The 288,358-nt window shown below is 45.4% G+C and overlaps 1 protein-coding gene across 2 annotated transcripts; it reads left to right on the forward strand.

Moving 5' to 3' along the window:
* Positions 1–12,927: 12,927 nt before the first annotated feature.
* Positions 12,928–152,473, forward strand: HACD1 (3-hydroxyacyl-CoA dehydratase 1). 2 transcript variants are annotated; one of them, XM_086941776.1, is made up of 7 exons: positions 12,928–13,133; positions 67,493–67,610; positions 72,611–72,629; positions 72,717–72,805; positions 86,705–86,826; positions 101,563–101,741; positions 152,159–152,473. In XM_086941776.1, the coding sequence occupies exons 1-7, from the start codon at positions 13,018–13,020 to the stop codon at positions 152,239–152,241; spliced, it is 726 nt and encodes a 241-aa protein (XP_086797902.1). In that variant the 5' UTR covers positions 12,928–13,017; the 3' UTR covers positions 152,242–152,473. The 2 variants fall into 2 exon arrangements, with proteins under 2 accessions (XP_086797902.1, XP_086797903.1); XM_086941777.1 differs by having other exon boundaries at positions 72,723–72,805.
* The last annotated feature ends 135,885 nt before the right edge of the window (positions 152,474–288,358 follow it).

Genomic DNA, 288,358 nt, shown 5'->3' on the forward strand with positions numbered 1-288,358 from the left:
CTGGTCTGGAAATCTGCGCAGTACTTGGCTGCCGAAAGGACCTTCTCAATCGATTCTTGTTGCCAGCAGACGAAAGAAGTCTGCAAGTGTGTTCTGATGGGTGGCGTGAGGCCTTGTACAAATGTAGTTACCAGAGCTGGCATGGCATCTCCCATAGGATCTTTCAATCCACTGTTCTGCCTATATACTTGCAGGAGGCGGTCAAAGTATGCATTCACACTTTCATCTTTCTCCTGTTTGGTACTTGTAATTTTGCTCCAATCAACCCTATCTTCAGGTACCTTCTCCTTCAAGTGTTCCACTACTTTTTTGTATAACTCCTCTACTTCTGGGCCTGGCGTCCCTCCTTTCCCCCGCTTTGGTTCAACATCTGGCCACTCAATCTTTCTTTTACAATCTTCCCAAAGATCTTTTGGGATGATGATGTTAAATAGCGTGTCGAGGTCGCGCCACAGTAAACCTCCTAATGCTGTCATTCTGCTAAGCTCTTCATACCATCTCCTTGGTTCCTCTGTTAAACGGGGAAAGTCTCTGCTGAACGTGCTAATGTCCTGCCTTGACCATGGGACATAAACATATGCTAAATCATTTGGCGCGCTGCCAGGTGGTGCCGGTATCTCTCGTAGGGGCATGATAAGTGATGGGACCTCTGTTGTCGTAGAGTTGCCTGTTGTGTTGGCTGTGGTGATGGAGTGGGCCAGGGAGTGAGCTACGCCAATTACTGCTCAGGTGTGTATTAGCTGCTTCCATTGTTGTAATTTAAGCGTGTCCTGCAAATTAGACTCCTCCCATGTTATTAAATCTGGGTCTGTGAATCCGAACTTCCCTACCTCCCAATCATATTTTTCTGGAAGTTGGGCACGACTGCCTGTGGTCATCTGGGCGTCGGCTTGCTTCGCATATGCTAAGTGGGCCTGGGGTGCTTTGTTCATTTACTCTGCTCGTGCTAAGGACAGTGTTTTCTCTAAGTACCTCCTATGCTGTGTTTGTATAAAGGAGTCCACAGTTAGTGAGCCCTCCACGAGCCGCTGTAGTAGCGCTTGACAATTTAAAGAATCACTTTTTAACATCAGTTTTGGTGAATTTGTATTTGACGCCGAAGCTCCTCCCACCATTCCCCCCAAACTGCCTCTTCTTTTGTTCTCTGGAGTTGACTCTGTTTCTGTTAAACACTGCTCTAGTGTTGAAATGTCGTGTTCTGTGTGATGGACATATGTAAATGCATCCGATATTAGCGAGTGCCATTGTTGTTTGCTGAATTAGTCATCCTGTGATTCATCCTCAAATAATTGCTGCCATGGTCTGTCTATTAGTTTAGGTATTTTAACCTGTTTTTTAACACATTCTTTGAGAATACTGTGTTTTTTCTCGTTGTAGTCTGAAGCGGCTTTGACCGCTATCCCTCTCATTATTTTCAGCGTACCCAGGTCTTGGATAGACTCCAATTCCGGTCTCGCGACCTTATCTTTCAATGCTCTGTGTACAAAGGTTATGGCTGCCTTTCGTTCCCCGGGAGCTAGCTCAGTGTGTTCTGACTCAGGTGCCTGCAGCGGTTAATCACCACCCAGGCATCCCAAGAGAATATCTTCTAAGACTTGGTCTTCTGCTCCTGCCCCACCTTCCACCTCCTCTTCTTCTTTAATTTGTACACATGGGAATGCGCCTATTGTATCTAATTGGTCTTTTCTCCATCTGCCCTCCAATTTTGCCTGTAATATTTGTTTTTTAATTTCCATAAGTTCCCTGTGGACCTTAGATTTGACTGCGCTTGTTGAACGCATATCGCTTAACACAGAGTCCCAATTATGGTACGCCTCCCATTCTAAACTTCTAATCTTCTTTCCCTTTATATTTAACATCTGTCGCAGGTATGATAGTTTGGCCATGTCATATGTGCCATTACATGGGAATTGGAGATCCTTGTTTTTAGATGTCAGATCATGCCACTTATGTGTGTACATGATTGAGCTTAAGCCTCTCTTTATAGCTATATTATATGCAGGTGAGTTCTTGGGTGGGGCTGGCTGAGCCGTATTTAAATTCTTTTTACTATTGAGGTTTCCCATGGTTGAGTCGTGTGTAGCAGCTAGTCCTAAACGCTTTACAAATAACTGTTCAAGTATACCAGACAGATGGGTTGCAGGGTAGACTTCAATAGAGTAACATGTGACACAATAGGTTGACAGAAAAACTTCACTTATATTTCAGCCGCACAGTATTTGCAAGAGGGCAACAAGAAAGCCATACATCAATCACCCCAAAGGTCATGTAGTGCCAATTCACCAAAGCATTTTCACAAGGGAGAAAGAAGCCAGATCCTAGTTTGTTTGTTTGGGCCATGACGGCCTGTGAAACAGGTAAGGTAGGGAAACAGACCCTGTCTGCGGCTGTGCCACAGGGTGCTGGCATTCAACAATAGAGCGATAGTGGTGAATTGTTTCGTTCAGTTCAGTCAATCACATAAAACATCTAGGACAAATACGGGGATCCTACGCGGCAGTGCTGGAGAAAAAACCTTCTGTGCAGAGAATGTGTGTGGGTCTGCTGTACTTAGTCCCAAAGAAGTGAGGGGAATATTAGAAATTCTATCAAATTTTCAATTTTAGAGAGGTGCACTTTAATCGGTCTTTCCAGCCAGTCCCTTCCAGAGGCCAGGGGGTATTGTGGGCGGGAGTACTTATTTGGCAACGTTGGTAACTGGGTGTGTGAGATGGAGGTTTTCTACCAGATCTCCCTAAGTAACGTTCTAGTATCCAGATTGAATGAATAAGCTGGCGAAGGTAACCTCGGACCTATCACTAGGCAAAAATACTCCACCTGCCTAGCAATATTTGGCCACTACATAGGCCAAGCACATCACAAGTACACAATAAAAAAATGCAATGAAACCTATAATGATCGAGAAAAGAAACACTGTCGTACCAGACGTCACACCCCCCTCTTCGTGCCGAGGATATCCCCTAGGCACGAACCTAGAACCACTCTGGCCCCTAGGTGGACGTCTCCAGGGGGAGGGTGAAGGCGGAACCCAGGCAGGGAGACGGCGTCAGCCAAAGAGCCAGGAGCGCCCGGGGTGTTCCTCATGAATGCCAAAATATTAGGCCAACTGCGCGTGGGCGATGGTGCTGGACCCAGGCCAGAGCTCATGAGAACAAATAAAATCACGATCAACAAATACACAGTAGAAACTAAATCTAGTAGCCAACCTGGCCACTCGTATCGCGATACTTAACAGGCACAAACACTATGTGCCAATCTGGGGAGCGAAACTGCCACGCCCTAAAACGGCGAGCTACCTGCTACCACCCACAGGGGAGCACAAACTGCCACAGCTCACAATGAGGGGCTAACTGCTACAACCCAATACCGGAGGGTTAAAAATCCCCCCCAAGTGTACTCACCGGGCTTCGTCCAGTCTGTTAGAGCATACCGACGTCTGCTGCACCCAATGGGAATGGTCTGGCGAGGGTATCCCGCATCCCAGCGGCCGGTGACTCTCTGCGGCGGGGGGGGTTGCAGACCTTCACCCCCAGTGGCTGGCCAAGGGCCCACTGATGCGTAATCACCAAAGAGTTACTACCGGCCAGGAATCCTGCAGAAGCTTGCCGTCACCAGCCAGCCAGGGATCGCAGGGGACCAAGGCCAGACCCTATAGGAAAAAAAAATGTATGTGAGAAAAGCCAGCGGACTTCAGGTAGCAATGACAGAGACGAACACACGCCCGTGGCACAGAACGTAAGAAAGGTCAACAGCACCGAGGGCTGGAGAAAAGGAGAGAGAGCTAGACGGGAGCTACCTCCCGGGCCGTGTGGTGACAAAAACACACGTAAACCATCAGAGCCAGAAACAGCAGAATGAAGAAAGTGATCAGAAAAGGAACCACGAAAGACTTGGAGTCTGAACACACCTTGTAAATATCCCCAGGACACACCTCGTCAGACATAGAGAGCCAAGAATAAGAAGAGTCAGAAGCAGAAACACAACACAAGCGTGCCGAGAGCGAAAAGAGCAGGACAACACCAAAGACAACAGAGAGGCCACAAACAGACCATCCACCGGATCCGACCCCCTCCAGCAACCAACCAGGCCGGGGAGAGATAAACAAATAGAACGTTATCACCTCAAATCCCCGCCCTCAGATGGGTGCCGAAGGGTCCGATCACCAGTGCTCTGTCGGTGTAGCCACTCAGTTGTAATGAGTCCGCATTCTCTCCACCAAATGTAGAAGCTCAGTTTTTAACTGCAAAAATAAAAAGATCAATGACAACAGTAAAATAAACAATTCGCTCTCAGCACGTTTAAGTTTGCAAGATTTATTGGTGTAGGAAGGGGGAGGCACTAGTTGGCGCAGTGTAACACTAGCGACAAGCAGGGACTCTCTCTTCCTCGTCAGGGCTGAGGGTTACCTTCCAGACAACCTCTGCTTACCCTCTAGGTAGTGTGGCTTAAGCAGTCGTAGGCTAATCTTTGGGGCACATAGGATTAAACACTTGCAATATTACACCGTCACAACCAACCCACCACACAATGAGACCAGACTGTATTCTGTAAAAATATATATCTTTATATAGATTTTAAGCAGGCTTGTGAATACAGTTATCAGACTTTCAAATAGCGGTTCCAAGTTACTTATTTCAGGTTGCCACAGTTCGTTCTAGCAATAAGAGTTCTTTAGGGCCTCTCGCCCAGGTCAACAAAGTTCTTGTGGAGCCGGCGGCTTCCAGGGGATCTGTCCCACGTCGCGTTGCCTTCCCGGGGTCGCTGTTCGTTGCGGCTCTCAGCCGAGCAGTTCACGGGTCATCCGGGGCAACGGTGTTCTGTGGCGGCAGGGTCCTTTCCTCGTCGTCCGCTCCGACCCTGGAGGCGGCGGTTGCGTGGTGGCGGCAAGCGGCAGTACGGTCCTCAAGTGCAGGACGTACCCAGCCAAGTGCCGGTGCAGCTGTGCGCTCACAGCTGGGCTGTCGGGCCAGGTACCGACTTAGTGGATTCTCACAGGGCAACTGTCCGTCTTTGCAAGTGGATTGGCTGCTCGTGGCGCAGTCAACTCGAGAGCTCGGACCGGACGGGTCCTCCTTCACTTTGCTCTCGGGCTCCCGGTGCAGTTGCGGTCACGGTGTTCGGGCCAGCGGCAGCTGGTCCTTACTTTGCTTTCGCTGTTGCTTTGGGCCCCGGTCACGGTGGTCAGGTGGATGTCGTTGCCTTGGAGGAGACTCCTCCGTCGGTACTGCAGCGATAAGCAGCACACGCAGTTGCTTTCTTCAGGGTGTAGCGCCCACTGGTCCTGGGGCGCTGGTCAGGGGGCAAGTTCAGTTGCAAGCCCTTGGAGATCTTTTTAGCAGGGTTTGGCACAAAGTCTTGTAAAGCAAAAGTCTTCTCGCAGTCTTTCCTTTTTCCTCTCCTTCGGCAGCAAGGCACCAGACACAGGCAAGAGACAGCACTCTTCCTTGTCCTTCCCGGTCCTTCTCGTCAGGCAGAGTTCCTTCTGTAGCCCAAACAGGATCTAATTTCCAAGGAGCAGGGCTCCTTCTTTTATATGGCATTTCTTTTGTTCTCGCAGGCCAGGGGGGCCTTTGCATAGCCACTCTCAGTCCTTGAGTACCCTGGTGGGTGTACTCCGGCTTCTGCTTTCAGTGTGAGGGGCAGGCGCATCAGACGCCCCACAGGAGGTGGAGCCAGCATTGTGCGGACAGGGGCTGCCAGAGTACCTTGTTGATGGGGGCTTCGCCCTTCCTGGGCCAGGTGCCGGCTGAGTCATCAGTCGCTCCCCAGGAGGGTGGAGCCAGCATTGTGGTGGCAGAGCACAGCTACAGTTCGAGTCAAGAGGCACTCCTACCTCCCACTAAGGTGTAATCTGCGCATTCACCACCTGTCATCCCCCCAGCCCTGTCACTCACACGTCCCAGACAGTCAGATACACATACCAGCAGAGGCGGGCTGAAATGGTTAGGCAAGCAAAGGCTAACTTTCTAAAAGTAGCATTTGCAAACCCAGGATACTAAAATAAACTTTACTAAAAGAAATATTTTATCATCCTGAGTTCAGGCATACTAAACACGACTCGCTACCATGCTCCTTGAGCCTGCTGGGATTATAGGGTTTAATAATTCCAGCAGCTCAGTCTGGCCTACTGGAGCAGGTAGCCTTCAATAGTGAAATACGGTTTTGGTTGTAAGTCACTACTAGGACATGCCACACACATCAGGGCTTGTCCTACCTTACGCCTACAACGCACCCTGCCCGCAGGCCTACCATAGGGGTGACTAATATGTAGCCAAGGGAAGGTTCGGGGGCTGGCAAGTGGGTGCACTTGCCCAGCTAGCGTGACAGTACGAGACCGCACGCGGGTTCTGCGGTCGCAGTTCCCAGACACATCTTTACGGCTGCTTCGGTGGGTGGCGCAACCAGCGCTGCAGGCCCACCAGCAGTATTGGCATCTACAAGCCCCGGCACTCCTAGTGCACTTTACTAGGGACTAACAGTAAATCCAATGAACCAATCATGGATACCAATCGCATGTACAATTTACAGTAGGGAGCACTTGCACTGCGGCACGGGTCAGCCGTGGCGCAGTGCCCTGAGTCTCGGAAAACCAGCAAAACATCGGAGGCACCTCAGCAAAAAGTGGAAGGGAGACTCGCGCCAAGGTGCCAGGTCTAACAATTGGGAACCCAATTAGAAAGTAATCACACTGCAATATACGTGCCGCACGGAGACCTCAGCAAAGCTTACTGAGTGCCAAATTGGTATGACAGTGCAGAGACATTTTAAAGGTATAAGCCCTTACAGGATGGGCATCATAGCATACGTAATCTGGATCAGGCTATGACCTGTTGGACCAATCAGTGAAGTGCGCATGTGGTGTGATACCCTTTTAAGGCTCGAAGTGTGCCTACACCCTAATGTGTTACCCACGTGTCATCTACAAGAGCAGATTTGGGTTTTTCCCTAAAGGTGAAATCTGCGTTTCTGGTGTATGTGGATTTGGCACGTACTTGACCAGCTAGGGCAGGTCATGTCGACATTATTTACTGAAAATGCAATGTTTAGCAATAACAAGCTGAAAGCTGAAAGCTGGCGTGTTTGTTCTCGGAATCCTTGCGTTGCTTTGCACGTTGCAGCTGACTGAGACTGAGACTGACTTGACACACAAAATGGAGCGTGCGACCATTTTGTGGATTTCTGCTGATGTCTTTCTTTAGTAGTACAAAGAAGACTATAGGCCTGAAAACATATGTATTTGGTATCATATAAATGTCTGCTTCGTCACTGTTACTGCGGAGGCACACCCCATCGAATGCAAGACTGCGCGGCGAGAGGGAAGAAGTGCAATGCTTGCAGGTGGATGAACCACTTTGCGGTGGTATGCCGGTCTGCAAAATCGCGGAAAGAAGCAGCACAGACAGTGGCTGAAGAGCGGGACAGTGAGGACATGGATGACGATGCGGGAGACTACCCGGTACACTATGTATTTGCAGTTAATCAGCCACGACGGAAGAGATGGCGACTTCCATGGTGCAGAATCAAGATCCACCACCAGGATGTGAGAGCCACTATAGACACTGGGGCGTCGATTGAACTAATGGCTGCCAATGTATATAATCAACTAAGTCTGCGCCCGCCACTAAGTGAGGCAAGGGTCAGGGTATTTGCATACAGACAGAAGACACCCATCCTGCTCCTGGGATGTTTCAAGACTGAGCTAAGACAACAGGACCTCAGGATCCCCACCACAGTGTACGTGACCAAGGAAGGAAGCGGTATGTTGATAAGTGGACAATCAGCAGAAGAGCTGAGGCTAATATCATTCTCCATGGAGGTGGAAAAAGGAAGAACTAGAGGCCATCATGGAGGAGTTTGAAGACATCTGCAAAGGCATTGGATGCCTGAAAGGTAAAGAAGTCTCTCTCCACATCGACCCGTCAGTCCAACCGGTGGTGCTGAGGCACAGGCGCATTGTGTTCCACCTGCGAAAGAAGGTTGAAGAAGAGCTGGAAGCACTGGAGTAGCAAGGGATAATAGAAAAGGTCAGTGGACCCACCCCGTGGGTGTCCCGGATCGTAGTGGCACGGAAACCGAAACAGCCGGGGTAAGTCCGCATCTGCGTTGACATGCGCCTCCGAAATGCTGCGGTGAAAAGGGAACGTCACCTAACCCTCACCATCGACGACATCTTGGGAGAACTGAACGGCGCAAAGTGGTTTTTGAAGATGGGCCTCCAGTCCGGCTATCACCAACTGCCACTACACCCGGACTCCCGATACAGCACCACCTTGTCTGCGCACGTCGGTATCAGGAGATACCGATGCCTCAAGTTCGGGATCTCAAGTGCTGCGGAGGTGTTCCAAAACCCCATCCGTGAAGTCCTCAGCGGGCTACCAGGGGTCTTAAACATAAGCAACGACCTACTCATATATGCATCGTCGATAGAAGATCACCATTGTAGACTTCGTGGGGTTCTCCAAAGGATCAAAGAATCTGGACTGACCCTACACAGGGAAAAGTGTCAGTTCTTAAAGAACAAGATACGTTTTTTTGGCTACACGTTCTCTGACCAAGGAGTGGCCCCAGACCCTGACAAGGTGCGAGATGTACGGGAAGCCCCCGCACCCTCCAACATCTCGGAAATAAGAAGTTTCCTAGGAATGGTGAACTTTTGTGGGCGGTTTGTCCCGGATTTATCCAACCTCACAAAGCCCCTCAGAGAACTAACAAAACCATCCACCACATGGCAGTGGGGCCCCGAACAGGAACAAGCCTTGAAGGATACCAAAGCAGCCCTGTCGGCAGACACAACACTGTCATACTTCGACCCGGTCTGATCCACCAACGTCGCTGTGGACGCCAGCCCATATGGGCTAGGAGCCGTGCTCACACAGTTGCAAGGAAATGGAGAGTAGGCCCCGATAGCATACGCAAGACACTCCCTGACAGACACAGAACAGGGATACTCGCAGATAGAACTAGAAGTGATCGCCATCCACTGGTCCTGTCGGCATGTCTACATGCACGGCCATCCATTCACGTTGTCCACAGACCACAAAACCCTCATCCCCCTATTTCAAGGGTCAGCATCCAAACCTCCACTGAAGATTGAAAAATGGATCCTTCAACTGCAGGGGTATGACTATCGAGTGGAATACAAACCAGGCTCATCCAAACCAGTGGACTACCTTTCGAGGCATCCCAGGGCTGCCACCAAAGCGGAAGAAGAGGATGCCGAAGACATTGAATAATATGACCGACTTGTATCAGAAAGATACGACCACTTCCCATGAGTCTCGAGACCATTGTAGAAGCCACCCGGAGTGATGAATGCCTGCAACTGGCCATAATTGCTGTCCAATCGAATAACTGGCACCCCATTCAGTCCACCATGACCAGACGGACGCCACAAGCAAAGACCGTCCTGGAGTCAATTCTGCGGGTCTAGGATGAACTTTCGGTCGACAGCATTGGTTGTCTGCTCCGAGGCCCGCGACTGGTGATTCCATCAAGTCTGGTTCAACAAGCTGTAGACCTCGCACACCGGGGACATCAAGGCATAGTAACAACAGCATGTCGGCTGAGGGCCAAGGTGTTGTTTCCAGGGATGAACCCACTGGTTTAACAAACAGTCAGAACATGCTCATGGTGCCAAGCATCTGGCCAACCGGATCGCCCTAACCCTGTCATCACTGAAGAAAACCCCCAACGGCCATGGGAGTGCATGAGTGTGGATTTTGGACACCTCCCAGATGAACGCTATGCCCTGGTGATCATCGATGACTACACAAAGTACCCCGAAGTCGAGATTGTGAGAAGTCAGACAGCCACGGAGGTCATTACAAAATTCGAGAAGACCATTGCTACCCACGGAATATTCGAAGTGGTAAAGACAAACAACGGGCCTCCCTTCCATGGACAAGAGTTTGCAGACAAGGCCTGGGGAATTCAGCACCAGAAAGTGACCCTGCCCTGGCCTCAAGCAAATGGGGAAGTAGAGAGGTTCATGCGCACTCTCAACAAAGTAACACGCATCACGCTCGATCACGGATCACCGCTCGAGAGGGCCATATACAGTTTCCTGAGAGAATACCATTTGACGCCCCATCTCACGACCGAGGCAGCTCCGGGGCTGGCAAGCATGGGTCGAGTAGTGCGAGACACCATCCCGCATCACCCAAGCTGGACCCCATCTCAGATTGATGCTGGAAAGGTCCTAGCCAACAGGACCAACTCCAATGACCAAGCCAGCGTTGACCGATGAGCCCGGATGTCAGTCATTCAAGTAAGGGACAGAGTCTATGTCAAGGACAGGTACCCTGGGAGCAAGTTCCGGCTTCCGTTCGAACATAAGCCATGGACAGTTATCCACCGAACCGGCAGTATAATAACAGCCAGAAGAGGAACCGAGGAAATCACACGCAAAATCTCTTTCTTCAAAAAGGTACATGCCGGAACTCCGGACCAGCAGTTGTCAGACAACCTGGACGTCAGACCACGTCAACCACCATTGGAGGAAGGCACAGATGGTGACCAAGGGACGACCCCCACTGAAGGTGTGAACCGATCCGACCAGGGTACCCCTTCACTGCCTGGAACACCAGTTAGAGGTCTGCCAAGTTCCCCTGTGAGATCCCCTGAGAGTGAAGTCTCGCAGGGAATGACCCCGTCATTGCCATCATCATGGGGAGGACACTCCAGATATGGCCTGAGAAGAAACCCGGCTCCATCCTCCCGACTGGCAGACTTCATGGTGTGACGAACCTGGGTCTGGAATTCTAGTGACTGGTAACAGATCTACATGATCAATATTTGTTTGTTTTTTAATAAAGGTTGGATGGAATGTAGTGTTCTCCGACACGGCGTAGCAGTGCAGTCTACCCGCGTCGGAGGTTTAACGCTAGCGCTGGCGTGTGTCGTCATGTGCCAGCTATAAATAAAGGGGCGTGGCCCGGCGAAACCAGTCGGGAACACGCGGATACTATAACCAGCTGCCTAATGTCATTTGTGGGGCTACAGAGCTATTGAGATGCGCGCATGCGGTCCTTTGAACATCACACAGGTCTCTCTTCGTGCCGCACCGGGGTGAGATTAGAAAGAGGAGAAACACACAGTCGCGGCCAGCATTACGGGCAGGTGGGGAGGTGGAAATATTGTCATCACGGGGTAAGTGGAGGAGGCGGGAGGGGTTTAATAAAATACAAATTTGAAATAAAGCTTACTGAGCTTCTGGATGGGTCCGACGACTCCCAACTCCCCCTGTCCGGTCCTGAGCCAATTCCTGCAGCTCCTCGTCATCATCAGGAAAGCCAGCGCCTTCCCTACCCTCCCTCCACCAATCACAACGCTGCAATGGCAGCGTTGTGATTGGTGAGGTGCAGGGGAGAGCGCCCCAGCCACACCCATTTTCTCCTGCACAGAGAAAAAGGGAGAGTGGGCAGTCGTGCTCGAGGGTAGGGGGGGAGTGGCTTACCCACTGTTGTGGGTACTGAGTGTGTGGTCGGCTCCAGGGGCCGACCACACAGTCAGTACCCACAACAGTGGGTAAGCCACTCCTCCCCTGCCCTTGAGCACCACCGCCCATGATGCTGCCCCCAACCAGGCACTTCTGCTTTCTGGCAGTGCAAGAAGCAGAAACATAAAATTGTAGTTTTTACCATTTTATGTTCCTGCCTCTAGTACTGCGAGAAAGCAGTAGGGCAGTGCCCAAAGGCCCCTATGGAGAAGCTGCCACTGGAAGGCCCTCATATCACAGCCTTGCCACATCTTGGAACCGGTGCATCGCTTCAGCTGCACAGTGCATCTTTGATGCGGATTCTCACAGCGCTCCACAAACCACGATTTAAGCTACTCTGTTCAGCAGGCCCAACTAGGAACCCGTAGGCAGCCCTTGCTCCATCGCGGTGAGCCTGAGCTTGTGACTTTGGCCTGGCCCAGGATTACCAGATATCCACAGTTAGCACTTTGTGCTGTTTGGCGCTATTTTCAATAAATTCTTCGGTTCAACTGATTTGATTTTTTGTATTTTTGTCTTGTTTTATTTATTGAAGAAAGTTCAATTTTTCTAACTTAGTGGGGATCCTTTTTGTGTGGTGTGATGATTTCACTTTATTACTGTTTGAAGTGTTGCACAAATACTTTACAAATTGCCCCTAAATTAAACCTGACTGCTCTGCGCCAAGCTGCCAGAAGGTTGAGCACATATTAATGTAGGGTTAGCCTGTGCCTCACCCTGACAAGGATTGTGGTTGCTGCTTGACAAGGGCTCACACCCCATCCAACCAAAACCCCTTTTTCTTACATCTATCTTTCTTTAGGCAAAGTTACAATCCACAAATGAGCTGTCATCTGGTATTGCTAGTGCTAGAATATAAATGCATACATCTAAGACTTCTATGTATCAAAACCAAATGTTATCTTTGATACCTTTGATAGCTCTTTAAATCGGAAAGGGGACCTCCGAGCATATCCACCAACTGCAGAGATCTTTGTGTAACCAGCAGGTCGATCTTTCTATTCCCAATAAGCCCACAAGCATAAATATGATTAATGCGTCCTTCCTTACTACTTAATTGACCTGTCAGTAAGTTGCTATTAAGGCATTTAATAGCCCCTTTGTTATTTTAATGGGGTCAAAATGTGACGAAGTGAAAAACAACAAAATAAACAAAAAAAGCTTTAAATATTCAGGTTGACACTATCACCTTTGGGTACCAGTAAACACGGGTGACAATAATACAAATGATTTAAAAAAAAAAAAAAGCAAATGAATATATTCTCTCAGCTTGTCCCCACTGTTTCTGAAGCTAACAGGGTTAGGACTGTGTTGTGTTATTAGTAGTCTGGGGGCACTATCTCAACCAACCAGCAGTTGTTTTACACGTAATGTGATGAGCTCTGAGACATGTCCACCTGTCTCGCAGATGGTGACTGGCTGCTTGTGCTTGGTTGGGAGGAGGGCAGGAGCCGGCACTCCGGCTCCAGCTGTCCAGGGAAAACTCTTTTCCACTCCGGCCAGACTTCGTGCGCACCATCATGGCATCCGGCGAGGAGGACGGGCCGGCCGAGGAGAAGGAGCACACCAAGAGGAAGGCCATCGGCCCCTTCGCAACCGCATGGCTGACCCTGTACAACATAGCCATGACAGCCGGGTAGGTGGCACGCTATCCCCGGCGCCTCACTTGAGCTGGCGCCCATTTGGGTACATTTTTCTCGTGACTGGAGCGCCAAGAAGGCAGCCAGGGCAGAGAATGTATCCCAAGCACAATAAAAGCAGTTCGGCGTTAGCCGGTGGGCATACCAGCAGGTATTGTCCCGAGCCTGTCTGAGAGATCCGCGTCACCGTGTGCACCCCCACGGCTCCGTCGACATGAATAATTAATCTGCGTTTGATTGGACGGATGGATGTGCGTGCTGCCCGAGCTGTGCCTCGATCTTTTATGATGTAGGTTTGTGGTCTGTGGTAGAAACAGGACAGTTGTCTACCCAATATAAATAGTGTATTCATTCCAGCAAAACTCGCTTCTTTCCTCATACCTGTCAGTTTCAGAGAGGTTTACCGGTTTTATTTCGGTTGTGTTTTACTATTCTGTGAGGCCGGAGGCTCCTCGGGGCCCGGGGAGACTCCCTCGGTGTCGATGAATGAAGCCGGTGCGCAGGCCTCGCTGCTGGCCTGGCATGTCCTAATACGGTGTAGGCTTCCCAGCCTCCACGCTGTTGTTAAGTATAGATTCAGGCGGGTGGAATGCGATGGGTAGGGGGAGGCTGCTGCCCCCGGCACCGTTGACACTGCTCCAGGGCTTCTCACAGGTTTTTCCCACTGTGCAACGAGAGTGATGTTAAAGAAGTGGAAGGTAACGTCTGTGGGTTCTCAGATTCGCTCTGTTCCCCAATCCACCATTCTGAGGAAAGCAGCTTCTGAACCGATGCTAATGACGTAAAACCTTGGTTCAGACAGTGCTAACGTGCAAAAGTGACAAAACAGTGAGGTATTAATTTACCTTTTCTTGCCACATAATTTGACAACCCTGCTGCAGAATTTGGTCCTTCCCTACTATATATTTCCACTGGCCCTGACTATACAAAATGATCCATCACAGTGCGGCAGATGAAGAAATGAATCAATGAATAAATATTGTACACAATTAATTAAATCCTTATACGAGATATACAAAAAATAGTAAAATAGATGTACCCTTTCCCCTCTATAAGTAAACAAATATAAACATCTCGATTAAAAAACGTTAAAAAAATCACTTTCTCCTAGTATCTGCCTCTAACTAAATCCTTTCTTGAATTGAGACAGTAGCTGTCAACAGTGCATTAGCAAATGGTACTCATACGAAAAGAGGCACTCTTTGTGTTTGAGGGTAAGACTTACCCTCAAACACAAAGTAAAGGGATGTCAATCACAGTGCCATCTTCGATCAAACATACACAACAAAGTAACAGTGACAGTATTATAAATAAACATTGCCAAAGCCAATACGTCTGAATGTAATGTTTCACACAAGAGGTATCTCATTAGAGCGAGACACAAAGGTGGAGGCCAGCGGGGGAGAACAGAAAGGACTACAGTTGTATAGTGCCTCAGGCAGTTCAATGTAACCACTCGAGGGGAAGCAAACGGCTATACCCAAACAACCAACAGCATTAGGTGAGGGGTGATGCTTCATTGGGATTCGCCAAGATGTGATTGACAAAGTCTGCAACAAGTGGCTAAAAGAGGCCGGTTAAAGACATTCAGTGGTTGAAAGGAGCAAACCCAGAGCCCACTTTATGTATAATGTAAGCTGTAGGTCTCTGTGTGAGAGCAGAATATTAAAATCCAGACCGAAAAAACAATAATGTCGGGCCCCTTATTATCACCAATCGACCCACTCCATTGCCAAACCCTTAACGTTTTGCTAAAATCACTCTACATTATGGCAAGCAGACAAATTATTGTCGCTGTATTACTGGCAGCGGCCTCCTGGTACAGGCAGCACCTTGGAGTCACCAGCAGCACATTGATGTTGGCAGCACCCACTACCTAAGTATATATGTGCAGCACTGACGCTCATGATGACAGAAATCCTCTGGAATCTCCTGGCACAGGGATTCTAATAAGAATCTATTTCAAATGGTGTTATTTATCAAGCCACCGATTGACATTGTGGATTTTGTCCACTGGGGCACAGTGTATCCGAGACTATATGTCAATGTACCTGGCACAATTCCATGCTTTTTACAACATGATGGCATTGCTGACAGGGAGGCTAAGGATGCAGTGCTGCTTTCTGCCTCAAGAGTTCAATCCCTGCAGTATACCGCTCCGGCGTACCTGAATGTTTCATAGACCTAAAAACACATACTAGAGCAAAATGATACAATGTGTGAAAAGCTACAGCCATTCGTGACTGGACAATTTCCTGATTCAAATACCATGTTTTTTTATATATTTAGGGCGAACTAGACCCGAGGCATCTAGTATCAGAGCGCTTTACATGAGCACCAGTTTCGTTACACGAGGACACATTCCTATTTGTTAGACACGGGGAGATTACGTGATTTGCCCAGAATCATAGGATGTTGAATGTCCTTACTGAGACACCGAACCCAGTACCCCAGCATCGAGGTCCACCGCTCTAGCCGTAAGGCTGCATCCTCTCCCCTGTTGTTTATAATTGGAGCTAGTGGTTTAATGGAATTTATTTGCTCGACTTTTCAGTCTGTATTTAGCTATAGTTATTTTTTTCGAATTTCATTAGTATGTATCCTTATTTTTTGGTTGATGGAATCATTAAACTATTAGGGTTCCACATTTATTTATCCACATATCTGTGCTCACACTTTGATGAATGTAGGCATGTCATGTGCTTGGCAGTTATATACCTGAAATAATACACTCACCTCAACACACTAGCATTACCGTACCAGAGCACCCCTGCGGCGGTCAATACTTCATTTTAAAATCGTGTTCCTTGTGGGTTTTTTTTGTTTACATTTCTTTTATTGAATTTCCAAAATCAAGTATGACAGGCCAGTAGGTGCCGCGCATTCATCGGATAGCAATCCAGCGTCAATTTCACACAGCTGGCTCAGAAAGACAATGAAAAGCAAAGGAACTCCCGCCCCCACCCCCACCCCCACCCCCTCCCGCCTTTCCCCCCTCAGAAATGTCGTCCACATGAAATGGGTCGCGTCGTGTGTGTGTGGGTCCGTGTTGGACTGCCTCATTGTGGGCCCTTAAGTGGTGGCGGTTTGCGAGTCTAATATACGAGGCGGGCGGGCTTGCCAGACGTAGAAGCCTAAGATATTTAGGGCAGGGGAGCTCCCTGAACTCGGAGGTGAGCAGTGTGAGGAACGGCGCCCATAGATTACTGACGGGAGCGTCAGGACGGGCCTGCCTGGGTAAGTGAGATTTTCTCCATCTCCAGGATCCTCACATTCTGTGAAGCCGTCCGAGCGGTGTGTGTGTTGTTTTAGCACACCAATGTGTTCGGATTTTCTGAACTGCAGACCCTCGGGCCAGGGCCATCTGCTTGCCTCTCTGGGATTTAAGGGGGAATGTGAGATCATTCAGGAGGCCCAAAAGTACATAATCGTTGAATTTGATAATCGAAATGTGAATCAATCTCGTCCAGTGTCTATCGCCAATAATCCCCTAATAGTGGGCAATCCCAGAGAATATGGGTGAGTGCAGGCGCGCCACACCCATTGGGTTCACGGGGCTTCAGCCACCCCCACCCGAGTACTTAACAGGTCTTTAAAAGACCATTTACTTGTAAATGAGGCTTTCGTTGTGTGTTCACCCCTTCTTACAGCCACTCTGTCTATGGTTGGAAGAATTAGCCCCACCTGAAATATTTTTCACCCCCCCTTTGGCTCTAGTTGCCACCTGGTTGTGTGTGCCTTGTGAGCCGCAGGCCCTCCAGCACAGCGGACGGCGGGTGGATTGGCGCGATGAATGTAATCGTACAGGAGTCAAGTACCAATAGGTAGCCACTTTTCTGACTGTCTCAATGGAGGCCACGTTGTGGGCCATGTGTCGGGCCCTATAGTAAATCGCTGTCCATTCCCTCAGCCTCAGCTCTCTGCCAAATTCTTTTTCCCATCCCAGCTGTCCCGGAGCCCCCATTTCCAGGAACAGGGTGTGCAAATTTATATAAGTCCGAGGTCAGGTGAGCATCTGGGTGACGGGTGAGGAGCCACTTTTCGAATGAAGTGAGGCATCTCCCTGCGCCGGTTTTGCCCTGGGGAACCCAGTGCTGAATCTGTAGATATCTATACCGTTCAGCTTCCAGGACACCTTGATCCCTGCGCGTGCTGCAAAGGAACGGTGGCCCTCAAGGTCGAAGAAGTGACCAATGGAGCTGCAGGACTCCCCCTCCAATGTCGGAATCTTGTCTCATCTAGTCCCGGAGTGAAGCCGGGATTGCACACAATGGGTGTGATCGGGGAGGAAAAAGTGGTCAATCCCGTGGTGGGGGCCACTTTGTCCCTGGCCAGAAGTACGGGTCGGGTCACCTCCGAGAGGTACACTACAAATATGTTCCTTGTTTTAACTAATTATTTCGATGTGTGCAGCTTTAGGCATGCCATTCAGAGATGTCAGTATAGAGACACATTCAGAAGAATATCACATTTCTTAAAATGCAGAGATACCAACAAATTGTTTTCCGACTATATATATATATATATGTGTAAAAATCAATAAAAACAGAACACTGGGAACTTTATTTCAAATCCACTGATCCACTGTGGGTAGAGATAAAGCCCTCTTGGTTTGTGGTAAACACTTATTAGCCTGGTTTTTGGACAGATAGATTCACCATGAATGAGTTGGAGTGAAGCCCCAATAACCATCCATGTGAAGGTAAAACAAATCAAATAACCAGTGCTTTAAATGGGACGGTACTGTCCGGTACGGAGTACCAGCACTTTTCTATTTAGAGAGGGAGAGTACCAGCACTTCTCAAGAGAAATGCTATACTTTTAGTTGGAGAGTACCGGCACTTTGGAGAAACAAGCAGGTACTTTGTACAGAGTACCTGCACTTCCATTTTTAAATTTTAAGCATGGCAAATAACCATGAAAGCGCTAGGCTTCAGTTGATGAAGAGCTACGCTTACTGGTTTAAAAAAGATACATTTTTCGTGAAGCTTTTGTCTTGCTTTTATAAGTCAGGGTATAGTAGGAATGGTCAATGATGTGCATTGATTTCCTGGCCAGAAAAGGTAGCAGGTAGAAAAATCCCACACCTGCTGTGTGCTGTTGGCCTTATTATTGAACCCCTATTTATTCTACACCTTAGTACCTTAGACCACTGGCAGCACTTCTCTTCCTCCGGAAGTCTTATTTTCATGAATACAGATGATGCACAGATTGTAATTTGAATTAAAAGGTGTCCAGTTGGCTGTAGTAGTTCGATTTATATGGACCTTTGGATCAACTCCAGTGTTCTAAGGTAAAGGAAACCAAGGTCACAGATTCCAGGGTGAAATAGAATGTGTGCACAGCAGAGTTTTGGCTCAGTGTACCAGCTAAACGCCACATACAAATCTCATGGGCTTGATCGGTGCAGTTGATGAGCAGTTATCATTTGCTCCTCAAATTGAAGCAGTAATTAGATCATGCACCTTTTTTTGCATGCTCCACAGTGTGGTACCTCTGCAAACTGCAGTTCTGTATAGAAAATGCATATTTCTTAACATTTCCCACAGCTCCAAAAAAGAAAAATATATTCTTCTGACCCCTTAACTACCGCCCTGAACAATACAGATGGTGTTTACAGAATAGGCACCTGTACATTTCCAGCAGTTCCTGTTTAAGCAATCCAGTCACCCATTGCAGCCCAATATATAGAGAAAGCTTATACCAGGACATCGTACAGTACATAAAACAAGTTGAGCTAGTATTGAATTGATGAATTATATGGCAAACCCTTAATAAAAATACATGATGCAATCATACAATATACACAAAAAACACAATATAATAATATCTTTGAAATAATCATAATATGTCTTTAAAGACATGAAACCTCTGCGGAGGCCATTTAGGCTGAAACACGTCAGCAATTTGACCTCTTAGAGACCATGACAGGTTGAATCTTCCTGTCGTGACCTACACACCTTTTTTAATCCTGACCCCTGGATGTTCCTTTAAAATTTATCTTTAACAAGCCAGGTAGTTAGTTTTAACCTCACCCTCATTTTCCTCACACACTCCCTCCAAGCCTGGCTCATCTAAAGGTGTTAGTATACCTCCCAACTACTTCATAAAAACATCCCTGAGCCTCTCCATCACAGTGAGGGGGTTGTAGCCCACACTGCGACCAGGTTCGCAGTGCGAGGAAGTTCCATATGAGGAAGGATGCCACCTACGGGTGGGTGAGGGAATTCATCCTTTAAAAAGGGACTCACCTGCACTCCGTCGTTGGAATTCCAACCCAGGGCGGCTTGTTTGTGTTACCACAATCCTATCCACTTAGTCAGTCAGTTTAGTATTCTCTGGTGATGTTGGTATTGTTTGTGCATCTCATATAATATTAGGAAGAGGTCCTCACAGATATTTATTAGCACATATTTCCTTTCACTTCCAGTCTTGATCCCTGTTTGCCAACCACGAAGAAAGATCTTGATTTCCATGCACTCATGTAGTTGTTTTGTGACTTCCTTTTCGAAGTTTTTGCCTAGGAATAGTAGGTTTAAAATTGGTTTATAATTGGCTAGGGTCATGAGGTCGGCTGATGGCTCTTTAGGTTGGGCCTCAGCAGCATGCATGCGCTGTCTTTGAGACATGCTGTTATCACTCGGTGTGCTTAGAGCCTGCCCACAGTTTTTGATTGGCTTATGTTTGTGTCCTTTAAAAACATTGCTTCTAATTGGTTAATGTTTCATGTTTGTCCCACCTTTTTCACAATTGTTAATTCCCATGGAGTATCGCCAGAAGGACTTGTCCTCTTCCACTTTTGCTATTGTATTTTGTGTCTCCTGAACATTTCTTTTTATCAGCACTGCAATTACTCAAGTATGTAAAGCTGGGGTCCCGGGAGCCTATGCACACATGCCTTTTCTTAAGCTTTGCTACGCAAGAAGACTTCCGACAGTGTTTAAACTCTTTGGGATGGTTTGTCACCGGATTTAAGGCCAGGCTTGTTTGTGATATTTGCACAGAGGCAGTGTGGCTTTTACTTTTACAACACAGCGCCTGTTTCATGGCCACCGCACTTCATGTTTCAGCTACGCGCCTAACTTTTTCTACACAGGGCTTTTATTTCAGCCTGGTTCTTTTGAGGTTGTAGAATAGTACTATACCCGGGCCCACACTACGTCCAGCTGCCTGACCTCTGCTTGTCTTCACTGTGTTTACAACAGGGATACCCGGAACAAGCCATTGCACCTGGGAACTCTTAAATCTCACTCCTTGCAAAGTTGGTGTACCCTTGGAGAAGGGCCAAGTTTAAAACTTTACCGAACCCTTTGGTGCTGCAAGGTACTTAGAGGTTGACGTTATTAGTATTTTGATTTAAGTAAACACAGAGTGTTAGCAACAAATTGTTGAGAGATCAAATGTTTTATGGAAGCTTTGCATTTTGATTTTGATTTGAGGGATGGAGAGAAGCAGGTGTGTTTAGGGGAGAGCGCCCTGTATAGGATGTTGCAGAGTGTGATCTATGAGTTTATTTGGTGACAGCGTAGAGTCTAATGTGTAAGTACTGTTGGTGTGATACTGCCTCCATACTCCGGTCTGTCCACTCCTGCTGCCACACTGACGACTAGAGGTGCAGGTAGCAGGGGGTGCTGCAGAGCTGTTGGCAGGCATCTGATTAATGGGTCAAGTGCCTTGTGTATACACAGGGCACTTGACCCATTAATCACAGAGCATTCCAGGTGCTCCTTCAATATCCCCAAGCTCTGCCACTGCCCGCTCTCCTACTCCAGGGGATCGCTCACTCCCAGTGCGCCTTCCATGAGGCAGGCAGAGCAAGCTTTAGGGCAGTGTGACTGGTGTGGCCGCACTGGGCACTGAACTGGGCTGGGGAGGGGTCGTTGTCCCCTTGTACCCCTCAATACTGAGCTTGCATCTTTCTGTCTGGAAGTTGGACACAGTGCCTCACTTGCAGCGCAGTGAAGAAGACCAGTCCCTCTAGTGCTCATGAGCCAGTTGATTCCTGAGGTGCTCTGTACAAATGCACCAATTCTCTCAAGTGCATGCTGGTACCGAACCAGTGTATGGGAAGCGTGTAGTATGTTTTTGCCTGTTTGTATTACACCAACCACTCCCTCCAGCGTTAACCCGCTGTGCTCAGACTTCCCTGTGTTTGGGTGTTATGTGATTTGCACAAACGGCCCCTGTCGGTTTTCTCTCCAGTCGCTCCCTTGCATGTTCTTTGTTTTTTTGGGGGGGATCTCGTTTATCCACTATAAATCAACCTTGTTCTTTAATTGTTACACTTTCTTTTCTCATCATACTAGATTATTTAATTGCCCCCCTTTTGTTTAACTTGTCTCTTTGTATCTCTCCCTGTTTGAGATTACTTATTGAGATTCTTTCAGAAAAAGGAACAAAATAAATCACACCATACACAAATTCTCAATTTGCTAATTGCATTTTCCTGTGTACCCATCCTGTCTTTCAAAGTCATTCCTTGTTTTTCCTTTACCTTTTAATTTATATTTAGCTTCCATCTGAGATTGGTCTGTGTCTGAGGTGAGTGGCGTTCTAAATGAATCACTTCATACAACCTACAAGGCTAGCGTTAGGTGTATGGCGGTGTAAGACACTCATTTGGGAAGAGCCTTGAAGCACACTGTGTTCTGTTGATCTTGCAACAAACACTCTGGGCTCCATTTTCTCCTTCAGTCTGGAGGTGTGCTACTCCCAGAGCTGCAACTTGGCTCTCCAGGGACCTCTATTTTATCAGAAGAGTGATTGTCCCCTGCTTCAATGGGCTAGTACAAATCCATATAGTATGATTCATTGACCAAGCCCACCATTTGCTACCAGGGAGTGGACGAATGTCTTGATTCAGTATTCATATGCTGGATGAAACTAACCTCTTTGCAAGCTTTTGTTTTCAAGTTCATTGGCTTGAAGATGCTGAACTTGCTCATGAAAGTGGAAGGGGCAGAGGGTTCAAAGGTGAGGCCGGAGATTTATTGGAGAAAGTCTCCAAGTTGAAGGAAGCCTTTGATTCTAAGAAAGGCAGAGGATCAGTATAGCTGTAGATTCTTTTTTGGCCTCATTATTTTTTGAAAATCTTGATGATTCGTCTCAAGGAGTATGAGACTGTGATTATTATATTCTGAGTATTAAAAACGTATCTTGGCACACTGTACAGCTTTGTGGTAAGCTTTCATGTAGAAACACATGAAACACATCCACATCCAGATCCAGCCCAATCCCAGAACGACTTCCCACAGAACATTCGCCTACAGATCTCATGGATCCCGCACCCCCTTCACCAACATCATCGCAGACCACATCGCACCTCCCACCCATGCCTCTACGGACTACATACTACTCGGACACTTGAACTTCTTCCTGGTCAGAGTCATTGCTCTCTCCCTGCACAGCTCCACTGTTGTGGGACTGCCATTAGCACTGCTTGAGGTCCCTGCCAGGTAGATGTTGGAGGCCCTCCTCCATCCACAGATTCCAGCCTGCGCCTCATCCCTGGTGGTCTAGTGGAAGAGCTTTGCTCTTCTGCTAGTCCACTCATCTTGTGTCCTCTGCCTTTTTCCTGATTGCCTTTCTCTCTGTGTTTTGCCTCTTTTCCTCAGTGTTTTTTTCTGTTTTTCCTTGCCTTTTGAATTTTTCCATCTTTGTTTTTCCCTTTTTTCTTGCCTCTTTCTCTTTGCCGTTCACTTTGCCTCCTTTCCCTCGCACTATTTGCCGCTGCTGCCCCAGCGGCACCTCCCCCAGCGTGTTGCTCCCACCTCCCATCTGATCGCCCTCCGACGACCCCTACTTAATGGAGACCGCTGCATGGCCGTTCCGAAAGTGCGCCAAAGGCAAACCCATCTGTGCCTGTCTGCGACCAGTGATAGGGACCCTGTCCCCGACCAACTGCCGCTACGACCCCATCACTTTCCACGCACTCAACCCCAGACGCAAAAACAACTGCCGGCTCTCGACGTCGAGCGACACCCCAGGCCCGTTCTCCTGCCGATGCTGCAGCTGCATCTTCACCCACCTCCGGACCCAGGCAGCTACCCCAACCCGCCGAACACCACCACACACAAGCCACTGAGCTGCATTCTCCTCAACGGACACTCCCTGCACAGATACGCTGTAGAAATCTGGGACCTCCTCAACACGCCTTTTTCACAGAGACTTGGACCAATGCCAGATCAACACCCGACATCACAACCACCAACCGTCCCAACCGCCCAGGAGGAGGCCTCACCATCATCCACAAAAGCTCCCTCCGACTCACAACCAACAACTCGGATGACGCCTCACCGCCGATGGAACACATCCACTTCCAGATCCAGCCTCACCCCAGAACGACGCTCTTCAGAACACTCGCCTACAGACCTCCTGGATCACACACCCACTTCACCAATAACATCGCTGACCACATTGCACCCCACACCCTTGCCTCTGTGGACTACATACTACTCAGAGACCTGATCTTCCACCTTGACAACCATAGGGATCCAAACACCACCGCCTTTCTGAAGAACCTCCCCAACATAGGACTGAAGTAACTTTTCTCCACCCCCACTCACACACTCGACCCCACCTTCGCTGGAGGAAACAACATTGCTTCAGCCACACCATGGAACTGCTCCGGACAGACCACCACTGCATCCATTTCTCCTTTATGAAACCCACCGCACACAAGCATATGCGCTGCCCTCCACACATAACCTGGAACAAAGTCTCAGAAGAACACCTCACCTCCTCCTTCACCTGCACTCCTCTCCCAACTACGACAGTCACCAACACAGTGGCAGGCCACCTCCACCAATGGATCGACACCTGTGCCAAAACACCCCCCTTCAGAACAGCACGAGACATCTCAACAAGAAAGATAACTGGTTCACCACAGATCTCCGAGAAACCAAGCGCTTCTGCAGACGACTGGAGAAGACGTGGAGAAACAGCAAACCCCAGAAGCCCACTCCGCCTACAAAAAAATCCATCACAGCACACCATCAACTCATCAAATCAGCAAAGAAAACTTAATCCAAGACAGAATCCTCTCCAACGCCGGCAACTCCAAGGATTTCTTTGCCATCATACAGGAATGCGCCAAACCCAACAGCAAAACAACTGACGTCCATCCCAAACAAGACCTCTGCAAAAATCTCAGCTCCTTCTTTCACCTCAAGATCAAGATGCTCTATGACATCTTCAATGACCAAGACCACAACACTGCCTCAACTCCCACCCCCAATGATGCCACCAAACAGACCCTTCCCACCTGGACCCATCTCACCACAGAAGACACCTTTAAGACAATGAAGAGCATCCACTCCAGAGCACCATCTGCCCCCTGCCCGCCGCAGATCTTTAGAATCCGGAGTGAGGCGGAAGCGGTTACGCCGAAAAGATCATAACATACTCTGTGTAATTGAGAGAGAACATCCACGAGGTGTACCAGTTCAAAAAAAGATCGGGGTGTTTCCGTGCTTCCTAATATCCGACATGGGAGTATGTACATCATTATAGAAAAAAAGAAAGTATAGAGAAGCAGGAAGTGCTGTATCAACAAAGACCCAAGGGGCTGGTAAAGGTTATCTCAACCAGACTACGGGATAAGAAAAGGAGGACCTCATGCTCCAATATACAGGAAGAAAGAGATATCACTCTATCAACTGGAACATCTACTTGTAAACTAAAAGCAGAATTTGAACTTCAGGGAACTAAGTGGAAACCGTGAAGAAATAATTTTTAATAACAAAAGGGATCCTACATGTCCTGAAGAAGGTGGCCCATATCTATTGGCTTTAACCACCGAAACCGTCAACGCCTATGATACAATCCATAAGACCTGAGGGACAGTGGGAAATATAGAAATTCTAGTACCCAGCATCCCTTTGAAAGGATATAGGGCTTTTGGATTAGACTGGTATCTAATCAAAGAATTAGAACTGTTTCTCTTAAGCAATAAGTGGGGTAATGTAGAGGCAATTTTTACTGATAGTTTCTATGCTGTTTTTTAACTTTGTTTATGTATTAATGCTCTGACAATATAAAATGAGTTGTATGAATTGTGTTAACATTTTAATTTTGCCTATGTGTATGTGTATTGTTTGAAAACAATTTTATATATACTCTTTCTTGAAAATAAATGCAAAAATAGGGAATGATTTTAACAAATATAATATTATAAGTGCTTACATTTTGGTTTAAGAACATATTTGAGAGTGGGTCAAGGAGGATATGAGTCATTGATGTGTGACGGTTAAACATAACGAATGAATGGTCAATAGGAAGGTATTTGAAGTCGATTTCCAGGGATTTATTTATAGGCTACAGTCATCGCAGATCTTCCACAGGGCCCTAACTGCCATTGCACCTGAACTACACTGAACTATCAACTGCTCACTCAAGACTGCTACATTCCCTGACAACTGGAAGCACGTCAAAGTCAACCCCCTCCTTAAGAAGGCCTCCGCAGACACAATGGACCTCAAGAACATCAGGCCCTTCTCACGGCTTTGTTTTGCCACCAAAGTCATCGAAAAGGCCATCAAAACACCCAGCAAGCAGACTTCATAGAAACCAACAGAATCCTCATCCGCCTGGACCTATTGGCAGCCTTCTACACTGTCTCCCACCGCACACTATCCACCAAACTGCACGACGCCGGTATCCAAAGAAAAGACTTAGACTGGATAAATCTTTCCTCTCAGGCAGAACACAGAGAATAAGACTCCCATCCTTCCTCTCTGAAATTAAAGAGATCAGATGCAGTGTACCCCTAGAATCCTTCCTCAGCCCCACACTCTTCAACTTTTACTTGACCCCCCTCGCAACCATCTTCAGAAACCACAGGCTCAACATTGTCTCCTACGCCAATGACACCCAGTTCATCCTCTCCCTCATCAAGGAACCCGACATCACCAGGTGCAACTTCCAAGAAAGGATGAAAGCCATCAGGACCTGGATAAGCAACAGCTGCCTGTAGCTCAACTCTGAGAAAACTGAAGTCCTCATCCTCGGCTTCACCCCTTCTGCATGAGACAACACCTGGTGGCCCCCCGCCCTCAGAAACCCACCCGCCCCAACAGACCATGCACGCAACCTCCTCATCATACTCAACTCTTCACTCACCATGAATCGCCAGATCAACCCATATCCATCCCCATGCTTCAAGACCCTCCACGTACTTCGCAAGATATTCAAGTGATTCCCCCCGACTCCAGGAAGCCGTCACCCATGCATTCATCACCAGCAGACTAGTCTATGGCAATGCTCTTTATGCCGGAATCAACAAAAAACTCCTTTGCAAACTCCAGACTGTCCAGATCACTGCAGCCAGACTTATCCTTGACATCCCATGACATGACCACATCACCCAACACCTCCGCAGCCGTCACTGGCTCCCTTTCGAAAGAAGGATAAACTTCAAGCTGCTCACTCCCACCTACAAAGCCCTCCACAACACCGGATCCCAATAGCTCAATGACCAAATCTCCTTTCATGCCCCCAAGAGAAACCTACACTCAGCCGACCTTGCCCTCGCCACCGTCCCTCGTTTCTACAGAACCAGAGCAGGTGGAAGATCCTTCTCCTACCTCGCAGCCAAGACCTGGAACGAACTCCCCCTTCTCCACTGACAAAGCCCGACTGCACCAACTCAGAAAAGACCTCAAGACTTGGCTCTTCGAATTACCCCAATGGAGCTGCTCACCCCCTCTCCCCCTCCCCCCAGCACCTTGATACCCTCATGGGTGAGTAGTGCGCTCTAAAAAACCCGGATTGATTGATTGAGTTTGTAATTCGTCCTGCCCATTTCAGAGTAAGTTGTTCCCCATGTGCATTCAATGTTGCAGCCTGTCCTTTTCAGTTTACCTGTGTTATCACTGAACTATTTACCCATTGCTTTAGTTCCGGATTTTAAGATCTTTAGCTGAAGAGGGCAGCCTTTTCAGGCACTGTAGACTTGTTGGTGTGAATGGTGCATAGTAATTGATCTCCGTCCCAGAATGCCACGTTGCTTGGAACATCTGTCCATCTTTGGGCAGATTTACTTTATTAAGTAGTCTGGCGGCCATATTTACACAAAGAAAGACATAAAACTAAATTCGAAGGACTGCAATATGAATACTTCGAAGATATGTTTTAAAATGGTGTACAGGCAAAAGACTGAAAAGAAGTGAAAATAGGCACTAAAATCAATATGTTTGGAAATAATTATGTAGATTAAGGTATAACGTAATTCGGTCGTGGATTAACTTTTGTTTGGTGGTATACATTGGAAAATTATATTTTTATCAAGACTGTGCTGTGCACATGTCTGGAACAGAATGTGAGCATGGAAAAACACTTTGTTTTACAAGTGTGCAGAATGTTAGACTTCCTGAATATGCGCAGGCAAATGTTCGAGCAAAATGCTTTTACAACTGGATTGTGCAGTCTTTTTATGGAAATTGTTTACAGACCGTTGGTGTAATTTACTGACAAATCAAGTAACATATTTGCAGATCGTGGCAATTAACTCCCATTATCTCTATATTCTTCTGAACAGTTCTGCAGAGAGCAAAGAAGTTCATTAACCATTTAGCTAGCATGGGGAACAAGCATGATGCTTTTCTATGTAGTTACTTCAGATTAAATGTATTTCAAATACTCTGATTAGGACTATGGACTGTGTTGAGACTGTCCGATTATTGTGGCTTGTGATCAGTATGAGTTTGATGTAGTTGTCAAATGCTGACTGTAGTGGGTGGTTTGCTTTTGACAGGAGAGGAGACAGCAGTGCCCGGGTGCAGTCCTTGGGATGTGACAACTGCAGAGTAGGCCAAGTGGGCTCATTTCAGGTTTAGGCGTTTGTGTACAGATTAAAGGTGCCCCAGAAGAGTTTTGAGAAACAGACATCCCCACTGTATGTTGTTCTTAGTGGGCAGGTGTGGTCTGCCCGGTTAGACAGTCGGGCAGAGCTGTGAGGATGCGATCTGCCAGACATACAACAACGGATTGGTGTCACTACAACGCAGGCTATTACAACGCCTGCTGTTACAACGCGATTTTTACATCGCATACCACTACAACGCATAGTGCTTTTAGGCGCTGGATAGTGAATTATTTAATTTACTATTCCAACTCCAGTCCCCGTGGATAGTAGGGAAGGTGTTGGATAGTAAATTAAATATATTCCCTATCCTAGAGCGCCCCCCAGCGCAACGCGTTGTAATGGTTTGCGTTGTAATGGTTGCGATGTAATGGTAGTGCTTTGTAATAAATGCGTTGTAAGTGATGTTCCCCACAACAACCAGTGCTTCATTTGCAAAAGAAAAAAAAGTGCTGGGGCCCTGCTCAGGAGGCAACTGCAGCTTGCTACACCTATTGACCCTGCCATGCTGCCAATGACAGTACCAACATAACTACTTTATTTTTATTTATTTATTTATTTTAAAGGTTTTATATAGCACTGGCTAGACCCGGAGGTATCAGAGCGCTTTACATGAGCATCAGATCATAGTTACAGGTTACATCGTTACAAAGGACAGGGGGCAAGGCAGACTAGCAGGTAAGGTGAGAGATTCAGGGGAGAGGAGATAGGAGCTAGGGAAGTAGACAAAGAGAGAACGAGTGCTAAATGGGAACATATTTAATTAATGAGTTATTATATAGCGTGGGCTAAACCCGAAGCAAACAGAGCGCTTTACATGAGGAAAATAATGGTGCCATTTACATCAGTTAAAAGTTACATAAGTATCAAGAAAAGCATTTAAAGAACATATGGGACAAGGTGAATGGCGCAAGGAAGGGTAAGGGGGTAGGGTATAGGGGTAGGAGGAAGATAGGACATAGAGACAAGGGAAAAATCTCCCCAAGGTCCGTCTGGGAAGGTGATTTTTTTTGCCATAAACAACCGTGCAGAATCATACTGCAAGCCAGTGCAGAATTTTTGGGAGCAGCCCACCCACACGTTCTTCGGTTGAGGGCTCCCTTTTATGTTTCAAATGTGCTTTTCGTGGTTGGATGAGGTACGATAAGCACTATCTGATGACTGTCAGCCTCCAACTGTTTTCCACTGTTTTCTCACTGACTGGCACATTTGAAGGTAATTTATTGCCTATATGACCAAGCAACTGCTAGAATCCTATGGACTGTGATGTACTTCTCTAATCAGTGACAGCCATGCAGATACCCAGGAACCTTCTATGGCTGTTCCAGACATAGCCCTACTTCAATAGAAACACTCCAGCCCAAAATGCCCAGTCAATCACCCACTGCCGAGCCAGAAACACAAGAAACTCTAGTCTGGCTTAAACCTATTAGGGCCTCATCAGTGAGGTGCAGCTCGAGTGCAATGCACAGTGAACATGGGACCCAGACCTTTGAATATCATTGCACAGAGTGTCTCACTGGAAAAACAAAACAGCTTTGAGTGGAATGCTTGAAGTAATCTCATCCACGTGTCGATACTCGTGGCAACTTCCTAGACTAAATAGCCAGAGACCATCCATATGCAATTCAGACTTCTGCTGCTCCACGAAGAATAGTTCAGCCTGAAGTACACAGTCAGATCCAATATGGATAGGAACACAAGTAATCCCAGTTAATCTTCAGTCTATTTGTGGCTCATCAGTGAAGAACAACTTGAGTTGAGTCTCATAGTACTTTGAGTAACTCATTTAAAAGAACATAACAAGTGAGGCATTGAATGCTAGAATAAATCTCAACAAGGAGTAATCAATCACAGCTGCATTCTAATACATTGTTTGTTGCCCATTATGCCACTCCAGACAGAGAGCTGCCATAAGCAAATCAGACTTGGTCCTGCCCCTAGAGGAACAGACCAGCCAGAATTGCTAGGCAAAGTCTTCAGAGGGAGGTGGTGTGGGGAACAGAGACTCAGAACTCAACAGTCAAACAGCAGACACAGTGCTGTACTATCCGGCGTAGTTCTTGTATAACTAAAATGAGAATGAATAGCATAGCAAAATGAAGTTCTACCCACCTCCAGGGTTCATTACTCCTCTCAACATGCAGCTCTGTCTCTAAGCACGGCCTCATGTTTATTTTCCTGTGAGGACACAGCTCAGTACTGCAGTTGTTGCAGTATGCCCATTGTATTCACACATGCAGTACCTCTGTCAGTGGGTGCAGGATCATTACGGCAGCCCTGTCTCTCAGTTCTTGTAGCTGTAGCAGCAGAGTGGCAGTTCTTGGCAGCGGTCACCCGTATTTGACAATTGCAGCCCCCAGGCCATTGGGGTCCTCCACTACAGCAGTGCAAACATCTTCATACACAGCACATTGAGGCAGTGGCAGGACACCTGCCTCAGGTTGCTGCGGGTGTGCCAGAGGGCACACACTCACTCATTGGGTTGTAGTAGCTTCATGCAGCTCATCACAAGAACTATGCAGGAAAACTGTGTGACCCCTCCCAGCTATTGATAGCACCAGTGCGATTGCAAGTCACCTTTTCTAGCTGCCATACTTGCCTGGAACAGGGCTGGGCTTCTCCTCCTGGACAGACAGTCCTGCAGGGGAAGGCACTCTCCTTCCCTCTCTGAGCAGGAAAATGAAGCTTCCAGGTGTTAGGCAGACACTAACCTCTCCAGCAAGTGTGCAGACTTCATATGATGTCCCCTCACCTCTGGGAGACGGCCCGTCAGCCTGTATACCGACCCTGGATAACAGCAGCTCCTTGAGTAGGCCATGGAGCAGACTGTTTGTGGTCATGAAGAATTTGTCACTGAAACAAAGTGGGATGGTCTGTGTTCCACTTTTATACTTGTTTTCCAAGCAGTGGATGTTGATCCACTCTCTAAAGTCCAGGAACCGGTTAGGGGTGGTTCCTTTTCAAATGCCATATTCTGATTGCCAGTGCAGAAATCGCCTTTGTGCATGGTGATGGTTCTCACAGCAGGCATTGATGTCATTACCTTCAAACAGGAGTTTCTCAAAACGTTAGCTCAAGAAAGCATGAAAACTCTCCACCTGGCTGTCATCAGATTCTTCAAAGGAGCCAAAAGGGCAGGTGCTCCATATATAAAGTCTTTCATCTTAACAACAGAAAACTGCTGACTCGTCTACATTCCCATAAAATGGTAGTGCTCAGGAACGAAGGTCCTCATAGAATTTCAAATGGTAGCTATGTCTCCATCCGCTTACTCTTCAGTGTCTGGTGCTCTTGCCTCGAGCGTCACTAATGCAGGCCATACACCTTCCCTGCCTGGGGAAGCTGTATGCTTTCCTTCCTCTTGTGCCATGTCAAACCAGGAGCAATCAAAAATGGATCCCACTAGTCCCCAACCAGACTCTTGCTGCAACATGGAATAATACCATCATCCATACCTAAACACATGCGCTTGAAATACTCAGGAGATGTCAGCACAGTGGGGCGGGCATTACATGAAGCGGAGCTTTGCTTGAGTGGAGCCAGTAGGCACGTCCTTCCTCCTGATCCAGAAAAAAAAGTTCTGCTTAATAATATCAATTTGCAAAAATCAGTACACTGTCACTACTGCTTCATGTCAACAACCCAAGACAAAGACGGTAACCCTCCCATATCATCACAGAGGGCATGTTTGTTGTGCAGTTCGAGGCCACAGAACAGGGCCTGGACCTTAGAATTAACACGGACAGGCCTAGCCATAGGCCTCGCACCATACTCTAGATTAGTCTGTCCGCTAGGCCAACGAATAGTCAGTATACCAGTTTCACATGCTTTCAGGGCTGTGGTAGAACACACTGAATTATACTGCAGAGCACATTCCCTTCCCAACAATCGTTTAAGCGTTTGATGAGTGGTCTAGCACAATGCCAGTAATTCAGAAGGGGGGCACGACTGTCCTGTGTCTGCATTGCACCTAGTCATGTGGAAAGCAATACTACAGCACAGGACTACCTTAAAGGGAAATGAGGTGAACCAGATAATGATTACAGTCCGGAATTCTGTCAATTCGGGATGCATTGGAATCTGCAACAGCCACACCTTTAGGCACACCTCCAAATGCAGACTTTATACAGGGCAATTTTCCATGAATGAATGTGAGTTTGCACACACAAGTCCCATTTTACACATCCATATGTTCTCTTTCAATACATTGTTTTCAAGGTGAACTACTAGTGACAATCATGCTTTGTCAGTCTGGCCCTTAATTGAGCTCCTTCCTGCATCCCAATGTACTACTTTCTGAAAGTGCTACTGTCATTTTATAAAATAAAGTTTTAACTGCATGAATCACATTAGAATTCCACACAGTGTTTATCAGGGTATACCAAGCAGAAATACAAAACCCTATTCCAGTTGTGATTACAAGGATTAGGTTTGACTCTAAAATAATCCTTTGAAAAGACCACAGTACCAAAGATTGAAATAATAAGATATTGAAAACCATAGTAACTGCAGATCTCAAAGGAATCCAAATGCCAAATAATATTTAAAAGACAATAAAACTAATGAATGATACAGTCCTTCTTTCCAGCATAGAAACAGAGATTCATTCAAAGTGGGATAAAAGTGTTAAAATTCTAATCTCACAATTCACTACAAACAGGGGCATAGTTGAGGATCTCACTAACGTGATTCACATTCCACAGTCCACACGATCTTGAACGTCACACTCGGTTCATCACGTACTTACTTTGTAAATAGCCCCAAGGGCAACACTGTAAAATGCACACTAAAAACTATAAGCCTAAAATATAAAGAGTTGACTATAAATAAGTTAATTTCCAGTTAAAACTGTACATCATCTAATTAAAAGAAGATAAAAACAGAGATTCAGACTAATCATTTAATAGCGAACCTCGTGTTCAATGAAAGCAAATCATCTGTCAAGTCATTAAGTCCTTGTCACACAGATTTTAGAGCAGCTTTCCCCCCTCAGCCAGTGGTAAAAATCAAGGTGTTGACTGTCCATAGTCACACCACAGATGTTTGTTTTCTAGAAGTCCCATCTCAATGAACGTCTATTTATAAGAGTCCATTTTATTCTGAACAAGCATTTACAATGCAATGGTTTTGCCTTTGTTAAAGTTAGAGCTATTGGCATTGCTCTTGACATTATTTTTATTTATGTTTTTTTTAACATAAATAAATGGCATTGTCATTTACAATGCCACTAGCTTTATCTCGCAAATGACACACACAAACACCCACAGAGAGCCCCCCCAAACACACAGAGCCCCCCCACACACACACACCCACACAGAGCCCCCCACACACACAGCCACACAGAGCCCCCCCCACACACAGCCACACAAAGCCCCCCACACACACACAGCCACACAAAGCCCCCCCAAGTATAAGGTACTTAAAATGAGTAATTTTGTCAAAATGACACATCATGTGCAAGATTATAATGTGTTATTACGCATGCTCCGTGTGTGCGCCTGGTATTGTTTGGCATTAAGATGTGATACAAAGTGACGCTCGGTTAGTACGTCTTACTTTGTTTTAAGTCCATGGGATTTTTGCTGTCCTCCCCGATGCCCCTTCACTGCATTTTGCCCTCTTTGTATACATTAACCTGAGTTTGGTGCTTTGTGATGCAAGGCCTTTTTGGGACTACACTTGCCTCAGCTTTGGAGACACAAAGACTTTTAGTGCGAGTAGGTGAATGGACACTCCTGTATGCTCCACTTTGACTCATGCAACAGCCACACAGAAACAAATAGTAAATCTGGGACTGGCACTATGTGGTGGTAGTAAGTAGCACTGCTAGTGATGGTTAGATTTTGTTTAATGCCCCCTATTGTAATAACAAGAGCATGATAGACTAGTCTTACCCAAAAAGTTTAAGTACTCTTTAGGAGAAAAACATGCAACCTAACATCCTTAATACAGGTAAGAAACAAAAAAAATCCTCCTCAGTAGATATGCTCAGCATCCCTCCGGTGACTTTTATGACGGCCACTACATTCCTTCTTTTGCTAGCCTCTCTCATTTCTATAGGAATCAGAGGTTCCCCATCACACAAACACTCAAATATACTAAGGTTTTGCACAGGCACTCGTGAGGATGCAAAGTGGTGCAAAGCACTGTGGTGAGCTACTAAACATTATTAAAGGCCTCTGGGAGCCGCCAGATCGAAAAAGTCCCTGCAAACATTTGTAAATTTGGGCAAAAATTCAGTCTAGACATAGCAGATGCAGGTGGTCCACCTCTTCTCTGCCTCGAGAGGCATTAAGAGCAGCACATTCAATTGAGAGCCTTGAACTGTGAATAATGCCGAAAGGTGAATGTGGTAAGGCTAGTAGGCTCAGTTAGGGGATAGCCACCAACGACCAAGCATTCACCAGTACATAGTGGCCCAGCCCTCGAGAAGAAGCCAAACCAGTAGCCCGCTGTTGGGACTTGTGGAAGGACCTCAACTGGTCCCATCATCCCAAACCTCTGGCATTTGGAATTGAATACACAAGTACCTTCTGGGGAGTAGAAGTCCAGAGTGCTCTATACCCAATATATATATTCGGGGAACAGGGGCTGCCCACAGTGTAAATACCCTTGGAACCAGAGGCAATCAACATACACATGACAAGGGATCCATGTGATGAAACATTGAATAATTTAGAATGCAATAAAAGTGCACAATTAATGAGAGGAGACACAAACATTGCAAGTATTCAGCATTTTACTGCTAAAAACGTGCTCCCTTGTCGTGGGTGTTCACACAGTGATCAATAACAGATAAGGAAATAAAGTGTGTGCGAAAAACAGCCCAGCAAGGATGCTTGAAGAGTAGGCAATCGATGATACTGCATATACATTCAATTAGAGATCAGGAAGTTAATAGTACCGCATCAATTCCATTCGACATTTTTCGTCAACTGTAATTGAACCCCAACCAGAAAAATGCAAATTAATAATTTGACAGATTAATCAAGGAGTGAGCCCGTCACCAAATTGCAGAAAAGTTGAGGTAACTCGCACTGTGTAATATTCCACATTCGGTGAACAATTAAAAAAGGTTGCATTCGGAGGGAGCACGGAAGGGTGACATAGAACCTCAATGTAAGATAGGGGCATCCCTAGAAAATCCAGTAATTATTTTAGAGCACCAGTTATGCTTCTTCACATGGGGTATTTTGGGTGGCAGCTGACCAGTGGGAAGTCTGCCCCCTGGGCAGATTAGGAGGGTGGTGCAGTCCAGTGACTGCCATTTTGTATTGGACTGCATATGCCGCCCAAAAATAGCCCAATCTATATTTAAGGGGTCATGTTGGGTTCCCTTCCACCATTTTATGTTCAGGTGACCTGGTGGCAGGAAGCACAGCAGTGTTTAATTTCTGGTGAGGTAAATTAGCCTTTGTGGTATTAAACATTTCCCCGGTATATTATTTGTTCATGAGTGCCTTACTGTGAAGCGTATCCAGTGACACTCATGTGGCAGAGGTGATGAGGCTCCTGAGGGAGGTTGGAAGGTTAGAGCTCATGATAAGTGGAGAGGCAGGCATTAGTGGGTGTTGCTGCCACGGTTGTAGTATTTTCTCCACCTGAGAAAGTGGCAGGGGGTTAGGGCCATCGTTGACGAGGTGAGTGCGAGGTGCCACACTGTGAACAGATTACCTGGAAATAAGGGGCGGGCCCTCAAGCTTGGGCTGGGGCGCGGCCTGAGTGAGAGCCGGCGCTGCAGGTGGGAGGGGAGGGGAGGGGATGTGGTGAGGAGACACTAGGGAGTCCGGCGTGGTGGAGCCCTTGACCAAGGGGGGTTGTTTAGAAGAAGAAAGTCGGGGCACAGCGGACCATCCGCACAGTGTGCACAGCTATGGGGCCACGAGTTGTAAAGAAGCGAGGAAGCATGCAGTATCAGTAGAGTTGACGCTCTTTATGGGTATCGAGGGGGGAGGATATAAACAAGCTGCATCTGTTGAGCTTCACGTGGTGCTATGTGAGAGTTTGGGGGATGCGCAGAAGGGTGGGGTATGAGGCAGGGGGAGTCCCAAGTGGTGGAACAGAGCCTGCGGCCTAGCCAGCAGCAAGCTGGGTTGCATCAGCCAGTAGAGTTTGAAGAGTTGGAGGGTGAAGTGGCTAGAGGCGGAGTGCAGAGGAAAGGACCCATAGCAAGGGGGGGACACAGCAGATTGGGGGGCATGAATATGCTTGTGCACTGGGTGGAGGCTTACAGGGAGGGAAGGTTGGACAGGGTGGACGCCTACATAGGAAGTGGTGGATCACACCGATGGGTGCAAGCACATAAAAACAAGCATTACAATGCAACGGAGGGGGGGCGGAAAGGCACGGAGAGCGGGAGGGGGTCGGGAACGGCCACACACTGACAGCGGGAGGGGGGGGCCGGAACAGACACACACGGACATAAAGCAACAAACAAAAAAACAAAGCACTCACCTGGACTTCTTCCGGCAGATCTCTTGCTTCCTGCTCTCCACTCCTCCTCCCGATGATGCGGCGGAGGCTCGGCCGGCTGGGCCAATCCCAGCGCGGCCCTGGCTGGAGGCGGACGGCTGCTTCCTTCGGCTGGGGAACTCGGCTTCGGGGGCCGCGGCGGGGAAACAAAGGGACAATGCCGGGTGGGCACCGGCTTTAGAGGTCAGCAAAAGCGCTCCACGCCATCTAAGTGATTCTCACGGCCCGAGCAGGAAGGTGGGTGCCGGCAATGCCGGACCAGATTCGGGGGCGTTCCCGGCTTTTGGCTGACGTAGCGTGACGTAGCCAAAAGCCAAAAATTCTCGGGAACGCCCCCGAATCTGGTCCGGCATTGACGGACAGGCCCGTCTTCCAATGGCTAGCCTCCATTTATGGAGCTAGCCAATGGAAGACGGGGGCTGTTCCTGTCTCCCCTACTATAGTCATTAGGTTTTCGCCAGCGCGAAAAAGATGCGCAGAGCGCATCTTTCGCCAGGCAAAACCTAAAAATTGCATTGTATGTATGTTCTAACTGCCTGTTCGGTAATTCACTGCTGAGGAGCGCTGTCATTATGTGCCCCGGCTTGAAGTAAAATGGTAGTCCTTCTTCTATGTTAGTGAAATGTCCCGGTTTTTGGCTTGAAAATTCTGGTCACCCTAGGATAGACAGATCCTATTGGCTTTCCAGTGCTTGTTTTCATTACGATCCAAGAGTGCATTCTAGGTCCTTAAACTACAACTTCAGTTAAGCATCTGGAGCACTACTTTCACCATACGGCGACTGATAAGCGGAAGTATCACTGGGACTTGTGGTCCCAATGTAGTACGGTTACGCATAAGAAACAGTCACTAAACTCAGGTTCCCAGCATGCCGCTTGTCTCCGCTAGGAGTACGTGGCAGGTTCCACCTGCGCCTGCGCAGAACTGGTGGTAAAGATGGGGCTACTGCGGCTTGTTCTTGTGCTTCTTGCGGGCGCCTCCCTGAGTTCGGGGCTGTACTTCCACATAGGGGAGACCGAGCGAAAATGTTTCATCGAGGAGATCCCGGACGAGACCATGGTTATAGGTGAGACTGGACAGAAAAACCGACAAAGGCGGTAGCGTGAGCCCATGGGGGTTTGGGGTTTGGGGAAGAGGTGAACAGACGGAGTGAGACCAGTCATATGTGAAGTGTGGTAAGTAGCATGCTTATAAAGGGTAAATAGTAGTGTTATGTGTATGAGATCTTGGAACTTCACTATGGGCATCTGTCTATGTGGAAGGAACCGGAGAGAGAATGACCATGGGCGACATGTTGCGACCAAGTAGAAGGAAAAGGGGGTTGGTTCCGGTCAGAGGGTTATGGGAAACCACCAGTCTACAGTGTACGTGGAAAACCAGTGGACATACGTTATAGTGAGATCTAAAACTGTTGTCATAAGCTCAGGAAGTTTAAAGGAGAAATTCATGGGGTGGCAAATTAACATAAAATCACTGGATGGGGGGGGGGGAACCATCGGAGGAAGATGGTGTATGTGTCAACGTCCAAATTAATTCGTTTAATCTAGTTTGAATTTACGAATAGTTTGTGTGGTATGTGTGAATGTATTATAGGGGTGCGGGTACTTCCGGGAATGGCAGCTGTTGCACGAAATGCCGTTTGACTGGGACGTGCTTGTATTTGGGACTTCTCCACTCGGGCACAACCCTGGCTACAAGGATAGTCGCCAGAAAGGCAGCAACGGTGTCCTGGCAACTGTTGCAAGGGTCAACATGGATAAGTCAGGTGACTGTACCTAAAGCTTTACACTCTGCTCGGAACAGCAGCAGCAACATGTCTCTGCCCAAAGAACTGGAGTGGGATATGGACTTAAAGCCGGTTCTTCATTGTCCGATCACCTGCATAACACACGAAATGCTGACGTTTTTGTATGCTTTGTAACATTTGACTTACGTCATTGTAAACCGCACTGGCGCCTGCTTGGCCTTGTTCATGATTTATAAAATAAGTGCCATTAATAAAAATAAATGCATTCGATAATGGCTGAAATATATTTAGAATGAGCCTGAGGCGTGCTAAAAAGCACAAGAGCAAGTGAGTGCCTGGCAGTCGCAACCCTAAGTAGCTTAATGAGCATGCAAAGGAAGATACAGGTTTCCTGAAGTGTGACGTGTGGCTTCAGAAGATCAGGAAACTGAAGAAAGCGCACCTCAGTATTGCAGCAACCATGGGCTACACGTTAATTATACAGCTCATATAAGAAGGAACAGAGCACCGAGAAACGCACAGCGCGAAAGGGTACTAACAGAGGGGGGGCGGAAAGGCACGGAGAGCGGGAGGGGGTCGGGAACGGCCACACACTGACAGCAGGAGGGGGGGGGCGGGAACAGACACACACGGACATACAGCAACAAACAAAAAAACAAAGCACTCACTTGGACTTCTTCCGGCAGATCTCTTGCTTCCTGCTCTCCACTCCTCCCGATGACGCGGCGGAGGCTCGGCCGGCTGGGCCAATCCCAGCGCGGCCCTGGCTGGAGGCGGACGGCTGCTTCCTTCGGCTGGGGAACTCGGCTTCGGGGGCCGCGGCGGGGAAACAAAGGGACAATGCCGGGTGGGCACCGGCTTTAGAGGTCAGCAAAAGCGCTCCACGCCATCTAAGTGATTCTCACGGCCCGAGCAGGAAGGCGGGTGCCGGCTCAATGCCGGACCAGATTCGGGGGCGTTCCCGGCTTTTGGCTGACGTAGCGTGATGTAGCCAAAAGCCAAAAATTCTCGGGAACGCCCCCGAATCTGGTCCTGCATTGACGGACAAACGTGTCGTCCAATGGCTAGCCTCCATTTATGGAGCTAGCCAATAAAAGACGGGGGCGGATTCCCAGCCCCCATACCATACTCATTAGCTTTTTCCTAGCACATGCGTACTTCGTACGCATTGGCTAGGCAAAACCTAAAAAGTGCTAATGATTTAACCTCCCGATGTGAGCATGCATCTTCGCAGTTCCCTAAAACAGGAAAAAAATGTAATGGGTTATCCATCAAATGTTATGACATCTTCACAGTTTCCTCTAAAGAAATGCATACTTTAGAATCTTTAAGAATCCTATTTCATTCTTATCTTAAAAAAAGAAGTATCAGAGCGTGGCCAGCAACATGGCCATCAATATGTGAGCCATCGTGGCTCCCGACACCGCCCTTCACTAGAGAGTGCTCACCCAAGAATGATCCCGCAACAGTGAGGACTCTGGCCTGGTGCTAAAAGGGGCCAACAATTGAAAAATACTGACTCCTTTCGATCTGTAAACAACATCAAGCAACAACAACTGAGAAACAAGATGACAGCCGCCATTCTTTTTTTAAGCAAACAGCCCTGGAAGGTGGAGCAGAAGAAGAGTAGGGGCCAGGAAGAGACCCAGTGAATCTCCAACAAAGAAGTAAGCAGTGGGACAGCCCTCATGCCTGGGCCTGTAGACAGTGGGCTGTGCAGGCGAACTGTCTTAAGAGAGCGGACGATGGCATTGAAAGTGAGGGCCACGAGACAAGTTGACCTAACCCTATGTGGTCTAAATTAGGTGGACATTGGTGAGATCTTTACCTCTCGCCCTCACTTTGAACCAGCTAACAGGGACTGTCATATGAAGATTAATAGATACAGTGGAGATGCATCATGGCTCATGAACCCTCCTTATGTGAACCTTTATAATGCAGGAGAGGGACAAAGGCCATTTGTAAGAGTAGTAATAATGTGAGTGATATGTGCAAGTGTGGGGGAGATATTCCCATGTGAGGGCTGCTGAGCTGGAGACACCCTCTACATTGGGTGTACTTTAGCAACAACATAACTTCTCTCCAGCGGGGGTCGGGAAACACCGAGGGAGTAGGAAAAACAGGAAGACACTGAAGGGTACCTACCATGTGAACCATCTCAACGAAGGTGGATGCCACTTAAGGCAAGAGAAACCCACAAAAAGTTAACTGCAGCCCATTTTGCAAGCTGTACCATACGCACAGAGTGTAAGAATAACAGAGACCAGTCAGAAAGGACAAGAAGCAAAGATGTGGCATCCTCCTCCATGACCCTTACGATACTGCGTTTGAGGTCGGTGTGCTTTCAGAGTGAATAAAACCCTGAATCTATTTCGCTTTGTAGGCCTGACTTGACTTTTCGAGTCCTAAGTGGGATTAAAATATTTATTTTCTACCTCCCCTTAGAAAGGGGCTAGGACAATGATTCAAAGCTATTCCCTGCTTACTTTTTAGACTCTGACTTAATTGTGGTCAGATTTTTGGGAAGGTAAGCAGAAAACGTATATTGTAAAAATGTACTTTAGTCTGCCTGATCCAGAACTGGCTTAACCCCAGTTCTGCCACTCACCGTACCAAAGCTGGAATCCACACCCTTAGCTGAGAGACTTAAGAACCCTGGCTCAGAGGACAATGGCTTGCCTCTGGGCCTAGGAAAGGCCAATGAGTGTTAACTGTTGACCATCAGGAATTAGCTATCTGGGAGTGAACAGGAGCAGGCAGTATCTTTTGCACTGCCTCTTGTAACCTGTAGATACCAGGGATGGCTTCTCCAATTCATTCTTGTGACCCGCCTATACAACCTGTCCCCTATCATAGAAGGAGGGAAAACCAATTTTGCCGCTTATCACACTTTCAAAGCTGGAAAGCATCTCTTTGGCTAGGAGAGGAAACAATTGTGCCTCTGGAAACAATGGCTATCCTATAGACCCAGATGGGGCCTATAGATGTTACAGCAGACAACTTAGCTGGGATTCACTCAGGATTGGATAGAAACAGTTGGATGAATAAATGGCACCTTCAGCGCTATCTCTTTTGACTTGAAGGTGCCAAGGAGGGCTACTTTTGTTTAACCGCAGGACCAGCCTAGACAGTTGTGCTCCAGCCACAATAGGAGATAAAACCAATTTTAACCTTGCCTGCTAGGAGAGCAACCAAGAAGCTGATGACAGGCCTTCTTTGTGGTAGCTGGGTACTGCTTTCTTAAAACCGGAACTCCTGTGTAATTTTGCAGTATGCAAAGAGAAAGTACTGAAAAAGGAGGTGTGGGGTCTGAAAAATACTGTTAGGACTGGACTGTATTAGTCCAATCCCTGGCTAGTGCACATGATAAATCTGCCACCTCCACCATCAGACCCTCAGAATATTCCTAGAATACTCTACCTTAAGAAGCAGCCTTGCTGGTAGAAGAATTCAGATTTTCCACAGCTGGGGTGGGTAGAAAATCTTTATTTTATTAAAGACACAGAGGCAGATATTTTGCATAACTTTTTAATTGCCAAATAACAGCAGCAACTACAAACAATCAAAAGAACGTATAATAGGAATCCAATAACATTCCAATGCCTATATAATTCCCTGTCTGGCAGCCACCTTCCTTCTTTTGCTGCGAACAAGCTCATTAGTCCAATATTGTTTGAACATTCATAACATCTCATAACCATCTGGAACAACGTTTCTCCTTCTTCTCCACATCTTATTTGTTTCCTGTAGTCTCCTCCTTCTGAAAATAAATCAAAAACACATTATAGGGTGGCAATTTCACCGGGTGGGATAATATCAGCCTCCATGTCTTAAATAAAATCATGATTTTCCACCCACACCAGCTGTGAAAAATCAGACTTTTATGGCAAGGCATGGAGGCCAATATTATGCATATTTAAAGCCTGATCATAATATTCCTCACTGCACATTATACAGGCTTAAAATACAATTTCTTGAGTACTGACTCTGATGACCAATCTGCTGCTGCTAAAATACCAGTTAAACCACCTCCTAACAAATATGCTTTGGATGCCATAGCACCTGTTGCAGAATGCACCCAAAACCTAGCAAGATCTATTCTTGCCTTCCTCATAACTTCTTTGACCCAACAAGCTAATGTAGTTGAAGACACTGCTTTATAAGGGTTTCTGAACGAAATGATCAACTGCATATCTATGCCGTTTCTCAAATTCTCTGTCCTCCTTTCATACTCATGCAAACATCTCATTATACACAACTTCCTACAATCATCCAAGTTTGGATAAATGATAGTTTGAGACAAAGTCTTTGTTCTTCTTCTGATCTTGAAACACACCTCTTCTGGCATGTATCTTCTTCCTGAAATGTATAAAGCCATAACATCAGAAACACTCCTAAATGAAATTAGACAATGCAACATGACTAAATTGAAGAAAGTCTTTCTAAATAAAAATAAATTAATTCTCAGACCAACTTGCCAACTCTTGTAGAACAAGATCCACCTCACATAGAGATAAATATTTAGATCCTGGTAGGGCCCTTATCCGCGCACACTTCTTAATCTTTTAACCACAGCATGCTGTACAACCGGTAAACTATATGTCAACTCATGACCTGCAGAAATTGCTGACCAACTAATATTCACTGAGCTATACGACTTCCCTTCTAAGAAAATCACTATAAGGTAATTCACCACTTCAACCATAGGTGTTGATATGGTATCCAGATCCCGTGAAACACACCAACAATCCCATCTCTTCCAAGCCAACCTGTATGCTTTATAAGTCTCTGGAGCCCACCACCCCTTAATGAGCTTTGAAGCTTCCATTGATAACCCTGACACTTGCCAGGCTCTCCCAAAATCAACGAAGCCATCAGCCGCAACAGCCCCTGCAGAACGAACTCCTCTATGTCTCCTATTGCACTCTATTACAGGTCTGGCATGTTCTGCAGAAGTACTGGGTCGGATATTAACATCTCTATGACATCTGGATACCAAACTTGAGATGGCTGAAATGGTGCTACCAACACCACTTCTGTCTCCTGCCTCTTCACTTTCAATAATAATGTCTGAAACAAAGCACACAGTGGGAATCCATAACCCCAAATTATAGTTTAGTCATCCAGTTTTGGGGCACCACTCCAATCATATACACGACGCGACTGAAATCGGTTGCGCGTTGAGAGCCTGTTTACGGACTGTGGCGGATATGGCCGAGTCGCAGTGGTAACAATTTTCATCGCATATTCGACTGGGATTACGAACTTGGAACAAACTGGGTCGGATACATATTGGGAATATCCGAGAAGATAAACACCAATACCCTTTAAATAGGTTTTCCACTGAGATTATCAGATCTTACTTTTGAACTATAACACTTGTCGACCTACATCTATCACTAATTGCTGTGTGAAGAATAAGCCAGCCAGTATTACTTTTCCAGATATCCTAACTGGATTTATTTTGTTATTTGGATGGATCCTTAACTTATCAGTGGTACCCACTGTTAGTGTTTTCTACAATCGCACACGCCCTGAAGAAGTTCTGGTGGTCAGAACGAAACGCGTTGGCTGATGATTCTTTTGAATATAAGAAAATAAAAAACGAACTGAGAAAATATCGAGACTTCTAAATTTGGATTTGGACTCTGAGAAATTTTGAACTGATTGTATATGATTGGAGTGGTGCCCCAAAACTGGATGACTAACCTCTCGGATTCACGTTTTACGTGAGGTGCCCCTGGACAGAGGGTACCGGTTTTTGCAAGTGGCACACTTGACTCACTTTTTGAATTACTTATCATTTCTGGTTGATACGAGTTTGGGTGCTATATCTTGGTGCTATATCCACTGTCCATTCTCATGGTTTGGCCAAATTATAGTTTCTTTGCTCAGGCAAAAATGCTAAAACTCTCTTGCTAAATCCGCTAAAGCTTTGGACCATGGTCCTCCCAACTTGTTGACGTAATGCTCTACTGAGATATTGTCTATCTTTAATAGTACACAACATCTCACTCGATCTCTGACAAAGCATCTTATTGTAATGGACCCTGCCAACAATACTAGATAATTGATGTGCATCTCCTTTTCCAGACCTGTCCATTTCCCCCCTGTCATCAAAGAACCGCATCTTGCTCCCCTGCCCTGAGGACTGGCATCCAATTCTATCATTATATTTGGAGCAGGTCTGAAAATGGCCCTTCCATTCCACGCTTCCAAACTCTCCAACCACCATTTCAATTCTCCCCTTGTCTATCTGCACTCTCTGTGAATGCCTCACCCCTCTGCCATGGGGCTGGGAAAACAGCCTGCATGGAAGCTGATTATAGACCTAATACCCTGGCAATTTGCTTCAAAGTTATCAATTCGCACATCAACATTCTCCGAATCTCCTTGAGAATCTTCTTCACCTTCTCTATGGGTAATCTCAATATACATTTGTTGTGGTTATACTTTCTAAGAACACTTTACTATGTCAGTACGTGATGCAATGTATATTCCATGTTCTACTTGCTGTGAGTTCTGTTTGGAACCTAGTCTGGCAGTTGGTGCTGGATCGAGGTCCGTAAGGGTTGCTACTATTAACTTCTGAACAATAAACTTGATTACTAAGTTATATTGACCTGGAATCTTTATATTTAACAACATTCCAATGTATAGATCTACAATCCCCAAAACACGTTCTCTTGTCCCGCCTCCAGATATGGTTTCTTCATGTTTACCACAAAACCTATATCCTCCAGCACTCAAACTGCAAGCTTGTGTGCTCCTGTGCTAACTCCGTGCTCTGTGACATAATCAGGATGTTGTCCAAATACACTATCAATCGCGCTCGTCTTGTCCACAACCAGGCTACTATTGATTTTATCACCTTTGTGAAACACCAAGGAGCCAACTTTTGAATCTCCACATTATCCCTTGCCATTGAAACTCCAAATAATCTCTCTGTTCCTGACATACTGGGCCGTCAGATGCTCATCCTTCCGATCTAATCTGGTCAACCAATCTCCTTTCCTCAAGAGAACCCTCCATATATTAATCCCTTCTATCTTGAAACTATTGTATTGGGCCCAATCATGTAACTCTTTCAAATTTATGACAGGCCTCATGCCCTTGTCCTTTTTCTCTACAAGAATATGGTTTCTTACAAATCCTGTTGAAACTTTCCATGGAGAATTTGGCAGAGCGATATTCTCTGCACCTCTGAGATGAATAATCCAGTGTATCCACCCTTTATATGAAGTATTATGAGTATCTATCCAATTGTTTAGTACCATCTTTATTGCTAACGTGAATAAGAGATCTAATAGGGCTCTATCTGCATCATTACACAATTCTGTTGTAATAAAAGTAGATATTATGGTAGAAAATTCCCTTTTCAACACACAATTGAATATATTTGAGAGGAAATCGAAAACATTGTCCCAAAAGGTCGAAACAGCCTTACAATGTTGAATAAGGTGGGCTAAATCTCCAGTATCCTCTTTACAATTCCAACACAATGGGTCATCCCAAATATGTAGAAAGTGTAACCGTGCTGGCGTCTAATATGCTTTGTGTAATAACAAATATTTAGTTTGAGACAGTACTGGGGATATTTTGTTAGGAGTTGCAGAGCTCCACACTTGAGGCCAGATAGATTTGGGTAAAGAAACAGAGGAATGCAACTCCCAAAAAGCAGACAAGTTTATTATTAATGTTCAAAGTTTGAGGCGAAGGAGTTTGTAAATGTGTGATACCTGGTGAGCTAGTTTATTAATCTGAGATACAAACATTGGCAGAGATGACGACAAGTCATGTAATTTAGCCTTAGATAAAGCCGCTCTAATTTTTAAGAAGTTGTAAAATTCAATGTTGTCTAATTTGTATTTGGTTTGAAGTTCCGCAAACGTAATAGGGTATGAAGGCTGTTCTAACTGATCCACTTACCAAAATCTTGGCTTTTCCCTTTATATGAAATGTTGAAATTATGCCAAATAGACTCCAACTTGGAGCCCTTAATATTTGAATCGAGTTTCTAATCTATCTGGATAAGCGTAAATTTTGTGTTTTTGAAAATAGATTTAGAGCTAATTGGATAAAGGTAATTAGAAGTGAGAAGGGCTAAAGGATTAGGATTATCAAGAAGATATTTCGAATTCCACCTACACCATGGTATAATGAGTCAGAGGAGAAATCCAACAAGAACCCTAGTTTGCTGAAAATGCTGACTGATACAATCTAAAATTGGCTAAATTAACACCACCTAAAGATTTGTCAAGTCTCAGCTTCTTGAGTCCAATTCGAGCCTTCTTGCCTTGCCATAAAAATTTTGTGAGGAGGATATCAAGTTTCTTTTAAAAAAAAATCTTTTTATTGAAAATACATGAGTCAGTAGGTTCAAATCAATATCATACAATCAATATGTGCAGAGATCTTCCAAATAAACTCAAGAAAAAAAAAGGAAAAAAAAAACAATGTTTCCATACATATTCATTAGCCAGATAAAACAAATACTAATGATACAAATCATAAAATGTTAAACTGCAGACATAATAAACACCAGTCAGGGGACCAAAATGGACCCGCTTTTTAAGTGTCCGAATCCAAATAATGCGACACTGTGCCCCAAATGTGCCGCCCTAACTTCTTTTTGCGATGACCTTTAAGGGCATACAAACTATGCTCCATATTGTACACAGAAGAAAAACGTGCCCTCCAGCCCTCAAATGTGGGCGGTTCTTGTTGAAGCCAATGCGAGGCTATACTCAATCTAAATACAGCTGTGGCTAGGAATATTAAAAAATCCTGTTGCTTTGGTATTCCTACCGCCCCAGATCCCATGTCCACCCCTAGGAGAATTTGAACAGCTGATAATTGCGTAGGAGCACCAAAAATCTCTGTTTAAAATTTCTCCAACTGCTCAGTAGTCTAGCTAATGATGGGCATGCAAAAAAAATATGAACATCATCTGCAGAAGGATACCCACAGCGGAAACATTTTCCTATTTGATCCCCGCTCCATTTTGAGACATTATCTGGGGTATAATAAAGATTAAAAACTGATTTAAAGTGTTGAGCAGAAAGTTTAGCAGACAAAAATAATTGAGTAGCCAGTTTAATAGAGGCCTCTAAACATATTTCCTGTCGCCCCAATCTAATACCCCATTGCGACTTGGTACTGAGCATAAGGCCATATAGAATGCCTATCCTTGCTGATTTACTGGTTGCTTCTACCAGGGGATTAGATTGGATAGCACCCCATGCATTCAACAGATAATGCCTAATTTGTAAATACTTTAAAAAATCCTCCCTAGTCAGCTGATAATGCTCCCTGAGTTGATCAAATGATTTGAGGCCTGCTTCCGAGTACAAATCTCCCACCAACCTTGTTCCTTTTAATCTCCAGTTGTAAACCACACGGTCCCACAATACAGTTGGAAAAAATGTTGTGGCTGCCAGTGGTGTATATCAAGATAGTTTCTCGAACCCATACATTTTCCTGATTATTTTCCATACTTTGTATGCTGCCCCTAAGACCTTGAATCTAGTACGCTTGTAGTAGCTCCAATCTTGATTTAAAAACAACCAATTTTTAGCTTTCACTCCCAATAACATCTGATATATGGAGGGACACTCCGCAATATCGAGAGGGCCCACCCCTGCTAGCAGTATATTCATACTTTGGATCATACAAGCGTAATAGTACAAATTGAAATCCGGTACAGACCAGCCCCCTGACAATCTAGGTAGAACCATATATCACATAGCCCGACGGGCCTTCCCCCTAGACCACACAAATCGCATACAAATAGATTGCAGTTGTGCCAAACTCGCCTTTGAAATTTCTAAGGGCACGTATCTGAAAAAATACAGTATTTTAGGCAGTATCATAATTTTTAATAGGTTACATCTCCCTACAAGAGCGAGATGTAGACTTTCAGCCCGGTCTAACTGTCTCCTTACCCCCATCAAAAGAGCATCCCAATTTGTTTTAACTAAGGCAGTTGCTGAGACCCTTATCTTAACACCCAAATAAGTAACCTCTTGACAAGCCCTTGGATCAGAATAAGTCGGCAGGTTGGCACATAGCCTCTGAGTTTTAGATGTATTTAGCTTGTAGCCAGATACTGCCCCAAATTCTGCTGCCAAATGCTCTATCTCCTGCATCGCTATAGTTGGTCTAGGCGTGACAACAGCAACGTCATCCGCATAAGCAAGGACTTTGAACTGATAATTCTGTATATTTATTGATTGAATCTTGCTGCTAGATTCCAACATTTTTAAAAACGGATCAATCTATAATGAAAACAGCAATGGGGAGCTCGGGCACCCTTGTCTAGTGCCCCCCTGTATAGAAACTGCCTCCGACTCGAGTTCCATGGTGCAAATGCGGGCAACAGGTTGACGATATAATGTCTGCACCGAAGTGATAAACTCTGAACCAAAACCACGCTGCTTCATTACATCCCATAAAAAACACCATGAGACTCAGTCGAAAGCCTTCTCGGCATCCAATAAAATTAGACTCAGCGCCTCCCCAGTTGTATTGACATGATCAAAAAATGCTATTGCCCGACTGACGTGATTTGTCGTACCCCGATGCGGAATGAAACCATGCTGCGTGATAGATACTAGTGGGGTAATAACTGATGCCAGCCTGGTAGCCAATATCTTTGAGTAGATCTTCCCATCCGCATTTAATAACGATATGGGCCGATATGAGCCGGGTAAGTTTGCAGGCTTGTCTTTTTTGTGAAACACGACTATGCACGCTTCATCCCAAGACTTGGGGGCAGCGCCTTTCTGAGCTGCTCTAATTGTTGCTAAAAGATCCAGCTTCAGTACAGTAAAAAAGATTTTGTAAATTTCCAAAGGTAGTTTATCTGGGCCCATAGCTAACCCATTCACCGCAGTTTCCAATTCCTCAAGCGTGATTGGAGCATCCAACCTTTCTGCCTCATCTACAGGGAGGTCTGACACGCAATATTGGCGAAGGAGAATGCCCGCCCTATCCTCATCATAGTCAACTCCATGGTAAAGTGTATCATAGAACTGTTTAAACACCTCCAGGATACCACATTCACTCTCAATGGAACAACCATTCGAGTCCAAGATGTTATCTATTCTTTGAGCTGCCTCTCTCACTCTAAGTTTTTGGGCGAGGCACCTGTCACTTGCCTCCCCATACTCGTAGTGCAGTTGCCGTTTGACACACATTTTTTTTGCAGCTTCCTGAGACCAGTTAAGATTTATCCTTGCTTTGAGCCGTGCTACCGCGGTTGTAAGGGCGGTTATATCAGTCCCTGTATGAATGCCCTGCGTGAGCAACTCCTCAGCCTTTATAAGACCCTGATACTACTCTTCGAGTTTTGCTGCCTGCTTTTTTTGATTAAATAGTCCCACACTCAAAGCTTCACCTCTAAAGGCGGCCTTAAAGGTATCCCAGACACACTAAACATTAGTGCTCCAACGATTTATACTGAAAACGATGGTAATCCATTCTTTCATATGCTCCACGAATTGCTGGTCTAATAATAGTTTACGATCAAAGGAAAACCCCCTAGGCTTACTAACTGTTGCAATACCTGTTATAGAAATAACCACTGGACCATGATCTGATGTAATTTGTGGATACACCTGGATACTGGCCTGATTCAGTAACAATTGTGGAGCAAAAAAATAATCCAGTATCACTAACTTTTGGTGAGGAAAGCAGAAGAAGGTATATCCAGTCTCCGACCCCCTGAAAGAGGCCCAAACATCTACCAGCCCATGTGCATAAAAAAATGATTGCAGAGCTTTAAAAACACGCGTTTTCCTACCACTGTACATCGCTTTCTCATTACATAATACATTTGGTGCTAGATTTATATTTAGGTCCCCACACAGGATCAAAGGTGTTGACCAGGTCTCAAGCTCTACATTTAAAAAATCTAAAATGGCAGCTTCATCAATATTGGACCCATATACTGCACAGATCGTAAATTTTGTCAGTAAGCAGAACCGGGATCACCAGCGACGAGGGGGTGACTATCCTTGCCAGTTTCCTGCCAGTTTCCCCCTCGCCGCCGCAAGCACAACAGCGGCCGGAGTGCGAGGGGGGAAACTACAATCCCCAGACGCCCCAGCGGCGCTACTCGCCACACACGGGACCAGCGCGCCAGGAGGCGCCACATAAGGACAGCAGCCCCGGGGAGCGGGGGGGTCAGTAAGCAGAACCGGGATCACCAGCGACGAGGGGGTGACTATCCTTGCCAGTTTCCTGCCAGTTTCCCCCTCGCCGCCGCAAGCACAACAGCGGCCGGAGCGCGAGGGGGGAAAGTACAATCCCCAGACGCCCCAGCAGCGCTACTCGCCACACACGGGACCAGCGCGCCAGGAGGCGCCACATAAGGACAGCAGCCCCGGGGAGCGGGGGGTCAGTAAGCAGAACCGGGATCACCAGCGACGAGGGGGTGACTATCCTTGCCAGTTTCCTGCCAGTTTCCCCCTCGCCGCCGCAAGCACAACAGCGGCCGGAGCGCGAGGGGGGAAACTACAATCCCCAGACGCCCCAGCGGCGCTACTCGCCACACACTGGACCAGCACGCCAGGAGGCGCCACATAAGGACAGCAGGCCCCGCGTCGCGGGACCGCGCGCGGGAGAGCGCCCGGGGCTAAGCCCGGGCAAAGGGCGGGCCCTCTGTGGCCCTCAGAGGCCAGAGGAGGACGGGACGGGCCACTACACTTGGTTCCACCACAGGAGGAGGTACAGTCAGATGCTAACCATTCCCTCTTTATCGTTTTGATCTGTACACTGTTGTCTTTGGTATCCAGTCCCCTACCCACGATGTCCATTTGGGAAGAATTGAATGCCATGTGTGGTACCAACTATGTCCAGGATGTATTAACTCCCCCTACAATGGATAGAGACATTGAACTATCAAATGGCTCACCCCCGCATCCCCCGAACCAACTTTTTGCAGCCCCCATTTATCCGCCCCAAACCTAGTCTCACTAACACTGGATAAAACGGAGACTCGATCAGATGACCCCGTATCCCCCCTTCACTTCACCCTACTGGCCCAAATTGATCAAATGTTAAACAGAGCTCTATCACCATTGGTCGCAAAAATTAATGATCTGGGGGAGAGGCTGACCAGGATTGAAATCACTGTAATAAGGTCCCTTCCACTAAATGCCAACACCGTGACACCCACATGCTCTACCCTTACTAACTCTCATGAAAGGCCTATGAACAATGCTCCCAGTATACTTCCAACTTGTGACCCCCCTACTACACCACCCACTTTAAGTGGTCGCAACGCTCCTCTTACTCGAAAACATACCCCTCACAGACTTCCAGAAAGAAGGCATCAAATCGACCTACCCCCCGAAGCTGCGCCATACGTTACCGTTCTTTCTGGGGTCCCTGAACTCACCCCGGGCAAACGTGAACTACAGCAGGACCTAATGAATAAAGCCATTTTTTGGCTTAAAAATCATAGACATTTACCATCTGTTTTAGACGGCGGGATATTGAGCGTCAGGAGGGTGGGGTGGCTTGGTTCTCTGCCCAAAAATTTTCCGGGAGATCTGATTTTAATTAAGTTTAAACACAGGAACATTGCCCCCATTTTACATTCTACCCACCACAAAGTTGGAGATGGCTCCATCCGTATCTGGGATCTGCATGACTTTTATCCTGGCCCCGGTGTACCAAATTACTACAACACCTGATGATAATGGAGGATTCTGTGTATTTTGGATTATGATCTTGAGTAGTTGATTCGCCAAACTGTTTTTAGCTTGCCCTAAACAGTCTGTTTTTCTTTTAACTATGCATTGACTTGCTGAATTAATTTGTTTGTATGTTTGTATTTTTTTTCTGCTGCTTTTATGGTTTTAAATTCAAAAGCCGAATAAAGCTTAATTGAGTTGAGTTGAGGACCCATATACTGCACAGATCGTAAATTTTGTAGCACCAATGAAACATTATGCGATTGCCCACCTACCCAACCGATCAGTTAAAATTCTACCGGTATTGCCTATATGTTTTTTAATCAGGATTGCAACACCTCTAGACGTGCAAGTGTGTTTAGTACAAGCTAATAGATTAAATCCCTACTCTTCTAACAGTTTCATTTTTGCCCAAACTATATGGGTCTCCTGGAGACACATTACATCACAACAGAGCAGCCGTAATTCCTGTGCCACCTGCCGTCTTTTATCTAAAGAATTCAAACCCCAGACATTCAGCATGCCTATCCTGAAACCCCTAACCACAATCGAATTGAACATGAATTCCCGCACTAGCCACACATACTGAATTGATCAAACTGAAAGATCGCACGCAACACTCATTTTCATACTGTACTCATGTATTATTTTCATTTTTGCCACCCACACCCCCACCACCAACACCCTACCCACATTACCCGCCATCCACCCCCGCCCCCACCCTCCTGCCAACCCCCACCACCCAAAACAGGGCTTGAGGATCTTGTCCTCTGTGATGGGAAATGGTTGCAGACCGCCCCTCCCCCGACTCCCACTAGACAACACCCACACCGCATACATTTCTTCCTATATATTGTCTAATTCCCCCCTTATATCCCTTTATCCAACAGTCCTAATGTAGAAAATAGTAAAAAAAAAAAAAAAGAAGAAAATCTTCTCATTCTAGATGCCTGTCTGCAGGAATAGGTCACATATACTACGAATACTTCCTAGGTATTACATACCAGTCAATTTAGCAAATCAGATATCAGGCTCTGTACGATTATACTTCCTGGAACAAGGTGTTTTCCTATATACTCTTGTTCAATTAATATACAAAATCCGCTCCAAAACTGAACACTGGTATATTCCACAGTTAAACATTTGCTTATTATATCCACATATTACCAGCAGTTTTGCAATATATTCTTGCCCAAACAAAACAGTACCTTATTCTCACATAATTAATAACTTTACTTAGATGGGCCAAGAAATATACAAACTTGAGATAGAAAAGGAGCACTAAATACAACGCAGGAAACGCCAACTAAAAAAGTTATACAAGTCCCAACAAAAAAAAAGAAAAGAGAGGGGAAAAAAAGGAAGACCCAAAAAACAGTCCAATCCATAGGAAGAAAAGTCATGTGTATCTCTAACCAGATTTCTAACTTCGAGCGGCTTGTGAGGATATAAACTGTTCCATTACTCACTGCCCAGAGTCTTCAAAGAATCTTGTGCCATTATTTAGGAGTTAAATTATCGAGTTTGCTCATTGTGAATAACTTTTAATTTCGCAGGATTAAGGAGAAAAACTGTTGCACCCTTAGATTGGAATGATGGAATCATCTGACGGCAATGCCACCTAAGCTGAACAGTGGCTGGGCTAATATCAGGGCACACAAAGAACTCAAATCCCATGCCCTGACGTCGCCTATCTGGGCGGGCCAGATCGTATATTGCCTCGCGAAGCAGATAGTTGTTGATGCAAATAAGAATAGCCCTGGGAAATTTATTAGTGTCAGATCTCAGATCACCTTTTCTTTTGCGTAACACAAAAGGGAATCTGTGTGCCCTTATTATTTCAGTGTCCCAATTCCAATCCTTGAGTTCCGGAAATGCCTCCTTAAACATAGCCACAATGAATTTCCTTGAGTCCTGCCCCTCTTTAGACTCTGATACACCAAGTACTCGCAAGTTGTTGAGTCTGGATCGATTCTCTAAATCAGACAGTTTCCAATCAACATCCTGTTTAGATTTTTGCAACATCTCAATGGCTGAGTGTTGTTTAGCCAGAGAGTCCTCAACCCCTGAAATCCGCTCTTCTGCCTCCACTACTCTTGTACTTATTTCTGCTGATGTTTTTACTACCCGTCTAACCGAGTTCTGCAGTTTGCAGACCGCCCCCTGCATGCGCAAGCTCTCAACTTTTGTCTCAGCACGATGATCCATGATGCTCTTGTAAATTATCTCCAAAGTTACAGAAGTCCCATCCATGCCTGCATCTGTGCCTACATCCGTACCTATATCGTCGTTTACTGAATTTGAGGCGTCTTCAGTTACTCAATCCACAGTAGCTATGGTATCCCATCTGGGTTGGGTGATACCTCCTGATAGTGCGTGGGGAGGACGCTCTGCCGGGTCCAATGCTTTTTTCACCGTTTCATGAAAAGAGGATTGTTCTGACTCAGGCTCCTCTTCATCAGCCCAGTCACCTGCAGTGCTTAGCCCCTCGATTTCATCATCCTCTTCCTTGTCATCGTCATCGGGCTCTGAGACTACTGAAAGATCGGACATTGAATAGAACTTGCCTTCAGAGCTGGCATCAGCATCAGTGTCCTTATCCGTTGGTATTACCATACTGGGGACTTCCTCGATTACTACATCATTGCAGCGAATAGTTGTTTGTACGTCTATTCCAAAGTTGGATAGGAGGCTGACTGAGCACCTCGGGCATTGAAGTTACTACTACTATTCTCTGCCACGGGCTCTGAGCACCTGGCCCCACATCGAGCCCCAATTCTAACCCCCGGGATTCTGGACCTTTAGCAGTATTTCCTTTAACTGCTGCCCCTTTATTAAATATTGCCGGGACTGTACGCATTTTTTCACACACCTCCTGCTGGACCCCTAGGGTGTGCTCTTTCTGTCTCCGAGATTTCGGGGTCTGGGAAGCAAGATCAGAGCCTGTTGGAACTTCAGTACCCAGCCTAGCCTCCTCAGCACCAGTGATCATTGTTCCATCCGTAGCCCCCGTAGAGCCGGTCTCATTAGCTGAGCTCCCTGAATCCACCACAGTTGCTCCCCGGGTTTTCGTGCCCTTGCCTCTTGCCATGCTGCCAAAAAAATACCAACCTCCAACTACACCGGACAGAGCGGCCCTTACCAAGACTCAAGCCGAGTTAATACGTCCACAACACAAGCACCAGAGTTGCTCTGCACCCACCTCTTCCAAATACCTTGGATAAACTGAGACGTATTTCGCCAGGTTTTTTCTTTCAGCGGGCTTTCCACAGATCGTCCACAGAACCTCAGCTCCTCCGGGGTACTCCAGCTGGAAATCAGCCTGCCTCTGCCTCACTACAGCTGAGCCAGGCCGACTGCTCAGCACTCCAAATAACCTGACACAAAATTTCCTGCTGTTTTTTTTTTGCCTTTTTCCTTTTTCCCCTTCCAACTGCAACTGCAACCGCAACCACGACGTGTGCCTCCAGTCCACCAGTCACCGTCAAGGCTCTGTGCTACCCCTAAACACTGCTCTGCAAAGCTACACCGCACCACGGAAAGCTCCGCAACACTCCTCCACTCCTCCGCGGTGCTCCTCACAGGTGTTCTGCTTCACCCCCAATCCGCCGCCGCCTTCTCCTCCTTCTCCACACTACGGGCCACTGGAGCACTGCCTCCTTACATGAATCAAAAAACGTTGTCAAGGGTCCAAGTACATCAACAAGGCGGTCCTCACACACCATCAGCCCTTTATCGAGACCATGTCTGGCATCCCTTCCAGATTTATTCAATAATGTAAATATCTTTGCATCCAGTTCTGGCATACATGCCACCTTATTGGCGAGAGAAGGTCTAGGACACTCCGAACCGAGTCTTGTTCTAACTTCGTTAGGCATTTCAAGCCTGATCCAAAACGCCACATACTCAGCTACCTGCTTAGCTGGGACCCATTGTGGAGAGAGCAGATGCTGAATAGCAGGTGGGTCAATCATGAATTCCCCAAGGGGATCTTTAACCTGATCCAATGCATCCTTTTTTAATCTTTCTCCCTTTTTTCTCTTTTTCTTTCCACCTCCTCCTCAGAGGCATCAAAATTGAATGAGCAAGAAATTACAATATCTCCACTGCTGGAGGATTCATCACAGATAATTTCTTTGTGTTCTCCCTTAGCGGCCTTTATATCCTTACTACTCAACTCTGCCAGAGTTGCCTTTTGCCTGCCTACTGAACAAAGGCCCCGTTTTCCTTAATGACAATCTCCTTATGAATATTCATTCAATTTCTGGTGCAACTTTAGAAGGCAGATATATTCAGGACGCGCATAAAAAAAGAACAGTCCTGCCAAGTACCACGCATCAGGCGTTAGACTAACACATTTCATTATGGTGCACCTAAATCTGTTAACTAAACTGGTTGTGGCAGCTGGCAGCGCCACGCTGTGGTGTGCACGCACTGCTCTGGCAGCGCAGCTGGCAGGTGAGCTAAAGCTGCTGGCAGGCTGCTACAATGGCATTTATGACCAGATTCCCCTGACACTGTTCTCTGAGTCTGACATGATGTTGAGGTAGTGCCCAATGGCTACTACAACATTCAGAGAGCCCAGTCAAGTTTTGTGGTACAGTCTCTGGCACCACGGGGGCAATGTCAAGTCCTGCTGCAGTGCTGGAGTTTGTTGTGGGAGGGCGGCTGACTAAAATACGAAGCTTGTGGTGATGCCTGGGTGCTTGCACCGGCCGCATCGTGGCTCAGCTGTCAGCTGAGCTGCAGTATTAAAATGAATGCAACCCCCCCCCGCCCCCCAACCCCCCGCAATTTCACTTGCCCCTGAGGTGAGGGAGAGATGGAGTGTGACCGTAGAAGCGGCCAGGACTCTGGAATGAAGGACTCAGTAGGAGGGCGGCAAACCCGAAGTAAATTTAGACTGTAGCTCTAGCCACCCAATGTGTGTTTATAATACCAGAAAGTCAGACAACCTGCCTTCCTCGAAGAAAGAATGTACGGGGTACTTTGAGGTGCTGGCCTCAAGAGATGCTGTGACTGTGTAACTTCGCTTTCTGCAGCTTTTATCTGAATAGAAATAGCCGGTGTTCCTTCTGGCTCAGCTTCCCTACACTTTGCAAGATATGTATTTTAGAAGTGGGGTGTGCAGGGGAGACTCACTGCATACCTGGGACTGCACACCAGACAGCTCTTCAGGAGAGTGAGTGCAGACAGACATGCCCAGCGCCTCACGAGAGGCCTCTTAGCACATTGCCAGGCGCTGATGTCAGCTCCCACAATGTGTAATCTTAAAGGCAGCCTTGAGCCACTATTCATGGCTTTGTATCACTGGCGTAACGAAAAGTGAGGGGGGCCTCCCTGCACGGTACTTAGGGGGGGGGCCCTCCGGGCTCAATCAGGAGCTCTTCAGGCCAGAGTTTAGGGCCGAGGGGGCCCCTTGGAGCTAGGGGCCCCCCGCACCGCGTGGGCTGCGGGGGCCTGTGTTACACCCCTGCTTTGTATCTGGTTTACTGCCTTGTCTTCTCAGCGCTAAGGCTAATCTGAAGGACACAGGAGCAAATCCTGCAGCTGCCAGTTCTGTTCAGCCATTAATTCTTCTGTGGATAAAATTAGTCTAATTGAATAAAGCAACATTTAAAAGTAATAATGGTATACAAATGCAGTTCAGTTTTGTTTGTGATCTTTTACTGTTATCGAGGAGTTGTATATTCATTGTCTATATTTATGCGTGGCAAATGTTTCTCAATAACATGTTATTTGGAGCAACTGTCAAATAAAAACACATCCTGTGTCATGTCAGTTAACGCCCTTCCATTTCTGGTGCTTTAAAGCAGTTCTAAGATTTTCTTAGAGTTTCTCGTTGCTCAAATGGGTGTAATTTCTGATATTTATATATTTCCCTCGTCTTCATTGCTTGGTTTTTGCTCGCAAGAAAGTGTCACTCATAGTCGTTGGATGTCACTCATAATTACACTGATATCAGTGCTTTAAATGGTACTCACTGGCACTTCTTATTTTTACAAAAGCTGGCACTTCTCCACTGTAAAGGAGAGTACCTGTCAGTTTGATGAGTTGGGCACTGGACGGCCCGAGGGCCAACTGTGAGCCATTTTTTTTTGGCATCATGTTTGCCGTCTGTCAGTATTATTCAGCTGTGGCGGCCTATTGAAGTCACGCCGTAAGGGCAAAAGGGCCACTGTTCCATTACTACCCAAATGGAAGCTCTCTTTATCCTCACCACCCTGCTGCCAGGTGTCTATGCTGGGTCCTCCTGTTAGTGTTTGGGACATTGACGAGGGCCTGTGCTTGACCAGCCAAGGAGGAACCCAGGTAAAAAGAGCCATTTTCACCGCTTGGCCTCCCACTGGGGTCTGACTTTCTTCCGAATAAATTGGTCCTTCAAATCCACTGCTGGGACATTGAGTCCATAATGGGCATGGTTGAGGTGGTGAAATTGGCCTAAGCAGCCTCCCTGGGGCCCAGGTGAGGTGGGAGGAGGTCAAATGCCCTCCCCATGGGAGACCAGTATTGTTCCCTCTATCCTGCTAGCCTCCGCACGCTCTCAGGACCCTGCTGTGCTCACTGTCTGTCACTGCAAGCTCTACAGCCGTGTGGCTTTCTGTCGAGGGGAAAGGAGGGAGAATGGGCGTGAGTGAAGGAGCAGAGAGTTTAAAGTAGGAAAAGTTAAAGCGGCAGAAGGGGTAGGGGCAGATAGATAGGGGAGAGATCCAGACGGCTATCGAAAGTAGGGGAGAGGCGCGGAGATGGCAGATTAGTAACAGAGAGTGATAGGATCAAATTGGGGTAAAAAGAGTTGGACAGAATTAGCTACAAACGGCAGAGAAGTGAGTGCGGGAGGGATCACAAGATTAGAGATGTGAAAACAGATAAAGTGTATCTTTGTCTCTGAGAGAAAAACAAACTCGTAGAGGAAGAGAATCAGCAGGTATTTGAAAAGAAATGCATGGAATGTTATTGTTTGTGTGTGTGCACTCTTGAATATATAAGGATTGCTCCAAATGCAAGCAAGTAGGAACATTAGAATTATTATAATATTAAGAAGCTGCAAATCTTACAAAACAAGAAAATAAGAACATTTAGGGGCTCATTAGGATTGCGGGCGGGCTTTGCCCGCCCGCCACCCTATCGGAAAACGGGACTGCCCGCCTTAAGGGCGGGGGTCCCGGGGGTGGTATTAGGATGTGCCCACCACAGTGGCGGGCACATCCTGTATATTCAGCATTGTGGTGGGCGGTGCTCTCTGCAACGCCCGCCACAATGCTGAAAATGCATTGCAGCATTTGCATAATGAAAGCGGCAGGCACCACGTGGTGCCTGCTGCTTTTATTATGCAAATGCAGGGGGGTACCATAGATACCCCCGTGTGTATCCCCTACTGTGCTTCACGCTGGGGGCCCGCAGGGAGCCCCCAAAGTGAAGTCTGCCTGCCTTTCCATGGCGGCATTGCCGCCACGGAAAGGCATTGAAAAATGCCCATTGTAATATGGCTGGCGGTGTCTAACAGACATCGCCACCATGTTAAACATTTTCCGCTCCGGCCGCAAGGCGACCGGGGCGGAAAACAGGCGGGCGGTGTTTTTCACCGCCGCGGTCCCCCCGCCATCCTAATATGGCGGGGGGAATTGGGAAATGGATGTCGGGCGGATTGCCTCCGCCAGGCCGGCGGTGGCTACCGCCAGCCTGGCGGAGGCAATCCGCCCGACATACTAATGACCCCCTTGTGTGTTTGGCCTTAATTTTGTGTAACAAGTCAACACATTTTGTTTATATTCATACATTTCTAGCATGTTATTTTCGATCCTGCAACTTGTGCAAGTGCCAGAGTTTCTCCTGTCCTAGACATTGATTATCCTCATAAGTGCTGCGCCCAGTCCAACGGCCGACGGCACCATTACCTCGGGAGTGCTGCCGTCGGCCGTTGGACGTTCCAACTGCACCTGCGCAATGGAACGTTTAGCACTGGAGCTGGACGTTCCATAGCTGCTAAGGTGTTATTAGCCTGGAAGTGATAATAGTACTGTTGATGGACTGGCACATTCAGGGTTTTAGCTGTTGATCTGCACCTATGGGAAGTTTGAGACCACTATCCAGGGCAATGCAAGGGCAAAATGAATAGTCCATGGAAGTGATTTGTATCACCATGTCTCACTCCGCCTCTTACCCCACCCACTAGCCACGCCCTTAGCTCAATTCAATGAGTGCCTGCACTTATTTTTTCCCATTTAAAGCACTGACTGATATTATGAAAATGTCACACATAAGCTATCTGAAACCATGGCAGCTATTAACCCGTTAACCGCAGCGGTAATTCCGCCGCGGTGCGGGCGTTTCCGTGCGCGGGTGTGCTGCCGTCGGCCAATGGCCGACGGCAGCACTGGGGAGGTAACGTTGCCGTCGGCCGTTGGCCGACGGCAGCGCGGAAAGCAATGGCAAAGTACACTGTTGTCCCACCAGCCTAGAAATGACGTGTTCTTGTTTTGAGACAGATGTAAAGGTGATTAAGGTAAATTGCCTTCGCTCGTGATACAGGAGAGACTGAAATGGGTTGATCCGTTCATTACCAATGCCAATGCGGTCGAAAGCAAAATGTAATGACAGTTGAACACACCAAAGGGTAAAGAGGACTGGCCCAGAGAAAAGATTTTTTTTTTTTTTATGTACGATTTTTTTTTTTTACAGTAGGATGACGACACTGCTAAAACTGCCTTGAGACCACACCTAATAAACATGCAGTAAAACAGATGGAATTCTTACAGTCATAATAAACTTGAAGTTGGTCGACACTAGGTGGCGCGCTTGCTGCATATTAGTACTTCTAAATAAATTGTATTCTTCAGATTTGCAAGGGACTTCAAGCATGCAGGGTTAGTTAGATGTAAAATGACAACACCGGTGAAATTTTAAAAGGTTTCATCTACTGAAATCAAAAAAACGTCAATCCCATCTAACTCCCCAGATCAGATAACAAAGAACACTCTGTTATTCATCTTAAAGTACTCGGTTGCACTTAGGTGAAACGGAAATGGGGGTAAATTGCTCTGTGACAAATGAATTACGGGTTTTCTTCACCTGCGAATTTTCAGGACCCTCGGTGCATTATCGAAGAGAAAGCTACACTTAGACTTGGGTTACCCTAATGCAATCAGCACCGCAGCATGATGGGAATCCTGCTGAAAGGCCCGGGGGTATTGATCAGCTGAGCCACGTGACATCAATGTTGAACTAGGTCAGCATGAAAGCAAGCGCTGGAATGAGTGTTTCCCATGTACCACATTTGCATGTGAAAGGAAGCCTTTCTGGTGTCCAGGCAGCCCAGAAATGAATAACAAAAGAGGCGGAGATAATTTGCATGTGTTTCTTTCAGTCAGAATATTATTTAAGCGCGAGCAGGATTAAATTGGCTGTAAAATAAAAGCTATGCTAACGGTTGAAAGTTCTCGTGATGGACTATTGAAAAAGAAGATTTTTAAGACGCTTTTGCAAACCGCTGTTTTGATGTACACAAAGGATAATACGTTTACATTTTTCTGTACCTTGATTACTATGTAATTGCACTTCTAATCGCTAATGCTCCCTATTTATTTATTTCTGTAGGGTGTTAAAGTTCTTTACAGTAGAGATATTTCGTTGCATAGAAGTTACAGATGTTAAATAAAAATTGCCAAACACTGCAAAATTAGTTGCAAAGGACGACAATGACAAAATGGTAGATCATTGTAGAAAAATAAAATGTACAAGAGGTCTATTCAGCAGTGAAGAGGGTTGTTTGGGCTATAGGCAACAGTACAGACCACTGACACTTCGTATGTGTGAAAAAGGCCGCTTCAATGAGCCAGGTGTGCATCATATATCCATATACATGTACTCCACATGAATAAAACTATGAATCTCACTATACACCACTCAATGCCTTCCTGTGAGAAAGTGGCTCTATATATAGTGGACCAAGATAAGGTACAGTGTGTGTATAGAGTCCACAAACCCCAGCGGTATAACAGAGGTTAAAGCCAGGTGTGACCTTACTCTCTAAAGTGGTAGCTTGGTCGAGCAGTAAGGCAGTACCAGAGGACAGTGTAAAGCATTTGTTGTACACACTCAGTCAGCAAAAGGTTTCACACACTTAAAGACTGAACTCAGGGCCAATTGTTTTTATATCAAAGATATGGTTGTTTTATTTTTAGAACCAAAAGGTATCAAAATATACTGTTCTCAATATGAGAGGTCTCAGATGAGTGGTTTGCAGAAAGGCAATACATTTTGTAAACACAAAAGGTACAGGGGTTGCATTAGGCAACACAATTCTAGACACAATTTAGCATTGAGCTCAATGGGTTTTTCTATATAAATACAGCTGATTACTTTGTAGATTACTCTGGTAGTTCCAGGACTGGATCCTAGATTTAGTCCTGGTATCTAAGCTGAAAACAGTTTAGTAAAAACGTTTTAGTTATTGCAGTGATTTTTAAGGAATATAAAGCTATTTTAAAAGTTCACACAGAAACTTTCCAATGAAAATCTGTCAGTGTTATCCAACGGGAGAAAATTCAGGTTGCAGTAAAAGTACGATCTCGTTACTTTTGTAATCCAGTACTGGGCTCCTAGGTCCAGCACTGGGATCTCAACTTAAGACAGGTAAGTAATTACGTTTCAGTATTTGGTATGATTTTTAAAGAATACTTCAAGTTTTTAAAAGTAGACGCTTAGAAGAAATTTCACAGAAAAGCACACAATGGATTCCTATGGAGAAAATTCAAGTTACTAGTAAACCCGACTAGGATTACTTTTGCGGTTCAGTACTGGGCTACAAGATGCAGTACTGGCTTCTCTCCTGATCACAGGTGAGTACTTTGGAATTCGTAATTCGGTTGATTTTATGGGAATATTTTAAGTTTTCAAAACTTCACACTTAAAAGATTTTTCGAGTCAAACCAGTCAATGTTATCCAATGGCAGGTGAGTGAGTTACCAGTTTCCAGGTGAGTACTCGACTGGGGAAGTTAGGGTCCTGGGCATAGACTCAGGTGTCCCCCAGGGTCAGGTACGTATAGTTGGTTCACACTCAGCGGCACAGGGGCAGCTGGGTGCAGAGGTAGTTAGGCCTCATGTTATCCAATTAGGGGCAGGGCGCCTCCGGTTAGTGGCTGCTGGCTAGCATGCCACGCGGCTGTGGGAGCTGGGCTCCTGGTTACTTGCTCAGGGCAAAGGGGGAAGTAGGATAGGACAAAAGTTGCACAGCCAGGGGCTCTCGGGCGGCTGGGTGCAGGGTGCTTTTGAGCCGTTGAGCGCCCGATGTTATTCAATGGGAAAAGTAAAAAGGAAACAAAGACTGCAGACTCGGGACGGTGATTCTTCAGGTGCGACCACCACTTCGAGAGGTAAGTTGGGATCTTGGAGAAGAGATAGGTACCCCAAAGGCAGGCACAGGGGGCTGCAGGGAGCCGGGTGCAGGGGTGTCTTTTGGTGTTGGTTCTGGTCGCCGTTGGTGGGGTCCCTGGTCCTGAGGTTGCAGGCGTCATCTGGTTCATCGAGGAGGGTCTTTGGGCACTGAACTTCAGATTCTAGTTGCCGGGGGGCGGGGGGGGGGGGTGTCCTCGTGGTCTTGGATCACTCGGGCACGGGCCGGGCTCGGCGGGTGCAGAGTGGGCAGGTCTTGAGCTTCCTGGGTGGCACCAGGGGGGTTGTTAAAGCACAGCTTCTGCTTATGGGTGTCCCAATCTTTAAGAGGGTCAAGGGAGGCAGGTCCTCCGGGTGACCCAAGGTTGCTCTCCGCAGGAGTCGCCGGGATTAAGCAGGAGCAGGTTCAAGGATCGACAGGCCGGTAGGGCTGGGGCCAAGTCAGTGGGTGTCGTCCTGTTGTTAGCAGCTGCACGGCGCATCTTCTTCTTTCTTTTCTTATTAGGATCTCCCGAAGGAAGGTTCAGGGTGCCCCTAAATACTAAATTTAGGGGCGTTACAGGTAGGGCAAGGGCAGGGACCAATAGGTCCCTGTCCTGGGGTGGGTACACCCCCTAGCCTGCTCCTCTCCTGTGGGAGGAGGGCAGGAGCCTCGCTGTGATTGAGCAGGGCTCCCCATCTTCAAGATGGCCGGAGCCCGGGGTCGTGCTTCACCTCGCCTCTCCCACCTGAGGGGTGGGGTTGGCACAGGCTGGCACACCCCCCTTCCTGACGTAGGGTTTCCACCAGTCTTCCTGCCAGAGTGGGGGTTGGAACTGGTGGGGGCCAGTTGCTGAGTACAGCAAATGGTCTGGAGAAGCTCACAGAGGTGACATGCCTTTGAAGCTTCCCCCTGCCCATCCTGGAGGAGGAGACCTAGTACCTCACCCAGGATGTGCATTGTTGCAGAGCGGGGGCTCTCCACTCAGGGGTCCAGCAACATGTCTGCTATGTGGCAGCCTCTGCTGCCACTCAGATCAGACGTGGATTGTAGGTTAGGTTTTCAAGGGGAATCTCTAAGGTGCCCACTGGTGCAATTTACATTAAATCCCACACTGGCATCAGTGCAGGTTTAATGTGCTGAGAAGTTTGGTACCACACTTGTCAGTCTTCAGTGTAGCCATTATGGTGCTGTGGAGTTCGTAATGACAACCCCCCAGCACCATATACTCTTAATGGCATCACTGCAATTACATTGCCCAGGATTGGCTCTGGGTACTGTAGGGGCACAGGGCTCATGCACCTGTGCCCACCCCACTGGCATAGGGTACCCTGTTAGAGGGGTGACTGAAGTATGCCAGGGCAGTGGGTTCTGTGGGCATGGAACACAGGGAGGTGTGCCATGTCGACTCTCTGTTTATCTCTGTACTTAGACACTCAACCTGCAAAGGCAGTGTGTGGGTGTCAGGGTACAGGGCACAATAAGTGCTGCAGCCCTTAGGGGTCTTCTCTGGTTACCAGGCCCTGGGTACCTAGGGTACCATTTACTAGGGGCTGATAGGTGGCCAGAGATGCCAATTGGGTTTTAGGTTCAATACAGTTTTAGGGAAGGAACACAGGCCCTGGGTACCTGGTTGGCAGGAGCCCAGGGAACACTCAGTCAAAGCACATCAGCAGTTCAGCAAAAAGTAGGGGCATACCAATGCAAGAAAGTTGGCACTTTTTCACACTACCTCACTGTCCTGTCCCCCACCCCTAATATTCCCTCCTCCAAACGCCCACAGCTCAACTGTCAATCCTGTAACTCTACTGTAGCTCTACATCCTGAACCAAGTTTATTCCTTCCTGCCTTCTGCAAGCATCTACTTACTCCCCCCGCCCCCCTGCTTCGAAAGTGCCTGATGATACAACTGCTTGAAACCATGAAAAGCCTCTCTTCCAACCGCCTGGCACCTGCCCATCAGAATTACACATTCTCTCTTTGCACCACTGTCGCATATCTGTTGCCCACTGAAACACCAATTCAATCCTACTAAAGAAAGGGATGGGCATGCCAGCTAAAAACACACTGCCTATTCACTCTACCAGCCTCCATTACACCATTCCTAATATGGTGGCTTGTAGCCCAAAGTCGCCCATTTATTTATCCTCAACCTACTATGTATAGCCCAACCGCGGGAACAGTCACCTCGACCATTGAAGTTCAGAAGTGTTGTGCAGCGGCACTGCTGTGCATTACTGTACTGGATAGCACGGGGTGCTAAAAGCCCGAAGTAAGGTCCATTGCACATGTAGGGGAAGTGTCACCCTCCTGTCATCTGATGTTCTCGATGTCAGGAATGAAGTGCACTTGCAGAGCTGAGGTGGAACAGAGTCATGTACCTAAAATGGAACCCATAAGAATTATGTGCCAGTTGTGCTGTCATTCTATTCATTTAAAGTATTTCTTGCGACCCATCGCAAAGCTTCATAATGCGGACTGTGGCTGATGTCAAACATAAGAGCAGTGGCAGGTGTATTTTATAATGTGTAACCCTGTTATTTCATAGGATGGGAAAATATGAGGAGGCGATTGGCTGTTTGTAACAAAACCTCTTCTTGAACATCAGAACTCATGCCTAATTAACTCTCTTATTTTTTGTGCCTCAGAAAAATAAAACACTTTCTTGACCCGGTTGAGTTTGAATGTATGATGTAGGCGCTGAAATTGTTAACAAGACCACCAAGACAGTCACCAGAATGACTACTTATTGGAGCATCTTTGCCAAGCCAATGTTTTTGTTCCCAACCCTGTCAACCTGAGCCATGGGAGGCTGAGAGTGCCAATAGACATTTGTGAGTCTCACTTCTTTAGCAGAGTCTCACTCAGTATTTGTGAATAACACTTCTTTTAAGCACATACTCATTAATTCGAGTCGCACCGCTTGCCTGACAATGTCTCTCAGCATGTTGCTGCACCTTCGCTTGCACTGGGTGCAAGTATCATAACTTAGAGAAGAGTCTCACTCATTGGGTCTGAATTTAACTTCTTGAAGTATAGTGTCTCCAGTCGTTTGCAAGACACACTTTTTGGAGCACAACCTCGCTCATTTGCAAGTTCCACAAATTAACCCCTTCACTGCGGCAGCTATTCCGCCGCAGTGCTAAGGGGGCGGGGCGGCCGCGCGGCGGCCGCATGCTGGTGACGGAACCGCTCCGTCAGCAGTGTCGGGGGCGCTGTGCTTATGACGGAGCGGTTCCGTCATGGCCCGCCCTGCTCAATAGAACGCTCAGCGCAGGCGCGGAATTCGCGCCGCGCATGAGCAGCGAGCGGGCCATGACGGAACTGCTCCGTCATCAGCACAGCGCACCCGCAGCTGATGACGGAGCGGTTCCGTCATCAGCACTTAAGGGGTTAAACTACAGCCATACTCCTTTATCTGGAGTTTTACACTTTGGAGAATAGAACATTTCACTGGGTGTAGATGTCATACCCTTGGACACATTCCCACTCTGTGGGGGTGAGTGCCTAAGAGATTAAACGATGTACTTTTCCACCACGTCCCTTCCATGGAGATTTGCCGTCACAACATACTACTGAGTATCTCCTTGGACGAGGCAGGGTAGAACTCATTAAATAAAGTCAAGTGTAGAAGTGTAGCCAGGTGCTATGTGAAGGAAAATACCTCTTTTGTGTGATCAGCCCCATTTTTAGGTATTGATGCTGCTGATTTTCTGAGTCTGTGCACTAGGACTTTGCAAACCATTCCCCAGTGCATGTGCTCTGGCCCCTCACGCATGTTCCTAGTATATGTAACAAAGTGTACCCAGGGATTATACTTTAAATGCCACCAGTGGCGTGCAGCATCCATTGTGCCACCCATTATAGTGACAGTGCAAACACCTTCAGTGTTTCTGCACAGTAGTAAAACTGCAAATTCGACATGTGAGAAGAACCCCCTTTGACAGCTCTAATCCGCCTTTAAGGGAATGAGGTACAGAGAGCTGCCGCTCATCAGTGCCTGGAAATAAACATCAATACATTTCAAGTGTTGGTTCAATAACTTGTTTTGCTAAACTAACCAAAACAAAATTCATCTACCTTACCAACCAGGCTTTTGATAGATATTTCAGGGGTTGCTCACTCATTTACTGTATGAAATATGTTACTGCTGTCTCCTGTGTCATTACTTTTTTATTCTTACAATATTTCTCGCAGGTGGTTGGTTCTGGCTATTGCCATGATTCGGTTTTATGTGGAGACAGGAACACACAAAGGACTATATAAAAGCCTTCAGAAGACCTTGAAATTTTTCCAGACCGTTGCTTTACTTGAGGTAAGCAAAATTGTGGGTATTTAGGTTTCAGATGCTTATATTTATTATATGTATAATGCAGTTGTTGGTTAGCAGTCTATAGAATATGGGATTACGTTTTATGACCCAGCAAAGCCAACTCGCACTGTAAGGTTTATGTAGATATGTAAGAATGTAAGTTAGAAATCTTTGCAGTTTGGCAGTATGGTGTGCACTGCTTCTTAAGTATCTTCAACGAATGAGTGAATAACCTATGTTTGTAGAGCACGGCACAGTTGATACTGCAGACCTGTGCTGCCTTACTTTCATCTAGAAAATCTACGTAAGAACTAAAAAAAATTTGTTTAGTCTAGCTTTGAATGATGCCTGATGAGAGGTCCTTATGAAAAATGGAGCCCCACCTTCAATCAGGTGCTCTAGAGTCAGGCACTTGACATAAAATGTATGCATGAATCCTTGAAATGGATTCTGGAATACACTGATAGCTAATGCAGATGTCTTCTTGCCTCCAAGATGTGATCTAATTTCCTAAGGTTACATATCAGCTGAATGCCCATATTCTTCGTTCTCTGAATTTTACTTATAATTTGTTTTAAAGTATCCAAATATATGGCATTTTCCTAATCAATCTGTCAGTTTATTACTGCCCCTACTATTTAGGGAACCAGATTAGAGAAAGGACAATATGTATATGACAGTAGGCGCGCTGAATATAAGACAAAGCGTCTATAATTGTGTAATACCAACTCACATCAAGCTACTGAGGAAATTCATAATATCACAGAGGACGGGGTGCAGACTGGGTCCTGTATGGACCTCCCTGGTAGATTGATACAGCTTAATATTTTAGTTACAGATATGTTATCCTTTGGAATCCTTCATCGTCCCTCTGGGAGTGTTTTGTGGTGACCATTTTTCTTATTCTCTCATTTGAAAATGAGGTTTCCTTTCAAGAACTGAATAACAATAGAAAAAATAGCATTTTCTATAGTTTTTGCTGTACAATAATGTTAAAAATATTAGATAATCAAATACAGAAAATATATTTTGATGTCCAGCTTAGCGGGTCCTTTAAACAGAAGTCAAAATCGTGATTAACCACCAACATGCTGACTCTTCTTTAATTATTTTGACAAGACTTTAATTGATCTATTGCTTCCAATACATACTTCACCACCTGATAACAGTTCTTATTAGTTTCACCTCTTAGACATAATTGTAATACAATCAAACAGGTCATAATCTTATTTTTTCTAAAGATATTACACTGAAATCACTTTCAGAGGATCAATAGGCCTGAACAAATTGACATAATATGAACAGAGTAGTCATCGAGTTGACACAACCAACAATATCTTGTTTGTGTCCCTTCCTTATTCTATCAAGCAGTTATCTCAAAGATGTTGATTGTTGTAGTTGAACTTAGGGCCTGATGTACAATTCAGTACCAAGGGGGATATGTGTTGATACATAAGGACCATATTATGTGTGAACCGTTCATAACCTAAACTGGGGCAACTTTGAGGATTTAAGCAAGAATAATTCTGACTCAACGTTGGCCCTAATTTATCTAGCCGGGTTCCTTTTGTACTCAAAGAAACTCTTATTATTAATTATCACCTTCAGGTTCATTTTAATATGCAATTTTCTTGTATACAGCTTATCTGTCCATTTGCAAATTATAGTATCAAATACGTTTTTAGCATAGACTTAGAAGATCCATGTAGCCCACTTGTTTTCCATATCCAACAGGCCATTTATTGGCCTTTCTGGCACTTGTTTTGAGCTGGCTATAGGACATGAGTGCAGCCTTATCTGCTTTTTTCATACTACAGGAATTCCCAGTTTCAGCTGGACCAGACACTGAGGAGTAGAAGGACTCATACCAAAATAATTCCTTAGTTGGTTCCATTCCATGCAATCAGTCTCTTGCCTGTGGTAAAAGGAAAGACTGAAGAGATGCATAGTAATATAGCACTAACGTTTGGTTCAAAAACCTTTAAAAGAGGGCCACATGTTCCACCTGTGTAACAGATAGATAACTTTAGGACCCAAACCACACCTAGTTTGTAAATAACATATTTCGTAATAAGATTCCTGTTAAATTTCATGCCTAAAATAGTTGTGGCCAATTTACAAAAGCATGAATGAGTAAGGGAAGAAGTACCACAGGGTCCTCTTTATGTACTCTTACACACCTTTGTAAATCGACTCCGAAGCATCCAACTTTCCATAAATTGATGTGTAAAGAGGGCACAATCCTTTCTATTTGTACAAATTCTGTATGAATATTCTGTGGATATTTCTATTTTATTCCCAATTTGGATGCTTTGGGACACATGTATAAAGGCATGTAAGTAAAAGAGTACTAGAGGATCACTCCTTTATGTGCTATGAAATGCCTTTTGAAAAGGCCACTACATGTTTCAATCTTTGACAGTTATGTCCCATTTTTCATCCATCTAAATCTTTTCATATTCCTCCTAAAAAAATCAAGATTTTATTTTAGTATTAAATGTTTTTATTGACAAAAAAGAAGAAAGCAGAAGCAAGGACCGCTGTCCACTTCGCCTACAACCCAACGGGCCGGCATGGAAGGGACAGTGCACATACAAATCGCAAATCAGGGGGAACCATTGTTAAACACAGCAAGCCACCTACAACCCAGTTCAGGCCGGCCGCGTCATAAGTAAGATGAAAAAGCTAGGAGGCCCTGCTGGGGTGCCGCTGCACTACCTCCACTGGAATAGGCATAGGCCGATCACCCCCCCAAACCCATAGGAACAGTCCTACAGCTCCCCTGAAACAGAACAAGATTTCATTTTAGAAGTATTCATTATTTGTTTGTTGGGTTAGTTGCATTCAAAAAGAGCTGTAAATAGTCTTTGTAAAACAATAGGGATAATCTGCATAAGATCGAATTGAAATGGAGGTTGAACATAATTGAGGCAGAAAACAACTGATCTTAGTCAAACACGCAGCCAGATAAGCTGTATCTACTTTAAACATATCAAGTGCAAGTATACACCCATGTTTAAGTCCCTTAGAGCTGTATATAGAATGCGTCACTATGCTTGTTTGTATTCTGACCTATAAATAGGAATGAAGAGGTGTAATTAGGCTTGACAACGCTGTTTAAGTGCCTATGAAGTCTACCTTCGGTCATAAAACTGCTTTGTACACCAAGTCACATACGGTACTTTGGCCCACCCAACAGCAGTACAACAACTGTCCGGATGTAGAAAGAGCGGGCGAGGCCAGAATAGACAGTGCTGGAACTTTATCAAGGGTGGAAGCTCCATTACAAAAACGATTTTGTGTTTTATTAGTTACAAGTTACCTTCCTGAATCAGTTTCCTTATGTGATAATACTAGGGATGTTTCTTTCACACTCTTTATGAATGAGCAACAAAATGCACCTTTTCGAAGGATGTTGCACTGTGATATTGTAAGATATTGCATGAATTAAATTAAGAAATTCATATTCTGAGAAATGCACATTATATTTAAATAAGGTAAGTGGGATATCATTAGGGCGCAGCCACATAAGTATTTTGCAGCCCTAATCAGTTGCTCAATTGTTCTTAGTCACTTTGTTTGGCAAATCCCTTTTTATTGCAGTTTACTGCTGCATGACCAGCTTTTTCCTCCATACAACTGTTGAAAGTATTCTTCCCAGGCCAGAAATAAGATGATACTTCCAGGTTTCTTCTAAAATACAACACTAGCAATATAACAAAACGCCAGAATTCACAGCAATCTTTCCACTTGGTGGTCTCCCTCATCTGGGGTACTGGTGACCTGCCTGACATTTGTTTTTCTACCGCAGGCTGCCTGATACTCCTTACCACAGTAATGTACTACACACCTTCCAGAACAGTTAGATTGTCTGATCTGTGCACTCACACTTTTTGTAAGGCAATGCTTCTTCTTTGTGCATTCTGAATCGTACCAAGTTATTCTAAGATTTGAGAGTTTGTTTACATTTAGATGATGTGTCTGAACACTCTGAACTAGAAGATTTGGTAATGACTGACACGTTTGTTCCCAATTACTTAAAACTTTCTACGAATATCGTAGGGGCATTGATGAAAGTGGCTTTATGAAGATTAGGATTACCTAAATAGGAAGCCAACGACTGTTATACAGGGGTTGCTTTGCATGGTTAAAATTCAGCAATCTAAGGACCATTATGGGGCAGTATTTTGAACGGATTGTCTTTGAGGCTGTGCTCTGGGTTGGTATTTGTGGACAAGAAAGATCAATGCTGAGTAGGAAGGAAGCACACATTTCTTTTCAAGGTTCATATATGGACTGTTCCCTGGTGGAGCCCCGAGCCCTCATCATGCTGGATACAAACTCATGATATTACTCTGCTCTATAGTGGGAACTTGGATAAAGGGAACATTTTAAGGCTTGTGGGCATTGAAAGTCGCATTTGGCTGTAGACCCTGAATGACCTGATCAGCACCATCTTCGGAAGCCACATCACACAGGTAATGAGTTGAACAATGTTCGAAAACTGCTGTTCATCTTCATTTCCACCAGTGCCACAAGTGGCAATTCTTCACAAGTCATGATTTCACCATACAATTACATAAACAGATTATATGTCATAAAGTACTCAATCTCCAAACATATTTTTTTTTGTGCAGAAGTACCATTTTATATTTATTGTGAGTTAATCCACCTATATTTTTAAGGTAGCACAACCACCTGCTTACTTTCTCCAATGCCCAAAAAAGACAAACAAACCAGTGAGTTAATTATCAGCATGGTTGGCATATATACGGAGAGTAACATTCCATTGGTAAAGGATATATTAAACATGTGGTGTGCCTCAGAAGGTCCTTACGTTTAGCCTCAGCTATGCCTTCTTATTTAGCTTTATTGCAAAGCCCTTTAAAATTGTCCCCATTTATAACTGCATGATTAGTTTCATCCGGCTGTTCGCAATGATTCTTTGTTTTTAGTTTTTTTTTAACATTCTGCATTACAAGTTGTGTATTTTTTCATTGCAGCTCGTCCATTGTGCAGTCGGTGAGTTCTGACCTGTCTTTCCTCATTTGATGAATGAAAATGAAGTAAACATGTTCTGATGAGTATTTGACGTGTTTTTGTTTCAAGGAATAGTGCATACATCTGTGCTCGTTACCACGGTCCAAGTGAGTTCAAGAATCTTCATGGTTTGGTTTGTCACCAGCAGTATAAAGCAGGTACGCGCTCCCAGTGTATTATTTTTTTTCAGTATCTTTGCTATTTCAGTGAAGCTGTAATTGTAAAATCTGATGTTTATATTAAGTGCCTTATTAGGAGACTCTTGGTGCCGGCCCTGTGTACCAGATTTAATAAAACCAGTGTTATGGTAACTTCGGGGGCAGATGTAAGTGCTTGAAATGGAAAAATAGAAGTGCTTGTGTCTGAGAAGTGCTGGTACTCTCCAATTAACGTTATTACATCTCTCTTGATAAGTGCAGGCACTATCGCTGTCAAAATAAAAAAGTGCTGGTAGTCGTTACCTGACAGTCCGGGCCCATTTAAAGTACTGGTTTTAGGTGAAACCCAGAGGTTCTCCAGGGAAATCAACAATTATTGGTGGAATGTATGATTCCGGGTCTGATTACCCCAATAATTCCTCATTTCCCCTCATAACTTCGACGCCTCGTCAGGGGTAGTAAGCGCTATATAAATACAATTACAATAGTTTCACCGAAGGTTTCGGGTGATTTGACCAGCTGGAGTCCTCGGATGAGATCTACCGGATCCACAGACTTATAAAAAGCCTTGTAATTTGCTGCAAGATTTCTCTAAACTCTGTTTGTCACTCAAGTGTGATTAGCTCAGACGTGCTTTCTGCTCCTGACTGCACCTGCACTGTTAAACATTTGGCCAGTAGCTTTGCTAGTGTATCATGGGCCCTACTGCATGGAAGGAAATGGGTCCCCTAGCTGCTGTTTGAATTGCAAAATGCAGCAATAATGAGGATTGAATGGTCCTCTTAGGCCTCTGCACCCCGGTGCACTGCACTTGCTGTACCAGTGGAAGCTAAGCCCTGATTTTGCCCCTCCATTTTTTAGGTCTCGACTGGTGTTAGCAGTGCGCATGCGCTGCTCTCGCCATGCGAGGGCTTCTTGGAATCAATACGGTTCCAGAAGTTCGCTTTGTGCTCCGCCCATTTTTTCCATTGGTGCGTGTCATTTTGCGTTACTAATTATGCTAAACCAGGTGTTATGATTGTACCAGAGGCTTTTTAGTCCCTCCTGGTTACCACCCTGTCCACTTATTTCCCTGCCCACGTAGAGTGGATGTTTTATGGGCAGCGTGACACAGTCTCCTTCATTTGTCAACACTCACTATTTCTTTTCACAATGCCGACAGCTTTTTGGAATAATGCGCATTGGGCGTGCTCTCTACCTCGTCTTCAGACCCCATGCAGTGCTGCGTCTTCCTGTTGCTATCTTCCTCGTGCGCTGCCGGGCTGTCCAACGTGTTGCCATTACTTCAGATAAATAATTCATCTGTGCGCACCTGGGGGGGCTGCCAGTGTCTCGCTGCCGGGCGCTTCCAGCATGGAGACGAATCGCAGCTCCTGAGAAAGATGAGGAGAGAGAAAGGATGCTGCTCACACCCAGAGGAGCCGGAGCAGGCACGGTGCGCCTAGTCGTGCTCGGCTCCCACTGTCAAGAGGAGTGTATGCTGGCCCGTTCCTCCACCATCCATGAGTGAGGAGTTCCGGCGTCCACCACTTATTTCCAAAACTCAGCGCTAATGTGCACGCAGTGAGGAGGTCTGCCCCGCTGCCAGAGAAACGCTTCTCTATCAAAGGAGCCTTTAACAGAGGGAAGCACCAACCCAGCCTGAGAGCTCTCAAAGCGTCAGGAGCCTCGCTGCTGGCAGCAGACACCATTCCTCTGCGGCCCGGACAAAAAGTGAGGGAGGGATGCAGCAGCAGTGCGGCAGCCACACTTGTCTGGCTCAGCAGCAGCAGCCTGCACCACTTCATGTGCCTCCCCTCTGCACCACTTCATGCGCCTCCCCTCGGCAGCCCCGTCTGACCCATCCTACCTGGCGCACCGTGTGGATGAGGGCATTGAATGGACTGCCCTGCATGCCTGTTACTGGGAAAAAAAGGAAGGTAGCAAAGTGGGCAAATAGTACAGCTATGTAAGCATGTATTGGTACTTTTGATAAGTTTATAACGTTTTATTTAAAACATTATTTCAGTACAAGGCGTTTTTTTAAATTGCCGCGGCACTTCGGTACTTTTAATAAATTCGCTTTTTGGATTAGATGCCAAATAGCAGTTTATTTTATTAGTACTAAAATCTGTGGCCTTAAAATACAACCTGGACCCCAAAATTGTTGGCACGTTTTCCTAGTCGCCTCTGTTTTGAACCTGCGCTTTTAGTTTGTGTTTCAGACGGTCCTTTTGGAAGTTGTTATTTTATAAATAAGGCTTCCTGGTTTGGAATGTAAGTAACTTTCCCAATTGCAGCTTGGTGGTGATGTCATCGCAGGTCTGGCCCTCATTAGTGCAGTCAGTGTTACTTAAACAAATTAAGTTAGGGACCTTCTGCAAAGCAGCCATGCTGTGACTGCAATTACACGTTCTATAGAAGAGAGTTGCCTTCCTGTTTGGGGGACGCACTTGAACACATACCCTATGCAGACTCCAGGCCACACTGTACTGTGTTGGTTAGGGCTACTGTCTGACATGTACGCACTGACCGTGACCTCACAGGACCCTGAAAGGTCATTACATCCCCGACCCACATCAGTGACTATTTTTCGACTTCTCAATAGTGTAACTGGGTGTGTTTCATTTTCTATTTCTAGTCCTAGCCATTTGGGGTGCTGAAGGTAAACCAAGGCAAAGGCACGTCCAGGTGACATCTGAGGTCACTTGATGCTATTTTAAGGTATATTTTAAGCGCTAGCCCTCAACATCAAAGTGGTCTCTTTTCACTATACAGTGGGCACAGGGTGCAGTGCACCATTCCTTGTTCCTCTACAACTCTCTGTAGCCTTGAAACAAAGTTTGTGCTCTGTAAATCCACAAAGACTCCCACAGGAACTAAGAAAAATATAACAGTAAGGAAGGGATTTATTCTGCTATAAAGGTTTTTACAGATATAAAAATAGTATAGAGGGGTTGAGGAGATGGCGGCGCACCCAGCACCACAAGTAGTGCCCATGGGATCCCTCCAGAGGTTGCACTAGTGATTACTATCCATATGCCTCATACTACTCTCATCCACACTCACAAACCTTCTAGCACACACTGCTCTTCTCTGCAAACTCTCCATTCTTCTCACTAACACTGCTCTTCTCCTCATCACTCTCAGTCCTTCTGCATCCCACTGCTCTTCTCCTCCTTCTCCTACAATCTCCCTCACATTGCTCTTCTACACCTATCTACTTCCTTATGCCTTGTACTAACCAAATAATCTTACCTTCCTGCTACCTCACACTACTCATCTACTTCTCACACTCCTTGCATTTCCCTCCTACTACTATTCTACTCCTCTCTCCTTCCTTATGCCACATACTGCTCTCCACACTTTCCTTACTTCAAAATCACGCTAATGTGCTTCACGCTTTCTTCCTTCTCCCTCATACTACTCTCCCCTCTCCACTTTCTTCTGCCTCATGCTACTTTCCTCCTCACTATACTTCATTAACCCTCATGCTATTCTTCTACTCACTCTCTGTCCCAAATCTTAAACAGTGCTCTTCTCCTTCTAACGCTATGCGTTAAACTACTACATAAATAACAATATCAATTCAACCAACATAAAGGCACAACATATCACATACAAACACTCAATAACACATAGCTAAGATGCAATACCATTAGCAAAGAAAATAGCTTTAAATTAAAACAAAGGTGAGACCTATTGCATTTCCAATGCTTGTTTTTATATATCAGCGAATCACTTTTCGCCTTGTGTAAGAGCGAGCAGCCTTGGCTTTAAGATAAATTACCAGTTAGTGTGTGAAGAAGTACAACAGGCACAGAGGGTAGAGGTTATCTTCTTTATTGCATGAACACAGTGGCATGACAGGCAATTACCACACACCTTTCCCCCAAACCTAAAGCAAGAACATGTCAACACTTTGAAATAACAAAGTATAAGCAAGCTTACATGGAGGCCAAAAGCTTGCGAGTCACAAGAACACGAAAGCATTATCCGTTTAAAACGAAATCACGTAGAGCCTCAGGCCTTACATACATGAGATATCCTGTGTAAGGGAGAGGCAACATTTGAGGGAATGGCAAGGTTGCCTTGTTTAGGGGAGGAAATAGAACGCATGGAGGCCATCCTACTCAAATTCCATATGCGTCCATCATCGAGTTTCACAGCATCCTCGTCGCTAGTGTGAAGAAGTACGACAGGCACAGAGGGTAGTGGATTATCTTCTTTATTGCAGGATTCACATACAGTAACGTCCTATCCACAGGGCTTCCAACAACAACTGACTCCTGAGCACTTAGCAACGGAGTCTCAAGCATCAACATTCTACAGTACATAAATGTTCTGCATAGAACTAGCTGGCCGGAACACAGTAGCATGACAGGCGATTACCACATAGTGGTACCTGCTTTTTTGTCGCTTATTCCATTTGTTCTCTCTTTTTTCACTGCAGGTAAAGAACACCGGTTTAAAGCACAGGTTATATCTCAGTTTTGATCTCGTGACCCCCACTGTGAATCATCTTTTATTTCTCCTCTTGATCTCTTCACCACCTGTATAAGATTTTGCACAATCTTTTATTTTAGAAATTGACCTGATTTACTCTACCTTCATTTCCAAAACCGTTCAGTGGGCAGGGGATGGTTCCATTGCGCTTTTTCACAAGGCTCATACTGCTAGTCTTTCTTCTATAATCCTTCTAGACTTACCTGGTGCTTTTATTACTGCTGATCACATTTCTTTTCTCACATTTTTCTTAAGGTTGTCAGTGTAGCCTTCACATTTTCCGTTCTTTTCTCTTACACATTTTAATTTTGCTTGAACGGTTCCCTCTCTACTCTGCCAATATTTCTTTCATAGTCCTGGGTAAACTGTTTTAGGACCTCTAGAGTTTATTGTATGTAATGCAAAAGTGTCTTGGCAGTTACAAGTAATTATTTGAAGTTTAAATAAGACATACTATAACCAGCATTTTTCAATGTGGCAAAAAATATTGAAAATATTTTTTAAAGAAATGATGCTTGAATAATAATAGAATACAATACTTAAAATGTTGTTACAGAAAGATAAGATTTATTAAACTAAAACATACTTAGTAAATAAGTTTAGTAACTCACTTAATAACAATATAAATATTAAATTAACATAACACCAATCATACGTTTAAAAAAGTCAAGAGTTGGGTGAGGGGGTGGAGAAATGGAAAAGATGTTACAGAGAATAGGAGTATCCCTACCACTAAACACAAGGTTCCAAAATCAGAAAAACAGGCAAGAAATACAAATTCTTAGGGGGGACGGACAGTGAAAAATGTTAAAAAAATACCAAAGGAAAGTGCACTCTTTTTCTGGAAGGAGGTGTATACTTGGGTTCGAGATTGTTCACACTTAATATTGAGTGCAGTATTTGTGGTAATGGGACTTTAAATGTGGGGCCAAGGTACTGACGTTCAGCATTTTAGAATTCTTCATTTTCTCAGAGATCCATGCAACTCTAATTCTTTTGGTCCTATGTCTTGCGATTGTTATACAAGATCATCCATTTCAAAGGAGTTGAGGTTTAGGTGTCATTTCACAGCACTGGATGCTGTTGCTATTGAAATGGCCTGCAATGCAACAACCAGAAAGGCTGTAAGTAGTTGCATAGCATTACATTAGAACACAGTCAGCAGAGTGGAAATGTAGGCCTGGGGATAATTATTGAACACATTCCATGTAGTTTTACAGATTTTATAAACACAAAAGAATATACAGCTCCTTGGGTCTGACTAAGCCATGTAGGTTCTCGAGCAAAAAAACTGGGTCATTAGGATTGTTATTACTAACAGAAGCCAAATGTGGCCTGAAATTCACAGACGAGGACATTGAGTGGAGGGTTATGCATGGTTTAGATATACTAAGGTTACATGTGACACAGGGGGTCTGGTGAAGTCGGGGCTGCAATGCAATATGTCTGTTTGGACATAGCATAGTAGGGTCTAGGAGAGAAGCCAGTTTAAAGGGCATCTATCTATTGGGACTGCCTTAGCAAAGTGTTCTCTCCTCCCACTTAGGAGACCTAAATTCTCCATCAAGGAGTGTTTGTTTTAATTTAAACTATGAGCATAGTCCGAATTTGGTGTTTTAAGATGCTTTTCCCTCTTGACTGGTATAAATGGAGTGCTTGAGTGACACTGTTGTATACTCTGGGGCAGTGCTCTTAATAGAATCCTTAATATGACTATCTCAAAATGCACACATATGAAATATTATGGCTAGAAGCACTATACATGCTGTTGTTTTTCTTTTCTTAAGGGCTGTAGAAGGGGCTTTTAGTTAAATAGTTGAGTGACTGAATTAGGTTTTAAATGTCCTTCTTGAAAAGTACACAGCAAATTGTGTTTCCTAAATGTTTTTTTCTTTGGAAATGATTCCAAGAAAATCAACATTGTATCTATTAAATATGTCTTCCGGGACTACACCGACATGTGAAGATATTACACTGTTTATTAATTGAAAGTCAGCAGGCGTTATTTTTGCTGTGAAACTTCAAATCAGTCATGTAGTCTACAGCATATCTCTACAATCTTCAGACTAGGAAAACGTTTTTAGATGGAAGACTTGAGCCTGTACCAGAAGAGAACTTTGAGGTTTTGTTTCTGGCTACCATTATCGCTTATTAAAGTTTTGGGGCCTGCTTTGCATTTTTTTTTTAAATATTGCTGAACAACACATTTAAATACATTTTATAAAATATAATACCTAAAATTATAATTAGTTTTTAGAAGGGAGTTTGTGAAATAATACAATAATTTAACTCTGCCACGGTACCTAGGAGTAGTTTCTCTTCATAGCGGAAAATGCTTGAATGCGCCCATCTGAAAATATTGTAATTTCGGAAATATTGGATACACAGCAAAAATAGCATGTGCTACAGGAGCCTACATCAATCGTTTTGTGACAAAGATCAGAGTATATACTTCTAGAACTCTGCTTTATTTTTCATATTTTTCATAGTGGTAGAATTGTGCAGCAAAATGTGGAATATTATGCCAGATGTCATGCCTCATCCAGGAGATTCCAGTCGCAGATGTCCTGTCTAAGTTACATTCTATGATCTTTCTAAGGTGGTCGGTATCAATTACACATGATCTTGACTGAACCGAGTCTTGTTTGTTGTTCCCACCTGCACAAATCTTTGATATTTGGGGCCCTACTGTACATATTGCAGTTGAAAAGCAGCCCATAATCTGTTGTGACGCGAATTGAAGAGCTCTCTGCTACGTACTCACATGGTGTAATGTTTTCTTTGTAGTAGAGTCTGTGAGAAGTTAGCCTGGCATATGATGCCCACTATTCTAGTGGGCACCTTGCACCAGTCTAAACGACCCTTATTGATGGTGTTTGTAAAGTCAACCTTATAGACAAGCTATCCTAGTGGTAGCATGGACCAGCAGTCTTAGGCTAAGACTTCAGAGAGCATGTGAAGCAAGCTGTTTTATCAATTATAATCCCTTGAATACCAAATGAAAGGACACCACACAAGGTATATATCAAAAATATATGTATTTATTTCTAACACAACCCCTCTGCTCTCTTTATGAGGAATGTCTGACATAATATCGACAGACAGAATATCGATGTGCAAAAATATCGGAGCAAAAATATCGACAGCAAAAATATCGGAATCCTATCTTCATTAAGGTAAGTACAAAAATATCGAAAACATAATATCGAAGTACAAAAATATCGGAATCAAAAAAATCGTTTTTTTAAATGTATTAATAATAATGTAAAAATAAATTTAAAATACATATAATTTTACAACTATTAAATAAAAATATTAAAACAAAATTAAAACTAATACATATACATTTAAAATAAATAAAACACTTAATAATTTAAAGTAATTTTAATTTTTTTCATGTAATTTATTTGATTTAATGTAATTTTGTTTTGTTTTTACCCTGTACTCCTGTACCCCAAAAACCCAAAACTGACCCTGAACCCTAAAAATATCCCTGTACCCCAAAAACCCAAAACTGACCCTGAAACCTAAAAATACCCCTTTACCCAAAAACTGAAAACTGACCCTTATCCCTTAAAATACCCCTTTACCCAAAAACTGAAAACTGACCCTGAACCCTAAAAACACCCCTTTACCCAAAAACTGAAAACTGACCCTAAACCCTAAAAATACCCCTTTACCCCAAAACTGAAAACTGACCCTGAACCCTAAAAATACCCCTTTACCCATGAACTGAAAACTGACCCAGAACCCTAAAAATACCCCTTTACCCAAAAACTGAAAACTGACCCAGAACCCTAAAAATACCCCTTTACCCAAAAACTAAAAACTGACCCTGAACCCTAAAAATACCCCTTCACCCAAAAACTGAAAACTGACCCCGAACCCTAAAAATACCCCTTTACCCATGAACTGAAAACTGACCCTGAACCCTAAAAATACCCCTTTACCCAAAAACTGAAAACTGACCCAGAACCCTAAAAATACCCCTTTGCCCAAAAACTGAAAACTGACCCTGAACCCTAAAAATACTCCTTTACCCAAAATTATTTAATATTATTTAATTACCAATTAATTATTAATTAACAATAACAATAAAGTAAATATATTAGCACATTTGCTGTAATTAATTTAATTTAATAATTAATATTATTTTTCCCAATTAATTAATTAAGAATAACAATAAATTATATATAAAAAACATTACTATAATTAATGTAATTAAATAATTAATATTAATTAATTACCAACTAATTAATAATTATAAATATGTCAAAAAATATATTAATTAATTAACTAATTAATAGAAATTAATTATCAATTAATTATTAATTAAAATATGTACAAACATATATCAATTAAGTAATTATTATTAAATTACTTCCCACCCTAATCCCCTATAAACCCATAACCCGCTACAGAACATATTTATCAATTAATCAATTAATTAAAAATAATTAAAAATTATTTCTCAATTAATTAATTAATAATTCCTACCAATTAATAATTAATTTAACATAATTAAATTACTTCCCACCCTATTCCCCTATAAACCCACAACCCGCTACAGTAGTAAAAGACAATATTTAATTAAATTACATTAAAAATAAATAATAAAACATAATAAATACAATATAATATACACTAAATTTATTTAAAAATTGATATTAGTAACATCAAAGTTATTAATCTCGATATTATTGACAGCGATATTTACAACTTCGATATTACTGATATCATACCAATATCGATATTAAGACTGTCGATATTACTTACCTTCGATATTTTGTCCCATCGATATTTAAACTTCGATATTTTTGTATATCGATATTTAAAAATCGATATTTTGTCTGTGTACCCTTTATGAGGTCAGAGATCGAAGTACACCACAAGTTACTCAATTAGCATACGATAAATTGCACAAATACAGTTATGCCCTAGGGGCCTCACAAACCATATACTAAGTAAGTGGTATAAGAACCACTACAGAAATAGTGAGTAGGCCTAGGGCCTAGGGAATTGCTGGGGGTACACTAAACAACCAAAGGTTAGGAAGTAGGAGACCCACGGGAGGCGCGTGCAGTGTCTAAACACAGTCGAGAGTTATTATTGACTTATAATGGAGAACGAAGAAGTTACAAAATTAGTTTAAGGACACTTCCGGATGGACTACGGTAAAAACCCTTTAGACTAGGACACTTCGAGAGTCAAGACCCACAGGAGCAACGGAGTACTCGTGTTACCTCACCCACAGAAGCCGGATGCATAGGTGTCTTTTCGTGTCGGGTATCGTCGTTGTTTTCTATGGAGATCTGCAAAGAAGTGCTGCAGGCGACCAAGGGAAAAGTGTCCGGGTGGATCCAAGGGTGGATCGGTAAAGTGAAGAACTTGAAAGCAGAGGGTGTGGTAAATATTTTACCTAATCTATTTTTCCGTATAATTATCATTACAAGACAGCTCATAAAAATGAGAGGCAGAGTCCGTGGTATCTGAGTCTTACGGGCTTTAATGGAAAAACCTCGAGGTTGGAGATCATGTTCCGTCACCACGAGGGTTCGGGAAGGGATAGTCAACGTTTTATTAACATTACACATTATATATAGTAAAGTAACATAATTGAATTCAATACAGTAGGCGTAATAGGTGAAAAAGAGAAGATAAGAACACATGTGCGTAACAGGAGGCGTGAAAGAAGGCGTGTTATAGGCGTACACGGAGGCGTGCACTGTACATGTCAGAGAAACGTCACAAGAATCGTCACATGTGGGTGGGTGCATAGAGAAAGTTGCAGAATCAGCAGAAAGTGCGGATGCGCGCGCAACTAGCATGACGTGGCATAGATGTGTAACTGGGGGGAACTTTAACACTAGTAGAAGAGACAGAAGTCTGGGATGTCAGAACGACCTGGACCTATAGCATATCTGGTATCTTATTTTTGGAGGACGTATTATCTGGAGTAAAAGGTCTCTCGGGCAGAGGCTAATCTATACTGAATACTAGTGCGTGCATATATGTCTATGTGTCTACGTGCAGGGGCCATGGGCCTACTATGGTAACGGGAGCTGTAAATTGCTTGCATGGAGACAGGAAAGCTTGCTCTTTGCTCTGCAGCTGGGGAGATGTTTACCTAAATCACTAGACAGGAATGTATTTTCGAGGAGGCTGAACAGATAACTTGAAGGCAAAATACGATTTTGGCAGGCAGGCCAGGTTGAGCCAGGCACCGCTTCACTTGGCAGGAAGTAAGGCAGAGGTCAGGGATACGTGTCCATGCTGCAGCTTTCAGAGGCAGGAGGCAGAAAGGGCTTTCAGACAGAAATCAGGGCCTAGCTCGGCAGGGCCAGGAAAAACGAAAAAGTGTACCATGTAAAGACGTTGGCATGGTATGGTTAGGAACTGAATTATCGATCCATTCATGGTGGATCTGAAAAAGGACATGTTAACGTTGGACGCAAATGTATTTGCGTCTTCATATTTAGTCATGGAGGGAAATTACATGTACTTGAAGCACGTACATGGAGCCGTTGGGGTACACGATAGGGGACATACTTGACCATAAAAATTTCATTTACCTCAAGGGGACAGAGTCTTGGTCACTAGCCAGTGACCAGGAAGGAACCAGGCGATGTCGCGATGATCTCAGGTGAAGAGGTGAAGCTTGTCTCTGCAACCATGTGGACCAGGAGGTGTCAACGACAACCAGGAGCTAAATTCTAGCTGTCCCACAAAGGATCTAGTTGACTGTGGTATCGGTATTCGGACTGGACCCCACAAGGTCCAAGGTCCGCAAGCGCAATCCACGCAGGAAGTGAAGATGCGCTTCGGGTCAGAATGGCATGGTCTGAGGAGCTTCTCCTTTGCAGGGAAGCTGGAGCAAGCCTGGAGCAACCAGGAAAGCAGTTTGGTTTCAAAGGTTTCTGAGTCTTCGGGTTCCGGCGGGAGTGTCGACAAAGCAGACCGGCAAGTTACTGGTGGTGCCTGTTTGCACAGGGTGGTCACTCCTTGACCACAAGGGAGATGTCTTCAGTCTTCAAGTCAAAATAGAACGTCAAAGGTCCAAGAGTTCTGTATCAAAGTTTCGTTCCAGGATAATCTAAAGTCCTGGGGACACAGCTCCTATCTTTATACTGATTTTGGAGGGTTGTTTTACCTGCTAGATCCCTCCTATGGGTTGACCTGGGAAGGGGGTGGTTACACCACTTTCCCTTTGTCCAGTTTCGTGCCAGAGCGGGGCTGGAGTGCCCCAGCAACTGGTTTTAACCGGGCTATGCATGGAGCACCTTGTGTGCCCCAGGCAGTGTCTCAAAGAGCATCTGCTGATGCATCCCTCCCTGTCCCAATACACATCTGCCTGTCTGGGGAGGTGCTGGCACCTTCCTGGACAGGAAACCTATTGTCCAGGCCTCCCCTGCCGGAGTTTCGTCCAGCAGCAGGAGGTCAGACTTGTGTCTGTGGCAGCAGCATCCATTTTGTGGTGCTGGGGCTCTGTTTAACTTTAACCGGGTAAAGCAGTAACATACATGATTTTTCCCTCTAGAAGGGTGGAATTCTACCCCCGCCGCCAGAATTGGCGGGGGGGGGGGGTAGTATTCCAAAGTGTTTGACACCTTACACAACATGTTTTGATAAAGCCAAACCAAAGTTAGCATTAACCGCGAGGATTATAATGCACTTAAGAGTATATGGTATGGCTATATCACAGAACAGCTATAAGGAGATGGTTCCAAAAGCTGTAGAGGGGCTCAGCTCATGCTAGGGCACCCTCTCACATAAAACCAAGCACTGTGCCTCCAGGATTGTCGAGGCCTACCATAGGAGTGACTTATAGGTGCATATGTGTCTATATATAAGGTAAATATAGGTATACTATATCTAAGTAAGGGGTGATTACACCACCTTACCCAAGCTGAGTGATCAGCTGTGGTGTCAGTTTGGATGGCCAGCCAGGGGTGGCATAATACAGTGCTGCAGCCCCTGGTAGGCCTTGGATGCACCTATGCCCTGGGTACCTATGGTACACTATACAGGGGCTCACAAAGGTGACCCAATACCCAATCAGGTATGTACCTAAAGTACATGGTATCAATTTAGAGAGAGAACAGCTGGGCTGTGGGTCTGATTAGCAGGCCCACAGCCAGACTAAAGTCGAAAAACCAGAAAATCACAGCAAAAAGTGGGGGTGACCATTGTAGCAGACCCTACTCTCCTACAGAGTCTATTCTCCAAAGAATTTAGATTCTTTCTGACTGCTGCTGCCGGACCATCAACGGGGTTTACAAATGGCCAAAACCACTAAAATAATGTCCTTTGTTTCCGTAGATGCAGCACTGATGTGGTCACCTTGTATAAACACTAGTTTGGTACTAGGAATTAATTATTTTATCGTGAACATCTTGTGCCCCTGTTTTGTCTTGTAAAGGTTTATTAGGTAAGATTTTACAGCCAGTGTGTCCTTACTCAGCGAAGACATTACTTACGAATAGAAATAGATACAACTGAATGTGTGCAGAGCCCTTCATGCATTCCAACACCAGGGATAGATATGACTGCTTATTGACCCACTTTGGTGCTCTTGAAGGTATGCAGTGAGGGTAATGCTATGCCACAATCCTTGCGTATCTTAATGCTATGTCTTTGCTGTTTTGTTGCCTCTATTCGTTGGTAATCTGTTCCAAACTTATACTGAGTGTGTCCTGGCACAAAAAAACAAAAAATGGTTTAACTGTAAAAACCATGACCAATTGTGGATCACATTTGAGTGGGCCTGAAATGTTGCGGTGAGAGGAAGAACATATGCCGGACCACTGGAATTATGCAATACTGTGGACATGGGGTTTCCATATAATTATGGTTTTGCCACATTTGCCTAATAATCAATTATATGCTGCATAATTTGCAGGTGTTCACAAAAAAAAGTTTGTTGCCGACACGGATCAAAAGTTTCTAGAAGCTCTGCAGCATGTGTTGCAACGCAGTGAAAGCTGCCTCACAAAGGTTCACTGGTCACCTCGCAATTGCTTGTTGATGTATTTGGGTGATAAACTGGCACTTGTGAGGTGAAACATGTGTCCTGACAATGTTATCATGTAAAAATGACAAAACTAATGAAATAATTTGGTCACAAAATCTGACATATTATACCACATAATTTGCCTTCTCTTGCCACATATTTTGGTTTTCCTCTGCCGCATGACTCCAATGGCCCTGAATTATATGCTATAGTGGTATAATGTGCAGCATGTGCCGACACCAAAGTGGTCACTGACCTTATTGTTTAAGGTTCGTAAATCAGTCCAGAAGATCCCTTAGATGGACCTGTAAAAATCCTACAATCCTCTTTGTACAGCAGAAGTGAGCATTGGCTGTAGTCTAGACTTCAAGCAGGTAACCAGTCCTTCTTTTCTCCTTCTGCAGATCCAGAACGAGGAGAGCGTTCTTCTCTTTCTAGTGGTGTGGACAGTGACTGAGATAACTCGCTACTCCTACTATACTTTCAATCTACTCAACCATTTGCCATACTTCATCAAATGGGCCAGGTGGAAATGTTTTGCAGTTTAGTTTCTTACTGTTCTGTGCATGACTGCCTGTTGCATGTACAACTAACTTGCTAACTTTCATGGCGCATGAGGTGTGAGGTGGCTGTATATTAACCACTATGTTTATTCAGAGGATATGGCAAGTATTTCATTATCATTGAGCTTTATTAGTAATAATCAAAACACTTACAAACAGTACGCAGGTACTAGGTTAGGAAGCTCTGTCCTGGTATTTTTGCCTACAGTCGAAGAGTTAGGGAAAGGCCTCTGTCAGTGTGACCATCGTGGTGCATCTGGGCATTAGCTTCGAGTGGAGATTCAAAATGGTGAACAGGGCCTAGAGTGCAGACCATGGAGTTTGAATGCAGGTGCTCAATATCTAAGTGACTTTACAAACATCAGAAAGCAAGGTAAACCATCATTTGTCATTGTTACCTGCCTCTTCTGTTCGACCATTTTGATTCGGTGAGGGACTTCCACGACACTATCTAGACCCTGCCTGAAAATATGAATATGAAAAATACAATCATACCGTGCTGCAGTACCCTGCAGTAAACTGCCAATATTATCAGATGGCCTCTATGATTTGAGAGAGACTCAGGACCTTTCCCCTGGTAATTTCACGTAACTTATCAAGGGATAGTATTTTTGCATAGTTATTATGTAATTATTTTAGTTTTGTATCCTTGCAGTGCCTTGCAGGTTTTTACAGGAGGGAGAAAGTGCACAGTGGCGCCTTTCTCCTCCTGCAGATAGACCCGGGAATGGTTAGTTTGAAATCTTTGGGCCTTATTTAAAGTTGGGTAACTGCAGGACATCCGCCAAAAGGTGGCGGATGTCCCTTCCACCGGATGTATGTCATTACAACGCATGCTTTTACAGCGCATGCCATTACGACGCAACTTTTACAACGCAAGTCGTTACGTCGACTTGCGTTGGGGGGCGCTGGATAGTGAATAGTTTAATTTACTATTCCAACTCCAGTCCCCGTGGATAGTAGGGAAGGTGTTCGACAGTAATTAAACTATTCCCTATCCTAGGGGGCCCTCCAGCGCAATTCGTTGTAATGACTTGCGTTGTAAAAGTTGTGTCGTAATGGTAGTGCGTTGTAAAAGTTGCGTTGTAAAGGATGTTTCCCCCTTCCACCATGGTAAGAATGCACTGATGTCAGGTGCGCTCTGAAGATGGTGGGCGAACCATCTGGCACTTTTTGGCAAATGCTAACAATGGCTCTAAGAGGATGGAGTTTAAGGGGCGGATTGCAAAACATTGTCCTCCTAACCCATACAATCAGCTGCTCTGCTACGTACAGATGGCAGCTCAGTGTACAGGAGACAAACCGCATTATCACTCGCTAGATTACAATTTGAATTGTAATATTGCAGCTTTCACCTGCAGTTTTTCCAACGCAGACTAAAGTGTGTTTAAACTGAGGTCTACTCACAAAGACATTTTGTAGCACGTAAGGTTGTATTTTTGTAGTCATCTTTTACTTACTCTTATATGCTTTCGTGAACCAGAACATCGAACATGGAAATAAAATAGGAATATTGAGGGGCCGTTTACATACAGTTAATGCAAACAGAAAGGACCGTACCCTCGTTGCAATTTTTACATACAGGGAGTTGGAGGTTTGGGGCTGATTCAGAAAGGCAGGTAAGAGAAGAGCATGTAAAAGAGTATGCATGTAGTACTATTTCCTATACTCATTAATGATGTTTTGAATGGGGCCCTTAGTTTGCTTCTTTCTTACAGGTTTACAATTCAGCAGTTTGCTATATAGTTTTCTGGTTGGTTCATTATGCTGGTATATGGTTAACGAGTTGCATGCTTTTGGTTTCTTGAGATGATGGTCTTGTTCGTGAGAGTCAAGTCTTCATATTTACACTTCAGACATACATACAATATGTGTATGGCTTAACACACTGAAGGTTCGCTCAGAAGAACGTGATGTCATATGTTATCCAAAAGAGCAGAGGGATGCTTATAATAGTTGTCATTTTTTGAAGACTCTCCTTCGGGGGCTAGATAGAATGAATTGTGAATACTTGTATCACATGTGAAACCACACCATAATGATCTTTGAGCTCCACACCAGAAACTGTATTTAAAATGCACTGTCAAAACAGCCCTGGCTATCTGTGTAAAAAAATCAAACTGACGCCCACAGCCCTCTCAGCTTTCTTTTTTTGTTTTTTTGTTTTTTTTGTTTTATTGACAAACTGATGAGGAAAACATACCAATATACATATAATGAAAAAAACATTGTTTACAAAATAAATGTAAATCATTCCCAAGACAGAACTTGTTTCGATTTCCATTTGGAGCACATAATAACATAATTTATTTGTTCATACAGAAGGCAAAACAGCAAAAATATTACAGTCTGATAACTGTCTACAAGAAAACAAGCATAACCTTCATATAAAATTACCCCAAATTTTCTCAAATTTTTTTAATGAACAGGCTCCTCTAAGTTTTGCCAGGGTTAGTTCCATAGAGTAGATTTAATTTACTAATGACCACCAGCCCTCTCAGCTTTCATGTACATCAGGCCCATGGATGCAAGAAGTTCATATCAGTGCAAAACATCAAGGGATTGTTGTTCTCAGCTTGCATCAAGCACCTTTTAGTCATGAGGTTGAGCCAACTCTCCCATTTCTCCTCCAACAGTCAGAATATAGTTTCTTCATCTGTCAAGCAAGTAAACCCTTGTTTCCACTTTTTCACTCTTGTTCAGTAGTGCAGGGTGCTCGTTGTGGATTCTTCATGAGGTCAGGCTAGTTTATCACTGGTGTGTACTAAACCATGCTTTAATTTCACCAAAGAATCCATAACCCATTTTCCCTGTACTATGGTGTATTTCCTGTTGTGAGATTAGCGCATGTTGCCAGAGGAATTCTTACTGAATCCTGTTCAGAAAATTCTAAAATGGTAGAATATTCTGTTAGCAATACCAAGTTCTTCTCAGACCTTAGGCCTAACCCTTCGTTACCTCGCCAAACCATCTCTCCAATACACAGAAATATCGGCATCTTCCAGCAGCACCATACGCAGGACCTCTCACATGGAACGGATCCACTAAGGCTGGGAGGGATCCAATGTTGCATAGAAGGAAAATATTTCCCACCTTACTGAAAATTTGAACTTGAGACCTTGAGAAACTGTGAGAGCCTTGTATACCCTCCAGTCATCTGCTATATTTGTGTAGAATACCTTAGAAACTGGGCAGAAGGGCCAAATGCCCACTGCAGGAACATTTACATTGGTTATTGAGATTAACTCCTGTCCAGAAGGTGAAATTAACATTAATTTACATTGGTGAGAAAAAAGCAGTAAATATTAAATTACAAAAACTCTAAAAATGGAATTCTCTTTCCAAATCTGGGCCCATGGGGATACAATTGTCTTAATCCTATGAAACATGAATGGCGCAGCTTCCACCCATAGCATTTGCCTATGTTTAGGGCTACATTATAGTTTCCTTTACTTAATATTGATGCAGTTAGAGGTCTAGCCTATCAGCTTTGAGCGTGGCTCATGCAGTACAGGTTTAGATATTTGGCCTCGTAGTGTCAATAATTGTGATCTACATGAGGGTATCGTAACACATTGATAGCTGGATACAATTGGTCCTGTATTCATATACATACCTTATGATTTGCAATGAATTATCATCAGCTCTGGGTTAACTGTCTTATGACACAATGTCTGAATGGATGCAGTGGAAGTAAAGGGAAACCCAATTTTCACTGAACATCTAGTGGCAGAAACGTGGTAAGGAGACACAAAATTTTTGAGGAGGTCAAATATCTTAAAATATACGACGTGCGAGACCACAATTGAGGGATGGAACTTCCCAAATTTTAAATTTCAGATCGCTATATTAGACGTCCTTTTGAAGGGTATGTTGGAAAGGTTGACTCCACACTCTTATTATCGCAAGCATCATGCAGTCTGTTATAATACGAGATACTTCATTGTGTATTGGGTTTCTCCAGGTATGCAATAGCAAAGGTTTTTTATCCAGAGTCTTTTTTCAATTCTCCTACAACTTCATGTATCAGGGGAGGTCTAATCACAGAACCCTTGCCATCATTGTGATGAGTGATTTAGCTAATTGAATCAGTTGATTTTTGTTATAGTGCTAATGATGTTCTTCCCAACTATGAGTGAATATCACTAGGACCCTCATTCTGTCTGCCACAAGCCACTTGGAAGGTCCGGTATATTTTGTAACCTCTGTTTGCCAACAAACATATGAGATCTCTTTGGGGTGGGCACAACACTTAGTGACTGCATCATTGATGCTTTACTCAAAAAAGATCATTATATCTCTGTGTTAGAAATTGGGTTTCTGGTTGGCTAGGGTGTGCACTTAAGTCAGGCAGAATACACCACTCTTGTCAGGGTAAAGATAACCCCTGCTCACCCCCTTGATTGCTTGGCAGAGCAATAGGGCTTATCCCAGAGGCAATGTGTAAAGCGTTTGCGCAGCACACGCACACAACAGTGACACATTAGGCACACCACAAAAAGACTCCACACAAGGTTATATAAAAATATCCTTTGTATTATTCATAAAAAGATATTAGACAACAATCACATGGATCACTGTGCCACTAGGCACTTGTCTTGATGTCAATCTGGCCATTTGTCATAACATTACAATTGAGTGCACACAAGTAAACATTGGCAAGTTGCACGAGTCACCAACATGTGATGGGAACATCACCTACTAACATTAGGGCATAACCAATGCAGAAATTCTTGGCAGAGCTCGCACACAAAGGTGGTTATTTGCACAAAATGCCCCCAACAGTGTGCGGCAAACACTCACAGACACGTGTTGCAGCCGTCAAGGCAACTGCTGCAGAGGCCTGTCCTGGGCTCGCCCGCACCAGCCACAAGAATAGAGTAATGCCCCAAAGGTATGCCAGCGGCCTCTGCCCATGACAATAGCCAAACTAATTGAGCCCTAGTTGGGGAGAGATCTCCCTAGCTCCCCCGCATCTGCAAATTGAACAAGGTGCAGGTGCCCACGAGCACACATGGCCGTTGCTGGTGGCCGGCATGTTCAAATCCCAAAGAAATAAACCCACGACTGTGGGTGACCTTACCGGACCTCCCGCACCAAGGTATAAAGCAGGCAGCTAAACACATCCACGTGGGTCTGCCGTGCATCAGTCTTGTTTCTCTTTGACTGCCCCCAGGGAACTCGGCCCGTCTCAGGTCACGGAAGCTTGTCGGCACCTTCTCGGCTACTCCCACTGGCTGAGAGACGATTGGAGACGGGGCCGGGCAGATGCGCTGGAAGGGTCCGGGCCGCTTCTGGGACCTTGTGCAGCATTGAAGAGAGTTGTCAGGCAAGGTTTGGCAGCCCGGTTGCTCTTGCCCAGCTGGAGAGTGACCGATCTGAGTTTATCAGATCCTTGGAGGTCAGAGACCTCACTACACTGCATGGCGGGTGGTGCCTCCGTCTCTGCTCGCCGGAGGTGAAGGGGTGGGGCAACATGAAGGATTCTCAGTCAGGAAAGCCTAGCGAGGTTTTACACAACGTGTGAAGGCCACACCAGCACCCAGATATGGAACATTAAAGTTACAGCACCAGCACTTGGCAGTTTGATGTGAAAGCACCAGGATTGTGCAAAACCGAATGCCAGTACTACAACTGGCAGAGATTGCAGTGCACCACATACTGAAGACTAGACAGGGAGGGCAGCACTACCTCATCCCTGGAGGACCACTGGGGCACCAAGCAGAATTAAGCAGCAGGCCAGCACATCAGGGTACTTGCAGTAAAGAGTGGCAGTCCTTCTTTTAGCCCACCAGCTACTGGTCAGCACAATAAGCAAGAGAGTCCTGTGGCAGATGCTCCTGGAGCATGACAGTTCCTTCTGGCCAGTTATAGTCTGTAGAGCCAGCAGCGGCTGGTTACAAGTCCCACGCTGTGTCTTTTTTCATGGGGTCACTGCCCCTTTATTTGTAGTGCATAAGTCTTTGTCCTGGGGCACTTCAAACGAATATTAGAAATGCACAACACCCCCATTCATATTTCAGGCCCTTCCCCCAGACACACCACAGGGGGGCGAAGACAGCATTGTAGAAGGCAGGCACAGCCCTATTCAGGGGCAATTCCTCCCACCACTCCAAATGCAGACCAGGCCTATTCAGGTGCAAGTGAAACTCCTCCTGCTACTCTCAATTCAGCCAAGGTCTATTCAGCCTAGTGCTGAGTCACCCAGGAAAGGCAGGACACACCTCAACCCCCCTTGTGACTGTCTAGAGTGAATGCACATCCCCTCTCTCCTGTCAGTCAAAACCAGATGGTCAATACACATCCAGACAGGGCACAAAAATCCCCACTTCTAAAAGTGGCATTTCTAAAATAGTAATGACTAATCCGCTTTCACTAATAAGTTGGATTCATCCCCGCTATTCCAAAGATACCAAACATGGTTACCCTACCCCTCGCATGTCAGAAATTACCACTGAAGCACATATCAGGAAATCTCCAAAGCAAACCTATGAGAGGGCAGCCTCACAGCAGTGAGAAACCAAATAGGCTGTTTGTCATTACTAGGACATGCCACACAGTTAAGGCACACGTTCTATCTTTTGCCTACACAGCCCTCTCCGCATAGGCTTAGCTAGGGCCTACCTTAGGGGTGACTTATATGCAGTAAAAAGGAGTTGTAGACATGGCAACCACTTTACATGCCGTGTCACTGTGGCAGTAAACTGTGTACGCAGGCCCTGCAATGGCAAAGGCCTGAGACAGGTTTGAAAGGCTACTTCGGTGGGTGGGTCAAGCAGCGCTGCAGGCCCACTAGCAGAATTTAATTTACAGGCCCTGGGCATATGGGAGACCACTGTACAACGGACTTACAGGTAAATTAAATATGCTAAACAGGTGTAGACCAATTTAACCAAGTTTACAAGAGAGACAACCTGCACTTTAGCACTGATCAACACTGGTAAAGTGCCCAGATTCATAAAACCAACAAACACCAGTCAGAAAAATATACAGGAGGGAGGCAAAAAGTACTGCGATGACCCTGCAAAAAGGGCCAAGTCCATCACTCTATATGGGCATAAGTGGCATCTCTGCAGACTAGAGGATTCTTTAATCATATTTACGGAAATCTTATCCACATAACACTTGGTTTTGATTAAAAATTGTAATTATTATTATTTACGGTTTAGCATTTATTTAGAGTCTTCAGTTATCACCATTGAAGCATTTCTGCTGCCCTGAGCACACCAAGCAGGAGCTGGAGTTTAACACAAGTTTCTATTCTCATGCATTCACTTGCCGAGTGACCAACAGCGTCACTTCCTAGACCACACCCTTAACCTCTGCCTCCATCTCCGATGTAGTTCCTGTTCCTGAGTCTTCAGCAAATACTCAGTGTCCTAGTGCTCATATTATCAAAACACTACACCTCCCCCCGTTAGACAAAGCTTGACAGTCACTGGTCCACTTCAATCTCTTCAATCAACCTGCGAGGAGCTTGCACCTATCTTCCAGCCAGAGTTATCCAGGATGGCTGAGTTTCAACATTACTGGGCAATGGTGACACAGGTTGCAGCTCGGGGTGAGTTGTTATTGAGTGTTCATCATAGAGGTGATCCTGTGATACTCGGAAGGGTGGGGTATGCGCCCGAAATGTGACATGTCACAATTGATAATTATCCCTGGGTGACTTGCCGTCATCATGTGTTCTTCGTGCTCCACCACCTGGAGGGGATCAACAGTGAACGTTGTGTCCATCTTTCATCGTTGCCTCTGCTTTACCAGTACCCAGTATCCTTTGTCAAAGGCTGTCTCCCAGGCATGTAGGTGCTTGACGGCATACATGTTCATATTGCTCTTTTGAGCGCTGTCTGTGTGTCAAAGCATGCCAGCATCCACAAGCCCGTCTGATGTCTGTTTAGGTATTTTGGTTCTGATCGCTCTTCCAAATTGTAAAGTGGCTGGGCCCTCACCCGTTATGGAGTGAGGGGTCGACAGATAAGCCCTGAGAAACTGGCACAGTGGTTGATTTAAGTCTATTCCTTATAGTGAAGCTCTTTGCTCTTCTCTCTTGAAGGTGCACATAAATCTTTTGATTACACCATTGGCTTGAGGCACAATGTCGTGCTCTTTTGGTGTTTGACGTTGAGTCAGTTGAAGAATTCCTTGAGGTCCTTGCTGTTGAAGAGTGGACCGTTGTCGGGCGTAAGGTCATGGGCAATGACCCAGGTTGCCAAGGTGTTATCAAGCCTTTCTATGACTTTGTCATGTGCTGTGGATAAAAGTGTTTCCACCAGAGGAAAAAGACAACATTAGTCTATGATTACCATGTGGCATTTCCCTTCCTCCAGCGGTCCAAAGAAGTCGATTGCGACTCTCTCCCATGCTTGTGTGGAGGGATCGAAAATTGTCAAAGGATGCTGGGTCACCTTTGGTGAAAGGCAATTGCAGATGTGACATGCTTTCAGTTCTTTCTCCTCTCTCTCATCCAACTTAGGGAACCACACACTTTTGCTTAACGTTCTATTTGTGGCCACAATGCCTCGATGCCCTTCATGGGCTAGATCTATGACCCTCTGTCTAAGGCTTTCTGGTATAACAATTCTTGAGCCTCTCAGTAATATTCACTTTTCAGTAAGTGTAAGTTCATCCTGTACATTCCTGAATTCTTTAAACGCCGTCATTTCAGTGTCTCGATGAGTCCTTTGATTATGGCCAATTCTGTGTCTTCATTGGTGGCTGTGATGAACTGGTCTACTGACAGAGATGAGACAATGTCTGGAGATGCAGTGGTTCACATGAAAAATAATCTGCTGGATTTTAATCTTTCTCTGGTTTGCTGACAATATCATAGTCGTATTCCTGGAGCCACAACCACCACATGCAATGCCAGGGGGCATATTAGCCTTCGGGTTTCCAAATATGTTGATCAAAGCATCGTGATCCATGGTGACAGTGAATCTTTTCTAATTGAGGAACGTGTAGGTGTGTTCACAGGCCCAGACAATGACCAAGCTCTCCTTCTCTGGCTAAGAGTAGGCACGTTCTACATTGGAAAGGCTTCGACTGGCATATACCACCAAGTGTCTCTGGGCATTGCGATGACCACTGTGTTCAGCAACGATGGCTTCCGGCTGCACTGGGTCTGCTTCCACTGTGAGCTCAGTGGGCAACTTGGGGTTAAAGTTGGCCATTAATGTCACATTTTCCATTGCAAATTTTATCTCCTTGAAACTTCGATCACACTCAGTTGACCACTTAAACGGGACATTTCACTTTGTTAGATTTCTCATCGGGGCACCCAAAGTGGCAAAGTCACAAATGTAACGTGAACAATAACTGGCCATGTCTAGGAAAGACCGCAGTTTGGCAACATTGTGAGGGGGGCAGGTACAACGGCCATCTGAACCTCTCCTCCGAAGTAAGTGAGAATGAATTATTAAAACCTGCATTCCTCACTACAGATTGCAATCAAGCAACACCCCTGATGTTCCTTTATGCTCATGAAGCCAGCAAGCAAGCTTCACAAGTATGATTAACATTGCCAGTAACTCCTAGTACTTTTGTGTTATATGTTGTATGTGTTGTGAGTACCCTTCTTTCAACAGAGCTTATTACAAGCAATTGGTGAGGTTCCAGGTGACTGCACCTGCTTGAACTACCCGCTACATGGGTAACCATTAGTTTATTTTTCTTTTTTTGGTCTTTCTACAGGTCATTGTACTTGTAGCAGACCGCTGTAGGCACACTTAGCCTTAAAAATTCACTTTTCTGTAAATACACAGCTAGTTTTATTAAGAATACGTGAGTAAGGTGGGGAAGTTGTGCCCCCGTCCTGAAGAAGGAGCTTGCCTCCGAAACATGTCGACTCACACCAGAGGTCCTGTTCTTTAATATAACAGATTCGACCTCACACTGCACTTCTTTTAACAGTACCAGCCAGAGTTCAGAATAAAAAGTTTTTTTCTTTATACTCATGTGCCAGGTACTTCTTAATTTTTCACCACACCCCACCACTCACTTATAAATACACCCCACACACTTCACACCACACATAGTCATATCTATAAGTGCTCCCGCGTAGTCGTTGGTCGCAGCACACCGCATCCCGTTAGAGGGGTGCGAAGACCCCGATGATGAAGCATGACACCAAGGGGCCTTTTGGTGTGTGAGGGGTATTTTACAAAACACTGAGTGCTTCAACATTTGTCGATCACTCATCCCCCCTCCCTTTCTCCGCGTTGGATTCTCGTTGTTTACTTAAGCATTTTTGTGGAGCAGGAATCCAACCCTTTTGCTCTACCTCCCTCTTGTGTTTTTGATATAGGGGGCAGGTAGCTGGCAGTGCTTCCACCTTGGCTGGACCTAGCATCATGCCACCATCAGAGATGATGCGACTGAAGAACTTAAGTTTTGCTTTATGGAATTCAAACTTTGTTGCATTCAAGGTGAGGGCAGCATCCACAAATAACTGGCATACTTGTGTGAGGCATTTGTCATGTTCTCTTCGTGTACTTCCAAAGACCAGGATGTCATTTCTATAATTGAAAGCATGCAATACTGGTTGGATTAATCTGCGGATGACATCCTGGAGTATTTCAGCAACCAAGGATACTCCAAAACTCAGTCTTTTCTACCTGAATAAACCTACATGAGTGGAGAAGGTGGTAATATACCTACAGTTTTCTCTTCCACATTGAGCTGGTGACACCCCTTGTTGAGTTCAAGGCGAGAGCTGACTTTGGCTCTATTTATTTGCATGATCATATCTGTTATGTGAGGACTGGGATACCTTTCCCTCTCTATTGCTTTGTTTGGCTGGCTCAGGTAAACACAAATGTGCACTTCTCCACTACCTTTTTTGGTACTACTACTATGAGTGAGACCCACAGAGTAGGACCTGTGGAGCATTCAATGATTTCATGCTTCAGAAGGGTTTCCAAATCCTTCTCTACAGCTTCCTGCAAGTGAAAAGTGATCCTTCGATGCCGCTGAGCAATCTTCATTGATGTGGAACTGCACCCGTAGCTTGTTGAGCTTCCCTAGGCTGTGGAATAATGAAGGAAACTGCTTTGTGATGTCAGAATGAGCACATAGGTGGTAGTTAAGGGATATCAGTCCCATGTTGGCTACTGTGGCGAAGCTGAGGAGGCATGCACTTTAACGATGTTCCTTGTAGGACATGAATTGTTGCTCGTGTTGACGTGGCCTTGTTTTGAATAGTTGCCATGAATGACCATTGACTCTGTAGAGGTTTGTAGGCCTCCCAGGTGTGGCACGGAATGGGAGAGAGACTGTTAAACTTGTCTATTGGCATGACAGTGATTTATGCTCCACTGTCGATAATCAACAGTATGAAGTGACCATGTACCTTAAATGTAATGTAATGTAATGTAATGCTGGGACAATCTCATAGTGAGTTTCTGGCTTCACCTGTTGGGTCCAATCTTGATTTCGGTCTGCTTCACTGGCACCTAAACCCACATGCGTGTAATGTTCTTTTGTGGACATCATTACCAAGTATCCATCACCCTCACTGGTACTCAATAGTGATAACGAGGAGGTGTTGTGTGATGAAGTTGAGGAGGATTAGCTGTGCTTGGCCTCTACTTGACCTAGCTGATGTTGCTGTTGGTCCTTCTGAGTGTGACTAGGTTATAGTTGGCTGTCTTTGATGTCCATCCTCTCTTTTCATCCTGAAGCACTTGGTCTCTCCCAGGCACAGCCCACAGTTTGAAGTGATTCTCTTTTCCAGAGCCCTTACAGATTTATCCTAGGGCTGCACTCTGCCATTATGGGGAAATGAGAGTACACAACAGAAGCATAGCTTTGTCTTTTTTGCAGGTGCAGACATGTGTCCCCGCTCTCTGTACTTGAGTTTTCTTCTCATGGTTAGCACTGATTCACTGTGTGCTGGCCCTGCTTCCATGTCAGCAGGTTATCGATTTGCCCATTACTCTGCTCTTGCGGCCACCAGCATTTTCTCTAGACTGAGAGAGGCATGACCTCTTCATCCTTGAAATTGCAGAATTTGAAAGGCTTAATGAGTGCGTCAAATCTCTCCACAAATTCATCCACTATTTCGCTGGTTTGTTGGCAGGATTTGTTGAAAATATTGCTTTCGTACTGCGGGGTTGAATTTGGCTTCTAACGCTTCCTTGACTTTCCAGTACAATGCTGCGTCAGCACTTGGTATTTTATTTAACACTACTTTAACAGTTCTTTTACGCTGCCACTGGCCAACTTCTTCAGATATTTCATGATCTTGCCATCATCCTTCTCCTCAAGGGCATCTACAAAGTCTGTCAAATCTTTCAATCTGCTCAGCCTATCTAGCGCCAATGTTCTGTTTCTTTGCCATGTCAATGTATGACTGAGGTAAATGAGGTAAATGTATCTCTGCTCACCTCCCTGTAGCAACAGTTATGCCCTGTGATCACTAGCAGTGATTGCGTCTGGCTCAGACCCTTCCATCACTGACTCTTTTGCTGTGTGGCCATGTGACTGTAGGCTTGTTGCCTCTTAACTTATTGCATGAGATGATGTGATTCATTTGGTTCTAAAATTACCAGCAATGTGTGGATGCATGTGGTCAAGACTCGCACCAGGCTCTCTCAGTGCAGGTATGCTTCTTTATATATATTCTTTTTTTATCAACTGTGTTTGGACAGTTACTCCCTTTGCCGGGGCTGAGGGAATAACGTTTGTGCTTTACGTGCTGGCGGCGGCTGCTTTCTTCCACCAGGTTACATGTTGAATGGTGCACATGCATGTGTTGTCGTGCAGGGCCTCAGGCTGCTCTCACAGCTGCTGTGAGGCAGGAGCGATGTGCTGGGTTCTGCGGATGAGGTCAAGGCAGAGTCGACAGGTGCCATGGATAAGCCAGAGCTGGGCTTTAGGTCCATTTGCGCCAGCCACATAGTGATGTGCGGCAACCCTGGCACATGTGGTGTGCACGGGGTGGCTTGCGGTTTTGTTGCAGGGTCTCCGATAGCAGAATTACTCCGTACGGACATGCATCCCTTCTTGTCGGCAGATGTAGCATTTCCCGGGCCTAAGCCCCACGATATAAACCACACCAAACTGGAGCTGGAGATTAAACAAAACTTTTTGTTCAGATGCATTCGCTTGCCGAGTGGACAACAGAGTCCCTTACTAGACCACACACCTTAACCGCCTCCTCCCTCTCAGATATAGTTCCTGTCCCCGAGTCTTTAGCAAACACCTAGGGTCAAAGGGCCATTTATATTGAGCTAAATTGCGTTAGCAAATGCTGCAATTCGCAGAATATCAGCATTTGCAATCGCAATTTAGCTGTGTGCTATGTAGGTAGGCAAATACCTACTAGCAAAATAATAATTCGCAAAAATTGCGATTCCTTATTTTGCGCAACCATTTAGAGAATCGTAATTTGCAATTCTCTAATTGCTATGCTAGTAGGCATCGCAAATTGCGATATTGCCTTAAGGAATCGCAAATTACCCCCAACTTCAAGTTGGTGGTAATTTACGATTTCCTTTAAAAATCACTTTTTTGCTTTTTTCAAAGTGCCATATGGCACAAATACATGCCATTAGGGCATGCATGTGCGCCACATGTGCACACATGCCCATTTCAGGGGTGCGACAGGGTGTCCTTTTGGAACCCTTGCACCCTTGAAATTGCCTGCGCAATTTGCGAACACCTAAGGGTACTCGCAAATTGCGTGCACAGTTCCCATTCAGTCTTATAGGCCTCTTGGCCCATAGGAATGAATGGGAAGCCATTCCTTAATTACGACTCACAATTTGCAAGTTGCAATTAAGAAATGCGAGAGAATCGCAAAAAAATTGCACATTTTTATTTACATACGTATTGTGATTCTCAAATAGCGATTCTCTAAAAATCGCTATTTGAGAATCGCAAATGCATTCGTTGCTACATATGCCCCCTAGTGCTACCACTAGCAATACACTATAACCATCACCCTCTCACAGACTATTTGGACACGCAGTAAAAGGAGGCATATCATTACCCCATAATTTCTGGTTACTTCTTATAATAAAGTTTGTGGGTGCTACATGACTGAATTAACCAAAGGTCAGACCAATTTGTAGTCCAGTGAAAAATTTAAAATGCTAGTGTCACTGTAACCATGCCTGTTATGACAAGACAGAGGCCTAACTCTACTTCAACTCTATCTCTATACATGTTTGATCTTAGCACACTCAAGAATGTGCGGTCAATTAATCAGATCACAGCTCAGGCTCTAGACATTTAAAAATCTCTTACCTCAATGTTTCTAACACCAGCCCTGTTGGCCAGAGTAGATACTCTACGGGCCTGATTCACAAAGGTAAACTTACATGTTTGTGCACATTTACCCTTTTTTGGTATTGACAAAACTGCGAATTCATAGTAACTTTACGATTTAGGAGGCTCAGCAGTTGTGAAGTTACTATTAAATTGCAGTTTTGTGAATACCAAAAAAAGAGTAATCTTACACAAATGTTCAAGGTTACCTTTGTCAATCAGGTAAAAAATGGCTCCTTCCAGGCCCCCAAACCTGCAGCTCACATGTTTCTCAGTTGAAACAGCACCTGTTGCATTCCTGAAACACCAGCACGCACTGTGCTACATACCTGTGTGGGTGGTTAATCCTCAAAACAGAAAAGACAAAAGAGTGTTATGGGCCTTTGTATTCATGGTGTTAATGTTTATCCATTTTTCATTTTTTGCAGATATAATTTGTTTATCATCTTGTATCCTGTTGGTGTCGTGGGAGAATTATTGACAATCTATGCTGCCTTGCCCTATGTACAAAAAACTGGAATGTATTCACTGAGGCTTCCCAACAAATATAACGTCTCTTTTGACTACTACTATTTCCTCCTCGTTGTTATGTGCTCCTATATTCCATGTAAGTATAAGTCCTTCGTATATTAGTACTTTTACCATCATTTATAGATGTCAGGCGGCTCCACAAATGTTTCGCACATTATCTGAACATGTGGTCAGTAGTAACTGTGATTTTGGAGGACGCACACACTGGGAAACAGATAAAACTGGCGGGGCTACCTGCAAAGAGCAATTCTAAAGAGTGTTTGTTAGGGTGTGTCTATATGTGCAAAAGTTGAAATCTGACTTTGTATGATTGTGTGTATCTAACGTTTTCTCAATATATGTATATATAGGCAGGGTCAATGACTGCATTGTAGTTTCACATAATCCATCACCTGCTGCATAATCTTAATCTACAGATATCAACAAAAGAAAATTGTTTCTAGTTCAAACAGATCACAAGTTTGTAAAACGCGGCAACTTGTTTTTGCTGCACATTCGAAGTCCCTTTGTAAAGAAGGTCCTTCTTAAAATTTCACTTGTCATGTTTCTGTTGTTTATTACTATATTTGGATGCCAGACTGGTACTAATGAGGTGAAACCTTTGCTTAGATAGTGTTAACATGTAAAAATGATGAGGTAAGACTATCACAAAATATGCCACATTATACTGCATAATTTGCCTTTTGCTGCTGCATAATTTGGTCCTACCCTGCTGCATAATTTGTTCCTACTCCACAGCATAATTCTAGTGGCACTGCATAGAGGAACACAAGGTACATATATATATAAAGCGCTGCAATGTGTTTCATATATATATTTATATGTGTATATATTTAGTGAAAAAAACAAAGGTTTAAGTAATGTTATAGTTAGGTGACTTTCTCAGTGACAACATTAATGTTTGGAACTAAAAAAAACACAGATACTCACCAGTGGCTAACTATAACTTTCACACCGCCATGCGCTGCTTATGAACTCATATATGACATCACCCATGACATGTTCTATGATATATTTGATGACATCACTCATGACATCTAGAATTACGTCATCACTAATAACATCATACAATGAGTGTGAAGATTTGTTTTACAGTTTAAATGGTGGCGAGTAGCAACCATATTAATTCTACTTTTGTACAGCTTGAGTGCAGCTGATGGGTATGTTTGCAAAACAAGTGTGCTCCTAATGACCCATAGCTGTGTAGAGGTATTGAAAACGTTATAAATGTTGCCATTCAAGAGTAACTCTGTGTGCAAGTGACAATTGACTTGTATTCATTACGCTCAACTCAAGTTTTTGGTTCTCCTCAAAAAGTTTACAACAGGAGAATAATTCTACTTAGTAGATACTAACTTTTGTAAGAGGCCTTGAGTCATTAGAAAACATGTTGTCTGTATGATAATGTATATTTAACATCTAAGAGTGTGTATACCAGGTACTACCCTATATATGCATGCTTGTTTTGCATCACACAGTGTAAAGGGTGCAGGTAGTATGATCTTTAGCGCCTTCACATCTTGGTTATTTTAAGCAAATAGTGTCTGTTTTTGACAACTGTTGCAAAGAATGCACACTCTTCTTAGTGAATTCTTTTGAATACTCTGTGGTGTATTTCTCATGAGAGTTTCACTGTTTGCAAACAGCTTGGTATAGAATGAACTCCCTCCATAGATTAAACATTGTTTAAAGTACTCAGTTCTCTACTGATATCAACTTAATTTCTTAATGTAGGTTCGGTGTGTGTCAGGGGTTTGATACAGTTAAAAGCTGTCCATAGTAGGGCATTTGTTTTGGAATTGGCATTCACTATTTTGACTTTCTCGGAACAGTTGCATACAGATTGAACACCGTATTCACTGAAGATTACTCATGCTTACGACATTTGATCTATTGTTATAGTTCAGATATTTAGAAAGTTCCTGTTTTTTGTGATCTCACGGGTCTTTAATGAGACACGCTCAAGATGCCTGGGAGAGGAAAGACATTCCTAGGACGGATTGTAATTGATTCATATGGGTGTCTTTATTTAGCAAAGAGATATTCCTTCCTTGTTGCATCATTTGCCTATTGGGTTTTTCTGTGATTACACCTTTTTGGCTACCTCCCTGAGTTTGCTGATTTTCTGTTGTCAAAATGTCATCATCTGATTCAGATGAGAGCCCTACTCCTGTTCCTGCAAGTCATCCGCCTCAGCCACCTGGGGTGTCCTTGATCTGGACATTTTTTCAGATGAACCCTGGTGGGAAGAAAGTGTCTGTCAAATATGTAATTTGCAACATACGCAAAAAAGAGTTCAGCAGGGGCAGCCGGAACAAGCAAAATTCCATGAGTATCACCGGGATGCCGTGACATTTGAGATTTATGCACTCACCGCATTGTTTGAGCTGACTTAGCACGTGCTGTAGAGCTGGAGAACACATCCGGGGCGTCCACATCATTTCAACCTGGTGACAATGTGCCTGCTCAGGTACACATTACTCAAGCAGATAACAATCCTGCTTTGTTCAACAAAAACCCTTTTTTGCTGCTTATGAAGCAATAATTTTTTCTTCTGAGACAAGCAGGGCTGCACATGAGAGGCTTGTCTAGGAACGTAAATGCCTGCTTAAGCAGTAGTTGTCCCTACTCATTGTTTTGAAGATGTTGTTTTTTGTTTACTCCAAGTTTCTTGTTTTTGTTCTATCCCTTTTTTAAAAAAATGCCAAAAAGAAAAAAAAGACAGTTATTCAAAAGGTTACTTGAAAAAACTCTTTTCAGCACTACCCGATACTTTCATTATGTATGTTGATTGTACTCTGTACCCTTTTTTTCCTTTTTGATGACACTTGCGCCCACGCGCACTTTGAGGGGCACTGTTTGCTGGTTTGCATTTGCAAGCAACTAACCGTTTCTTTTTTGAAAGTTTCTTGGAGATTTGTCTAACGAGGCCAAAGTTATTAGCAATTCAAAAAACGCTCAGTCTTAAGATGAGGGCTCTCTACAACAACTTCGACGAGTGGAACCTAGGCTCCGACACTACAACTACAACTGGCAATAACACCCAGCCAACCATCACTGCCTGAACCCCTGTCCCCACAGAAGATACAGCTAAGTCTATGAGAAGCATACACTCAGGAGCCTCCACCAACCCCTGCCCGCCGCACATCTTTCACAGAGCCGCTTCCGCTATAGCACCCGAACTACGATGAACCATCAACTGCACCCTCGAAACAGGCATGTTCTCCTATGACCGGAAATTTGCAGAAGTCAAGCCCCTCCTCAAGAAGCCTTCCGGAGACCTCAAGAATTACAGACCCATCTTTCTCCTCTCCTACGCAGCCAAAGTCACCAAGAAGATCGTCAACAACCAGCTCACAAACGTTATAGAATCAAACTCGATCCTCAACATTTCCCAATCCGGATTCCACAGCAACCACAGCACCGAGACTGCCCTCCCAGCTGCCACGGACAGCATCCACACCCACCTCGACAAAGGCCACACAGCTGCCCTCATTCTACTAAACCTCGCAGCAGCCTTGAACACCGTCTCCCACCACAAACTAACCGCCAGAGTCCACAACACTGGCATTCAGGGAACTGCCCAAGACTGGATCGGCCCGTTCATCACCGACTGAACTCCAAGAATCAGACTCCCGTCCTTCCTCTCTGAACCCACAGATTCTTTTCACCAAATGCCAATGCTTGGTGATCATTCTCTTGACTAATTGACTTTCGCTATTGAATGTTTTAATCAGTCATTCCACATTGTCTTCCTTTTTACTCTGTCTTTTTGTCAGAAGTGCATGACACACTCTCCGCTTTAAGCCTGGCTGTCTCAAGTACTTTCCTAGGATATCCTCTTGCCTTAAATCTCTCAAACACCCTTTCTCTTTCCTCATTGTAACCTTCTTCCGAGCAACAAAGAAGCAGAGAAGTAGCCCACTAGGTACCTCCAGTAAGCGCCACAAGGCTGCGTTGCAGAGAGGTATAAAAAGGGGCATGGCCTGGAGCACCTCTCTGCAACGCAGCCCTGTGGCGCTTACTGGTGGACTAGTTGGCCCCCAGGGACCCCCAGTATTGAAGGGGATTAATTCCCCAATTTAAAATGTGCCACAGGGTGCGTTTGCAGAGTGTGTTTGTGAGGGGCGTGGCCTTGGGACGATTGCGTTTTTTTTAATTTTTAAAGGTGGGCTGTGTGGCCCTCCTTCTTTTTACTTTTGGGGCCCTGGGGACCCCATCCCCCAGAGCCTCATCCCCAAATGAACATTTTAAAAAAATATTTAGGGGAAGTGGGCCCGTCCGTGGCCAATTCCCGGCCCCGGGGATCCCATCCCCCGGGGCATGGCCACATTTTTAAATATTTTTATGGAGTGGGCTGCATAGCCCCCCTCCCGGGCCACTTATGGCCCAGCGAACCACATGCCCCGGGACCTGGCCTCTCGTTGGCGACCGTGGGGGTCCCCAATCCCCCCACGGTCCCGCTGGCTCCCTGCCTTCTGCGGGAGCCAGCATCGCTTTTCCACATGGGGAGCAGCTAACATGCTGCTCCGCATGTGGAGAAGCAATCTTCTTTGCTTCATTGAAGCAGGAGCAGGTTTCCCTGCTCTCGCTTCAATGAAGCAAAGCATTTTGCAATGGCAGGGTGGGAGCCGCGAGGCTCCCGCCCTGTCATTGCAAACTACAGTGTCCCGGGGGTGGGCACCCAGGGACACTGCAGGATCTGGCCTTTGGGTGGTGGTCATCAGGGCCATCGAGGGCTCCAGGAGGGCGGCCATGCGGTCCCCCTCTCACCTTTGTCAAAGCCCTGGGGGTGGTGGTCCCCGGGGCTAGGGGTCCATCACTGACCCCCCAATTTACATATTTAGACCCCAGGAAGGTGGTGGTCCCTGGGGCATGTGGGGGCTTGAGCCCCCCACACAGGATATTTCTTTTTTTTTTAAAACTCGGAGGTGGCAGTCCCTGGGGCTGCGGGGAAGCCGTGAGCCCCCGCCATACTTTTATAAAAGCCCCAGGGGTGGTGGTCTCCGGGGCTGGGGGCGCCCGAGAGCCCCCCGCAACAAATTTAAAAGAAGGCCCTGGGGTGGCGGTCCCTGGGGCTGGGGGGGCCTGACAGCACCCCACTTAATTTCAAGACACCCCGAGGGTGGCGCTCCCTGGGGATGCGGGGAGAGAGCCCCCCATCTAATTTCACTAAGCCCCGGGGGTGGCTGTGGGGGGCCGTGAGCTCTGCGTACATTATAATAAAGCCCCGGGGGTGGCGGTCCCCGGGGCAGTGTGGGGGGGATTGGGCCCCCCCACACTTCTTGTCAGCATGCCTCACCGTTGCAGAGAGGTGTAATGAGGCCATACCCCCTTTTACACCTCTCTCTAACGCAGCCCCCTGACGCATACTGGAGGTTCCTGGTGGGCTAGTTGGCCCCCAGGGACCCCCAGTATTCAAGGAGAATTAGTTCCCCCTCTGCAAAAGCGCCAAGGGGCTGCCTTGCAGAGATGAGTAAAGAGGCCACACCCCTTTTTACACCTCTCTGCAACGCAGCCCCCTGGCGCATACTGGAGGTTCCTGGTGGGCTAGTTGGCTTCCAGGGACCCCCAGTATTCAAGGGGAATTATTTCCCGCTCTGCAAACGTGCCAGGAGGCTGCGTTGCAGAGAGGTGTAATGAGAACATATCCGGGGCGTCCACATCATTTCAACCTGGTGACAATGTGCCTGCTCAGGTACACATTACTCAAGCAGATAACAATCCTGCTTTGTTCAACAAAAACCCTTTTTTGCTGCTTATGAAGCAATAATTTTTTCTTCTGAGACAAGCAGGGCTGCACATGAGAGGCTTGTCTAGGAACGTAAATGCCTGCTTAAGCAGTAGTTGTCCCTACTCATTGTTTTGAAGATGTTGTTTTTTGTTTACTCCAAGTTTCTTGTTTTTGTTCTATCCCTTTTTTTAAAAAATGCCAAAAAGAAAAAAAAGACAGTTATTCAAAAGGTTACTTGAAAAAACTCTTTTCAGCACTACCCGATACTTTCATTATGTATGTTGATTGTACTCTGTACCCTTTTTTTCCTTTTTAATGACACTTGCGCCCACGCGCACTTTGAGGGGCACTGTTTGCTGGTTTGCATTTGCAAGCAACTAACCGTTTCTTTTTTGAAAGTTTCTTGGAGATTTGTCTAACGAGGCCAAAGTTATTAGCAATTCAAAAAACGCTCAGTCTTAAGATGAGGGCTCTCTACAACAACTTCGACGAGTGGAACCTAGGCTCCGACACTACAACTACAACTGGCAATGCCACCCAGCCAACCATCACTGCCTGAACCCCTGTCCCCACAGAAGATACAGCTAAGTCTATGAGAAGCATACACTCAGGAGCCTCCACCAACCCCTGCCCGCCGCACATCTTTCACAGAGCCGCTTCCGCTATAGCACCCGAACTACGATGAACCATCAACTGCACCCTCGAAACAGGCATGTTCTCCTATGACCGGAAATTTGCAGAAGTCAAGCCCCTCCTCAAGAAGCCTTCCGGAGACCTCAAGAATTACAGACCCATCTTTCTCCTCTCCTACGCAGCCAAAGTCACCAAGAAGATCGTCAACAACCAGCTCACAAACGTTATAGAATCAAACTCGATCCTCAACATTTACCAATCCGGATTCCACAGCAACCACAGCACCGAGACTGCCCTCCCAGGTGCCACGGACAGCATCCACACCCACCTCGACAAAGGCCACACAGCTGCCCTCATTCTACTAAACCTCGCAGCAGCCTTGAACACCGTCTCCCACCACAAACTAACCGCCAGAGTCCACAACACTGGCATTCAGGGAACTGCCCAAGACTGGATCGGCCCGTTCATCACCGACTGAACTCCAAGAATCAGACTCCCGTCCTTCCTCTCTGAACCCACAGATTCTTTTCACCAAATGCCAATGCTTGGTGATCATTCTCTTGACTAATTGACTTTCGCTATTGAATGTTTTAATCAGTCATTCCACATTGTCTTCCTTTTTACTCTGTCTTTTTGTCAGAAGTGCATGACACACTCTCCGCTTTAAGCCTGGCTGTCTCAAGTACTTTCCTAGGATATCATCTTGCCTTAAATCTCTCAAACACCCTTTCTCTTTCCTCATTGTAACCTTCTTCCGAGCAACAAAGAAGCAGAGAAGTAGCCCACTAGGTACCTCCAGTAAGCGCCACAAGGCTGCGTTGCAGAGAGGTATAAAAAGGGGCATGGCCTGGAGCACCTCTCTGCAACGCAGCCCTGTGGCGCTTACTGGTGGACTAGTTGGCCCCCAGGGACCCCCAGTATTGAAGGGGATTAATTCCCCAATTTAAAATGTGCCACAGGGTGCGTTTGCAGAGTGTGTTTGTGAGGGGCGTGGCCTTGGGACGATTGCGTTTTTTTTAATTTTTAAAGGTGGGCTGTGTGGCCCTCCTTCTTTTTACTTTTGGGGCCCTGGGGACCCCATCCCCCAGAGCCTCATCCCCAAATGAACATTTTAAAAAAATATTTAGGGGAAGTGGGCCCGTCCGTGGCCAATTCCCGGCCCCGGGGATCCCATCCCCCGGGGCATGGCCACATTTTTAAATATTTTTATGGAGTGGGCTGCATAGCCCCCCTCCCGGGCCACTTATGGCCCAGCGAACCACATGCCCCGGGACCTGGCCTCTCGTTGGCGACCGTGGGGGTCCCCAATCCCCCCACGGTCCCGCTGGCTCCCTGCCTTCTGCGGGAGCCAGCATCGCTTTTCCACATGGGGAGCAGCTAACATGCTGCTCCGCATGTGGAGAAGCAATCTTCTTTGCTTCATTGAAGCAGGAGCAGGTTTCCCTGCTCTCGCTTTAATGAAGCAAAGCATTTTGCAATGGCAGGGTGGGAGCCGCGAGGCTCCCGCCCTGTCATTGCAAACTGCAGTGTCCCGGGGGTGGGCACCCAGGGACACTGCAGGATCTGGCCTTTGGGTGGTGGTCATCAGGGCCATCGAGGGCTCCAGGAGGGCGGCCATGCGGTCCCCCTCTCACCTTTGTCAAAGCCCTGGGGGTGGTGGTCCCCGGGGCTAGGGGTCCATCACTGACCCCCCAATTTACATATTTAGACCCCAGGAAGGTGGTGGTCCCTGGGGCATGTGGGGGCTTGAGCCCCCCACACAGGATATTTCTTTTTTTTTTAAACTCGGAGGTGGCAGTCCCTGGGGCTGCGGGGAAGCCGTGAGCCCCCGCCATACTTTTATAAAAGCCCCAGGGGTGGTGGTCCCCGGGGCTGGGGGCGCCTGAGAGCCCCCACAACAAATTTAAAAGAAGGCCCTGGGGTGGCGGTCCCTGGGGCTGGGGGGGCCTGACAGCACCCCACTTAATTTCAAGACACCCCGAGGGTGGCGCTCCCTGGGGATGCGGGGAGAGAGCCCCCCATCTAATTTCACTAAGCCCCGGGGGTGGCTGTGGGGGGCCGTGAGCTCTGCGTACATTATAATAAAGCCCCGGGGGTGGCGGTCCCCGGGGCAGTGTGGGGGGGATTGGGCCCCCCCACACTTCTTGTCAGCATGCCTCACCGTTGCAGAGAGGTGTAATGAGGCCATACCCCCTTTTACACCTCTCTCTAACGCAGCCCCCTGACGCATACTGGAGGTTCCTGGTGGGCTAGTTGGCCCCCAGGGACCCCCAGTATTCAAGGAGAATTAGTTCCCCCTCTGCAAAAGCGCCAAGGGGCTGCCTTGCAGAGATGAGTAAAGAGGCCACACCCCTTTTTACACCTCTCTGCAACGCAGCCCCCTGGCGCATACTGGAGGTTCCTGGTGGGCTAGTTGGCTTCCAGGGACCCCCAGTATTCAAGGGGAATTATTTCCCGCTCTGCAAACGTGCCAGGAGGCTGCGTTGCAGAGAGGTGTAATGAGGCCACGCCCCTTTTTGCATCTCTCTGCAAGGCAGCCCCCTGGCATACACTGGAGGTTCCTGACCCCCTAGACCTGCTCAGGAGGTCCCACAAGGACCCCCAGGGCCAAAAAATAAAATACAAAAATCATGGGCTGCGCGTAGGGTACGCGTATCCTGCCCATCCCAAAACAAAATGAAGGCACCACTCTGCAAACGAGCCCCCTGGCACGTTTGCAGAGGGGGAACTAATTCCCCTTAAATACTGGGGGTCCCTGGGGGCCAAGAAGCCCACCAGGAACCTCCAGTATGCGCCAGGAACCTCCAGTATGCTATAGCCATAAATAGAAAGTTGGTTATATATATATGTATATATATATATATATATATATATATATATATATATATATATATATATATATATATATATATATATATATATATATATATATATATATATATATACACACAGCCATAAATAGAAAGTTGGTTTTACACATTTTAAGCAAACATAGGCTCTCAAATAAACTCTGCTTTGCTTCCTGGCACATTCAACAGCTGTGATGCTGGCGTACAAGGAGCTGCTAGACCAAACAGTTCTGGGGCAAGAGCCCCATTTGCCCAATCACCCGCCACAGAGACGTCACTGCATGTGGTCTTTCCAATTCTGCAGGAGTACATTGTATGTATTGAAAACTGTTTTCTTCTCAAAGCGTGGAGTCTGCTGATTGTATCTATAATCTGTGCTGGAAACTTGTTTATGCACACGCTAAAGCTTTTTAGTTCCATCCCTGTAAGGAGGAATTGAAGCTTCAGCTCCTGTGATTAGAGTTTCCACCTTTCCAAGAGTAAAATACTGGCCATTTGCTGTTTTTATAAGATTCTACAAAGGTCTGGACATGTTACTAAATAGGACTTTAAACAAAATCAAAAGTATTTATTTGTAACATGGCTTTTCTGCCCTTCTTTACTTTAATTATTAGTCAGGGGTTGCTAACACAGCACTAGAACACATTAAAAGTGTTTCTATTTATATTTGTTGGTTGAAATATGCACAGATAAAGAATAAAAATATGGGCTTTAGGTGATTTTACTCATTTTTGTACGGGGGGGGAAATTCAAATACCAGTGGTCCCAGTAGAAAACCGGCCAGGTGGCAACCATGCCTGTGATGAGTATCTTGCGCACTATTTCTCTTTACTATGTAAAAGTTAGCATTTTTTAAATGTCTCATAATCTTTTACAGTGCCTGTTGCACTGAATAAAAAACAAAACAGCCATGTCATTCCATCCATTAATGCCGAAAAAGTGTATGACCAGGGGCTTTATTTATTTACACACAATTTTCGCTGAAGGGGCCAGCATGTCTTTGACTTTACTGAGAACTAATGTGTTACTTCATCATTCAACAGTAAAACTAAACTTTTCTTTTGCTGAAAACCAGCTACAAATGTATCATACTCGTCTCCCCCCACTAGTGGGCTGGGACAGGCCTCTCCCTACTCCACAACCAACTTTAACTCTTGTGGCTCACAGAGGTGCCGTCCATGATCTATTTCTCCACGGATTTCCTCATTTCCACCCTCCAACAGTGCACCTCATCTCTCCATAGCCCCTTTCTCACTTGCATTTCATTTGTTTTATAGCCCTACTCAAACCAGTGTAGGGTGTCATAGCACTTTACATCATACATGCATTGTACAGAGGCAATCATTTTACATGTGTAAATCATTCTATAGGAAGACAATATGAATTAGAAGGTGTAGGAATCACATATCATCCATACTAGCAGGCAGTATATTTAAAGAATTTTTTTTCTGGAAAAGCAGAAACTCTGTATTTAAAATGTACCAGAGTGGTTGGGGTTGACTTTAATAATAAGAATGTACTTCTACCCAAATTAACTGTTTTAGCCACATTAGGATAATGAAAGACTAGGGAAAAACATAGGGATCCGACCCTGTGCCCTACAGTTTGCATACAGCTCATTGATGACAGTTCATTGGTCACTGTGCTATATTAGGATTGGAACTGCACCTAACAAAAGGATCTCTGTGAAAAAAACAAAATATAATTGGGTGGTCTACAAGGTACACTTTCTTTGCAGCAGGATTATTTGCCCTCTGCGCTACTTTATCAGGAGCCAGAACTGCCACTAGACAAAACTCGATCTCTCTCCAGCAGGAACATTAACCACCAGAGTTATGATGGCATTTTTATTCTTTCCTGAAAACTGTCTGAGACACAAGGAATCCTACAGCCAATACTTTTAAACCCATACGGTATTACTAAACACAGAGTCCCCCCTCTGCCCCGAGGTCTGGCTGCACCAGTCGCTCTGCCCTAGATCATGTTTAGAATACGGAGAAAAATGTGAAGCTCAACCTCATTTTTCTTCATATTTTCATCATATTTACCACCATCTCAATATGTATACATTTTCTGTTATATTCTGGTGTCAAATCATCCTGAAGGACCATTTTATAAGTCACTTTAGGGTGTAGGTTGTGCTTATCAAAGGTTTAGCGAAGCTAACCTGCGTTTTCTCTTTTACACGTTGATTTACTTAAATGGAAATGCACAGATTATTTATAAGCAATGCTCGTTACTTTGAGGCTTACTTTTTGTAATAATCCGTAAAGTATAGCTGTTTCTTTGAAACATACAGTGCCCCTGTCTCTGCTAATGTTACAGTAAAATATTGGACTTCCCCCCTATTTTAAATACACAAGAGATGACCAATTTGACCTGTGCCTTATTCCTAAGAAGTATCTTGTTTGAACCAGAGTCCTCTCTTTGAGTGGGAAAGCAGGAAACCCAGGACCTTAAAGAGGAGCCCATAGCGTAATGAAGATTGCCAGTAACTACTTAGAGCATTAACACCTTGTTCGTCTTCGTTGTCACAGTCCTATGTATGTTCTACAGCGAATAGGTATTTGGACTTGAAGAGAATTTCTGAGAAATGAGCATGTTTATTATGTCTAGTGTCATACAAGAGGTATCGGATGTAGCGGATTCAGTCATTGCATTAAAAGAGGAGGAATGTTCAGTGGAAGGGTTATTTATTGACATGAGTGTTTTGGTTTTAGTGTTTGATGTGTTGTGGGTTCTTTAAATGTGCTACAGGAGGGACATTAAAGGTTATTTATACATAATGGTAGCCTCCAGTCTTCAAATGAAATTTTGGTTAAGGTTTGTACCCAACAGACATCTGTGTTGATACCTGAAGGAAATTTGATTGGATAGTCCATTGTGTATTATTAGTTTCTCCATGGTCTTGGGGACTGAGTTTATGTTTGGCGAATGTAGGGAACTCCGTCGGGATGGCAGAGGACTTTGCCCGCACCAATAAAAGGGATCTCTGCCCACCAAGTGTATAGTTGTCTGCCACCTCTCCAGACAACTCTTAACAATAACATCAACCACTATCATTGCAGTTCCTGTCCATGTCATAAAAGTTCAACGGACACATCTCCTAAACAAAAAGTCCCTCTGTCATTATCTACAAATTTGTACATTGTTTAATAACTGACTTCCAAAGCGAAGTTTATTGTTTAAAGTAACCCCGGGCCGAGTACTCCGCTCTGCCAGCGGAGTTTGCAGAGTTTTACAAACTCCGCACTCCGCTGGGAACGTGAAGTTGCCACAAAACTCTGACTCCGTGGCGGAGTGGAGTACAAGGCCAGCACCCTTAATACAATTTTTATTTTTAAACATACCTTCTCTTCTGTCTGCCCTCCTCCTTGCCACGGTGTCTCCCTTCTTCCCTCATCCTCCTCCTCGCATCCCTGTATGTATTACATTTTGTGTGAACTGCACACGTACGGGGACGCGAGGAGGAAACAACAAAAGAAGGAGACACCGCAGTGAGGAGGAGGGCAGGCAGAAAAGGTAAGTGTTTTTTTTTTATTTACAAAGGAGTTTTCAACAAACCAGGATGCTAAGGTTTAAGTTAGTACAGTATGGAAAACACATACAGGAGGCCTGTGACTATAAGAAGGGTTGTTTCCTTGTGTAAAGTAATTGCAACACACAATCTATGAGACACTAAACATTTAAATTTGTGAATGTGTTTTTATTAGTACATGATGGACAGCCCACCCAACCAAAAGAAAACCTTGACAAACTAATAAAAAAAGCTATTGGCTGAATGGGGCTGATGCACAGCTCACTCTCTCTTGGTTAGTGCTTCTTATACTTTTTAAAGAAAAGATAACCACCACTCGGCATTCTCCTCCCAGGGTTAGTTTAAAGATGTCAAAGTAAAAGCCCTCAAAGCTTGGGAGGTTCCCCCCATAGTGTCAGTAGTGGGAGCTGTTATATTTTATTTGTCTGTCTCTTGCTGGTCTGTCGGAGGAGTATGTTGACTTTGTCATTGGCCACATTTTGGTGAACAGGTTACTTTGTCGCTATTGTGACAGAGTACTGTCTCCACCAAACCCTAAATCAGGGCCTTAGTTTGTTCATGTCAATGGAGGAAGGATCCCGTTCCTGAAGCAAGATCTCAGTAGAACATCGGGAAAAGGGCCACCACCTACCATGTTTTCTGTATTGTTAGGTTTCATCTTCAGATAGTTACTCTCCTCCTATGATTAATGGCTATGTGGCAAAAGGAAAAGTGCTGTACACTTTCCACAAATTAAAGGGTTACATTGATGGTAAAGTGAGTATCAGTAATACAATTTAAAATGTGTACTTAACTAGCATTCTGTAATCCCCATAGATACATCAAATAAAGAAAATGCAAAGCCCTAAATCACTGTGCTGGATGTAACCTGTGGAATGTAAGTGGAGCAAGGGGCACTAGCTGGGATTTGCAGAAAGAATCATAAACTTATTAATGCAAGCCCCTGAATGTCAGTGACCTAACAGCATTTTCCACAGAGTGATTAGATTAACTGTGCTGAAACCAGAAGATAGTTTGTTTACAGTTAGATTTTGAGTGCTTACTTCTCTCACGTAGGTCATTTAAACCTGACTATTGCTTCTATCACTGCATGATGTCACAGCTGGGATTGAAGGATTTCAGTCCATTTCATAATGCTGACCTCTCTCTATTCAATTTGATTAGTGCTCTGTGCTCTGTGCCTGAAATCATCTGGCATCCTTGGACATACTTGAATCCCAGAGGTGCACCCCAAACAAACTGGATCAATGTCTCTTGTTAGCACCACTGTAATATAACACTCAGATGCACATCCATCAGTAAATTGGGCCGAATGATCCACTATTTCAGATTCTGGTGCTTCTCATCAGTAATTGGAAGGGAGAATTGTAATTGCAAGATGATAGAGCCCAGTGATGAAAGAGATAACATTTTAGTGGCTTTATGTTAGGCCTTTAACAGTTCATGAATACTGTACAAGCAAACATTTCCACTTGGGTTTCTAGCCACTGAATGGCTGGCACTGAGAATCTTGCCAGCATGGAGGATAATAAATGCTGTAATTTATAGTGCCACATTAAGTAAGTAAATTTATTATACAGTTAATTAAACCCATTACAAACATACATCATATAACACATTTTCTTAATAACAGTTTAAGCCGAGTAAGAAGCCGCTATTAAAAGAAAAAAAAGAAAGGCTTTAAAATACAAACATGCATAAAACTGGCCCCCTGAGCCCATCCTAAATAAAAAATGCAAACTGGCACTTTACTAAGGTGAGATAAGCGGCTCGGCAGACCTACTTTACGTCTTTAAATGCATGCTTCGCGACAGAGTGTTTTCAACATGCAGAAAACAGGTGCAGGCATGTGCCAGGGAGAGCGCTGAGTGCGTAGGTGACTTAATGACCAAGAGTAGGGCAACCAGGGAAAACCCACTGAAGGTGAGTCTTCTATGTTAGTTAAAACCTATGTATTGGAGTAAAGCATATACATTCTCATCTAAATCTTAGAAGAAAGTGGCGGAGGTTGTGTGTGCAAAGTGGCGACAATTTCTAAAAAACAATGGTGTTTCGACCACTGATTTTAAAATTCATACTTAGTTGTTCCAACAAAGTGCGTGATGTGCAAAATGTGCAAATATGCCAGTACTAGGGTTCACGATTAATTAAGATTAAAATAAAAAAAATAGAAGACTGGCGACTATTATGAACGTTTAGTGAGCAGCAGGGCCAGGCTAATTGACCTCTTTGATCAAGTGCCTGCATCAGTCCAAATAGAAAAGCAGGCAGCAGATATTCAGATGTACAGGGGAAGGTGCAGAATGTGAGAACGACTTGATGGTTGACCAATATAAATGACCCGCCAAGGGACCTAATGCTATCTTCTTCTTCATTTCAATTCAGAATTAGTGAAGACCTGCATTATACAGCAAAACAAATACATTCCTATCAAACCATGAAAAGGATACAAAAGATTGATTGTGCAAAAAGGGGATGCTGTTTCAGAGACAGTGGGGGCAAATGCCTGGTTTGAAAATTCCCCTCTGGTAATCCACGGTTTAGAAACCTTAGGCCAGATTCTACAGTAGGGGCAAACATGCGAGCTGGCCCCGCAACCATTCCGAGTTGTTTGGTCCATTTGAGGTGCGAGATATGTAAGGATTACCTGAGCTGGAATTCTTGGTAAAATGGAAGAGCAGACATTGTTTTTCGCGATGAGGGTCACGGTGATGGGTTACTCACTGCTTCTGGCGCAATGACACCTACTAGACCGTTAGTTTGTTTTTCATGTTGATTTCTGTGGCTGTTAGAAATTTTACCAGGCAACAGCTCAGTTGGACATTGCCACCGGATGTTAGTAGTGGTCCCCATGTCCTTGCAAAAGCCTGTTTGGTTAAGTGGATTGCTGAGACATCTGCAGTCGAGGCCGGTAATTCCTGAAGTAATAAACCTTTTCTGAGGCGCCAGGTTAATTTCCTGCGGGTGGCTTTAAACTGCCTCAGCTCTTGCAGTGCCGTAGGATCTTTCCTCATTCTCCAAAGAACTTGATTTATTGAAGCTTTTAACTTTTAGTTGAGCATTATTTCTGATGTTCGGGTATAGGCATTGCTTTGGAGCATGGGCCATTCCTTTATTTCGAAGGTTTCCCTTTTGGTACCAAAGCTGCTGTTTCGTAGTGTTTTGTGAACGCCACCCAGCTTTCAATTATGTCTGGATCTGCTGCGTGTGCTACTCCTAGTATCTGCTTTGCAAGAGAGGTGGCCTTTTGGATCGTCTATTCTTAGGGTGACCAACTGGCATTGGTGCAAATTCAGGACAGTGATTGTAAAAATTCAGGACAAAGGGTCAAAATTCAGGACACAAATTCAGGACAGGAGGTCAAAATTCAGGACAATAGGTACGTTTTACAGACACATCAGAGGTCGCGCAATAGTATATAAGTAAGCCCAGCCATTTCCAAACATATTCAACCATTTGCAAACCTATCCATCATGTATCCTTCCATCTATCATTTCACTCATCCATCCCTTCATCCATCCCCTCATCCATCCTTTCACTCATCCTCCATTATCCATCCATGGATCCACCCTTTCACCCTATCCATCTGTACACTTATCCATCCACTCTTCATCCCATCCATCCATTCACTCATCCATTCAGCCATTTACCCTTTCACCAATCCAGCCATCTTTTCACTTACTAATCCTTCCACCCATCCACTCTTTTAGTCATCCATCCATCCTCCCTTTCTCTCTCCATCGACCCTTTCACTTAGCCTTCCTTCCATCCATCCATCCACCCACCCATCCATCCATCTACTCATCCACTCATGAATCCATCCATTGCCCCTATCACTCATCCATCTATCATTTCACTCCTTCACACATCTATTCATCCTTTTGTCCATCTACCCTCCCTTTCACTCACTCATCCATCCTTACACCCACCCTTTCACTCATATGTCCATTCATTCACCCTTGCACTTATCAATCCACCAATCCATCCATCATTTCACTCATTCACCTACCTCCCATCATCCACCCACCCACCATCCACCCACCCACTTATCCATCCTTTTTCTCACCCACCATCCAATCCACTGATCCATCCTTTCACCCACCCACCATCCACCCACCCACTCATCCATCCATCCTTTCACCCACTCATCATCCATCCATCCATCCTTTCACCCACCCACTCATCATCCATCCATCCATTCTTTCACCCACCCACTTATCCATCCATCCATCCTTTCACCCACTCTCCATCCATCCATCCTTTCACCCACCCATCATCCATCCATCCATCCATCCATCCATCCCCTCATCATCCATCCATCCATCCCCTCATCATCCATCCATCCTTCCCCTCATCATCCATCCATCCTTTTCCCTCATCATCCATCCATCCTTCCCCTCATCATCCATCCATCCTTTTCCCTCATCATCCATCCATCCATACGAGGTAGACTCCCGAGCTCCATGTGCGAGGCCCTTATGATCCCGTTGCTAAAACCTGGCAGAGCGAGCGATGCCCTTTCATCCTACCGTCCATTATCTATGCTCACGACGGACTACAAGATCCTGAGCAAAATCCTAGCGAATAGATTGTTGACTCACATGACGGGCCTGATTCATAAAGATCAATGCGGCTTTATCCCAACACGAAACACTACCCACAATATCCGCAGGCTGACGAGGCTGATGGGGGCTCGGTTGTCGGAAGACACTACTCCATTCGTGCTATCTATAGATATCGAGAAGGCCTTCGATAGTCTTGAATGGGACTATCTGTATGAGGTGATGAGGCGTTTCGGGCTAGGGGAAGGTTATATCAACTGGACCAAAGTCCTGTATGCAGAAGCCACGGCTAGAGTTAGAGTGGGTTCATTAATCTTGAAGCAATATCCGGTACGATGCGCCACTAGGCAGGGGTGCTCCCTTTCTCCCCTCTTGTTCGCTTTGGCAATGGAGCCTTTTGCAGCGGAAGCCAGGTCCGGCCGCCATTATAAGGGGTTGGTCTACAGGTCCAGGCCGCATGTCATCTCGTTATATGCGGACGACTTGCTGATGTTCTTGGCCGATGCGGAAGCGGAGTTGTTGGGGGCGAGACGTTTGCTAGAGTCGTTCGGGCGGCTGTCGGGCCTGAGGGTCAATTGGCCCAAATCTTGTCTGTACCCGTTGAGACAGGGAGAGCCGTGCCCCCTCACGGCGCAGGAACTCCGATGGGAACCTCATTGCCTGCACTATCTCGGCGTTTATATCTACCACACTCCAGCGGATATGCTGGATGGTAATATCAATCGCTATATTAATGCCCTGAGAGGGTTATGGACTTCTGGGCCACTCTCCCACTCTCGCTAGCTGGTCGGGTCTCCTTGCTTAAGATGGTGGCTCTGCCTAGGCTACTATATTACTTTAGGACTCTCCCGATATGGGTGCCGGGCTCAGTCTTTCGGCGCCTGAGATCGTTGACCATAGCGTTCTTATGGGGCACGGGCAGGCGACGAATCGCGCTGGATACCCTCTTGCGACCCAAAGATGAGGGAGGCACGGCGGTGCCTGATTTCGAATGCTATAACTTGGCGGCTCAACTGCAGACTTTCACACAGGAGGTCGCGAGGGTGTATCGAGGCCCGGAGCATTCTAGAGATGAGGGCACTCCGCGGCATGTGTTGGCATACATCACGCTGCATCAGAGGCTATTGTTTAGGGATCTGACAGTGGAAGAACAGACGTTCCGACTTTGCTGGAACCGGGCCCGCAAACGAGCGGGCGTCCGCAGCATGTATGATCCGGAGATCCCGCTGGGAATGGTCACAGCCCTGCCTCATGGTGGAGACTGGTCGAGACTACTAGGTTGGGAAGAGGCTGGGGTTCAAATGCTGGGCGACTTGTATGAGGATGGTGCATTGCTTCCGTTTCAAGTTGCAGGAGCGGTTCGACCTCCCACGAGGAGATTACTTATTACATGTGGCGATAACGGGTGCCATGCAAGACCATTGGGGAGAGGGATTGCAGGAACCTGCGACCTCCATGGCGTGCCAATATACAATGATGGCGGCCGGAACCTTTAAGGCGGTAACCTGTCTGTATTCCAGAATGTTGCGGGAGGCCTTGCAGCCGCTCGCGGCTTTAAAAGCTAAGTGGGAACTGGACCTCCAAATGGAGATCCCTGACGCCACTTGGGGCCAATTATTGCGGAGGGCGCGGAAGAGTTCAAGGAACGCTTGGTTCCAATTCATACATTTTTATATTACACATCGGGCATACCTCACGCCAGGGAAACTACGGCAGTACTTTGGAGTGGAACAGGCGGCCTGTCCTAGGTGCAACACACTGGGGGCGGACCTGGGACACATGTTGTGGGATTGCCCTACCTTGGGAGAATACTGGCAGGAGGTTGGGAGGGCCCTGAATAACGCCACAGATAGGGAGATACAGTACACCAAAACAGTGGGGGTGCTACACTGGTTTCCACACACGTCCAAAAATAAGACTACCAGTAGATTCATAGATTTGGGGCTGATCCTGGCAAAGAGGGAAATAACGAGGAATTGGAAATCGAAAGTGGGACCCACGTATAAACGATGGTATGGTTAATGTCTGAGGTGGGCAGCCTGTGAAAGCACTTTAAGATACCAGATGGCTAGGAGGACTGATGATGAGAAAGCCATGGAGAGGGCGACAGCATGGGAAATGATGGTACAGGGGCTCCGGGATGGTAATGATGAGGAGGAAGGGGAGGATGCGGACTCTGTAGCAGCTGACCCCATTAGCGCACCTAGGAGCACACCTTAGTGAATGTTTAATTCCTCTTTGCACACACCAGACCTTATTTTCTCTGGGATTCTACTACAGCGCTGCCACGGGGGGGGGGGGAGTTTGGGAATGTGGGAAGTTGGGGGGGGGTGGTTGATGGGGGTGGGGGAGGGGCGAAAATTTCAAAAGCGGTCCACGTCTTCCTGTGAATGTGGCTATGGACATTGAACAATGGAGCGGGAAATGGACTCAGTATGATGGTTGCTCAGTCTTCTGCCTGGAGACTAGCATGGCATGTTGGGGAGAACGAATTGATTATGTGCCTTACTGCTATGTTAACTGGATATTTCGTAAATATATTGTCTGTACAATTATTTTGGTGCTGCAATAAAAACGATGTTACAAAAAAAAAAAAATCATCCATCCATCCATCTGTCCTTCCCCTCATCATCCATCCATCCTTCCCCTCATCATCCATCCATCCTTTTCCCTCATCACCCATCCATCTGTCCTTCCCCTCATCATCCATCCATCCATCCTTCCCCTCATCATCCATCCATCCTTCCCCTCATCATCCATCCATCCTTTCACCCACCCCCTCATCATCCATCCATTCCCTCATCATCCATCCATCCATCCTTTCTCCCACCCCCTCATCATCCATCCATCCACCCTTCCCCTCATCATCCATCCTTTCACCCACCCCCTCATCATCCATCCATCCATCCATCCTTCCCCTCATCATCCATCCATCCATCCTTCCCCTCATCATCCATCCTTTCCCGTCATCCATCCATCCATCCTTCCCCTCATCCATCCTTCCTTTCATCCATCCTTCCCTTCACCCATCCATCCATCCCATCCATTTATCCTGCCCCTCATCCATCCATCCTTCCCCTCCATCCATCATCTTTCCCCTCATCCATCCTTCCTTTCATCCATCCTTCCCCTCACCCATCCATCCATCCCATCCATTTATCCTGCCCCTCATCCATCCATCCTTCCCCTCCATCCATATATCCATCCTTCCCCTCATCCATTTATCCTTCCCCTCATCCATCCATCCCTCCATCCATCATCCTTCCCCTCATCCATCTTTCCCCTCATCCATCATCCAGCTACCCTTCCACCCATACATCCAGCTATTTACATTTTCTCTCCATCCTTCCCCTCACTCATCAATCCATCTATCCTCTCTCATTATCCATTTATTCAATCTTTCATTCATCCATTCACCCTTTCACTAATTCATCCAGCCATTCACGCATCCCTTCACTTACTTACTCGCCCACCTTTTCATATTAATTTTGAGCTGAGCCCTTTTGAGAAGAGGCCCATCAAGAACTTCACCCTCGCTGCAGGGGCCGTTCCAGGAATGGGACAGAAGCCACGCAGGGCGGAGACAGGATCCACCACAGGGGGGGGGGGGGGGGGGGGACAAGAGCCGTCACAGGCGGGGGTGGACTGGAGCCCCCACATGGGGGGACAGGAGCAGGAGTCATCACAGGAGAGGGAACGTGATCCACCAGGGTGAGCACAGGGGTGGGCATGCAGTATTCTAGTATCATCTTGGGCTTCTCGCCCCCTCCTGCACAAGACAACGACAAGACAGGCTCTCTGTCCAAAATGCCATCCCCCACTGTGATATACAGTACTTACAGGAGATACTCCGAGAGAACTGATTGAACTGATTGTCCTCCATACTTTGTTAATCAGTGTGGGTGCGATTGTGCCATTTCTTTATTGTATTACATTATGCATGTTTGAAGAACCGAGGTTTGCTTACAAATTAGTGACAGTAATTAAGCTTGGTGAAGAGAAGCAGGTGCTGCCTCGGTGTAATCAGGGGTGTAATCTGGCCGAGTCTAGGATGTTTGGGGCCTGGGTAGAAATGGAATGTGTGAGCCCCCCTCTAAATAGCAGATACAAGATGCATTCAGGGCTGTTTGCATGTGAATGGATGCCCCCTGCTCCTGAACCTGCAGCCCCTCCCGCTGTCACCTTCAAGCACCTCTTAACAGCTCATCAAGGGCTGGAGGTGTGAGGGTTGCCATCCCGCTGTGCCTCTACAGTGCTGCTTGAGGTCTGAGCTTTCATACAGCATCGGAGTCAAGAAGGGAGGTGGGGGCAAGCTGTGCCTGGTTAAAATTACAGACAAATGGCGTCCGTTAAAGAATCCTTCACGGACAATGGACAGACAGCCAAAATTACGGACTGTCCGTGAAATTTACAGACGGTTGGTCACCCTATCTATTCTACATTTTACCCTTTTTAGGTCTCAGCTGTCGAAAGCAGCACGCATGCGCTGCTCTCGGCATCCGAGAGCTTCTTGGAATCAATTCAGATTCCGAAGCTCTCTGAGGCGGAGTTGAAGCCCCGCCCATCTTTTTGATTGGCCAGCATCATCTTTAATGCAAAACCCTGGCTTCTCATTGTAAAGGAGGCTTCTTTGTTGCCGCCTGGTCTCCTTTTGGTCAAGGCCCACCGTGATTTGATCTTTTACCGGCAGCGTGACACTCTCCCCTTTATTACTTCCTATGCACTTTTTTCTTTTCATTCGCAAGTGAGTTCTCTACGACCGTGACAAACTCGCCTGGGCTGAATCTGTTTTTACTCTTTTTGTAATTTCTGTATCTTTCTTGCAGTTACTTGGTGTTCATATATACTTTGTTTAATAGTTATTGCTGCATTTGTTTTGCTTTGTACGTTTCTTCTAGTCTAGCCCAACTAGTTTTATCACTGATGGCATTTTCAGAACTTTAAAGAAGGAACACTCGTCGCTTCCATCCCGTGCCCCCACAGTGTCTGCTCGGACTTTGGGTCCCACTCCAAACCTCTTTGACGTCCTGACATTTGCCCTTTGCCCACCTTCTCTTCCAACCTTTTTCCCTTCGTATTTGCCCCTTCCAACCACTTGCACTCCAGTGTGACCCTCACTGCCATCTCGTGCCTCAGGTTGTTCACTCCGGCTTTGTGTCTACCCATTCCAGACTACCCTTTTAAAATCTGCCCGTTTCTCACATACCCTTTTGTGTCTGCTCCTCCACGTACCCCGTCTGATACCTGTGGCCCTGCTCTTTCTTTACTCAAAACTCTAGGGTACAGCTCAGCCTAATTCCTCTCCTGACCCCGGATATAAATTCACCCGCCCCCGCAACCTTTGGGAATGTTGCGACGCCCTTAGTAAACTTTAGCAAAATCCTTTCTCGCTCTCGTTTCTGTTTTAGAAACTGAACTCTTTTCAAGTAACGAGGGTTGTTATACGTTCCACGGTGTATTGTGGGAATGTGGTCAGGTCTGCAGTCAATTATTTTCCTGTTGTGTCTAATCCAATAGGGCGCAGTAAGATGAAGTGTGTTTTTGTGGAATAGTTCCAATTTCTTTAGCGCACACCCAGAATGCGCATTGCTTGTTGGCTCTTTGATTGAGGTGTTATGGTTAACAGGCACAATGAATGGCTGAATGGGAGGGTCCAGTCATGACTCACAGTGTAAACAATAGTAGATGCGTAAAAGTGTCGAGCTCTTTGACAGGGATACAAGACTCTGATCTGCCTGAGTTTAGCGGAAGTGCATTGGTCTTGTGAGCAACCTTAGGTTCACATGTGTGACCTGCAGGTTACAGTGTCAAACTCAGCTCGCGGGGGCAAGGCACCTGCTACTGTCATATTGGGTGGAACTGGAACTTGTGGCTGCAAGGTTCACATAGATAGATGTATGGAGCAGGTGGTTTAACCCACTGAGCTCCAGCTGTCCGGTTAAAGAAGTGAACAGGGATTTCCTTGTGTGGCTCGGTGCAATATCACGGGACCTCCTTACCTGCACACATTTGATGCGTCGGATATCTGGTCATAAGACACAGTTTATAGGGCTTACTAGCTAGCGTCTTCCAGGAGTTACCTAGCGGTATTCTGAGGTCCGGTCTCTCTCCGGACACATTTTGCGAACTGTTTAAAGGGCCATCTCTTCTCTTGATGCCAAAGCGAAGGGTTATGTCACTAACTCCCAGGACCGGAAGCCTCTCGACCTCTGCTTAGATGGGAACCAGTGTCCCGTAAACCACCAGGCCCACGTCTGAGGCTAGCGCGGTGCAACCTGCCACTGTGACTCCCCGAAAACAACTCTTAGCAAAATGTGCTGCAAAAGCCTTTCACCCGTTTTAGTGGAAGAATTCTTAAAGGTGGCGTTTCTGTGTATTATCTATTATGCATAGGCAGTCACTTTAACATGGTAGCCTGCATCTGGAATAAAGAGATCTAATTAGGGCACCCCCCACACAAGACATTAGTAAAATCGATTTCTACAGCAAAATGTACACCTTTCAAGCGTAAGGCAGAAAAGGCACGCACCACTCTCTACTACTCTACCCTCTACTCTCTACTATTCACTCTCAACTTCTCACTCTCTACTACTCACTCTCTACTACTCACTCTTTACTACTCTCTACTAATCACGCTCTACTACTCTCTACTACTACTCTCTACTGCTACTCACTCTCTACTACTCATTCTCTCTGCTATTCTCTACTACTCTCTCTCTACTACTCTTTACTCACTCTCTACTACTCACTCTCTACTACTCACTCTCTATACTACTCACTATATACTACTCTCTCTCTACTACTCACTCTCTACTACTCACTCTCTACCACTCACTCTCTACTACTCTCTACTACTCACTCTCTCTACTACTCTCTCTATACTACTCTCTACTACTCTACCCTCTACTACTCATTCTACTACTCTCTACAACTCACTCTCTCTTCTGCCCTCTACCACTCTCTCTCTAATACTCTCTACTCACTCTCTACTACTCTACCCTTTACTCTCTTCTACTCTACCCTTTACTCTCTACTACTCACTCTCTACTACTCTCTACTACTCAGTCTCTCTACTACTCTCTCTCTACTACTCTCTACTCACTCTCTACTCACTCTTTTACTACTCTAAAGACTCTTTACTCCTGAGGCGAAAAGCCGGGAGCTGTATTTTGTGATTGCTGATTTTAAAGCTTTTAAACCTTTGAGTGTTATTTGAAACTGTGTTTTAGAAATAACCATCCTACCTGACAAAGCCATTTGCACACGTCCTGGGAGCCTGCTGAAATGAGCAGCGCCTCCCTAACTCCGACAAACGCCCTCTGGCCGCCGCCATTGACGGCGTGCAGCGAGGCCACGCCCCCCTCTGGCCACGCCCCCCCGCCCAGCTTAAAAGGCTCTGAATGCGAGCGCGCTTTTAAAGACTCTTTACTCCTGAGGCGGAAAGCCGGGAGCTGTATTTTGTGATTGCTGTTTTTAAAGCTTTTAAACCTTTGAGTGTTATTTGAAACTGTGTTTTAGAAATAACCATCCTACCTGACAAAGCCATTTGCACACGTCCTGGGAGCCTGCTGAAAGCGAGCAGCGCCTCCCTAACTCCGACAAACGCCCTCTGGCCGCCGCCATTGACGGCGTGCAGCGAGGCCACGCCCCCCCTCTGGCCACGCCCCCCACCCAGCTTAAAAGGCGCTGAATGCGAGCGCGATTTTAAAGACTCTTTACTCCTGAGGCGGAAAGCCGGGAGCTGTATTTTGTGATTGCTGATTTTAAAGCTTTTAAACCTTTGAGTGTTATTTGAAACTGTTTTAGAAATAACCATCCTACCTGACAAAGCCATTTGCACACGTCCTGGGAGCCTGCTGAAAGCGAGCAGCACCTCCCTAACTCCGACAAACGCCCTTTGGCCGCCGCTATTGACGGCGTGCAGCGAGGCCACTCCCCCCTCTGGCCACGCCCCCGCCCAGCTTAAAAGGCGCTGAATGTGAGCGCGCTTTTAAAGACTCTTTACTCCTGAGGCGGAAAGCCGGGAGCTGTATTTTGTGATTGCTGATTTTGAAGCTTTTAAACCTTTGAGTGTTATTTGAAACTGTGTTTTAGAAATAACCATCCTACCTGACAAAGCCATTTGCACACGTCCTGGGAGCCTGCTGAAAGCGAGCAGCACCTCCCTAACTCCGACAAACGCCCTCTGGCCGCCGCCATTGACGGCGTGCAGCGAGGCCACGCCCCCCCTCTGGCCACGCCCCCCACCCAGCTTAAAAGGCGCTGAATGCGAGCGCGCTTTAAAGACTCTTTACTCCTGAGGCGGAAAGCCGGGAGCTGTATTTTGTGATTGCTGATTTTAAAGCTTTTAAACCTTTGAGTGTTATTTGAAACTGTGTTTTAGAAATAACCATCCTACCTGACAAAGCCATTTGCACACGTCCTGGGAGCCTGCTGAAAGCGAGCAGCGCCTCCCTAACTCCGACAAATGCCCTCTGGCCGCCGCCATTGACGGCGTGCAGCGAGGCCACGCCCCCCTCTGGCCACGCCCCCCGCCCTGCCCTCGCTATAAAATGTGCCACTGGAAGCGCAGCGGACAAGCGCAGCGGGAGCGCCGTTTGCGCGCCGTCCGCGGCCGACCGGGGCTAGGGGCATGCCACCCTGCTCAAATCATCACTTACTCCGCCTCCCAACTCCGCAGTCTACAGGGCCCCTGGCCTCTCCCTGCCTCCACCCGCTCTCTCATATCTACACTTAACCTTTCCCCCGCCTCTTCATCTCCCTTCCCTCCGACTCCCCCCACTCCCTCTCATTCGCCAGCCCAGTCTCACCTAAAACTCTCTCGGCCTATTACCTTAACACCCGGTCAGCAGTAGCCCACTCACACGAACTGTCGGTACTGCTAGACCTCCACGCACCTGATCTCCTCTTTCTAACAGAGACTTGGTTCAGCGAGGACTCTCTCCCTTCCCTACTGGCCACTCTTCCTGCTCCATACTATGCTCTTTGAGCAGATCGTTCCAACGTTAGAAATGGGGGCGGCGTAGCAGTGATCACCCGGTCCGACCTCCCCTTTCAATGCCTACCCCTGCCAGATATTGCTACAACAGAGTACCAAGCTATCCGCACTACTTCTATCAATCCTCCTCTCACCTGTGTCCTCACTTACCGGCCCCCTCAATCACCCCTATCTTTCCTCCCCGATTTTCAGGAGGTACTTTCCACACTGACGGTCAATAACTCCTCCATTCTATTACTGGGAGATTTTAACTTTTGGCCTTCAGATCCTGTGGAATGCCCTTCCTCTATGGAATTCTCAGATACACTCCTATCTCTTAATTTTGTATCACATGTTCATTCCCCCCCTCACGTCAAAGGACACATCTTAGACCAGATTTGGTCCTTGAACTGCCCAATAGACTCTCTGACCATCTCGCCTTGCACTTGGTCCGACCATCATCTGATCTCGTTTACCCTTCCCATCAATCCCCCTACCAGGCCCCCGCTCCCAAAGAATGTTTGGGTCCGCTCATGGAGCCGAGTGGACCCGGAGAATCTATCTGCGCTATTAGCTTCCTCCTACCCTACCCTACAAGGCCTGTCCACTCTTTTTCAGGCCACTGCCATTGAACATTGGCTCTCCTCTAGCTGCGATTCAATCGCCCCGTTGAAGCGGGTGTCATCTAAACGGGAGAAAGATGCTAACTTATGGTTCAATGAGGATCTTAAAACCACCAAACTTGCAGTACGCCGCGCTGAGCGCGCCTGGAGGAGGAACTACTCTCCCTCACTTAGAGCTGAGTTTACCACTCTCCTTGCTCAATATAAGAAGGCCATCCTGGCTGCAAAAACGGCCTACTTTTCCGCAAAGATCCATGCAGCTGAGAATAAACCTGGGAAATCTTCTCGATTGTCCACAACCTGGCATTTTCTGACAGGACATCTCTCAAGCCCTCCCCGTCCCAGGACCTTTGCCACTCTTTAAATAATTTCTTTATCGAGAAGATTGCCATTATTAAAGCCAACATCCTCTCACTCCCTCCGACTTTTGTTGACCCCCAGTGCCCCCCACCCAAAGGACAACTCGATGCTTTTTCTCCCCTGACTAAAGACTCCATGGCCTCATTAATTCCTCTTGTCAAATCCGGATCCCCACTGGACACTTGCCCTGCACACATCCTTTGCCACATCTATACAACCTGTCCAGTCCCCCCTTCACTTCCTTAACAGTTCTCTTTCCCAGGGGGTTGTAGCCAACCCACTGAAAACCGCTGTTATTGTCCCCATCTTAAAAAAACCGGGCGCAGATCCTTCGATCCCCGCCAACTACCGCCCTATCTCCCTCCTACCATTCCTGGCGAAGGTGCTCGAACGCCATGTCACCAGGACCCTGAGCACCTTTGTGGAGGAGTATGGGATTCTCGCCCCCCCGCCAGGCCGGTTTCCGCCCCGCACACTCTACGGAGTCCGTAGTTCTCTCGGTCCTCGACAACCTCAGGGAGGGAATGGATACCAACCAGGCCCAGGCCTTGGTTCTCCTCGATCTTTCAGCCGCCTTTGACACGGTTGATCATACCATCTTACTTTCCCGTGTCAAGGCGGCGGGGATCGGAGGTTCCGCGTTGGTATGGCTATCCTCCTTCCTGAGAGACCGCACCCAGGCGGTTCGCCTGGGAGACTTCTCTGCGGACTTCCAAAAAGTTCAGTGCGGGGTCCCCCAAGGTTCCTCCCTTTCACCCCTCTTGTTCAACCTTTATATTGCCCCTCTTATTTTTTCACTACAACAAATGGACGTCAGCATATACAATTATGCTGACGACCTTCAACTTGTTTTCAACCTGTCTTCTTCCCCTACTTCTAGCTCCAACTTCCAGTCTATTATGGTTTTTATCCAGGACTGGATGAACTACAACCACCTGAAACTTAACCCAGATAAGACCGAGCTGGTGCTAACAGGTGGTTGCTCCAGTCCCAGGTCCTCACTCTTTTGGCCCCCTTCCCTAGGTTCCCCCCCGGTCCCTTCTACCTCAGTCAAAACTTTAGGGATCAAACTCAACTCTCAGCTCACTCTTCACTCCCAGGTCAGTTCCGTGGTGTCCTTCTCCTTCCTGTCACTACGCACCATCCGCAAGGTATCTCGCTTCTTCACCTTCGATGCCCTGAAACTGATCATTCTGGCAATGGTCATATCCCGCCTGGATTATGGCAACGCCCTATATGCGGGGATCCCTGCATATAGTCTACGGCGGTTGCAACTAATCCAGAACCAGGCGGCACGATTGGTGTTCAATCTCCCGAAATCTCACCATGTAACTCCCCTTCTCAGATCTCTACACTGGCTTCCGGTCCGTGAACGCGTCCAGTTTAAACTTGCTTCTATTATTTATTTATTTAGAGAATTTGTAAAGCGCGAACTGACACCTTGCAGGCTTCCTGGCGCTGGAAAATACTCTGGTGACGGTAGACCGGGAGAATAGTTGGGCTGACAATTTATTTGGGGAAGAGCCAAGTTTTAATGCGTCTCCTAAAAGGGAGAAGCTGTGGAGTCTGACGTATGTCAGTGGGTAGGGTGTTCCAAAGCTTGGCCGCGGCTACGCTGAACGATCGGCCCCCTGTTCTAGTTCTGTTAAATCTGGGTACCTTTACCAGGCAAGCAGAAGAAGAACGTAGGTTTCTCGCAGGTGTGTACCATTGGAACAGGGCTTGCAGAGGTTTGGGTCCAAGTCCATGCAGAGCCTTGAAGACAATGCAGAGGGACTTGAATGCCACTCTTTGTTTCAGGGGCAGCCAGTGGAGCTCTGCCAGAGCAGCTGTGGCTGAGGCCCTCCTCGTCCAGCCAAGAGCCAGCTTGGCGGCGGCAGATTGGATTCGCTGAAGTCGATCCAGGATCGTAACTGGAGACTCCAGGAGCAGGGCGTTACAATAATCAAGGCGACTGAGTATCGTGCACCTGACTATCGACGCCCTGGCTTGTGCCGGGAGAAGAGGCAAGATTTTCCGCAGTGATCGGAGCAGGGCAGTGCAGATCCCCACAGTTTTTGTCACCTGGGTTTCCATGCTTAGGTTGTTGTTCAACATGGCTCCCAGGTTGCGCACGGAAGGCACTGGTAGAGGTTTGACACTGAACTCCGGGGGCCAGAATTCATGTGGGAACTGACGGGGTATCTTAGAGCCGGAGCAGAACAGGACCTCCGTTTTCGCGGCGTTGAACTGGAGGGAGTTACTATGTAGCCATCTGGCCGTCTCTCTTAAGCAGTCGTGGAATGTTGAGAACGGAATGGCATCTTCACCTTCCCACGAGAGAATGAGCTGTGTATCATCCGCGTAATTAATTGTTTTGACCCCAAATGATTGGATCAATTTAATTAGCGGTATAAGGTACACATTGAAGAGGATAGGGCTGATGGAGGAGCCCTGGGGGACTCCCTGGGGAACTGCTGCAAAGGCGGACCGGAAGGGGGGGAGAGAGACAGCCTGTCTTCTGTCCCGAAGATAGGAGTGAAGCCAAAGCAATGCAGTGCCTTCCACTCCTACTTCCATAAGTCTCTGCATCAGCCTGGCGTGGTTGACCGTGTCGAATGCGGCAGACAGGTCCAGCAGTATCAAAGCCACTGGCTGGTTCCTGTCCGCTCGCATTCGAAGGTCTTCCATGGCAGTCAAGACTGCTGATTCTGTGCCGTGAGCGGGACGAAAACCAAACTGGTAGTCGTCAAGGAGGTTGTTTTGTTCCAGGTGGGTAGACAGACATGAACTGACCCAACGCTCGGCGACCTTTGCTGGAAATGGCAGCAGGGAGATGGGTCGGTAATTGGAAAGGCAGTCTGGGCTCAGGGAGGGTTTCTTTAAAAGGGGAGTGACTAGTGCCTGTTTCCAAGGGGTGGGAACAAGGCCACTCTGCAGGGACTGATTGCAGATTAGGCGCATGGTGTCAAAAAGTTCCGTACCGAAGTTTTTCCATATTTTTGGAGGTAGGGGGTCAAGTGGGGAGCCTGAGGTGATACCAAGCACAAGTCTTTCAAACTCGACAGCCGGGATCGGAGGGAATGCCTCCATTCTTGCCAGAGGGCCAGAGCCAGGGAGCAACAGGTTCCGAGGGCTGGTGTCTGGTCTCGGCAATTCATTGGTTTCAAGTGAGGGGGGTGATTCCAGGTTGTGGATAATAGTGTTTATTTTAGTAATAAAGAACTCTGCAAGGTCATCGCAGAGGGCTTGGGTGGGAGGTTGTGTGGTGGTGACACAGTCCGGGTTGGACAGATTTTTGAGTATTTGAAAAATACTCTTTGAGCTGTTTGTGGCATTGGAAATAATGGAGCAATAATGTTTAGTCTTGTTAAGGGCAATGGCAGTTTTATAGTTCCGGAGGTGTGTTTTCCAGATGGTTTTATGAGTGTCAGAGTAATCCTGCCTCCATTTTCTCTCAGCATGCCTACAAGCTAGTTTGAGAGCTCTTAAAGAGTCATCAAACCAGGGGGCCGGAGCTCGTCTCTGGGGTTTACCCTTTTTCAGTGGGACGAGGTGATCCGCAGTACTGGAAATCCTTGAACAAAGGGATAGATAGTTAGCCTCCACCGATTGTGTAGTAGAGAAAGTGTCCTCTACCTTAAACACTGGGCCATTCAGCCTGAATTTGTCTAGGGCCTTCCAGTCTCTATATGGAGGTATATGACCGTGGGAAGCCGGTTTGCCATACCTGCTGCCTACTATGTGAAATTTGATCAAGGCATGATCAGTCCAGCACATTGGTAGAATGTCACTCAGAATAGCCAGCTGTGGGGAGGAAAAAATTAAATCTAGTTGGTGCCCTGCTATGTGAGTGGGTTTGTCCACTAGCTGGGAGAGTTTCAATCCTTCGCAGGACACTAGGAGATTGTTGAGGGCGGAATCTAGGCAGCCGTTGGGCCAAAGGTTAAAGTCGCCCAGGACAATCAAGTTATTGTGGGAGGTAGCCATATTGGTGATGGTGGTGAGAAGCGACTGCTGCTGAGTAGCGTTAAACGTTCCCGGCGGACGGTAACAGATCACCGCTGTGAAGGTAGTACCAAGATGACAGTCCATTGAAAGGCCGAGTATTTCGGTCCCGACCACTGGGTCCATGGCAATAGTTTTGGCTGACCAAGATGCTCTATAGATTGCACCAACACCACCGCCCCGCCCCTTAGGACGCGGGAGATGCAGGATCTTGAAGTCTTGTGGACAGGCCCAGTCCAGATCTATGTTGCAGTCGGAGTGGGTCCATGTTTCCGTGAGGAATAGAACATCAAGATGATGATTGTCTATGAGCAGGGCGATTTCGTGGGAGTGTTTGGGCAAGGACCTTACATTCAGCAAGCCGGCTGTGATTAAGCCTTTGCGCGCGAAGTCGTGCAGAGGATAGGCGGTGTCTTGGAAGGTCAAATGCCCCTCATGGGCAAAGTCTCTACGGAGGAGTAGAGCCTCGCGCGTCAAGTGAGGTGTATTGCTGGAGGGCGGGGATATCAGGGCCGACAGTGGCTCACCAGGCGCTGCCGAGGCGCGGACGAGCGCAGACGAGCTTGCCTTAAGCGCGCCTTCGGCGCGCAAACGGCGCTCCCGCTGCGCTCGACCGCTGCGCTTGTGTGGCCGACACATTTATGGCGATGTTGTGGGCGTGGCCTTGCAGGGGGCGTGGTTCGCCTTCGAACCGCGATGGCGGGTGATTTGAGATTCCTGTCTCAGCGCTGATTGCCGCTGTCTCAGGAGTGCCTAGAGGGTCTGCTGGCGCGTGAGGCAGCGCTTTAGTGCAGGTGAGTTTAAAAGTTACAAACACAAAATACGAGTGAATTTTTAAAAATGGCGTAAGAGTACCGTCCTCCGGCTTTCCGCCTCAGAGGAGTCTATCACCTTTCAAGCACGACTGGGCGCGACTCCGGCCTTTATAACATCTGAAATTGTTCCCTATGTTCCAACCAGAGAACTGCGCTCCTCCTCGCAATTCCTGCTTTCAGCCCCCCGCTTTCGGAGAAAGAAATGGGGAGGATCCAAGTTTGCAACCCTTGCCCCACTCCTGTGGAACTCCCTTCCTCTTGAGCTCAGATCTATAACTCTGTACCCTCAATTTCGGAAGCAACTTAAAGCCCACCTATTTGTCAAATGTTTTAACTAAACCACTTGGTGTTCCCCCCTTCCTATTCTGCTCCCCCCACTCCTACTCCGGAGATCTGTCTTTTGCAGCGCCATGAAACCGCTGGTGAAAGTGCGCTATACAAATAAACTCAAACTCTACTCTACCCTCTACTCTCTACTTCTCCCTCTCTACTACTCTCTACTACTCACTCTCTCTACTACTCTCTCTCTACTCACTCTCTACTATTCTACCCTCTACTCTGTACTACTCACTCTCTACTACTCTACCCTCTACTCTCTACTACTCACTCTCTACTACTCTCTACTAATCACTCTCTACTACTCTCTACTCACTCTCTACTACTCTACCCTTTACTCTCTACTACTCTACCCTTTACTCTCTACTACTCACTCTCTACTACTCTCTACTACTCAGTATCTCTACTACTCTCTCTCTACTACTCTCTACTCACTCTCTACTCACTCTACTACTTTACCCTCTACTCCTCCCTCTCTGGTACTCTCTACTACTCACTCTCTCTACTGCCCTCTACCACTCTCTCTCTACTACTCTCTACTCACTCTCTACTACACTACCCTTTACTCTCTACTACTCTACACTGTACTCTTTACTACTCACTCTCTATACTACTCACTCTATACTACTCTCTCTCTCTACTACTCACTCTCTACTACTCACTCTCTACTACTCTCTACTACTCACTCTCTCTACTACTCTCTCTCTACTACTCTCTACTCACTCTCTACTACTCTATCCTCTACTACTCATTCTACTACTCTCTACAACTCACTCTCTCTACTGCCCTCTACCACTCTCTCTCTACTACTCTCTACTCACTCTCTACTACTCTACCCTTTACTCTCTACTACTCTACCCTTTACTCTCTACTACTCACTCTCTACTACTCTCCACTACTCAGTCTCTCTACTACTTTCTCTCTCTACTACTCTCTACTCACTCTCTACTCACTCTACTACTCTACCCTCTACTCTCTACTTCTCCCTCTCTACTACTCTCTACTACTCACTCTCTCTACTACTCTCTCTCTACTCACTCTCTACTATTCTACCCTTTACTCTGTACTACTCACTCTCTACTACTCTACCCTCTACTCTCTACTACTCACTCTCTACCACTCTCTACTACTCACTCTCTACTACTCTCTACTTCTCACTCTCTCTACTACTCTCTACTACTCACTCTCTACTTCTCTTTACTACTCTCTCTGTACTCACCCTCCACTACTCCACCCTCTACTCTGTACTACTTACTCTGTACTACTTTACCCTCTACTCCCTACTACGCACTCTCTACTACTCACTCTTCACTGCTCTCTACTGCTCACTCTCTACTACTCTCTACTACTCTCTCTCTACTACTCTCTACTGCTCTACCCTCTACTCTCTACTACTCACTCTCTACTACTCTCTACTACTCACTCTCTCTACTACTCTCTACTCCTCTCAACTCACTCTCTACTACTCTACCCTCCACTCTGTACTACTCACTCTCTACTACTCACTTTCTACTACTCACTCTTTACTACTCTCTACTACTCACTCTATCTACTACTCTCTACCACTCGCTCTCTACTACTCTCTACTACTCACTCTCTCTACTACTCTCTCTCTCTACTACTGTCTACTCTCTACAGCTCTACCCTCTACTCCTCACTCTCTACTACTCTACTACTCACTCTCTCTACTACTCTCTCTCTACTACGTTCTACTCACTCTAGTACTCTACCCTCTACTCTCTACTACTCACTCTGTACTACTCACTCTCTACTACTCTCTACTACTCATTTTCTACTACTCATTCTATTACTCTCTACTACTCACTCTCTTTACTACTCTCTACTACACTCTCTCTACTACTCTCTACTCACTCCCTACTACTCTCTTCTGCCCACTCTCTGCTACTCTCTACTACTCACTCTCTACTACTCTCTACTACTCATTCTCTCTACTACTCTCTACTACTCTCTACTACTCTCTCTCTACTACTCTCTACTCACTCTCTACTACTCAACCCTCCACTCTCCACTACTCACTCTCTACTACTCACTCTCTACTACTCACTCTACTACTCACTCTCTACTACTCCCTACTCTCTACTACTCACTCCCTACTACTCACTCTCTTCTACTCTCTACTACTCACTCTCTATTACTCACTCTCTACTACTTACTCTCTTCTACTCCCCACTACTCTCTACTCTTCTACTCACTCTCTTCTACTCGCTCTCTACTACTCACTCTCTCTACTACTCACTCTATACTACTCAGTCTCTACTACTGTCTACTACTCACTCTCTACTACTCTCTTCTACTCACTCTCTGTTACTCACTCTCTACTACTCCCGACTGTACTCTCAACTACTCTCTCTCTTCTATGCATTCGCTACTACCCTCTACTAATTGCTCTCTACTACTCACTCTACTATTCTCTACAACTCACTCCCTACTTCTCAATTTGTACTACTCACTCTCTACTACTCTATACTCTCTACTCACTATATACTACTCACTCTCTACTACTCACTCTCTACTACTCTCTACTACTCACTCTCTACTACTCTCTACTACTCCCTCTATTACTCACTCTCTCTACTACTCACTCTACTACTCTCTACAGCTCATTCTTTACTACTCACTCTCTACTACTCACTCTCCAGTACTCTCCACTCACTCTCTACTACTCTACCCTCTACTCTCTACTACTCTGTACTACTCACTTTCTACTACTCACTCTCTACTACTCTCTTCTACTCTCTACTCTCTACTCACTCTCTACTACTCTACCCTCTACTACTCACTCTCTACTACTCTCTACTACTCATTCTCTACTACTCACTCTCTACTATTCACTCTACTACTCACTATCTCTACTACTCTCTACTATTCTCTCGCTCTACTACTCTCTACTACTCACTCTCTACTACTCTCTACTCTCTTCTACTCACTCGCTACTACTCTCTCTCTTCCACTCTCTATTACTCTCTCTCTACTCTCTACCTCTCTCTACTACTCTCTACTCTCTACCGCTACCTGTCTACCTCTCTACCTCTACCGGTCTACCTCTCTACCTGTTTACCTCTCTACCTCTACCTGTCTACCTCTCTACCTCCCTCTACCTCTACCTCTCTCTACCTCCCTACGCGCACACAACACTAATCCTTATGGCTTCCAGAGTAGCGTGCTACTTGCGCTTCAAAACCCTATAAGTGGTAGCAAGCGGGATATAAATACAAACCTCTTTCCCTCTTCTATCCCTCCACCTACCCTTCTCTACCCAAATAACTGAATAACATTTCCACTACTCAAATTACTTAATATTTTACTACACTAATTTTTAACACTATTCCTTTATGGGTTCCGGAGTGGTGTGCTACTCGTCAGAAAAGTGCTTCAACACCCATCAGGGGTAACAAGTGCTATATGAATGAAAATCTTTCTTCCCCTTTTATCCTTCCGCTATCCTTCTCACTCCAAATAACTAACATCCACCACTGAAATTACTTTCATATTTCACCATATTAATTCACCACTAATCCTTTATGGGGTTCCTGAATAGCATGCTTAAACACCCCATCAGGGGTAAAAAGCGCTATATAAATACAAACCTTTTTTCCTCCTCTATCCTTCTACTATCATTCCAAATCCAAATAACTGACTAACCTATCCACCACTTAAAATGTGCTTGCATGTTTCACTATACTAATGCATTTATATATATGTATGTGTATATATACATACATACATACATATATAAACATGTATATACATCTGCATATCTATAATAAATACAAGTATAAAAGCATGCATAGATATACATATACATATATGCATACATATGCATGTTATGTACATGAAAGTTTGAAAAACACTAATAAAAGCAAAGCTAAAAAGCAACCTAGTTACAATCAGAATTGCTTTAACTTAAGTGAGGGCGAGAACTATTGCATTTTCAATGCTTGTTTCATTGGATGTGTATTCTAGGGAGTATGCATTTGCAGGCGGTGGATAAGATATTAGAGGTGCTTTTACCGTGGTTTCCTGTGGCAAGTGGTCGCTGTCGTCTAACGATCCAATGCGGTAGTCCCATACCTTTGGGAACATGCAGCGACAGAAGAATGTAAAATCTATTGTTGAACTTGCTACTGCATCGTGGAATGTTGCTGCCTGCGGACTATCCACTGGGAGTCTTCCATTGAGTGCACATTAGACACTTGAAGAAAATTGTCTTTAAAAAATATACTCTGATGAATTTCAACTGCTGGGCTGTAACCTGGTGGACCTTATTTAGATTTAGTAGGAATTCTTGATAGCACATTACGTTGCAGGCATGTTTGTGCCAGCCATTCATCTTTATAAGGACACACTGGGGCCCGCTGGTTTGCACCATTCTTGCTATTAGACCCTCTACCCTTGTGACTATATGGAAAGGGTGATGATGTCTAAGTCAACGGGACTACACTGACGGTAGTGGATGGAAAATTCCCTTGCAATGTGGGCATTCTGTAGATTTATTGCAGATCATTTCAGCTGATAGCCAAAACTATCCTTTGTATGGTATTCTGTAATTCTGTGTAAATGGTGTATATTTGATGTATTTTGGAACCCTTTTTAGTTCTTGGAACAAGCACCTTTAGCTTTGTGGAAGACCGTAAGTTGTCTTTTATTTAAAAAGTATAGGAAGCACTAACAGAGAGAGAGTGAGCTTTACATCAGCCCACTTCAACCATTAGCTTTTTTATTAATTTGTCAAGGTTTGCTATTGGTTGGGTGGGCTATCCATCATGTACTAATAAAAACACTTTCACACATTTAAATATTTAGTATCTCATAGATTGTGTGTTGCAAACACTTTACACAAGAAAACAACCCTTCTTATAGTCACAAGGCCTCCTGTATGTATTTTTCCGTACTGTACTAACTTAAACCTTAGCATCCTGGTTTGTTTAAAATTCCTTTTGTTATACCAAATATACATAAAAATAATGGCATAAACCATATATGGAGATGTGAAGATTTTAATAAGCTATCTACAACTATTGTCACCTTTTCCTACACACAATAATGATAATAGATATTATATTACCCTCTGCATATCTGCATTCGTGATTTAGATAACAGACGCCTGATAAAAAAAATGTTTGGAGTGTGTGGCCTGAACACTTTCTGTTTTTACAGTCTTTCTAATACAGTTGAAGTGTAGATTTTAAAAAGACGTTTAGTGCGCAGTTGTGGTGTTGGGTGCCTGAGGCTCTGATTTGTGCTCCAAACTAATTGTTGAGAATGTGGCGCTGCAGATAGAGGTGAAGGAGTAGCACGAGAAGTGGAAGAGTAGCACATGTGATTTAGTAATATCATTGTGATACTACGTGGATACCCAATTCGGGGCTCAATGATATCGTGTAAGATTGATGCAGTCAGAGGGAAAAGCCTTATTTTGCTCCTCTTTATAATAAACAATGATAGTGCGTTTTCTGATTGAAGTCTGGGCAGTTTACAGAGCTTAACGCTTTCTACTGAGAAACCATCAACACCCAAATAACATTTTTAGTGGTGTTGAATTTGATATTAACCTCCTCCTTAGTTGGTACTTTAAACATTCTTGTTGAAGGAATATGAGTCCTGTGCCACTAATCTGCTGATAAGTAATACAGTGTTCCTCTAAAGAGATTGCTCTGACTACTTGAAGCCAAAGGAACATTTGGAAAGACTGCTGTAATATGGTCCTGCCATTGGAAGTAGAGCAGTAGCCTGGATGCTGTGATATGAATCTGCTGGACCCTGCAGAAATTAAATGGAAAGGCACCTGGGTTCATACAATTGGCGTAGTCTAGTTGGAAAAATATGATTGCTTGGACCCATTGAGGGAACCCGAGAAGGGGAGGATGCACTTGATATAAATCTGAAAGTAAGGAAAGAGGATGTGACTGGGGGCATCATTTATAACTGGTCCCTGCCCACTATAGATGAGGATTTTGCCCTTGTGGAGCTCTCCTCACATAGAGTCTGTTTATTCAATTGACAGAGAGTTTAGCCACTGTGAGATCCTCTCCAAATAGTAGATGTAGATCCTATAAATGGATACGTGTTGGATCTTGTGTCTACGCCTATTGTAGCCCATCTACATAATAAATACCAAAAGACAAACCCGTGCGAGAGAACACACATCCCACCATCCCATTTCCAGATTAGCACAATTTATTCAAATAGTCAAGGAAACTGTTATGTACAGTTAAGATATTTGTATATATTTCAAATCTCACAAATAATCATGTACATATTTCTAGACAGGATAGTTATAACTTCTCCTCCTCCTTCTGCACTCCCTTATTCAGCTTTGCTTTTTGCAAGTGCCCTATTTTAGTATACATATGTAGTGGAAATACTGACACTATATAAACATAACAGCTGATTCCCCCCCCCGGAGCGTCAAGGACGCACATGTCAATATGCTCCAGATAATACATAGAGCTTGGATGCCACAGTAATAGACTCACCAATGCAATTTCTGGTTGTAAAAACAGTCTATAATTATGGCATCTGAAAATCCTATTCCTCAGAGATGTAAGAGAGTTTAGGCTCAGCTACAAGATAGGGCCATAAGAAGGCTTTCTTTTTTCTTGTTTTAAAGGAAATACAATCATGACACGCACCATGTTTTAAGAAGAATGAGAATGATTAACACAGTAATTCAACAAGGTCCACTACTCACTCTCTACTACTCTACCCTCTACTCTCTACTACTCACTCTCTACTACTCTCTACTAATCACTCTCTACTACTCTCTACTCACTCTCTACTACTCTACCCTTTACTCTCTACTACTCTACCCTTTACTCTCTACTACTCACTCTCTACTACTCTCTACTACTCAGTATCTCTACTACTCTCTCTCTACTACTCTCTACTCACTCTCTACTCACTCTACTACTTTACCCTCTACTCCTCCCTCTCTAGTACTCTCTACTACTCACTCTCTCTACTGCCCTCTACCACTCTCTCTCTACTACTCTCTACTCACTCTCTACTACACTACCCTTTACTCTCTACTACTCTACACTGTACTCTTTACTACTCACTCTCTATACTACTCACTCTATACTACTCTCTCTCTCTACTACTCACTCTCTACTACTCTCTCTCTCTACTACTCACTCTCTACTACTCTCTACTACTCACTCTCTACTACTCACTCTCTACTACTCTCTACTACTCACTCTCTCTACTACTCTCTCTCTACTACTCTCTACTCACTCTCTACTACTCTATCCTCTACTACTCATTCTACTACTCTCTACAACTCACTCTCTCTACTGCCCTCTACAGCTCTCTCTCTACTACTCTCTACTCACTCTCTACTACTCTACCCTTTACTCTCTACTACTCTACCCTTTACTCTCTACTACTCACTCTCTACTACTCTCCATTACTCAGTCTCTCTACTACTTTCTCTCTCTACTACTCTCTACTCACTCTCTACTCAGTCTACTACTCTACCCTCTACTTCTCCCTCTCTACTACTCTCTACTACTCACTCTCTCTACTACTCTCTCTCTACTCACTCTCTACTATTCTACCCTCTACTCTGTACTACTCACTCTCTACTACTCTACCCTCTACTCTCTACTACTCACTCTCTACCACTCTCTACTACTCACTCTCTACTACTCTCTACTTCTCACTCTCTCTACTACTCTCTACTACTCACTCTCTACTTCTCTTTACTACTCTCTCTGTACTCAACCTCCACTACTCCACCCTCTACTCTGTACTACTTACTCTGTACTACTTTACCCTCTACTCCCTACTACGCACTCTCTGCTACTCACTCTCTACTGCTCTCTACTACTCACTCTCTACTACTCTCTACTACTCTCTCTCTACTACTCTCTACTGCTCTACTCTCTACTACTCTACTCTCTACTACTCACTCTCTACTACTCTCTACTACTCACTCTCTCTACTACTCTCTACTCCTCTCAACTCACTCTCTACTACTCTACCCTCTACTCTGTACTACTCACTCTCTACTACTCACTTTCTACTACTCACTCTTTACTACTCTCTACTACTCACTCTATCTACTACTCTCTACCACTCACTCTCTACTACTCTCTCTCTACTACTGTCTACTCTCTACAGCTCTACCCTCTACTCCTCACTCTCTACTACTCTACTACTCACTCTCTCTACTACTCTCTCTCTACTACTTTCTACTCACTCTACTACTCTACCCTCTACTACTCACTCTGTACTACTCACTCTCTACTACTCTCTACTACTCATTTTCTACTACTCATTCTATTACTCTCTACTACTCACTCTCTTTACTACTCTCTACTACACTCTCTCTACTACTCTCTTCTCACTCCCTACTACTCTCTTCTGCCCACTCTCTGCTACTCTCTACTACTCACTCTCTACTACTCTCTACTACTCATTCTCTCTACTACTCTCTACTACTCTCTACTACTCTCTCTCTACTACTCTCTACTCACTCTCTACTACTCAACCCTCCACTCTCCACTACTCACTCTCTACTACTCACTCTACTACTCACTCTCTACTACTCCCTACTCTCTACTACTCACTCCCTACTACTCACTCTATTCTACTCTCTACTACTCTCTCTCTATTACTCACTCTCTACTACTTACTCTCTACTACTCCCCACTACTCTCTACTCTTCTACTCACTCTCTTCTACTCGCTCTCTACTACTCACTCTCTCTACTACTCACTCTATACTACTCAGTCTCTACTACTGTCTACTACTCACTCTCTACTACTCTCTTCTACTCACTCTCTGTTACTCACTCTCTACTACTCTCGACTGTACTCTCAACTACTCTCTCTCTTCTATGCATTCGCTACTACCCTCTACTAATCGCTCTCTACTACTCACTCTACTATTCTCTACAACTCACTCCCTACTACTCAATTTGTACTACTCACTCTCTACTACTCTATACTCTCTACTCACTATATACTACTCTCTACTACTCACTCTCTACTACTCACTCTCTACTACTCTCGACTACTCACTCTCTACTACTCTCTACTACTCCCTCTATTACTCACTATCTCTACTACTCACTCTACTACTCTCTACAGCTCATTCTTTACTACTCACTCTCTACTACTCACTCTCCACTACTCTCCACTCACTCTCTACTACTCTACCCTCTACTCTCTACTACTCTCTACTACTCACTCTACAACTCACTCTCTACTACTCTCTACTACTCTCTACTACTCTACCCTCTACTACTCACTCTCTACTACTCTCTACTACTCATTCTCTACTACTCACTCTCTACTATTCACTCTACTACTCACTATCTCTACTACTCTCTACTATTGTCTCGCTCTACTACTCTCTACTACTCACTCTCTACTACTCTCTACTCTCTACTACTCACTCTCTACTACTCTCTCTCTTCTACTCTCTATTACTCTCTCTCTACTCGCTACCTCTCTCTACTACTCTCTACTCTCTACCGCTACCTGTCTACCTCTCTACCTCCAACGGTCTACCTCTCTACCTGTTTCCCTCTCTACCTCTACCTGTCTACCTCTCTACCTCCCTCTACCTCTACCTCTCTCTACCTCCCTACGCGCACACAACACTAATCCTATGGCTTCCAGAGTAGCGTGCTACTTGCGCTTCAAAACCCTATAAGGGGTAGCAAGCAGGATATAAATACAAACCTCTTTCCCTCTTCTATCCCTCCACCTACCCTTCTCTACCCAAATAACTAAATAACATTTCCACTACTCAAATTACTTAATATTTTACTACACTAATTCTTAACACTATTCCTTTATGGGTTACGGAGTGGTGTGCTACTCGTCAGAAAAGTGCTTCAACACCCATCAGGGGTAACAAGTGCTATATGAATGAAAATCTTTCTTCCCCTTTTATCCTTCCGCTATCCTTCTCACTCCAAATAACTAACATCCACCACTGAAATTACTTTCATATTTCACCATATTAATTCACCACTAATCCTTTATGGGGTTCCTGAATAGCATGCTTAAACACCCCATCAGGGGTAAAAAGCGCTATATAAATACAAACCTTTTTTCCTCCTCTATCCTTCTACTATCATTCCAAATCCAAATAACTGACTAACCTATCCACCACTTAAAATGTACTTGCATGTTTCACTATACTAATGCATTTATATATATGTATGTGTATATATATATATATACATACATACATATATAAACATGTATATACATCTGCATATCTATAATAAATACAAGTATAAAAGCATGCATAGATATACATATACATATATGCATACATATGCATGTTATGTACATGAAAGTTTGAAAAACACTAATAAAAGCAAAGCTAAAAAGCAACCTAGTTACAATCAGAATTGCTTTAACTTAAGTGAGGGCGAGAACTATTGCATTTTCAATGCTTGTTTCATTGGAGGTGTATTCTAGGGAGTATGCATTTGCAGGCAGTGGATAAGATATTAGAGGTGCTTTTACCGTGGTTTCCTGTGGCAAGTGGTCGCTGTCGTCTAACGATCCAATGCGGTAGTCCCATACCTTTGGGAACATGCAGCGACAGAAGAATGTAAAATCTATTGTTGAACTTGCTACTGCATCGTGGAATGTTGCTGCCTGCGGACTATCCACTGGGAGTCTTCCATTGAGTGCACATTAGACACTTGAAGAAAATTGTCTGTCAAAAAAAATATACTCTGATGAATTTCAACTGCTGGGCTGTAACCTGGTGGACCTTATTTAGATTTAGTAGGAATTCTTGAAAGCACATTACGGTGCAGGCATGTTTGTGCCAGCCATTCATCTTTATAAGGACACACTGGGGTCCGCTGGACTGCACCATTCTTGCTATTAGACCCTCTACCCTTGTGACTATATGGAAAGGGTGATGATGTCTAAGTCAACGGGACTACACTGACGGTAGTGGATGGAAAATTCCCTTGCAATGTGGGCATTCTGTAGATTTATTGCAGATCATTTCAGCTGATAGCCAAAACTATCCTTTGTATGGTATTCTGTAATTCTGTGTAAATGGTGTATATTTGATGTATTTTGGAACCCTTTTTAGTTCTTGGAACAAGCACCTTTAGCTTCGTAGAAGACCTTAAGTTATCTTTCATTTAAAAAGTATAAGAAGCACTAACAGAGAGAGAGTGAGCTTTACATCAGCCCCCTTCAACCATTAGCTTTTTTATTAGTTTGTCATGGTTTGCTATTGGTTGGGTGGGCTGTCCATCATGTACTAATAAAAACACGTTCACACATTTAAATATTTAGTATCTCATAGATTGTGTGTTGCAAACACTTTACACAAGAAAACAACCCTTCTTATAGTCACAAGGCCTCCTGTATGTATTTTTCCGTACTGTACTAACTTAAACCTTAGCATCCTGGTTTGTTTAAAATTCCTTTTGTTATACCAAATATACATAAAAATAATGGCATAAACCATATATGGAGATGTGAAGATTTTAATAAGCTATCTACAACTATTGTCACCTTTTCCTACACACAATAATGATAATAGATATTATATTACCCTCTGCATATCTGCATTCGTGATTTAGATAACAGACGCCTGATAAAAAAAATGTTTGGAGTGTGTGGCCTGAACACTTTCTGTTTTTACAGTCTTTCTAATACAGTTGAAGTGTAGATTTTAAAAAGACGTTTAGTGCGCAGTTGTGGTGTTGGGTGCCTGAGGCTCTGATTTGTGCTCCAAACTAATTGTTGAGAATGTGGCGCTGCAGGTAGAGGTGAAGGAGTAGCACGAGAAGTGGAAGAGTAGCACATGTGATTTAGTAATATCATTGTGATACTACGTGGATACCCAATTCGGGGCTCAATGATATCGTGTAAGATTGATGCAGTCAGAGGGAAAAGCCTTATTTTGCTCCTCTTTATAATAAACAATGATAGTGCGTTTTCTGATTGAAATCTGGGCAGTTTACAGAGCTTAACGCTTTCTACTGAGAAACCATCAACACCCAAATAACATTTTCAGTGGTGTTGAATTTGATATTAACCTCCTCCTTAGTTGGTACTTTAAACATTCTTGTTGAAGGAATATGAGTCCTGTGCCACTAATTTGCTGATAAGTAATACAGTGTTCCTCTAAAGAGATTGCTCTGACTACTTGATGCCAAAGGATCATTTGGAAAGACTGCTGTAATATGGTCCTGCCATTGGAAGTAGAGCAGTAGCCTGGATGCTGTGATATGAATCTGCTGGACCCTGCAGAAATTAAATGGAAAGGCACCTGGGTTCATACAATTGGCGTAGTCTAGTTGGCAAAATATGATTGCTTGGACCCATTGAGGGAACCCGAGAAGGGGAAGATGTGCTTGATATAAATCTGAAAGTAAGGAAAGAGGATGTGACTGGGGGCATCATTTATAACTGGTCCCTGCCCACTATAGATGAGGATTTTGCCCTTGTGGAGCTCTCCTCACATAGAGTCTGTTTATTCAATTGACAGAGAGTTTAGCCACTGTGAGATCCTCTCCAAATAGTAGATGTAGATCCTATAAATGGATACGTGTTGGATCTTGTGTCTACGCCTATTGTAGCCCATCTACATAATAAATACCAAAAGACAAACCCGTGCGAGAGAACACACATCCCACCATCCCATTTCCAGATTAGCACAATTTATTCAAATAGTCAAGGAAACTGTTATGTACAGTTAAGATATTTGTATATATTTCAAATCTCACAAATAATCATGTACATATTTCTAGACAGGATAGTTATAACTTCTCCTCCTCCTTCTGCACTCCCTTATTCAGCTTTGCTTTTTGCAAGTGCCCTATTTTAGTATACATATGTAGTGGAAATACTGACACTATATAAACATAACAGCTGATTCCCCCCGGAGCGTCAAGGACGCACATGTCAATATGCTCCAGATAATACATAGAGCTTGGATGCCACAGTAATAGACTCACCAATGCAATTTCTGGTTGTAAAAACAGTCTATAATTATGGCATCTGAAAATCCTATTCCTCAGAGATGTAAGAGAGTTTAGGCTCAGCTACAAGATAGGGCCATAAGAAGGCTTCTTTTTGTCTGTTACTTTCAGCTGTAATCTTTTTGAAGCCACATATCAACACCTTTTGGTATGTCCAAGAGCGTCTTCTTACAGATTCCATGACAATCTTACTTTGATTCCAATTTATAGCCAACAGTACACTGAACATGGTGCCCAATCTGTAGAAAATTGAATGATATCATTGCCAGACAGTCTCAAGAAGAAAAATGGCAAGCCTAAATCTAGCCCTGGATGGGCCTGAGTACTGCACCTGTACAAGGGAAGTAACAAAATAATATAGGATGTAAGAACAAATTCTAAACAATGATAACAATCATGTGATCCTAAAACCAGAAGTACAAATAACATGTATGGACTGTAATGACAAATTGAGAATACAATGCATGTGCCAACATTCGTCACCATCATAAGTACATGCAGATTAACCCAAATGGACTGAAAGTTCTTTGTGCATATTAAGACCTTTAGGGTGTTTACTCTGCAAGTCGATGATGTATCTCGACTCCAGCCTTCTAAGTTTGAGAAGGCGGTCGCCACCCCTAATATTCGCTGCTACACTATCGAGACAAAAATAAGCTAACAGATCCCTGTTGCTATTATGTTTCTATTTCTATTATGTTTCATTGTAATAGCGGAAGTAAGATTTTTTGATTTATAATGAGTTGAAACGCCTTGCCCTTTGCATATCTTGACGAAGCCCTCTGGCGAAACGCGTCGTATGCTGTAAGTTCCCTCATTAAATCCATGTGGAACTACCCCCTGTGTGTGCTGCTTTCTTTACGAACTAAGGATTTGTGGATTGTCTGTAGCTGTGATAAATACAACGGGTACACCCCCGTTTTGGCGTGCACCCGCTCACGAGTGCAACCGGCTGGTGTTTGGAGCATTTGATATATATATATATATATATATATATATATATATATATATATATATATATATATATATATATATATATATATATATATATATATATATATATATATATGCATATGTATTGTATTGTATTGTATTGTAATTGCATTTATATAGCGCATACTACCCCTGACCAGGCATCAAAGCGCTTTTTCGGCGAGTCGCATGCTACTCCAGGACCCATAGAGGATTAGTGTTGATTAAGTATAGTGAAACATGCAAGTACATTTTAAGTGGTGGATAGGTTAGTCAGTTATTTGGATTTGGAATGATAGCAGAAGGCTGGAGGAGGAAAAAACAGGTTTCTATTTATATAGCGCTTTTTACCCCTGATGGGGTGTTAAAGCGCGCTATTCAGGAAGCCCATAAAGGATTAGTGGTGAATTAATATGGTGAAATATTAAGGTAATTTCAGTGGTGGGTATTAGTTATTTGGAGTGAGAAGGATAGCGGAGGGATAAAAGTGGAAGAAAGGTTTGCATTCATATAGCACTTGTTACCCCCGATGGTTGTTGAAGCACTTTTCTGGCGAGTAGCGCACCACTCTGGAACCCATAAAGGAATAGTGTTGAAAATTAGTATTGTAAAATATGAAGTAATTGGAGTAGTGTAAATGGTATTCATTTAATTGGGTAGAGAAGGGTAGGTGGTGGGATAGAAGAGGGAAAGAGGTTTGTATTTATATAGCGCTTGCTACCCCTTTTTCGGTTTTGAAGCGCAAGTAGCACACTACTGTGGAACCCATAAGGATTAGTGTTGTGTGCGTGTAGAGAGGTAGAGAGAGGTAGAAGTTCTTCCTGTAAGGAAGGAGGTCATCCATCTGAGAGGGTCCCCTTGGATGCCGATGTGGTGGAGTATGTTGAACAGTGTATGGTGGGATATGGTGTCAAAGGCTGCAGAGAGATCGAGGAGTATCAAAGCTGCTATTTCTCCTCGATCGAGGAGGATTCAGATGTCGTCAGTGGCTGCGATCAGGGTGGTTTTGGTGCTGTGATTGCTGCGGAAGCCAGATTGGGAGGCGTTGAGCAGCTGGTTCTGCTCCAGCTGTGTCATGAGTTGATTGTTGATGATATTTTCCAGTACCTTAGCTGAGAATGGGAGCAGGGATATTCGCCAGTAGTTTTTGAGTTTGCTTGGGTTGGCAGAGGGTTTTTCGAGTAGTTGTCTGACTTTGCGGTATTTCCAGGCATCGAGAAATGTTGCTGTGGTGATAGAGGTGTTGAGTAGGGTGCTGAGTTCCTGGCCAATCCTTTGGTTTCTGAGGTTGAAAATGTGGCATGGGTCTGTGGGAGCACCCGAGTGGATGGATTTCGAGATGGTGTTGGTGTCCTAGGTGGAGAGGATGTTCCAGGTGGTCAGTGTGTGGTTCATGTCAGTTACTGTGGTGGGGTATCAATTGAGAAAGTCAAGGTGTTGGTTAGGGTTTGAAGCGTCTGTATATTGTTGCGATCTTGTCATGGAAGAAGTGGGTGAGGTTGTTGTACACCTCCTGTTAGAGTGTGATGTTGCTTTTGCTGGCAGCTAGGTTGGATATTTCCTTAATGATGTTGAAAAGGTCCTCTGTGTTGTTGGCGCTGGTTTTGATGCATGCAGAAAGGGATGTCTTCTTTGTTGCCCTCAGCAGGCAGTGGTAGAGGTTGAGGTAGAACTTGAATGCTGCCCTGTCAGAGGTGCTCGTGCAGGTGCACCACCCCTCTACAACTGTTTCCTGTCTCATTTCACTGTTCTGAGTTCTTGGATGCACCAGCTGGCCTTTTTGGAGGATTTTCTCTGGATGTTTCTCTTAATGGGTGATGCCACCCACGCAATTGGTGATCCAAACGTTGAAGTTTTTCTCTCCCAGTTCAAGGTTGGTGGCAGTAGCAGAGATGGAGGTGTGAGGGCATTCACCCAGCTGGTCTCTGAGATTTTGTTGCACCTCCAGTGGGGGGGGGTGGGGTGTTGGTAATCTTAGGGGTGGCGATCTGGGGGCTGGAGATGCTGAAGTGGATGATGGAGTGATCGGATCATGTGAGTTCAGTGACATCACTGTATTTGATGCGTTTGCTGGAGGTAAAAATTATGTTCAGCATGTGTCCTCCGTGGTGCATAGGGCCGTGGACAATCTGGGTCAATCCAAGGCTCCTCATACTATCTAGGAGGTGTGTGGTGTTTCTGTCACAGGGGTCATCTATATGGAAATTTAGTCTGCCGAGGAAGATGTAGTGCTAGGAGTCTAAGGCTAAGGTCGCAATGAAGTCTTCGATTGTGTTGCAGAAGCTGGAGCGCGGGCCTGGGGGTCACAATGCAAGGGTGCCTCCGATGCTTGTCTTTTCATCAGTGGGGAGCTTGAATTTGAGATGTTTCATGGGGGTGATGGTGTTGTCGGTGGTGGTGGTACACTGTATGATTATATTTTTTCATGGCAAAATTCACGTCATTGTCAGATTATGACTCTCTTGTCTACTACTTCTTCTAATTGATGAAATACCGTAGCATATTATGTAGTCTACTGCTATTTCCTTGCTCTTGCAATATAATTTCAATAAAGATGTTTGAACATATCAAAATTCTATCATGTCCTGCAGTGCTAGAAAACAGATCCCCAAAATTCTTGAATTACCAAAGAGTAAAGTCCAACCAGCCGACATTGCATTTTTTACTTTTATGTAATTTTTATAGGGATCTGGGGAAGAGTAAAACAAATATTATGAAGATGCCTTTAATTTTTCTAAAAATCTTAATACCGTGAATCTGTGCTATCGATTTTCTGCCTATGTTTCTTATGCCATTCAAAGAAGGAAACAGCTGCTATACCTGTACATTTTAGGATATAAAAATGAATAATCCATTAAGTATCCCTCATCTGATGTTTATGATAATACCTTTTAAATTGCTGATCATGGAGTCAACACCAGGACTGGTATCTAGTTCCCTGTGCTTATACTTCTAACTGTCCATGCTATGAGATCATTTTTATAGATTTTATATAGATTTGCTATGAAGATCTTTTGTAAAATGTTATCTGTGCAATTCTTTTAATGGATATTTTATCCGAATAAAGATTAATTGTATTGACTGAGTAGAGTTAGTCAAGCTTATTGTCCTTCTTAACAAGTAGTCTCTGGCTCTCTCTGTTGGGTCAAGCCCAATTTTCTCTCTGTTGGGTCAAGCACAATAGGCTTTTAGCCTAATTGTAGTTATTTTCAGTCTTGGCAAAAACAATATTAGAGGAATAAGTAGTTGTCCAAGATAAACATTTTTGCCACAAGGGGAAGCCAGGATTACAAACCATGTTTACTGGTTCCCGCTTCCAAAAAGCTCCCTGTACTACAGATTGGGAGGAGGTTCTAATGGCACGGCAGAAGCGAACTGTGAGACATTTTCTCTGGTTCCCGGGGCAGTATATGGTAACTGCTCTGCATCTTCATTGGATCCAGCTGCCACTGGTGCTCCCTTTGGCCATTCTACCCATGTGCATTGTGGGATTGACGGAGGAACAGGGGCCTGCTCAGACTAGTGGCCTGTGATCCTCTCTCCATGCAGGGACCTCCTTTGGTTAGACCTCTTTTAGATGGTCTGAACAAAGAACTCTCCAAAAAAGTCCTAATCTTAAACTAAAGAGAGAAGTGAAATTCTATACACCAGGGTTCGTGGTCTCCAGGTGCATTGTGAAAGGGAGAGAAATGAGTGCTCAGAACCTGGTGCTGCTATCTACAATTGAGACATGTGCCCGACTCTGCCAGACCACAGTGCTCGGCCTGCCCCGCCCCACTGGGCAGATGTTTCACACAGATTGCTTGCATGCTCGCAGGTGAATTTGCCCACTCTGCTTGCTTTTTGTGAAGGCACATGTATATGTTGGTGAATGCTGTAGGGACACAATGTTCTTGGTATACATATGTTACACAGGTTTCTAGTCAAACAAATATTTTTTTGAAAAAAATGATACCCCAGTGTGAAGTGCATTAAAGCTCATGGCGCCGCTTACTGTGACCATTAGTGACACTCCATTGGAGAGTATTAGATTTCAGTAAGTGAGACGATGTGTCTTTGTGTAGTTGTGCATTGTCTTCATTGTAACTCCGTTTTTTGTACCCTTTAAAGTGTTTCCACAGCTGTATTTCCATATGCTTCGTCAGAGAAGGAAGGTTTTGCACGGAGAAGTGATCGTGGAAAAAGAAGATTAAACACCCTCCCGAGTATTGGAGCTATTTCCCCAAGTGACAGAGAAAGAGAACTCCGATGCGGCTGTGACCAGGCAGTGCTTACAACAAACAACTGTGCAAGATGCTCTATGCCATACTTTTTTTTATTTACCTTTCACTACCTTGATACTTCAAAGAAAACCAACGTCATGGAAGAGTGTACATGAGCAGTGCTTACTTGAGAAAAGACAAATAAAAGGACTCGAAAATAATTGTCAATGTTCTTACTTGTCAAGTGAGGTTCAGCTTGTGTATTGGGTTTCGAGAGGCCGCAGTGGTTGGTGGTCTGGGTTAGACAGTTGGCTGTCTAGTTCTGACCCATGATGGTAGAATGAAAGAGGCATGGAGGGTGCAATCCTAACATTAACATACTACACACGTAGTAATCTCATCAATGGGACCATCTTATATATTTTTTCTACTAAGCCAGAGAATTTTTAATCTTTTGTATTTTTGCACTCACTTGTTAGGTCCCTACACTTCACTGACACCCCTACACCTACACATAGCCTCTGTCCCAACTTAAGTGCTCCCGGGTAGTTCGTTTGGTCGTAGCACGCCCCACCCCGTTATAGGGACGGGAAGACCCCTATGATGAATCATGACACTAAAGGACTTTTTAGTGTGTGAGGGGTATTTTAAAAAACACATAGTGCTCTTGTCTTTCTAGACCTAAGAGAGAGCCTAGTATCTCACTAGACCCCATAAGAATCAAAACACCTAAAAATGATCACCTCTTCACATTGATAGTTACCAAAGCTGCCTAGCGCCCTGCCTCGTCAGGTTGCCGTCTTAAAGTGCTGTTTATCCGCTATCTGAATTGCAGCTCGTGGTCTTGCTTTTCCTCAGAACTAACAATTGGCAGCCATTGTAAAATTACCAGCCCCATTTTCCAGGCTCAAGGCGTGGCAGATGATACATCAATGGATTGTGGTGACTGGCACCTGCAGCAGCACCAGCCCATTCTAATGGGAGATCTAGGGCAATGACATTACCTTTCAAGATGATGGAAGTACTTTCGCTTCTTGGCACGTGGTTGCTTGTGTAGATTGGGCTGCTAGAAAAGTACTTCATAGCGACAAGAAATAGATGAGGGTAAAAGAACATACCAAGCTATTAAACTCCAAACTGGTGATGCGAAATGAGCTTTGACCACTGATTTGATTTGAGTTTTGCATTTAACGAGCACAGCCATCACTCCGGAAGAAGCATCTTGGCACTATGAGGGAGTAAGCTGAAGATCAGACTGTTATAGATTACACCAAAGGGAGCCAGGAACTGTGAAAATCCAGGTCTTAAGAGCTTTCCTAGCAAGGGTTTCTGACTCCAGCACTCTTAGCTGTATGGGCAATAGGTTCCATGCTCTTGTTTCATGCACTGGAATAAGACCACAGGTCAACACATACTGTGACTGTTACTATCTGCATTGTGCCAAACAGAGTGTGACTTTGTACATGCCTACATTGAATCAAAAATTAGCTAGCATTCGCTCCATGAATTTTCAATTCTATTAAGGACACGGAGGCGAGGTTTATGCTTCTCTATCTTTTATTTGCTACTCACAGCAGCCAATGAAAACGCTTTGTATGCAAATAAAACTACATTTACCATGATGCTTGTCCATACATCACATCCTGTATAGCCCAACAAGATCTACTGTACCCTGTTTCTCCTCCTCTTTCTTTGCTCGAACATTTATAGTCAAAACATTAATAAATTCAGTCCAATCCACGGAATAGGAGTCCCTATAATCATCCTTCAACATGAAAGAACCATCTTCAAACTGGAAAGTTTACGCCTTCTAACCCAGAAGAACACCTGCTCCTTCTTCTTTCCCGAACCTGAAAGGAATGAGACAGGGAACCCCGTAACTTCTGCTGATACAGAATATCAAGTACATGCAGGCTGGTAATTATTACCAAAATTGTAATAAACCGGGTGGGATAATCCTCGCCTCCGTGTCCTTAATAGAATTGAAAATTCTTGGCGCGAATGCTAGCTAATTTTTGATTCTATTACAGGACCGGAGGCTTCGGATTATGCTAGTTTAACGCTTATCCACACAACTACAGTCATATATCTCTCACTGGTACATAATAAACTGTTTAAATATAGACTGAGAAAAACAATCAGTAGAATTGGAACGTCCTAAACAATGGGAATCATCAAAACAATAATGATAAGTATGGTCCTTCGAACAGACTGCATCTCACATATGGTTCTGAACACCATATCCTGGCAAAATTGCCACAACCATCAACTATAATAGCCTCAGACCCACATATAAAATGTCAGCAATAATCAACAATAATATGAGCAATTATACGGAAAAAACCTCAGATAGTAAATCCGAGGGTCATCGTTGCAAGCCTTAAAGAATGGAAAGAAACACACATAAATTGCATTATTTCGAAGACTTCATGTGACCAGACTCTGACCATATGCAGTCCAGACATTGCTTACAGTGCAAACTTCCTAGAGTAGGTACTGTACCTGTAAATCGAGGGCTTGTCTCGTCGTAGGAACACCTAGAGGTGGAATGCCTTGCAACACAGCCTGACAATAGTTAATTTCTGGTCGACATACTATTATTTAGCCATTAACAAAATCGGAAATCACGAGAATTATTCTGGGCTGGGATTTTACGCTACCAAAAAGAACTCGAAAGAAAGACCCGACGCAAGTTCAGGAACATGCTCTGAACCTAGAGTGAGCCGCAGAAAACGGCCAAAATGGCCGCTATAAAGGGAATGCTATTGAATTCCTAGTACATTATTTGATAAATAATCCACAAAGTAGAGAAATCAGTCCTCACAGAGCTGCTGCATGGTTTACATACCAACAAATGCGACCCTCTAATGTCGAAACGTATTGCGTGAGTGGAAGGACCCAGGAGTGCAAAATGAACGCCATCAGCGCGTTTGAAAACCTGGAAATTACTGAAGATACCAGAAACCTAATCGTAACTAAAAAGCAAAGTCGGAAATATATACCGCCTGGAGAAAACTGTACTTACCACATTGCCATGTGTCAAACTCTGACCCGTGCTTTCTAAAGGCACACAATTAACCTGCAAGCTGTAGCTCCCTGGTGAAATACAAAGGACATCTGCCCCAATCTACATGAGCGCTGCTGCATGAGAAAAAAGGGAAAAATTGTAAAGATAAGATAGGAATCCGAGCAGGATGCCGCCAACCCAAGGAGCATTGGAAATACAAAATGGAGACCTCCATGTGAGAAAAGGAAAGATGGGTTCCGCTCAATCGGTGCGAAATTTGCAACCCCAGTCGCCGGAAATATTATGAAATCGGAGGGGACAAATTCAGTTCCATCGACTTTCGTGAGACAAGACCTACATTCTTTTCTAATGGTACTGACCTCCAACTGGAACGTCTGTAACTGCCTAATCAGTTCTGCTGCAAAAAGGATCTGTGAGCAAGAACTCAAAAGGCTTACAACTACTAACTGTCCATCCGGTGAAGTTGCCACCCATAGCCATTTGAAGATACCCGAGGTACCAGTCCTTCACTGTCCTGTATGCTAAAGGATTTATTCCGCAGTGACCTAAATCTGAGAATTTTGGCAGAATGCCATAGGTCCTGGAACAAGTCCACTAAGAAGTTGACCTTGTATGCCTATACCTGCTGATAGCTCCCGCAGTCGAGATATTGCGCATGCTGAGCAATATGCGTCAAGAGGCCTGCGCGTTAAAGAACCCGAATAACTGAAAGATCAGAAAACTATTTGATTGACAATGCCAAACGCGCCGCTACTTTGGCACTCGCCCAAATGGAACCTTCTGCACTGATACCATCGGAAAAATACTCTTCATAACACTGTAGTTTGGGTCGTGCAATAACTGATTTGCGTAGGACTGAGATAAACCTGGAAATCTAATCTAAGAGGCACAATTGTATTAAAGTTATAACCGGAATAGTCCAATACATCATAATCCGATGTCGGGAAGTATGAGGCCAAGGCCTGTGACTGTGTTAAGATAGACCTATCTGTATATATATCCCGCTAACTCTAAAGGTAAGGTACCTTGTTACTTGGTGAGCACTAGAGAGCTGAGAGCTTGGGAGAATATGTACATATTATCAACCATCAGGACCGTCATCGGAACGGCCGCAAAAGAGGGGAAGATGGCGACAACTAGATGCTTTCCTGAACGCTATATGCTAGAAGCCGTGGAATATGATGGGAAAGGAATTGATATACTAGTAGGAATGTGACCACAAGCAAAATACGTCTACCTATTAAAGATGCAACCAATAACGAATCTGTCCCAGAGGGATCTGTTGCAAAGGGCCAACGCAGATTGGAGGTCAAGGTGACCATCCTTGTGAAAGGATTTGCGACTCTCGGAAGAGCTGGCGCAGATGGTGTCATACTGACGCCTATCACCGATTGTTGCTGACTACGACTAGGATTTAGTTTTTTGCAGCCTGACAAGTCCGGATAATCCCTTTCTGAGACAACTAGAAAAGAAGGAGCCTGGCATCGCCATTGGGCAATTCTTCAACTGTAACCAAAACAGGAGGTCGCAACACCCTAGTCTAAATCCCGTTGCACGCGCATGGATGCCCTACCATCCGTCAACATATTGGTGAGATAGGAAAAAATACGAAGTAAATAAAAAATAAAAAATAAAAAACAAAATATTAAAATATAAATAAAAAATAAAATCATGCTCAAGGATTTGTGGTAGAAAGAACGATGATGGGTGTCAATCAAGCTTTGTAATCCTGAGGTAGGGAATGTCGTACCTGGGGCCCGGTTGACCACTCAAGAACTTGGAGAACCTGAGTGACAACATAATTATTTCAGGAGACTCTTGCGCTCCTATTGATTAGTTGTCATCCTCCAAATATATATACCACCAATCACCTCAAGGGATATCCGTATGCAATATAGTAGTGCAAAGCACAGCGCAATGGAGGAGTAGAGGGAGTGCCAACCCTGTGCACACTAAAATAGAGAATGAATAATGTATCGGCTCCTCAGCAAAGCTGTAGTCAATTATACCAGCAAAATGGGCGTCCGAGTCATAGTGAAATACCAGGAGCGTGTGCGCACTCCGAGGGCCAGCCTATTGTTATAGCCTGGAGGCTACCAGGAAATCTGCTCATGTAAAGCACGAGGCACTGTGTACCTCGAAACAAGCAGGGGACGCGTGTGACGTGCGTAGGCCAAATCGCCCAAATGAAGCTCAATTAGGTTACGCACACCGGAGCGTTATGACTCCATAACCGCACTCGGCTACTAGGGAAAGCCTTTGGCGGAGAAAGCCCGAGATCGCGCAATAATCAAAACAACACTATGGAAGTGACAGGAAAAATGGTAATTCAGAAATCATAATCGTTGAAACACCTAACCTATGAGGAAAAATCTAGACACAAACCACAGTTACTCATTTTATAATGGTGCAATGCCAGCGCGGTATCGCAGCTCTTGAGGGAGCGTTTGATTCAGTGTGCGGCCGAGCCCAGGCCTCCATAAAGATCAAGCGTGGGCCCAATCAGGTATGTCGCCGGTATCATCAGCGCGACATCTCCACTCCCGCGGGAGCGGTCTTATTATGGACTCCAGTGGGTGAAACCAAAAGACGCTACCAAGCGCACTAATTCATTTTAGTATAACTAGGGAAAACATTCAACAGGGGAATATCAATCCTAATTGTAGGAAGAATTCGAATTATATATAAAATATACATTTTAAATAGCATTTCGTAATTGGAAATCATGACCCGGAGAACCTGGGATCGAACCCAGCACCTCTGGGATAAGAACAACAGCCTTGCCCCAAGGCCACATTGACTCTTTGAAAACCAATATGCGCGAACCTGATGAGGCCTGTGGATCCTGGCAATGGGGAGGGAGGCTATCGAGGGCAGCGCAGCATTTTGAGATCAGCTGGAGTACAATTAAACCTGATCAGGCCACCCACGTTGAGGATACACCGCCGCACCCGCACCCACAGTCTCAGAATCTGATAATCAAGGTGACGCGCGCCTGCCTTTTATCTAAGTGAGCAATGAAGCCGCGCGGTACTCAGCAGCCAGCAGGGACTGAAGCGGCACCCAAACGGGCCGGCAGACCAATTCACAGACTCTGTTCCGGGAGAAGGCGCAACACCAGTGCGCCTCTCCCTGCGAGAACCTCTATGATGCCCGCAGGCCATCGTGGGAGGTAAAACATGGCCGGAGGGGGCGCACCGTTAATTATGCAAAGCTTCCGCGGGAGTACGCCGCTCCCAGTGGGAGCCGCTCTGCCCTCAATAACCGGAAAAAAACAAATAGCGCCCGTGAGCGCTAATTCAAGAAAAAAATGGCAATTCAGCGCTAAGTCGAGATATACATACTCCTAGTACAACCAAAGCAACTACTTGAACACAAGTATTCAACTAAGCGCGATATGAGCTCAAACATACTGGCAATGTCGTCAAAGATAATTCAATAGTCAACTAAGACATCAATCATAGCATAATGTTCTGAGCACTTAACTGTCTGCGTGAGCAGCAAAGAAAGAGGAGGAGAAACAGGGTACAGTAGCTCTTATTGGGCTATACAGGATGTGATGTATGGACAAGCATCAAGGGAAATGTAGTTTTATTTGGATACAAAACGTTTTCATTGGCTGCTGTGAGTAGCAAATAAAAGAAAGAGAAGGATAATCCGAAGCCTATGTTCCTGTAATATAATTCCTGTGTCTCTTAGCAATTGCCTGACAAGGAACTGCACAATAGGAGAGTGTTTCTCGATGAAGGCTGATACTAAGAGATCTGGGGATGTCTGAAACGTATTTTGGACATAGTATGTACACTAGAATGTACCATTTCTCAGACAGAAACAATTGAGGCAGTAACAAGCCCAAAGGCATTTTCTAACGAGCTAGAGTGTGTTCTGGCCCCCATCATGGAGGTGTCCAGGATGGAGATCCCCAGTAAGATGTAGATACAAACTCCTTTTTTGGTACTGTGGCCTTTACACTCATGAACATCAACCTCAACACACGGGAACCACAGACTGAAACCCAAAGTGAATTTGAAGTAAATGTGGCTGACCTAGGCGTGAGGATCAGCCTGGAATAAAGGTTTATTTAATCTTCAATGAAGGATTGAACTCAGAGGAGCATAGACTTCAGATGAAGTATTAACCTAAAAAAAGAGTTTTGACTGCCTGAACATCATCTGCCCCCAAAAGCGCAACTCTCATTGGACGATCAGTCTTGAAAGGGCAGACTACTCTGACAAATGCCAGGAATCTGCACAAGGCCCCTTCCCCTTGCACTTCACCAGGAAGTGTAGGTGAGATTCAAGGTAAGAGTGGGCAGTTCAAGTCCCATGAGTGTTCCGGCCAAGGGTGTGGATTTTTTGAGGCGCACGAGTACAATGTGGAAGAGCACGGACAGCCTGAATACAGGAAAGGATTTATGAGGGTTAACAGATGATACCTCGTTCTGAACACAGTGAAGACTTAATTGGGCAAAACAATTTTCCAGGACCTTCCATCACCAAAATGGGGGACCACCAGCGCGAACTGGATAGAACACAGAGAAAACTTTAATACTTGGGATAAAAACGCAATTCTCAAAATACTTTTCGATTTATTGGTAATTTAGTGTAATACGTTGTGGGCTTTCTATCCCTGCAGATGCGCTTATATCAGAACTGAACAAACTGAGTTCTGCCCCCACGGGCACTCGCACCAGAATTAATCTATCAGTCACTCCTTCAGCAAGACTTTGGTGCTTTGTCCACACTGTGATTGTGGGTTTCATCTACATTCAGCAACAACCTCTTTCCAAGACAGCTACCTAATTGTCTCAAATTTCACACACATCATGCGTGAGCGTTCAACTGGGCAGCTGTTCAATCTTTACCTCATTTTGTTGTTATTTGCAGACATATTCATTGTTGGTCACGTTTGTCTTATGCAGATGTTTATGGACTTTCCTGCTAAAGTATATATTTTCCTTCATGCTGTGGGCATACGCAGTCCCTCTTCATTGGCCACACGAGTGGGAGAGGAGAATGGGTCCAGTGCAACCTCCGAGCCACCCAAACTGAAGTTGAATCGCCAACCGCTAACAACTGCAGTATTTTGCTCAGGCGGGTGGCTTGTGGTCCCCGTAGGGTACTAAAACAATATGAGAGGAGGGCAGGAAGTATCCTTTCTGCCATGGTTTTCCAACTTCTGGGCTGGGAACCAAGTTCAAGGCCCAGGTTCGGCTTAACATCCTATGATTCAGGGCACATCGCTGAATGATTCAGTGAATGTGACCTAGTGAAATGCAACTAGTGCTCATGTAAAGCACTCCAATGCCCTTGGGCCAGCTGGCTGTATATAAAACCTGCAAACAACAAAGGCCACACAAGACAAATAGCAAGTTGTTTTACAATGTATTTAATGGTTATATGAGGTTGTGGCAATAGAAATCACCCCCCCCCCACACTTCTCCTTTTCTTGTTCCACATCATATTTGCCCAAAATGTTTTTTGTACATTCGTATTAGATAAAGTTTTTTTAAAAACATTTTTTAGGAGTGATAATATTTTGTGCAGAAGTGTTGTGCATTAGAGAAGTAACGATGCATATCACAATGGCAGACACAAGGGTGGTTTACCATAGTGCAAAATAAGCAATTTACTTTGTAGGAAAACTGTAACAGTGACAACAATCAAACCTGCAGAGAAACACGATCTTGTATAAACGTAATTACAACACTTGGGGGCAATCTGAGGTAAATGGTCAATCACTTTCTTCTAATGGGAGGAGATTCCTTTTTGGGATTTCTTTTGTTTTGAAACCCACTACCAGACTGATAGGCTCAGAAACCAGATGCTGCCCAGGTCAGTTTGAGTGACGCTGGAAGACTCTGATCGACAGATTTTAGATATTGGGCGGTAGTACAAAGAGTGAAAGAAGCAGAAAGGACGTCGGGATAGACTGTGGGTTGCTTTATACACCAATAGTTTAACAAGAATTGGCCATACTAGTAGGTCTGGCTTTAAAGGAATGTTGTATGGTAACATGAAGCATTGGAAGTACATAGCACGGGACTGGATATGTTTTTGTGTGGAAGCAAGGAACTATTGAATATTATTAGTGAAAGTTAAAAATTGCTTTATTTGAATGCTGTTTGAAACACGTGTTTACATTAAGCATAGAAATCGGAGCACTTCCAATTAGCAATTTAGTATATAACCACTTTCTGTCATCATCCAATATTTGAGAAAGTAATTTAACGGAGACTGATGCTGAGAAGGAAACCTCCCCTACCCAATTACTTTTTAGTTTGAAGGATTAATTTGCTGTTAAGTGAGACTCCTGTATAAGAGCAGTAATATCAGCCTCCAATTTAAAATGTGTTAAAACTCGTTGTCGTTTAATGGGAGTATTCAAACCTCTAACACTAACATTCCATGACACAATTTTCAAATACATAGAGATATTGAGATGACTGCATGAAAAAGATAATGATCTAGGCAAACCACAAAAGAAAAAAGAGTAAATATAACATCAAACCAATTGTGCAGAAATATGATATGATTATATGATATGATTATTCGCAAGACTAAAAAAAGAATAATTTGAGCCCAAGCGTGAAACATCAAACCGGATATAAAAAAAGAAAGGAGGGGGCAGAAAACCGGGAAAGAAATGGAGAAAATGCAAATGTGAGAAATTATACTTTTAATCAAATAAAGTGCCAACTTCTCTTCCTTAACACTAAATGTAAAATAAAATTCGGAAATGTGAGAAGTTGAGAAGATGAAAGAAAAAACTGGTAAATATAAGAAAGGGAGAGTAATAGGATAAGATTAGGAGAAAAAAGAGAACATGTACATAAAAGCGAAGAGTATAACAATAGGATAGTTGAGACCTACCTAGAAATACCAAACAAGTGTGGGGGGTGAAACGACATGGAGCAGATGGCACGTCCCAGCTCAACAAGTCGAAGGGCGAGGAAGAACCGCTCCACATGTGACGAGATAACAACGTGGATAAATACATCAACAAACATGATGAAAGAGAGACCAGGAGAAAAAAAAGGATAAATATTATAAGTAGAAACAACATTAATACACTGAAATATTTTGTGATAGCATCATTAAACTAGTCAAACACAAACAAAGGCTCCTGCCTAATGAATAAGAAAGAGGAAGGAATTCTACTAGGAGTCCAATAGTGTTAAGTGGTTTAAGACGTAGAAGCCCTAGAGAAGTCCATAGGTTCTGTTTTGCAGGAATTGATGAAGCCCTGGAGCTTAGGGAGCCTATGCTGGATCTTCATAAGTTGTAGTTTTGTTCTTTTAGGTGACTTTAAACAGGCAGGGGTGGAAAAGCTGTTGTGGCCCCAAAGAACGTAGATCAGAGTGCGGGTTGAGGAACTCCTTGCTTCTGTTTACAGTAGCTTTGGCATAGTCTTGTGAAAAGAATAAAGTTTATCCAGACCAAGAAATACGTTGAATTGATTAAACAGCTGATAGAACTTTGATAAGTTCTGTATACTCGAGGAAATACAAGACGGCACCTCATGGTCTTCGTGCATTTGATAATCTAGTTAGTTGTTGACCAAGCCTGTAAGTACATTGAATATTAAGCACAGATCCTTCTGGAAGGTGTAATAACTTGGGAAGGAAAGATATGAAAAAAGCAATGGTATCAGAAACCTCCATTCCTTCTGGCAAGCCATACATACGTAAGTTTCCTCTTCTGTTTCATTTTTCACTGTCTTCGACCTGGCGTTGAAGTGAGAAAACCTGTTACTGGAGAACAGTGATTTTGGCGTCCGTGAGACCAAGAGAAGAAACAGTGTGTTCTACCATTGTAAGCCAGTTATCCATCTGAGACCAGCTGTTGGTGAGAACTTGCAGTTTGGTATTTGTTTCCTCCATAAAAGGAGAAAGGAGCACATATCTCTTCTAACAACATTTCCAAGGAGACAGGAGATGAGGCCTTCAGCGGAGAGGGTGGATCTTTTTTCAATCTTTTTGAAGTAGCTTTCCCTGCCGTCAACAGGATAGAATTCGAAGACGCAGGACCTTTAGACACTTACAACAAAGAGTCTTTCATTTTAAAGAACTCTGTGAAAATCTTGGATTTTTTAATAAAGGTCTGTGCGGACCGCGAAGCTGGAGATCCCAGTTTTTCCAACCTTCCCATAAGAGATGTCACCTTAAGGAGAAAAATTACTCAGGTATACAATAATATTATCAAGAATATGGCCCACAAGGACTAAAAATGTCTATTAGGTGTACAATTATTCCCTTCTAGGAGATATTGTGGCTACTGCAGAATGTTTCTGCTTGACTGGCCTTTCAGTGAGAAATTTCAGAATTGTAGATCATGGAAATAACACTCATGAACATGTCTGCAAAGTTGTAGAGAAAGCGTTATTTATTGGTTCAAATCTAAATCTAAAATGGCAGCTGTTACTAGCGTTGTCATACAAGTGCTAGCCTGAGAGAAAATCAAATGGCAAATCCGGAATAGCGAACATGAAGTTCCTCATAACGCCATGAAAAAGGTGAAAAGCGCTACACAATGTGTCTTATTTATTAGCATGAGCAGCTGTGATAAAGGCATCTGTGAGAAAGCAGCTCGTGGAAAAAGACCATAATCAAAATGGCGGCTGTGCATATCACCACACTGAGGCTGAAACTTCCTCCATTTGAATTAAGATTCATGGGTCGAGAAAACCACCTTAAAGAGTACTTTATGACTCAGGACGGCATCCTGAATTCAAAGTGACCCTGCTGACTTCATAGTTCGTCCGCCAGTCATGGTCCTCCCGCGCAGCTCTGAGGAGCCTCACTGGGACGCCGTAATCTTCCACGGAATACAAGTCCTGCCCTCTCATTAGTTAATAACTTTTGCCATTTTAACCTATGTGCCGGGGATCTGCAATAGGGAAAATTATCCGGGCAATTTCTCCAACATAGGGGCTTATAAACATATTTTATAAGGGCCCTGCCTACATCTACAGGCCCCCACCCTCTGGAAAACCTAGGGGAGTCTTTAGGGGAACTGAATATGCAAAAATATTGAAGATCTTCACTTCACAGTGCGCCCAGCACAAATGAAGCACCTTACTTCATTGTGGTAAGTCAAATGTGCAAGGAATATAAAACCTATTTTATAAGGGTCCTCCTTATAAACACCTGACCCTCCATCACTGGTACAACTAGGGGAGACTGTGGGGTACATAATATTCCAAAACATTGTAGTTTATTAATTTTTAATTACCCCAAACACCAAAGTCGAGTTTGGGCACACTTTTCATTTTAAAAGTAGTCTTGTAACACAGGGCTGCTTTTAAACTGACTGCAGGCCTCAGCAGTGCACACATGCTAGTGCAGAAAGGGCTGCTGGCCTCTAAACTGTCATGCCCTATTACATACTAGGGATTTAAAGGTAGTTTTAATCCCTTTGCCCTATCATGCACTAGGACCTTGCAGGGTCATGCCAATCATATGGGTATCCTAACCCATAGTGTATCCTAGTGTATGTAGGTGTTTTCACTATTCTAAGTGTGTTTTCAGCATAGCACTTGCCCTAGGCCTGGTTATGCAGAGCCCAGGGACAGTCCGAATTAGTTACCACCAGTACCAGTCAGCAAAAAAATGAGGGTGCCTAGGGCACAGGATGCATTTGCAACAATGTCTGTTTACGGAGAGCCTAATACAGCCCTTAAACACTTCTTCCTTCCTCCTTAGTATTCTATTTACCTGCATTATACCTGTCCTGTATGTGTGACAGAACTGTGTGTTGTTCCTTCTGCTTTCTTTATTCTTTGTGTTAGGAGCTATAACTAAAAAGGAAAACTCCCATAAAATATGTGAGCAGTCTACATTTGGTTTTACATGTAAACCAAGCTGTTGTTTTTAAAGGACTAGACAACTTTGTTGAGTTTTAAAATATAGCTGACAAGTGGCTTCACGTCATGTCTAACCCCTATGGCCAATTCTTCCACTTGGGAAACAGCACTTTCTATACTGAGGGTTTTTGTCCCACCAGTATAGTTATAAAATCAAAACTACAAACACTACAATGCACGTGATAACAAGCCCTGCCACCCCAACCGCATTGAAATTAACCTGAACAGCAGTTCCTGTTGTATTAGGGAAATGCATGGTAAAATGGAGCTATAGCGGCATATCTTTGCTTGATTTGCTTGAAATAGCTTTCACACAGTGTTACTGCCTATGCGTGGGCATTGTAACTTATTGTGGGATTCCATATGAAAGAAGTTTTTTAGCTGCTGCGATCAGGTTCCTCTTAGCAATTTGTGGAGCTCTAGACCTTCCTCATACCAAGAATTTCTAGGTGGGCCAAAAATGCACAAAGAGATGGCTGACTACTGCATTATGAAAAAAATGAGGCCCACTCATCTTTCTGGCTGGATACTTTAGTCAGGAAGCACTGAGGTAGTGTGCAGACTGTGAGGACATCACAACGAGAGGCTGGGATGACCAGTGAGGACACTTCTGCTGCTTCTGCCTCTCTGCAACTCAGTTATTCCTGTGAGAACCTCAGTCTGCTCACGTACATAATGCTGCCACACTAAAGCTCCATGCCCATACCTGGGCATACTACCTGTCTGCTATTTATTAACATGTTAGCACAGCTTGAGCTCACCACCCTGCACACTGGCAGCTGGATTTGTAAGATATTTTACCCATCTTTGGAAGCAAACCTTTATCCAACAGTTTATAGTCAAACACTGCAATCTTAAGATAGATGGGTACAGGTCCTGCACTTTGTTTCTCTCCTTTGTTGTAACTTGAATAGAAATATGCCTTTGTCAGAGGCGAGTTTCTCCAAAAATACATTAATATTTAAAAAATACACAAGAAAGCATCAGGGAAAAAGCAGCATGTAATTCATAAAGTTTTAACATAGGATATTATGACCACTGCTCTACTACTGAGTTACTGCAGCCCTGTCAATTATATTATTGATCAGACAGGGACGAGGATTAGCAAAAAAGGGGATGGGTGTGGAACAGGAGCCCATATTACTACCGATGCCCAGGCCGCTGGCGCAAACTGCCTCTTAGTTCCCATGTTGAATAGTTACCAAAATAAAGAGACGGGCGCTGGAAGCAGGAATCAAGAACAGAGTTTAATTCTCATGAGGAGAGCCAGTCATTTCGGACACGAAACACAGTGTCTTTCAGGAGGTGCTCTAACAAGTGAGCTGAGACTCCGTCTTTTATACTTTACAGAACACTTGGCATTACAATCATGATATTGTGTAACATGGAAAATACATCCCCATGATCCTCGTGTCAATCCTACCCCACATGTGTTCACAATAGGGACCCTTGACCTGCTGATAAGAGGGGAGGACAATCACGCAGCTGAGTGTTCCGTCAACAGTTTAGGATGTGTGCGCCTGATCATAGCCCAGGGGGTGGGGTGGCCAGGATCAATAGTGGGTCCTTTGAAGAGGAGTGACTTTATACAATAAGGGCAGTAAATGGTACCTCCTGGCTTAGGCGATGGCCTCGGACATGTGTGGTCAGCCGGACTCGAGGGGAAGGGGTCATCAAAGGAGTGGTATTCATGCTGCGTGGACAATCGAGCGCGGAGGGAAGGCTTGTCAATAGAGGGGCATTCATGGAAGGAAAGGAGGGGTTGGTCAGGCGCGGCCGTGGTTCCCAAGGACAGGGTCTTGCAGAAGAAGAAGGTTTATGACTTGCCCAGGGGAGGAGAAGGGAGGGGGGGGAAAGCCAGGGTGGACACAGGGACAGGGTCACATAGAGAGAGAGAGAGGTCTTATGACCCGTACATGAGAGAGCGGGGGCAGTCAGGTGCAGCTGGGGAGGGCTATGCCAGCTAAGGCGAAGGATGTCTCTTCAAGAGGGAATGGGGGGTTTGTGCGGGTCAAGCAGGAGGGTTGCCTTTCACAACAGGGTCGCGCAGAGGGAGAGGGTTTCATGGTCTATGCATGAGAGAGGGGGTTTAAGATACGCGCAGGAGGGAAGCCGAGGATTCCAATGGGAACAAGCACTGGCGTTGCCAATAGGTCTCGCAGTAGGAAAGTTGGAGCTATTGGTTTTGTAAATGACAAAGCCCTTTATGTATTTAAAATGATAACCAAAGTGAAAGGCATTGTTATTTGCAATTGTAATGGCTCCAACTGTCGTACTGCGAGACCTATTGGCAACGTGAGTGGTTTTTCGTGTGTGAGTGGCGTTGTGTGTGTGAGTGGCGTTGTGTGTGTGAGTGGCGTTGCGTGTGTGAGTGGCGTTGCGTGTGTGAGTGGCGTTGCGTGTGTGAGTGGCGTTGCGTGTGTGAGTGGCATTGCGTGTGTGAGTGGCGTTGCGTGTGTGAGTGGCGTTGCGTGTGTGAGTGGCGTTGCATGTGTGAGTGGCGTTGCATGTGTGAGTGGCGTTGCATGTGTGCGTAGTTGAGTGGCGTTGCGTAGTTGAGTGGCGTTGCGTAGTTGAGTGGCGTTGCGTAGTTGAGTGGCGTTGCGTAGTTGAGTGGCGTTGCGTAGTTGAGTGGCGTTGCGTTGTTGCGTGGTGTTGCGTAGTTGCATGGCGTTGCGTAGTTGCGCGGCGTTGCGTAGTTGAGCGGCGTTGCGTGTAGTTGCGTGGCGTTGTGTAGTTGCGTGGCGTTGCGTAGTTGCATGGCGTTGCGTAGTTGCGTGGCGTTGCGTAGTTGCGTGGCGTTGCATAGTTGCGTGGCGTTGCGTAGTTGAGTGGCGTTGCGTAGTTGAGTGGCGTTGCGTAGTTGAGTGGCGTTGCGTAGTTGAGTGGCGTTGCATGTGTGAGTGGCGTTGCATGTGTGAGTGGCGTTGCATGTGTGAGTGGCGTTGCATGTGTGAGTGGCGTTGCATGTGTGAGTGGCGTTGCGTTGTTGCGTGGCGTTGCGTAGTTGCGTGGCATTGCGGCGTTGCGTAGTTGCGCGGCGTTGCGTAGTTGAGCGGCGTTGCGTAGTTGAGCGGCGTTGCGTAGTTGAGCGGCGTTGCGTAGTTGAGCGGCGTTGCGTAGTTGAGCGGCGTTGCGTAGTTGAGCGGCGTTGCGTAGTTGAGTGGCGTTGCGTAGTTGAGCGGCGTTGCGTAGTTGAGCGGCGTTGCGTAGTTGAGCGGCGTTGCGTAGTTGAGTGGCGTTGCGTAGTTGAGTGGTGTTGCATGTGTGAGTGGCGTTGCGTTGTTGCGTGGCGTTGCGTAGTTGCGTGGCATTGCGGCGTTGCGTAGTTGCGCGGCGTTGCGTAGTTGAGTGGCGTGGCGTAGTTGATTGGCGTTGCGTAGTTGAGTGGCGTTGCGTAGTTGAGTGGCGTTGCGTAGTTGAGTGGCGTTGCGTAGTTGAGTGGCGTTGCGTAGTTGAGTGGCGTTGCGTAGTTGCGTGGCGTTGCGTAGTTGCGTGGCGTTGCATGTGTGAGTGGCGTTGCGTAGTTGCGTGGCATTGCGGCGTTGCGTAGTTGCGCGGCGTTGCGTAGTTGAGTGGCGTGGCGTAGTTGATTGGCGTTGCGTAGTTGAGTGGCGTTGCGTAGTTGAGTGGCGTTGCGTAGTTGAGTGGCGTTGCGTAGTTGAGTGGCGTTGCGTAGTTGCGTGGCGTAGTTGCGTGGCGTTGCGTAGTTGCGTGGCGTTGCATGTGTGAGTGGCGTTGCGTAGTTGCGTGGCGTTGCGTAGTTGCGTGGCGTTGCGTAGTTGCGTGGCGTTGCGGCGTTGCGTAGTTGCGCAGCGTTGCGTAGTTGAGTGGCGTTGCGTAGTTGAGTGGCGTTGCGTAGTTGAGTGGCGTTGCGTAGTTGAGCGGCGTTGCGTGTAGTTGCGTGGCGTTGTGTAGTTGCGTGGCGTTGCGTAGTTGCGTGGCGTTGCGTAGTTGCGTGGCGTTGCGTTGTTGCGTGGCGTTGCGTAGTTGCGTGGCGTTGCGTAGTTGAGTGGTGTTGCGTAGTTGAGTGGCGTTGCGTAGTTGAGTGGCGTTGCATGTGTGAGTGGCGTTGCATGTGTGAGTGGCGTTGCATGTGTGAGTGGCGTTGCATGTGTGAGTGGCGTTGCATTGTTGCGTGGCGTTGCGTAGTTGCGTGGCATTGCGGCGTTGCGTAGTTGCGCGGCGTTGCGTAGTTGAGCGGCGTTGCGTAGTTGAGTGGCGTTGCGTAGTTGAGCGGCGTTGCGTAGTTGAGCGGCGTTGCGTAGTTGAGCGGTGTTGCGTAGTTGAGCGGCGTTGCGTAGTTGAGTGGCGTTGCGTAGTTGAGTGGCGTTGCGTAGTTGAGTGGCGTTGCGTAGTTGAGTGGTGTTGCATGTGTGAGTGGCGTTGCGTTGTTGCGTGGCGTTGCGTAGTTGCGTGGCATTGCGGCGTTGCGTAGTTGCGCGGCGTTGCGTAGTTGAGTGGCGTGGCGTAGTTGATTGGCGTTGCGTAGTTGAGTGGCGTTGCGTAGTTGAGTGGCGTTGCGTAGTTGAGTGGCGTTGCGTAGTTGAGTGGCGTTGCGTAGTTGAGTGGCGTTGCGTTGTTGCGTGGCGTTGCGTTGTTGCGTGGCGTTGCGTAGTTGCGTGGCGTTGCGTAGTTGCGTGGCGTTGCGTAGTTGCGTGGCGTTGCGTAGTTGCGTGGCGTTGCATGTGTGAGTGGCGTTGCGTAGTTGCGTGGCGTTGCGTAGTTGCGTGGCGTTGCGTAGTTGCGTGGCGTTGCGGCGTTGCGTAGTTGCGCAGCGTTGAGTGGGGTTGCGTAGTTGAGTGGCGTTGCGTAGTTGAGTGGCGTTGCGTAGTTGAGTGGCGTTGCGTAGTTGAGTGGCGTTGTGTAGTTGAGTGGCGTTGCGTAGTTGCGTGGCGTTGCATGTGTGAGTGGCGTTGCGTTGTTGCGTAGTTGCGTGGCATTGCGGCGTTGCGTAGTTGCGCGGTGTTGCGTAGTTGCGTGGCGTTGCGTAGTTGCGTGGCGTTGCGTAGTTGCGTGGCGTTGCGTAGTTAAGTGGCGTTGCGTGGTTGAGTGGCGTTGCGTGGTTGAGTGGCGTTGCGTGGTTGAGTGGTGTTGCGTGGTTGAGTGGCGTTGCGTGGTTGAGTGGCGTTGCATGTGTCAGAGGCTAAATGTAGCACAGGGAGACCTCCAGTGGTAAGACAATCAAAAACAACTTAGAAAACATTTGACAGTATGAAGAGATCAAACTCATGAACAAGCGTGATCCACCTCAGCTAAAAATCATGATAAATAACAACACACATTAGAAGTGAAACTGCAAGTACAGAAGGACCAGCTTTGCTTGTTTAAAACTCCCACTTTAGGCAGATGAGTGTAATGTGTAAAGCGTCTTGTGCACATGAGCAGATTGGAGTCTGGAAGCAAATACAAAGAAGAGGAATGACTGAGGCGCATTGGTGTGAAGCACATCAAAGGGCTTCTCCTCCCCTAATTAGCCGTTCTGGGGAAACTGAAAGTACGGCCGGCCTGCGGCCGGCCATGAATAATTAGGGGAGGAGAAGCCCTTTGATGTGCTGGGCTGGCTGGCCCTGAATGCGCGTGCATGTTATCACGTGGTTCACGGGCACTGCAAGAAAACCGCGGCTGAAAGCCCTTTGGTTTGAAGAGAAAATAGCCGACTTGAATTCTCCCCATTTCCCATTCCTGCGGAATGGTAAAGGCGAGACCTAAAAAGGGCCATGGTGCCTAGAATGGCTGTACATATGCATAGGGGTATGGGCTCTTACTGGCAGAGTGATACGGTCAATAATTTACGGTATTCATGGTGCTCACAGGGAGAGGAGTGGGAGAAGAAGGGAAATGAATGCTGTTTATGTACATCAATTTCTTCAATTTCCACAGTCGCCCCTTTTTACATTACAGCGTTCATTTTTGCAATTGATGGGGTTACAGATAGACAGGCATCGTTGAAGAATTAGCATTCGTTGATACTAGCATTTGGCGTACAATCATAGACAGTTGAGGTGATGGGCAGAATGCAGCACATAGGAAATTGCATTTCGTTGAGTTCCTAACAATTAAGCACACTACATAGCATAAGTCTTTCTGACTTAACAATGTGACCAATGAACAGTTTTGACCAGGTAGTCGAGAGCGGAATTCAGTTCAATACGCAAGATTTCTTCGTCACAGTGTCTTTTTATCAGTGAGCCATCACTGGTAGGCTCTAGTCCGTGTACTTTCGTTGGCGCTGTTGAGCACCGGCGGTGGAGCTATAGGTCCAGCTCGGTTCTATCCTTACGCGTTGCAGGGTGTGGTCAGTCCTCTGCTGTTAGACCACAGTCCTGTTCCCTAAACAATCCGTTTGGCGGCGCCTTATGCTCGGCACCTATATTTCCGTGGCAACACCCTATTCCCATTTGAATGCAGTTCTTCCTTTTGGCAAAAAGTCACGTGGAAAAGAGGGTGGGTGTGGTTCAAATAGTCGATAGGAGGGAGGGCGGAGTTGGGTCAGAGTTCCTGGGACACACAAAAGGGACCAAGGGAGCAAAGGATAACAAGCAGGCAGGCCCATCAATCGGGCCCAAAGAAGGGGAACGGAGACTCCAGGCACACGTGGGTTAGCAGACGGAGGGCTTCAAGGTGGCCCGTCATTTTTCATTTTCCACGTTGAAATGGCGGTCTCGTCCCGTATCTAGTTGCTCTGCAGCTCCATCTTTGGTCGAGGTCACACGTGTCCCAAGATCTGCAGCCGGGCTGTACGTTCACATCTGACCCTTCTCCTTCGGTGATCGTGAATCTTTAAATAGGTACAAAATAAGCTTTTAGAGAACTGGTCAGGGGAAGACATTTATGCATGCGAATTCCTCTCTCAATCCAACGCACTTGGGAGATACGCTCATTGGTCACAGTCAGAAGTTCATTTACCAAGCAGTGCATATGTCGGCATTCCTACTGAGTTCATGCCAAGTTTTATTCATTGTCTACACAGGTCACATATGGAGGAAAGTCAGACTCTTATCAACTGTGTATTTCATCATATTCAACATTTCGGAACATTTCCCTTCAAGGCTGGCTAACCTTTTCAAACAGGGCGGGGGCGCTATCATCGAGAGTCAGGAAAAACAGGGGTTTCTCGAGGGACGACGGTTACTCATGGTCATCATGTTTATATCCAGGACAGCAGCTGGGGTCTGTCAAATGGGGCGGGGATGCTTCAGGCGCTCGCGCTTGGGTGAAAAAGGGGGTGGGGCAATCTGGGCATTGGGGGTCAATCTAGGCGCTGGCGTTCGTCTCTGATGAACAGAAATAAGGTGGCATTGACATACAGTTCCCCTATAAAAGACCAAATTGTGGGACCTTAGTCGTCTTACCTGTCCTTTCCTTCTCAGCCAATTCGAGTTCATTCATTTTGCAGAAAGGAGAGGTAGTAATATGGCGACATACAATCATTTTAGTTTCGGTCAATTTCGCTGAACACCTTCGCGTTCAATAAATATCCAATCAGACTGGTGCCGGTGGGGCACAATTTTACCACAAAGAGGAAGAGAAAATAGGGAGACTCTCATAGAGAGTGAGAGTCGTCCGCAATCCAAACGAGCCATTCGGTACACGTATGACATGTAGAGAGAGAGGGAGAGAGAGAGAGAGAGAGAGAGATAAGGGGGTGGTGAGAGAGAGAGAGAGAGAGAGAGAGAGACGTGTACGAAAATAGGTCATTTAGTGCGCTCACAACACAGAACAGCAAAGGTCGGGTAACACGCAAATACAGACAGAGGAGAGACATAAATCCGTACATTACATACACACAAACTCAGACAGGGAAGACAGCACATGTATTACATATATATAAGACATTCATGACAAAACAGAAAACAACAGGTGGCCAACAAAATCCATATTATATCCCACGTATCTTTACTTTCCTATTTATCTATGTGCTTAGCTCTTTCTACCCTTCCCTCCTTTTCCTTCTCGCTTGTTATCTCTGCGAGCGTTCTCAATTGCCAATACTTACACCTCAGTTAGTTGATCAGAAATTAACCTGGTCGTGCTATTTACCCATGGTTGGATCTTAAACCATTTTTCAGTTCCTTCCTTTGGTGGGAAGTTCCCCAGGCTGAGGCAACGGCAAGTATTGATCGGGAGAACAGTCGGACAGCTTGGCTATATCTATAAGAGTGTGAGAAAGGGGGCAGTGCAATTTGAACATCAGCAACATTTCTAACTTTCCAGACGGGTGGTGCCGTGGTAACCCTTACCCACACACTTTTCCTTGTCCTTACCCTACCTAGTCAAATGTCTAGTTACATTGTCTAACGTGTTATTTCTTAGTCAATTGTCGTCATACAGTACCCGTCAAGTTTCTATGTCAGTCCATCCTCCCAGTCGCTATGTTCTAAGGAGGAACAGTCATGTTTAAGTCTACGTCTTTTTGAAAACTTATCGTCATAAGGACTATGCACATATTCCCTCCTTCCCTTTTCGTCGGTGGTTCGACCATCGCTCTCCCACACTCCAGCGGACGTTCTGACGTGACCTGCAGAAGGGAGGAGAAAGAAGGGGTGGGGGGGGCAGCATTCAAAACACATCGGCATGCAGTAGTCCGGAAATGTTTTTACTTACCACATACTCGACCTATCTCCACGTACTGCATTTCTTTACCATCTCGGCGTTTAAGCCCAGAGGGACCAGTAATGTCAGACAGATAATCATTGACGATCTGCGTATCTACATGAGTTACTTGGTCGCAATCCCTTTTGTTTGGTGCAAGGGTGGCGGCCAGGTGGCATTTCTGTGGTGTTGTTTCAAGGGCGTCTAAAACACTTTTTCCGGCTGCCTGTGACACAAAATGTAGCTGCTAAATATCTGGTCCTTTTTAATCTACATCCTTCATCACACTTATTCTTCGCTCACAGTAGCAAAACATCCAAAACTCATTAATGCAACTGCTACAACCATGCTCTCTTTTTCAAAATACTTTTAATAAAGAGGGTTGGTGTATAAATACAGGCCTATAACCCAGTGGACCAGCCACGGAGCAGATCGGAACTGTACGTAAGAAGAACGAAGTTGGTGGCAGTTCATTGCATAAAGTGCAGCAGTGCAAACAAATCGTATCAAACTTCCCTACAGAGCAAGCATGATGCATGTCAAGAATTCAGTTTTAATTAATTCATAAATTCATTATCCAATACTCATTCTTTATCTAAATTACATCAATTCATTTTCCAAATCATAATCAGTACCCACCCTAAGTCAGTTCTTTGTCCGGGCACATACTCAATATCCTTCATATCTACTTTCATTATCCCAAAAAAAACTACATACATATCTCGGGGCAAAAAGCTGCGTGGTCAGGGTGCAACAAAGTTTATTCAAAAAGTCTCATTTTGTGTCGGCGCCATTTTGGGTGGGGTCAGGCGAGTTCCAGCACATTCGGAATATCTCCAATGACTCGTGGTTGGACCAGAACCTTCGTTGGAAGTTCAAAAAGTTTTGCACAATGTGGTAACAGTCTAACAACAGTCAAAGAGTGGAGAGGGCGGCAACAATTTTCCTACCGGGTCATTCTGGTGTTCCTCCGGAACTGAACAAGTCTGTGCCGTGGCTGCATTTTAGCCATTTCCAAACTGAGGCTGGTGCCGGCAGGAGTGCACCGATGTCGCGGTTCCCAGTGAGGGGGGCGGGGGCGCCTGTGCGGAGGGATCGGGGTGCCCCCCCGGCTCTCATAGAATCTTCAAGGTTGAGGAGAGAAGGCATGGGGTGCGTGCCCGTCCTGGGCAAAAGACCGCTTTTTGATGTGGACCCTCTTTAAGCAAAGAGCATTGGGGTGTCGCTGGAAGCCTCCACCTGGAGGGAGGTGGGGGAGGCTCGTTCGCGTCACCTCCCCCTTCCAGCGACCCCGCGCCGTTCCTCGGCTCCGCCGCTTCGATAGTGGCCGTGCTGGCTATTGAAGATGGGGGGGGGGGGTCGGCGGCTGAGGCAAGACAGCCCCCCCCCTTCCTTTTTGACATGTGGCGGGACTACCTCCAACTCTCCAGGAGTGGACACGTGGCGGGGCTACTTGCTCTTGTCCAGACGTCGGCATGTGGCGGGACTACCTGTAACTATCCGGGCGATGGCATGTGGCGGGACTACCTGCAACTGTCAGGCGTTGGGTGTAGTTGCGGCCATTATAGCACAAAGAAATGCCGCCATCCTCGCTTTGGCTTCGACCTTCGACGAAAACCGGATCGGGTGAGAGAGAGGGGTGGTCGGTGGCCGAGGCAAGACAGCCCCCTCTCTCCCCGCGGCCTGCAGGGCGGCAGAAGAGGGAAAGGTGGAGAGGTCCTTATTATTCTTTGGGCCGCCTGCCCACCAGCATCTCCTACTGACTGCGGCCAGGCGAGCCCCGCATACCTCGAGGCCTCGCCCTCCGGATGGGCGTAACCGCGGACCTGTTGCACTTCGGGAGCTTCCGGAATGGGGGTAGGTACCTATTGAATTGTTTCTATTTCGTGTGACCGTTATTTGGGCGTGGTGGGCAATGAGGCAGACATGTTGGGAGCAGGAATAGGCAGTGAAGCCTAGCTACCTCGTGGCTATTTTTGCTGTCAAACTTTTCGCCATTTTATATTTCTTATTACGAACTATTCCTAGGTCTCTTATTTTTAGCGAAGTCAAAAGCTCATCAGGGGGTTACTGACTTAGCCTGATTTCTTTTTAGTTTACCTTCTTTTCCTTAGCGTGTTTCGAGCTAAAGTTTTCTGTTAGTAGGGAACGGTGATCACTTCATATTTTTATGTGTCCTTTTCACTAGGGGGTACTTCTGGACGGACCAGACGAGTTCCCTCCAATAAATGGTCCGGGGTGGAACGAGATTGTCGATCAAAAGGGGAACATATATTCCTTCATTAGGGTATCATCCTGGACAGACCAAGCGATGTACTTCCACTTACTAGGGTAGCCTCCTGGACGGACCAGATGGTCTACTTCCACTAAATGGCCCATGAGCGGGGAGCATATGTCCTCCATAAGGGTAGCCTCCTGGGCGGACCATGCGAGCTACCCCCCAAATAACCAAACAGTGGGGAGTGGGTAGGACTGACGAATTCACAAAGGGGCATAACCTACCCTTTACTACTTGCAAAGACTAGACAGAATATTTCTATTCCACGTTGTTTGCAAGTAGAAAATACCTCAAACGAAACAATTCCTGGAACAACAATGTCCAGGCAACCAATCAATCAGTGGGGAGAAAAACAGGCATGACGGATTACAACGGGGACAAATGTCTGCATTACCTGCCCTTCGCTATCCATAAAGGAAACAGAATATTCCTATTCGTCTCTGTTTGTGGACAGGGAAGATCTCAAAGAGCAACAATCGATTATTAATCGATTTCAAACAATCAGTGGGGAGAAAAGTAGGCATGACGGATTACAACGGGGACAAAAGTCTGCATTACCTACCCTTCTCTATCTGCAAAGAGGGACGACGTTCCTATTCGCCGCTGTTTGCAAACAGAGAATGTCTCGTTCTCCAGAAGAGAACCAATATGTCAAGTAGCCTTCAAAGCTAAATGAACCAATACCAACAATATCAGTATACAAATACCGATTCCAATACAATCAATCAATCAATCAGGTGGATAGAACCACCCTACCAATCAGGCGTAAAAACACCCTACTTAATCTTACCCGGACCGGACCATACGGACAGTTCTTCGTCTTCCTCCTCCAGCGCCCGATCGTTCTCTTACTCCATGTAGCATTCCTGTGGGATTCCAGTCAGGACAATAGGTCACTCGAGAGAGGTCCGTTCAGAATTGGTGAAGTTCTTTTCGATCGGCAGCCGGGCGAGGGCCCTCTCAAGGCAGGTATACTCCGATCATTCAGATGTTCACTTCTTCGTCTGGATCTCTCTTACCGGACCTTATGTCACTGATGGACCCCGTGTTGGGGCGCCAATTGTGGAACAGGAGCCCATATTACTACCGATGCCCAGGCCGCTGGCGCAAACCGCCTCTTAGTTCCCATGTTGAATAGTTACCAAAATAAAGAGACGGGCGCTGGAGGCAGGAATCAAGAACAGAGTTTAATTCTCATGAGGAGAGCCAGTCATTTCGGACACGAAACACAGTGTCTTTCAGGAGGTGCTCTAACAAGTGAGCTGAGACTCCGTCTTTTATACTTTACAGAACACTTGGCATTACAATCATGATATTGTGTAACATGGAAAATACATCCCCATGATCCTCGTGTCAATCCTACCCCACATGTGTTCACAATAGGGACCCTTGACCTGCTGATAAGAGGGGAGGACAATCACGCAGCTGAGTGTTCCGTCAACAGTTTAGGATGTGTGCGCCTGATCATAGCCCAGGGGGTGGGGTGGCCAGGATCAATAGTGGGTCCTTTGAAGAGGAGTGACTTTATACAATAAGGGCAGTAAATGGTACCTCCTGGCTTAGGCGATGGCCTCGGACATGTGTGGTCAGCCGGACTCGAGGGGAAGGGGTCATCAAAGGAGTGGTATTCATGCTGCGTGGACAATCGAGCGCGGAGGGAAGGCTTGTCAATAGAGGGGCATTCATGGAAGGAAAGGAGGGGTTGGTCAGGCACGGCCGTGGTTCCCAAGGACAGGGTCTTGCAGAGGAAGAAGGTTTATGACTTGCCCCGGGGAGGAGAAGGGAGGGGGGGGAAAGCCAGGGTGGACACAGGGACAGGGTCACATAGAGAGAGAGAGAGGTCTTATGACCCGTACATGAGAGAGCGGGGGCAGTCAGGTGCAGCTGGGGAGGGCTATGCCAGCTAAGGCGAAGGATGTCTCTTCAAGAGGGAATGGGGGGTTTGTGCGGGTCAAGCAGGAGGGTTGCCTTTCACAACAGGGTCGCGCAGAGGGAGAGGGTTTCATGGTCTATGCATGAGAGAGGGGGTTTAAGATACGCGCAGGAGGGAAGCCGAGGATTCCAATGGGAAAAAGGGCCATGGTGCCTAGAATGGCTGTACATATGCATAGGGGTATGGGCTCTTACTGGCAGAGTGATACGGTCAATAATTTACGGTATTCATGGTGCTCACAGGGAGAGGAGTGGGAGAAGAAGGGAAATGAATGCTGTTTATGTACATCAATTTCTTCAATTTCCACATGGGGAGATTTATGACTCACAGTCATGGGGTAGAGTGTATTCAAGGCTGGGCTTTACTTTAACTAGTTGTTGTTTTCTGGCATGGTAGTCCATTCCATGAAACACCTTCCAGAATGTTCTGATGTATTAGATATAAGTCAAGATAAAAAAGAAGAGTTCCTGCGATCTAGAGTCATTAGGTAATCCGATGGCATGGGCTTCTTTTTTTTAGTTTAAACATGCTTTATTGAAAAGTATTCAATGGAAATACAGCAACAACTATGATGAAACATAACATTGAAATATGTCATATAGAAACCGTATCAATAATAGAGAGAGGATAAAATATACATAATATGTTATTGCTATAAATATAGAATATGAATATAGTAAACAATGTTGCTATATAATACAAATAGCATTTTATAAACTTTGATTTTTTGTTGGGAGAGGAGTGAAGAAAAAATAGGGGGAGGAAAACAAAAAAATATATATATGAGTTATGAAGGAAAAGGGAGGATGGCAATGGAAGGAAAGTAATATGATAAACTGAGGTATACAAAAAGCTATATAATGTAATAGGGAATAAACACATAGAAACTGCAAAAATTGATAAATTCAAGGAGGTGTGTTTACTTCAGCATTTTCAACACTAATAGAGAAAGGATGAGAGAGAGATAGGAAGTCAAGGGGAGCCAAAATAAATCCAATCTATGACTTATCAAGTTCCACCACGTTATATAGGAAATCTTGTCAAAATGTTTCAATTGGAAGTAATAACTTGAAAGGCAACCGCTAGAAGAAGGTCCACTAAACCACTCCTGGCCCCACCCCCGAACACATGTGTGAACACCTACCCAAAAAAGATCAACTATATGAAAGGGAGGTGAGACTGAAAATAATGGAGAATGATATACCATACATACTTCCAAAAAATCAAGAGTTAAGGCCAGAATTTCTTTTTGAAGAAAATCAGCTTTAGACGAACCGCATAACAAATAATTATTATTAGGTAAATGTTTCTTCTTAAATGATATAGAGGGTGTAAAAAAACAATCTGTTATATAAAAAAAAAGAACTTGGTCTTAGATGTTACTGGCGAGCAAGAAGTAAAATGTATTTTCTGCCACAACTTGTTCCATAAAGTGAGTGGGAATGAATATTAAAGGCCCATTTCCCATGCAAGTTCAGGTTAATTTTAGCTCTATCAGGATCTTGAATAGAAAGGTGTTTGTATAGGAAGGCTGCTTTCACTTCTGTAAAGAAGTCAGGAGAAGGTAAAGGATCACCAAGAGGTATATGAGAAATGTGAGAAGAATTAATAATGTTATGAAGAAGAATATCTTGAAGCTGTGAATGTTTATATCTATGAGAGGGAGGTATATGAAAGCAACTACACAATTCCTCAAGGGATGCAAATTCATTATTAGAGATGAGTTGGGAAAAGGTTTTAATGCCAGAGGCCATCCAGGATGAGGAATTTAAGAACCTTATTTGATATGGTAATATCCGGATTGCACCAAATAGAGGATAATGACAAGAGTTGAGAAGGAGAATATACATGAGAAACTTACTTTTTAGCGATGGTACTACAATAGTTTAATACAGGGTTTGAGAGATGTCTGGGTTTTTGGGAAATGAGGATAAAGTGGAGAAAAGGAAAAGGAGAAAAAAGCAAGAGTTCAAGGGATCACCACAGAGGAGAAGAAGACGAAGGAACAGAATGTAAAGAGGACCAAATCTGTTTAAGGTCAAAAGCTGAGTGATATCATTATTCTACAAACTCTTAGAAAGTAGAATACTGAAAGAACAGAAAAAAGCATTAAAAAGCCAATGAGTAAGCACTTGTAAAACAAAAGATTGGCAAGAACAACTTAATAGTGGCTAATCTTCCCCACCAGGACAAATATAGGGGGATATCATTTAGCTGAAAGAGAAATATTGTTTGTTCTTAACCCCTTCGATGCTCATGACGAGCTCGGCTCGTCATGAGGTACACCTCTCGTGTGCTCATGACGAGCTGAGCTCGTCATGAACAATGGGGAAATCAAATGTCAGCACAGGAGGGGAATCTGCTTAGCAGCCAAGGTGTTAAAGCATCAATATTGGCCTTAATAGTGTCTTTCAGCGATGATGATTAGAAAAGACCTAAGCATTTAATCCCAGAGGAATTCCATAAGAAGCCAGTGTCTCAGAACACAGAAGAGTGACAAGACAATAGACGAAAGAACTCAGGGATAGAGATGAGGGGTTAGAAACATAAAGTATGATATCATCAGCATAAGCGGTAAACGTAATGTGCACACTCTTATGGATGTAATTGTAAGGGTTAGGAAATGACTTACAGATTCTAAAAATAGTTCTTGCACACTAATAAACAGTAAAGGAGATAGGGAGCATTCTTGTCTGGTGCCTCTAGAGGAAAATGTGACGACTGAAGACCAACAACAAAGACAGATGTAGAAGGAAAGGAGTAAAGAGCTTTAATATAATGCAGTAATTTGGGACTAAAACCATGCCACTTAAGAACTCTAAAAAGGAAATCCACATTAACTAGTCAAAGGATTTTTCAGCACTCAAGGTGACCTCAGCCAGGGGTGTCTAATTGTGATGAGCACTGTGAATAATATTTAGAAATATTGTGCACCTTTATGAAGCCAGATTGTTTAATGCCAATTAAAGAGGGGATCAAATCAGTAGTGTGTAGAGACAATATTTTAGAAAAGAAATCTGCAATCCGTGTTGATAAGAGAAATAGTCCTATAATTCTTGCATTCTGCTAAGTCTTTATCTTTCTTGGGAATCAAACAGATCATGGCCTCCGTGAATGTCCCAGCCTTGGTACCCATATATAAAAGGTGTTTAGAAAGAGAGAGCAAGAAGAAGAAAGTCTAGCGTAAAATTGAACAGTAAATCCATCTCGGCTATGAGCTTTATATTTGGGGAGCTTGGAAATGGCTGGGCGTGTTTTGTCGAGTGAAAAATCAGCTTTCAATATGGAAAAATCAACCTGTGAGATTTGTGGTTCATAAATCATGCCATAAAAAGGATTGCAAAGTCTCCTCGCGAAATGTTCTCAGTGTCAAATTCCACAAAGCAGGACAAAATTTCCTGATCCTGGAATAATGTATGATTAGAAGCATCATGGATAACTTCTATCCTAGATTTTCTGTTTCCTAATTTTTAAATAGTTGCCCAGAATCCTTCCTGCTTATTTGGAGGCACTATAGTATTGTGCATTTGTTGGAAGTTGGGTTTTACTAGCAACAGTGAAAGAAGATGTATTGAAATTGTGTTTGGCTTGTATGAGTTGATTCAAGACCTCTTGTGAGAAGTAGAATAGTATGCATGTTCTAACGTCTTTAAATGTTGGAATAGGTCAGAGGATTCCTTGGCAGCAGCCTTTTTCTTATTCGAAACATAGTTTATAATTTGATTCCTCGCTGCAGCCTTGAAAACATCCCAGACATTGTAGAACTTGATATCTGGACTGAAGTTGGTCTAATAAAAGCAGATATAAATTACTCAAAGCTCTAGATGAGTTGCTGATCTTGCATAAGGCAATTATTGAAGTGCCATCTGTTAAAACGAGCTGATAAAGTGGTATACTCTAGGTCTATAATGACTGGGGCATGAACAGAAACAAAGATGCCTCCCATTTTGGTGAGTACAAGATGTTGTGTGTGGTTCGAATCCAAAACAATATAACCAGTTCTAGATGAAGAGGGATGAGTAGGTGAAAAAAATAATATTCTTTAAGGTCAGGGTTGAAAATCTGCTTTGCATCAACTAGGCCTCAATGCATTATGGTTCTGTAGAAGGCCTACTGCATATTATAAGGTATGTATTTAAATTTATATTTGCGAACTAGAAAGGAGCCAATAACTTGGTTATCATAACCCCTAAACCTAAATTTATCATGTAATAAAGATATTATTACAGGTGAGAGTGAGTTCCCAAAAACATCAACACCAGTAGGGCCATTAATTTTAACAGAAAGAAATAACCATCTACCATCCACATCCACTTCTTGTTTTAAGAAGGTAACAGTTAAAGATTTATGAAACAAGGTAACAACTCTTGTGTTTCTTGTGATTTACGGCAGGTGAACAGTATACATATGGCAACAAGAAGAGAGTAAGGAATACGGGGAACGTCCGTCTCCCGTAAACGTACTAAATGAACAGCAACGTGGACGAACCAATGAGGGATCCTAAGTAGGAGACAATGACTCTCTGTAATTCACATGAATGTTGAAAAACCCTTTGGATTTTTAAAAGAACCCTCACCCACCAACCTAGTTTGTGCCATGCTTCATCATAGGGTTCCGAGCTGGGCTGCCGAGTGCAACCCAGCTGTACTACCACACCTGAACTACAGCGGAGCTAGCTTTTTTGAGTAATGCTGTGATAAGGGCAAGTGCAAATTAAAAGTACCTCCAGAGTATCCAATGGTGAAATTTTATTCCTGAGTCTCTGGGGTACGTTTAAAAAAATGTAGTCGGGATACGTATGAAGATAAAAATTGATCTTCTATTATCCCAGTAGCATGTTTCAGCCTCAACAAAATAGGACAGATGCTTTCATCAGGTCTGCATCAAAGTGCAGAAAACTGAGCACAAGCTCCTAAGGTGTGCTGTAATACAGTGGCAGTACCGTACTTACGGTTACCACTGAACGATGAGATAATCTGAAACAAAAGAACACAACATAACAATGAACAGTTCTCATGTACTTTTTTTTTTACTGAAAACGGGATGGGGTGTGTTGGTGGAGATCCCCAACTAAAAGTGGTGAAGTTGTGTTGTGGTGTCATATAGAACAAGTACCAGGATCCACATTACACCCATACATACGGGCAGGCGATTGTACACAGTGAATGCTATTTTTATGCAAGAAATCGTGTACTGAAGCATGCCAGTAGGTGGAGTCGGGTGTACATAGAAAGTGAGATAGGGCCTAAAAAAGAGGCCTGGCTATTTTGTATGTGCGAGACAATTGAGTCCTGCAGCTGGCGTAATTTGTCTGAACTTAACAGAAACGTTGTGCCAAGATCTAAAAGGCAGGTAATATTGTGCCTAACAGATACCAATGTTGATCGTTGTGCTGGCAGCGGTTGTTATTAAAAAGTACAAATAAATGGCATAAAAAGTAGGGCTTAAAAAAGCTACATGTGTTAAGTAGCTTTAAAGATCCCGGAGGGGTGGATCCTGTAGTCAAACACTACGGGACGAAAACAGAGAAGAAGATATCTGTAAGCCAACCGATTAGCGGTAAAAAGGACAAGGGGTTGGCCAGAACGGAGTATGGAGGCAAGACTTACTTTGTCAAGGATGTTCTCCCTCTAATTCCTTTGGCTGTCCTCTACGGGACGTTATCGCCTACTGGCAGGGATTGCCGGTTTATAGAGCAAGTGCCGTAAAGCGGTGTGCATGACTCATGTCTGCAGAGGGACGGCAGATGGTGCTTGTTGGAATTAGAACGCTTGCCTGGTTTACTAGATGGCCAGCGAAGTGAGAGAATAGACTCACTTTAAGGTAAATGCGAGAGTGACTAGATTACATGATCAAATTTCCACTGAACAGACTTGAAGTGGAAATGTCATAGAATTTTAAAGTGCGGTCACGCGGGGAGGCAATGTACCACAACAGTTGGGATTTTTTTTATTAGAAAAACGTAAAAACACAGATTGTATTGTAATTGCATTTCTATAGCGCTTACTACCCCTGACAAGGCGTCAAATCGCTTTTTCGGCGAGTAGCACGCTACTCCGGGACCCATAGAGGATTAGTGTTGAATTAGTATAGTGAAACATGCAAGTACATTTTAAGTGATGGATAGGTTAGTCAGTTATTTGGATTTGGAATGGTAGCAGAAGGATAGAGGAGAAAAAGGTTTCCCACTGCTGCCCCACCTACACTTTACCTTGAAAAAAGTACGTGTTTAGGGTACATCTGGCACACAACATACATCAACGTAACCACATGACCATGAGATGTTATTTAAATGTCTTAAGTTAGGAATTAATGGAGAAGACGTGGACATGACGTGATGATTGAGGCAGGAGAAGATAACTGTAATGTCGTTGATTAGTGGAGATTGTGACTTTAGGCTTTTGAGCACAGGAAAGTCTGCTGATGAAATGGTATATTTAATGGTTAATGATTGCGTTCCAGTGTACATTGTCATTGAGGCCCAGCCGGTTAGTGCCCAGGTGATATACCCAATGTTGTTCTTTCTCAAACAGACGGTTTGCAATATTTAGGGTACTGGTATCCAGCTGTTCAATGATCACCCACCTTAGATCATTGGTGGTATAACCAATTTCTAGGAAATGGTCTGTCATCCTGGTTGTACTGCGCTTGCATCTGATGTTACTGCGGTACTCGCAAATTCGAGTTTTCATCTTCCGTGCAGTCATACTGACATACCGGAGACCATAGGGGTAAGTTATCAAATAGATGACATTGCAGGAATTGCAATTAGCATGTTTGATTACAGTAAACATAGCCAACCCAGTTGTTTTTCAACAAATTAACATATTTTTCCAGATGGTTTCTTGCAACATAGCAACATGACAAGACATTTTATAGAGATGAATAAGAACTCTCTGCCTCCTAATAGGGCCTCGGAGGCCCTTACATTTGCAAAGAGAATTCCTCATTGGAGTAAAAAGAAAAAAATCATATCTATATACCATCCAAGATGAAAAAAGAAAATTCTAATATAAAACTTGGAAAAGGAAAAAGGGAGGACAGAAAGGGTGAAAGAAATAAAGAGGAGAGAAATGGAAGAAAAAACAAGAAAAAAGATGTGGATAAGCCCCAAAAAAGCCCAAAAGATGAAAAAACAGAGGAGTATGCCTTGAGCCCAATGGTCAAAAGCCTAAGAATAAACATCAGAAAAATTAAGTATATTAGACGCAGAATCAAGAAGAACAGCCTAAAAGAAGAACTGACAAGTGCACCCGATCCAGAAATATAGGAATAGTCATAAAATTGAAGGAGTAAATTACCAAGGTAAATTATAAAGGAGAAGAACAGATAAGGGACAGAAACAGAGAGCAGCATTAGAGAACGTACCCTGGTGGCATGACAGACATAAACATCATGGAGTTATACTCTAGCAGAACATTCTAGTAAGGGGGGACTAGCCAACATCCAGAGAATTCACAGACGATGGAGGTCAAAAATCAATAATAAAAGACAAAAAACCCAGGGAGGAAGAATAGGAAAAGGTGATAAAATAGGGGGATACAACAGCAAAATACAAAAATTACCTTTCGAGGGAGGTACAAACATAAGACCAGCAAGTCAAGAAATTATACAGACATCATTTTCCACTAATGTCCATGGCCTCTTTTATATGAAGATGGATAAAGTCTTTAGGATGAGATGGAGAGACAAAGTGAGGACTTCTGTCTTTATATGTGACTTTGAAAGTACATTTATGTAGAAGTCTATTTCTAGTACCAACTGCATATAAAGATGGATGTAGACCCAGAAATTCTCTGCAATGAGCGGCTGTGACCAAAGGATGAAATAACTTGCATAGCATCAGTATATTGGAGGAAAAGGAGGATGATACCTATGGGTTTAAAGGAAGCGCTGGCTCTAGAAACATTTGGCCCAAAAAAGATGATCTCATAAAATATTAAGAGGAGAACTGCCAGTAAGGCCCACTATCTTGGGTAAATTTGTTTGAAGAAAGGTATTCCTTAAATGCGTAGATTGTTTAGTTGGTTACAGTTTTCTAATTCTTCGGTATGTCTTTTTAGAGTCTCAAGTCCCTTACCCATATTGTTCACTTTTAATGAGGTGTCTCTAAATTCAGCAGAATGAAGTTCAAGTTCAGAAACCCTGGCTTCAAGAGAGGACCAATTATCGTCAAGGCATTGAAGTGTAGCAGTAGTTTCGAGCATAAAAGTTTGGCATTTTGAGTTTGTCCAGTAGGTCCACCGGTGCGATTGGGAGAGGAGATTTCCTTGGGGAACATGATTCTTTTTAGGTGTCTACCTGCCACCCCCATGTTTTCCTTCCGATTGACTAAATAGGTATTATGAGAACCGTTCTTGTGAGAGGAACTACCACACTTTGCCATGATAATGAGGTGATAAAAAGTAAGCAGGCTTGGAATTATAAGGAAAGCAATCCTCCTGGGATCCAATAAAAAGAGCAAAGCTACGAAAAATTAAGCGAAAAGCATATTATAATAATAATATTAATAATGAATATTACTGTGAGTAAAGGAGCTCAGAAATCTGGCCAAGCTATGTGGAGAAGAGGCCCAAGACAGCGGAGGTGCTCAAGTTGAAAATAAAGGAACAATACAGTTCCCATGAGAGTGTATGTGGCCGGAAAGCTGTATTGCCAGAAAACAAGAGAAGCAATTATAAGCAATGGAGGCGCTTGAAAGATTAAATAGTGCTCACCGCCCAAGCCTCCCCACTCCTCCAATCAAAATGCCTCCATAATTGAGGTAGGCGACAGCTCTGTTCCGGAAAATGAATGAAAATATGAACCCGGGCAGTCTCCATCTGTGTGCGTCTGACTTTATGCCCATGGCATGGGCTTCTTGATGGTAAATCAATATATTATTCACACACTATTCATCAATCTATACACCCATTTACCCTTTCATCCATTATTAATATTTATTATTTATTTGTTATTTATATCACTTATAAAGGGCACTGTCACCTAACAGGTATCCTAGCCCTAATGAAATTACAGGGGAGGAAAGAGTGGGAAGTTCCTACAGTGTAAACAAGAATTTAGCTTGCTAAAAGAGACAGTGTTTAACACTATTTCATGGCAGTTCGGGCTGGACTGTTCCCATGAGACACAGGGTCAGACTGATTTGCATATGGCCATGTCTGAACTGGGGTGGCTGAGTGAGATAAAGAATTGTGATGGATTAAACCCAGATCAGTTCACTGGGGGTGAGTGTTTGATTTGCTCAAAACCTCCGTCCATCATCTCCTTTTGTATCGATTTGTTCGCCCTAAGTTGGCAGGGTATGCTCAGAGGTGAGTCCCTTGTTCACTTGGCCACTGGATTCAAGATAGCATGGCTGATGAGGTTTATAATCCGAAACCGGTCCCAGGATGCTTGTTTCCGGTCCAGGAAAGACATGGCTTGGCAGTTCGGGCTGGACTGTTCCCATGAGGCACAGGGTCAGATTGATTTGCATATGGCCATGTCTGAACTGGGATGGCTGAGTGAGCTAAAGAATGACGATGGATTAAACCCAGATCAGTTGACTGGGGGTGAGTGTTTGATTTGCTCAAACGCTCCGTCCATCATCCCCTTTTGTATAACACTATTTCACAGCTTTAGCAAACAGCCAGGTTTTTACTGCCTTTCTGAAATGCAGTAAGTTGGGGGAAGATGATAAGGTGTCTGGAAAATTATTCAATAATTGAGCTGCTGCAATCATGAAGGCTCGCCCCTGTCTTGTTTTTCTGACTCTGGCAAACTAGGCCAGATTAGTTCATGAGACGCCTAGTCTCCTGCCTAGGATGTACCATTTACCTTCTTTTGGAGAGGGATTGGGCCAGGTCAATGAAGCAATTTAAAGAGAATACAGAGGGCTTTTAACCTAATTCTATGTCTCACTGGTAAGCAATGTGAATCTTCCAAGGCCAATGATACAGATGACCTTCTGGATCTATTCAGTGCTAATTCAGCTGCCACTGCTTGGACTCTGCTTAGTCAAGTAAGCAAGTATTCTGGGGCTCCCAACAACAAAGCAAAAGCATTACCGTAGTCCAGCCTGCTTAAGATGACACTATAGACTACCAGGGCTCTAAATGGAGGAGGCAGAAATGGAAGTATCTTACGTAGTGCTCTAATTAAAGAGAAACAAGACCCAACAGTCTTATTTACGTGTGATTCCAGGCTCCATTTTGTCAAATATAACCCTCAGAATTTAGACAGCTTCTGATGGAACAGGTACAGGAGTCTCGTCAGAGGGGACTTGCCAGAGGTTAGGGGGAAGTAGAGCTGGAACTCAGTTGCTGAGCAGCACCAAAATTCAGTCTTCTGCCCATTAAACTTCAAAGAGTTTAAATTAAGCCAGCTGATGATATTATTCATACACTTATGGAAGGCGTCGATTGACGTCCTTGATTTCATTCTAATGATAAGATAAGTGGAGTATCGTCAGCATAATTGACCGGGCTGATGTTGTACAACTTATTAAGTGAAATCAAAGGGCTTAAATATATATCAAAGAAATTGAGCTAATTGACGACCCTTGTGGGATGCTATGTTGAGCAGCCTTAAACTCAAAGTGAAAAGGTGGTACGGATACCGCTTGCTTCATATCAGACAAATAGGAATAAAGCCACTTTGTTCGCTACTGTGCCCCTAATCCCAATCAAGGTTAGTCTAGCCAAAGCGTTTGTGGTTTATAGTATAGAACGCAGAAGACAAATCTAATAGGATCAGAACCACCATTGACAATTGACCGTTATCTACTCTCATTCTAGGCTCAGTCATGACTTCCAGAAACTGAGGTAACATTTTGCTGACAAAGTGTTACAGAATGTTTGTGGGATATGATAAAAGAGAAATTTGTCTGTAGTTGCTTTAGATTGTAGGGTCCAATGGTTACCTTTTTCAGAAAAGTGACACAATTGCCCTTTTCCAAACTACCGGGACTTTGCTAATTTGCAAAGAGTGGCAACAAATTTGATAGAGCCTTGGGAGGAGTTCTCCCTTACTCACCATAATTTATCCATGTATGCACTCACTCACTGATTCATTCATTTGCTCATCCAACCATTGACTCATTCTAACATTTACCCCCTCACTCACCGGTGCAAGTATATAATGAGACTTACCAATTATTAAATATGCATTCACTTACAAAAAATGGGCAGATATATACATTTTGTTAATGCTTGTTTTCATTTGTTGAGATGGCCTGAAGCCACAGTATACATTTGTAAAAAACCTGAATTCATGAAATAATGCTTAATTGGAGTAAGAGGGTGTGTGGGGCAGGGAAGAAACTTGATTTGACTCGGATTCGATTTCGGGCCGAGAGGGGTCGAAAACGGCGTTTTTTGTTGTTTTTTTTTCTTCTGCCGGCGTTGGGAGCAGTAGAGATGTGAGCAGGATCAGGAGCAGGAGAGGCCCACACTTGGAGACTGCTACAAGGGTGTTGTGAGACAGTTGCGAGATAGTGGCAACTGAGGCTACAGCAATAGTAGCAGAGGAATTGCCTGGGACCCAATAGGAGTGGCAGCAAGGAGAAAGGAGTGAAAAGTAAGCAGAGAAAGCAGAGTAAGCACAATAAACAGAAATTCAAGCCGTATCTCGAGGGAAAACTCACCGTGGGCTGTTGCTGTTGTTTTGCACCTCCAATTGCCATATCTGCTTCCAGCAAGGACAAGGAGGCTGGGACCCTGAGTGCAACCGAGTGAGACTGCCTAACGCTCACCGCCACAAGACCCCCGCGAGGACTACGTGTCCCTGCAGCCCTGCGCCTCTCACACCTGAGGCCCATTTGGCCCCTTCCCTCACTTGTACATAACTGTCTTTCGAAGCCCGGGCTAATGGCGGGCCCGTCTGTGGCTGTCAGGGGCTGAAGGAGACTGGGCTGGGCCACCCCATTTAGCCCCCTGGAAGTGACCGCCACTGGCTTGATATTTTCTTGTTGTGGTAACTTATTTATTTTATTGTTTATCTAATCAGTCAAAGCTTGCCCCTGTATGGTTTTGTTTCATGAGTAGCTTCGCTAGAGGGGCTGACTAGTATATTATCTTTTATCCTGTTGTATAAACATGTAGTTTAATTTGTTCTTATCAATCTCTGAACAGTGGGGAACACGCCCTCTTAGCTTTTACAATAAGCAGTATGGGAAAAAACAACAAGCCCACCACTTCACGCCCTATGACTAGGCAACTAGCAGCCACGACCCAACCACTTCCGAGCCTCACAGCCATCGATAAAATGCTTCAAAAAACAATAGGAGTAGTAGCAACGGCTATTGAAAACACTGAAAGGCGACTCTCTCTCACCCCTGCTATGCCCCCTCTACAGTCAGTAGGGGATTCTTCTGTAGCCACAGTTAACCCCTCCGAATTTACTTCATTCCTCATGTCCTCTTTTTCGGAGCTACCCTATGCTCAGATGGTACCGGAAGCTCCGTTGTGGTTTCCCCGCACCCTCCACACCCAGTAAGCACAAAGGTCCCTAAACCCCTCCCCAGACGTAAAAAGTCAAAACCTGCAAGAAAACAAGCTAAAAGAATAGTATCTACACCTGCTTGTCCGCAGCACGAGCCTGGTCCTTCTCCCCCCATTGGACCACCTGTGTGGGCGACTCACTTATTAATCGACCTCCAGGCCCACATGGAACAGCTTATTACCTCCCATTTTAAATCCTTGTCCTCCAGGATCGATAGATTAGCCTCATTCATCAACAACAAAGGCTTAGGGGGAGCCCAGCCAACTAGCTTACTGGGGAACTATAATTAGAGCGGGTTCTGGTTCCATCTTGATTGCCCCCCCAGGCTCGAAGCCAGGTGATAGTACCCGCCCCATCAAATCCACACTTGTCCTGGCTCCTGCAAACCTGCAGAAACCTACCGTAGCCTCGACTAGTTCTGGTCTTACTAATTGCCCTAATGTGCTCCCAGCTGCATCTGGCCCGACATCGTGCGGTTCCCTCCCCTCCCCGATAATCTCTGGAATTCAGCATCCAGACTTGAGTAGACCCGAATTTATTTCTCCACCTAAACCTCACGTAACTGGTCCTTAAAAATCCCTTCCCTGCCCCCAGCTACCCACAGAGGCATCGCCGTATGTGGTGGTGCTTACCGGAGTACCATCTCTGGCCAGTGCTCGTGGTGGAACCTTTTCCGAGCTAAAGAATAAAATCATCTTCTGGCTAAACAGTCACAGACTCCTAATGGGATCTGGCCAGGGGGAGATTTTATTTGCACGTAGAGTCAGCTGGTTAGGGACCGGACCTAAAGATATTGGTGGTGACTGCGTAATTATCAACTTTAGGGATCCTCGAGTGGTTAAACATATACTAGGTAGTGGTGGGCCTGCCACTGCGGGTTCAATACACACTTGGCATCTGGGGTACTTCTACCCACGTACTCTGGTAACAGCCAGGCCGGAACAACCCTATTCTTTTTATGGAGGTCACCAGAGTATAACATCCCAGTGGGTAACCGATATAGGGCCCTGAGTAACGTGGATTGACTACCTTCACCCTGGGGGATTGATAGAATGGCCCTGAACTTACCTGGGAGATATGCTGTGGGAGGCGAAAGTGTTGAGGTCGGGCTCACGGAATGGGTTCTCAGTCCAATGGTGTCCAGTACATCGACTTTCTTACCATCCCACAATTTTGGGCCTATGGGGGTGGACGGGAGTTGGACGCATACTGACGCATAATACCTATCCCCCTTGGCGCATCGCAACCCATTGAGGTCCGTCCAGCGCGAGAGGCGCTTCGAAGTACACTGATTGGGTCTTGGAATGTAGCTGGGCTGGGGACGAAGTTGCATAGCCCGGAGTGGGGAGACTTGATGGATGGATACGATCTTTGTCTGTTCCAAGAGACTTGGTTCTTGTCAGCTCCTGTTAGGGTAGGATTTGCGTCCTATCACATACCGGCTGTGACGAGACCTAGGGGAAGACCCTTGGGGGGCTGAGTATTTGGGTGGCAGTGCACCTGGGGTGTTCAGACAAAGTAATTGCCTCCCATTGCCCAGACATCCTTTGTATTATACTTACATTCAAGGATGACATGGTATTGGCAGTGATTAACATCTATCTAAGCCCCAACCCCCACCAGTTGGGATTATCCATCCTAGAGGCTCTGGAGGCGCTCCTACTCTCCTTCCCTTCGTCTTATCACAAAATCATTGGCACGGATCTTAATTGCCACTTCGAACCGCTCATGGGGTTCCCTTCTGTTACTTCGGAAGAGGATTACACTTGGCTTATCCTGGAATGTTCTATGTATCCGGAAAAACATTTACTGCCCTTGGCCCTCGCGATCAACAAACTGGTTGTAACACACTCTCTAAGGGCCTGTAATGGCAGACTCCTCTCAGACATCCCTGGTTTATGCACTTTCAATAGACCTTGGAAAAGTATGACAATCGATTATATTCTGGTTAATGTGGAATTCTGGGCCCGAGCAAAAGCCTTTTCCGTAATTTCAAGGGTCGATAGTGACCATAATCTATTGTCACTGGAATTAGTTAACTCTTTGGGTTATTAAAAAGAACAGGGAGGTGCGGTGACCTCCATTAACCCGAACCTGTTTCAAGCGGCGGGTGGCAGACGCATTAGCCGGGCCAAGGTCGCGCTAGCGCCGGACATGTTAGTTGAGATATACAATCATGTAGCAAGTGCCTTAGCAGTGGTAAGTGTCCTCTTGAGCTGTAGTTGTGAGCCCTCTTACCCCTTGGCCTTGCAACGTATTCATAACACGCTTCTTAGCTCACTGGCTGATTACTTTTTTACTACTAAGACTGGCAGGCCTAGGGTAACCAAGCATGCCCCTGTTTTAACAAAAACTGTAGGGTGGCCAAAAATACCTTGATAAAGGAGGTGAAACTGGGGACCCAGTCAAGCATCAGAAATGCTAGACAAACCTATAAAAGATTGACTAGAGTAGCCAGGTTCGAGTGGGAGGCCGATAGATGGGAAAGAATTAGAGCGGCACTGGATGCCCGCGACTACAGTTGTTTCTGGAACCTGGTCCGTGGGGGATCGGCTGCAGGGACGTCTGCTATTATCCCTAACCTCAGTGAAGAGGTCTGGCTTGACCATTTTAAGCCCCTTTATTCACTTAGACTTTCGGATTCTCCTGTAGATATAGCCGTCCGTATAAGTTTAGCTGAACCAGTCCATCTGGAGGGTTTGGATCATGACTGCTACCCCTGTACGCTCTTGGAAATCAAGGTGGCACTTAGAAGCTTGACTCCGGGGAAAGCACCGGGCCTAGATAGGATTCCTGGTGATCTGTACCAGAGCGAGCAGAGGGTGTGGGCCCCCTATATCTGCGTCTTCTTTAATGCCATCATACAGGGTTTGGATATTCCTCGACCTGGCTGGGAGCAGAAATCATACCCATGTATAAGAAAGCTTCCCCCCTGGACCCGGCCAACTACCGCCCCATTAGTTTGATTGACGTCCTCCCGAAACTTTTTGCCCGTGTCCCGTGTCCTCCTAGTTAGGCTGCAGAGCTGGATGGACAACCATCACATCCTAACCTCCCTTCAGGCAGGATTTCGGGCAAAGGTCTCCATGACCGACCAACTGCTTAGATTACAGCTGGTATACTGGAAGACGGTTACTCTAGGGGCTGGTAGTCTGTACTTGATCTTCGTGGACCTCCGGTCCGCATTTGACCTGGTACAGAGGGATAAGCTTTGGGCATTACTACTTGAGATGGGTGCCCCGGCCTACCTGTGCGACTTATTTAAACACATGTATCAGGGTACGTACGCTAGGGTGAGGTACGGGAGGGGTGGGGAATTGTCGGGTCCGTTCCTGGTGGAAAAGGGAGTGAGACAGGGGTGCGTATTAGCCCCCGTGCTCTTCTCACTCTTCCGGGCTACTTGCGCACCTACTATGAGCGAGAGACTTGAATTCTCCCAGTCTAGCTGGGCGGAAAATACCAGCACTAATGTTCGCTGATGACACCCTCCTATTGTCAAAGTCATCTGGGGGTATCCAGCGCACATTAACGGCCTTCTGCCGCTTTTGCAGACTGAGGAACTTAGAGATTAACCTTTCTAAAACCAAGTACATGGTCTATAATACGAAACAATCTAATTGTCGCCACCCACACTTGGATGGAATGGCGCTGGACCGAGTGTCCACATTTGATTATCTGGGGGTTACCCTAAATGATAGAATGGACTGGGGTTCTCACATGGCTAAGGCCAACTTGAAGTTGGCCCAATGCTCTAGCGGCATCCTGACTGAGGTGACCTGACCTGACTGTTGTCGGTGACGGTCGCTCCACCCGCCGCGCGCCTCCCCGTGAGTGTGCCCGGTGCCCCCACCTACCTGTCCCTGCTCGCTCCCAGTGCTTCTGTCCTTGAGCTTGTTTTCTAGCCTTCTGGTTCCTCCTTGGTTCCTCTTGTTTTGCCTTGGTTCTCCCTGGGTTTCTTTGTTGCCTTGGTTCTGTGCCCCCACCTGCCTGTCCCTGCTCGCTCCCAGTGCTTCTGTCCTTGAGCTTGTTTTCTAGCCTTCTGGTTGCTCCTTGGTTCCTCTTTGTTTTGCCTTGGTTCTCCCTGGGCTTCTCGCCGTCTCCTCGCCCTCCCCGCTTCCTGCCGCTGCTCCCCTGCGTCTCCCGCCCCCCCTGCTGCCGAGAACCCGATACCCTCCTGCGCCACCCTCCCCCGGATTACTTAAGTGGCAGCCAGCGCGACGGGGAGCTGTGACCTGACCTGACTGTGGTCAGTGACGGTCGCTCCACCCACCACGTGCCTCCCCATGAGTGTGCCCCGTGTCACCACCTACCTGTCCCTGCTCGCTCCCAGTGCTTCTGTCCCTGAGCTTGTTTTCTAGCCTTCTGGTTCCTCCTTGGTTCCTCTTTGTTTTGCTTGGTTCTCCCTGGGCTTCTTTGTTTTGCCTAGGTTCTGTGCCCCCACCTGCCTGTCCCTGCTCGCTCCCAGTGCCTCTGTCCCTGAGCTAGTTTTCTAGCCTTCTGATTCCTCCTTGGTTCCTCTTTGTTTTGCCTTGGTTCTCCCTGGGCTTCTCGCCATCTCCTCGCCCTCCTCGCTCCCTGCCGCTGCTCCCCTGCGGCCCCCGCCCCCTCTGCTGCCGAGAACCCGATCCCCTCCCCGCGCCACCCCGCTCCGGCCTCCCAGCTGCTCCTCCCTCCCACTCCACCCCCCCTCTACGCCATATATGGCGGAGTCCTCACGTACGCACAGCGGGCGGGTCCTTTGCGCGCCAAAGGCAAGCCCGTCTGCGACCGTCCACGCCTGGACCACGCCCAGCGCCAAACACCCTGGCCCCCACAGATGCCATCCCACCCGCCGGACGTACGACGCTGTCAACCTCAACGCACTCAACACTGGCCAGATCCCGAATTGCCACCGAGCCACCCCAGGACGCACCCATGGACCCTTCACCGGCCAATCCTGCAAGTTCACCTGCATCAGGACATGCACCGCACCAGCACCCGCCAAGCCAAGCGCCAACAGCAACCACCTGAAGTGCATCCTGCTCAACACCCGCTCCGTCCACAGACACGCCGTGGAACTATGGAACCTGCTCGACACCACAGCTCCAGACATCGCCTTCCTCACGGAAACCTGGCTGAACGCCTCCTCAGCGCCCGACATCGCCATAGCCATCCCGGACGGCTACAAGATCATCCAGAGGGACCGCGTCAACCAGACCGGAGGAGGCATCGCCATCGTCCACAAGAACACCATCCAGATCACAACCAACTTCGACGTCACCCCCACAGCCGCCGGACATCTCCATTTCCAGATACACACCGACCCCAAGACCACTCTGAGGCACCCTCATCTACAGACCCCCAGGACCCCGCACACAATTCAGCGAAGACATCGCAGACTTGATCAGCCCACACGCCCTCATCTCCGCCGACTACATCCTCCTAGGGGACCTCAACTTCCACCTGGAGAACAACAACGACAACAACACCACTACCCTACTGGACAACCTCGCCAACCTCGGACCCAAGCAACTGGTGAACACACCCACCCACTACACCAGACACATACTTGACTCATTCTTCTCCTCCAGCAAGTACGTCTCCTTCAGCCACGCCACCGGACTCCACCGGACCGACCACAGCTGCGTCCACTTCACCTACAGAAGGACAACCCACCACTACCCGCAACAGGCTCCCCGTAGAAGCTAGAACAAGATCACCTCTGACCAGCTCACCACATCCCTGAACAAGAACCCTCCCGCCAGATCAACGGACCCCAACCAAGCAGCCGACAACCTCACACAGTGGATCACCAACTGCGCTGATGACCTCGCACCCCTGATAAACCATCCCAACAGACCCGGAAGCAAGAAAGCCCCCTGGTTCAACGACGATCTCAAGAACTCCAAGAAAAACTGCCGTACCCTTGAGAAAACCTGGCGAATAAACCAGACTACAGACAGCATGACCGCCCTCAAGCACGCCACCCGCAAACACCACCAGCTGATCCACACCACCAAGAAGTCAGCATTCAAGGATCGGCTAAACAACAACGCACACAACAGCAAGGAACTCTTCAGCATTGTCAAAGAGCTCTCCAACCCCAGCGCCGGAAACAACGACAACACTCCCTCACAAGACCTCTGTGACTCACTCGCCTCGTTCTTCCACAGCAAGATCGCAGACATACACAGCAGCTTCGGACCACAGACCACGCACCTAACCACCGAGCCGACACCCCCCACCAGCACCCTCCGCGCCTGGGCCCCGGTCAGCACCGAAGACACGATCTAAACGATGAACACCATCCACTCCGGATCGCCAACCGACCCATGCCCCCACCACGTCTTCAACAAAGCCGACTCCATCATCGCACCCCAACTCCGGGACATCATCAACTGCTCCTTCGACACCGCCACCTTCCCGGAGAGCTGGAAGCATGCCGAACTTAGTGCCCTCCTTGAAGAAACCCTCGGCAGACCCCACCGACCTCAAGAACTACCGCCCCATCTCGCTCCTCCCGTTACCTGCCAAAGTCATCGAGAAGACCGTCAACAAACAGCTTGCCGCCTTCCTCGAGACGAACGGATCCCTCGACCACTCACAGTCAGGCTTCCGAGCCAATCATAGCACCTAAACCGCCCTCATCACAGCCACTGACGACATCCGAACCCTACTCGACAATGGGGAAACAGCGGCCCTCATCCTCCTGGACCTTTCCGCAGCGTTCGATACTGTCTGCCACCGCACCCTAGTACAACGCCTCAGCAATGTCGGAATCCAGGCGAAGGCACTGGACTGGATCACCTCGTTCCTCGCCGGAAGAACCCAGAGAGTCCGCCTCCCCCCGTTCAGATCCGGGGCCACCGAAGTCATCTGCGGCGTACCACAAGGCTCATCACTCAGCCTGACCCTCTTCAACGTCTACATGAGCCCCCTCGCAGCCATCGCACGCCAACACAACCTCAACATCATCTCCTACGCAGACGACACCCAGCTGATCCTCTCCCTCACCAGCGACCCAGCCACCGCCAGAACCAACCTACACGAAGGGATGAAAGATGTAGCCGAGTTGATAAAGACCAGCCGCCTGAAGCTGAACTCAGACAAGACAGAAGTCCTCATCCTGGGATCATCACCATCTGCCTGGGATGACTCCTGGTGGCCACCCGCCCTGGGCAGCGCACCCAAACCAAAGGACCACGCACGCAACCTGGGCTTCATCCTAGACTCCTCCCTCTCGATGACCAGACTTGTCACCGCCGTCTCATCATCGTGTTTCAACATCCCCCGCATGCTCCGAAAGATATTCCGATGGATCCCCACCGAAACCAGAAAGACGGTCACCCAGGCACTCGTCACCAGCCGACTGGACTACGGAAACACCCTCTACACCGGAACCACAGCCAAACTGCAGAAAAGACTTCAACGCATCCAGAACGCCTCCGCACGACTCATCCTAGACATCCCCCGACACAGCCACATCTCGGGACACCTGAAAGACCTGCACTGGCTCCCCGTCAGCAAGAGGATCACGTTCAGACTCCTCATCCACGCACACAAGGCCCTCCACGACCTGGGCCCCAAGTACCTCAACGACCGCCTGACCTTCTACACACCCACCCGCCAGCTATGTTCGACCAGCCACGCCCTCGCCGCCGACCCACGCATTCGAAGAACCACCATGGGGGGAAGATCCTTCTCCTTCCTGGCAGCCAAGACGTGGAACTCCCTCCCCATCCACCTCCGTCTTACCCAAGACCACCTCTCCTTCAGGAACCAACTCAAGACCTGGCTGTTCGAGCAGTAACGGACCCCCCTCCCCCCAAGTGCCTTGAGACCCTCCAGGTGAGTAGCGCGCTATACAAATGTCATGATTGATTGATTGATCCTAAAGGTCTTTAACGAAACCTCTCTTAAATTGTTGAGACCGCCCGTTGAAATCTCCAAAGTCCAGGCGAGAGCGGGAGTGCTCTATGGTGGGGACCTTTGGGGTCTTGTTAGCGCTGCCCCGCTATCCGTCACCGAGAATAGCTTTATCAGGTGCCTTTTGAGACTTCCCCTGAGTACCTCCCTAACTCCCCCAAGGCTGGATCTAGGTCTGGTGTCCATCCAGGAGATTGTCTTGAATCGTCTGCTACTATACTAGAGACGACTCTGGTCCACTCCTGAGCTCGTGAGCTTCAGGGAGGACCTGGGGGATCTCCTGTCCAGAGGGGGTGAGGGGAAGATCCCATGATAAAAGCACATCAAGCACCTCTCCCAGGCTCTTGGCATGGGGGACTTGTGGTCGTCCCCCGGGGTGGCCTGTGCCCTGCTCTCCAAGAAATCCTTGAGTTTGGCATTAAAACGGTACCGTATGGTCCTCACACTTTCAATCTCCTCCACGGGCAGGCTGACTAACACCTTCTTAGATATTAAGCCCCATCCTAATTTCAAGACATTTTGGGATGACATCCAGCCCCCACTAGCCAAGAAACTATACATCCAGTTCAGGCATGGCTCATTGCCTCTTAGGGGTGTTACACATAAGTGGTTAAATGCCCCACCCGGGTGTACAGGTAGCAGAGAGACAGATCTGCACGTTCTTCTCTTCTGCCCCTCGTACTCAAGGGCAAGAGCCAAATGGATTATCCAACTCTGCAAGTCCAGGGGCTTAAGGGACTACAGGGAGGTTTTCAGAATCCTTAAATATGATACCACTCCCTTGACAGTGTTTGCAACAGCAAGCTTCCTTTTGTCTATGTGGTATTCAAGGTGTGCAATATTAAAATCTGCAAAACCAATAACTACTGTTCCTGCGATTGTATGATCAACTTAGTTTGGGAGGCTCTTCTTTAACTAACCGCCTGGGTTCCCCCATTGTGAGTGCCATTGTATTGTATGTTGAGCCATTCATGTCTGTATCTTCTCATACCTTTTCACTTTTGTATGAACTCAGTATCTTTTTAGGATTTTATAGTACTTGTAAATATTCTCATTTTTACTTGTAAATGTGTAAATATGTATTTTTATGTTTATCAACCGATAATAGAAGCTTTTTGACTGACTGAAATTATGCTGGAAATGACAACTACATATGAGATGGTGCAATTTGATGCTAACAATCCCTGTTCAAATTATTGCAGACTAATTTTTTGTTCAGCGATAATGTTAGATCAAAAGAGAATGACACTAATACCATTGTGGAGCTAATTCTTTCTTCAATAAAAGAAGCCTGCCCCACAAAAGTTATATTTTGATGAATGCATGTCAATGAGTAAAATCAAATACAATATCTTTGAACTACTGATGGACAAACAAAAGAACATACTATTCATTGCAAAGAAATGTTTGAGAGAGTATTTTGCACCAATACTTCATGACATTATTTCACCTGGTTATTCAGTTCTTGCTCCCAACTGACTTGTAAAGAAATAAAGTCATTTAGATGCAGTCTTTAGGAAATCAATTGAATTTGGAAGATATTATAAGATATGATTGTGAAGCCCTTTTCAAGTCTCGTGTATGCAGTGCACATGCGCTGCATAGGGAGAGAGACCTTTAGCCATCAGCACAGCTTTGGGGGCAAAAACGCGCACGCGTTGCATTGCTTGCAATGGCAACACATGAACATCTAGCGATTCCCTTGCGGTAGCGCCTGGTGCCATATGGTGGCACCATATGATCGCCTTGCTGCACGCTCCCGCAAGGGAATCGCTAAGGCCCCCTCCCCCTGCGCTGCGCACTTGTTAATATAGCAGCCGTGCTCTTGATTAAGTCATAAGCCAAAAAGGAAAAAACAAAAACAGAAAACAAGCGAACATATTCTTGAACTAAAAAAATGTTGACCACTGTGAACAGCTGCATAAAGGATCTGACTTGGCCATATCATAAAACAACAATACAAATTTAATTTAACTTTTTGAAACTAGGTCAGATTAATGTAATTTGCAATCGGAGAGCGCTGGGGGCTGCTCCCACCAGCAGGTAATGTATTGCCTTGTGTGTCTTAATGGCATTTTCAATTGTTTGCGGTTTTAAACACATCCCACGGTTTTTCCTTTCAAGTGGACTGGTACAAAGAGTCATCCCTGGTGTTCGCTTGATGCCATCTTGCAGGTTTCTGCTTTAGTTGTAGACAGGCGATAGCAGCACGGGGAGATACAGTACAGTTGTTTCGATAATCATGAAGAATGGTACTGGTGAGAAATCGCAATTTCACCACTTTGACTCAAAATGTAAAATTCAATTACTGTCCTCAGTCTGAAGTTGAAGAAAGTGCAGACTTATTTCAGAGCATATATTTTGCTGAGACAATAAACAATCATTTCACCCTGATATAGTTTTTGAAACATGTTTGTCCACTGTACGTCATTGCTGCAATTTGGATTTACTGTGCTGAGGATGGAGTGGCAGGTGACACCTCCTTTAGAGAAGCAGAAGTTATTGTCTGTCCTTTTTAGGGGCGAGGGACCCATTGATGGAAATGAGATCAGAGTGCTTTTAGCAGAGACAGATATGCAAAGAATGTAAGAGCTTCTAGTGGTGTGGGAACAGAGATTAGTATTATGGAATGCGACAGATCATTTTAGGATGTGACATCGTCTGCGTTTGTGTTTAGGGGTAGATTCTTTGTTGCCATGCATAGGAATCATAATGGATTAGAATGTGTAGGTTGCATTTCACTATAAAAACTACAATAATAATGTTTTTATAACACCATTTATCACAGTTTAGCCATTTCTAAGCACTCTGAATGAGAGTTGTCATCTGTCATGGGATCTTCACTAATATTTATCAAAACTGAACAGTCTCATCAAGGTACGGGATCTCAAAACACTTTTATAACACTCTCTCACACAGTCTCACTCTCACTCACTCTCGCACACACTCACTCTCACTCACACTTACTCTCACTCACACGCTCACTCTCACTCACGCACTCTCACTCACTCTCACACTCATTCTCTCACACACACTCACTTTCACACTCCCTCTCTCTCTTACACACATACACACACACACACCCTCTCACACACACTCTCTCACACACACACACTCTCTCACACACACACTCTCTCTCACACACACTCTCACACACACTCTCTCACACACACTCTCTCTCACAAACTCTCTCTCACACGCTCTCTCTCTCACATTCTCTCTCACACACACTCTCTCACACACTCTCTCACACACACTCTCACACAAACAATCTCTCCCACACACACACTCTCTCTCACACACACACACACACCCTCTCACACACACACTCTCACACACACACTCTTACACACACACTGTCCCACATACTCTCTCACACACACACTCTCTCACACAATCTCTTTCTCTCTCACTCATATACTTGCACACACACTCTCTCTCTCACACACTCTCAAGATTAAGGGTAAGCTGCTGCCACAGCTTCATGCACAGAAATGCTTTGTTCACTTGAAGGGATCGCTCAAGGCGCCTCTTCAGGTCATCGATCAGGATCTGGCCCTCTGATTACCAGGAGCAGGAGTCGGCCTCTGCGCGCACACTAGATCAGCATGATGCCAGGTCCCAACAAACAAGCAATGGCATAGCTAATAGGTCTCGCCTTTGGGACCTTATAAGTGTTAAGCCATGCAACAGTTGATGTTGTTGCACGAAGGATATTGTGCTGCATAACTAAATACGTATAAGTTCCCACAAGCGAGACCTATTGGCTATGCCAATGCTTATGACTAGATGCAACTGCAGTCACACAACAACTGCAATTTCCCCAGCTCAACAGACCTCCACCTAGAAATTGAGCCTTTACCAAAGCATTTTCAATTAAATATTGTGACCTATGTGTTGAAAATAAGAAGATGACTTCACACGAAGGTAAGTCCAGTTCTGGTATTTATTGGATCTCCTCTGCCTCTCTCTGTTTCCGAGTTCTCTCACACTCCTCATCAACATTCTAATGCACCCCCTGAATCAACTTTAGGAACATATAAACCAAGGAAGAAGTGAAGGGGTGGAGCAAGGGAAGGGCAAGGGAAAGGAACATCTTGAAGTGGGTACTGATGATGAAATGCAACCTAGCAGATAAACATAACAGAATTGAAAAATACTAAGTCAAGAGGATATAACACATCTTCCACTTAAACAATATGGAGATGGTCTATACTGGTTTATACTGGGTCATTATTCAAGTTATTTTATCACATAGGCCTTGTGCCATTCAGATGTCACCTGTCTTCTCTTTCCCTCATGCTGACAGATAGACGTGGACTTGCTCGGTCACGGACACCTAGATAACCTGTCCATGCTCCAATTTTGCCATTCTCTTGAACAACTACATTATGTTTAATCTTTATGATTTTTCTGGGGTCATAAAATGGTGATTCTCCCCCCCCCCTTGCGGGTTTCTTTACATATAGCCAATCACCCATGGTCCATTTTTGGGGTTTGACCCAATGCTAGTGATTATAGTGTGTTTTGTATTTAGTTTGGTTAAAAGTGATCTTGGTAGCTGCCATGCTATAGTCATGCTCAACTATTTTCCCCCACCAATCCAGTTGGGGGAGAACTTTGTGCTGGACTTCCTTCTCCTGAGAGCCGCGAAAGGATATATTCAAGTAATTTGATTAGGCGTAGTGTGGTAAGCCTACAGCATTTCTTGCAGGGACTATTCAACTGGTAAGTGGTTAAAGCAAGCCAGTTGTATGTTTCCTTAATCATTCTGTTCACCCTTTGGATGAGGCCATTGGCATGAGGACAGTAAAGAGCAGTTTAGAGGTGTGTAATGTCAAGATTAGATACGAAGCAGGTCATAGCTGAGGATGTAAATTGCACTCCATTGTCTGTGATTAAGGTGGATGGGATACCTTCTGAGGCCGACATGTCTCTTAGAAAGTATACAAGTTGTATCCCGAACAAACTCGAACAGTAGTATTATGCAAATTATAAGTCCAGAAGAAACATTACAATCCAGGTAAGTGATAATCTTCTTCTTTAATATTCAAAACAGCATCCTTTTGAGTTCTAGCCAACACGTGTTTCGTCTAATGAGCAGTATATGCATACAGACTTCCTCAGGTCTAGAACACAACAAAGACAATAATTACTAACTGACTTTGTAATGCAGACCACATTTTAAGTAACAAAGAAGAAAGACAAGATATACCTCCAACCAGTGACCTCAAAAAAAGGAAAACAGGAGCACATCATAGAGCAAATGGTTCTTAACCTCATAGGAGCGTCGAACGTTCAGCGCCCAGTGCTGAACGTTCGAAGAACGAATGCTGGCCCGTCGGCCAACGGTCGTGCGCAGCACTGGCAAGGTAGTGCTCGTGACGACCGTTGGCAGCACTTAAGGGGTTAAATGTAGCACCAACAAGCATTTGCAATGCAATGGTCTCGGCATCATTAAAGGTAGAGCTATTGGCATTGCTCATGACATTTCTTTTTTTTTCTTTAAATCATAAATAAATGGCATTGTCATTTACATTGCCAATACACACCACTCTGCACCTGCACTCACTGCTCTGCACTCACTGCTCTGCACTCACTGCTCTGCACTCACTACTCTGCACTCACTACTCTGCACTCACTACTCTGCACTCACTACTCTGCACTCACTACTCTGCATTCTGCACACTCACTCTGCACTCACTACTCTGCACTCTGCACTCACTACTCACTACTCTGCACTCACTACTCTGCACTCTCTACTCACTACTCTGCACTCTCTACTCACTACTCTGCACTCACTACTCTGCACTCTGCACTCACTACTCTGCACTCACTACTCTGCACTCACTACTCTGCACTCACTACTCTGCACTCACTACTCTGCACTCTGCACTCACTACTCTGCACTCTGCACTCACTACTCTGCACTCTGCACTCTGCACTCACTACTCTGCACTCTGCACTCACTACTCTGCACTCACTACTCACTACTCACTACTCTGCACTCACTACTCACTACTCTGCACTCACTACTCACTACTCTGCACTCACTACTCTGCACTCACTACTCACTACTCTGCACTCACTACTCACTACTCTGCACTCACTACTCTGCACTCACTACTCTGCACTCACTACTCTGCAGTCACTACTCACTATGCACTCACTACTCACTACTCTGCAATCACTGCACTCACTACTCACTACTCTGCACTCACTACTCTGCACTCACTACTCACTACTCTGCACTCACTACTCACTACTCTGCACTCACTACTCTGCAGTCACTACTCACTATGCACTCACTACTCACTACTCTGCAATCGCTACTCACTACTCTGCACTCACTACTCTGCACTCACTACTCTGCACTCACTACTCTGCACTCACTACTCTGCACTTACTACTCACTACTCTGCACTCACTACTCTGCACTCACTACTCTGCACTCACTACTCTGCACTCACTACTCACTACTCTGCACTCACTACTCACTACTCTGCACTCACTACTCTACACTCACTACTCTGCACTCACTACTCTGCACTCACTACTCTGCACTCACTACTCTGCACTCACTACTCTGCACTCACTACTCTGCACTCACTACTCTGCACTCACTACTCACTACTCTGCACTCACTACTCACTACTCTGCACTCACTACTCTGCACTCACTACTCTGCACTCACTACTCACTACTCTGCACTCACTACTCACTACTCTGCACTCACTAAGTGGTGGTCGTGTATTACATTTATTTAAGAAGTGCATATATGTACATGCATTTGCATTTTTGTGGTCTGTGTGTATGTGCACAAGGGAGATGGCCTGAAAACTCAAGTACTCATATGGAGTGCTTGAAAACAAAGAAAAAATAACCCCACAAACTGGGAGCAGTGTAGGGTGACATGTACTTGGGACATGCGCTAAGAGAAGGCAAACACAAGAAGAGGGCATGACACCTGCATGTCATGACAAATGGCATCAACAAAATGAGTGACGCTAAATGTTACCAATGTTAGGAGATGGGTGTCCTGTAAGCCCACAGGTGGATGCATGCTCTGTCTAGCCGAGACATAACACTGATCAAATACACCATTGCTTGCCAAGGAGATGTCCACATACTGGCCCCTTAACCAGCCAGCATTTTTCACAGGTGGCATCCCTTGTAATTTGTAGTCACAGTCGCTGATTCCCTGTTGGTATCTTTATTTTTAAATATTTTCCGATGCTTTTGGTCTGGGCTAGTGGCGGGCACCGCTGGTCGGCCTGCCCATCCCTTCCTGCTCGCCAGGGTCCGACTGTGAGAACTTTCCACTAGAGGAACTGGCAGAGCCAGACAGAATCCGAACAGGAAATCTGTGGAGGTCAGCTTTCCCGGCGCTGCCCATGCCCTGGGGCGTGCCCGCCTCGAGGCCACACAGATGGACGTGATGGCATGACGGCTCACTGCAGTATACTATAGAATCACGCCTGCGGTGTTGAGGTAGTGGCCAGCTCCTGGTATATGCAGTGTACAGAAGGAGGGACAGCCATCTTGGGTCGCTGGTGGATGAGGGGGGGCAGGATTCCGGAGATAAGTGCAGGCACTACAAGGGAAGTGTCCGTCTGCGATGGGTGGAGATGCTCGATCTTCGGCTTTGTATGGGGCAGTTGGGGGCGTGGGGTGTTTACGCAGGTAAACAAAGGTGCATGTGATTGCGTCTGATCTTTGCCTATCCTAATCCCGGATTCACCAAACGTAATTTTTTTGCATTAATGGAAAGTTGTCACTGAACAATCATTCTTTTATTTAGGCCCCTAGTTTTCAAGTGTAGGGCATGGTCCTGTACAAGGCTTCGGCTTCTAGTCCAACTGAAGCGATTTCCACAGCGCCTCGTTTTTTAAAATCCCTGAACCCTGTGGTCCTGCTGTGCCCGTGGATGTAGGGCAGTATGCCGTCGAAAAAAAAGAGACGGTGGGCAGAGGTGTGAGCAGCGGTAAATTGGCCTTTTTCAAAAGTGAAAGTTTTGTTCACTGTCTGGTCCCTCGGAAGGCTGATACAGCTGGGGCGCGGTGCCTTATCAGCCCTGTCGAGTTTACCTAGTCACTGTCCTAGTCAATTCACGTCTGCTGCTGATAAACGGTCTGCCTCAAGTTAGAATCTGCCCTTCGCCGCTCTAGAAAATGGTGTGGTCTTGGGCTAATCACGTACTCTCTCTTTTCTTCATTGCGCAATCTGCCAGTATGTAAATCCTTGGAAAGCATATTGGATTACTTTTCAGACTGCAATCTTGGAATCTTACAAATGTCTGTCCGCCCGGCATTTCGCGGCCGCCCCGGAAGTCAGGCACGGTCGCCTGTGACGGGGGCGGGGCCACGTTCACACCGGAAGAGGAGGCAGGCGGAGTCGTAGCGTCTCGCGGCCCGGGGCTCCTGTGAGCGGTGTAGAGCCCCGGGGCCGCGCCAGCAGGAGGTTGGGCGCCGCGTGCTGAGGTAAGGTAAGTTCTGGAGCGCGATTGGTGCACTTGTGTGTGTGTGTATGCTCGTGTGTGTGTGTGTATGTATGTGCGCGACGGTGACGGCGGGGGAGGGGGAGGGGGGGCCTCGGTGCACTTGTGTGTGTGCGCGCGTGTGTGTATGAGTCAGGGGTGGTGTCTCTGTATGTATGTATGTGCGTGCGTGCATGGGCGCGTGTGTGTGTGTATGCGCATGCGTGTGTGGTGCTTGCGCTTCCCAGGAGACAGCGCCTGGCCACAGCGCGCGTTCCAGTTACAAATCGCCTGGAAGGATGCGCGTGGCCAGGACTGTCTCCTGGGAATGATACTCGCTGACAAAAGATCTCGGCGGAGACGCGCTTACGCGCGTCTTTTAGCCGAGACCTAAAAAGGACCAACCACAGTGACCAATAGTGAATAAATTATAAAGTGCTTAAAAATGAATACAAAAATATAATAAATAAATAAAACCAATTAAAACACCAATAGAGACCAAGATCGGAAAAAAAGTAACACACAACGACATTTCCAACCAAACACAATCCATAAAAGAACAATAGTCCTTAAAAAAACCCAAGTGATGAGAATTAAGAGTGATGATAATAAGTAAGGTAAGCGCTCACCAACACATGTGTTAAGACACTGGCAACACCAATGACTACCAGTTCCAAGCGACGCGTTTAGAAACTAGAAAAAAGAGTAAATCTATTTCATCACAATTATCAGAATGACAATCTAAAATCATCAGGTTCGACCTAGTGTATATAATATCAAAAAAGAGCTGCTATATTCACAAAGATAAATGTTTCAAAGTGAAGTCCACAAAAAACTAACACTTCAAGTGAAAAGGCGGTTGATACCCTCGTCAGGGCATAATCATGTTATGCAATATAAAACAAAAGATCAGTATAAGGTTCCAAAATATAAATCCTCATAATAGCAATTTTATACAAAAGAGAAACCAGGACTAAGAAAATCCCATCACCCAGTTTAATATGACAATTAATTAAATGCATATCTGGTAATTAATAAAACCACAATATGCAAAAGTGATCCTAACATGTAAAGAAACAAACCACCATAAGTAAATTGCAAAAATCTTAATGTGTATGGGCCAAAATTAAGAAAAGAGCAACCCTAACACTACAAACGCCAAAAATAAGGCGTACTACGATACTGGTAAACTAAAGTTAGCAGCTCCAACCCCACACACCGAGTAAATTGCATGTTCGAACTAAAGTGGCAGCACGAGTACGGCGTCTGGCACCCGCGCCATCTTTCAGTATTGCTAAATACTAAACAAAAGACACAAAGGAAGGGCTAAGTGATCCTCGATATTCAACCAATTCAAAATGGCGCCCACGGATTTGCATTAGTATCAACTTACTTATAAAACTTTATTCCGCACATAAATAAAGAACACGAGAATTATTTAAATAACTTGTGTCGGTATAACCACCATGACAAGTATCATAATATTAAAACATAAATCCATCTCAGCAGAAATTAAAAAATTGCACTGGCTGCCGGTTAAGAAACGAGTCTTGTTTTAGGCTTTGTGTATAACTCACAAAGCACTACATTCAACAGGTCCAGAACAGCTGATCCAAAATATCAAGTGGTATGCCCCGTCCAGGTCTTTGCGCTCCTCAGAGGCTAAACTGATCTGCATTCCATTGGCAAAAAAAGCCAATTGGGGTGGCAGAAGCTTCTTTCTAGGCGCGGCCGTGGTGTGGAATGATCTTCCACTCTCTCTTAGAGGCACAACGGAGCTGCTTGGCTTCAGAAAATCCCTAAAAACCTTGCTGTTTAACGCATAAAGTTCTAAGCATTTCCATCTTCATCTTTAGGGGACCATCACTTATAGCGCCAGGACGCCCTTGGGCAACAGTGCGCTTTATAAATATCACTAACATTAACATTAACATGGTGCTGAGAATTTCATTAATGCGTGGTAACGGGTATCTCTCGATGATTATACTGTCATTGAGATCTCTCAGATAAATGCCCAAGTAATATCGTCTCTGTGTGCTTTCTTTGCAATAACCACAGGTGAAATCCATACTGAGCATTCAACTTGCTGGATGATGCCAATGTTTTTTGACCCGGACAGTTCTTTTTTGAGTGGTTCCCACATGAGGTGAAGTATGGGTCTAGTTTTATTGAATACAGGTTTGGCATTAGATTTCAAATGTATTTTATGTTGGAAGTTTTTGAGTAACCCTAATTCCATAGTCCATACCTCAGGAAATAGCTTGCACACCTCACTGCTTGTGCTGGGACGGTCAATGGTAAGTATTTGTTCTGGGTTATTAGGGACAAGTGTAATCCCTAACTCTTTCTGATGCTGCTAACCAAGGAGATTAGATCTTTCTTAGACCACATATACCTTTCTCAGAATAGAATGGTCTTTGAATGAGATATACGTTTTTACCATACTATTAAGAGGAATAGGATCCAAAGTGTATCCACTAGGGTTAATGTCCACTGTCAGCAAACAGTCTTCCTTACATATGTTCAATGCTTTAAAACCTGAAATGTTGATGAAGGTGAAAGGTGAGCATGAATATGAAAACATTTTTATACTTTTGCCATATAAAGTAACCCCGCACTCCAGATATTTCATTTGGTGTATTATATTACCCTCAAGTACTTGAAAAACAATCTCCTTTATGGTTTGAGGCTTCATCTCGGTGATATTATTAGTGTCATTATGTTTTCTAGAAAGGCTACGACACACTCTAGCTATATGACCTTCTTGCTACATTTCCGGCACACGGAGGACCTGGCTTGGCAAGGTGGTTGCAGCTTCCACAACGGTAACACTTGAGTTTACCACTTTCTGTATCACAAGACTTGCTCGGAATGATTTTACAAACTGTATCCTTCATAGCTAGGTCATTAATTTTTTAGATTTGCACCAGGTCCTTGTTGAGATGACTTTTCATTTCTTTGATACATATGGCGGTGTGCTCAATGGATTGAGCTAACTCCGCAGCATCGCTTAAGTTTGGTTGTTTCTGTAACAATTTTCCTTGAATTTTAGGGTTCTTGGTAGAGCACACCAGTTGATCTCATATGAAAGAATCATTAAGTTCACCAAACAAGAATAGAATGAGATGAGTAATATGTGACCATGAGAAAGTGTGCGTATAACTAAACTCCTGGAAAGGGGAGACCACTCGGTCCCCCCGAACGTATGGATGGGTGCCCCGATCCCCCGGGAAACCATTGTGGGCGGGGGGCGTCTCCCGGCTGGTATGCCCAAAGCGGCGTAGCCTGACCACTGCACGCCCCTCCCGCCCAGAAGAGGTTGGCCTAGACACCCGCCCGGAAGTTCGTGCACGGATGGGCGTACCGAAGGCGGTCCCCCGCCCTCCCGCTGATGGATAAATAGCGCGGGAATCCATCGAAGCTTCCTCATGTTCCTGTGCTCTGAAGGCTGCACCACTCGTCGCTCGTGAGCCCTCTAGGGAACAGGCTGCAATTTTTGGAAACCGGTGGTCGGCACAAACATGGGCGGCGTGGTGGCACTCAAACGGCCTAACAGGTAACATTGGATTCCTGGAGCTATTCCCCATTTGGGTGGCTCTGATGGCATGGCCGGAAGATTTTAGGGACCGCTCAGTGGTATTTGGTCAGATAACATGACAGTGGTCGAGTGCATTAATCACCAGGCTGCACGCTGCAAGTGGATCTTAAGACTGTTGAAAGAAATTGTATTGCGATGCATGAGATTGAATGTACAATTCAGGGCAAGGCATGTGCCGGGTGTGCTGAATAATGCAGCTGATGCACTCTCTCGTTCACACATGCAGGCTTTCAGGGGTTATCTGCCCACAGCGGACCTAGTGGCGGCACCTTTCCCCGAAGCACTGTGGCAGGTCGGTGCCCCGGACTACAAGACCTCGTGGCAGCCAGTTTAGCTCCCAGGACGAGGAAAGCTTATGAAGGGGCGTTCCATTCATACTGCACCTTTTTAGGGCCGGTAGGGGGGCATAGCTGGGGGCGGGAAGAGTCCTTGCTCCGATTTCTGGTGGCTTCATAAGGAAGGCCGGTCGGCGGCAACCGCCAAAAGGTACAGGGCTGCCATATCATTCATGGCACAGCTCCACGGAATACGGGACCCGACGAACTCCTTCTTAGTCAGGAAGGCCCTCCGCGGCTGGCAGCGCTTGGAGGGTCGCAGACAGGATAAAAGGCACCCGATTGGGTTGGACAGATTATCCTTACTATTAGCGAAACTGGATGAGACATGCTCCTCGCCCAGTGAAGTAATACTGTTCCGAGCGGCTTTCGCATTGGCATTCTATGGGCCATGCGGGTAAGTGAACTAGTGGCAAAGAATAAGAAGGATGTGGGGGGAGGTTTATGCAGGGATCACGTCCAGGTAAGGGGCGATTCTCTGCTGATCTCGATAGCCAGGCCGAAAACAGACCACGAGGCTTTGGGGAGTAGTGTGGTGCTGCAGCGCGCCCGGGGGAACCCCGTTTGTCCAGTACGGTATCTGGAGGCCTACATGGAACAGAGGTCGACAACAAGGGGGGGGGGCCCTGCTTAGACACGAGGATGGCACCCCGTTGACAAGATTTCAATTCCGGAGGGTGCTAGCAATTACGATTGCAGCGGCGGGCTTGAACCCGTGTGATTTTGGGACCCACTCATTCAAAATAGGGGCCGCTACGGAGGCTATGGCTTGGGGTCTGCATACAGAGGAGGTGAAACAGTTAGGCCATTGGTCCTCGAATTGTTTCAAGAGGTATGTGCGACTGCACATGTTGTAAAAGACTGATGAAATGCACTCACGCTTCTGTCTTTTGTTTGGATTACAGTTTCGCAAGCCTGTAACGCGGGGCGAAAATTGGGATCGGCCCAACACCAGCGGACCAGCGGGATGGGATCACCGACTGGAGATCAAGTGGTATGGGTTTTGGGCCACTCATACGTGAGGCGTGCCGGGACATATTCAAGGCAGGTGACGCGATTCACGCATCTGAGGAATATGGGTTCAGAGTGTCCTTCCACGGGAAGGGAGGCCTCTGTTTTGACCAATTGCAAAACTTTGTCAGGTCACCGCCATCTGTACTCATAGTGCATGTGGGGGGTAATGACTTGGTGAGACTGGGAAGACGGGTGTTAGTTGAGCACATATTGTCTGCAGTCAGTTGGTTGGCCAAGAGGTTCCCTGGGTGTACGATTGCCTGGTCCCACATGATTCCCAGAAGAATTTGGCGGGGGGGTTTGTCTGTGTCAGCATTGAACCACTCGGTAAAGAGGGTTAACAACAAGATTGGGAAACTGTTTCGCTCCGCTCATCTCCAGAGCATTCCCCACGGGTGCATTCGGGGGGATCACTATTATTTAAATGATGGTGTGCATCTGTCCAGGGCTAGGAATGACTTACTCATAGGAGACTTCATAGCATGGCTAGTGGGATTGAGGAGGCATGACCTTTAGGAGGTGTGGGGGGGCCGGATAGTTGGTCAACTATCCGACCTGTGGCGGTAAGGTCATGATCGGTGAGCAGTGATTTCGAGGTCCCTAGGGGGGCGCCACCCATTATGGATGGGAGCGCCCGGGGGGAGGCGGCCATTGGCCCCTCCCATGGGGGGGGGCGGCACCCACTACGGATGGGTCGCCCAGGGGGAGACGGCCATAGGCCCCTCCCAGGGGGAGACGGCTATATGCCCCTCCCACGAATTTCCCGGGGGCCGGATATCCGCTCTGGCGGAAGAGAGTGTGGGGAAGGGGGGGGGGGAGTCCACGCTGTCCTTCTTACGGATACCTTGCACGGGAACTCGGACAACCTTAAGATGGTGTCGAGTGAAGGGGGGCCCCCACGACAAGGGAAGTTACAGTTGGCTGCGAGGGTAAAGTCCTCTGCGCATGCGCCACTCACACCGTGAGGGCGGGAATTTGGTAATAGGGATCTGACACCGGTTAAGACCTTGCCGTTGGCCCCTAATGTTAGGTTGTACAATTTCAGAATGATATGCATTTTCAGGATGCTAGACTCGGAAACCTTTGTATTAGAGATTTGTTAAGGTTAGCCAAAAACTTGTCTTCATCAAAATGTAATTGAAGTTGAAATTGTACATGATTCATGAAACGTTTTAATTTAAAGTTTTAAATTTTGTTTCATATTTTAATAAATACGGCCTGGGGGGTGAGGCCCCCCCGCCTTCCAAAAGTTCAAACCTGTGTCTGTCTCCTCCTATGGGGAATTGGTGTTGGGAGGGGTGGCGGGCATCCCGGCCCATATGACACACAATAGAAGAATGTACTCAATTAAGCATTGGACGAGCATTGGTGAACGTAGCACTGAGGAAATATGTGACAAGCAGGAGTAACTTTCATAAAGGTGTGCGTATCACCCAAACAGGAATGGTTTGAGAAGAGTAATTACATGTGAGGGAGTGTGTGTATCACTGAACTCCTGGTGACACGCAATAGAAGTTAGTATTCCATAAGTGAAGGTACGGAAATAGTTGGAGTGTGCTCACAGAATAATAAAAAATGCCCATGGGGACTGAGGCATGCATGGAGGGCACCGCGTATTGACATGGAGGGCCTTCCGGAATACTCAGCGTGGAGGGTAGACTCTTGATGGACAAAATTGGATAAAAGGCAGTGTCCTGGACCTATAGAACAATCATGAATAGCACACCGGACCCTTTGCAGACAATGAGGTCACACTGGGCAGCCGATCTGGGGGACATAGATAATTTGGACTGGGAAATGGCTCTAAAGCAGGTCTGCGGTGCCAAATGCCACTAGTTTTTGGTGCCATTCTGCCCTGTCCCACTCGTTTTTGGTGCCCTTCTGACCCATGTCCCACTCATTTCTTTGGTGCCCTTTTACCCTCTGTCCCACTTGTTTTTGGTGCCCTTCTGCCCTCTGTCCCACTCGTTATTTGTGCCTTTCTGCTCTCTGTCCCACTCATTTTAGGTGCCATTCTGCCCTCTGTCCCACTCGTTTTTGGTGCCTTTTTGCCCTCTGTCCCACTTGTTTTTGGTGCCCTTCTACCCTCTGTCCCACTCGTTTTGTCCCTTTCTGTCCTGTGTTCCACTTGTTTTTCCCTTGTTTTTGGTGCCCTTCTGCCCTCTGTCCCACTCATTTTTGGTGCCCTTCTGCCCTCTTTCCCACTCTTTTTTGGTGCAATTCTGCCATCTGTCCCACTCGTTTTTGGTGCCCTTTTGCCCTTTGTCCCACTCGTTTTTTTTGCCTTTCTGCCCTCTGTCCCACTCGTTTTTGGTGCCTTTCTGCCCTCTGTCCCACTCGTTTTTGGTGCCCTTTTGCCCTCTGTCCCACTCATTTTTTTGCCTTTCCGCCCTCCGTCCCACTCGTTTTTGGTGCCCTTCTGCCCTGTGTCCCACTCGTTTTGTCCCTTTCTGTCCTGTGTTCCACTCATTTTTCCCTTGTTTTTGGTGCCCTTCTGCCCTCTGTCCCACTTGTTTTTGGTGCCCTTCTGCCCTCTGTCCAACTCATTTTTGGTGCCTTTCTGCCCTATGTCCCACTCGGTTTTTGTGCCCTTCTGCCCTCTGTCCCACTCGTTTTTCTTTGCCCTTCTGCCCTCTGTCCCACTCGTTTTTGGTGCCCTTCTGCCCTCTGTACCACTTTCTGTCCTGTGTTCCACTCATTTTTTCCCCCCTGTTTTTGGTGCCCTTCTGCCGTCTGTCCCACTTTGTTTTTCCGTTTTTGTGCCCCTTTTGCCTCCTGTTCCGCTCGTTTCCCCAGCCACTGTGTGCGCTGTTAATCGGAGCCTATGAAGGGGCTCTGATTAACATCAATACTTAAACAAAAGGCCAGAGTCTGCCCCGCACTCCCTCATAGCCGCAAGCTCCACAAGCCCTCCCCCCGCCTCGTAACCTGCACACCTCATGACCGCTCTGCTTCATTTGCACCACTTGCTTCTTTCAAAGCGGCCGGCGGCGCGACTTCCTGACCGTGTGCGCGCACCACACGAGGTGCGCGTGCACCCTAGAGGGAACGGTGGTAGGTACCTTCTTCCACACTGTTTTGGGGCGCCCACAAGTGCAGATATGTTAGGGACAACTGCTGAAGGAACTGGAGCTTATATTTCAGAACTCAATACCCCCAGATCCTCTGTTTATTCTATTGGGCATACCCACAAATATTGATCTCTCCAAGGCGAGATTAACATTGCTCCAGCTGGGACTGGTGGTGGCCAAAAGGGACTTGGCAAAAGCATGGGGTGTTGTATCTAATCCAACACTAGAAGAATGGTCGAGGAGTAAGGACATGTATATGTTGGGGGAAAAAACAACCTATAAAGCAAGGGGGTGTCCGAAAAAATTTGAAAAATATGGAAGCCTTGGTGGACTTATTAGGGACTTACACTCACGGACTCACAGTGAGTTGAGGAGGGGGAGATGTGAGTGGGAGAGGGAGACAAGGGTTCACGTTGACACGCAATATTCTGGCAATGTTGATTGACTGTGTAATAGTATTGCCGAACTCCGCTCTGCATGTGATGAACAGGAAAAAGAGTTGCTCTGATGATTTGAAGTGTTTTTGTGATGTAATTGGAACAATGTAAATAAAAAAATGGCAATGAGGAAGTGTGTGTATCAATGACGTGACATGGGTGGCGCTGGAGGGTGAGCATGTCACCGAAATGACGAAGTAAATAGGCAGAGGAAAGATAGAAAATCTGCCTCTGGTGACATGCGTGAGCGTATCACCAAAGGTAAACAATGAAGTAGGCGGTAAGGAATGGTAAATATCGCCTCTGGTGATACGCGTGGAAGGTGTGAGTATCACCGAAGAGAAAGAGTGAGAAGCTGAGGCACGCCCAGAGGAGGGCAAAGTAGGAGCTGCTTGGCCATTGGAGCTTCTGAGAAACATGCTGTGGGAAGGTGGTGCTAGAACACAGAAGATCGTGTGGGAAGCTCTGTGGAAAGGAGAGACTTGAAAGGTGAGATATTCTGAGGGAAGGAGTTTGAAAGAAGAGATCACTCCTCCAACCACTTGCGATGACCACAGAACTCCGTGCACCGTTCCCAGATCCAGTCACAAGGCAGACTTGAAAGGAGTGGGAAGAAAGGAGTCCGATGATTGGGTGTTTATGAAGAGGACATCACTTTCCAAACACTTGTGATGGCCGCAGACTCGGAGCATAGAAGAAAGCAGCAAGCAGAAGGCAACAGCTTCCAGAGTCAAAACGTGATAAGCAATAAAGCATCAATATTCAAACAGAGGTAGCGGCCCAGCAGGGAAGAGTGAAACAGTACCATGTTTCTTGACCGAGACTGCAGACAGAGCCATCACAAGAAGAGATGAAGTTTATGCAAGCAGAAGGGAAGGAGATCCAGCCTGCTCCCTTACGCAGATAACTCATCACCAGTGTTGAAAATAAGAAGACTTCACACAAAGGAAATTCCAGTTCTGGTATTTATTGGATCTGCTCTGCTCATCACCAGTACAGCATTGCCTCTTCTCTGTTCCCGAGTTCTCTCACACTCTTCGTCAACATTCTAATGCAGCCTCTGAATCAACTGTAGCAACCTACCAACCAGGGAAGAAGGGAATGGGTGGAGAAAGGGAAAGGGCTAGGGAAAGGAACATCTTGCAGTGGGAACTGAAGATAAAATCCACCCTAGCAGATTAACATATATACCACCATGTGTTTTTGGTTAGCTAATCATTTGGACTGACCAACCAAATGTGCCTCATCAAGCAACTCTATTTGGTCTGATTTGGCCTACAACAGGTCGTTCCAGGAGCTGCCACATACTAGGTCACATTTTAGACATCATATCTGCAATCCAGAGCTAACTTTATTTAAAGAAACAAACTGGTGAGGTTTTCTGTCACCATATTGTCACTTTTTTACACAAGGCCCCCACAAAACTTCTACTTCACTTCACGCCATGACAACATACAGGCCAAACTGACCATCGAGGATTTGAAATCTCAGCTAATCACAAACACCCAATTGGAGCAAAGAAAATCAGTAGAGACATGTTATTAATGGATGGCCTCAGCTGCGATCTGTGCAGGTAACAGCGGTAGGGTGGTGGTGCTAGGTAAGGGGGATTTCAAGGGACGATGCTGAGGGAAAAATAATTATTTATTTATTTTTCCTCTGCGTTGTCTCTCGAAATCCCCCCATACCCAGCCCCACGCTGTTACCTGCATGGACCGCGGCTGCTCAGACTTCAACATAATAATTCTGAAGAAACCCTTACAGCAAATGAAAAAGAAAGCTCCTGTTTATTTATAAAGTTTTATGTAATATGAACCTTGCGGGTATCAGAGTACTTTACAATGATCAAGCCGCCATGTATAAAAATAACAACATCATCAAGGAGGGACAAGGTATGGGAGACTCTCTTGGAGAGTAAACCACAGTTTCCAGGTGCACAGCAATCAGTATACTGAGTAGGCCCCGGCCTCAGATGTTTCTCCGCCTCCCTGCCTGGTCTACATCCTGGCCGGAGCCGCAGGAGCCCACAAGCCAATCACAGCACCAGGAGGCACTTTGAAAACAGGAGCGGGCTTTCGCAGCGCTGGTCCCGCCGTCAGATGTCTCCCTGCCTCCCTGCCTGCTCTTCATCGTGGCCATAGCCGCAGGAGCCCACAAGCCAATTATAGCACCAGGAGGTGCTTTGGAAACAGGAGCGGGCTCCCGCGGTGCTGGATGCACCCAGACACTAGGGCCAAGGGCGGGCCCATCTGTGCATGTCAGAGCCCGAAGGAGGCCGGGCTGGGCCACCTCTCTTGGTCCATTGTTTTTAGAAAACGTGCATAACTAAAGGTCCCCACCAATAGATTGTGACTAAAGAACTATTGTTGCCTGCCCTATATGAGAAACAAGTAAGACTCATTCTTATTTCCCATTCACAATTCTGTAAAAAATGGGTTATTAAAATGGGGAAACAAAAGATAAGAGAAAGCCAGACATCTAATTCTTCGAGTAAGCCCAAAAAGAAAAACTTGACTCTGCTAAATTATCTCACGGGCCGTAGGTGTGTTGGAAAAAAAGATATCTTCAGTAGAAGAAACCCTGAATGCGGACTCCTTATCTATCCTATTAAATGATAAAGTAACGTCACAAGGTGGTGCGAGGGTGGATGAAAACTGCATCCAGGGTAACACGACTGCAGAGAAAACGATAAATGGATTTGTCCAGATTATTCCAGATGAAATTTCCGTTGGTGACCCGAACATTGATATTTCACCACCTCTAAAAAATGCATTAACCCCTTGAGACTAGAGAGTCCTGATATCATCACGAGTGGAACACACCGGATCCCCCAAAAACTAAAACATCTAAGATTACTACTAAAAAACAGCAGGGACGAAAGGGTAAAAATCAGAATAAAACAGGCAGTGAAAATATGTCCTGTTCAAAAATAAACAAAAAGTACCCCTGATTGAGATGGAACACCTGTCTACCCTGGTAAAAGTTCTTATTGAGTCAGTTAACCAGTCCATTACAACTTTGACAGCTAGACTTGACACTATTGAAGCAGGCATAAGGAAAATCCTTGAAAACCAGAGTCTGGTTTTACAGAAGGGGATTACACATAATATGGGGGTCCCTAGTACATCACTTGAGTCGGAGAGTGTGAATTTGAACCATACAACAACAGCAATAAAAGGGCTGACACGCGAAAAGGATTCGGGGAAGGGATAGGGAAATGGGACTGGCATTGGGACACAGCTAAAATCCCCAACGACTGGGCACAATGCGACATCAACTAGGGGAGAGGTGACAAGAGAAATATCTATAGGAAAAACAAGAAATGTTTTGGGTAGTAGTCAGGCATGTGACACATCACCAAGAGCACTGCCAATATACAAAAGCCAAAGTAGTTCACAGATTTTAGATCTACCACCGGCCGCTTCACCATTTACTGTAAACCTAGCCAATGTCCCAGCTCCTTCTGCAGGGAAAAATGAAACTTGGTTTTCTTTGAGGAACAAAGCTATACACTACCTAGGTAGCAGAACAGGTTTAACAAGTGCAAAGTTTGTAGATTTTAAAATGGTGAGGAGGATCGGGTGGGTTGAAAGCAGTGGGAAAGTCTTTAACCCCTTCCATGCTGATGACGGAACGGTTCCGTCATCAGCATCGGTTGAGCTGTGCTGATGACGGAACCGTTCCGTCATGACTCCGCCCGCGCCGCAGGTGGAGTCAGCACAGGCGGGGAAAACGCCCCGCACGCAAGGGGTTAAGGGAAACTTTGTTATTTTATTTGGATCTCCATCACTGGTTAAGGAGATCTTAACTAGAGCTCAAGAAGTAAACATTAACTATACAAACATCAATGTCCTCCCTCTGGGGCTCTTTTACCAGCCTAAGCCCCCTGTACGTTACAATAGAAATCATTTACCCACACAGCCTTACAAGTGTTCATGGTATAACTTGGAGGTGTCAAATATATTTGGCCCTCTTTAAACACTGGATGAGAACGACTGACTACTTCCGAGTCAAGATTTAAGAATAATCACTATGAGCTATGACTTGCAGATTTTTTGCGAAGCTAGTTCAACTGATCAAATTGACTCGAGGCAATGGGACTCATTTGGTAAAGAAGATTCTGGCTCAGTACAAACATTAAGGGAAGAGATAAAATTGTTGCTCATAAGCGAGATATGCAACCTAGAAACGAACACATATGCCAAACTGATTTTGCCTCTATATTTTCATCCCCCAAATCTGTTAGTGTTCTTTTTTGGAACATAGCTGGTCTCCGTAGTAAGTTGAATAACACCTCTTAGTTGGAATGTATAGAAAAATTTTACATTCTATGTGTGCAAGAGACCTGGGCAACAGCCAAAGTTGCCCAGGACATTTTACACTCTAGTGATCTGCTCCATACATTGAAGACCAAAGGGGGGAATCTGTGTTTATGTATCCAATCTGATTGGGGCAATAAAGTCCGACATGATAAAATCTGAGACTTACTACTAAATAGAATCTATATTCATAGACAGTAAATATACTCTTGTAATAATCCATTTTTAGAACAAAGTTGAAAAAGCACGGCTGGGGGTCCATAATGAAGATGCTTTGTGAAGATGCCAATAAATTAAAAGTATCCAGTGATACTGAAATGCTTAGCATATAGGGAGGTGATTTTAACATTGGGCTATGCCCATAAGTGGGGCTTGGGAAATGTGGCCTGACAGTACAGGAGGATGATCCTGTGATGCACTTTGTTCATTCAGATAGTTGTTTAGTGAGTGCTTATTTGTACACGATCTTGGCTTTACAAATTGTTTATGTTCCCCACAGTGGATTTTGGGCACACATTTATAGGAAGAGGGTTAGAATCCACGATAGTCCTTAAGTATAGATATCACACTTCCAACTGCTTTAGAAAGGCAATACAATAATCAAGTAGTGTGGACTCAAAATTTACAAATGGACAGACTGAATGGATATTTGGTGCGTTGGCCCAGCCATGACCCATCTGAGCTTAATAAACAAATAGTAACTAAGGCCTATGTTTCTATTTTAATGTGCCTGGGGGAATCAACCTCTCATGAAAATATATTTCTAGCATTTACTGAAATTACCTTGACTGTTCAAAATTTGCTTAGAGCTGAAATTAAGGAAAATCGCAATAACAGGAAGGGGTGGTTTGACTCAAATTGTACTAAAGCATATAAAAAGCTTAAAGAAACCCTACATTAGACAGAAAGAGATCTGGGGAAGATTAGAGAATGTAGGAAACTCTATAATCGAGCCAGAAGATTAAGACAGAAGGAACTTAAAGAAAAAGCTTGGGTTACTCTACAAAAAGCCTCCATTAGTAAAGATAGCTCTTCTTTGCTGCAGGCGGTAAATGCACCATTCTTTACTAAAACGACTACAACGATGATAGAAGTGGCAATGGAGGAGAAAGTCTGGTTGGATTTTTTCTCAAGTGTGTATACATCGCAAGGGGTATAGAAAATGAAATAGAAAGTGCTGAGCAGCAGGAGGTCGGGCCCCTTGCTTCCTTTCCTATAGATTTCCAGATAACACACAAAGATGCTACTGGGGCAATAAAGGAAAGAGCAGTAAAGCACCCGGACCAGACGTGTTGCCTATTATTCTGTTCAAATCTATTCCATCCCTATGGACACCAATATTAACACGGGTCCTCCAAGCATATTGGACCTTTTTGAGGAATATAGCTACTTCAATTACATCATTAGCTCCAAGATTTAAGCATTTTCTGGTCCTGGGAGATTTTAATGTCCATATGGACAACCTGGAGATTTCTGATACGAACACATAACAGGAGACCTTGGAGAACATGAACTTACTTCCCTATGTATCTATGCCGACCCACGAGAAAGGCCATATGTTAGATAAAATTTTCTCTAACATCCCAATTATAACAGAGCATCCTGTTCCCTTAGTTTGAACAGACCACTTTTTGATTGGTTTGCAGATCAGCAAACTAATGAAGCAGATCCGTATCTCTGAGAAACAGCCACCATTTACAACAAGAGCTTTCCACAACATTACCCCTGAAACACTGAGTAGAGCACTCTCCTCTAATCCCTTTCTAATGCACAGTAAGATCGAGGACGCTGCCACTAATCTCGAAAATAAAAAAAACATGGCATGGAGGCTCTGGTCCCACAGTCATCACGCTCTCACCAGGCCTTGGTTTAGTGACATGTTGAGGAAATGTAAGAGTTCCTGTAAACACCTGGAAAGAGTGTGGAGGATAGACTTTAGTGCAGATAGTAAGGCACTATATAAAGAGTCATTAAAGAAGTATCATAGCAGAATTTTGGAAGCAAAGAAAGTTTTATTCTCAGCTAGAATTGAGACATCAGGGAATAAGAGTAAGGACATTTTTTAAATTGTTCAACACTTTGTCTCACCGGAAGCAGCAGTCTCGAAAAACGATTGTGTCAGAAAACTGGATGGGCCAGTTAGCCTCCTTCTTTCATGAGAAAGTGTTGAAGATTCAAAAATCACTAGCTTCCTCTAAGGTGCCGCAGGGCGACTCTCTTTCTGCCTTGTGCCCAACTACTCCGGCTAGCACTGCTACCATCTTTCTGTTTCCTTCCATTACCCTGGAGCATTCTCTGTCCATAATGAAAAACTTAAAGTTGGGGTCTCCTCCGATCCCTGCAAAAATACTTGCAGCCATGGCGGAGATCATTAATGCAGAGGTCAACAAGGTTCTGAATCTGTCATTGAGAAGGGGCCAGGTTCCATCTGTATGGAAGAGGGCAAAAATCCTCCCCATGCTAAAAAAGCCTACGGCAGATCCTACTTTAACATCCAATTATAGGCCTATTTCCCTTCCGCCTTTTTTGTGAAATCCATTGAAAAATATGTGAATTCTATTATTACTGATTTCGCAGAAACAAACTACCTCCTCCATACGAGTCAATCCGGTTTCCGTGCTAATTTTAGCACGGAGACAGCCTTACTCGAGATATCAGAGTCCATCAAGGAGACCTTAGATACGGGTGGAAGAGCGGTTCTATTCCTACTTGATATGTCCGCTGCTTTTGACACTGTGCCCCATGACCGTCTCGTGCAGAAGCTAAGAGAGTCCGGTCTTGGCGACACGGTGTTAGAATGGTTCTCCCCCTTTTTGGAGGATAGGAGCCAGGAGGTTTGGTCCCCCCCTTTTGCAGCCTCCTATCAGGGTAGGTGTCCCTCAGGGTTAAATTCTGAGCCCGTTGTTGTTCAATCTCTATCTGGCTCCTCTCTCCCCTTTGGCCGAGGCCCATGGTGGAACTATTATATCCTATGCTGATGATACTCAGCTGTTGTTCACCTGTGAAAGGGGCGAGGAGCCCGATGGGGAGAGGATTAACAAATGCCTAAGCGAGGTTTTTGTGTGGTTCAGAACCAACCAACTGTAGTGTAACCCCGAGAAATCAGAGGTGATCCTTTTCGGCTCATTTACCCAGGAAGCATGGAGAGGCTGGTGGCCTGGTGATACTCCACCTCCACAGCCATCGGCAGGATCAGTGAGAAATCTGGGGGTGGGGTAAAAATGGATGCCTCCCTTGACATGAAAACTCAAGTAAAATCAGTCACTGGGACTTGTTATGGCATCCTGAAAATGCTCTAGAGATATCTCCACCTTCTTTCGCTCACTCACAGAAGGACGGTGGTCCAAGCTCTTATAAAATCTAGACTAGACTACGCTAACGTCCTCTACTTGGGCCTTCCGGATTGCCTCCTGCATAAACTTCAAGTTATTCAAAACATGGTCGCCAGAGCAATCCTCATGTTGGATCCAAGAGAACGGATCTCTCTCCATCTAATGAATCTTCACTGGCTGCCGATTCGCAACACAATTCACTTTAAGGCCTTTGTGTTGGCCTTTAAAGCTCTTCATGGCCTAGGAGCCCCATACATTAGGAGGCCGGGCGTCTTTCTATACTCCAAGCAGAAATCTAAGATCTTCTCAACTTCATTTGATGACGGTGCCTAGGTTTGCCCGCTCATGTAGCGGCGGACGTTCCTTCCAGGTACAAGCGGCCCGACTATGGAATAGGATGACTGCCACACTCAGACAACTGGATGATTTAGGGCTTTTTAGAAAACAACTTAAAACAAGGCTATTCCTTGACCAACCTATTTAAAGAGTCTGCCTCGAAATGTCTCTATAAGCTCAGCTCAGCGCCGGGACACTCTATTGAGTAGCTGTGCGCTTTATAAAAGTTAAATAACAAAAAACATATTGCATGAAAGGCTTCATTAGTACCTGGTCACAATCTGTTATAGTACCAATATTCAAAAAAGGGGAACGTGATAACCCTGCATGCTACAGACTGATATCCCTATTAGACTTCTTGATGAAGGTAGCAAGAAGGATTGTCTTAGGTAGGCTACAAACATAGGCTGAAGATAACAATATTTTAAGTGAAGTACAATATGGTTTTAGAGCAGACCTATGTGTAAATGAGCAAGTCCTAAACCTTAGCATCTTAGTAGGAAAATATACCCAGGCTAAACCAGGAACTTTTTATCTGGCATTTGTCAACCTCACAGCTGATTTAGACTGCGTGGTCCATTGTAAATTATGGAACATCCTAGCTGACTTAAAGGTTGACACGGTCCTGGTACAGTTACTATGACAACTGTATACGGGTTGTAGTAATGTGTCTTTAAATAGAGTATAGAGTTTAGAATGTTATGTAGACTCTGTATTCTGAATGAGGTAAAAGAGAATGTAATAGCGACAGACGCTGTGTAGCAGTGGATGTGCTTACACCTCAACACCTGTGCTGTCCAAGGTTGTCAATAAACTTCAAGAAATTATCCTCGATCGTATCGACTCATCATCCCATCCTTGTCGCCAAATATGTAATGATGAGTTAATACGATCTAGGATAATTTCTTGAAATTTATTGACAACTTCGGATAGCACAGGTGTTGAGGTGTAAGCACATATTGAGGAATCTTCCTCGGATGATGGTGATGATGACATCAAGGGTAAATGTGACACCAAGAAGAAAGTTGTCCTAAAATTTTCTGGTGAGGGTTACAGTAAACATTTATGTTGGGTTTCTTTTGGTGGTGTATCATAGAGGTGGCGGCATATTCTGGCTCGCTTTACACTATCATTGCTGAAAATGTGTGGTTGCACCATTTTTGTTCCACCATTGGAAACCATTTGGGGTCACCTGACATCAATCCTGAAAGTTATACCGGTGAGAAAATAGATATCATTGGTTTTAGACAGCTAATTTTCAGGTTCAAAGGCAGAACTGGTTTGTTTAAACTGTACGTAGCCAAGGATGGACCATCCGTCCTTGGATGGAAAGATCAATGCAAACTGAACATTATTTTAGACCCTAATAGTCCAGAACAGGTATTAGTAGCATGTGAATCTGAGGATACAAAGAAATGGGTGTTGGAAGTATTTCCTAATGTATTCAATGGGAAAGTTGAGAGAATTTCCTCATTCCATCATGTTGAAACAGAATGCTATCCCCAATATTCATAAAACTCGAAATATTCCATTTATTGTGCGGGGTGAAGTAAAACAAGAACTGGATAAATTATTCGATGCACACACTATTGAACCAGTAGAGTCATCTGAATGGATATCTCAGTTGGATGCAGCAAGACGTGCCAATGGCAAAGTCTGCTTGTGTGTTGATTTAAGAGGATTGAACAACAACATTATCGTTGATCAATTCCCATTACCTCGCATTGATGAAATGTTATCTTTAACCAGGGTTGCAAAGTGGTTTTCTACGTTAGATTTGTCCTCAGCTTACCATCAACTTATGCTAGATCCTGATTGTAAACACTTGACTTCTTTTTGTACGCCTTTTGGATGTTTCCAGTTCCGCCAAATGCCCTTTGGATTGGCATCGGTGGCAGCTGTTTTTCAAAGACTCATGACACAATTATTCGGAGACATCCAAGACGTTGTATTTTTCAAGATGACATATTAATCATGGAAAAATCAGAAAAACAGTGTTTGATTTGAGCACAACCTTATCTTTACGAAGAGAATACTAATTTTGTTTGATTTATGGGTGCTACTGAGGTAACGCCTCGTGTCCAGGGCGTTTCATAAAGTTAATTAAACATGTGGCTCCACTAACAGTTGGTCCCATCCCTTAGCGCACACCTTCTTGTATCTGGGTATGTTTCCCAAGAACTCCACAAAAAATGTTATTGCAATTTGATTCAATAAAGTTTTATTTCATCGATTATGCTCAAAGGTTTTTATGTTCGTTTCACATAATTTTAACCATTCAGATACATCCGGCGTTAATTTCTCCTATGCATTTCGGGTATAGTGCCCTTCTTCAGGGAACATTACTGCGGAAGAAGACAAATAAAGTTCTTTTATACTCTCAAAAATAACTTGTGAACAATGTAATCATTTATACAATCTCAACTGTATCATAGTTAACGAGTAATGACCAACACTTTTCTTATGGCAACAAGATTCAGCCCGTTACCCGGTTTATGGTGTGTATAGCATCGTTAAAAGAACAAGTAAATGAAATACTAAAAACTCAAAAAACTTACATGCCAGACTCCTAGGTTATAAGAGTTTGTTGATAGTGGCAAAACTGTAAACAAAAAATAAAAATAGCGAACGCATCAAACGATTGTCCAAGCGTCATCCTGACACAATTGAAAATCTCTAACCAACACAGATCTTCAATGTTCAAAAGGAACACTTACTCATGAGACGTTCGTGTCTCTTCTGTCCTTTCGCTCTCTCAATGCGTGCGGTTTCTGTTCATCTCGCGAGCTACACGCTCGTGTATTCAAGTATACATCGTAATGTGAGGCGCCCTGATTGGGCGTCCTCGTTCGACATAGCTGATAATGAAAATAGATGACGGACTCTCCTCAGTTTTAAACGGAAGAGTGTTCCGTATCACTGTAAATAAACGGTAACCACAGGCTCTTCTATATGCTCTAAATCAAACAGTGAAAACTAAACTATGTTTGAGGAAACTTAATCTGTATAAAATATCTGCAATAAATGTTCTACTAATCTAAATTGGGATGAAGGGACAAGAACATTAGATATTGCTATACATCAATACATGTTTCATAAGTTCATTCATAAATAACAAGAGAATTCAATCCGATCATTTAACCCATGGGGCTTCATCGAGTTCATTTTGTATATCCAGAAGTTTTCTCTTCTCAACAAATGTTTATTTATGTCTAGTCCTTCTTTTTGGGTCGCAGTTTCCAAAATAATGAATTTCAATTGGGAGACATTATGGTGAGCTTCTGCAAAGTGTACTGCTACCATGGATTTTGGGGAACATCACTTACAACGCATTTTTTACAACGCACTACCATTACATCGCAACCATTACAACGCATACCATTACAACGCATTGCGCTGGGGGGCGCTCTAGGATAGGGAATATATTTAATTTACTATCCAACACCTTCCCTGCTATCCAGGGGGACTGGAGTTGGAATAGTAAATTAAATAATTCACTATCCAGCGCCTAAAAGCATTATGCGTTGTAATGGACTGCGTGGTAAAAACCGCGTTGTAAAGGCATGCGATGTAAAAGCATGCGTTGTAGTGACACCAATCCTGGATTTTTGATTCTGGGTTCGTATCTTGGACTTATGTTCATTCAACTGTGTTTTAATTTTCCTTTCTGTTTTTCCAATATAGACTTTCCCACATGGGCATTTCAATAAGTATAATAAGTATATAACATGAGTAGAAACACATGTGGCATTAACTTTCAGTTTTATGTTTTGTCCTTTCATGGGGTGAGTAATCACAGTTCCCCTTATGATATTGTTGCAATTTCCACAGTGCATGCAGGGGCGAGTTCCCTTGTAGGTATCAAGTTCATCCGTTGTAGTTTTTAGTATTTCGCCCAAGTTTTTACCTCTCATGTATGCAAACAGTGGTGGCTCCATGAAGGATGTTTTAAAATCCGGTTCTATTTCTAACATTGGCCAATGTTTTTTTATAATCTTTTTGAATTGTGTACTTGAAGTTGAAAATTTCGATACTAGTACCATTCTCTTTTCTTCAGGTTTCTTAGCTTTGGTTAACAGATCAGTTCTAGGAATAAGATTCACTCTTTCCTTTGCCATATTGATGATTGTTTGTGGATATCCTCTTTCTGTAAATTTTTTTGCCATTTCTTCTATTCTTACTGTAGTCTTTTCAGGGTTGGAAGTGATTCTTTTGACTCTCATCATCTGTGATGTAGGAAGATGTTGTTTAAGGGCCAACTGATGGAAGCTATTATAATGCAGTGTGTTGTTTTTATCAGTCTTTTTTCTGTAGATGTCAGTTTCTAAACCCTTCTCTGTCCGTGTGATTTTCACATCTAGAAATGTAATGTTTTGATCAGAGATCTCCCATGTTAGTTGTATTCGTTCATCAACTTTGTTCAGCTCCTTTTTTTTTTTTTTTTTTATTTTCAAATTGCAAAGTTAGTATACATACAAATTGACATTGAGGGTCTGTGGCCCCCCTCCCCCCTCCCCCCACCCTCCTATGACAGAGAAGAAAAAGGTTACAGCGGGAATTGGAATAATGGGCACAAAATACACCAAAAGAAAAAAAAGAAGAAAGAGAAAAAATAAAAAATAAAAAGCTAAGAAAGAAAAAGAAAGAGGGAATAGAGAGAAGCAGACATAGAAAGATGCAGAGAAAACTATCTGGGATGACTGGCTCCGAATAGTATAAAAAAGGAACAGAAATACACGAGCTAATCAGGCAGAGTCAGCCAGTTGGTTAGATTTTCCCACACCTCAGTGCCCTTTCTACGGCCCTTACGTCCTTTTTTTGCATATACAGCTATTTCCAAGTGGTATGTTGCCATAAATCTGGCAAGCCATTGCGAAAAAGAAGGGGGTTCTGGGTCTAACCAGGCTGTAGCAACACAGATCCTCCAGACGGCCATTGCTATAAATGTTAGGCCCTCCCTTTTCAGATGTGGGGCTTCTGTTTGTGTCCCGAGCATGATGGTAGTGTGGTTCAGAGTTATTGGCTGGGAGGTGACTCCTCTTAGAAACCCCTGTATTCGATTTAAAGTAGCGCGAGCTTGGTGCAATAAGCAAATATATGTATGGAGTTGGCCCCGAATTCAGCACATCTGGGACAGAGAGTACCTTGGCCGGCCCCCCATTTTGCTATTTTGCTAGGAGTAATATATAAGAAAAAAATTGTTTTAAAGTGCTGAGCTTGTAATTTAGCGGACAGTAAAATATTTTGTGAAAGAGTAAGTGAGTTATAGAAAACGTTTCTAGTAGAATCAAGTTTAGTAGACCATTTGCCTGCGATACTTTGCAAGTCGTCAGGAGTCTGTCTATTTAGGATGCAGTATAGGAGGCCAATTCGGGGAGTCAGAGGTTTCCGTAGGACATTGAGGAGTTCTACCTCCATAAAACCTGAGGTTCCCCCAACCTTTCTAGAGAGAAAGTCGTAGATAGACATATATTTAAAAGCGTCCTCTTTCTTGAGGCTGAATTTATCAATAAGGTCGGGAAAGGGGATAACTCCCTCGTTGGTAATTAAGTCACCTAATTTTCTAATACCAGCCCTGTACCAATCAGATAAATAGGCCCTTCCAAAGATGTCAGGAAGATTACTATTATTTAAAATAGGAGAATAGTGATTGTATCTGCCTATACCAAGGTATCTACGAATGCTTTGAAATACCTTAAATGAGTTGAGCAAGGTCTTAAATCTAACCCGTTTAAAGTATCCAAAGGTAGTTTCTCGCAGCAGACACCCCCAGTGGTGTTCCCCCACCAATAGTTGAAAGGGAGAGGGCAACATTGTAGGAGACACATCAGGACGTTCTTTAGTTAGCTCAGTACTATATTGCATGACCGTGGCCCAGTAGTACAAAGTGATGTTGGGGAAAGACCAGCCGCCTCGATCTTTAGGCAGGCATAGTTGTCTGAATGCCCTCCTAGGTTGTGAATATGCCCAAATAAACTGTGTGTAGATTTGTTGGAATTTCATGAGGTTAGCTTTACTAAATTCTAGAGGTATGGTCCGGAAAAAATATAAAAGTTTGGGAAAATAGGTCATTTTTACGACATTGCATCTACCAACTAAAGTGAGGTGAAGGTTATTTATTTGTTTCAGTGCTTTCTTGGTTTGTACTACGAGCGGGAGCAGATTATTGGAAACAACTTCGTCCAAATTTGAAGAAATGCATACTCCTAAATATTTGGCTTTACCTACCACCCTCTGATCGATCCAGGAGATTTTGCTGTTAGTGATTATCTGAGTCTTATTCTTATTAAGAGTGTAGCCAGAGATCTTTCCAAATTTTTCTGCCTCATGTTCTAATTCCGTTATAGCTTTTAGAGGGTCTGGTGATGTAATGGCCAAGTCGTCTGCGTATGCTAAAATTTTTGTATTGAAGCCTTGGAAACTTATCGGTGGAATGTTGTGATTGTTTTCAATTTGTTTAATAAAAGGGTCCAGGTACAGGGCAAACAGCAGAGGGGAGCAGGGGCAACCCTGTCTGGTGCCTCGGGATATCTTCAGTTGCTCGGTTAGTTGACCGTTTATGGAAACACAGGCTGAGGGGTTAAGGTAGAGCGCTTTCACGGCCTGTATGAACTTCGGCCCAAAGCCCATCCTCTTCATGACTGCCCACAAGTATCTCCAGGAAACCCGATCAAAGGCCTTCTCGGCGTCAAGTAGTGTTAATGACATCGGGTCTCCTGCTGCCTGTGCGGCGTCAAATAGAGTAATGGCTCGCCTAACGTGTTCTGTGGTGCCCTTTTTTGGGATAAACCCATGTTGCCATTCTGATACCAGGGATTCCACCACAGAAGAAATTCGGTTTGCCAGTATTTTGGAATAAATCTTAGAGTCGCAGTTGATGAGTGTTATTGGCCTGTATGAGCTCATCTCGAGTGGAGACTTATCTTTTTTGGGAAAAATAGCTATCCTAGCGTTAGACCAGGAATCTGGAGGAGGAGAGGCCCCACTGAAAATAGATGTTATCAAATCAGTTAAAATTTTCTGAATTTGGGGCGCAAAGACTTTATAAAATTCCATGGGGATCCCGTCCAGACCTGCAGCTTTACAGTCGGGGAGGGACTTAAGAGATTTCTGTATCTCTTCCCAAGTAGGAATAAGTTCTAATATGTCGGCAGAATTTGTAGAAAGTGTTTCAAGAATAATCTCATTCAAGTAACTGGAGATATCGTTCTCAATTATGTCAATCGAATCTTTATTCTCCTCAGTGTACAGTTTAGCGTAAAAATCCTGAAAGCCCTTGCGTATTAAGTTAAAATCTTTGGTCTCCTCTCCTGACTGGAGTTTAATGGTGTGTATTTCGCTGTTCGATACCTGTAGTCGGGTCTTGACCGCCAAGTGGTGCCCTATACTGTCGCTGCATTCGTAATTTTCTTGTCGTGTAGCGGCCCACTTTGCAGCGGTTTTTTCAGAAAAAATTGCTCCAATTTTAGCTCTGATCAAAACAACCTCGTCTTGGATAGCCTCGGTATTTAACCCTGCTTGAATGGCTTGTGTTAATTTAGTTTCGGCAGTCTTAAGCTTCTCCTGGAGATCAGAGGTAGCAAGTCTCTCCTTTTTGTTTTTACCCACTGAAAAACCAAGAGTTTCACCCCTAATGCCTGCTTTAAGTGTGTCCCAAACTATTGTCAGGGGTGCTGTCCCCATATTTATTTCTAGAAAATCCTGTATCCATCCCTGCATATGTGTCTGATATGTTAAATCTTGCAGTAGGGCTTTCTCAAAACTCCAAGTAGCGGGAGGTCTAGGTTTTGACAACCCCTTGATGTTGAGAATAAGGGGGTTGTGATCAGACATAAAACGCGGGACTATCTCAATAGTACTGTTGTTAATAAGACAGGATGAAACAAAGAAATAATCTAGCCTGACAAGAGTGTGGTGAGGGGCAGAGTAGAAAGTATAGCAGGGGTTGGAGGGTTTCAAGCTGGCCCAAGCATCTTTCAGGCCATGCGTCTCTACCAGATTGGTCAGGGCCTGAAAGACGAGTGGTTTTCTGCCCTTATACTTCCAGGTACTATCGGTAGCCCAATCACTGGGTAAGTGTAGGTTGAGGTCGCCACAGAGAATTATTGGGATAGGCCAATGTGCTAATTCCCCTGACACTAAGTTGAGGACCCCTGGGTCATCCGTATTACTACCATAAATAGAACGGAGTGTAAAAGAGGGACTGCCAGGAAGAAGACATTCCGTTATGACCCACCTGCCGAGAGGGTCTGCTTTGGACCTGGGAGTGTTCAGAAGAAGTCTTTTTTCAGCAAGGATTCCCACCCCCCTGGTTTTTGATCCTTGAGAGGTAGCCCCCAGGATTTTGAATCCTAGAGAATCAAGCAGGTATTTCTGTGAGCCTTCGACATGTGTTTCCTGTAAACAGTAGATGTCTCCCCTCAAGGTTCTGAGGCCCTGCGAGACACTTTGTCTTTTGGAACGGTCATTTAGCCCACAGATGTTTAAGCTAATGATTCTTAGAGTATCAAGGTTAGCCATTTAAAAAAAGAGTGTTGTTCGTCGTTCGGTGCCATGAAGTATCCAGTCTGCTTGTGTGTGTCTTCAATGATTGAGTAATGAATTAAGTTAAACAAAGTATAGTTCCCATTCTTCCAATAAAAGTGCAAGTGCAAGTACCTCCCTCTTCCCCCCCTCCCCCCCTCCCCCCCTTTTCTGAGCAATCAGGTAAACCCTGAATGATGGTAATCTACATGAGCCCCAGCCGCTAGCCACGCCGGAAAGACAGAAAAAAAAACCAAAGCACAAATAAGCTGTCTCCTCTTGAGGGTCAGATACCAGGAATCCTTATCCTTATACAGTTGCTATGTGTGGATTGACAAATATAGGAAAAAGAAACTAAAGAAAAAGATAAGATTATAGCTTAAGGGCTTAAGGTATAAAGACATCACTATGTGTGGCAGGAGGACCAGACATGATCAATAGTCAATAGTCAATAGTCAATAGACCACAGTCAGTGATGACTTATAATAGGTGCCTTGCCAGGATTCTTGTCGGGTGGATAGCGTTGGGTGAAGATAGAGCTAGAGCTAGAGCTAAAGCTATAGTTTGATTCATCCATTGTTTTTCTTGGACTTCAATTCTTCTAGGTATTCCCCGGCTTTTATTTCAGATAAAAAGATTTTGGTTGTTCCATTGCGTATAACCTTTAGTCTGGCGGGATTCATGAGAAACACGTCTGCCCCTTGTTGTTGAAAAGGCTGGATTAATTGTCTTAAGCGCCATCTGCGCTCGACTGTCTGATGGCAAAAGTCTGGCTTTGCGAAAAAGTTTATCCCATTGGCCCCTTTTTTAGAGTTGAAACGGGCTTTATCGTAGATCATCTCTCTAAGAAGAAAGTTTCCGAAATAGACCAGGAACACCCTCGGGTGCCCTCCAGCTGAATTATGTTGTTGTTTTAGATGAAAGGGGAAACGGTGCGCCCTCTGTACCTCACGATCCCAGTCCCAGCCGGATTCTTCAGGGAAGGATTCTTGAAGTAGCTTGACGATGAAACGTCTTGGATCTTCCCCCTCCTTCCCTTCGGGAGTACCAAGTAAGCGTAGGTTGTTTCGACGCTGGCGATTTTCCTGGTCCTCCATCTTTGTCATTAAATCGATCATGCAGGCTGTGTTGGACTCCCCCTGTTGTTTAGTGGTTAGTGCCTCTGTTTCCAGGTGTTCCGTTCGGGCTTCCACCATGGCGACCCGTTCGCTGATATCGGAGCAGGTCTTATTCAATCGCCTTAGCCCGCCCTGCAACTTTTTAGCAGTATTCTTAGCAACGCGATTATCTGCCCGCACTTCTTCATGAAAGTCCTTAATGGAGGCCAGAATGGCTGCTAAAGAAGGTTCGGAGGGGTCTGTTTGCGGGTTCTTTGTGTTTCCCCACTGAGTAGAACTTGAATCTTCTTCATCCAGGGGGTAGGACACTTGAGAATCTGAATAGTCCCATTTAAGCTGACTGCGGCGCTTATTTTTGTTAATGGGTTTTTTGGGACGCTGGACTGTGCCTGTGTCTTTGTTTGAGATCTCACTGTCCCTTTCGCTGTCTTACTCGGAGCCATCCTCTATAGAAGAGGTTGGGGTACTGTCTGACACTGAGTAAAAATCTTCAGCTCCTGCTTCAGGAGTCCAGGGTATTTGGGATCCGGAAGGCACCACCAGGCTTTGAATGACTTTGCTGGTCCCTGCATCTTCAAACTCGCAGGAATTCAGTGGTCTTTCAAGTACTTCAAGTACTTCAAGTACTTCAGGGCTGTTCTCCTCAGGAGTGTTCTCGATGGCTAGAGATTGTGGGGTAGGCTGGTTTAAAGAGACCGGGGTATCATCTCCTGGATGTATTAGGGCTTGGGGGGTCCCGTTTTGGCCTTTCACAGACTCAGTTAATACTGCCAAGCTGGTTTCCGGAGTGGTGGGCTGACAGTCAATTTTAACAACGTTCCCTGCTTGTAGAACACTAGTGGTTACAGTTCCGGCTGGTGGGTTGCTAATGGGGAAGAGGGGGGTTTTATTATTGTTATTTGGCAGGGTTTTTTTGCTTCCCAGGAATATTTTTGCGGGGGGGATGTAGAGTCTCAGTGATTTTTATGTCTCTGGGAGGAGCCCCTCCACCTGGTTTGCCCTGCGGTACTCCTCCCCCCCCGGTTTTCTTATCCCCACTGACCTCAGGTTTAGTTTTAGGTGCTCCTTCAATGGCAGTAGAAGCAGCGCGACCGGTAGTGTCCTGGGCAGTTGATGTTTTCATTTTGGCACCTCTGCGAGCCCCTCGGGCGCTCATGATGACCCAGCCAAGTTCAGGAGGTCCTTCCACGGAGCAGATCCAAAGGGCCGTAAATCCGCTGTCTTTCCCTCCGTTAACAGCTGTGCGCGATGCGGAGTAAAGATATGCTGCTGCCGAGGCGGATTTTAAAAAGGACCGTGTTCGAAGCAGGACAGCCCCTTGAATCCTCTGTGTGATGCGGGCACCATGTGTGGGCTTGGGGCTTCCAGTCACCTCTGCAGAGAAGCCCCCTCCCGAGAAAAGCTGCCTCGAGTCTCCTGTTGCGCTGTGGAGCTGGCGTGAGAAAAGAATCAGCATCCCGATGACAGGCGCAGGACAGCTAGTCGAGTGATTACGCTTCCGGCGTGAGCAGCCAGGCAGCGTGAGCTCAGGCAGATTCCATCTTGCTCGTGATCGGAAACTTTGTTCAGCTCCTTTAGTGCTTCTTCTACTTTCTCTCTGGTATTACACCAAATAATGAAAATATCGTCGATAAATCTTACTATCATTTTGGTGTTAGATTGCCAAATTGGTTTACTTAGAATGTTCTCTTCCTCATATGCCTTCATAAAGATATTGGCATATATGGGTGCTGCCGAATTGCCCATAGAAGTTCCGACGAGCTGTTGGTACCTGTCTAGTTTGTATTTGAAATAGCTGTGGTACAGTGTAAAAATCAAGAGTTCCATCAAGAACGTTTGCATAGGTCTATTCAATTGTGTTCCAAGTATAACCTGTTCCAAGGCTTCAATGCCTGCTGCATGTGGTATTGATGTATATAGCGATTTTACATCGGCTGTACATAATATCAACTGTTCTTCCGGATTCACTGTGATAGTTTGCAGTTTATTTTAAAAAGTCTGTGGTATCCTTGATATACGTATACATCTCCTTTACCGTTGGTTGCATGTATTTTTCTAAGAATTGGCCTATGGGTTTGTGTAGACTTCCTTTTGTGGAAACAATGGGTCTTAGTGGTGGATCCTTCAAATTCTTATGCACTTTAGGTGTCATATAGAAATTTGGACTTTTTGGATGTTTTTTTATGAGAAATTGCTTGGTTTTGTCTTTTATGACCCCGTTGTCAGAGGCCGCTTGTATTATGTTTTCAAGAGTTTTCTGATATTCATTTGTAGGATTTCTATCCAATTTGAGATAAGTGTTTGAATCAGATATATGTTCCATTACCTTCTTCTCGTACAAGTTTGTGTTCATTATCACCAATCCTCCACCCTTATCAACCTTCACGCAAATTATTTGATCGTTATTGGCCAGTTTTTTAAGAATTCCTAGATCTTTTTAAGTTACATTCCTTGTGCCTGTTTTGTTGCAGTTGATTTTATGCAAGTCATGTTTAACCAAATTTTCAAATAGATCTAATGTTTTGTGGCTTGTAGGAGCTTGGTATGTGCTGCTTGTGCTTAATCCCATTAATTCATCTTCTTGTTTGGTTTCTTGCTGTGGTAGCACATTGTCAAAGAAGTTTCTCAATTGTAATTTTCTCATGAATTTGAAAAGGCTGGTTTCCAATTCTAATGTGTTAGTGTTTGTTGTGGGGACAAACGATGTCCCTTTTTGTAGTAGCGCCAATTCTTTGTCGGATAACTCATAATCAGAAATATGGATGACTAGTTTAGTTGAGTTTTCTTTTTCAATTTCCCCGCAATGCTCCTTGTGCTAGGTCCTTCTTTTTCTTTGTCCCCTCCTGGGTCTCCTGTTGGTTGATCTCCTACTTCTGAAAAAGGCACATTGGTTGTGATTATTTCTGTGGAAGTTGATGGATGATCACTGGCCGGAGTTTTGCGCTGCATTTGAGTTTTGCTCATTTGTGGTCTGCTTGATTGATTACTTCCTGATGATGATGTATCAGTATGACAAGTGTAGGGCCGGTTCCTCCGTCGTTGGGCATACATGTCAGCCCATGTATACACCTCTCCTAACTTGTAGTCAAGCGTATCACGCTTGAATTTCCTAATTTTTCTTTCGTTAATCTCTTGAGTGTGTTTTTGTATTTGTTCTTTAAGTTCCTTCAGTGTTTTGGTTAATTCCTCCTCTGATAACATGGTTAATAGTTTTTCTGTAATGCCCTCAATTTCTTTGTTTAATTCACCTAAAATGTTTGATAACTCTTCTATTATCAATAGAATCAAGTCTAGCGAACATTTGTTCAAGATAGCGTACCATTTATCTTGAAATTGTTTTGAATTTTTACATAATGACGGTTTTAAGGCAATTCGTAGTACCCTGGGAATTCGTTGTGCTTCATGGCATTTAATCAGTGTCGACCATGAAGTTTCTGATTCACTTGCCTTTTAGTTAGGTATAGCAATTGTTTAATGTTTTATTCCTTAGTACGGGTTGTTGTTGATTGTGCTAGTTCTTCTTGTATTAAAGAGTATATTTTTGATGCCTCCTCTTCCCCAAATGCAAAAGTATCAGCTTTGGCTTCTGTACTCCTAGTTATTTCCTCGTATTGCATGTTGAATCCTTTATAGTGCTAGTTTCAAGTGGCGTGCAACACAATCCTCGGACCGATATGCTATATCAAATACAGTGTTTGATTTGTGCACAACCTTATCTTTACGACGAGAATACTAATTTTGTTTGATTTACGGGTGCTACTGAGGTAACGCCTCGTGTCCAGGGCGTTTCATAAAGTTAATTACACATGTGGTTCCAGCTAACAGTTGGTCCCATCCCTTAGCGCACACCTTCTTGTACCTGGGTATGTTTCCCAAGAACGCCACAAAAAACGTTATTGCAATTTGATTCAATAAAGTTTTATTTCATCGATTATGCTCAAAGGTTTTTATGTTCGTTTCACATAATTGTAACCATTCAGATACATCCGGCGTTAATTTCTCCTATGCATTTTGGGCATAGTGCCCTTCTTCAGGGAACATTACTGCGAAAGAAGACAAATAAAGTTCTTTTATACTCTCAAAAATAACTGGTGAACATTGTAATCATTTATACAATCTCGTCTGTATCATAGTTAACGAGTAATGACCAACACTTTTCTTATGGCAACAAGATTCAGCCAGTAATGACCAACACTTTTCTTATGGCAACAAGATTCAGCCCGTTACCCGGTTGATGGTGTGTGTAGCATCGTTAAAAAAACAAGTAAATGAAATACTAAAAACTCAAAAAACTTACATGCCAGACTTATTATTATTATTATTATTATTATTAGGGTTTTGTAAAGCGCGTAGTAACCCGTAAGCATCCCAGCGCTAAGATCAGGACAGTCAAGAGGGTGACGTAAGGGAGGAGATCAGGGGAACAGGTGAGTTTTCAGAAGTTTTCTGAACCGGAGGTAATCTGGTTCCATCCTTAGAGTACAGGGGAGGGCATTCCACAGGCGGGTTGCGTTCACAGAAAAACGCCGTCCGCCAGTGCGTGCCCTCTTCACTCTGAAACTAGTGATAAGGTGTTTGTGGTCAGAGCGAAGGGATCTTGTGGCTTTGTAAGGCCTGATGAATTTTTTGAGGATGGGGGGGCCTTTATCCTGCAGGAGTTTATGGGACAGGCAGAGGGCCTTAAATTTGACTCGCTCTCTCACTGGGAGCCAGTGAAGATACTTCAGAGCTGGTTTGGCCGAGGATCTAGCCGGAGTGTTGGTAAGAATCTGGGCCGCGGCGTTCTGGATCCTTTGCAGTTTGTTGAGGGTTGCTACAGGGGCACCCAGATAGATGGCATTGCTATAGTCCAGCCTTGAAAGGATGAGGCCTTGGATGAGCAATTTCTGGGAGACAGGAGGGAGCAGGGGCAGAACTTTCCTGATAGATTTAAGGAGCCCGAAGCAAGTCCCAGCAATTTTTTTGGCTTGGGTCTTGAAGGACAGGTCTTTTTCTAGCCAGATTCCCAGGCTCTTGATCTCGGTCTTGGGGACTGGAGGTTCACCCAAACAGGGGGGCCAGATGTTAGGGGGAAGGGAAAGCCCCTTTTGGCCAAGGAGTAGGATATCTGTCTTTGATCCGTTAAGTTTCAACGACGAACTATTCATCCATCCGTGAATTTCTGAGAGGCATCTATAGAGGTTAGATGGTTCCTGGTTGGGATGAGATAGAGACACCACTAATTGCGTGTCATCCGCGTAGCTGATGATTTTCACTCCGAACGGGATGACCACCTCCTCCAATGGGGACATGTAGACATTAAATAATGTCGGGCTTAATGACGAGCCTTGCGGCACTCCACATTGGAGGGGGGTTGTGGGGGAGCGGGTGTCGTTCTCCCAGACCTGGAAGGCGCGATGGTCTAAGAATGATGCGAACCAGGCCAGGCCAGGGCAGTGCCATCCACACCGATGTTTTTGAGTCGCTGGTGGTTAACAGTGTCAAAGGCCGCACTGAGGTCCAGGAGGATCACTGCCACTGATCCTCCTGCGTCCAAAATGACTCTGGCCTCCTCCACTGCCGCAAGCAGGGCGATGTCCGTGCCCTGACCTGGGCGGAATCCGGTTTGCGAGCTTCTGAGCAAGTTGTTAGACTCTAGAAACTGCGAGAGCTTTTTGTTGACTAGCTTTTCAGTGATTTTACTGATTCCGGGGAGGAGGGAGATTGGCCTATAGTTGGCCATGTCCAGGGGGTCAAGTGAAGGTTTTTTAAGGAGCGCCTTGGCAACGGCCGCTTTCCAGCTGGGGGGGACTTTTCCCTGGAGCAGTGATGAATTGATGAGGTCAGGTAGAGGAGGGGCGATCGTTGGGGCCACTTTTTTTAGAATGCGTAAGGGCACCGGGTCGTTAGGGGAGCCGCTTTTCATTGTCGCTAGCGTAGTTAGAACCTCTTCAATAGTTACCGGGCCGAGAGAGTTTAGGTGGGTAGTAGTTGGGTTCGAATTAGTGCAGCCCTCATCAATGAGACTGAGGTCGACAGGAGGTAGGGAGGTGAGAATTTTCTGGATTTTCTTGTCAAAGAATTTGGCCAAATTGAGGCATTTCTCTTCTGAGGTGTTGGAGTCTGGAAGTTTCTCTGGTCGCGGATCTGGAACTTTGAGTAATTCTTTTAAAATGATAAAGGTTTCCCTGGCAGAGCAGGATGAGTTTTTTATCCTTTCATCAAAGAATGTGCTTTTGGTATTGCGTAGGGCGAGTTTGTAGTTTTTTAAGGAGGTGCGGAAGGCGACTTTTTTTACCTATGGATTTATCCTTTCTCCATGAGCGCTCTGTTCTTTTGCACTCCTTACGTAAGAGGTTAAGATCATGAGTGTACCAGGGAGCCGGGTTCACTCTTTTGACTCGTTTTAAAGTGGTAGTTCTAGGGAGAAGATCGTCCAGTGAGTGGGTGAGCCAGGAGTTGAACTGACTATCCGCAGTGACTGGGTCGGAGGCCGGAGGGGGGGGGGAGTGACCCTGAGTGTGGCGGCCCATTCTTCTGCCGAAAGTTTGTGCCAGTGTCGCTCGGTTACCCGGGTTTTAGACGGAAGGGTAGGTGGGACAAAGAGATGCCAGTGAATGGGAATCAGGAAATGGTCTGTCCAGGGTAGGGGAAAAGGAGTGTGGGTTTTGAGGTCAGAGATGTTGGTGAAAATGGGATCCAGAAGGTGTCCTTTGTCGTGGGTGGGCTCTAAATTCACTAGTCGGATGCCAAAGGACATGAGGTCAAGGAGAAGTTCGGAGGCAGTTATGTCCTTAGGGTCTAGTAGATGGAGGTTCAAGTCCCCCAGGATTAGAAAGTTGGGAGTAGTAGATGCCATCTGGGTGACTGTGTCAGCAAGAGCGCCAGGGAATTTGGCTGGGGCTCCCGGTGGGCGATATATCAGTAGACCAGAGAGGGAGGTTGCGGGAGATATCTGTAAGGCAAAGTGGCAACTTTCGCAGTCGTCGATATTACCATTGTTGGTTCTGCAGGAGAATTGCTCTCTGTAGATTATTGCAAGGCCACCTCCTCTGCCGAGAGGTCTATTCTGAGAGTGGATTTGGTAGCCAGGTGGTAGAGCATTGACAATGTCAGAATCAGAGCAGGGGGTGTTTAAGAAGGGACCTACAATTAAGAAGGCCGAGCTGTAGGCCGTGGCATTCTACGACGGTAGGCGCCGGATTGCAGAGGTCACAGTTAATAAAAGATTTTTCTCCTGAATAGGTATAGTTACACTTAGAGTTTTTCGATGGGTTAAGTGCAAGGAGCCTGTCTCTGGTGTAGGTAAGTCGACCAGCAGGAGAATTGGGCATAGTGACTGGGCCTGGGGCCGGCTAGGCCCGGACGGGCCCAGACGGGCTTGCCTTAAGCGTGCCTTAGGCGCACAGACGAGGCGCCCGCTGCGCGAACGTGGAAAGCACATTACTTATAAGCGGTGATGGGGGCGTGGCCTAGTGTGAGTGGGCGTGGCCTGAGATCAGGCTGGGTAATGGCGCCAGAAGCAAATTACGCTCGCCCGCGGCAGCATTTACCTCGGCTGCGCGGGGGTCAGAGGGTGAGAAGAGATGCTCAGGGGAGCACTGGTAAGGTAGGCAAACAAGTTTTTTTAAAAGTATCAAGTAGCACAAATTATTAAAAACAGCTTTCAGTACAAAACAAAACAAACTCCCGGCTGTGCCTCAGGAGTGTCGCGATCTACAGGCGGGCTCTTAATCAGTCCGTTTATGTAGTCGAGGGGGCGTGGCCTAGTGCGAGTGGGCGTGGCCTGAGATCAGGCTGGGTAATGGCGCCAGAAGCAAATTACGCTCGCCCGCGGCAGCGTTTACCTTGGCTGCGCGGGGTCAGAGGGTGAGAAGAGATGCTCAGCGGAGCACTGGTAAGGTAGGCAAACAAGTTTTTTAAAAAGTATCAAGTAGCACAAATTATTAAAAACAACTCTCAGTACAAAACAAAACAAACTCCCGGCTGTGCCTCAGGAGTGTCGCGATCTACAGGCGGGCTCTTAATCAGTCCGTTTATGTAGTCGAGGGGGGCGTGGCCTAGTGCGAGTTGGCGTGGCCTGAGATCAGGCAGGGTAATGGCACCAGAAGCAAATTACGCTCGCCCGCGGCAGCGTTTACCTCGGCTGCGCGGGGGTCAGAGGGTGAGAAGAGATGCTCAGGGGAGCACTGCTAAGGTAGGCAAACAAGTTTTTTTAAAAGTATCAAGTAGCACAAATTATTAAAAACAGCTTTCAGTACAAAACAAAACAAACTCCCGGCTGTGCCTCAGGAGTGTCGCGAGGTTATAAGAGTTTGTTGATAGTGGCAAAACTGTAAACAAAAGATAAAAATAGCGAACGCATCAAACGATTGTCAAAGCGTCATCCTGACACAATTGAAAATCTCTAACCAACACAGATCTTCAATGTTCAAAAGGAACACTTACTCATGAGACGTTCAAGTCTCTTCTGTCCTTTCGCTCTCTCAATGCGTGCGGTTTCTGTTCATCTCGCGAGCTACACGCTCGTGTATTCATGTATACATCGTAATGTGAGGCGCCCTGATTGGGCGTCCTCGTTCGACATAGCTGATAATGAAAATAGATGACGGACTCTCCTCAGTTTTAAACGGAAGAGCATTCCGTATCACTGTAAGTAAACGGTAACCACAGGCTCTTCTATATGCTGTAAATCAAACAGTGAAAACTAAACTATATTTGAGGAAACTTAATCTGTATAAAATATCTGCAATAAATGTTCTATTAATCTAAATTGGGCTGAAGGGACAAGAACATTAGATATTGCTATACATCAATGCATGTTTCATAAGTTCATTCATAAATAACAAGAGAATTCAATCTGATCATTTAACCCATGGGGCTTCATCGAGTTCATTTTGTATATCCAGAAGTTTTCTCTTCTCAACAAATGTTTATTTATGTCTAGTCCTTCTTTTTGGGTCGCAGTTTCCAAAATAATGAATTTCAATTGGGAGACATTATGGTGAGCTTCTGCAATGTGTACTGCTACCATGCATTTTTGATTCTGGGTTCGTATATTGGACTTACGTTCATTCAACCGTGTTTTAATTTTCCTTTCTAATAATAATAATAATAAGTCTGGCATGTAAGTTTTTTGAGTTTTTAGTATTTCATTTACTTGTTTTTTTAACGATGCTACACACACCATCAACCGGGTAACGGGCTGAATCTTGTTGCCATAAGAAAAGTGTTGGTCATTACTCGTTAACTATGATACAGATGAGATTGTATAAATGATTACAATGTTCACCAGTTATTTTTGAGAGTAAAAAAGAACTTTATTTGTCTTCTTCCGCAGTAATGATCCCTGAAGAAGGGCACTATGCCCAAAATGCATAGGTGAAATTAATGCCGGATGTATCTGAATGGTTAAAATTATGTGAAACGAACATAAAAACCTTTGAGCATAATCGATGAAATAAAACTTTATTTAATCAAATAGCAATAACATTTTTTGTGGAGTTCTTGGGAAACATACCCAGGTACAAGAAGGTGTGCGCTAAGGGATGGACCAACTGTTAGCTAGAACCACATGTTTAATTAACTTTATGAAACGCCGTGGACACGAGGCGTTACCTCAGTAACACCCGTAAATCAAACAAAATTAGTATTCTCATCGTAAAGATAAGGTTGTGCACAAATCAAACCCTGTATTTGATATAGCATATCGGTCCGAGGATTGTGTTGCACCCCACTTGAAACTAGCCCTATAAAGGATTCAACATGCAATACGAGGAAATAACTAGGAGTACATAAGCCAAAGCTGATACTTTTGCATTTGGGGAAGAGGAGGCATCAAAAATATACTCTTTAATAAAAGAAGAACTAGCACAATCAACAACAACCCGTACTAAGGAACAAAACATTAAACAATTGCTATACCTAACTAAAAGGCAAGTGAATCAGAAACTTCATGCGTCGACACTGATTAAATACCATAAAGCACAACGAATTCCCAGGGGACTACGAATTGCCTTAAAACCGTCATGATGTAAAAATTTTAAAAAAAATCAAGATAAATGGTATGCTATCTTGAACAAATGTTCGCTAGACTTGATTCTATTGATAATAGAAGAGTTATCAAACATTTTAGGTGAATTAAACAAAGAAATTGAGGACATTACAAAGAACTATCAACCATGTTATCAGAGGAGGAATTAACCAAAACACTGGAGGAACTTAAAGAACAAATACAAAAACACACTCAAGAGATTAACGAAAGAAAAATTAGGAAATTCAAGCGTGATACGCTTGACTACAAGTTAGGAGAGGTGTATACATGGGCTGACATGTATGCCCAACGACGGAGGAACCGGCCCTACACTAGTCATACTGATGCATCATCATCAGGAAGTAATCAATCAAGCAGACCACAAATGAGCAAAACTCAAATGCAACGCAAAACTCCGGCCAGTGATCATCCATCAACTTCCACAGAAATAATCACAACCAATGTGCCTTTTTTAGAAGTAGGAGATCAACCAACTGGAGACCCAGGAGGGGACAAAGAAAAAGAAGGACCCAGCACAAGGAGCGTTGCGGGGAAATTGAAAAAGAAAACTCAACTAAACTAGTCATCAATATTTCTGATTATGAGTTATCTGACAAAGAATTGGCGCTACTACAAAAAGGGATATCGTTTGTCCCCACAACAAACACTAACACATTAGAATTGAAAACCAGCCTTTTGAAATTCATGAGAAAATTACGATTGAGAAACTTCTTTGACAATGTGCTACCACAGCAAGAAACCAAACAAGAAGATGAATTAATGGGATTAAGAACAAGCAGCACATACCAAGCTCCTACAAGCCACAAAACATTAGATCTATTTGAAAATTTGGTTAAACAAGACTTGCATAAAATCAACTGCAACAAAACAGGCACAAGGAATCTAACTCAAAAAGATCTAGGAATTCTTAAAAAACTGGCCAATAACGATCAAATAATTTGCGTGAAGGCTGATAAGGGTGGAGGATTGGTGATAATGAACACAAACATGTACGAGAAGAAGGTAATGTAACATATATCTGATTCAAACACATATCTCAAATTGGATAGAAATCCTACAAATGAATATCAGAAAACTCTTGAAAACATAATACAAGCGGCCTATGACAACAGGGTCATAAAAGACAAAACCAAACAATTTCTCATAAAAGAACATCCAAAAAGTCAAAATTTTTATGACACCTAAAGTGCATAAGAATTTGAAGGATCCACCACTAAGACCCATTGTTTCCACAAAAGGAAGACTACACAAACCCATAGGTCAATTCTTAGATAAATACATGCAACCAACGGTAAATGAGATGTATACATATATCAAGGATACCACAGACTTTTTAAATAAACTGCAAACTATCACAGTGAATCCGGAAGAACAGTTGATATTATGTACAGCTGATGTAAAATCGCTATATACATCAATACCACATGCAGCAGACATTGAAGCCATGGAACAGGCTATACTTGGAACACAATTGAATAGACCTATGCAAACATTCTTGATGGAACTCTTGATTTTTACACTGTACCACAGCTATTTCAAATACAAACTAGACTGGTACCAACAGCTCGTGGGAACTTCTATGGGCAATTCGGCAGCATCCATATATGCCAATATCTTTATGAAGGCATATGAGGAAGAGAACATTCTAAGTAAACCAATTTGGCAATCTAACACCAAAATGATAGTAAGATTTATCGACGATATTTTCATTATTTGGTGTAATACCAAAGAGAAACTAGAAGAAGCACTAAAGGAGCTGAACAAAGTTGATGAACGAATACAACTAACATTGGAGATCTCTGAACAAAACATTACATTTCTAGATGTGGAAATCACACGGACAGAAAAAGACTGATAAAAACAACACACTGCATTATAATAGCTTCCATCAGTTGGCCCTTAAACAACATCTTCCTACATCACAGATGATGAGAGTCAAAAGAATCACTTCCAACCCTGAAAAGACTACAGTAAGAATAGAAGAAATGGCAAGAAAATTTACAGAAAGAGGATATCCACAAACGATCATCAATATGGCAAAGGAAAGAGTGAATCTTATTCCTAGAACTGATCTGCTAACCAAAGCTAAGAAACCTGAAGAAAAGAGAATGGTACTTGTATCGAAATTTTCAACTTCAAGTGCACAATTCAAAAAGATTATAAAAAAAAACCACTGGCCAATGTTAGAAATAGAACCAGATTTTAAAACATCCTTCATGGAGCCACCACTGTTTGCCTACACAAGAGGTAAAAACTTGGGCGAAATACTAACAAGCATTTGCAATGCAATGGTCTCGGCATTATTAAAGGTAGAGCTATTGGCATTGCTCATGACATTTTTTCTCATTTTCTTTTTTTAAAAAACATAAATAAATGGTATTGTCATTTACAATGGCAATAGGTGAGCATTAGACAGTAGTAGAGAGTATTCCCGGACACAGAGCCACACACACAGACAGAGCCTCTGTGTGTGTGTACGTGGCTCTGTCTGTGTGTGTGTGTGCGTGGCTCTGTCTGTGTGTGTGTGCGCGGCTCTGTCTGTGTTTGTGTGTGTGGCTCTGTGTCCGCGAATACGCTCTACTACTCTCTAATGCTCACCTATTGCCATTGTCAATGACAATACCATTTATTTATGTTTTAAAAATAAAAAAAAATGAAAAAAAATGTCATGAGCAATGCCAATAGCTCTAACTTTAATAATGCTGAGCTTGGGAGGAGGGGTCCCTGATCTGAGAGCTCTGGACTGTCCCCGAACCATGGAGGGGGCTCCCTGCATGTACTTTGCAAGGGGGGCCCCTCAAGTTTCGTTACACCACTGGCATAACGTTACTCTTTGATGGTAGTGACGGGTGTGGAAAGGAGCTTTATGGATTCTGTGGTTTGAAAATAAAACGCTGCCTGTGGTGAATGGACAAAGCGGGCAGGAAAGATGAGACAGTGACAACAGGGTGACAGAGTGACGAGTAGGGACCAGACTGTAATGAGTGCACGTCTAGCTGTGGTGCGCTGCAGCAATGGCGGGCATTCCATCGACAGGCGCCCAGGTGACAGGCGGAACAGCACATGAGCACAGATGCATGCAGACGTCCTGACACACACAGAGACGCAGAAGACAGTAACACCGCCCTGTGATTAAAAGGCACTACCCAGAAGTCTCTGTCCTATATAGTCCGTGCACAGAAGGTTGCACACAGTAATAAGGACAGAGACACCTCAGCCACATCAGAGCACAGGCAGCAGCTTCAAAAGCATATGCGACGGTGTGATCCTTATAAAAGAACCCTGTGTATTTATTTCATTTACTTCTGTAAAATGCTCCTGTGTACTGTTCTGATACATGGGTGACACTATGTCTTGCTGGGGCACGGAATGACTAGGACTGCACAGAGGGCCCTGTCCTGACTTTGAATGAAAATGGAGAAACGAAGAGGAGGGTGGTGAGTCAGGAACATCCGCAGTGCCGCGCGGCGAGGAATGAGGGAGCCAGCCCAATAAGGACACAGGCGCTAACAGGGCAGAGGCTGGTACAGTGCCCAGGACAGCACTGCATGCAAACATAACAGAAGGGGGGTTTAAACTGAAAACACAATGTACAAAGCAATGATCCTTTGAAGCACTGATACCTTGTGTGATTGTTCATTTCTGATATGTGCCATTCTTGATAACTATGCGTGCCACTTCGGACAGGACGACTGGACAGACCTCACCTCATGTGCACATCTGACAGCTTGATCTTTTATGAGGTGCCGTTCCGTGTTTCTGCTTTGGTGCTCAGCCTTGCGCCAGTGAGGAACTGTGTAGCCGAGACCTGGGCTTTGGTTTTCAAGCAGCTCCTGCCCCTGCTGTATACATTTGGAAGCGTGAAGAGCATTTCTAATTGCCTCCCCCTCTTCAGTGTGCCTCCAGCCTCCATGACTCCGCACTCGGGACAGCTGTGCCCTCTCTGGGGCAGGGACGTTCTTCCGCCTCCACCTGTTATCAGACATCGCTCTGCGATGCAGAGAGAGCCCCACTCCTGCATCCCACGGACAAGTCACAACCAGCTCCCACATGCGGGAATAACAAGACGTACCCCATTGCTCACGTACAGATGAGAGGACTGTCACTCTGAATCCCAGATTCTGCCCGACCAGAGCCAAGGTCCACAATCCGGCCAGCCGTTCAGGCCTCACTGAGAATGTGTTTATTTGCCGAGTATTTTTGACTCTTGACACCCAAGAGAAGCAAATCTAGGCGGGTTCGAACATACTCTCCTCACAGACCAGGTGCGAAGCAAAAACACGAGGCTGCCAGAGGCATGCAAGATGAACGTGAGATGCGAACACACACAGGGGCTGCTGGAAGCTTCTCACCTGCAATTTCAACAAGCTTGGGTTTGCTGCTGCTAGTAACCTCTACCACTCCCCCACACACAAATACCTTGGCTGGCCCCTGCTACTAACGAGAGGTTCACTGGCTATGGTGGCAGTCAATCAGTTAGCACACCGGTTGGACTGAACTCGGTTGTGAACGAGTTTGGGCTTCTGAATACGTATGCCCTATGGAAAAACTACTGAAGAGTCTGCCGGTCAATTGATACAACCAATGAAACCAATCGAAACCAACTGTCACAGCACACGAACAACTGCACTTGAAAAGGCCACTTTCGCTAGCGCTGTCTGCTACCCATTCCCTGTGGTACACCAGCGGTCTCTATCCTGCTGGCAGTGGCACAACATGGATACCACGTCCACGACTGTTGACCTCCCTGGATGTCTTGTCTGCCCATTCACGGCTGCAGCAGTGCTCTCCCTGCATTCTCCAGCGTGCCCTTTCAATAGGCTGCACTAAAACCATCCCTGCGCCAGGCAGCAGCGGCAAAGTGCAACCTAGGGGCCGGCGCGCGCTGCCCTCTCCATCCTTACCTGCCCTTTCACCAGGCTGGCGGCGAACTGCCTCATGACGGCCTCCACGGTGTAGGCGCTGGACCAGCCGCGGGGGTGAGCAGCTCCATGCAGATGGCGCCCCCGTCCAGCACGTAGCCGTTCTCCAGGCGCGGGCTGAGCACCCGCATGAAGGGCGGCGAGAAGGGGAAGTTGTCCGGGAAGGTGAGGTTGAGCAGGATGAACTCGGTGCCCGTCTCCTTCATGTCCTGCCACAGGGTGGAGTCTTTGTCCAGCTGGTGCAGCTTGACATTCCAGTCGAAGAGGCTGTCCTCCACCAGCTCCACCGTGATGAAGCGCTCGCTCAGCTTGGAAACTTACCTGGAGTGGCAGCTGCGCTGATCCTCACCACAACAACACACAAAAAAATGGCTGCCGCTCAGCTCAGAATTTTTCGGAATTGGGGGCGTGGTTTGCTGTCTTGAGTGACGGACGACGTCACAGGGCTAAAGAATGCAAAAAATCACGCCCCCAAATCCGAAAAAGACGGGGCTTCTTTGGAGGGATGGCTCTCTCCTCCAATGGCTGGCCTCTGTTTAGGAAGCCAGCCAATGGAGGAGAGACGGGCGAGGGAGGAGGGTTCCAAATCCCTACTAAGAAACATACGATCTCCTCCCGGAAGCTGGCAAGCCAGCATTTCCGGTCCTCGACCGAAAAACTACAACGGATGAACTTGATACCTACAAGGGAACTCGCCCCTGTATGCACTGTGGAAATTGCAACAATATCATAAGAGGAACTGTGATTACTCACCCCATGAAAGGCCAAAACATAAAACTGAAAGTTAATGCCACATGTGATTCTACTCATGTTATATACTTATTGAATTGCCCATGTGGGGAAGCAGAGGTCCAAGATGGCGGATTGACACCGCCAGAGCGGAGGAACGCTGAGTGGGGTCCGGGCTGTGAGCATGCTTGACCGTGCGTTTTGCTCATGATATTACACTTTCTCGCTAAATGAAAGCGGGAATTTCCTGGATTTCTGCTGAGTACCTGATACTGATACTGCGGACACGCTGCTGAGGTTTTTGATTCGTGGTGTGGATCGGAGCAGGAGAGCTCATCTCATCTCGGATTTGTGCGGCTTGGTGCGGACCAGAGTCCAGGCGGATGCTGCAGTTTCGGCTGATTGAGAGCCGAGTGCGAAGCCTGCTCCGCTTCGTTTGATTACCGCGTCTGACCTCTGAGGCTACGAGGGGCTGGTCGGCGGTTAGCTGGTTTGGCCTGAAGGTCTATCAGCGTTCTTTTCCATCAACGACGGCAGCAGATCATTTCGGGATGGCGCCGAAACCTCAAGCGCGAAACACCCGGACTACGACTACAGCTGCGAAGCAAACGCCGACGTTGTCAACGACCAATATTCCTATCGACCCGGTTCCTGTGGGGAAGGCTGCCGGCACTACATCTGAGTCGGCTTTGGATACAAACAAGCAACTTACGGGTAGGCAAGAGAAACTGGGGGAAAGAGCGGGCGGCTCTAAGACTAACGCTGATGATACTTTGTCACAAACCATGGAAGTTAATTCAATACTGCCTGAGACAGGGGGCAACATTGTAGATAAAGGGGAGAACCAGAGTATTGATGCTGTTACGGGGCCTAAAGTGGCCAATGATAAATCTAATGCTGGAATTACACTAAAAGGCTGTCCCCTTTCAAATGAAAATGAAACTGAAACTGATGTCAATATTGGATCAGTTATATGCTCTCTTGCCCCGATTACCCAAGCTGCAACTCCGGTAATTAATATCAGTATAACCCCTATTCAATCTGAGACTCGTCTTGTGGAAAATACACCATCTAATCAAACGCTATCTATTACCTCAGTCGAAATCCCAGCTGAAGTGGGGTGATAGGGGCTGAGGGTTTGGATAATGCTGACGGTGCTGAGACAGATGAGGAGTACTGTGACCTTTATGATCTGGGTAACAATACACCATCAGGATCAATTAAAGACAAAGATAAAGCTATCAGCATCAAAAAGCTCAAAGGCAAATCTAAGAATAAGGCTAAGAAGGTTATAAGCAAACCTAAGCCCAGTACTATGAAAGCGATAGCAGAAAATAGCCCTATCAGACAATGGGTGCAAGCTAAGGGAGGCGTCAAATCAATGGCTATGAGACTTTCAGGAAATAGTCCTATTGACCTGGGCATTTCAGTGGGCGATGCAAGTGGTCCTAATGCTGCGATGGACGCACCTGGTTCAGTGGGGTCTAACAAGCAGCCAGCTGAAGTACTCATTGTAGCTCAGAATGCAGAATGTACTTTGGCTTCAATGGAAGGACAAGATTTACCTGGTTCTGTTACGGAACCTTTAGTGCAAATATCCTCTTCTTCCTTAACAACTCTTCAACCGGCGAGTCTAGCACCAACAACATCTATGGATAATTCCCCTACACTCTCTTCTAATATTACTACTACTTTACAAAGTACAGCCAATATAGTAAATTCAGCAATGGGTGGTACCGAGACGGCTCTGAGCGCAAGGCCAACAAAAGAAATTGCTTCAGAGGCGCTGGAGCATTCCTCTCTCTTACCGGTGGATTGGACCCTTCAAGGAGAGGTGTCTGCATCATTTCAGACGATACTACAATTACTAAATGAACAGAAACAAGAAGCCAAGATTCATTATCAGCAGATGAGGGAAGATAGTAGTAAGACTCAATCTTCTTTGCAAGAAATGTCGTGTAAACTTGGGGCTGTCTCCCAAGATATGGAAGAATTACAGCAAAGAGTGGTTCTAACAGAGGAAAAATCACTTCGCTCTGAAATAGCTGTGAATAAACATGCTGCTCAATTATCTCAAATGCAAGCTAAACTTGAAGACTTAGAAAATAGACAACATAGACAGAATGTACGCGTTTTTGGCATTGCGGAGGGAGCCGAAGGAGCTGACCCTAGGGCATTCATTGTTCAATTGTTTCAAAAAGCTTTTCCTGACTTATCAGATTGGGATTGGGACTCGCAGATACAACGTGCCCATCGGCTACCCCTATTTCAAAGAAATAAGGGTGGTAAATATTCCCGCCCAATCCTGATATGTATAGGTAACTATCTGCTCCGCCAAGCTATTTCAATTAAAGCACGGCCAAATACTCCAGTAACCACTGATTTAGTTACATTTTTCGTTAGATCTGATTTGAATAAACTCTCTTAGGAACGACGTTGGAAATCGAAACAATTTATAGACCCGATTAAGGAACTGAGTGGTCAAACTTTCTTACAAGAACCAGCTAAGCTGAAAGTAATTAAAAATGGTCGCTCTTATTTTTTCTTGGAAGAGAATGAGGTGGAATCTGCCATGGCTACTTGGAGACTGGAAAAATGAAGCGGGCACTGACTAATGCTTTGTTTTTACACTTCAATTTCTTGGGTTCAGAGATGTTTATTCATGGATTTATTGCTATTTTCTTCTACATTTCTCTAGATTGATTCTTGGCTTGGGTGGCAATATGTAACATAAGATATTGATGATTGTTAAGCACGATCTTACTTTTATTTTTGATTCTGAATGCCCGGATCCTATAAGCAGCGAACTCCGCTTGTTGGCTGCCAGTATAGCGGCAGCCGGTCTAAAGGGGGGATCTATCGGGTAGGAGGGGTGGGATAGCATGTGGGGTGGGGAAGAGGGAGATATGCTCTGGGGTAAAAAATGCATCAGGGGACGCAAATTTTTTAAAAATGAGAGGTATTATAAAGCTGATTTGATTTATTATAGAGGCTATACAGATAGGGAAATATATTTCATTAAATGCACCAAATAAAATGTTTAGTATGGAATGTGGCGGGCTTAAATAACAGAACTAAGAGGAGCCTTGTATATGAGGAGCTTAAGATGTATAACCCTCAAATTGCGGTCATTACTGAAACTCATATAGCTTATAAAGATAAAAACCTGCTCAAACAACTAGGATACAACATTATGGTTTGTACTGAATTTAATGCTTCAATTCGGGGGGTGGCGATCCTAAAGCATAAATATCTAAAAGTTGAAATACTTAAGACATTAACTGATAAGGCGGGCAGATGGGCAACTTTACAGATAAAATTGGAAGGTCGAAAATATACAATATGTGGGGTCTATGCGTCAAATCAAGATGAGCCAACAATTATTGACCGATTAATATGGAATTGCTTGTATGGGATGGGGAATATATTGTGTTGGGTGATTTTAATTGTATTATGAATTATAATTTAGACACCACTAGGAAAAACTCCTTTCAGAGAATGAGGAAAACTAGGGCTGCAATTTTGGATTTGGCAGCAATTCATCTCCTTAAAGATGCCTGGAGATGTCTATACCCCAATTTGGCCGGCTACACATATTATTCTGCAGCACATAAACTATGCTCACGCATAGATATGGTTTGGGTCTTAGATCTTATTCTTGGAACAAGCTCTATGGCTATATGTTCAAGGGTAACCTCGGACCACAACCCGATCTCCTTAACTTTTGAGGTTACAACTGTAGAGTCTTCTCCTCGCCTTTTCTGATTTCCAATATACTTGTTTACCGATCTTGGGTTTGTGAACCAACTTAAAGAACACATAAAGGAATTTATTGACATAAATATACATTCTACTCAATCTTTGATAGTTTGGGACGCTTGCAAAGCCAGCATACGCGGATTTACACAACAGTATATATGGCGGCAAAATAAAGAACGTCGATGTCAAAATGAGAAAAGGCTTGGAGAAATACTCGATATTGAACATCAAATTTCAGAAGCTCTATCAATTGGGGTAACGAACTTGGATGTATTAAGCTTCAAATTAATTGAACTTAAAGCTGCATTAAAAGATCTTCTTAGGGCTTAGAGTATTAGTAAATTAAAGAAATATCAACTTGACCAATATGAAAATGGCGATAAGATTGGTAAACTTTTAGCCTATAAAGTCGCTGAAGATCGATCTCAGAATATTGTTAAAGAAATTAAAGGGGATAACAACCAACTATTCTGTGGTTCTAAATCAATTTTGCAACAGTTTGCATCATTTTATCAAAATCTCTATACACCTGAAACTGTAGCTTCGGATGATAATATTAAAAATTATATAGAGTTAAACAAGGTCAAAACTTTAGAGCTTGAACAATCTGCTCAACTAGCGGTAGATATTACAGCAACAGAAATTAGCGGTGCTATCAATTCCTTAGCAACGGGCAAAGCTGTAGGTGAGGATTCTATTCCTTTGGAATTATTTAAATGCTGTTCAGAGGAATTGATACCATTACTAATTGATGTGATCCACGCTATAGGCAATGGGCAACAAGCACCAAAATCCTGGAACCTAACCCAAATAATTTTTTTTCTAAAAAAGGGCAAAACACCTCAAGAGAGAGGTTTGTATAGACCAATTTCGCTCATTAATAGCGATGCCAACATTTTTGCAAAAATACTGGCTACTAGGCTGGCGCCAGTAATGTCTCAGCTCGTTTCTTCCCAGCAACATGGATTTATCCCAAAGCGAGATACTACAGCACATATTAATATGGCTATTTCCGCTTTTGATGCTGCTCGGACCCAGTCCACCCCACTGGATATGATTTTATTAGATGCAGAGAAGGCATTTGAGCGAGTGGGGTGGGGCTTTTTATGGGCGGTACTACAGGCATTTGGCATTAAAGGCCAACTCTTGAGATGGATTCAATCGCTTTACGATAACCCTATGGGCAAGGTATCTTATATGGGAAAATGCTCTTCTATGTTTCCAATTAGGAGAGGGACAAGGCAGGGGTGTCCTCTATCACCCCTGCTTTTTGCTTTAGGTATGGAACCTTTCCTAATTGCACTTCAACGCCAGGCTTTAATATGTCCTTTTCTTAATGGTTCAAATATACTTGATATTACTGTGTATGCGGATGACGTCGCAGTTTTCTCTTCCGATGTCTCTCAAGCCCTGAAGGGTATTATATTAGAAGCGGGTATATATGGCTCAGTCTCAGGCTATCGACTCAACACCACTAAAACTCAAATTATTATGTACCATCAATCGCCAGCCCCTGTTTTAGGAATCTGCTGTGTAGCAACTTATTTGGGGGTTAAAATCTCCTCGGATATTGATTTAATTGTGGCATTAAACTGTGAATCATTCCTAAAAGAGACTGCTATGCAATTTAAGAAATGGCATAAATTGCCGCTTAGTATTATTGGCCGAATAAACCTGGTCAAGATGAAAATATTACCCAAATACTTATATCTATTTCGAATAATTCCTTACGGGTAAAAAATTCTTAATTTCTCAGATTAGAGGGAACTATTAGTAGTTTTATATGGGGATATAAAAAAGGCCGGCGGGCTGTCTCCTCACTTAAACTTCCTTTTAATCAAGGCGGACTGGCCCTCCCGGATTTTAAACTTTATTATTGGTCGGCTTTTTTGACTCGTTTTCATAGCCTAATGGTCTCCGATAAATGCTTGTATTTCCATAGATTTCTACTTGGACAGGATGTTAATATGTTCCTTTACAGGCTAAATGACCCTAATTACTTTAAACGGGTTACATTTAAGACGGTACAAGATACAGTTAATATTTGGCGCTCCATCATGGTTAAGTGTAATGTTTCTCTTCTACATTATAAAACACCTTTGTGGGGTAATCCGGGCTTACCTGCAATTTTTTATGACTCGGCTTGCCGTTTACTTTTAGATTCCGGTATCACATTTTTGGGTGCTTTTTATGATCACAAGGGATTCATGGCATATGAACAACTGAAGATGTGCTACAATTTACCGGAACTGGCTCGGTTTAAATGCTATCAGATCAAAGATTATCTAGTGAGGAAATTAGAGCTTACTACTGTATTAGATTCTGAGGTCTGGGATTGCATTTATAGAGAAGCAGACAAAGCCATGATTAGTATTGGATATAAGATCTTTTCTGGCTTTAATACTAGCGACATTACAAAATTGACCGAGAAATGGAATAGAAAACTGGCAATGAATGTACCATCTGATTTAATTACTTTATCTCTCAAAAGCCTAAATGTATCAGTTCAATCTTCTAGTCTTAAATTACAGCTGTTTAAAACTGTATGCCAACTGTATTATACCCCCGAGAGAATTCTTAAATGGGCAACAAATAATAATTCCAGCGAGCGTACGAAATGCCCAAAATGCGATCTAAGTGGTGCTGATATTGTTCACATTGCCCCCATTTTAGTGAATTATGGGACGGAATAACTAAGGTAGTTTCTGATAGACTTGCTCATCCTATTACATTCTCATCAATGGATGTGCTGATGGGTATATGCGGGGGTACTAGTGTATTTTGTGATTTGTTGAATATTTTAGTTACTTGTGCAAGGCTCGTTATTGCTAGGGCCTGGATTCAAAAAAATCCACCAACGGTTATGAAATGGTGGAGCCTGGTTAAGGAAACATATAATATGGAGCTTGCCCTTGCTGTTACAAGGGGCTTACAGGCTAAACGAAAAATTTACAGAATCTGGGGGTTAATCATGTCTCAATAACAGTATACTCTTCTTTCTTTCTTTTTTCTGTATGACCTCTACTTTGCTTATGATTTATGCATCTTTTTACTGCAAATGTTAATTTACTGTTCTTGCTGAAACGCATATAGACAAATCTTGTTTATTATGGTTTTCTCTTTTTGTTCCCATTGATGCAAATAAAACATTTAAAAAAAAAAAAATGAAATGCCCATGTGGGAAAGTCTATATTGGAAAAACAGAAAGGAAAATTAAAACACGGTTGAATGAACATAAGTCCAATATGCGAACCCAGAATCAAAAATCCATGGTAGCAGTACACTTTGCAGAAGCTCACCATAATGTCTCCCAATTGAAATTCATTATTTTGGAAACTGCGACCCAAAAAGAAGGACTAGACATAAATAAACATTTGTTGAGAAGAGAAAACTTCTGGATATACAAAATGAACTTGTTATTTATGAATGAACTTATGAAACATGCATTGATGTATAGCAATATCTAATGTTCTTGTCCCTTCAGCCCAATTTAGATTAATAGAACATTTATTGCAGATATTTTATACAGATTAAGTTTCCTCAAATATAGTTTAGTTTTCACTGTTTGATTTAGAGCATATAGAAGAGCCTGTGGTTACCGTTTATTTACAGTGATACGGAATACTCTTCCGTTTAAAACTGAGGAGAGTCCGTCATCTATTTTCATTATCAGCTATGTCGAACGAGGACGCCCAATCAGGGCACCTCACATTACGATGTATACATGAATACACGAGCGTGTAGCTCGCGAGATGAACAGAAACCGCACGCATTGAGAGAGCGAAAGGACAGAAGAGACACGAACGTCTCATGAGTAAGTGTTCCTTTTGAACATTGAAGATCTGTGTTGGTTAGAGATTTTCAATTGTGTCAGGATGACGCTTTAACAATCGTTTGATGCGTTCGCTATTTTTATTTTTTGTTTACAGTTTTGCCACTATCAACAAACTCTTATAACCTAGGAGTCTGGCATGTAAGTTTTTTGAGTTTTTAATATTTCATTTACTTGTTCTTTTAAGGATGCTATACACACCATTAACCGGGTAACGGGCTGAATCTTGTTGCCATAAGAAAAGTGTTGGTCATTACTCGTTAACTATGATACAGACTAGATTGTATAAATGATTACAATGTTCACGAGTTATTTTTGAGAGTATAAAAGAACTTTATTTGTCTTCTTCCGCAGTAATGTTCCCTGTAGAAGGGCACTATGCCCAAAATGCATAGGAGAAATTAACGCCGGATGTATCTGATTGGTTAAAATTATGTGAAACTAACATAAAAACCTTTGAGCATAATCGATGAAATAAAACTTGATTGAATCAAATTGCAATAACATTTTTTGTGGAGTTCTTGGGGGACATAGCCAGGTACAAGAAGGTGTGCGCTAAGGGATGGGACCAACTGTTAGCTGGAACCACATGTTTAATTAAAGTCAGAAAAACACCATGATGACACTTTCAGGAAAATTTTACAAGTGCTTGATAAAAAAGGGTTTAACTGGTGAAATTAACAAATGCAAATTTGCAGAATCTACCGTAACTTGTCCTGGTCATGTAATTTGTCGTGATGCATTAAACCTAAAGATAAACTTATTGAAGCAATAGTCAATGCTCCTCCACCATAAAACAAAGATTAACTTCATTAATTTTTAGGTTTAGCAGAATATTATTCTAAATTTGTGGAGAAGTTTTCGGACAAAACTCATGAAATGCGTTCTTTACTTAAAAATAAAAGCACATTTGAGTGGTCAGACAAATGTCAATCTTCCTTTTTAGAAATTTAATCGGCTATTGTTGACGCTCCCACATTAAAATGATTTCATCTTTTTGCTACTACCTTTGTTACTAGTGATGCTAGTGGGAAAGGTTTAGAGGCGGGCCTCACTCAAAACAATGAAAAGGGGAATGAAGATGTTATAGCTTTCACTTCAAGATCATTATCTCCCAACGAAGAGAGGTATTCGGTTATAGAAAGGGAGACTTTAGCATGTGTGTGGGCTCTTGAGCACTTTAGAAAATGTATTTGGGGAAAAGAATTTACTGTGAGAACGGATCATAAACGTTTGACTAAAGTGTTAACCACTGATGGATTATCAAGAGTTGCTCCTATGATAGCCAGACTTTCAATGCGATTGCAAGATTTTATTTACAATGTACAATATGTTCCTGGCAGAATGAATGTCACTGCTGATTTTTTAAGCAGAATGTTTTTACCTCTTACAGAAATTGATACCAGTCCCTGGAATGACGTCTGCGTGGCTGGCATTTTTGTTAGTGCAAATTGTCAGGTGTTTCAAGAAGGGGAATGAATGAATGCGCAATCTAATGATGTATTTTTAGAAAAAGTAAAACACAGGGTTGAAAATGGTTGGGAAAGTTGTATCAAACCTGACCTTGTTGGTGAACTTAAAGCATTTTGGGAAGTAAGAAATGAGTTAGGCATTGAGGGGATACTTTTGGTAAAGGGGGGAAAAATTATTCCATCGTCAGTTTTAAGAAATATGATAATTTCACTGTGCCATGAAGGTCATCCTGGTATTGCACGAACTAAGAGCAATATTAAATCCCCGAATTGGTGGTCTAAAATTGACATTAAAATAGAAGGTTTTGTTAGATCATGTGTGGAGTGTGTGTCAGCAGACAAGTCTCATAAAAACTTAAATAATCCGTTAAGTTCTTTAGTTTGTCCCAATTTACCGTGGGAAGTTGTAGCTTTAGATATAATGGGGCCAGTATTATGGACTGATGGTTCTCAAAAATATATTATTGTTTTAATGGATTTGTTTTCTAAATGGCTTGAAGTTTAAGTCGTTACAAAAATTGACACTCGCTCTGTTATCAGATTCCTTGAGAATATTTTTCTGAGAGAAGTTTTCCCTAAATCCCTACTTACTGATAATGGTGTTCAGTTTAAATCCTTAGAAATTCTAAGCGTTATGGAATATGCTGGTATTCATTAAAAATTCACAGCACTTTACCATCCAAGAGGAAATGCCGTTGTGGAAAGGATAAACAGAGTTATTAAAGGTATTCTGAAGTTAGCTACGCATAACAAAAAGGATTTAAAGATAGAATTAATGAAAATGGTGTGGAGCTACATAGTTACCATACATTATTCTATTGGTAGTAGTTCTTTCGGTATCATGAGAGGTACAGTTTCCCATTCCAAAGTGAATCCAGGTTGGATGAACAAAGGAAACAAAATTGAATGGGATGTCAATGATGTAAGGGAATGCATGGTAAAGTCTCAACAGAAGAACAACGTGTACTTTGACTGTAAATATGGGGTCATGAATGTTAATATTCATATAGATTATAGAGTTTTGAATGTTATGTAGACTCCGTTTTCTGCATGATGTAAAAGAGAATTTAATAGCGACAGACGCGGTGTAGCAGTGGATGTGCTTACACCTCAACACCTGTGCTGTCCGAGGTTGTCAATAAACTTCAAGAAATTATCCTTGATCGTATCGACTCATCATTACAGGGGGCAACAGCGAAGGTCCGCTATGGAACCAGGTGGGAGTGCACTGCACAATTTATTGTAGAGAAGGGGGTGAGACAAGGATGTGTCTTGGCCCCATTCCTGTTCACCCTTTATACCAACGCATTGGAGCAGGAGTTGGTGGCAAAGACGAGGGATCCACCATATGTTAACAAATGCCCAATAGTCTCCCTCCTCTACGCAGATGATGCACACACCCGCATAGGGCTACAGAAAGCTCTTGTATCCTATACTTGCTTTATGGAGGACATAGGGTTAAAATTAAATGCAAAGAAAACTTTTGTAATGACTTGTGGGCGAAGGAGACAAAAATGCAGGAGTATCCAAGTTGGGAAAAACAGAATAGAATCTAAAAATATGTTCACATATCTGGGAGTCCTGTTTAACCGTACTGGTACTTGGGGTCAGGCTGTTAAGAGCAGGAGCCTTCTCTTTATAAAATCAACTGTGGCCCTTATAAACTTTTCAAAGAAAATGGGTAGAAGACCCCTGGAAATGATTTTTAAAATCTATCAAGTGAAGTGTGTGAGTGTGGCCATTTTTGGGGTGGGAGTTTGGGCATTTCATTATCCCTCCCCTGTTCAATCTATTGAAAATGCTTTACTCAGATTTATATTGGCTGTTCCTGCTAGCTCCCCCATCTTTAACTGTCATTGCGAGTTTGAGATACCATATATTTCAGACACCATTTGGGTACAACCAGTGCTTCTTTGGCATAGAGTTTGGACCTCCAGTAGTACAGGCTTAAATCAAGAAATATTAAGGGACTCTATGAAGTTGGACCACATCACATAGATTACCTGGTTAATGTATATAAAAAACATTATGCATGACCTGGGGCACCTAGAGTACTATACTTCCCCAGAGTCACTGATTAGTAGTAACCTGAAGGAGTTTAAAGCAATCTGCATGGCCCACCTAGAAGTAAATAGGTTAGTAATAGAGATTAATAAACCGGCGGTCATTCAACATCAATTGACCGTAATCACATATGATATCCAACCGTACCTCCTAAGCTGTCCGGGGGGGTATGACAGGTATGTTTTGATGCGTTTTAGGTTAGGGACCTTTCATCGATTGATTTGTTACCCTGAAATGCACACTTGGTCCAGAGAACTATGTCCTTGTCCTTGTGATGGTCTCTCCCCACAAACAACAATTCATGTGTTTTTATTCTGCAAATTTTATGTCAGGTTAAAGAACCAAATGGATCTTGCCCTTGTTAAGATTAGGGGGATGGAGACAATGTCGAACGGCCTTCCTAGATCTACAACAATTGTACAATGATTACTGTATTGGAGTTATGGCGAGTTTTTGGAAGAGCATACTGAGAGTAAGGAAAAGGAACAATGTTTAACGCTGTCCGAAAGTAGAAATAGAATATCTTAAATTTTATAGGACTGTCTCATTTACTGTATTACTCCAATAACATGCTTTGACTAAGCATAGTTGTAGATAATGAACTAGTGTTTTACCTCTTGCCAAGACCAGTGTGCCCTATGAGGGAGAGGAGAGTTTTGGAGGGAGGGCGAGCTCAAGTGGGCAATCCTGGTGATTAGATCTCTGAAGTGAGGTGTGAAAACGGTTTTACATCAATCGGGCGACAGCCGTGTGCAAAAGGAAGTCAATAACCTTGTATGCCAGGTGGAGCTGCCATGAAGATTACTGCCATGCTGACCAGGCTGTAGCACATGTGCAGAGTGGTGTCGGTGACCCCATATGCCACATAGGCCACCATAAGGATTGGTACTGTGCCAATCATCTCATAGCGCGTGTGTGTGCAATGAAGCTGGTTTGCCCATATGCAAGGTGGGGCTGCTGTGAAGATTGCTTCTGTGCGGATTGGGTTGTAGCCCATGTACAGAGGGAGGGCGGGACCCCGTATACTGGGCAAAAGCGAATGAGCATTGTTTGGTTGAAACCATTGTCGAGAGGAAAAGGTTGTCGTGTAGGACCGTTCAGGCTCTAGCTCTGACTAAAGTCCAGGAGCATCAAACCTTCCACCTCTGGGTACTAACCAAAGAAACTTACCAGCATCAGAGGGGCATTGAGGGGACCCCTGCAGTTGCCTCTACAATATTGCATGTGAAGAACATCAGGACATTTGACTGCTTATCCTGCAGGGCTGTGTGTGAGAGGCTCACCTGAGAAAGGGGCTGTAGTTTCTAGCGCCCATAAAAGGAGCAAGTTGAAGACTCCGGTCAAGCAGTTTCTGCCATTCCAGGTCAGATGGCTTGGCCCCTGTGGATCGTGCCTGCCACAAAGAGATTTGGCACTGAAACACTGTTGACTTAATAAGCGTTTGAGCGGAATTCCTGAGGCTTGGATTACTAATGAGGCTTAACCTTAATGTCACATATAGTATATGGAGAATAACCACTACTGCTAGCAAGAAGGGATTGGGACTTAAAAACCCGCCTGTTAAAAACACTGGAGCCCTGACCTCATGGGGTGGAGAGTCTTGATGTTGAATGGTGCATTTTGTGTTGTGTTGGAATATAAATACTCCTTTTTTAATTAAAAGTTTAATAAAAGCAGGTATTTAACTGGACAGTCATTTATTGCTGCTGCAGAATGTATTTGGAGCTGTGAGCCTGTCTTTGCCCCCTTTTGTCTACCGCCCCCCTGAGACGAGTTAGACTGCTCAACTCACGCTACCACTGAGAGTCAAATGTGGAAGGGGTACTTGGCCCAGTTTAATGTTTGAGCTTGAAAAGTGCACTGTAACCCGTAGGTTTCCTGGCACTGTATAACGCTGGGGAACCCGTCCTGGCTTTCCCTGTGGGATGGTCCCTGCTGGGAGTCCCCAAGGTGGAGCCAGGCATCCCCGGTGTTGATGGGGCCGTTGTGGAGATTAGGCAAGCTAATGCCCAGAGTTGCCGAGTGGGACCCCTGATTAGAGTAGGCACCGAAGCGAGAATTATTGAGTCCGCTGACACAAGTCCACGACCCTGCCGCGTCAGGAATTGAAACCTGGTCCCGGCCGACTTCTGCTCTCGGGTCTGCCGCCTCTAACCAGTGATTTTCAAAAACAAAAGGTCCTAAGCTTGAAATTTTCAAAGAACAGGTATATATAGACCGCATTGGGAAACTATATAGTTTTATCCTGTACCCAGCCGGGCAAGGAATTTATTCATTTGATATACTCAGAATTTATGAATTACAATTTCACAGTAACCATATACATGTGAAGTAGGGCACAAGCCTGTACCGTACTGGGAAGTTGGAGGAGGAGAATAAAGAAGAAAGAAAGTTTACATCAGGCAAGAAGTAGTGAGCAAAACTGGGTACTGATATACATTAGAATTGTCAGTACTCCCCAGAGTAAACCATACATTCAGTAGTATTCATAAATTTAACTGTATGTTTACTAAACCAAGTCGACGGCGTTTCGATCCCTGGCTCAAATTATAATGGGATCATCATCAGGACTTATTACTTTTTGCCTGGTACACTTATTGTTATGTACGCCCACTGTGCAAGAAGGCTGCTATACTGCATGTGGTTTGGTGATCGAAGGATGGTCGGTGATAGGTTTCAGAGACACGATTGCGGCTCAAGTTATAGGTATTGCGGCAGGTCCCGATTGGTGCAGGGGCGTAACACAGGCCCCCGCAGCCCCCGCATTGCGGGGGGGCCTCGGGCCTGTGCTTCAGTTCAGGGGCCCCCTCGCTCCAGTGACCCCCTCACTCAGCGGAGGAATTAAATGGTGAGCACGGCCATGGTGCGCGAACGGCCTTTTAATTAAATTGTATGTGCACGGCCAAGGGAGTAACACAGGAGGCCCCTGCAGCCCCCGGGCCACGTTGCTGGTAGCCCGGGTTCGTGCTCCAGGGGCCCCCTCACTAATAAAATGGTGCGCACTACGCCGGCGCAGTCGCACGCCCGGCCCCTTAATTAACTAAATGGCCTCTGAGGCAGGCTCTTATGGTGCACGGGCCACTGTGCGCACAAGATGTCTCAGCGACTGTGCGTCTTCAGGGTGGGTGGGGTTGTTGGTGAGTTAGTTAGCACTCTGAATGTTAACAGTGAGTGTGTGAGCATACGTCTGTCAAGCGCAGCACAATTATGAGTGCGCATGAGCGTGACTGCCACGGAAGCTGCAGGTGTATGTGACTGTCCGAGCCGAGGAAGGAGGGAGTGGTCCTTGGTGGCAAGGAGTCCCTCTTTTGTCCGAAAATGGAGAATAACTGTCCACGTGTCCTCTTCTGTCTGACTTGGCTAACTACTTCGACTGCAAGAGCTTTTGTAAGTATGAACCTTCCACCTTTATAATATCTCGTGCATTTACTTGTTGACCCGAGTGACCAGTCGACTTTCGAACTGGAGTCCACATCAACATAACTTCCCCTCTGCCTATTGAGCTGGCATGTGTGGGGATCAGTGGGTGGTAAAAAATAGCAAGGAGACCGTCACCGGGCTGGCAAGGAGGGCAGTAATGCAGCATCCATCAGGGGCGTCCAGGGAGCAGAGTTAATTCCATCAGGGTTGCCTCTGTATTTAACCCCCGCCCGACCGCCCCCTCTGGGCACCCAGGCAATCCAGTCAGCCAGTGGATAACCAACAGGAATCGCAGGTCAAGCCTGTGAAAATTCAAAGGTGCAGATACTGTTTGCCACATGTTGGGACCAATCAAATCCGTCTCTCGCCTGTCCCTGGGGCCTGCAAGTCTGCGGCGTGGTCTCCGTTTACAATTAGACTGTGTGAGCGAGTAAGAGCATTTTAATCTTCTTGGAGCCAGTGTAGGCTAACATGGCAGGTTTGAAATGGTCTCCAAGTTTCATCCCTGTAATCTCACACTACTGATAACACTCACGCCACTCACAGACTAGCAGTTTCAACTTCCAACACTACTTACATACTCTAAACAGTGGCAGTGACGCTCCAAACAGTACGTTTGAAACACCCAAAGACTGCCACTCACTCACCCTCTAATATGTCATACACTCTCAACAACACTTTCACACCTTTCACAGAGAAGCAGTGTCACTCTGCCAACAGTACCCTCACACCCATCACAGACAGGAGGTCACACACTAATGGAAGCACTTACACCCCTCACACACTAGCTTTCACACACCATTGGAAAAGCTCTAATACTCTTCACAGACTTTCCACCCAACACTGCTCACTTTCACACGCTTCAAAAGCTAGCAGCCATACACTCCTAACAACTCTCACACCCCTCACTGAATAGCAGTCTCACACTACCAACAGCACTCTCACACCACTCACAAAGTAGTCAAATGGAAGCACTTTCGCACCTATCACAGAGAGGTTGTCACATACTGCCAAGAGCACTCGCACCCTCACGGGCTAAAAGTCACAAAGTACCAACAGAACTCACGCCCCTCACAGATTAGCAGTCACATTAAAATGATAACGCTCACACCCTTCAGACACAATATCAGAACGATTCTCAAACCCCAACAGAGTAGCAAGCACGATATTGACAGCACTCTCCCACCCCTAACCAACCATCAATCACACACTACCAAATAGCACTCTCAAACCTCTCAAGGGCAAGTCTTGGGTCAGAGAATTCTGCAGTTAACAGTGGTGGTTCTGTTACAGGTCTGTGACAGGCCACCACTCCTCCGGCACCCCACCCACATGACCTGTCTCGATGTGCAGCTAATCCAGTGGAGGAGGCCAGCCTTGCCTGCAGCAAGACCCCATGCTACCCGAGCACTGCTTAATTTGTATAAAAAATAATTGCAAGGGCCCTTGTCAAGAGGCCACCGCAGCTTGCGCCACACATTGCCACTGAAAGCACTGCCAAAAGCAGTACTTACACAACTACTAACCATCACACTGCTACAAGTGTGACAATTCAAAATGTTTGAGGTCCCTAAAGCTATAGGAATGGCTTGGGTGTCAGGTATTAGTTGTTTTTAATGTATGTTCAATTAATAATCAACTCATCTTTACATTTCAGAAACAATGTCACCATGTGGCAGCTGACCACCAGCTCATATTAAGCACTGGCCGAGGCCCTCTAGCCATCTTCCAGTAAAATATCAAGGAAAGGCAAAGGCAATAGGTTTGCCTAGAACTGAAAATGCAAGTCTGAGGTATTGGCTTTGCCATTACTTTAAAGAAGTTTTTCTTATTTATCAGCAATTTTAAGCTGTATTGGTGAAGAGTGCCTGTAAGCGTACACTGCTCCGGTTTATGCAGGAGCGTTTTGTTTCTCGTCACCTTTGCAGAATTGAATTATGTACATTGTTCTGTAGAACAAAAACCCATGGACAGCTCTTTCTTTGCTTTCATGTTTAGCTGTGCCTGCTCTGAGCTCAGTGTCTGCGTTGTCGTCTTTAAACTCAGTGTCCCTCGCTGAAAATACAACTCTTTGTAGAAATCACCATCTTGGTTGCTGGAGCAAGATGCCCTTGACCCTTGCTTGGCTTACATTTTGCATCTTACAGACAGTATTGTGGCAGCTGTCAGTAGGAACCTTGTAACCAGGCACGAGATCTTTGTTCACTATAATGCCCCGGCTACTTACCAGTAATCTTCATTACTCCGCGTCCTGGTCTTCCTAGATGCAGTCCTGAGTCCCGCCCTCCCACCCGGGCTTGGCGGTTGACTGTTTCCTGTCATTCTTGTCTCATGTGGCGTGGTATGTTACAGGAAGTGATTTGTATGTTTTCCTCCCTTTTATGGTGGATCATACCACATCATAGCACACACCACCAACTAATCCGAAAGGCCAAGAAAACAGCATTCAAGGATCGACTTGACAACAACGCCCACAACAGCAAGGAACTTTTCAACATCGTCAAGGAATTTACCAATCCCTCGGCCAACTCCAACGACATCACCCCCTCTCAAGCCTTCTGCGACTCCCTAGCCTCATTCTTCCACAACAAAATCGCAGACATCCACAACAGCTTCGACAACCAACCCGGAGACCAACCCACCCAACCATATGCTGAACATTCTCCCCCCTTGAACACCCTTAACGACTGGAACCCAATCTCCACTGAGGACACCATCCGCCTGATGAACTCCATCCACTCAGGATCCCCCACAGACCCATGTCCTCACCACATCTTCAACAAAGCAGACTCCGTCATAGCACTGCACCTCCGAGACGTCATCAACTGCTCCTTCAACTCCGCCACCTTCCCGGAAAGCTGGAAACACGCTGAACTCACCGCCCTTCTGAAAAAACCCACAGCGGACCCCACCGAGCTCAAAAATTACCGCCCCATTTCGCTCCTTCCATTCCCGGCCAAAGTCATCGAAAAAGCTGTCAACAACCAGCTCGCCGCTTTCCTCGAAGCCAACAAATCCCTCGACTCCTCACAATCTGGCTTCCGAGCAAAACACAGCACTGAGACCGCCCTCATCGCAGCAACAGACGACATTCGAACTCTACTGGACAATGGAGACACAGTCGCCCTCATCCTCCTCGACACAGTCTGCCACAGCACCCTTTTACAACGCCTCAGAAACATCGGAATACAAGGAAAAGCACTTGAATGGGTCACCTCGTTCCTCACCGGAAGAACCCAGAGAGTCCGCCTTCCACCATTCAAGTCCGAGGCCACTGAAGTCATCTGTGGCGTACCACAAGGATCCTCACTCAGTCTCACCCTCTTCAACGTATACATGAGCCCCCTCGCGACCATCGCCCGCCAACACAACCTCAACATCATCTCTTACGCGGATGACACTCAACTGATCCTTTCTCTCACCAATGACCCCAGCACCGCCAAAACTAACCTACACGAAGGAATGAAAGAAGTTGCCGAATGGATGAAACACAGCCGTCTGAAACTGAACTCAGATAAAACAGAAGTCCTCATCTTAGGTACTTCCCCCTCTGCATGGGACGACTCTTGGTGGCCGGAAGCCCTTGGAAAAGCACCCATCCCGACAGACCACGCACGGAACCTAGGCGTTATCCTGGATTCTTCACTCTCAATGAACAGACAAGTCAGCGCCGTATCCTCATCCTGCTTCAACATTCTTCGCATGCTCAAAAAAACATTTCGCTGGATCCCCACCGAAACCAGAAAAACAGTCACCCATGCTCTGGTCACGAGCCGACTGGACTACGGAAACACCCTCTACGCAGGCACTACCGCTAAACTCCAGAAGAAACTCCAACGAATCCAAAACGCCTCAGCCAGGATCGTATTAGACATCCCGCGCGACGAACACATCTCTGGTCACCTGAAAGACCTCCACTGGCTACCCGTCAACAAGAGGATCACTTTCCGACTGCTAACCCACGCACACAAATCACTCTACGACATCGGACCAGAATGCCTCAACTCACGACTGTCCTTCTACACCCCCTCCTGCCAACTACGTTCTTCCAGCCAAGCCCTCGCCACTGTACCTCGCATCAACAAGACCACCATGGGAGGCAGATCCTTCTCATACCTGGCTGCTAAAACATGGAACTCACTCCCCACTTACCTTCGCCTTACCCAGAACCACCTAGCATTCAGAAAGCAACTTAAAACGTGGATATTTGACAAGTAATCCTCCCCCCTCCCTAAGCGCCTTGAGACCCTCTGGGTATGTAGTGCGCTATATAAATTCTTTGACTTGACTTGACTTGATCATGGGTACTGGTGGCCATCTTGGGGGAACTTTTTTGAGTTTTCAGCTTGGGAATTGGTTCTGCCAGAAGGGAGCTCTATCTTTTGCACTGCGTTGCATCCAGCAAACGCAAAACTTTATAAAATTAGCATCAAGTTCTGCCTTAGGACCTTAAAAATGGAAACAAGCCCTTGTTGTTCTGCTGCTTGAAATGCCTTTCAAAGAACTCATCATGCTCACTTCCCATCTATCTCGCTTCTGTTGGCTACAAAAGCTCTAGAAAAGGAAGTTTATTGACAATGATTCACCTTAACAGAAGTAACTTCCTCTACTCATCTCAAGCTAGCTTCTGTCTATACATGGTACCAAAGTTTCACCCATATCAGTGGCTTAATGATATCCCCCACAGACCCCTTGGTGCAGGGAACCCCAAGCTCCAGGGGGCCCCCTACAGCAATGTCCTGGGTGACGGGACTTTGGCCTGAGAGCTCCTGACAGGGACTGGTGTGAGGGGGCCCCCTGGATGTACCTTGCAGGGGGGCCCCCTCAAGTTTTGTTACGCCACTGGATTGGTGGTCCTGTCCTGCGGGGTTGGCGTGGTCGATAGGTAGTTCGATCCGCGTTGACGAAGCGACTGAGCAGTGCTGCGGTCGGTGAGATACACGATCCGCTCTGTTTAGAATACTTGGACGAGGTGAGGATCCACTCGTTCCAGTCGGTTGTATTGGAGGAAGCAATACAACCGACTGGAATGAGTGGATCCTCACCTCGTCCAAGTATTCTAAACAGCGCGGATCGTGTATCTCACCGACCGCAGCACTGCTCAGTCGCTTCGCCAACGCGGATCGAACTACCTATCGACCGCGCCAACCCCGCAGGACAGGACCACCAATCGGGACCTGCCGCAATACCTATTACTCGAGCCGCAATTGTGTCTCTGAAACGTATCACCGACCATCCTTCGATCACCAAACCACGTGCAGTATAGCAGCCTTCTTGCACAGTGGGAGTACATAACAATAAGTGTACCTGGCAAAAATTAATAAGTCCTGATGATGATCCCATTATAATTTGAGCCAGGGATCGAAACTCCGTCGACTTGGTTTAGTAAACATACAGTTAAATTTGTGAATACTACTGAATGTATGGTTTACTCTGGGGAGTACTGACAATTCTAATGTATATCAGTACCCAGTTTTGCTCACTACTTCTTGCCTGATGTAAACTTTCTTTCTTCTTTATTCTACTCCTCCAACTTCCCAGTACGGTACAGGCTTGTGCCCTACTTCACACGTATATGGTTACTGTGAAATTGTAATTCATAAATTCTGAGTATATCAAATGAATAAATTCCTTGCCCGGCTGGGTACAGGATAAAACTATATAGTTTCCCATTGCGGTCTATATATACCTGTTCTTTGAAAATTTCAAGCTTAGGACCTTTTGTTTTTGAAAATACTTGATACCCATGGTCCAAAGCTACCTTTTTGGGTCCCCCTTGTTTTTGTTAAAGCCTCTAACCAGTGAGCCACACCACACCACCAGTTTCTCAGGATCCATTGTATGTCAGGCGTCAGGACATCAGGAATAAATGGATTTAACCTCCACAGTTTTGCCCAGTAGCTACTGAGCAAAACCATGCCCTCTGAAAGGGGTTTTGAAAGTCTTCAAATACCTCAGTTAATACAAATACTAGTTGCTCTGTCTACCAATAGAGGCCCATGCAGCACTTGGCTAAAACCTAGGGAGAACACAAGAATTCAATTGCAGGACAAACGTTGTGAGAAAGTAGTTGGAGCCGCTGGACCCAATGGATTACCCACTGCTTTCCTCGCTTCCGACCCAGCTCTCTGGTCTGAGGTTTTAACTCCTCTGTTCAAACACTGCCTGGCAACAGATTCCATCCCTCATCCCTAAGTCTTGGAGAGGATCTATAATACAATCAATTTTCAAAGGGGGCTCGAAATCAAACCCTAGCTACCTCCCGTCTCATCGCTCTAATTGACACAGATGGCAAACTTTAAGCCAGCCTGCTACTTGATGACTTCAAAGCCTGGGCAGAATTTCATCAGCTTCAGGGACAAGTGTGGCACCTCCTCAAACCTGATGGCTCAGGCCCTCCTGTGCGACAAGGCATTCAAAGGCAAAAGGGCGCTTTATTCCTGCTTTGTGGATTTTAAAGCAGCCTTTGACAGCATTCCAAGAGGGCCTCTCTAGAGTAAACTGCAGGAGTGGGGGCTTCCAGATGACCTACTGAGAGCAATAATACAGCTCCATACCAACACTTGTGTTGGAATCAAACTAGGAGATGGCTCCCGCATCTCAAGGCTGATCCCCACAAACTCTGGACTGAAGCAAGGCTGCGTGCTGGCCCCCCTGCTTTTTAATTTATACATAGTCCTTGGCTGGCCTTCTTATCTATCGTCCACCTGGGACCATGGGTAACTTTCTTAATTCCTTCCTAGAAACGGTCGCGCTCCTTGCCTCCTCTACTGCCAACTTTGCAGCATTGGGTGATTTTAACATCCATTTTGATGACCCCTCCAACTCCCTGGGAGTAGATCTGCAGTGCGATCTTAAAGCATTTGGGATTAACTTGGCTAACGCCGGTGCAACGCACGGGAAGGGACATCTGCTGGATCCTATATTTTCAAACTCGGATTGCCTCAAAGTACTGCCCACGCTGGCTCTGCCTTGGACAGACCATTTCATGGTGCCGGCCCAGTGGCAGTTTGATGTCTTAGTGGCACCAGCTCCCAGGGTACACACGGTGGAAAGAGCCTGGTCCAGGCTCCCAGTGGACACCTGGGCGGCACATCTGGAGGCGTCCCGGCCCCCCTCTGGGTCCAATTCGTTAGTGGCTGATGAGAACTTAAACACCTGGCTGACTAACTAGCTTGACGCCATCCTCCCCAAGAAGAGACTACTTACCAGGGGTAAGAGAGTGGGATCAGCTCCCTGGTATACGCCTGAGCTGAGAACACTGAGGAAGAGCTGCAAGAGGCTGGAGCGGACCTGGAGGAAGGATTGGAGCGAAACGAGCCGGAGAGAATATCGGGCGGCTCTTAGTACCTATAAATCCGCCATCCGGGTAGCGAAATCGGAGTTTTTCGAGGAGAGAATAGGCTCTTCATCTAATTCCTCGAAAGAATCGTTTAGGGTCATCAAAGAACTCTTGAAAACCCCCGAACCTCAGGTCATTCACGACAATCCTCGTGAGAAATGCTCAGAACTTGCCTCCTTCTTCAAAACCAAAATAGATAACATCTTGGCATCTCTTCCCCGGCTAGTCCAGGAGACTCCTTCGGGTGGTAACCCAGGGCCTCAGCCCAGGGTGCGGTCAGTGGAGCTGGACTCTCTAGGTCCTGTCACTGTGGAAGATGTTCTCGGGGTCCTGGCGACCATGAAGAGTGGTTCTCCGAAAGACCCTGCACCAATGAAATATCTGAAGCAGGTAGCCTCTACCATTGGCGGCCCAGTGACGGACCTCATAAATCTATCTTTCACCCAAGGAGTGGTGACCCCCAGTTGGAAGGGAGCGGTTGTTAAGGCTCTCTTGAAGAAGCCTAACCTGGATCCTGCCGACCTTGCTAACTTTAGGCCTATTTCCCTGCTCCCCGGCCTTAGCAAGGTGGCGGAGAAGTTGGTGAATAGCCGCCTATCGGGTTTTTTGGAGTCCAACTCCCTTCTGGGTGACTCCCAAACGGGTTTTCGCCCCGGCCAGGGGACTGATACTGCCCTGCTGGCAGTCGTGGAGAGTGCCAGGAGCATTTTGGATTCAGGGGGATCGGTGGCAGTGATCCTCCTGGACCTCAGTGCGGCATTTGACACCGTAGACCATCAGGTGTTACTCCAACGGCTGTCGGGAGTGGGGGTCTCCGGGATGGCCCTGAAGTGGTTCGCGTCCTTTTTGGAAGACCGGATGTTTGAGGTGTGGGAAGGCCACGAGAAGTCATCATCGGTCCCTCTCCAGTGTGGTGTGCCACAGGGCTCATCGTTGAGCCCCACATTATTTAACATTTATATGGCCCCACTGGAGAGTGTGGTGCTGCCACTGGGTATCAAGATCATCAGCTACGCTGATGATACCCAGTTGGTGGTAGGGCTCCCCCAGTCGGCTAACCAACCTGACCGGCTGCACACGTGTTTGGCTAAGATCTTTACTTGGATGTGCAGCTCGGCACTCAAACTTAACGGCTCAAAAACGGAACTGATGATGCTGGGGAACTCCCCTCCCTCCTTCTCACCTAGTAGCTGGCCTAGCTGCTTGAGAGCGGCACCCACCCCAAACAGGAGATCAAGAGCTTGGGGGTGTGGCTGGAGCAGGACCTTTCTTCTAAGACACACACAAAAAAGACCGCAGGCGTGTGTTTCGGTCTGCTCCGGTCAGCCCGGAAGATCTTACCTCTCCTCCCAGTGGCCTCTAGGAGGTTACTCATCCAGGGGCTCATCATCTCACGGCTGGATTTCAGCAATGCGCTGTTCCTGGGGGCCCCAGAATCCACCTTAAATAAATTGCAGCAAGTGCAAAATGCGGCCGCCAGGCTCCTGACGGATCTTCCCAGGCGTCAATCGGCTTGCCCTGCGCTGAAGGCGCTGCATTGGCTCCCTGTCAGAGAGAGGGTGAAATTCAAGGCACTCTGTATGGCCCACAAAATTTTGCAGGGGAAAGGCTCACCTATCCTACGGGATATGGTTCAATCCTACAAGGCCCCCCGTGCCCTTCGCTCAGACCATCAACATCTGCTGCAAGTTGCGAGGGTAAGGAAGGCCAGAACCGGTGGCAGAAGATTCTCCATAAATGTGGCAACATTGTGGAATTCCCTTCCGCTGCACCTGCGCTCGGAAACGAGCACCTTACGTTTTCGTAAACTTTTAAAAACTCATTTGTTCCCTGCCTAATTCTTTTGTCTCTTGCTTTGGCGTATCTCTCTGGATGAGCGCAGGGATGCCCAAGGGTAACCAGGCGCGATATAAAACTCATTATTAATAATAATAATAATAATAATAGTTGCCATGTCATAACAACTCAACAAAACAAATTGCCACCTGCCCAAACTAGGAGGCCAAAGCATGTCGTTCGTTCTCTATGCAGATGCCTCACCTGGTGCTTCTCAGTGAGACAAAGGTCGGCCTTCAGTGGCTCCTGACCACCTTATACAACTACACAGGTATAAACACGCTGGAAATTATTCAGGCAAATACAATAACTGTTGTATTTAGCCAAAAGCCATAGCAGGGTCATCGGGACTGCTCAAGGGTATCAGGCTCCAGCACAGTGGCCACTACAAATACTTAGGAATCGTGCTAGGTGGCAAATGGTCACTCACACCTCACATATCCACCATAAAGGAGGTTGGTTTGGTTGGTTTTGGTGGTGTGGGGGTCCTTGGTGAGCGAGAGGATCAGCTGGATGTCGTCGGCGTAGGAGATGATGTTTAGGTCGTGCTGTCGGGCGACGTGGGTGAGTGGTGCCATGTAGACGTTGAACAATGTTGGGCTGAGAGATGAGCCTTGGGGTACGCGGCAGATGATCTCGGTAACTTTGGAGCGGAAGGGGGGGAGGCGGACGCAACGAAACTCTAAGCCACAACTAATGTACCTGTCCTCAACTCATGGAGGAAAGGAGCACTCCCTTCTGAGTTGACTTCCTCCGGCTAGGGGTGCGCACATGCCGGCAAGCAGTGATTGCCAGTTTAGGGGACGCTAACACTGACCCTGCCCTCGAAGATTCCTGCTACCGGACCTTTGGTTGCTGCTTTCCTGTCCAACCTGTACAAACAACTTTACATCGCAGTACCATTGGCGTGAGCTGGCTACAGGCGAGGGGCTGCATTCTTGAAGGAGGACCATTGTGGGGTGCGTGTTGTTGCAGCAGGGCTGCGAGCGTTTGAGCAGGGACTCCATCTCCCAGGAGTCCCTGTGAACCCAACCTGTTACACCTGGGCCGCTCTCCCTGCTTGCCCCGCCCCCTCGACCATGGATGTAAAAACGGCTGCCTGGATTTCAATCGTGGGACGCTGACACTGACCCTGCCCTCGAAGATTCCTGCTACCGGACCTTTGGTTGCTGCTTTCCTGCCGACCTGTACAAACAGCTTTACATCGCAGTACCATCGGCGTGAGCTGGCTACAGGTGAGGGGCTGCATTCTTGAAGGAGGACCATTGTGGGGTGTGTGTTGTTGCAGCAGGGCTGCAAGCGTTTGAGCAGGGACTCCATCTACCAGGAGTCCCTGTGAGCCCAACCTGTTACACCTGGGCCGCTCTCCCTGCTTGCCCCGCCCCCTCGTCTATCTCCCTCCCTATTTAGCAAGACTTCTTTGCAGCTGAGCGGGAGCGCGCGGGAGTGCGCCAGGCTAAGCCCGGGCAAAGGGCGGGCCCTCTGAGGCCCTCAGAGGCCGAGTGAGGCCGGGCAGGGCCTACTCTCTTTCATTGCTATTACTGTCTCTGTAAGTAGGCGTTTCTATCCGTCATGGCCCTAAGCCCCGAGAAAGCACTATCTGAGAAGTCGGGGGGTCTGAACAATGGCACTCTTGACAACTATTTTACCAGGGCTCACACAGACCCAGATAGGGAAAAGTCTTTGGCAGAGCGACGGGCAGTGCGTCGTCGCTCTGTCGAAAATTTGAAGAACAAGGCTCCCATCGATCCCACGCTCCATACTACTTCTTCCTGTAATGTAGGATGTATGGGTAGCAACGAAGACCTCTTATCTACGGAGAGTGTCCCACTCTTGCTACGAGATTGCTCCCCCTCACCCCTGGTCACTATTGATCAGCCTATATCTGATATTCTTCTTTCTAGTTCAATTTCTATAGAGGCTGATCCGAAAACCCAGTCCCTGGCCCGGGCTAAACCCGCCCCAAGCAAGCTGAAAAAACCGTTGCCCGCCAAGGTCCATGGACCACCACCCAGCAAAAAAAGACGGAAGGGTGGGGATCCCCAAAAGCCCAAGATTAGTTACACAGACTTTGGCAAACCCCCTAAGCATAGCAATAAAATTGCCCCGGCCCTTAAGGCAGCAACAGCAAATATACCAAACCTGACATCTCTTTCACCACTGGCATCAGTTGCACAGGCTGATACCATTACTGTTCAAAATGACAGTCCTGCTGACCCCCTCCCAAAGGCTGCATCCATTGCCGTCTCACTGGACAACATGGAACATTTGATAAGGTCCTTTATTCTACCAATAATTGAGAGATTGAGGAGGGTTGAGCAAAGGCTTGAGGACATTGAGTTTGCAATAAGCAACAAAGTGGGACCATCTAAGGTACCGGTGAGGGGGGCTGTCCCACCATCAGCCTCGGCGACATCGTGTACTCCCGATGCCCCCAAAGCCTCTGCCCAACCTACCAATATAACTAACACCAAGCAGCAGAGGGCGACACTCCCCGCGCAAGCTAACAATTCAGCTCCTAAACCAGCTAGTGGAGCCCAGAGGGGACCTCAAAAAGTATCTGCAGGAAAAATGCGGGAGGGTTGGGGCACCACCAGACATACTAGGTCATCTATGCACAAAGGCCCCCAGGTAGAACTACCCCCTGAAGCCGTTCCTTATGTGGTTGTTTTGACAGGGGTCCCGACATTGTCAGATAATGAGAGGGAAGGCTTTCACCAGCTGAAAATCAAAATTATGCACTGGCTTAGCCAATTTAGACCCCTCACACATAACATCAACGGTGAGATTGTGCATGTCCGCCGACTCTCTGGGGTGGGTAACAAGGTCAAGGACAGTGAGGGAGATTTAGTTGTCGTAAATTTTAGAGGACTATATATTAAATTGGCCTGTTGCAAGTGAGACCAACTCTATCGTCCCCCGTCCCCTGACCTATTTCTACCCCAGATCCCTAGTGTTTCTTTCCATTTACACTGGTACCCAGGCTCCTATCCAGACTCTTCCCTCACTACCCTATAATATCAGGTACCAGATACATGCACCATACCCCCCTCCGGCTGTTGATCCATTCGGGTGGAACATGGTACCCCTTAGGCCCCATAGAAACACCATTAGGAGAATGGATCACCTGAGACCCTTCACACCCCTGGAGTCAGTAAACAGGTTTGACGTGCTCACAGGTATGGATGCCTGTGATTGAAGATTACAGTCTGTACAGGGCACAGGAGGTCAACCCCACACCCATGGCCCTGAAGGTACAATCTATGAGACTTCTAAAGTAGCTGCAATACGAACTACGCCAGACCGGCACCAGGGGTCTAATATGGCAATTGTACCCACACGGGAACCTTTATATACTTCGTCTCCCCCACTCGTTGAGGGTGGTATTAGTATGGAATTCCGACCCGCCGAACCCCCCATTGAGCAGGCGGTTACTATCGTGGATACTATGCTTGATCCCTCTGCAACTCCCCCGGGTGAGCATATATCCTGTTTGTCCATTCTCTCCTGGAATTTAGCCGGACTCCAGGGCAAACTTGAGACACATGAGTGGGGGTGTTTTATAGATGACCAGGATGTTTGCCTCTTCCAGGAGACATGGGCAAGGGAGGACAAATGGCGATCTGGCTATGCCTCCTTCTCAATACCAGCTAAGTGGGAGGGTATAGGACGGCCTTTGGGGGGGTCTCTGCATATGGGTGGCTTCCCATCCGGGATGCAAGGCCAAGGTTCTTAAAACTAATTCAATGGATGTTCAGTGCGTTTTGCTGGAATGGCCTAACCGTACTCAACTCGCGCTGATAAATATATATTCCAGACCTATGGGAATATCTAAGCCCTCACCCACCTTTGATGAGCTTTCTTTATTTCTGCCCACAATACCCCATGGGGCTAGGATCCTTTTGGGGGGAGATTTTAACTGTCAGTACGAGCCGTTAGCCTTGATTGGGGAGGGAGCACTTCTGGAGGAGGATGACCAGTGGGGAATCCCGCATTTAGACGGCCCCCCAGCTAAGTCTTAGTCACCCCTAGCAACCCAAATTCTGTCACTCACCCTCAGTAATTCCTTGAGGGCTTGTAATGGCCGAATTAGGGGTGACATCCCTTCAAAACCTACCTTTAACAAGCCAGGGCATGAGTCCCATTTGGACTACATCCTTGTCCAGACATTTGACTGGAACAAGGTTTCTAAATTTGAGGTAGTGCAAAGAACTGATAGCGATCACAATGCGCTGATTCGATGGCGTCGCCTGGCGGCCCAATGGGTGTCCATCTGGCTGAGGCATCACTAGATTCAAAACTAACTTTAACTAACGATGGGCGCAGAGTGAAGTGGGCCCAGCTCTTGGACAAGCCTGCCCACATTTCTGAGCTGTACACACGGATCCTCCCTATACTCTAACGTGTTGGAGACCTTATTCTCCAACCCTTCTCAGTAGAATTGTTTTCCAAGATGGCGACCTTCCATATGGAATTGGTGGACACTCTTGCGGAATTCTTAAACCCAATTGTGCGGAAACGGCCCCGCAGGGGGCAAAGAGCCTCCTGGTTTAATCCAGCTTGCAGGAAGGCAAAGGCCAACCTCCTGGCCGCACTGAAGCACCCCAGGGATTCAGGGCTAATAAAGATTAGGAGGGTGGAACTGAAGCAAGCAATCCACCAGGCAAAGGTGGATTGGGACTATGCCAACTGGGTAAATTTGTTAGCCTCCCTACAGACCAGAGATGCTCGTAAATTCTGGCAGGTAGTGAGAACAGGGACTACCGAGCCGACTCCTGCTCTGGAGGCCAATATAGCGGCTTCGGTATGGGAGGACCACTTCCGCAGCCTCTATGAAGAGGTCATCCGTGGCTCACCCAAGCCCCTTCATGGGCTACCGAGTGACCTCCCCCCAATCTCTGGTGGGCCAATCACGCAATCTAAAAATATGGAGGGCACTGAGCCAATGCAATTCTCAGTGAGGGAGGTTCTTAATGCAATATCCAAGTTGCCCTCGGGTAAAGCACCCGGGTTAGATAAAATTCCGGGAGATCTATTCAAGCACCAACCCAGGGTTTGGGCCCCCTATCTTGTTGAAGTTTATAATGCAATCCTTGCTGGAATGGCGGTCCCTAGTACTTGGCTGGGCGCAGAGATTGTACCTATCTTCAAGAAGGGCTCTCCTCTGCTCCCAGCCAATTACAGGCCTATCAGCCTCATCGATGTTTCACAAAAAAAATTTGCGAGGCTGATACTTGACCGCCTTCAGTAGTGGATGACGGATCATTCGATCCTTAGCACGTTCCAGGCCGGGTTGAGGAGTAAGGTGTCAACTACTGACCACATTTTTCGCTTGGCCCTTCTCTATTGGAAGACGGTGCGGGTGGAGGGTGGTGCGTTGTATACCGTCTTTGTTGACCTCCGCGCAGCTTTTGATTTGGTTCTGCGGAGTAAACTATGGACGGTACTCGATAAACTGGGTATCCCCCCCTCTCTTCTAGATATCATTGTGCGGCTACATACACACAACTTTGCTCAGGTCAGGTGCGGGAGGATGGGCAGCCTCTCAAAAAGATTTCCCGTTGACAGAGGGGTAAGGCAGGGATGTGTCTTAGCACCAACCCTGTTTTGCCTCTTTGTCAACTGGGTAATTGATCACCTAAATAGTGTCCCCAACAGAGATGCACCTAGGCTCGGCGGCAACTGGGTGATCGCAATAATGTTTGCGGATGACACCCTGCTGTTGTCGAAATCCCCAATGGGGATCCAGCGTATTCTGGAGGGGTTTGAGGCGTTTTGCGGAGAGCACGGTCTTGAAATAAATGACCTCAAGACCACGTGTATGATTTTTAATCCCCCTAAGAAAACACGCCCCAACCCCTCTATAGGCCTGAACAGGTTAGAAAGAGTCTATACGTTTGAGTATCTGGGTGTGACCATGAACGATAAATTGGATTGGGGTGATCATCAGGCTAAGTCCCAGCTCAGATTAGCTCAAATAACAGGGGGAATAATCAGGCTAGTTAATTCCAACAAATCATCTGTTAGACCGATAGGCCCCCCGTTGGAGATTTATAGACTCCAGGCCAGAGGAGCTATTCTCTATGGTAGTGAACTCTGGGGTCACGTGTGCAAAAAAGGGTTGGTCAGTGTTGAAAACATGTTCATTAGGCAACTTCTAAAGCTACCGGCCAGCACCCCCCTCCAGCCCCTTAGGATGGATTTGGGTCTGAAACCCTTAGATGAAGTTCTGGGTGTTAAGCCCCTGACCTTTTGGCGAAGATTATGGTCTACTCCTGAGTTAGCCAATTATAGGCAGGAACTACAGGGAATCCTTGCTCTTCCTACAATTGAGAACATTCCCTGGTTTAAATACCTAAAAACCGAGTTTGCCCGGCTCGGTCTTCCGAGTCTCTGGAGAGATCCTGAAGTGGCCTGTCCAGGACTTTCCCGCAAACACCTGGTGGCAACTTTTCATGCTTGTAATCTTGCATCCCATACACAGAGTTCACGACCAGACTCATTAACTAAGACCTTTCTTGGGATTAAAGATTCCTATAAGTTCGAGACAGTGCTTGATGATATTTTTCCGAACTCGGCCAGGAAATTATATCTGCAATGGCGGTATGGTACTCTTCCGCTAAGGGCATTTACCAGCAAATGGAAGCAACACTCACCGGAAAACTGCCCTGGCTGCAATTACAGGCTCGAAGATGAACTGCATCTAGTCTTCTTTTGTCCAGCCCATATTGTGGCTAGAAGGTTTTGAATAATTCCATTTTGCAAAAATGTAGGGTTTGCCAAATGCTATGAGGCTTTTAGAATTTTGAAGACTGACCTCACAAGCGTAACTGTTTTTGCAATGGCCACATTTTTAGAGGCAGTATGGCATAAGAGACGGCGCTTTATTTCCCAAGGCATTCCACCTGTGATTCGGACTACGCAATAGCAAGCACATACATCTTTAGACACCAGATCATTTTAAGTAAGATTATAGGATGGACTGCTAAACTGCTCCGTTAAACTGCTTATATATTTATTTTTAACTGATAGCTTGTTCTTAACCAGTTTTGATTGCTCACCGGCTTTTACAGTATAGATTGCTTTGTATCGTGGTAACCTCTCCCTTTTCTGTTTGTACTTGTGTGTCATCTTGCTATTGATGTAATACCAATGTCTGATTCTTATTGTGTTCAATTTTATGTTTTATCTTTTATGGCTAATTCGCCGAAATAAAGATTAACAAATGAAATGAAATGATTGCCAGTTTGAACCCAGCAAATACATCACTAAACATTAAAACTTACATTTCTTCGAACTGCAGCAAGTAAACTGGATTTAGCCAACTGTGCTAACACTGAAGCATTTTCCTCACAAACATCAGAAACCTCACCCCTATGCTGGATGTCACTTCCATTGGTATAAAAGAAGCGGGCTGATCTTGCTACATTGTTCAATTGCATCATGCCTTTCATTTTGGACTATACAAGGCACACTTTGAGCATGAGAACATGCCTGCTGACTGCCACAGCTCAGCCGACTGTTGCGCTTTAAGTACTGTGTCATGCGACATCTGCACATTGCTTTCTGCGTCTTTGCCCGGCCGGTCCTCCCTGGTGCCTTGTCTGCTGCCCTAACTAATTTTGACTATTGCTTTTAATCATTTAAAGCATCATGCTCACTCTCCTGAGTCACATTTTACGCCTGTCCTGTACTGGGTTCGAGGCCTCTTTTTTTGTTCATTGATAACCTTCTTATTGCATCAGAAGCAGCACGACCAACAAGAACCAGGGCATTAGGCACCTGTGGTTTTTGATGTTATCTGCATGTTGTTCACTTTTTTTTATCTTTTGTAAAGGTTTTTATTATCCATACAACAAAATACAATACAATTCTCCAACAAGCAATGACATTTCATCTTCCCTAATATGATTAATCAACCACTGATTTTTTTAACTCGAAGCTATCCTGTAATTTCTAACCTATCCATTACAAAAAATTATTAATTACAATAACAAATCATCGTAAATGAAATGCATGACGTAGAAACTTTTTGAGAGCTCAAGACCTTCAACAGCAAGAGTCTTAGACTAAGGTATGATATGGATTATATCTGAAGAGTACAAACCAAAAGCTCATTAATCTTGAACTAGCCCCTAAATCTTGTTTGCTATAGATGCCTGCTACTCGCCAAAAAGCAATTCAATGCCTTGTGAACGTTACTAAGTGCTAAATAAAACAATAGAAAACTGAACTAAATTTCAGACATCTCAGACAATATTGTTTACATGATTTGGCCTATACTCCTGAACATTTCTGTTTTGTTTTAATTCCTGGAGTCATGTGTTTTTCACAACGAAGAAGACTTTTTCTCTTTGTGCAAACGCTACTGAAGAGCAACTGATTCATGCAGTGCTGCCATCAACTGTCGTCCACACAAAAGCTCTGCTTATAGCTTGCCAAGTTGGCAAACAAAGGAAACATTTTTATTGTTACCCAACTCAATGATACTCATTTTACTCACTTTGGAAAGACTGAGGACAGCCACCAGGATTTTATCCTGTGACCTGTAGGTAGAATGCAGCTCCTTGAAGTATATGGATTAATCTACTTGGGTACCTGATTGGGAACAAGAAAGAGTGAGTGAAAATCTACTGTGAATTCATGTGTTTGTCTTACAGGTTACATGCAGCTGTTTTTAACAGGCATTTAGGTATCTCTGAAACAAATGCATTAGCCCACAGGCCTAACTTACACAGAACTGTGGCCTGCAGGTTACACGCAATTTTCCATAACAGGCAAGTTAACCCACTGAGCTATTTCAGCATCGTGCAAACCTATGCCCTGAAATTACAAACAGATATTTGTAGCAACTATATTACCCATGTGATACTATATGCAGACACGCGGTTATTTTGAGTAGATTAAAATGTGTTCTTAAATCCATAAAATGTGTCCCTAAATCCAGCTCCGACCGTCTTCTCTACATAGCAATTCACGGCTATCGTTCCATATTTGTGGGTCACATGAGCACGGAATTCTTTTTCAATTTCATGCACTATAAATCCCTGTTGGGTTGTTCCTCCTGGGTTCAAAGGAAACAACATTAAGCTGTAGGCATGTCTACTCGGCCCTCCGAGTCGCTGCCTGCAGTATTCCTGCGGTCAGTATGCAGCAGATAAAAGCAAGGTACTGGGAAAGCGATCGCGCATTGTAAAGCTTCAAGCAGGCGCTTCCGCACGAGCCACCTGGGGCCGGGAGATGAGGGGCGTTTTGCAAGCAGTTAATTTGACACTGTAGCTCGAAAGCTCCGGGGGAGGTTATCGGCGGCGTTTAATGTAAATATGACTGCCATCGGTCACGCTGATCACAGGGCCTGTGGCAGACAGTCGATAATGCTCTTCCGATGGGGGAGTGGAGGCGGGGGCCTCAATGGGAGAAGCTGCGTCGAGATAAGGCAGAGGCGCCGTTTTAGTGCTGCTCGGAGGGGCCCCCTCCTCTCTCCAGGGAAAGGAGAAGCGGCGAGGCTGGCAGCAGGATACCACCTCTGCCTCGGGACCACGCCCCCCACGCTCGCATCGACCTACATTATAGAGTCCTAAGCAGCGGCATGTTTTGTCCCACATCTGTCGTGCACTCAGGCATCATTGCGCAACCCAAATATGAAATCCCCTGTTTGCTGTAAGAAAATCGGGGCCTCGTCTGAAGGCTACGGGAGCCCCAGAGTTCAGCTGAGGTAATGAGCTGAGCGCAGCGCCTTGAAGTGGAAATCACCGCTAGAAAATACCTCGGTGGTATACTAGCAACTATGTTAGATGACAAGGACACACATTTGTTTTACATCTTGTCTTACATACAACTCATATCCCACCTAATTGAAGCCTCCCCCCGTCCTCGAGAGAGGACAATTTGTGACTATAGACCAGATGTGCTTGTGACGGAGGGGAGGGGGTGCGGAGTGCCCCCGTCGGTGTCAGGAGGAGGGGCGGTATCCAGACAGAAGGAGTTACCGAGCGGTAAAAAACCGGGGCTGTCGGGGCCCGGGGGCGTGCTCAGACTGCCTCCTCATCACAGACAGACCCAGACGGGGAGCGGACTCCTGGCGGGGGTGGGGGCGGGGCAGGGGAGGAAGTGATGGAGAGGAGGGAGCAGTGGTAGATGGAGGTCGGTGGCAAACACGGCGCGCGCCGCTCCGGCCGCCACACTCTCGGCTGCTTGCTCCCACGGCCCCGGCTCTGAGAGGCATCCCAGGCAGCCCGGAGGCATGGAGACGCGAGGGATGAAGGTGTTCACCCTCCTCGTCCTCGTCTGCACCTGCCTGCTTCTCTTCTCCTTCTGGCTGACATCGGAGGTGCTTCCCCCTTCCAGGTAAGCGACCTCGAAGATGCTGTCAGTGCACGGCTCACCAGAACCGGTCCAATACCTTCTGCCGTGGGGGTGCTCTTTCCTCAACAGTGACATCTGCGACAGGGGCTGCTTCACGGGGGTGGGGCGTACCCTCCCTCCAGTACCAGCTGATACAAGGGTATAGTACCTGCTGGAGAGGGCGGGGGTCATCTCTTCCCCGTGGCATCTGTGACAGGGACTCTGTACCTGGTACAGGCAGGCAGGCGTGTTACCTGCGTGTAGTGGTCAATATTTGTAACAGGGTCTCTGTATCTGCTGCAGCGGGGGGCGCCTGTTACCAGTGACATGTGGGACCGGGGCTCTCCACCTGCCCCCGGGCGGTGTAATCAGCTCTGTCAGGGTTGTCTGTGACAGGGGTAGACGTTCATCCCTCAATACTTACATCTGTGAGTGGGGATTTTTACCTGTTTGGGGTGCGGTGGGGGAGGGTCAGGTGGGTGTTCACCTCTTAGCAGTGGCATTTCTGTCTTTGACTCAGCACCTGCTGCAGATGGCGCCGTCTCTTACCAGTGACAAGTGTTACAGGAACTCTGTACCTGGTATAGGCAGGCAGGGGTGCTCCTGTCTCCAGTGATATGTGTAACAGGGCCTCTGTACCTGCTGCAGCGGGGGTGCGTCTCTTACCAGTGACAAGTGTGATAGGGGCTCAGTACCTGCTGCAACGGGCTGCGTCTCTCACTAGTGACATCGATGACAGATGACTGGGACTCAGAACCTGCTTCAGAAGACTGTCACTCACTAGTGACTCAATGGCAGATGATAGGGGCTCAGAACCTGCTGTGAAGGGCTGCGTCTCTCACTAATGACATCGTTGACAGATGACAGGGGCTCAATACCAGCTACAGAGGACTGCATCTCTCACTAGAGACATTGATGACAGGTGCTTAGTGCCTGCTTCAAAGAGCTGCATCACTCACTAGTGACATTGGTGACAGGGGCTCAGTACTTCCTACAAATGGCTGCATCACTCACTAGTGACATTGGTGACAGGGGCTCATTACTTCCTACAAATGGCTGCATCACTCACTAGTGACATTGGTGACAGGGGCTCAGTACTTCCTACAAATGGCTGCATCACTCACTAGTGACATTGGTGACAGGGGCTCGGTACTTCCTACAAATGGCTGCATCACTCACTAGTGACATTGGTGACAGGGGCTCATTACTTCCTGCAGAGGGCTGCATCGCTCACTAGTGACATTGATGACAGGTGCTCAGTACCTGCTGCAAAGGGCTGCATCACTCACTAGTGACATTGGTGACAGGGACTCAGTACTTCCTACAAATGGCTGCATCACTCACTAGTGACATTGATGACAGGTGCTTAGTACCTGCTGCAAAGAGCTGCATCACTCACTAGTGACATTGGTAACAGGGGCTCAGAACTTCCTACAAATGGCTGCATCACTCACTAGTGACATTGGTGACAGGGGCTCAGTACTTCCTGCAAAGGGCTGCACCACTCACTAGTGACGTCAGTGACAGGGGTTCAGTACCTCCTGCAGAGGGCTGCATCACTCGGTAGTGACATTGGTGACAGGGGCTCAGTACTTCCTGCAGAGGGATGCATCACTCCCTAGTGACATTGGTGACAGGGGCTCAGTACTTCCTGCAGAGGGCTGCATCACTCACTAGTGACATTGGTGACAGGGGCTCAGTGCCCGCAGCAGAGAGCTGCATCTCTCTCTAGTGACGTCAGTGACAGGGGTTCAGTACCTCCTGCATAGTGCTGCGTCCCTCACTAGTGACTTAATGACACTGGCTCAGTACCTGCTGTAGATTGCTGCGTCTCTCACTAGTGACATTGGTGATAGGGGCACAGTCCCTGCCATAGAGGGCTGCGTCTTTCACTACTGACTTGATTACAGGGGCTCAATACCTGCTGCCGAGGGCTGCATCCCTCAATAGTGGCATCGATGACATGGGCTCAGTACCTGCTTCAGTGGGCACCATGTCTTTCTAGAGATATCTATGGCAGACACTCTACTTCCTGCAGTGGGCACCATCTCTTACCAATGACAACTGTTATAGGGACACAGTACCTGATGCAGAGGGCTGAATCTCTCACTAGTGACATTGATGACAGGGGCTTAGTAACTGCTCCAGATGTCTGTACTTCTTTCTAGGAACATCTGTGGCCTGCACTCAGGCACCCAGTACTGCTGCAGAGAGCTGCATCTCTCAGTAGTGACACGTGTGACAGGGGTCTGAACCTGCTGTAGAGGGAGCCATTTCTTACCAGTGAAAAGTATGACAAGGGTTCAGCCCAGATCTGTGACTTGGGGTGAGCGACTGAAAAGTACAAGCGCCTCGTCCATCATCTCCTTGTGTTAGCTTTGTTCACCTTAAGTTGGCTGGGTGGGTCCCTTGCTCACTTTGCCACTGGATTCAAGCTAGCCTGGCTGATGAGGGGTGTTACCCCAAAACCGATCCCAGGATGCTTGTTTCTGGTCCAGGGAAGATCTGGCTTTGCAGTTCGGGCTGGACTGTTCCCATGAAGGATAGGGTCAAGACTGATTTGCATATGGCTGGGTCTGAACTGGGGTTGCGAAGTGAGCTAAAGAAGGGTAATGGATTCAACCCAGATCCTTGACTGGGGGTGAGTGTCTGAAAAGTTTCAGTGCTCTGTTCACCATCTTATTGTGTTTGCTTTGTTCGCACTAAGTTGGCAGGATGTCCCCAGACGTGGATCCCTTTCTCACTTTGCCTCTAACTTCAAGCTTGCCTGGTTGATGAGGGGTGTTACCCCGGATCCTGTCCCTTGATGCTTGTTTCCAGTCCAGGGAAGACCTGGTTTGGCAGTTTGGGCTGGACTGTTCCCATGAGGCACATGGTCAAGACTGATTTTCATATGGCTTGGTCTAAACTGGGGTTGCGAAGTGAGCTAAAGAAGGGTGAGAAATTCAACCCAGCTTCAGCGCTCAGTCCATCGTCTCCTTGTGTTTGCTTTGTTCGCCCTAAGTTGGCAGGGTATGCTCAGATGTGGGTCCCTTTGCTAACTTTGCCACTGGATTCAAGCAAGCCTGGTTGATGAGGGGTGTTAACCCAAAACCAGTCCCAGGATGCTTGGCAGTTTTGGCTGGACTGGTCCCATGAGGAACCTGCTGAAGAGGGTGCCATCTTTTACATGTGCCAGGGGCTCACTATTTGCCAAAGAGGGCATCATCTCTTACTTGTGACAGGGGATCTGTAGATACCTGCTGCAAAGGGCTATCACTTTCCAGAGGCACCGATGACAAGACCTCTATGTGGCCTGTAGGGAGCAGGAAGCCTCTAGTCTAACCCAGGGGTCTCAAACCTTCTCTGTTATGAGAGCTAATTATGATCAACAAAAATTGTCCCGAGCTGCTATATAATTTGGATTATAATTATGATTACATCAGATAAAATAGTTAGTCGCCACCCTATACAAAATTAACTGCAGTGGTCACCTCTGCATCAGGCAGGGTAGCCAGCAGTAATGTGAAAAAAAGTCTTTATCAATTTGGAACGTGTTTGCATGGGTAATACATAACAGCCAAAGCTTCAATACCCCTGACACCAAGGTCATAATATCAGTAATAAACCTCCCCAACGCCACAGGACTTATCAGTCTATTATCAACGTAGAAAGTATTTTGGAAATGCAACCCTCTTTTTTATCAGTTAAAAAATACGCACATTTTCATTTTGAAAACACATTTTTCAATTTTAGGATACATATATTAATTTGGTCAAGCAAAAGCTTCTAATTTATTAGGCTGGGCTGACCCCAGGAGAGCTACTTTTAGGCAGCTGAAGAGCTCCCAGCAACTCACGAGCTACTCGTTGGTGACTGGGTCACGAGATTATAGTTGAGCACCGATCCCAATGATATTTTGAGGCCAATCTATGGCATTTATTTTATGGCTGAGTCATATGTCCATTATCACGCGCGCGTTGGACAGCAACACAGAAGGCCTGGTTCCAAAATAGAGGACGGGTAACACAATGTTTCCTTAAAGTTACAGATTATAAATAAATGGCAACCTGCCCTTGAATTCTATTGTCTCTCATCACACCAGGACAGCGGTGGTGTTTATGGAGACCAAACAAGAGTCAAAAAAAAACAGCAGACAATGTTGCTCCATGAAGAGAGTCAACCGGGAGCAGCGAAAATCTATTTCAAGTAATGAACTACATACTAAATAGCCTTTTGTGAGGCCTAAATATGTTTTCTGTTGAACAATTTTATCAAATGATTCAGAGTTATGCAAACAACAGTGATGTCATCCTATAAATAACAATATTAATGAATGTTCGATTGCAATAACGTTGATATAAAATCGTGACATTAGCAATAAACTGAAATCAAGGGTTAATAGTATTCAATCACAAGATAGTGATAGGAAATTAACTCCTATATAATAATATAATAAATACATATAGGATAAGGGTGCACTTAAAGGCGCAGAAGATTACACACCTATAGTGTCCAATACATACAATTTGACTACAAAATATAAAAAATGGAATTCAAAATTTCATGCTGAACAGTATATTAGGTTGAATTATAAACACACGTGGTAAATTAGCTTTTTAGTATATTCCTATATCAGGTCTAATGAAAGTCTGGAATTTAGTATTCTGACACCCAAATTAATAGTCAGGCTCATTATTATACTGGTTTATACTTGGTGGGTGATTTGGAACAGTTTCAGAAAAGGGAATAAGATTGGGGCGCATCTCCTTGGATGCCAGGTGCTCTCCAAATATGTGGACTGGGTTCGGGTCATCAGCTTCTCCTAAAAGCAGCAGTTTTCACAAAACACCGTACGAAGTCTCAGTCCTTCTCAGGCAGTGCACCAGAACGCCTTCCTTCGAGCTGTGCCCTAGACTAGAACCAGGAATTCCTTCCTGCCATCTGTGCCCTAGACTAGAATCCAGAATTAATTCCTGCCAGCTGTGCCCTAGACTAGAATCTGGAACTCTTTCCTGTCAGCCTGCCTTAAACTGGAATCTGGAACTGCAGTTGCGCCCTAGACTAGAAGCTGGAACTCCTTCCTGCCAGCTTGCCCTAGACTAGAATCTGGAACTGCAGTCGAGCCCTAGACTAAAATCAGGAACTCCTTCCTGCCGGCCGTGCTCTAGACTAGAATCTGGACCTCCTTCCTGCCAGCCTGCCCTAGACTAGATTCTGGAACTGCAGTTGTGCCCTAGACTAGAAGCTTGTTGTACCTTCTGTTATATCCTGCCAGCCTGCCCTAGACTAGAATCTGGAACTGCAACTGTGCCCTAGACTAGAATCTGGAACTGCAGTCGTGCCCTAGACTAGAATCTGGAACTGCAGCTGTGCCCTAGACTAGAATCTGGAACTCCTTCCTGCCGTGCCTTAGACTAGAATCTGGAACTCCTACCTGCCAGCCGTGCCCTAGATTAGAAGCTGGACTATCCCCTGTGTCCTAGACTAGAATTTGTAACTGCATTTGTGTCCTAGACTAGAATCTGTAACTGCATTCATGCCCTAGACTAGAATCTTGAATTCTTTCCTGCAGCCGTGCCCTTAAGTCGCTGGCTGCTTAGAGGACAGATCCTAAACGCCTGCTTTTCCACAGATACTTTCACCCAGGCCCAGCTAACCGTAACCCTATGATCTCCGACACCCCCAATTTATTTTATCACCCCACCCCGTGTTCCTGATTACCTTCACC

Source organism: Lissotriton vulgaris, chromosome 10 (genome assembly GCF_964263255.1).
Source record: "Lissotriton vulgaris chromosome 10, aLisVul1.2, whole genome shotgun sequence".
In the NCBI taxonomy this organism is placed as follows: Eukaryota; Metazoa; Chordata; class Amphibia; order Caudata; family Salamandridae; genus Lissotriton; species Lissotriton vulgaris.

Bases quoted from the DNA above. Each gene is read 5' to 3' on its own strand.
- HACD1 (XM_086941776.1), top strand. From the start codon at position 13,018: ATGGCATCCGGCGAGGAGGACGGGCCGGCCGAGGAGAAGGAGCACACC. The intron at 13,134-67,492 runs GTAGGTGGCACG...TATTTCTCGCAG, and splicing joins AACATAGCCATGACAGCCGG to GTGGTTGGTTCTGGCTATTG. The intron at 72,806-86,704 runs GTACGCGCTCCC...CTCCTTCTGCAG, and splicing joins TCACCAGCAGTATAAAGCAG to ATCCAGAACGAGGAGAGCGT.